Raw genomic sequence first — 240,723 nt, 5'->3', positions numbered from 1 at the left:
TCCCCTTTCCCCATTTTCCCTCCCTAGAGCCCCCTATCCTATACCCCCTCTTCCTTTATGCATTTATACCATTTTGATTACATGCATGTAATAAGGTCATTTCTAGGTTGAGGATCTAGAAATACAATAGATGCAAATAGTCAAGGAACAAGCAATACAGTAAACGCAAATAGTCAAAGAAAAAGCAAGGCATTAAACCTAGTTATGTGAACACTCCTGTGATCACTGTTTCTTAAGGCTTATCAGAATGACCAAAGTATCTGAGCCTACTTCCCTATCCTAGCCCAAGGTCATTTTCATGTCTGAAGCCTTCTTCCTTGTTCTAGCCTAAAATTTAGAATCCTGACTGAAATTATTTCTTTGTTCTGGCCTAATATTTAGATTCCTGCCTGAGATTACTTCTTTTTGTAGCCTACAATTTAGACTCCTAAAATTATTATTTAGACTCCTGAAATTATTTCTTTGTTCTAGTCTAATGTCAGATTCCTGCTTGAAGGCTACTTCCTTGTTCTTGGCCAATGTCATATCCCTGTCAAGCAGCCCCTTTCCTTGTCCTTGGCCCATGTCAGCTTCTTGCCAAGCAGCCCCAAAGGCTCTCCACCTCTCCCCCCCATTTTTAGTTTGTTAACAAGACTGAGACGGTCTTAGGTCATTCTGACAAGAATGCCTTCCTTACCCGTCATGGAATATGCATTATCAAAGACAATGCACTTCTCTGTCTTAGATTGGTAAGGCTCTGTGCAGAATCTTACCTGTTCTTGGCTTGCCAGCCTGTTAATTTAATAACTTTGTCTGGGGGTGCATTTTCAGGTGTAAGCCATGTACTTTGGCTGCCACCATGCTGATGATGTTAAAGATAAGCTTTAACACAATGGACAGGAATAAAAGTATTCCCAGGACAAGAAGGGTTAGGCTGATCAAGCTATATATGCCGTTTCTGAGGTTTGACTAAAATGGAAATACTGACCTCAGGCCATGGATAATTTTTTTTGGGATTATCTGCAGCATCATAGGTCAACAGAGCAGCATTCTTTAAATTCATAATGTCATTATGCAAAGTTAACACACCCAGAGAGGTATTAGGATTATGCCAAATATCCTACAGGTGTCTTTTTTCTAATTATAATGACAATCATTGTGAATTTCAAAAGTAACACTACTCCAATAATATTTGTCATGACACTTGGGATGGCTCCTAACTCTTGTACCCTGAACCTCCTTCAGATAATTTGAATGGGTTATAGAGCATCATTTGTTGTTTCAGATACCTATATAAATCCTTTTGTATACTCAGTATGTTAGTAACATTTTTTTGCTAGATGGTTAACAAAAATAGTTGTCTTAACTCTTTGTGTCAATGCTATTGCAGAAGCAGTGGTGCTAGCAATTAATGGAATTAAAGCTGTTATACCAGCAATAATCAAGCCTGCTACCCTCTTGCTTCTGCTTAAAGCCTAACTCACTTCTTCCAGCACTTTCAAGCTTTTTTTCAGAGAATCAAGGTTTTCTAATACTCAGGGCAGTGAGACAAAAGCTGGTTAATAGACCACCATAACAGACATGCCAGGTTTCAACACACTAACATAATTGGAAATTATATAATCAATGCAACTTACAATAAATGCTGTAGAAGAGACAAAACCAATTTTAGCTTGACAATTAAAAGAGCCTTAAAACATGCACTAACCCTTGTTTGAAATCCAGATCCTGTCCCAACATTATCTCTTGCTGTCCTAACATCATAGCAAGCTACAGTTAGCTTCCAAATATGTTCCTGGCAAAGTCCAGATCCAGTCTTCCAAAAGTAGACTGTTATTTCCCATATTGGATTGATTTCTAGACCAGTACATGATTGAGTCTTAATAGCTGGGCACCTTTAAGAAGAATACAAGAGACATAGATTCTTTTTTCAATTCTCTATCCCACAAGGTCTAAAAACTTGAGGCAAGGCAGCTTGTCCCATCTGAGATATAGTCAAACAAGGGTGGGTCAGGAACATATGTCCAATACAATTTTCCAGTCACCCTTGTCAGGGCACTCAGCAAGCTCACAGGTCAGCATAATTCTTTGTCTCAGTAACAGTATGTCTCACCAATCTTTTTAAAGTTTCATGGACCTCTTCCATAATACCTTGCCCTTGAGGATTATACAAAATCCCCTTAATAAACTGTTGACAAAAAGTCTCAACTGATCAACTACAATTGCCAGACCTATTATCTGTTTTTTTATTGGATATTTTATTTATTTACCTTTCAATGTTATCTCCTCTCGAATTCCCCATAAAACCCCTTGCCCCACCCCCTCCTCCTATTACTATGAGAGTGTGCTCTCACCATCCTCCTATTCCTGCTTCTCTGCTCTCGAATTCCCCAACACTGGAGAATCCAAACTTTCAGGCACCAAAGCTGTCCACTTCCACTGAAACCAGGCAAGGCCACCCTCAACTACCTATACAGATGGAGCCATGAGTCCCTCCCTTTGTGTTCTCGGGCTGGAGATTTTAGAGTGGCTACTCCAGCTTGTTTCTTAGGACCATTTGCTTGAAAAATTATTTTCCAGCCTTTTATTCTAAGGTAAAGTCTGTTTTTGTTACTGAGGTGGGTTTCCTGTATGCAGCAAAATGCTGGGTCCTATTTATGTATCCAGTCCATTAGCCTATGTCTTTTAATTGGGGAATTCAGTCCATTGATGTTAAGAGATATTAAGGAACAGTGATTGTTGTCTCCTGCTAATTTTGTTATTAGAGGTGAAGTTATCTTTGTGTGGCTATCTTCTTTTGGATTTGTTGGAAGAGGATTACTTTCTTGCTCTTTCTAGTGTATCATTTCCCTCCTTGTATTAAAGCTTTCCTGCTATTATCCTTTGTAATGCTGGGTTTGTGGAAAGACATTGTGTAAATTTGGTTTTGTCATGAAATATCTTGGTTTCTCCATCTATGGTAATTGAGAGTTTTGCTGTGTATAGTAGCCTGGGCTGGCATTTGTGTTCTCTTAGGGTCTGTATGACATCTGTCCAGCATCTTCTAGCTTTTATAGTATCTGGTGAGAAGTCTGGTGTAATACTGATAGGTCTGCTTTTATATGTTACTTGGCCTTTTTCCCTTACTGTATTTAATATTCTTTCTTTGTTTTGTGCATTTGGTGTTTTGATTATTATGTGACAGGAAGTATTTCTTTTCTGGTCTAGTCTATTTGGTGTTCTGTAGGCTTCTTGTATATTTATGGGCATCTCATTCTTTAGGTTAGGAAAGTTTCCTTCTATGATTTTGTTGTAGATATTTATTGGCCCTTTAAGTTGGGAATCTTCACTCTCATTTATACCTATTATCCTTAGGTTTGGTCTCCTCATTGTGTCCTGGATTTCCTGGATATTTTGTGTTAAGAACTTTTTGCATTTTGTGTTTTCTTTGACAGTTGTGTCAATATTTTCTATGGTATCTTCTGCACCTGAGATTCTCTCTTCTATCTCTTGTATTCTGTTGGTGATGCTTGTGTCTATGACTCCTGATTTCTTTCCTAGGTTTTCTATCTCCAGAGTCTCCCTTTGTGATTTCTTTATTGTTTCTACTTCCATTTTTATGTCCTGGATGATTTTGTTCAATTCCTTCACCTGTTTGATTGTGTTTTCTTGTAATTCTTTAAGGAATTTTTGTGTTTCCAATTTAAGGGCTTCTACCGGTTTACCTGTGTTCTCCTCAAATTCTTTGAGAATGTTATTTATGTCCTTCTTAAAGTTCTCTATCATCATCATTAGAAGTGATTTTAAATCTGAATCTTGCTTTCCTAGTGATATGGGGAATTCAGGGCTTTCTAGTGTGGGAGAACTAGGTTCTAATGATGCCAAGTACCCTGAGTTGCTGATGTTTATGTTCTTGCACTTGCTTTTCACCATCTGTATCTCCTTAGTGCTACCTGCCCTGTCTCTGACTGGAGCCTGTCCTTCCTATTATCTTGGTTGGGTGTTACTACTGGGTTTAGAGCTGGAGCCCAAGATCTGTTTATTGCTCAGATGCAGACAGGAAGAAACCAGTGCTCCAGGCCAGGGGTGAATTCCTGGGTCCTAGTGGGTCCCAGTTACTCCCTGTTTGGGGCAGGTGTTGCTGTCTCCTTACCTAAGATACTGCCCGGGTTAGAGCTCCTGGGAGGCCCGATTCCTCTGGGTTTTGTGAGATTGGGGGCAGAGCTGCCACCCAGGATCTGCCTATTTTCATTCTCCTACAGATAGATGACCAGTTTTTTTCTGGATCATTTATTGAGAAAGGCTCCAGGCATGGTCTAGATGTAAGTCTCTATTTCCTAAAACATGGCCCAGAGGCTAACCTCTACTTCCTAAGGGCATGGTCCAGAGGCTATCCTCTAATTTCTAAGATGTTCCTTGGCTCTGAAAGGGCCCAGATCAGGGAGGGGCTAGATTCCAAAAGGACTACAAGCTTCTGAAGTGAACAGGGAGGTCTATCATGCGTTTTGTTGTGTTTTGTAATTTCAGATCACACACAGATTTGTATTTAATTTTTAAAAATTACTGAATTAGAATCTCAGAGGGGAAAACCTGTGTATTGTCCCTGCTGGGGTCTCTCTTCATAGAGATATAGAATTAGGTCATTTGTCACTGAGAAGCCATAAAGATTATATAACTCATCCAACCTGGGAGTTGAGTCTGGATTCCCTGTCTTCAAAGCTTTTCAGAGGTACACTTCATACCTCTGAATAATAAGATTCCCCCCACCCCCACCCCCAACGAAGGAAAGCCAGATTTCTTATTTTCCAAGCAAAATCAAGGGAAGAAACAAGTCTCTGTACTTCAGAGGAAAGATTGCTGCTAGCCATTTGTCATGGTTAACTTGCTGTTTTTCATAAACAAGAGGCAGTAGAGTCAAAGGGACCAAACAGCTCTCCATGAAAAGAGCACAATACTTGTTCAAATGGGGAACAAAACAAGGGCAAAGAGAGAGAGGCAATATCAAAATAGCCTATGAGAAATGCAGAAGACAACTTTCCCATTATTCTAAATTTGGAAAGGTTTCAGATGTTGTCACAGCCAGCATCATGAGGCCCCTGGTATTAAACATGGCCAACAGTGAGGGTGATAGGCACTAAGTCAGAGTCCCAACTGGCTCTGGGAGAATCTGGATTAACCAGACCAGAACTTACCCAAGACAATCTTAGCCAAGTTCTGGGTAACTTTCATTGAATGGTAACCTCTCAATATGCAGAATCAAATTTCCCTAGTAACAGAGCATCCTCTTGGTTATCATAACACCTCATGACTATGAGGCTGATACAGACTTGGACTGCTATCCAAAAACAGAACTTTCATGCACATTCACTGAGACATTAACAATGTATAAGCCCCCCCCCCCCAGGCCAAAACTACTAGTATTTCATAATTTGACAACCTCTCTGTATCTCCACCCTCTTCCTTTCTCCTTTTCTTTTAATTAAACCTTAAAATAGTCTTTTGGGTGCTAGAGAGATGGGTCAGGTGCTGAGAACATGTATTGTTCTTACGAAGAACCTAAATTTGGTTTCCAGTACCCATGTCAGGCAGCTCACGCCTGCCTATAACATCAGCTCCAAGGGATCCAATGGTTTTTGGCTTCCATGGGCACTTGTATTCATATGCGCAGACTCCACCTCACAGGCACAGGTGCATAAACCTTATCAATCAATCAATTATCATCACCATCAGTGTATAAGTGCCTTGCCTGAATGCAGATCTGTGTACCACTTTCATATATGATGCCTGTGAAACCAGAAGAGTGTATCAAATCCCTTAGAACTGGAGATGCAGAATGTCATGGGCTACTATGTGGGTGCTGGCAACCTAATCTGGGTACTGTGGAAAAATAGCTAGTGCTTTTAACAGCTAAGCCATCTCTCCAATCTCCATAATTAAATTAAAAAATATATAAAACAATTATCCTGGAAGTTGATTAGGTGGCTAATACTGTGCCCATTCTACAGACAACCTGAAGGATCATCGTTTGTCTTTAACAATCATGACATTGCTATTGAGCATAAGTCCCAAACTCATGACATCCTATTCCATATGAATTCTAAGATACCAACCATGGTACTTCAGACAACTCGATTAATAGAATAAATAGAATTGAATCATATGTTCATTTTTTACTGTGGCCGATGGACAGCAAAGATCTGAGGAGAGCATCGGGTATCTTTCTGTCAGGCAGCCTATGAGGAGAAAGTCTACTTGTTGTACCATACTTCAAAGTGAATTATATAAACAGTAAAGCCACCTTTGGTTATTCAGCAGTGAAGATTTGTTCACAGGTCCAAGGATACTTGGGATTAGGAAACAACAGTGTTTGCTCTGTATGTCCCGAGGGCACAATCAACTGTAGAAGCTATAGTGGTTTGATAACCACTATCAGGTAAACTAGTGGGGCTTGTGCAAAGTAAGGAGTGAAAAGGGAAGGAGGCAGCAAATTTGCTGCCTTTAAAGAACAGAAAGAAAAAAATACGTTTATCTCCTTGAACAATAATCACCAGGCCAATCCAAGTCATAAGATTCATGAAAATTGTCCTATCCTAGAGAATAAACAGTCTAAAGGTGAGCTCAAGTAATCAAATCACAGTGCCGTGAGAAAAATTCTTAGTGCATCACCTCAGAAGACTGAGCAAGAAGTACCAAACTGGGGGCTAGGTATTCAAAATGTAAGAACCCAAACTTGGAAATGTATTAGTTGTTTGTTGCTATATAACAAAATTGCTTCAAAATTTAGTAGATGAAGAAAATCATTATGCAAGTCCACACTAAAGGAGATTGGAGAGAATTATGAATCTTAATGTTGGACACTAAGCATCTCTTGTATGTGTCTTTGTTTTTTCTTCATTCATTCTTTTCTGAGTCTTTCATGAAGTGGGGTGATACAAACCTTGTGAGGCCTCATCTGGACCCAAGCTTTTCCTCACATCACGTTGCTAAGTATACTTGTTTTCTAGGACTTGCTTAAAATATTACAACAGATGGAACAGCTTAAAACAACAGAAATTCCCTCAGAGTTTATTCCCTCATAGCTCTGGAGGCCAGAAATCAGAAATCTAGGTGTGGGGAGGGATATGCTTCCTCTTACAACTCCAGGGAGGAATCCTTCCTTGCCTCTTCCCAACTTGCGGTTGCCACTTTTGGCATTCCTTGACTAGTAGCTACATCACTATTAATTTCCTTTGTTTTCTTTTTCTCTACGTATGTGGCTCTGTCTGTTTTTATATGGACACTAGCCATTGGATTGCAGGCCCTCCTTAATCTAGTATGATCTCATCTTAATTTAATATCCGCAGAGTCTTCCAAATAAAGTCATATTCTACGGTTCTCGGTGGACATGGATTCCAGGATACTATCCAATGCACTATGCTAGCTGAATTGTCTAGAGCCATCTTCTTCCTTGATAGTTGGGCATCCATTGGCAAAGTGCTAAGATTACAATGATTGTGTTTAGCAAAGATGAGACAATTTTCCTGAGCCTACATAACTCCATTTTTTGGTATCAGCTTCTAACAAAATAGTTCCAGCATGCATAAAATGCTTAAGGTATGGCACCTTCCAAGTCAGCATTATCTGTAGTAGCCAGTTTAAAAACATTCTATATTTAAAGTAACAGGGAGTAAAGATGATACACATATGCATAATGGGCTAAAAGGCTATATATACTGTATATATAAACTATATAGCTAGGCAGTGGTGGCGCATGCCTTTAATCCCAGCACTTGGGAGGCAGAGGCAGGCGGATTTCTGAGTTCAAGGCCAGCCTGGTCTACAGAGTGAGTTCCAGGACAGCCAGGACTACACAGAAAAACCCTGTCTCAGAAAAACCAAAAACCAAAAACCAAAAGACAACAACAAAAACTATATAAAGTTTGTATATTGCAAATTTTACATGTTTAACAAGTGGAAAATAAATATTTTATTCCTAAGTATTAATGTAATTAGGCTTTAAGAAGTAGAAAAAAAAAAATAACTTGCCAAAGTATTCAAGAAAAACATTCAGAGTTGCTTCATCAGAACATCAGTGCTACTTGTGGCCCGTTGGCTAGTAGTTAATCTGTAAAGCTGTTCTAGTTGTGTATTTCTGTATCACAGCTTCACAGCTCAGCAGCTTCATGTGATAATAATCAGTTATCTTGCTCACCAATTTACATCTTGGTCAGGAGTCTATATGGGCTGATGCATCTCTGCTCCATATGACCATAGCTGGTATGACTCAACTGGAACCAAATGATCTGTTTTATGAGAGACTAGAAGCCCAGATGTGGTAACTCACACCTATAATCCCTATAATCCCACAGGAGGCAGAGGCAGTAGAATCATGAGGTTTTGGTCAGTCTTGGATATATAACAAGATCCTCCCTAAAAAGAAATGGAATTGTGTCAGATGGGGGAGCTTGGTTGTCAACAAGCCTTTACTTCCTGTCCAGTTTGGAGTCATTAGCTTTCCTCTTACATCATGGCTACCTTGTTGTTAGAAAAGAGGTCCCAAGAGAAAGAATGTGCAAACTTCTCAAGGCCAGGGGCTCACCTGGGACTGGTCAAAAGACTGTATGAATGTCAAAGTATTGTGGTCATGTTAAATCTATCAGTATGGTTAACTTTTCCCATTATTCCCATTTTACTTGATATGTGTGCGAGTTTTGCATTCATGAATGTCTATATACCATTTGTGTCCCTAGTATTCATGAGGGGCAGAAGGGGGCACTGGATATCCTGGAGTTATACACACAAACACAGACACACACATGTCTTACAGAACCATGCATGTGTATAAATGGAGGTGATCCTAGGAAGGTATGCATGTGAGCAATCATGAGAGCAGAGGACGAGACTGCTTGGGTGAGCCATGCTCAGGGAAAGTGATATGGATCCCATCTCAAAAATAAGGAAGAAATTCTCCAAGACGACAGGGGAGGGAGAGGGTAACAAGGGCAAAGATTCAGGGGCTGAAAGTTGGCATACCTTCTGTACAGAAAGAGGCTGGACCTCAACCATATATGAGATTGGCAGAAGTCTACACAAGGAAGGCACAAGAGGCTGAATCTTGATTGTCTATGCTGGATGAGAATTCATGACTCTGGAAGGCACTTGGCAAAGAAATAAGATGACAGATTTAGGGTTTGGATAGATGTCATTTAGCCAGATTTTTGGTTTAACTCTGAAGTTTGTCATGGATTGACTAGAGAAGGGCCAGATTGGAAACCGAGTTTAGTTGGGAAGGAGACTCTGGAGCAATGCTGATGGTTGAAAGAGGGCCTAAATTTTAGTAAAGGTAAAGGGCAAATGTAAGAGACTTACAGAGCATGTGCAAAAATGGTGCCTAATTAATGAGTTAGGAAGTGGGAGTTAGCATCGTGTCGATGCTTCCAAGTTCCTCCTTTGAGTAACCAGTAACACAGTTAATCACAGTAGGGGACTTAAGGTTTTATAGTGACAAGTAATGAGTTCTGAGCCTTGAATAGTTGGTCAGTGATATCCAGAGTGTTGGACAGAACCACAGGTCAAATGAACACTATGTGTTCAGTCCTGGTTCTAAGGTCCTTCTTCAACAAATTCAAAACTGAAATCCTTATATGTGTGCCAACCTTCTATAGTAGAAATAATTCTCTATTCAGCTCCACAGGGGCACAGAATCTCAAACATGGAAAGGCCTACCTACATGTGAATAGTGGTGAGAAAATCTTGCTTGTCTTTCTCTTTCCTTACATCGGAGTAGATGCTGCCAAGCCTACTACGATCAAGTGGTTGTTCCTACTCATGACCAGCACAGCAATCTTCAGATGTGCACGCTCAATGAGGTGTGATGTTTATGTTGGCTGTGTGGTGGTGGGAGTAATGATGTATGTGATAACTTTTGATAAATTTCATCCTTGATGCAAGAAGTTTATAAATTCTAAGCATGTGGAACAAAGTATTGGTCTGAGATTGATTTCGGATACAGTGCATCTCAAGGGGAACAGGACATTGGGGGCATTTGTTAATTACTCTAGAGACACCCCGAGTCTTCACACAGCCCTCCATGGCTGTGACCTTGTATAGACTGACTAGAATCCCTGTGACTCATCAAAGCTGATATAGTAACTATATAAATCATGAGGCCTTTGTGGGAGTCCAGCCATTTAATGCAAGAAGGCAAGATAGGATTTTAGCTGACACTAGTTCTTTCTCTTATCACCTGTGACTTTATAGGTATAAATCCCAAAGGGGGGGGGGGAAATGGATCATAATTGAAGGTCAAAGGACAAGACTGAAGTCTCTAAAGTTTTATCTATAGAATGGCCACAGCCACCCTTGGAAACTTTAGTAATAAAAGCACTGGGTATGAGTTTGCTAAAATAGATTTTTTTTTTCCAAAAGAAAAGTGAGATGAAGTACATAGACCCAGGATTTGGGGGCATACTTTTGGCTTGTAATTAATTTAATTTTATTTAATTTTATTTTAAGATTTATTTATTTATTATAAATACACTGTAGCTGTCTTCAGAGATACCAGAAGAGGGCATTGGATCCCATTACAGATGGTTGTGAGCCACCATGTAGTTGCTGGGAATTGAACTCAGGACCTCTGGAAGAGCATTTGATGCTCTTAACCGCTGAGCCATCTCTCCAGCCCTGTAATTAATTTTATAATTACTTAATTCACTAGAGCTAATAAGAACAGAAGGGTAAAAGACAAAAATTAAAACTCAACTGCCTAGTGGGGCTTACTTAACATGCAAACATGGCCCATGTGTATGGGAAATTAGCCCACAAAATCTTATTCTATTGACTCATTATTACTTTGGACAAACTACCAACATTTGTTTTCATTTTCTATTTACAAATACAACTTTTAGAATGATTTGTAATGTTTTTTATTTCTACAGCCCTTGTACTTTCAAAGCATTCTCATGTCTTTCTAATTGACTATTGACAAAAAAAGACAAAGTGATTGCTAATCATATCTGAAAATAGCAAATATTTAGTATAGATTTACTATATACCAGGTGCTGGGTCAAACCTCTATACCAGCATTTCCTTTAGCCCTCTTAACAAACCCATGGGGTAAGTATTACCACCATGAGGCCAGAAGAAAGACCCAACGGGCAAAGCTCCTGCCATCGTCTGACTTCAAAGCACGCTCTTCTGCTCTAAGCATCGCAGGCTACAGCGAGACACAGCCAGATGCACGCTCTTGCCCAGCACAGCCACGGCTCCGTTTGATCTCATCTAATTATTTACAGTCATGTAAACAACTCTTGTGACACTGTAGAAATATTAAGCCTTTAGATTCCATATTTCCATATTATGTTCCCAGATTAGTTCAAGATAGACATAAAGCACATAGTACATTTTCCCCTCAATGGGAATCTGTACAAGATCAGTAATTGTTAAACAAAGACTCAAAATACCTAAAATACTTAGGAATAGGCCGAGTCTGTTCTTTTGTACATGGAGCACAATCTAATAATTGTAGTTAGGAAATGTAAAAAAAAAAAAAAAAAAAAGCAGCATGAAGACTTACCAATCTTTAAACAACTCAATTACAGAAAGGACAAAATCTGTTTGTAAAAATGTATTTTTATTTCATAAGCATTGGGGGTGGGTTGAAAAAACACTGTATCGTCTCCTGTTGCTCCATGCAAATAGATCTTAAATGAGATTCTTCAAATTTTACGTTTTTTCCACTCTGGTTCATTCTTTGACTCTTCATCATCAGATTCCACTTGGGCAAACATGGTTTTTGGCTGAGTTCTAAAACAAAGTTAAAAAGAAGAGGAAATGGTGAGTTGGTATTTCTTGTATTAGGCGTTGTCTCTTGGATCAAGAGGGAGCACGTCTGGGAACTGACTGCATTTCAATTACTAAATGTAAATCATTAAACTTCTGGCAAAAAAAAAAAAAAAAAAGCATAGTGAAAATTTAATTATGTTCAGGAAAAGAGCCAAATATTTTTTTGAAGGGTTTCCCTCTATGGTAGATACTGTGTGTTGTCCTTCCCTCAAATAAAATGAAAATGAATCAATCCAGTGGCCCCTCGTGTATCATAACCTCTCTCTGCTGCTAACCGAGGCAAAGTGTGACCATTTGGAAGAATACACCATACAGTCATCTCACAAGACCCTACATGGTATTTACTCACACCTACCCGGGCTGTCTTAGACTTAAGTAGTGCATGTGACTGTGGTGCAAATGGAAGAATTTGCGCTCACAGTTCTCTTATCTGGCAAGTTTCAAATAATAACAAACATGCAGTGACTCCTACCAGTAAAAAACTTTAAAGAAAAACAAACGGGCACCAATTGATTCCTCACCCAGGTCAATGCATGGAAATGCCAAGCATTTAGGACATATCATTGAGCACAGTGGTAACACTGCCATACAGTGTCACTGCTACACCATACCAGTCATCAAGCCATCCTTGTGGGAGGATCTCCAGTGCTCTGCAAGCATACCTACTTCCATGGCATTTCCATTTCTCCATTCCAAAAAACCAGTTCCAAGAAAATGTCAAATGGTCATAATGTAACTACTACTCAAGCTACTTCCATCTCCCTAGAGCCAAAGCCTTTCTCATACCAATCCAACTGGTTAAACTCCTTATTACTTCAAGATACTGTTATGGCATCTACACACAGGTCACAGATCTAACATTTCAAAAGACAGCTGTGGACTTTCATAGACCCCAGTTACTAGAAAGCAAAACCATGGCTTTCAAATGTGCCACAGCCAAGAAATTTGGTGTTTGCTATATGTTACCTACTAGCAAAGATGCTGGTCCCTGAACAAACCTACAGAGGAACAAATGTGTAAGCTTAAAAGAGCCTTCAAAGTTAATATTTTACTTCTGTGGGCGGGGGGTGAGATTCTAAGGCTCTCTGGCTATATTTCACAAGCCACCACATCACCACTGTGAGGAGACGTAAGTACTGAGATGCAGCAGTGATGCTCCTGGATACAGCTGCTTCACCCAAGGGTTACTCTGACATAGTCCACTACTTCCAAAAGGACTTGAAGATGGCTGCTGGCTAATCTGGCAGGGCACAGAAAAACAGGCAGGGAGTCATGCTGTACAGAAGCAGGAGACAATGTTCTTATGGACAAAGATTTAGGTATTGGTTACACAAGTGTATGTTTCTGCCAAAACTTGAGACGGTTGTATTTTATACTTTACTGTATATAAACTGTGTCTCAATAAAGTTGATGAGTGAACATAACCAAAACAGAGCAAAACATGAGAAGGCTCAGAACTAAGGGGTGATAGGATATATAACAACATGAAACTTGGCACTGGAAGCTGGGAAGACAGCTCCATGGGTATAACTCTTTACTGCAAAAACATAAGATCTGAGTTCAAATCCTCAGTACCATGTACAAGCTGGACACAAGTATGCATATGCTATAACTCAAGTGCCTGGCAGTAGGGGAGTGGGGTACGGGTACAGGAGGATGACTGGGATCGCTAGCCATTAGCCAAGATCCCGGTTCAGTGCCAGACTCTGTGTCAAGGTAACAAGGCAGAGAGTGATAGAACAGGACACTTGACATCTTCTAGCCTCCAAACACCTGCACAAATGAACATGCACATGTGCACGCGCGCGCGCACACACACACACACAACTTAAAAGTAGGAAGGGGATTTCTTGAGAAGGGTTCAGAGGAAACTGGAGGAGAAGAGAGGTAACAGGGATGAAGATAACATTATGAACACATAAGGCGTTATCAAATAATAAACTAAAATATTTAAAATATATTTTGGTAGATTCATCAAATGTATCAAAATGCTAGAAACTGTTCTAAGTGCTTACTCTAAAGCCCTCCATCTCCCTCCTTGGACGGTGGACACAGTGGACATATCCAAACACTCCATCCTACTCGCAGAGTGGGAAGCAAAGAGGACAGCAGGACCCTGCCATGAGGTGAAGGCAGAAGACTGTGTCTCCTTAACAAGAGGTGTGATTTGCTCCAACGAGGAAGAGGTATTTCTCATCTGGAGAAGCTATATGAAACTACTGAAGATGACAAAGCACACCGAGCTTTGCTCTCAGGCCATCTCTAAGGAGAGGCCTTTATTCTGGAGAGTGAAGCATAGCGAATGATGGAAAATGGAAGGTTCGGCTCACAAACGACCCATATTGCCCCCCAAACCAAAACTCTAAAAGAATACTTTAGAACCTTTAATAAGAGTTCTTAGGCTTTTGCTATATAAAGAAAAGGTTCTTAAAAGAATATTTTTTTTCTAGCTAGCTTATGGAACATCTATCACCTGACGAATGTCCTTTACAGGAACGAACACAGCAAGACAGAAGGAACGCAGCAAGACAGAAGGAACGCAGCGAGACAAGCTTTCAACCACGCAGCTTTCTCTAGAGCAACTCTTGCCTTTGAGTTCATTTCTTCAAGTTACTATTTTTAAAAAGTTTGTAATTCTACACATGAGAATGATCTTAATAATTCAATTCAGGTCTATCTTGGGGCATTTTAAACAGATTTTTTAGTTACCACTTGACCAAGACAATGAAGAACAGAGACGATTGGGCAATCACATAGTTAAGAATAGACCGAGCAGATCTCTTCTCTAGGGAATGGCCGGCCTAATTTGCCCTTGGCACATGAAAGCACTATAAAAATAAACCAACAATGACAAGGAAGAGCGATGTGAACATGCAGACGGACAAAGTATTAATGCATTGAAAACAACTTAAAGCTGGTCTAGAAACCCTACTTTCAGAGCCAGGAGGAACCGAACAGCAACAATACATCTTTTAAGTCTACTAAGTGTGGATTCTTCTCTGAGCTGCTTAAACAAGTGGAATTAGTACAGTGCTCTTAGCACAGTCTCCATCCTGTATGTCTATGAGAAACAGTGTGGCCAGCCAGAGCACATGGACAATGAAAACACAGCAGCAGTTCAGAGCTACATACATACATTACACAAAGTGCAAGAGAGACATTCTTCAGGGAAGCATTTATATTGCCCACCATTTCTTATCTTACATTTGTCTGTTTGTTTGTTTACATCCATGCGTGTTTTCCTGTATGTGTATCTGCACTATATGCATGCCTGGTGTCTGCAGATGCCAGGAGAGGACACTGGATGCCCTGGAACTACGGTTATAAGTAGTCTTGAGCCACCATATGACTTGTAGGAATTGATCCCAGGACCTCTGCAAGAGCAACCAATACTCTTAACCTCTGCACCATCTTTGCAGCCCCTTATTCTCTAATTATTAATAGCCAGTTCCTTGAACTTACAGCCTCACAACACAATGGCTTAAAAGAAATAAAGAGAACACTAAATCTAGCAGGTTTACGGGAATACCATAGTTTCATAGCTTAGTGAGTACTTGACTCAAACCAACGTCACCCACATCTGCTCTTCTACTGGCTAACATTGGCCATTTTGATGTGTTAATCTAAAAGCTAACCATACAGAAGGCTGATATGAAACTTGCATCTTCTGGTTCAATTAACTCTTTCGAGTATGAGTTTTTCATCTGATTAAATTTGGTAACAGCTCATTGGATTATCAAGGACAATTAAGTTCCAATATAATAAGTGCTGTCAACCACTAAATAAAGTAATCAAAGGAACGCTTTTTGTTTTATTCTTGCTCAGTCACATTTCCAGTATGCCCTGTATTTGTTACAAGGAAATACGATTTTGTGAAGCTAATATAGAAGCTTATGCAACTGTCCATCAAATCTACAAGTTATGATTTGGTGATGCTTTGTGCTAACTTAAAAAAATAGTCTAAAACTTTTGTATCATTTATTTTTGAAATGATAATATAATTACATCATATACCTGTTCCCTTTCCCCCTTAAAGCCCTTTCAATATACTCTTCCTCGATCTCTTTGAAATTTATGGTCTCTTTTTTCATTAGTTCTTGTTACATGCATATATGTCCATATATATGTTTCTATATTTCTGTCACTTGCTCAGGCTGTATGAGGTTGCTTGTACATGTTTTCAGGGCTGACCACATGGGATTGGGTAGACAGAGGTGTTCTCTTCTCTGGGGAAGACTATTTCTCAGCATTCCTGAGGTGGCTCAAGTTCTTTTTGGGAATTAGTATACAAAGTAAAGGCTTTCACTGACGTCTCTGCACTACGTGTAACTACACTTCATTCTTAGTGGTCTCCTGCCCTGTGATCTGGCTTCCTTTCCCCCAGAAGAGCCTTCCTTCTTGCTTTCATGGTGCACTGACTTGGTACTTTAGAAGAAATTCTTCAGATTATTTGTACAATGTGAGTCATGGCAAGTGTGTACTCCAGCACAATGACAAAAACCCAAAGGAAAGTGAGTGCCTTCAGGGTTTCCATCCAGAGCAGCCAGTGAGAACAAATCCATCCCCACCCACCACAATCTTCTAAAGGGCATTCAGGGTGCACTGTCTGTGTCAGAGACTCAAAGTGTCAGGGGACTTCTATTTTCTTCTGACTAAGCTCTAACCTATGTCTCTGCAACTCCTTCTAACACTCAAAGCAGAGTGAAGTCATCACAATGTTTTCGGCTGCAATGGAAAGTCCACGGGTCACAGTCTCTCTAATTACGGGTGTGCTTCTGATGTGATTCATGTAAGAAGCAGAAAGCAAGCTCCTGGGTGATCGGAAGAATATGAGGAGAAATCACTTGTAACATTTAATCATGAGGATGTGAGTATAAACCGCAAGGTTTCTTGGCTAGGGGCCCATTGTTTATTATGAACGAAAACCTCAAAGCCAAAGCCAATAATAGCCATGACTCGACAATCTGACACACTTGTTAACCCTGTTAGCATGAATCCAGCCTGGTTGAACTCTGACCCAATCATCACAATTGCAGAATTATTATGATTAAATAAAAGGCTTGACCAAAAGATTCAGCTTGAAATGGCTGTTTCTGTCCTAACCACTTCTTAGAAAACACTGAGGATGTGTAAGAAGCTTGCAGATAAAGCAGTAGATGCTGCAGATAAAGACTTTTCTTCAGGAAATGAAGACATAACATTTTAGGAAATAAATACTCCTTGAACTCAGAGTGCAGCGCACTATGTTTGAGAGTTCAGTGACTAGAAGAAGAAGAAGTATGAAATGTGGTACAGAATACAAGAATGAAGGAAACCCACAAGAGTCCCGTAAGATCACCATCAGCTCCTTGTTATCAAGTGGTACATAGGAAAAACACTGAGACTGGAAAACAACCAGAGGCGGGGCAGGTCCCCCAGAAGCTCTTTCTGATGTCTCAGGTACACATTTCTAAGGATGCTCACATGGTTATGAATAGAGCCCTACCCTCCTACTGTGTGGATAAGGCAAGACAGCTCAGTAAGGCAAGCCCAGCCCTTAGCAGAACTGGAAGTACACTCAGGACTCCTGACTCTTAGTCTAGGGTTCCCTCTGCTAAACCATGCTGGCTCACACAGACATCTTCTCAGCATCCCAACAGCTACTATTAGCTGCCCATGAAGAGAAACAATCACAGAGTGTAGAAGGCAGACCATTTATACTCAGTCCTAAGTCTGCCATCTGCTACCTGTGGGGCACTGGTCAAGTCACACATTTCTGTTTCCTCATCTGCAAGGTGGGGACAGTAATACTGTTTACCTTATGGGTTATGAGGATTATTATGATAAAACATACTAAGATTTTTTTAACAAGTCCATCACAGTGTTAGTACAAAAGAAGTGTCATCACTGTTTATATAACTTACATTAGATAACAGGGTTCCTCACCTCACAGGATTGACACCTTTTCAAAAGTCCTAGGTATGCTATACTGAGTAAAAGAATACACATGTTAAATAAAACATTGTAACATGTTATGTTTTCAAATCCTGGGGAGATTCTTTTTCTATGGAAATGATTTGCTATGAGACTCTTCTAAAATGAAGCTGTCTGGTCTTTAAGCATGAAGTTTCTTAAAGAGAAATAATTTATGATTCTGAGTAATTACTTTTGTATTATTTCCAAGCATTAGTGTGCAAAATCATCACTTCAGGCACTTCTTAAAATGTAGTTTCTCAGGCAGAATCTCACAGAGACTATTAGTCTGGAATGGACCTGGAAATTCACATTTCAGTCCTCTCCCCAATGGCCTACATGACAGCAGTTCACAAAACTAGCCTATGACATACTGTTCTCCACACAGGAACATGGTGAATAGTGACAATCAGCTAATATTTACAAATATTTAGCGTATGCTGTGTGTGTGTGGGGATACTTATCTCTCTTTCCTTGCCCACAATGACTGCTTTTAATATGGCTTATGAACTCACTATGACTTTAAATGGACTCTTTATAAGTGGGAGTGATATTAATACGTACACAGCACATACATCCACCAACCTTGCATTTCAAAAGATATGTACATCGTAGCTAAAGGAACTGAACCAGCAATAATGGCAGTTCATCTGGCAAAAGAGCAGCCATGGTTGACAGAGCTGTCATCCTGGCAGGCTGCTGGCCAGGCTCCGAGCTCCCACACACATCTATCCTGTCTGATGTGTAAGCTAATAGCATTCTGGATCTACATCCTGCCCCTTCCCCAGCCAGCTTTCCCTCCCTCCCTCCCTCCCTGCCTCCCTCCCTCCCTCCCTCCCTCCAGCAGCATCTTTGAACAAGAAACTGTAACTGAATCTGCCCGTGTGCGGCTGAACAAGAGTCCTCTGTAATCCTGCTATGTTTGAAAACTTGCATGGCTATTACATTGCTAGTGTCAGGACTGAGTTGAGATCCTCAAGTGACTCCTGTAAAGTGTTCAGGCATCACTAGCACATGGGAGATTATAGGTGAGCATATGCTGTGGTGTAGCACCAACACTTATTTATGGAATGTCTTTTTGATGAGCTGCTTTCCCTGTTCAAGAGAGATATAGTAAATACACCTTCACTTCATCACTGACAGAAGTCAATTGCAGTGGAGAAAAACAACCAGACACACGTTCTCAGTTACAGTGACCTTTACGGAAAGATCCCTTTAAATATTAGCTTCCCTCCACACACTTTGCCACTTGGCAGTAAGCAGTATCCTGCAGCAGGTGAACACAGGATCCCAGCTAACACGCTACATGCCACAGGCAGGCAATGCCTTCAACTTAGTTAGCAGGCAACAAATGTAAGGCAGCAGGAATGGGTGGAAGGAACGAGTGGGAAGAAAATGCAGCAGAAAGGGTATACACCAGAAAGAGCACAGCGCTGGGGCCAAGGCACTGAGCTTAGGGCTAGCCTCGGGTCCTGGGGCTGCAAGCTCCTTGCAGCACTCTTCCCACGTGAGGGGCAGCATGGCAGAGACTCCTTCACACCCAGCACATTTGTTCAACTAAAAATAACCCACTCACCATGACAAAAGCAATCTTTAGGAAGGTCAGTGAACACCATCAGCTTCAATTAACTCCACTTAAATAAACTTGAAAGCCAGGATGGGGACTGTCCGAGAAATATATTAATTGTGAAGCACGCTTGGGAAAGTCATAACGTCTAGACAGACTGGGACAGGAGAGAACGGGACAGACTGAGAGGGGACAGCGGATAAAGACATTACTCTCTGCTCTGCACTCCTCTAAACAGCCATGCTTTGACAGTTTTATAAGACAATTACAAAACAAATAAGTTTTTAAAAGTTTGTTTGTTAGGAAGCTGGACTAACAAGTGGGCAACACAATAGGGCGGTGTCAGAGGTTCTCACATGTAGATCAAAGGAGGAAAATCATGTCACCACTTCAATAGACATAAAAGAATTAAAAAAAAAATTTTTAAGGGGCCAGTGAGATAGGTAGAAGCAGTCACCATATAAGCCTGCTGACCAGAGTCCAAATGCTAGACTCCAGCATGGAAGAAGAAAATCTACTCCTAAAAGCTGTCCTCTGACTTCCACACATGAGCCAAGACGTGAGTGCTCACAGTCACACATGATGACCATCATGATGATGATGATGATGATGAAATAATTTTTAAAATAATTTTAAAGTGGCTAAAGGAATGAACAGGATTCAGTACACAGACCTGCTTGACTTTGGTCTCTGCAGGCTGCTTTCTCTGTATGGGATACTTATTCCCAAGGTAACTGCAGGTTCCACTTCCTCCACCTCAGTAAGGAAATTACTCTGACAACCATATCTAAAATAGCACCTGGGGTCTGGAGAGATGGCTCAGCACTTGCTGCTCTTCCAGAGGACATGGGGTTGATTCCTAGCACCCACAAGGTAGCTGCCTACCATATGTAACTATAGTTCCAGAGGATCTGAAGCCTTCTTCTAATCTCTGTGGGCAGTGCACACACATGGTGCCATAGACAGACAGACAGACAGACACACACACACACACAAAGACAAAACATTCATATGCATATAATAAAGAAAAGAAGATCTCACAAAAGTAGTATTTGGCCCCACCCTGATTACTCCAAGACCCAACATTTCCAGGGTCCTGCAGTGTCTGCCATGAGGATGACTAGGTCTCCACATTCTAGAACACTGTCTCACACAAAGGAGGTTCTCACTGACTGTCATTAAGTGAGTGCATAAAGGAGAGCAGTAGGCTCTTCCTTAAACCCTTAGAGGCATATTCTCAAAAGTCTATTTTAGATTTTAGGGCAAAGAACATGAGATTAAACACTATGAAGCTGCTGGTTGGGTTTCTTCATATATAAGAAGGGAAAATTCACAGTTTACTGGACTCTCTCCTGCTAACGTTCAAAGGGAGAAAAGCATGCTTACTCCCAATGACATAATTTACTATTATTCTGGAAGTAATCAAGGCAATTTGATGAGAAAAAGAAATAAAGGTATAAAAATTAAAAAAGGAAGAGTTCAACACCATTTATATAATTTTTTACCCTAGAGACTCAGAAATTTATATAAAAATTATTTAAAATAATAAAAATACAATAAGCAGCTGGATACTTTATCTTTTTTTCTTTTGACAGAAAATAAAACAATATGGCTTTTATAAGGGATATCAGAAGTAGAATAAATAGAAATGATATCAAGAGTAATAAAGTCCTACAGTTTATAAATAAGATTTGTTAACAAAATAAGAGGCATTGTTCATTCACATTTCATCTGTCGAATGATTACACAGTTAGACTGAAAACTAAATAGAGAGGGGTTTCCAGAAGGTCACATGATGGAGATGCAGTTTAAATAAAGCTCATTAACTCTAAAAGGTATACTTGAAAAGAAATCCTCCTCAGAAAGATAGTCAGGTTGACCAGTTGGCCAGTGGTGGCCACTACAGAGAATAGTCAACTATATTACAGTCATGGAAGGTAGTAGCATCTGCCTAAGTCTAAAACTAGTTCTAGTAAAAATTTCAAAAGTCAATAATTGAAAATTAAACATAGTACGTCCCATGATGTAAATGTGGGTGGTTTGGCTGCATTAAAATCTGTTACATACTCACTCATGTAAAGCTGCTTGAGGGACTTTCTAAAAGGCTGGATTCACTGTACATATCTATATCTCCCTCCCTGAGAACCAGCCTGAGTCGGGAGCAGGAGGACTGCTGCGAATTCAAAGCCAGCCTCCTTACACAGTGAGATCCCAGCTGGGACTTCATAGCAAGACTACGAAAAGCAAAAAGAAAACAAAACACAACACCCACCCTCAGTTTTTCCTAAGCAATAGGCAGGTCATGCCCCTTCGCTTGCTTTTAACTCCCCTGCACATAGGCTTACTCTTGGCTTTAACTCCAATAACAAGCTACTGCAGTTTTTGAAATTCACTGTTTTAGAGTCTTACAATATAAGTAAACGTCTAGGTTCAAGATTCTGAATTCCTGATTCCATTGTTGTTGTCTGAATAAGAGCAGGGCCTCTTATAGCTCAGGCTAGCCTTGAACTTACTCCATATCTTCAGATATAGCTCAGGCTGGCCTCCACCTCGTCTCTTAGCTGCTGGGATTATAGGCAGTGCTATCACAGCTACAATTCTTGGTATCAGACCTACAGATCTTGGCCCATTCTTTGTGCTCAAATAGAAAAGCAGTTAGAACCTCCAAATACTATTGTTATGTTCTTCTCAACTCATTGGGAATAATAATTTCTCTATTTTTTTATTTACTTTTTTGGCTTAAATTTATAGCTTTGTAGACAGTAAACACTCTACCACTGAGCTACACTGCTAGTCCCATTTTTCTATTTTATTTTTAAAATGTATTATTACTATCATGTGGGAGAGGTATGCATGCATGCATACACGCAGATGCCATGGTGTGCATGTTGAGTTCAGAAGAAAACTCTGTAGACTCGGTTCTCTTTGTATGTTTCCACGGGTTCAGGCAATGAACTAAGGTCACCAGGCCTGTAGACAAGTGCCTTCATGACTAAGCCATCTCAGGAGACCCCACTTTTCTGTTTTCACAGCTTTTTCCTTACTTGGAATATGCTGGCGAAACCCAATATGGGTTATCTTCTGCTGCTTTGGCATGACGCAAAATGGCTTCCCTGGGATTGCTGTCGTCAGTTTTGTCCAAAGCAATGTTCTTCACAATGTAGGAGGACAGGGTGCCCCCGTGGGTTCCAACTCGGCCACCACGACCTGTTTCAGAAGAAAAAAGCCCTGATTAGAGAGAGCATGAAGAAACCTGAGTATATATGCTTGTCCTGAGCTCAGATCTCAACAGTGTTTTATCATCCTTGCACCTTTCATTGTCAAAACTAAGAATCACCTGCCTTTAACATTTAAAAATAGGGAGCAACATTAAAAAATGTTCTAGTTGCTTAGTTTACAAAATGACACTGATTTTTTAAAAAGAAAAAAAAAAACATTTTCTTAAGGACTGTACTAAAAATTGCCCTAGCATGAACTTGCTGATATTCAATACAAAAAGTAACTTCTATTCATTAGCTGCTATTTTAGCTGTAAACAAATGTATCTTAGGGCTTTACATACTCCCTGTAGATATATTATAGGCACTTTGCTCTATGTCCTGAGGAAAACAAGTCACACGAACACATGGACTCTCTACTTTTTTGCTATGACTGCCTTGGCAGACAGCAAGCTTAGGGGCGAAGATCTGCATCCTGCTGGGTGTCTCATAACAAAAATGGGCTGACATTTTAGAAAATTCTCTTAAGAACTGATTTTTAGAAAGATAAACACATAACTAACCAAATAACACTAGACGATAAATTTCATTAATTAAGAAGAAATTGTTTTAGAAGACCAATTACTACATGCTTTCTGTGCCAATAACTATTACAGCTTTTGGGGGAGGAGCCAGCCCTGCAGCTCCTCCTACTTCTACGGTCTGGTCTTCCTCCTACCTGCCAGTGAAGTGGGCAGCTCCACCTTATCACACCAAGCTAAGCCATGGTCACTCTCTGCCTCGTGTGAAACCTAATCCAGTTTGGACAGCAGGCTAGGAGACCAATAGTCAGCCAATATTGAGAGCAGCAGTTTTAGCACTGGCTTCCAAGGAGTCCCAGAGTTCAAGTGAGGTCACCCAAGGCTCAAGCTAGGGAGGAAAAGGCCCTAGGTGTCCTCTCTATTTCAGCACTGCATCTCTGTAAGCTCTACACATTGTGATTCTGGAGCTGGCCAAGAAAGCATATGAAAGCCACTAGTGTCTCTGAAGATCAAGAACAACTCAGGCCCTAAAGCTCTGTCTACCTCCATATCAATGACACTACCCTGACCCCTCCTCTCCCTGCCAGACAATGGGCTGTTTCAGTCACCTGGGCCTGCTACAGGGGGTTCTGGTTTGTGTGACTTCAGGGGGTCCAGTCTGTCCTTCTCCAGCTGCTTCCTTGTACTTCGTTGGCGGGGCTCACGGAACATGGGCAAGGCATGAGCTGTAAAAAGTCACATTGAAAAATTTCATTATAATAATAACCCTTCATCCAAAAACATAGCTAATGCATGACTAACTGAAACATGAAATGGAAATCATAATGATAGCCTTCATTTAATAATAAAAGACAGGCTTACTGTAACCAATTAGCTAATTTTGTTTGATACCAGACTCATTGTTCACCTCTGCTGGCAGGGAATGGCACTCAGGAAGCGCTGTCAAACACTATCATGGAAACACTGGGGAGTCTCATCTCCCTAACAGTGGGTTAAAGCTCAATTTCTGTGGTTTGAAAAGAAACACTTCATAGAATCACTTTCTTATTTTTTCTTATGGAACCCAGATATGAGTAATGCCAACAACGTGTCTGTCAGTCCTCAAGTTTCTTTAGAAGACTCATAAACACTGGAATCACCTCACACACTTCTGAAATGTGACCCCCTCTCAGCAGAGGGGTGCAAACACAGAGTGACCACAAGGGCGGGCCACTTAGCCCTCCTTCTGCATGGTTGGTACACAAAACAAGAGGGTAACACAGGCATGTGTATTCGACCACTGTCAGGTGTTCACATAAAAAGAATACGGACTTAAGGGGAAAGGGAACATTTTGGAGGACAGGGTTATTGTGGAGTTTAAATGGCTATCTTCTTATTGATCTAGAACTTCTTCTATTAATACATTAAACACATATTTAAATATGTTTTCAAAGAGAAAACATTTTCAGGGGACTGGAGAAGACAAAGGTTATAATCTAAATGAAACACCTGTAACACCTCAAAAACCCTTCCAGTTTCCCCATCAGATCCACTGCCCCTACTTCCAGTTAAGGCCTGCCTTGAGTCAGGGAAGCTAAGCACACTAGTCCTCATCACTCTAGTGAGGCAACACGGCACACAGGATTTTTAGGTGGGAAAATTTGCTTTTTACTTCCTGTGACTGGGGGATTTAAGAAGGCCGCATGTAATCACATGAGCTGGACTGGCTATGACCCCAGCTTAACACTTCTACTCTTGCAAAGAGTGTGTTGGGATCTCTTGATTGATGACTAGCCCCATGGTCTCACAAGAGACCCGTCACCAGGAAGGTCAGCCGTAGAGCACACCCTAGGCCACTCTATTATTCATCTCTGTGGCATCCAAGACTTCCTTCCTGGGCTCTTACAAGTCTGAAGCTATGGTTTTCGGAACACAGACCTGTCAGATTAATAGGGTTGTCTGACCCACCTGAGAGAAAACATTTTGCCCTGAACAGAATTCATTTTATACAGAAATTCCTCCAAGTGTGTTAGTACATGGTCATGGATCCCTTGTCTAATCTCACTGATGAATTCACTGTTCAGCATCACACTGCCAGCCTTCTGAATCTTGTTTATTCACAGAATAATGTCAGCCTTTAAAACACTATAATAGAATAATGCATTCAGCTCAGGCCAGTGCTTTCCATTTGGATGAGGAGTTACATGAGGCAAGCCTCATCTTTGCAAGAAATCAAGAAGCTAAAGTGATGCTGTCACGTGACTTGTATCTGTGTCCACATGATAGAAGATGATGTAATAGATGCCACAACTCTAGCCCTTTCTGATTTCAAACCAAGTAATGAACAAGACCACAGAGAAGCGTAACGGAAGCTGGGGAAAGCTAACAACAACTTACGGGTGATGATGTAGTCCTGGGTCAGGGTCTCAGCCTGTTTCGCCTTCCTCTGGGTTTTAACCACACATAATTTTGCTCCCCTATGATGAGTTAAAACAAATTATTTTCTTTAGTGTATTTTAGGAATAGGTAGAGGTGAAACACTAAACTTCTGGTTCCATCAGAGACTGTCTCAAAGCAATCACACACATAACACATCTTCTATCATGTGGACACACAATACACACACACTCTACCTCTACCTCTGTATGTAGTGATGCAAGTAACACTGAAATACTGGAAGACCTTGGCCAATTCATTTTTAAAATTAATTTTAATCCATGGTTTCACTGTAGCATTTTCATTAATTGTGAGACTTTTTAAAAATAATCTGTGGGTGACAATGAACTTCCAGAAATTCACATCTATCAGTCAGTGTCTCCCACCAAGTGAAAGACTGAGAGAGGTACCAAGGCATTCAGGACACTAATTTAAAGAGAAATCCACAAAAGTAATTTAAGAACATAAGATGTTAAAGAAATGTTGTACGTTAAGCAAGGCCATAGGATTCCATTTTTAGCCTATGTTCCAAATAAAAGCAACCAAGGTCCTTCAGCCAGCAGGACCCAGCATGGTGTATGTCTGTATCTCAAATACAGTTTTAAGTGTCTAAGCTGGAGTATGCCTAGCGGCAGGGCTCAGGGAATACAACCTGATTAACTGATGGTCCATTTAAGAGTGTACCTCACCTTAGTGATTCTGAGCTGTCTCTCTGAAGGAAATATACATAAGCAAATCTTATAGATCCCAAGTAAAGACAGCACCTTCCAAATGGGTGTCATAACATAAGGCTGGCAGTTTTCTGAGTGGTCTCCATCCACACTAATTAACATTTTTACTTTATTAACAAACAAAATCCTACTTCTTCTTAAATATCATTTTATAACTTTTATAGGGCAAAGGTTTCAACACTAGTTCATAAACCTCTGAACACAGGATTGTCCACTTCTAATTAGAGCAGAATTATGGTGAGTGAAAGTTCATTCATAAAGATAAGCATTACTTTCCTTAGACAGCATGTAAGACCTCAAAACAGGATGATAGGGAAGGGCACAAGTTCAGCATGTGACTTTGTACACTAACAGAAACCGGAAGGACCATTCTCCTGGGGGTGGTAACATTTGTCTGTCTTATGGAAGAGAAAGTGTGAATACCCGAGGAGCTGGGTGAGCCTCTCCCAGTCCCCAGACCTTGGGATTAAACTGGTGTGCTTTTGTTGACCTGGGGTGGGCTTAGGGCCCAGGGAAAGTACATGTGCTATCCTATCCCTTTCAGCGGACACAGCATAACCTCGTCAAATACACAAACTAGTAACTGCAGAAAGCTCCCCCAAAAAAGGTAAAAGAAAAACTGCTGCTGTTTCTTATGAGTGGCTAGTCCTGTCTGTTAGTCTCTCACGTGTATCTCTGCTAATGCCACTGTACACCAAGGGGAGCACACGGAGCAAGCAGGACTCCCCCAACCCTGCACTCAACATTTCTGCCAACGGACTGCAAATCCCCAGGCAACTTTCCCTTTGAATTCGATGCAGATCAAGGGTGAGATCTAAATCCCATTTAAAGCACAATGCTAGGAGTCTGAGGCTTTACTTTGGACCAGCTGCCTTTTCTAAAAGGGCGGATCCCCATCAAAGGGTATGAATAAAAGCCAGGGTGAACCCAAGCCCGCCCCAGTTGTCGTCCATCTCAAACAGGCTTTTCCCATGAAATACCTCTGACTCTTGTTGGGGTCGTAGTACACTTTTGCCAATCCATTTCCAGTTCCAACCATGATCTGGTTCAGCTTTGGATGCCATAGGCAGCGGACCACACTCTAAAAAGGACAGCCATAGAAGTCAAGTCAGGTGACCAAATTAAAAAAAGGAAGGAAGGAAAGAATCCTGCTGGTGCTTTGATGGTCAGTTTACTAAGGAGTCAAGTACTGGCCTGAGAGAAACCCATAACTTTTCAGATATCTTCTCAGTCATAGCATTGCGTTCTGTAAGTGAAGTCCATACCACCTCTTATCACCCATAAAGCCGTGGGGCCACAATTAGACAGTCCAGTTCCAGTGTGAGGCTGGCACTACGGAATGCTGTCTCCCTGTGAAGCTCACCACCACAGCGAACTTAGATCTGGTTTTCATGCATTTACACACACAGTATGTCCCGCTGGACTCAGATTGAGGCCAGGTGGTTATTGTTTTTAGTTCACAGAGACCCAAGTCTCATTAAGATTTTTTTCAAAGAGCACATATTGGTAGACAATTAATAATCTCTCCCTGCCTATGAGACAAAACAGCAAAGCCATGACAGAAATAAAGCAGATATCAATTGCAAAGCCTTGATATTAACCTGATGGGAAGCTATTTAAAGAAGTGCCTCACTGGAAGCTATGGCCCTCTGAATCATGTCTGGTGAGGAATAACTGGTACTCTGGGGTCCCAGAGAACCTGAGTTCTGAGTTCTCACAAGCTGTTTTCAATTTTCTTGGAGTAGGAGGGAAGATTGGAGGGACAGCATAAAGAGAATGGGGGGTGGGTGGGGGAGGGGAACAGGAAGGTGACACTGAGAAGCACAAATACCACACACCAAGTTCTACAAATCTCATTTGGAGCGAGATGAGAGGAAGCATGAATTCATCGAAGACTAACAGCCCATTTCCTGTGCACATGCATAAGGACGACAGGGAAAGAGGTACAGCCAGACACTGACACTTGAGGTCTTCGGTAAAATCAAAGCCCAGCAGCCCTGTGTCCTGAGGCTGAGCTCTCCTCCTTGTCTCTCACATCCCGCTCAATCTTTCATTAAGAAGGAATACCTGGAGAGCCTTTGGGGGAAATCCTACTCTCACCTGACTGGCGATAGTTAAATGGCTGCAAACCCTTTTCTGATATTCCAGAACTATGCAGGAAGCTAAGACGAGCCTGCAAGTGCTAATTCACATCCAAGGTGGTTCTTAAGCCATGGGTGCGCCACTGAAGTGGACTGAGCCATTCCAGAGTCAGTGTTGATTTCCCCCACAGAGGTGGAAGTGGGGGTAGGGCAAGCTGAAAGGGCAGGCTTTCTCATTTCTTTAGCTTGCCTCAGATCTGTGGTGCTGCTTTCCAATGTTGGCTAGCAAGTGTTAAAAGCAAACCAAACAACAGTAACAGGAGAAACACTGGAACCATTTGAACCACTGGAATCCTTTATACTTGATAGCACGGTGTTTCTTTCCAATGTTCTCTCTTTTACACACATTTGGTTAGTTATGAGGAGGGGAGAATGTGTGTACCACAGTGCATACACAGAGATCAGAGGAGTTCATTCTCCCCTTCCACAATGTGGATGGCTTCCGGGGACTGAACTCAGGTTGTCAGACTTGGTGGCAAGCCCCCTTACCTGCTAGCCCTTATACTAGACCCTCTCTCTCTTCCCCTGCTCAGCCCCTCTCAGTCACTGCTGCTTTATGCAGGCATACATGGAAGCTACTTTAGGATGCACATGCATGAGAGTCAGATTCTCTGCCTAACAGCTCCAGGTTGGCGAGTCAGAAGTAAGTGTGCTGACAGACAATGTTCTGCAGGTGCTCTGCCATTGAGACTATGGTGGCAACTGTGCCTAGACCACTGGGCGCTTCCTGGTTAGGTATAGGAAGCATGAAAAGAGCTGCAGAGACAACTTCCTAAATTGTGTCTATGTCACCCTACCTAGAGTAAGTTCACCTGAGCCTCTGCTTACATGAGGTTCCCTTTAAACCCACCTTATTTAAAGCTTATTTAACGCTAGGACCCTTTAACTCTGTTTGCCCCGCTTCCCTTTTGCCATAGCACATATCTTCAATACAGAATAGGATTTTTAAATTACTTTTGCTATGCCTTTCTCAATTAGAATTCATGTCCCATGGCCAGAGATTTGGATTAGTTTTGTTTGGCAGTACATTCTAGGTCCTTAGAATAGTGTCTGGTCTCTTCAAGTAAGCTAAAGGCTCCAGGTCACCTATACCTACATGGGTTACTTTGTTAACCAGAGTTGGAGACAATTTTCAACTTAAAAAACTATTCTTTTCCATGAGGAAGAATTTGATTTCTGTGTATCATTATTATAACCAACCATCACACAAATCCAGCAGGGTTGGTTCCTTCCTTCTGTAGTCCTAGAGAGAATATGAGAGAAAAGGGGCCAAGGGGTTTTCAAGTGCCTTCAGAAAGCCCAGCCACCCATGAATGGTCCCAGGACAATGTTAGTGACATGGCTTTAGAATTCTTTCTCTTCCTTGGTTCTCTACAGGTCTGGCTAAGCAGTTACTGGTTCTCAAATATGTTTTCAAGTGAGCAGGGTGCAGAATTGGAAAAGATCCACAATGTGGGCCTGATAAATTCCAAGACACCCAGCCAAACAGGCAGTTTCCAGGGGCAGCAGGTTACTGTTACTCTCCCCCTTTCCACCGAGGGTGTAAATGTTAGAGAGGCAACTGCTCAGGCCAACAGACCAATGTCTGGTTGCTTTCCAGGGAGTCTGAAGGCATTTCACCTCTATTCCTGCTCAGATCCTTTATCTCCAGAGCTCCAAGACACACCCCACATAACTGCCCGGCAGAAGCTGGCAGAGACAGCACATTTACCCTCTTCTCATGCAGAAGCAGGGACATGGAAGTAAGAGCCCTTGAACTAAACAGTTAGTCCAGAGACCACTCCACTGTGACAGTGAGTCACCAAAGCAGCCAATGAGGAGCCTGTGAGCAGACTAGCTTAGGCACAGGACACTTGAGGCTCAATTTCCTTAAGACTGGTTATTAATCAAGTGCTACAGGGATTCCAAAACACAGAGTGAAGAAACAGAGTTCAAAGTCAAAGGTGGGTGGGCCTTTTTTGTTTATTAATATTTATTGTGTGTGTTTAGCTGACCTTTGTAAACTTTGCAGCTAATGTGCCTCCATACTTTGTCCTGTCAAGGAAATGCATCTTATAGCAGAGAGCTGGCCATTTGCCAAACCAAACAATCCCTGAGTCCGGCGGCAGCAAGCAGAGTTGCCACACGGCTAACTTGTCAAACATACATACTGGGCTTTGCGCGCGCAACAATAATGGACACGTGCCTGCTGGGAGCCCAGAACCATCAGAAGACAGATGAGCTATAAATACAAAGAAAGAGAGTGCAATCACTCACTTAGGCAAACAGCCCAAACTCCTTCATCCTCTCTAAGAGACGCCCCTTCGGTTAGCATGCCTGGACCTTCGACATGAACTGAACAGTGCTGCAAAGCAAGGGAAGGAACATTCCCAAACCAAGGGATGAGAGACAAGCCCAGAAACACCAGACCCATGACACCAAAGAGAATGGCTTTACCTCTTATCAGCCACGCAGAAGGCCACTGCATATTAAGAGCGAGGCTCTGTATTTGATCTGTAGACTGTGTATAGTGACTTGCTTAATTAAACCGAGAGAGCACTTTATTCTTCACTAATCCATTTCATCTTACTGACACACTTGAGTCAACTAATGGCTACGGTCAGTTGTCAAAGCTCAAGTCCGTTCTGCTCAAGGCTGAGTTTTATTTGTTTTAAACCAAAGCTCACTCAGTATGCAGAGTAAACACAACTGCCCCAGAAGGACTTAGCTCTAGCGGCCACCACCAAGAGACAGCAAGTAACGGTGGAGAACATAAGCAAGATGGCCAGGGTTAGTTACGATACACAAATGGGCTCAACACAGAGATCTCCTATCCCTGCAGAGACCAGAAGAAAGAGGGAGATGAGGAGAGCAGTGCGTACCACCAACAGTGTCAAGATTCCAAAGCCGGAATTCTGGATTACCCCTTAGCAAAAGTGAGATGGCCACAAAAATTCCAAATAATTATTTCTATGGCTTTCTGGTTTACTTAAGTGAAACCATGGAAATGAGGAGGGGAGGGAAAGAAAATCAGTGACTGAACATGAATTTTAGGACATGTAGGAAAGGAACTCTAAGGTACCTGGAATTTTATATTATTATTCATTTATTTTTATTATTTACTTGTTTATGTATGGGGGGTACATGTGCTATGGCAGAAATTTAAAAAAGGTCAGAGGACAGGTTTTGGAATTCAGTCTTCTCCTTCCACCGTGTACAGCCGGGGTACTGCACTCAGGCCGCTGGGTTTGATGTGGCAAGCGTCTCCCCACTGAGCCAGCTCACTGGCAGTGGAGGTTTGTATAGTGTGATGTAATTGAGTCTTTACAAAAGTAATGACCTCATTCCATCTCATAGATGGAGAATACCAAACAAAGTAAACTGAGACTGGGGGAGGCAATGCTTACATAACTTACAAACAGAGGGGCGGGAATGGGCCAGGTATCGCCAACTCTATCGTTCATTTCCATATACTATATACTAACTGGGAGGTTTTAAATCATTTCCAAACCTTTCTAACTCAGAACTAGAATCTTATCAAGTTAATTTTTCAAAAGAAAAAGGAGCCTGAGACTGTGGCTCAGTGGAAGAATGCTTGCATAGAATTCAAGTACCTCCCATTTGATCCCCAGCAATGCAAGGAGATAGGGAACAGATGGTATCACTAAATCCAAAAAGAAAGAGAGAGAGAGAGAGAGAGAGAGAGAGAGAGAGAGAGAGAGAGAGAGAGAGAGAGAGAGAGAGAGACCAGAGCACCACCCTAGATGTGCGATGCATCTATCTAAACAACACCATTGAAGACAAGCCCAGCATCCTTATAATTTTATACTTTAAACATGATTATGTCCAAACACCATTGCCTGGTCCTTCCTAGCTGTTGACCCTCACTGAGCACCACACACCAGTTGTGATTTTCACATTTGGTTTCTGTTTCGTGGAAGAAGGACAAAGAAGCAAACCTGATTCCTTGGAAGAACAAGCAAGTTCAGTGATTTCTGGTAAACCAGCCTGATGCCTATTCAGAAAACAGATGCACAGTTGTGCAGCCCTGTGTATAAGAAGCCTTAGTGAGCTGCCATCTTGTGTCCCCGAGTGTGTGTGCCTAATCTCAGCTGGTGTGCCCAAGACCCTCTAAGCATGAACCCTAGTCCCCCCTCGCAGCCCCATTTCCACTCAGACAAGATGAAAGAAACTATCATGAACCAGGAAAAACTCGCCAAACTGCAGTCATAAGTGTGCGCTGGTGGGAAAGGAACTGCTCGTAGAAAGAAAAAGGTGGTTCACAGAACAGCCACAGCAGATGACAAAAACCTGCAGTTCTCCTTAAGGAAGTTAGGGGTAAACAATATCCCTGGTTTAGAAGAGGTGAACATGTTTATAAACCAAGGAACAAGGATGCATCTTAGCAACCCTACAGTTCAGCAAACACCTTCACCAGTGCAGGGCGCACTGAGACAAAGCAGCCGACAGAAGTGCTTCCCAGCATCCTAAGCCAGCTTGCTGCAGACAGTTTAAGGAGACTGGCTGAAGCTCTGCCCGAACTATCTGTGGATGGAGAAGCACCACTTGCTGCTGGAGAGGAGGATGAGGATGGAGTTCCAGATCTGGTGGAGAATTTTGATGAGGCTTCTAAGAACGAGGCAGACTGAACTAAGGCAACTTCTGAAGAAGGTGACACTTGCAGAAGTTATATCAGGACTACTTTTTAATTTTTTTTTTTTGCTTATAGATCTGATAAAAATCTAAATCTCTAATATTTTTAAGCCCACGCCCCCCCCCCCCCCCCCCCGAAACTGCAGCTCTTTTCAGTTTTTGCTTACTCATAATTCATTCTTTGCAGCAAATAAGGCTGAAAAAGCCTGGGAACAAAGTTTGGAAAAGGTTAATCAAATTCTTTGCCTAGTTAAAAAAAAAGCCTTAGCATTGTGGGTGGCCAGCCCCAGGACTACCCATCACACTTAACCATGTTGCTGACCCATAGGTCATGGTGTCAGCCCCAAATGAAAGATGACAGATGAAGACAGGAAGGTACCAGAGAAAAGGCATTCCAGATTCCCACACGCCCAGGACTTACTTCACAAAGAGAGGAAATGGTTTTCCATATTAGAATATTGGGCAAAGGAGGCCAAGGATTAAAGTGGGAACTGCTACAGCTCTTCCAGGCTACTTGTCTCCTCCCTGTTCCCTGCACTCTTCCACTGTGCCAAGAACCAGCTTCGGCTTGGAGATGGGTTCTGAGAGAAGGGGTGTCTGGGAGCAGCAAAAACAAACGGGTCCAAGCTGGCAGCCTATGTTCTGCTCTGATGGCTCCCTACGTAGCTCTCAGCTCCATAGTCTGCTCAAGACAGCCTTTCAGACTGTTCATTCATTCTCTCTCTCTCTCTCTCTCTCTCTCTCTCTCTCTCTCTCTCTCTCTCTCTCTCTCTCTGTGTGTGTGTGTGTGTGTGTGTGTGTTCTCCCCTCTGCTCTGGACAGCTTTTTCTTGCTATTCTATAAACTCTCTGGCTGAGACAGCTCTGTCTGTTAGTAAAAATTCTAAAGCTCCCTGGATAGTTCATGGGTTTCCCAACCAAAGTCAGATTTTTTTTTTTTTTTTTTTTTAATTTTTTGACCAAGTCAGAAATCCTGTTAGAAAAATTCTAAAAGTAATTCTTAGGTTTTCCTATCAAAATCAGAAAGCCAGGAAAAAATTCTAAAACTGCTGTGTTCGCTTTTCACACTGCCTTCTCTGGATACCTGCTAGAAAATGTTCTAAAACAGTTGTGTCCGCTCTCTAAGTAATTCAAAAAATCAAAAATTTGTTTAGAAACAAATCTAAAAGAGCTATGAAAAATTCTAAAAGAGCTGTGTTCACTCTCCATGGATTTTCCAACCCAAATCAGAAATCCTGTTAAAAAAATTCTTGAAGAGCTGTGTTCACTCTCTGAGCTGTGTTCACTCTCCGAAGATCTCCAGAGAGTTCAGTTCTTGCTTTTGGTCTTTTGAGACAGGGACTCGCTGTGCAGCCCTGACCAGGCTGGTCTCACACTTCCTGTGATCTTCCTGTTTCTGCCTCTCAGGTTCTGCAATGAGAAGTAAGGGCCAGCACAGCCAGATTCTCTCCACGTATCTACCCTTTTATTCATGTACACCCTGACTTCAAGGCAGTCCCACCATAGGCTAGAATTGTCATTTTTCTTGGAAATCTTTTCCTTTCTCTGTTCCAAATAATTTTTTCTTTGATAAACCAGACAGAAGCCTGATGGTGACAAGGAAAGGTGCTGGAGCTCTCTCATGTAGCAAGAGAACGAGCAAGGCAAAATGGTTCTGCATCTGCCGTAATACCTCATAGTGTAGAGGTTCTCTACCTGCCTAGTGCTGTGACCCTTTAATACAGTTCCTCATATTGTGGTGAACCCCAACCATAAACTTATTTTCGTTGCTATTTCATAGCTATAATATTGCTACTGTTATGACCTGTAATGTAATTATCTGTGTTTTGATGATCTTGGGTGATCTCTGTGAAAGGGTTGTTCAACACTCACCCAAAGGGTCATGACCCATAGGTTGAAAACTGCAACAGAGACACTACACTTTCAAATTTTCCATATAATCATACATTAGTTCCCATCACAGCCATGGAAAACATATTTATTAAGATCAACTTACTTTAGATTGTGCTATAAAGTTGAGGTAACCACTAAAGCAGCAAAAATCTGGAACCTGGTAGTTGTCCTTGATACTAAATGAACCACATCTGTATTTGATAATAAACTTGCTCAAAAAATTTCATCACAGGAAAAAGTTCTCAGAGAAAATAGAATGTCTCTTGGGTAAAACAAATTAAATAAAATTTCCCTCATCTAATTCAAAACAACAAATGCTAGTTTGCTCCAACTGCAATTCTAGAGAAGAAAGTGTGATGACAGAGAAGAAGAAGTAATTATTGGAGGAAGTCTGGTAATTGCTTTTATTGATGAGAGCCAGGGAGCAAGAAAAAAGAGGATACTGAAGCTGCGACCCACGGGGGCACAGGTGGGTGGTCTTCCTGCACAGCTCAGAGACCAGAGGCCCTAACAGGGGGGATTCACCTCACATGTCTCCATGTGGTGGGCATGGCATGGGTTATTGTCATTCCAGGACCTGGAGGCCTCTCAGACCTGAATGGCATGGCATTTGAGGTACTGGAACCTCAGGCTAGTCACTTCCGGCAAAGAACGGTCATATCTTTGGATATTACATGTTACCATTCATGAGGACCAGGTTGTAAAGGGGATAGTCAATATCCTCTGTTTCCCTGGAGGCTATGATGCTGATGCCCATATTCTTCTAGTCGAAGTGAACCAAATCTAATCTTTTATTTTTTAAAAAAAAAAAACTTTCCTTGTGAATTATGCTTTTAAAATGTGTTTTTACTTTATTATAAAAAGTTGGAAATAAATAAAAACATCACACACCAAAATTAGCCAGACCCAAAGACTGTACAACTTAATGAGCTTCTGTGCAGTAAGGACTGGTGCTGCAGTAAGAGTTGGTGCTGTGATTTGCAGCTTTTCTATTATCTGGGAGTTTGTTTCTTCACAAAATCAAACATTTCCAGTGGCAAAATTTTTACAACCTGATCAAAATTTTTCCAATCTAATCTTCACAGACCCAAGCCCTTTATCTTTCATTCGTTTGTCAACATTTAGAGATAAACACAATAACAACAACAACAATACTCATCAGCCCTTTGTTTATGTGAATAAAACACAAATGTGTAAAACATACTAAGTCTCTAGCTACTAAAGAAAAAAATATATGTGTGATCAAAGACTGGGAAATCTTGATTCTACAGGAAACACTATTGCAAAACAGAATGGTGAGGCTTTAATAACTGCATCTGAATTAAGAATCCACTTGTTAAAGGCAACTAAAATTGTCCTTTTAAAGGAGACTGAGGAAATAATGAGGTGATAATCAGCAATTTCTCTCCTAGTCTAAGAAAATAAATTGATTAGATATTTTAATTTTTAAAAAACTCTAATTTAATGGGTCTTTTGCCTGCATTATGTCTGTACACCATGCATATGCAGTTCCTATTAAGGCCAGAAGAGGGCATTGGATCCCCTGGAACTACAATTGCAGACAGTTGTGAGCAGCTGTGGAGGCTGGGAACCAGGCCTGGTCCTTCAGACCAGCAGCTAGTGCTCTTTCCAGTTCCTTGATTAGACATTATAAAATGTCAAATGCTAATAATATTTACTTCAAGCTCAGCATGGTAGTGCACGCATACAATCCTAACACCCAGGAGAATCATGAATTTGAGCCCAGCATGGGCTACATGTGATTTTTCCTCCCCTTTACTTCAAACCACAGTAGATTTTACAATAGCTCACACTCATTAATAGTATAACAACCAAAGCAAATTATGCTAAACAGAATTTAGATTACCAATATTTTTGGCATCTGTAGAAAATTTGGGTTTCTTCCACTGAATTCAAACACAGCTATTTGAGTAAGTGTAAAAAATGATAATCAATGTCAAATTTTAAACAAGCACAAAAAAACAAATGTACACTCCTTTAATCAAATCTACAAGTGAATATACTTATGTTGTGACATTCCAAATTATTTTTGAAACTATTAAAAAATAAAAACAAAAGAAAGTGAGAGGGATTAGAACATTTAATGTAAAACTCAGTAAGAACATTCTAGAATCAAGTACAATAAAAAGTAAAGCAAGATTGTTAGCAAATACCCACCACATACCATGTGCTGTGCTAAGCAATAAATGGCATGCACTTACCACGCACACAGCACCTGCAGCCCCCCAGGGCCCTTCCCAGCCCAATTTGGTCACTGGGAACTTAGAATGTCTGAGAAAACATTACTAAAGATAACAGGAGCACTGAAAAAAGCCGATCCACAAGGAAAAGGTTTTTCTTTTCTTTTCTTCTTCTTCTTTTTTTTGAATGTTTGGTTCACTTACACAAGAAAAGACAGAGCAGCAACTTTATAACCATCAGGGAAGCAGAGGATATTGACCACCTGTTCCCCAGGTCCACGAGGACTAGAGTAAAGGATGTGGGCTCTGAACATGAGAACGTGAGGCTAAAGAGAGGGGAAAGGAACTCTTGGGGGAGGTTGTAAAAATCTTCTGTAAAGTGCAGCTCTAATTTTTATGCAGGGCAGCTAAATCATAATTCTCAGGCAAAGACATGAACTCTGGAATAATATGGAAAATCTGCACAAACCATGCTTGATTCCAGACAGCAGCTATGCAAAGTTCAGTAGCTCTGGAGTAGTGTTGCTTCGTCAAGAGAACATCCCACCAGGGTAAGAGAGGTAAGCCACAGGGCGATCAATGACATCATCTCCTATAAGCTGATGCCCTGCTCTGAGCACATCTGCTGAGGTCTGCACTGTGTCACGCTGTGCTTTCCATTACCCTGCGACTGTTTTTGAATGTAAAAAGGCTCCTGTTGGTTTTGAGTAAGACAGAGGAAACATACTGCTTAGCCTCTCCCTCTGAATGTGGTCACAAACCAGACAGGAGGACTCGGGAAGTAAAGTCAGTAGGTAGATTTGGAACAAATTCAGAGTTCAAAGAAATTACTACAGCAAAAGTAACCCTTCACCAAAAAGTTAATAAATAAATAATAAATAAATAATGCCTGTGATCAGCAAATATCAATTTTTTAAATGAGGACAGAAGCAGTCCAACTGAGATTTCCTTTCACCCCAGGCTCTAACTCAGTTTAACACAACATAACTGAGTCTATTTTTATTTTTAAAATTTCAGTATTTTATACATTGTGTATTTTTTATATTAAATCAGGCTTTTTCTTTTTATATGGAGACAGAATTTTCATGTGGCCTGGGCTGACCTCAAACTTGCTATGCAGACAAGAAAGACCTTGAAGCCCTCACCCGCCTGCTTTCTATCCCAAGCGCTAGGATTGCAGATGAACATCCACAGGCAGGCTACTGTGCTGGGGACTGAGACCCAGGCTGTGGGCAAGCGTTTTACCAACTGAGGCAAGCTGTGAATTAAAAAAAAAAAAAAAAAAGCTGCATGGAGGTGACCTATCTTGATTATGTATATTTCAGGGCTGAACTTAGCACACAAGAGGCTACGGATGTGATTCCTATCAAAGCAAAACACAAGAAAAGAAAACAAAACATGCTACTAACCATTTAGAAAATCCTTTGCACTGCCCTCGGCAGTCTTGGTTCAGCCTTAGCTACATCTTACTCCGTTACACCAAAGTTAACTTAAAATGGGATACAGACCTAAACAGAAAACAGAAAACTAACTATACACCTTATAAAAGAAAATTAGGGAGATCTGGAGTTAGTCAAGTTCTTGGAAGTGTCCCCAAAAGTAGAATCTATAGAAAAAATTTGATACATTTGACTTGATTTCATCAAAATTTTAAACTTTTGTTTTCTCAGAGACACTGTTAAGACTTGGCAGTTGAAGGTCCTTAACTTCCGATGATGCCAGTCTGAAGACCTGAGCTTGATGTCTGAAACCTATGAAAAGGTGGAGCAGAGAACTGTCTCTACAAAGTTGTCTGCACACACAAAGAGAGCGAGAGAGCAAGAGAGAGGGAGAGGAAGAGAGAGAGGTTGAGGGGGAGAGAGGAAAATGTCTAAAAATCACATATCCCACAAAAAGGCTGGTATCTACAATATAAAAAGACAATTCTAATCTCAAGGAAATGAAACTTTATATTAATGCAAAAACCTGCATGGGAAATGCTTATAGAAATTTTATCTACAATTTCCAAAAAACTGAAATGATAAGTATCATTTAATTATGCTCCAATATGGAACAAACTATTGATACTCATAACAATCTGGACTGAAGGCATTCTGTTGAAGAAAAGCCAGTTTCAAAAGGTCACATGCTTTATGAAATTCTTAAAAAGATAACACAATACTGAAAGAGAAAAACCAGTGAATGCCAAATGTTAAGAGTGGGGACAAGAAAGGAACACAGGCAGGGATACACGGAGCATGAGGAGAATGAAGTCCATGTCAGGAGTGGGGACAAGAGAGGAACACAGGCAGGGATACACGGAGCATGAGGAGAATGAAGTCCATGTCAGGAGTAGGGACAAGAGAGGAACACAGGCAGGGATACACGGAGCCTGAGGAGAATGAAGCTCTAGGGAGCCGATGGAACTGTCCCACCTCCTGATTGTGTTGGTGGTGATTACATAAATCTATACATGTTGCAAGAATTCCCTCCCTGGGGAGATGGAAAGTTCTTCCCCTCCTTATACGACACCAATGACAAGCCAAAGTATGACTCCACCGATTGTAAGCTGGTACAACCACTATGGAAATCAGTCTCAGAAAATTGAACATAGTATTACCTGAGGACCCAGCTATACCACTCCTGGGCATATACCCAAAAGATGTTTCAACATACAACAGGGACACATGCTCCACTATGTTCATAGCAGCCTTATTTATAATAGCCAGAAGTTGGAAAGAACCCAGATATCCTTCAACAGAGGAATGGATACAGAAAATGTGGCACATTTACACAATGGAGTACTACTCAGCTATTAAAAACAATGAGCTCATGAAATTCTTAGGCAAATGGATGGAGCTTGAGAATATCATCCTGAGTGAGATAACCCAATCACAAAAGAACACACATGGCATGCACTCACTGATTAGTGGATATTAGCCCAAAAGCTCACAATACCTAAGACACAATGCATAGACCACATGAAACTCAAGAGGAGGAAGGAAGACCAAAGTGTGGGTGTTTTTTTTTTTTAAAGAAGGAGTAGCAAAATACTCAACCAGAGCTCTCAGGGTTTAAACCTCCAGCCTGAGAACAGAAAGGGAGGGACTCATGGCTCCACTTGTATAGGTAACTGAGGGTGGACTTGTTAGGCAATAGTGGGTGGAAGTGGAGGGCCATGGTCCCCGAGATCCCTAGTGTTGGGGAATGCAAGAGCAGGGAGGTGGGATTGGGAGAATGGTGAGAGCTCACCCTCATAAAATTGGAAGAGGGGTTATGGGATAAGGGGTTTTGGAGGAGAAAGGAAGAGGAGATAACAGTAAAAGGTAAATATGTAAAATATCCAATAAAAAAAACAGATAATGGGTCTGGCAAAAAAAATTAGTTTACTTATTTCAAACGATTTTCAAAAGTTTCCAGGAGATGCTTATTGGCTAAGATCTTATTTTAAGCTCTTCACAAAAGAATTTATGTCTCTGTTTAATATTCTCAAGAGAGATGCAAATCCTAATTTCCCTCGACAATTAATTGACAAAAGAAGAGTAATTTTACAAAAAGTAGAAGCTCTCATTAATTGATATATTATATAGATTGATTAATTGTTGGCTGTTTTACAATAGTCCTTTGATAAAAGAGATTATTAATAAAGAATTATATTTCTTTAAATAGTGTTTTCATAACTCTCTGAGGGTGGAAGGAGCATGCCTTGTTTACTCTTAACTTTCTAAAACTGAAAGCTGATGGCAAATATGCCGCTGATTGCCTCTGGCATCGCTGAGACCAATAAAAACTATGCCACAACTATGTGGAAGGACCCTCTTACCCTTAAATGGAATGGCCAGGACCCAGTTCCTATATGGGGCAGAGGATTGATATGCCTGTTTGATACCACAGAAGGCACAGTTAAATGGCCGCCAAAAAGATTAATGAATTAAATAAATACCCCCACAAAACTAGGCCCAATTATAAATAAGATGAATAACAATTGACATCCAGGGAAGAAAATTTTTTCCCTGAGAACTCCCTTCTTTTTTCCTTTCCAGGTAAAAATTAATCACCTGTGATATCTGCTGTTAGGAGTTCTAATCCTGATGCTGGCTTCCAGACTTATACTACTCAGACCTCCAATGGGCCTTTGACAAGGACATCAAACAGCTATAGATTGACATCACTAATCTGAAGAAATCCCCCGTTTCGCTGTCTGATGGGATCCCCAAAAATTGCAAAGGACTTTATTGGACTTGATTTTTTTCTTTTACAATAGAAAAGACTGTGTACAGCTCTAGACTGTGTACAGCCCTTAAAGAAGAATGCTTTTACATAGACAAAACAGGGATGATTAAAGAGAGCATGAAAAAGGCCAGAGAAGATCTTGAGAAAAGACAGAGAGAGAAAAAGAAAAATGAAAGTCTGTACAAGAGTTGGTCTTCAACCTCTCCATGATTGTTAACCCTACTTCCTTCCATCTTGGGACCATTAATTGGGTTATTTTTGCTTATTTCCTTTGGTCCCTGGGCTGACTAACTTTGTGAAACAACAGATACATAATCTGATAGCAAAATCTATTCATATACATTATCATAAGTTAGCTATGGAGGATCACGAGAGTCTAGATGAGGTTGTTACTCTATCCAGGGTGTTCCCAAGTCCCATCTCCACCCAACCTAAAAGAGGGGACTTCCACCCCTAGACCAAGCAGAGAGGGGCCACACAGAACCCCCTCTGTCTGGCGATCTGCGAGGCTAAGCACTGCAAGGGAATATAAATAAAAGTTAAAAAAATGTTTCTGGGTTCCCCTTTAATTACTGGGTTCCCCTTTAATAGTCAGGCCTCTATCCCTGCCTTGGCAAGATTAAAATCGCCACAGCCCTTCTATACTTGGAGAAGGGAGGAGATGTCAGGGGCAGCCCTGCTTATACACTGAAGGCCTAAAATCAGCCATAAGCCTAAAATCAGCAATAGGCCTGACATTCATGCCTGCTAACACAAAGTCTTGGGTCTCTATGGAAAAACACTGAAACAGATGGCTATAAACTATTGTAAACAGGCAGCTTTTGTGGAAATTTACCATCCTGAGTAGTAATAGACCTTGTAAATAGGCAGCCTTGGCGGATAGTACCAAATTAGGTAAGGACAAGTGAATCATAGGCAGAGTCATAGTGAACCTTCACCCAGCTGATACCCTGTTCTGAAAGATATCTGTACTCCCCCTGAATACTTATGCTCCTGTGTCATCCCCTTCCCCACATCCTGCATTTTCGTGTTTATAACCCCTGTGTTAAAAAGTAAAAATTATGATTTGATAATAAAAAAAAAAGAAAAAGAAAAAAGAAATAGCACACAGTGTCCCCCTGGCTCTGCCGACTTAGCCCCTGACAATCGATTTTCTTGTTCTCAGAAATACTTTGAATTATAAAATGTTATTGTGGTTTTTGTTAATATGCTGGGTCAAATAATTTTTATTGATTTCATTTTAAACTTCAAAGTTTGTAATGAGTTAAAATGTCCTTCAACATAATTATAGGTCATATTTATTTTCATATTGTAAAATGCTAGTTAATCTGTTGAACATTTTAAAAAACTGGATTCCTTTTTGAGAATTTTATATATGAGCACTGTATTTACATAATTTTCCCGTTTCTCTCCTTCCTCCCACTCTCCCCAACCCCCCATACTTTTAAAATACATCTTATTATTTAATTATTGTTCATATATGTATACATGTTTAAGTATATATGTATATACAAATACTGATAAGTGTTTTGAAAAAAAAAAAAGTATGACTCCACCAAACTCTAATTTGGCAAACCAATGTGTTATAGGACTTAGTTCAAGAGTATTGCGAATGGTTATTTAAAGAAATGTGGGTGAGTCTAGAGCAGTCATACCACTGAAGTGTCACCCCAGCATGGGTGATGACTCCTTCATAAATACATAAATGGGAGCCCCACCCCCAGTTAATACTTCACAGTTTATAAAGGAATACATCTTTATATTCTCAGGATTCTCTTGCAAGTAGTCATAGATGGTATGGTGAAGATGCTTTTATACAATATGTCTTAAAATTACTCAACTATATACCTTCCTTAGAAAAAAGGTATATTTGTTCTATAATAATTTTTAGGAACAATACAACAGAATCAGCACTGGTACCTATCATCTTCCTTTTACAACACTTCAAGACTTGCTAAGGCAGATACCAACAGACTACAAGGAAATCAACAGATCCTTTTCTTTCAACACTACGTGCCTGTAGACAAACATTGTTTAGATTCTGAGTATTGCTGTTATAGAACACTCACAGAATGATACCTTCAGGTCCCATGAGAACAGAGAGGTCATTTCATCAAGTTTTAGTGATACTTGTCCTTTTGGATATTAGGAAGCTATCTAAGCACGCAATTCAAGCTAAGTTCTAGCTTCATACATATACAAGCATGTTCCTTCAAGAAACTCCAAGAAATGGAAGATGGCTACATCTTCCATTTTTTGAAGGAAGATAAAAACCAGAACACTGACTTTCACTGTATATCTGATAGTATCTTTCTGCTTTGGCAACTAACACCTACTCCTAGATAAAGTAGTACTGACTAACCACTGTGGCCATCAACAGTGAGACACTGTCCTAAGAGCCATGCTAGACGTTATTGGTTGATCCAGAAAAAGTAACACTAGAGAAGAAAGCATGCCAGTACTACATCAACAGATTTATGCTAAAAATCAGATTTATGCTAAACATCTTCTATTTATTCCCAGGTTCTTTATTATGTATTCACATATCTTGAAAGATCAGGAAATAGCCTCATAAATCCTGCCTTTCTGTAAGGTAAACTGCCCTATCACTAGGTTTTGAGCAAATATTACAGATTTTATTATATATAAATATGTTGATCAGGTTCTTTCTGGGGTCTGCATTGTTAATTCTTCAAAAATGAATTAAAGTGAATGTCATTAAGCTGATATCACTTTATTCAAAATAATACATACTTCAAAGCAACTGCTATTCTCTAGGCAACCAGCAGCCTGACTGCTCTAAAATAAAAATCAGATAATGGAAAGCTAGTTAATTCAAAACCCACGTTTTCCATCTCTTTGTCATTCCATCTCTTTTACATTAAGGTTTCACTATATTCGAGAAGGCAGATAAATGCCAAATGCAGTTATTAGGGGTTCATTTCTGTTGGCATTTGCACTGTGGTAGCTCTGTGTATTACTCCTCATATGATCCTGACCTGGCAAAATGCTATTCCAATCCTGAACTTGTAGAAGGGTGGAGCAATTCTGTCTGCACTGGGAGTCTGCATCAGTAAGACAGGATTAGATATTCCCAGTAGCAAAGGAAGAGCAGACGGAGCCCTCTGCTCCTCCTGAGAGGAGCTCTCACATGTATGGCTTCAATAATTTGTTTGAAGTAAATTCCCAGGTCACATATATCTATTCAAATGGAAGAACAAAGACACATTCCAAAGCCAACTCCGTGTACTTTTGGAATATCCATTAACTTGAATCACCTTCCCACTCTCCCCCACAGGCAAAATAACAGACGATAACTACAGTCTGAGTGGTCATCACTTATAAACTAAGGCAAATAACCAGCTTCAGGAAGGGTCTTTTATTTTATGGCCTTTTCATATTCATCTATTCTTTCTCTTCAACCTCTTCAAACTTAAAATATCAGTATTCTCCCCTAACAAGAATACACCTGAAACAAAACTGTTACATGCATGTTATATGTAATAAGATATTAAACATATTATATGTAACACTTTTATAGGATATTGCCATTTTATATGCTTAAGTAATACACACAGCAATTTTCTTGAACATCAATGTTATTAATTTTAATTTCACATCTAGGATAACCTATGAGTAGTGGGAGTACTTTCATCATGATCCTTTGTCTTTTCAGTTTCTAAGATTTTACATATACTATTTTCAATAAGAAAAAATTAATATATAAAAAGTTAATCTTATTCTAGATGGAATGTGTCTGAAGAATTAGATCTTGTAGGGTAAGGGAAGATGCAAGCTCAAGTTCAGTTCAGAAATTCACACAATTAAATAAGGAAAGAGTCAACCAGTATTCTTATTGAAAATATTTGTTTTTAAGACAGGGCTAACTCTGCATCCAGGCTTTCCTGGAACTATACAGCCCAGGCTGACCTCAATTCACAGTAATCCTCCTGCCTTAGCCTACCCAGAGCTATAAGCCACTATGCCCATCAATCTTTTTGTTTTATTAAATAAAATGATTTAACTTCTCAGTAGATGTAGAGGACAATTTCCAATATCAGATTAATAGGCCCTAAGAAAGAACTTTTTCCTTTCTTTGGTTAAGCAGATGAACTCTGACACAACAATGTTGGCAAAAGTTATGTATAATTCAATCAATATTCATGAAAATGAGGCGCGATGGTAAAGCTGACAGTAACAAGGTGAGTTGATAAATAAAACTCTTCTTGTGGAAAAGCCTCAAGGTCTTTCTGAAGCCATGTGCTTACTTCACTTTTTCCCCTCTTGCTGAGATGAATCCAGGAAGGCAGGTTCAGAGCATCTCCTTCCTCAAACCATAGACTTAGTTCCATGTAGAAACCATCACAAAACTTCAAATCCACCAAAAGCAATCGATATCAGATACCTGGGCCTATGTAACTGGATGGATAAATACCCTGGGTGTATGTAACTGGATGTATAGATACCCTGGGCCTATGTAACTGGATGTATAGATACCCTGGGCCTATGTAACTGGACATATAGATACCCTGGGCCTATGTAACTGGACATATAGATACCCTGGGCATATGTAACTGGACATATAGATACTCTGGGCGTATGTAACTGGACATATAGATACCCTGGGCGTATATAACTGGACATATAGGGTCTACATTTCAGTACATTTGGGACATTGTGGAGATGGCAGAAGAAAAGGAAATGGACACCTAGGGTAGGCCTTGTTCTTTGTTAGCCACTCTAGTGGTCAGAAAACATTCCTTCAAATATTTTAAAAACCTGTACTCTATTTAAAAATATAAAAGAAATGGACAAAATCTCTAGATTCTTCCAAATCACCAAAATTAATTACCTAAACAGACTGGTAACAAACAAGGAGTTTGAAACAGTCAGTAGTTGGTTTTTCTTTTCTTTTTTTTTTTTTTTTTTAAGCCTTCTAAGTAAAAAAAAAAAAAAAAGTCTAGGCCTAATTCTACTAGAATTCTACTAGACTTTCAATGAAGCCAATCCTTCTTAAAGTATTCAGAAAGAAAGAAAAGGAAGGAAGGGGGTGGGGGGGAGAGAAAGGAAGCAGAGGAAAGGAGAAAGTGAGAGGAGAGGGAGAGAAAACTTTCTGAATAACTTAGAAAAGAAATAGAAGGAGCTCCTTCTACAACGCCAATATTACTCTACTATAAGAACAGGTAAAGTTATAACAACTTCTACTTCTCCAGGCCAATATCCCTAGTGAACACAGATTCAAAAATCTTCAATAAAATATTTGTAAACTAAATACAGACATACACCAGAAAGATTATACACTATGACCAGGAGACTTTATTTCAGAGATGCAGTAGCAGTTCAACATATGTAAGTCAATAAATGTAATAAATTATATAAATGAAATTAAAGACAGAAACCATATGATCAACTCAGTGGATACAGAAAGGCCTTTGACAAAATCCAATATTCCTTCATGATAAAAGTTCTGGAGAAAGTAGAACTGGAGGGAAACAGATTCAACATAATAAAGATTATATGAGAAACCCACAGCCAACCTCATCTTAAGGACAGACTTGAAGAAAGCCATGGAAATCAGGAGTGCCCACTATTCCTTTTCAGTGCTTGAAGCACTGGCTAGAGCAACAACAAAGCAAGAGAAGGAAATTAGAGAAATACACGCATGAGGGAAGTCAGACTACACTTATTTGAAGATGATATATTATGCATCACAGATAACAAAAACCTCTACCAGAAAACTTGTAAAAACACTCAGTAATCTCAGGAGAGTAGGAGATACAGAATTGACTTACAAAAGTCAATACACCAACACCAAGCATACAGAGGAGATCGGGGTACATTCCCATTCTCAATAGCACCCAAGGTAGGGATACCTAAGATTAAACCTAACTAAAGGGATGGAAACACTAACTCTCTAGAACAGAAGACAGGAAAAGACATCTCATGGCCATGGACTGGTGGAATTAATGCTGTGAAAATGCCCACTCTACCTGAAACTATACACAGATTCAATGCAATCCCAACCAAAATCCCATCTCATTATTCATGGGGAAAAAAAAATCCCCAAATTCATATGAAACCACAAAAGACCCCTTAGCTAGTCAAAGCAATCCTGAGGTGAAAAACAAACAAACAAAACTGGAGTAACTACAGTTCCAGACCTCAAGACACGCTCCAGAGCCACAGTAATAAAGACAAATGCCACTGGCAGAAATGACACACATACTAACAGAAGAAAACAGAAGACTCAGACACGAGAATGCATAACTGCAGCCTTCTAACATGTGAAGAAAGACAGAATCTTAAATGAATGGAGCTGGGACACGGGATGTCCATATACAGAAGAATAAAACTGGACCTTTATCTTCACCTTACATGAAACCAAATGGATCAAAGCCTTAAATGGGAAACCAGAAACACTGGAACTGATAGAAAAGAAGAAGAAGAAGAAAGAAACAGAGTTTAAAAAACAAATGACCTATATAAGAAAACTGGCTATAAAACTAAAAAGGAGGTGTCTTAAAGAATAAAACCTACTTAAAAAAAAAAAACTTCATTGTCCATAGCAATTAGAAAAATACAAATCAGAACTAGATCTCATCTTACCCCAGTCAGCATGGACCATCAACAACTGACAAAAGATTTTGGGAGAGGATGCGGGGGAAAGGAAACCCTCATTCTGGTTGGTGATATTAGAAACTGGTACAGACTCTATGAAAATAAGGATAGAGAATCCTCAAATAACTAACACTAAAATATGATCCAGCTATACCACTCGTAGTCATATGCCCAATGGACTTGTGGTGGTTTACATATGCTTGGCCCAAGAGAAGTGGCACTATTAGGTGTGGCATTGTTGGGGCAGGTGTAGCCTTTCTGGAGGAAGTATATCACTGTGAGGGTGGGCTTTGAGATCTCTATGCTTAAGCTCTGTGGAAAGTCCTGTCAAGACTGCCTGCAGAATAATCTCCTACTGCCTTATGATCAAAATGTAGACCTCTTGGCTCCTCCAGCACCACGTCTACCTCCATGCTGCCATGCTTCCCATCATGATGATAATGGACAAAACCTCTGAAATGTAAGCCAGCCATAATTAAATGTCATCCTTTAAGAGTTGCCTTAGTCAGATCCAAGACGGCAGCTCTGCCCCCAATCACACAGAACCCAGAAGAAGCAGAGATCCCAGGAACTCTAACCCAGGCAGTATCTTAAGTAAGCAGACAGCAAGGCCCGCCCCAAACAGGGAGTAACTGGGACCCACAAGGACCCAGGAAGTCACTCCCGGCCCAGAGCACTGGTTCCTTCCAGTCTGGGCCAGAGCACTGAGCAGATCTTGGGTGGCATCTCTGCCCCCAATCCCTAAGAACCCAGAGGAAGCGGGGATCCCAGGTGCTCTAACTCAGGCAAGTATCTTAGGTAAGCAGACAGCAACACCCATCCCAAACAGGGAGTAACTGGGACCCACAAGGACCCAGGAAGTCACTCCCAGCCCAGAGCACTGGTTCCTTCCAGTTTGGGCCCAGGCAGATCCAAGACGGCAGCTCTGACCCCAATCTCTAAGAACCCAGAGAAAACAGGGCTCCCAGAGCTCTAACCTGGGCAGCATCCTGTCTGTCCTTGAGCACTGAGCAGATTTTGGGCCCCAGCGCTTACCCCAGTATTTACACCCACCCCACAAAGTTCTGATACAACCAAGATAATAGGAAAAACAGGCTCCAGTCAGGGACAGGACAGGTAGCACTAAGGAGATACAGATGGCAAAAGGCAAGCTCAAGAACATAAGCATCAGTAACCCAGGGTACTTGGCATCATTAGAACCTAGTTCTCCCACACTAGAAAGTCCTGAATTCCCCATATCATCAGGAAAGCACGATTCAGATTTAAAATCACTTCTAATGATGATGATAGAGGACTTTAAGAAGGACATAAATAACACTCTCCAAGAATTTGAGGAGAACACAGGGAAACAGGTAGAAGCCCTTAAAGAGGAAACACAAAAATCCCTTAAAGAATTACAAGAGAACACAACCAAACAGGTGAAGGAATTGAACAAAACCATCCAGGACATAAAAATGGAAGTAGAAACAATCAAGAAATTACAAAGGGAGACTACTCTGGAGATAGAAAACCTAGGAAAGAAATCAGGAGTCACAGACACAAGCATCACCAACAGAATACAAGAGATAGAAGAGAATCTCAGGTGCAGAAGATACCATAGAAAATATTGACACAACTGTCAAAGAAAATGCAAAATGCAAAAAGTTCTTGACACAAAATATCCAGGAAATCCAGGACACAATGAGGAGACCAAACCTAAGGATAATAGGTATAGATGAGAGTGAAGATTCCCAACTTAAACGGCCAATAAATATCTTCAATAAAATTATGAAAGAAAACTTCCCTAATCTAAAGAAAGAGAGGCCCATAAACATACAAGAAGCCTATGGAAAGCCAAATAGACTAGACCAGAAAAGAAATACCTCCTGTCACATAATAATCAAAACACCAAGTGCACAAAACAAAGAAAGAATATTAAATGCAGTAAGGGAGAAAGGCCAAGTAACTTATAAAGGCAGACCTATCAGTATTACACCAGACTTCTCACCAGATACTATAAAAGCTAGAAGATGCTGGACAGATGTCATACAGACCCTAAGAGAACACAAATGCCAGCCCAGGCTACTATACCCAGCAAAACTCTCAATTACCATAGATGGAGAAACCAAGATATTCCATGACAAAACCAAATTTACACAATATCTTTCCACAAACCCAGCATTACAAAGGATAATAGCAGGAAAGCTCCAATACAAGGAGGGAAATTATACCCTAGAAAGAGCAAGAAAATAACCCTCTTCCAACAAATCCAAAAGAAGATAGCCACACAAAGATAACTTCACCTCTAATAACAAAAATAACAGGAAGCAACAATCACTGTTCTGTAATATCTCTTAACATCAATGGACTCACTTTCCCAATTAAAAGACATAGGCTAATGGACTGGATACATAAACGGGACCCAGCATTTTGCTGCATACAGGAAACCCACCTCAGTACAAAGACAGACTCTACCTTAGAATAAAAGGCTGGAAAACAATTTTTCAAGCAAATGGTCCTAAGAAACAAGCTGGAGTAGCCATTCTAAAATCTCCAGCCTGAGAACACAAAGTGGGGGACTCATGGCTCCACCTGTATCGATAGTTGAGGGTGGCCTTGCCAGGCATCAGTGGAAGTGGACAGCCTTGGTACCTGAAAGATTGGATTCCCTAGTGTTGGGGAATCTCAAGAGCAGAAAGGCGGGAATGAGAGGATGGTGGGAGCCCACCCTCATAGTAATTGGAGTGGGGGATGGGGTAAGGGGTTAGGCATCAGTGGAAGTGGAGGGCCTAGGTGCCTGAAAGTTTGGATTCCCTGATGTTGGGAAATTTGAGAGCAGGAAAGCAAAAATGGGAGGATGGTGGGAACACACCCTCATAGAAACTCCCAGAATTATATGGATTAGACATGACAAAGGCAGGCAGCCAGAAGACTAGATTCCAGAATTCAAACAAACATTTATTTTGATACTAAAATTTGTTTTGAGAGTTTTTATATTGCAGAATACATAGCCTTGGTGTATCTACTCATCAGGCAAGCTGAGCAGACCTGCTCGAACCTCTGATGTCCTGGAATTCCAGCTGGATGCAGTGAAGACACAGTGTCAGAGGCTTATCAATTTACTCTTCTCCTAACCCTTCTTCTAATATCTTAACGCCCATAATCAGCTTGAAGAAGTTAATGAAGAGTCAGCACCCCTATTCCCTGGGCTTGGGGACTGAGGTGGTAAATATTGGGCTGTCTTTCTAGGGAAAAGTAGTGGTTTTGGTAGAACAGGGAGGATTAGCTAGGATTTATTGCATAGCCATAACCTACTGGTAGAAATATGTATAATTGTTATTAAGATGAAGTTATAATTTCTTAAATGGTACAAAATTTACTTTGATTTCAAATTTAAGGTTTTCATTGGTACAACCTTCTTATTAATATAAAACTGAGATTAATATTGTTACTATCATAGGCATTGTGCCTGTATAACACATTTAGGAATACAAGGCTTAGACCCAGTCCTTTTTTAACATTTTTAACTTATTTGAGATGGTTAGCCTGGGAGTTAAGGGCCTATAGTGAATTCATGGCTTTGAGTTTATTGTTAGGGAGTTTTCTGTATTTTCTTTAGAAACAGCTGAGAGGAGTTAACAGACAACAGTCCAGATTGCATTACATAAATAGCTGGTTTTCAAAACATCTGAAATCCACAGAATTCTGTATTAATGTTCATTTTTATTAGAGAGCTGTCTGTTCCTGACAGCTTCCTGTCTTGGATTCTAAGAAGAAATTGAGCATCTTTGGAGTTATTCCAATTGTGGTGAGACAGCCACTAGGCAAGAATTGCCTCTTTCCATCTACAGACAAATCACTGTCCAGAAAAGGACACACTTGCAGAATAGTCGACTGATTATATCTGCCAAGACAGAGTAATCAGCCCTTAATAATTCTGCATCACTAGGTCTGTCAGATGATCCTGGGCCAGAAGGCTGAAGATTTGATGCTCCAACATTCTGTAGTATAGGGACTGTCCAGGTATTCAGCAGTCTCTATAAATTGGCTAAGTTTTAGAAGCTATGCTTTGTGCTTCCCATAATTTCAGTTAACTCAGTCATTTTGGATTTCTGATGGGGTTAAAACTTATAGTCTCATAGCCAATACTTGCTATTTACTTTGAGAGAAAAGATTTGAGAGCTGACATTCATTCTAAAGCCAAGAAAAAAAATGCCAGGTTCAGAATTAAGTCTTTTATTTAGGAGAGATTCTGCTTAGTCAACAAAATGATGGATTGGGTATTAGGTGTATCTTGTACCTTACTGACATAAATTGGTATAGTTATGCTTTAACTGTATTTTGAGAGAAAAGTTTTATTTTAACAGGAAGGGTGATATGTAGGAGGAGCTAAGGTGGGAGGAGTAAGGAGAGGAGGAGGAGAAAGAGAGGAGGAGCTAGGTGATGAGAGAGAAAGAGAGAGGGGGCCAAACATGTAGGCAGATGTTCACATGTCTCCGCCAGTCAAAGATAGTTGATATATCTAGGTTGGGTATTGGGTTACACTTCTGATTGAGCATTACCAAATTTATAAAGCCATTGGTTAACATTTAAAAAATTGTATAAAAGCAAAAAGGAGAAGGAGGTATGGAATAGGGGTTTTCTAGGGAGGAGAAATGGGGAAAGGGGATGGCATCTGAAATGTAAATAAAATATCCAATAAAAAAATAGTTTGCTGAAAAAAATAGAAGAGTTGCCTTAGTCATGGTGTGTCTTCACAGCAATGGGAATGCTAATTAAGACAGGGGTCAACATCCAAATCCACAGGTACTTGCTCAGCCATGCCCACTGCTGCTGTATTCACAACAGCTAGGAAGTGCAAACATCCTAAATGACCACCAATTGAAATGGCTGAAAGAAAATGTGGTACATATACACACAAACAGAAATAATACCCAGCTGATAAAAAAGTGAAACCATGAAATTTGCAGGAAGATCAATGAAACTAGAACAGATGCTCTTGAGTGAGCTAACTCAGTCCCAGAAGGAGCAATGTCAGATGTTCTTGCTCATCTCTGACTCCCAATTCCAACTCTTCAGATCTGAGTGTATAGCCTGAAGCAATTGCAGAAACCAGGAAAGTAGAAAGGGAAGGGGAGGAAATAGAGGTGGGACCAGCAAGGTAAAAGTACTTTGGAGTGGGAAATGAAAAAATGGAAAAAAAAACAGGGGAGTTTTAAATCAGGGAATAGGAGAGAGATAAATAAAGAAGGGTAAAAATACTAATATTGTCAGAAATATCATAAAAATCATATTATCTCTCTACCTGAAATTATATATATCTCATGTATACATATACTCATGTACTTTAAATGAAGCCTAGCAGTAAGCATCAGAAGGTCCCTTTTGAGTTGTTGATTAGGGTTTTCTGAGAGATTCCCTAAAACCTTACTCTTGTTTTACCATTGTATTGCCTTGTATGCTTCCCAGAAGTGGAACTGAGAAGCAAAGTCCTACTACTGCAGACGTAGTGCATTTGGGACACAGGACTGAGACAAATGCAGAGACTTACAGCCAACCACTGGACTGAGGTCAGGGACCAATATGGAAGAGTTAGGGGAAGGATTGAAGGAGCTGAAGAGAACCCCGCAGGAAGAACAACAGTATCAACTAACTACTAACTTGAGTTTCCAGGGACTCAATTACCAACCAACACCCTCTCAGGGGCAAAGGGGGGATAAGGCTGGGTGAAGAACTCTTAGAGGGGGGACAGGGAAAGAGAGCAACATTTGGAATATAAATAAATAAAAGAATGTAAAAAGAGAGAGAAATGCTAATAGCAGGAAAAATAGCCTTCCCCAGGGAAAAGCTCTTTAAAACATTGGACAATGCCAGTGGTCACCCCTGAAATCATATATAAATAAGTAACAGTATACTGACTGGGCAGGTTGTGTCTATATATTTAGAATATATATAAAGTACCCGGAAAATGCCTTCAATCACCCAAGAGGCTGTGTGCATCACTCAAGGTGCTGTGGGCTGTGTCCTTTAAGTCAGATTCAGCTGTAAAATGTGTTGGTTTTGCTTTCCACTGCTTTCCCTTTCAGCTCTGGGAAGGTCAGCTATCCCTCTTAAACAGTTTCCAAGGCTGACTGAGATGAAGAGAAGCAATGTCGCTAACCATTCTTAGATAAAACTGTAAAAGTGGTAGAGCAGCAGAGTAAACCTGTCCTAATACCAATGTGTTCACTTTTATATTTTCTATTTTAAAAATCAATTCTACTAGTCATTTTACAATATATTATGGCTTAATGAAAGATTATGAAGTTAATTTTTATTTATTTTTTGAAGAAAGTCCCTAAATAATTTTCAGTTTGAATCTGTCATATCAAAATTTTATTTTATCCATTCTTTTTTGTGCATAAAAATATAATGGGAAGTTTTTTATATAACATCTAAAAGTATTAAAGTCCTATGTACAAAAAATAAAAGTGAGTTTGTACACTCAATATTCTAGTCATACAAGGTTTAGTGATTCATGCCTGTAGACTTAGCACTCAGGAAGCTGAGGCAGGAGGATTCAGAATTCAAGGCCTTCCCCTGGACTATTCAGCAAGTACGAAGCCAGACTAGGTTAACACAGTGAGTATTTCTATCAAAAACGAGCAACAAGAGGTCCTAGCTGTAAGTTGTATTCTGGAGTACATCTCAGAGGTGGGCAAGGCATACTAGTTAAGTCATAAAGAATCAGAAAACAAGTAAGAAGTGTGTGTGTTTATCTGTCTATGTATGGGGCGGGGGAAGCACACAAGTGAACCACAAAAGGAAGCATCCAAAAAAAAACTGCCCCTGCATTGTAAATATGTGCACACACTGCTGAATGGAATGAAACAATAAAGCTGAGTGTGTGCATCTCCTACTGAAGAATCTAAGTCTCTGTGGGGAGGCCACACTAAATACAGAAAGGAAAATATCCAACTGTGGCATGAAGAGAATAGAGGTAAAATAAGATTTTTTAAAAATTTTCAAATGAGACACACACATTTTACTTTATCATTATTGTTGTAGTGGGTGTATACACATGATAGGCTATGGAGTGCACCTGGAGGTCAAGACACGACTTGTGGATTTCACTCTCTCCTTGCAACTTTACATGGGCTCCAGGAATTGAACTCAGGTCCCAGCTTGTGTAACAAGTGCTTGGATCCACTGAGCCGTCTAGCTGGCCTGCACCTGCTGTATTTTACAAGGCTAATTTTGGACAAAGATTATAGATCATATTTTAGTCAGTAAGATTTCAATTGCACAGGTCAACATCTCTTTGTTGTAAATACTTGGGCTCACATTGTCCGCCGAGCTTCCTGTCCTAGACTAGACTGCGTAAGAGTTTATGCTGTTTGAGGAGAGGGCCCTAGAAGACGAGCAGTTATGCTTCACTAAGGTGAATGCACACCTAGGGTAGACATTAAATGCCACTGCCTGTGCACTCACGACTAGTACCAACAGTTAGCACGAAGACAGCAGATGCTGCTGTTTATGCAAAGCAAAGGAATAGTGAGTGACTTTGGGGGTTTTTAATGACAAAACCACCATACAATAAAAGTGTGGTCCCCACTTCCTCTTGGGTCTTCTAGTCAAGTGCCCACTCTACTATCTATTCCAAGGGATGTGTTTATTTTCTTACATTCCAAGGAAGCAAAACTTGAAGCACTAGGTCACAGGGCAGTTTAAAGCCCCTTTAGCCTAACATTCTACTATATAAACAGACAACTAAGCAGTTTGGTGTTAACGACAACCGCCTCACCACCACTCAATCAATGATTTTAAAAGGCCTTTCCAAGCTGTGTGGATTTGTCCTGGTCTCTATGTCTCTCAATCTGTCTATTCAAATGGTTCTGAAAAACTGTTTCTTAGCTCATCCAAAATTACTCATCATAATGTATACTTTACTTAGGGAAACTTTTCCTTGTTAATGTCTCTTGGCTTGCTCACTCCTCTTGTATGCTATTACTTAGAGGTAATCTTTTCAATCTTCTATCACGCCCATCAGTCTTTCCTACCAAATCCATCAGGAACCAACATTTCACTACGAGTTATAAATGATTCTCCCAAAACTGTATATACTTTTTCTTATGCACTAATTTATCTGGGATAAGAACCTATATATTCAAAACATGATAAAAAAAACCCTAAATTTTCAGATCAACAATAGCGCCCAGTGTTTTTCCTAAAACTACAGATATAGATAGATACATAAATGCGTTTTGGCAGCAGGGTTTCATGTAGCCCAGACTGACCTCAAACTCCATGAGAATGTCCTTGAACTTCCGGTCTTCCTGCCTTCACCGCAAAGTTAAGTGCTGGATCACAGACATTTGCTACCACGTCTGGTTTATACCATTCAGCTCTAGGTGCTGAACCCGAGGACCCATGCATCTATGCAGGCAGACTACTAAATGAGCTACATCCCTAGCTCCAAGATAAGTTATTTATCTCAGAGAACATTCACTAAAGTTCAAAATAAGAAACCTCATTTCAGGGGTTGGAGAGATGGCTTGGTGGTTAACAGTACTGGCTACTCTTCCAGATGACCCAGGTTAAATTCCCAACGCCAATATGGCAGCTCACGACTGTCTATAATTCCAGTTCCAGGGAACCTAAACCCTCATACCAATGTACATAAAAGAGAATTAAATAAATTATTAAGAAAACCATTTCATATATAAATGTTCACAGTCTTATAAATCTACCCTTTCATTTTAACAAGGGTAAATAACTCTAAAACTCAGGTCCAAATGTGTCATTCTTTGTTGTTGTTTTTTTAAATGGCCACGAAATAAAATCATTTATTATGATATTTGAGTTCAATTCAATATTCCTAATTCTAGATACCTTTGTCCTGTTTTACCCTTCAAAGATACAACTTTGTTTTACACTATGCATGATTGTACTTTTCAAAAGTTATCTATACAGCAGACCTCAAGGATCCTGCAGTGAGGAAAACAATGTTTCTACACCCATGTGATTCATAACCAGGTCAAAGACACAAAGAACAAATAAGTATATAACATGAGGTGATGAAAGTCCCACAGAGAGAAAGGCAGCAGAGAGAACACTGTAGGACAGTATGTTCTTCCAACCAGCAAGTAAAGCCCAACATGGCTAACATGCAACCCTACCTGCATTTTCCTAATTTACTTATATTTCAACTTACATATAATTGAAAAATACCACACCAAGAATATTTAAAAATGTACAGTCATTTAAGTTGGCTACATCAGAAATACTCAACTACAATAATTTTACATTTTTAAGATTTTTTGAGAATTTCATACATGAGTGCTTAAGTTTTACTTTTTGAGATTAAAGTTGATGGAATCAATTATTTATCTTTGATTCTTGTGGTTTTTGTTGGCTTTCAGATGTACCCCTAAACTGTATCATAAGTACTAGCAAGTTTTAAATTATGTCATGATATTAGACTCCATGAAATCTGAATGCACATCTAGGACCTGCCTCTTTGCTTGTAACATTCTGTCGCCTTACTCGTAACACTCAAAGTCTAGCATGGCTGCAAATTGGGACCTACACACTACGACTCTATAGTAATACCAGACATTAGAGACGGGAACTTTGTGCTGGTGACTTCAGCACAGTTGTTTGACTGTCTGAGTCACTTAAGTGTGTGTCTCAACTGCTTACAAAGAGCTGAAACAACTGGAGAAGGCGACAGAAGAGCACTGTGTGAGCCAGGCATTACTAAGGATTTGAGCCAAAGAAAAGCAACACAGACATTAACTGCCTTGTTTTACACAAGAAAATTATGATGGTTTGCTTGACCATCTAAATAATAAAATACACCTTCAAAGAATGTAAAGTTCCTCTTGGAACCATCATCACTACTCCATTCCATGATGGCTCCAGTCTCAGGATGTACATGTGTGAATGAATGACCAAATGAATGAATGCTAATATTTTAGAGTTCATATAAGTATGCACAGAAAACTAGAGGTTCTGGGTCTTTTTTTAAAAAAAGTGTCAGAGTTACACATAAATGTTTTAAACATCCAAATACTCAAAGCTATTAAAGTTCACTGGATGGCAAGCCTTTTCTTATCGCTATGACCTTCACATGCAGGAGCCTTTCAGAGCTTTAAAGATGAACTTCCTTCTGTCAGGGTGTAGGCTTTCACAATTGTTCAGAAACTCACAAGATGTGAGCCGGTCCTCCTAAGTACTGCATGACCACCAATCCTGTCCTTCCTTGACTAAAGTCTGAGCCAGTGGAAAGCTTTGGGTTGGGGGAAGAGATGGGGTAGATCAGCCAGTCTACAAGGCCCTAAAACATCTTACAGAGGGGAAAAAAGAAACGGCCACTAGACTGTAAAGCCAGAGTTTATGTTCTACTGAAAACAAAACAAAACATCAGATGAAAACTTAATTTCATTCTCAAGACCAGGAAGAAAAAAGAAGATACATACCGCATCTGTGATGTGGATTTCATACACCCTTTGGAACGTCCTGCGCTCAAAGAAGACAAGTTTGCCACTGCCACATCCCCTTTGAACAGAGGTACCGGTAACTATGAGTTTATCGTCAGGGCTGAAACAGCAGTCGGTCCTACACACAGAAGAACTGATAAGTAAAAACTCGAGGCTCTAAAACAGTAGGGCAGCAATGATGAGTGAATTAAAAACACACAAGCATCCCCACCAAAGAGCTAATGCCTAATACTACTAGCATCGGCATCTTAACTAACTGGCTGGGTCATCACAATAATCTTATGAGGTTGGTGTTCTCCACATACTAATGAGGAAGCTAACACAGAGAAGTAAGCCTTGTCCAGTGGCACCCAGGGTAATACTTCTGGGGTTCAAATGTAGGCAGTCTGACTGCAGAATCTTTGCTCTTAGCTTCCACATTATGATATGTTTTAATGTAAAATGAATGTGAAAAACGTTCAATCCAGAGGACAGACAGACAGACAGACAGATCTGATAAAGTCCTGGCCACTCTTAAGAACTACCTGCCCTGCCCCCATCACCACTATCACCTTCCAAAAGTCAGTGACATCAAGTCAAGCCTTGTGACAGAAGAAAACTGCACTGTGAGGAACAAGCTTTGATGCCATGGCTTCATTTTAGGAGCCTTGTCCACTTAATTGTGAATAATCTACATTTTATTCAAAGAAGTTATGTGGTAGGCGCTGTTTTAGCAGGTGTGATGGCTCAAAAGCTCTTGTGTCTATTCTAAGCTGAGGTTTGTTGGTGGGTTTGTTATCAGCCAACAATACCACAGGCGGCGGCTGGCTAGAGTGGGCGTGCTGCTACCACAGTGTCTTTATTTGATGTTTCTATTACCTTCATACCCTCTCTGTTGGTCATTATTTAACACAGATGTAAAGTTTCGCCTCCTCCAAAATAGAAACCGTTTCCTAGGCACCAATTATAGGACTTAGAGGTTAAATCCCACCTCAGCTGCCTCAGAATAATCTCTGAAAGCTTCAGTTGCCAAACTTAGTAGACTGGAGATAAAGTGTTTGGTTATTCCAGACAAGACAATGTGAATGACACAAGGACCTCTGTGTACACATAACAAATATACACAAAAATTATGAACAAATAGACATCATTTGCCCCCAAAACAAATATGGGAAGTTAAAAAAACAAAAAAACTTCTCAAGTCCCTTCCCTAAAAAATTTAAAATGATTAATGCAACATAACATTAAAGCAATTTCTTTTCTATTCTTTTATGCTAACTAAATAAAAAATATGCTATTTGTGGGGCTGGAGAAATAATTCAATGTTTAAAAGCACTGCTGCTCTTCCAAAGGACCCAATTTCAATTCTCAGTACCAATAGGATAGCCCACAACCATCTATAATTCCAGTTACAGGGGATCTAATGCCCTCCTCTGGCCTCCTCAGGTACCAGGCACACATGTGGGACATAGGCATAAAAACAGGCAAAACATTCACACACACATTAGAAACTTAGAAAAGACAATAATACAACTTACATTGGGAACAAGGTAGGAAGGTCTGAGGCTGAAAATAACGGTTTATTAAATTGCCGGACATCCCATAATTTTAATGTATCATCACCTAATTGAAGATAAAAGAGAAAGAAGACAAGTGAATTTTGTACAAAAGATCTTGTGTCAACTTAAGGTTTGCCTAATAGCAATAACTATACAGAAGGGAGGATGGGAAGAAGAAAAACAGAGAGAGGGGAAGGAGGGAGAACCCCATGCACCTAAGTACATTTCCCCTTTTAATTGTTTAGAGAGTTTGAAAATGCACCAACAGTTGCAAAAATAGTATAAAATTATCTGATAGTAAGTTATCCTCCCAGCAATTACTTTCTGGATTGATTAGCGTCTGTGGGCGACTCTGGAGAATGCACACAAAGCCCTACATTGGAGCAGATGGTAGCTCCCCATGCTATGCTGAGTATAACCTGCTTTCTTGGGAGGCCTTAATTTCAGAACCAGCAGGACTGAAAATAGTTCAGCTCACAACAGATTATTTTTCCCATTAGTATGTGGGTAGAATGCTCCATCAACACAAATGATCTAGGCGGAGTTACTCCTTGCCCCTCAGAGTAATCCTACTTGTGGCTATTACTCTTCATTTTGCTGGGAATGTGTAACTTTCCATGCTTTTTAAAGAATAATGATTACTCTTTTAAGAATATTGTTTTTAAATTTCTATAGAGCTACTCAGACACCCCTGACTAGAGCAAGAGCCAAGCTCAAGAAATGTCTTTGCTACCTTTGTCCCCATTGCCCATAGCCTAAGACTGGCCTCAGCCCTTTGGGTCCAATAGGGAATCAGGATCAGCTCTAATTGAGAGTGGGGAGTTAATAAACCCCTTCTGTCCCCAGGGACTCTTCCTCTGAAACCTGACTTTGGGCAGGGACTAATCCATAACTGGTTGAACTCACAACTTTGTACTCTTAAGAACTTCATAAAATTCACCTTTGGAATGGTACCGTATTGTCACAAATGAGTTCACATAAAGATCCTCCACCATGCCCCATACTGTATCATTCACAGGCTGCCCCAGTTATTCATCCCCCTCTATTAACACACTGTCTTACCTATGTGAAATGCATATAGCAAACACCAGGAACAAGCAACATCCAACCACACAAGTGTGTGTGTGTGTGTGTGTTATATATATTATACATATATATAACACACACACACACACACACATATATATAAGCTGACAATTCAATAATATAGAATAAAACATAGCAGTTAGATACTAAAACTCTGCCGGCAATACTAAACTGTACTAGTGTTTAAACTCAGAAGAGGGGCACACCAATGGTCAACAAACAGAGGGTTTGAAATACCAGGCATGGAAGGATAGAATAAGAGAGAACAAATAAAAGAACGTAGCTGCGCAGGTGGATATATATTTGTGTAACAACCAGCATCTGAAGGAAATGGGAATTAAAAGTTTGAGGCCAGCCTATTAAGTTCCCATCTGAGCTAATTGTAAAGACCCTGACTCTAAAAAACCACGGTTTATAGATGTGTCTCAGTGGTAGAGTGCTTGCCAAGAATGTATACACAGAGAATAAAAAAATGTAAATGATCATTTATTTATTCATAAATTTTGATTGGTAATTTTTTACATTTGTTTCTTTATACATATATGCACTTATTTATCTGTTGCATGTATGTACACGAACATGCTTACGCTTGCATGTGGAAGTCAAAGGACAACTTTGTGGAGTTATCCTCTTCTTCCATCACATGAGCTCTAAGAACTGAATGACAGCGAGCACTCTAATTGCTGAGCCATCTTGCAAGTCCAATTAGTAACTTTTGATGCAGACAATGTTGCCCGGTTTAAAACAAAATTTAATAATAATAATAACCATCATCGTCAGACTGACAAAGGAATATTAACAAAAACACAGTCCCGCTAAGCCTTGGGACATCAGTGTGACATTTGTTAGGAGTTAAAAATATCTTCTTATATAAAAGAACAGATAGAAAGAGCTGTTTACCTACCTCCACGAGAGGCAAGGACATTACCATCATAGGAAAAAGCCACACAAGACGTGTCTGTGCCGGGGTCATGAGCCTGCTTATAGTGGAATTTGGGGTGGACCTGTGAGTAAACACACACAAGCAACGTGTTATCATCTTTTTTATATTTAGATGCGACTAATTTTATGCAAAGAACACTTTATTTTATCTTTTAGGAAATTATATACATCTTAGGTGAAACCAAAATTTCACCTGATTATAGTTTTGTTCCCTTAAAAAAACTAAAAGTTTACTTGCTTTAACAAAGTCCTAGCAGGAGACTTTTTTTTTTTTAAATCAAGGCCCAAGTAACATAAAATAACAACTATTTTTGTATTATGCTTTTGAAGCTATTGGGATCATTCCCCACATTATCTAAGAAATATTTAAATAGAATTCCAAATAACCATATTACTTATTTAATAGAAAATGCTCATTTTATTCTTAGTATACTCCAGACACGGTGCACATAGTTGTGGCCCTGGGATGAGCTATTGTTTCTATTTATTGTGGACGGTGGTGATGGTGGCAATGGTGAGGACAGTAAGTCTCACATAATGCTTAGCATATCCTAGGCACTGTATCTACAATGTCACTGACAGAGTCTTAACTGTATCAACTTTCGAACGTGTCAGTTATGGTAGCATCAGGGATGAGTGAGTTTTCATCCAATAGCTTCTAGAGCTCAGTGTCTGTCCCCACCCCCAAACCCCCTCCCAGGAGTTGGGAGGCTGAGTGAGATCCTGTTTGAAAAACAAAATGAAATAAACAAAACCAACAATTCAAACGGCAAAAAGCCCTCAAAATGCTGAAAATAAATAGGAGTCATGGAATTGAATATTTTAAGTAGAGAAATCTAAATAAATTAGAGAAATGAAAATGGGAAAAAATTATTAGTGAATACTGGTTCTAGAGCCAGGATGGTTTGCAGGCTTACTAGCCTCAAGTGTACACCTGGCCAGGCTGCTCATTCTACTTACCAGTATACTGGTCTTTAAGAGCCATACCTATGCCTTTCCATCATTTATCCCAACTCACTAGGATACCAAGTCACACTGAACCTACTAGCTAGCTCCCTGCCTTGTGTCAGAGTCACGGGCTAAAGAAAACTAAAGTGGATACTACTTCCCCAAAAGACAATGAAATGCAATTATGCTGTATAGATGAATATTCTGAGAGGAAGAGGAAGCAGGCACTAGGTTATCTCACAAACGGGCTCACTGACATGTGACTGACCTGCTGTCCCTCTTCCTAAGGTTCCATACGTCCTTAGTCAGTAGCAAATCTCTTCTCACTAGAATCTATTTTCAAGTGTAACTGTGAGCAAACAATTATTTCCAATCACATGTTTGAATTGTCCTAGGGTGCTCAGCAGTGCCTGAATTGGTAAAGATGTCACGAGAAGTGAACTGCATGGAATGATTGTCGTCATACGTGCAAAGCAATGGGAAGAAACCCTGTCTACAAGACACTACTACCAGATGGTTACTGTTGAGTTTTACTGACATTCTGAAAAGACAAGAGTGACAGAGGAAAGGACTGCTTCAGCAACTTTCAAAGAGAGCAGCAGCAGAACAAGCATTGAGCAGTGTACACATTTACAGAGCTCTAGAGCTAATCTGTCGCTCTCTGGTCAGGGCTCTATCTTGGAAACTCTGGGACCCTAACATATGACTGGATATTTGGCTAAGTGTCTCATAAAAGAGGGTTCTACAGATACCCTGCCAAACTCCAGGAGCCCTCTGCTTAAAGACTCATGTCTAGGAAGATCAAGAACATTTTGTGTCCTAGAAGATGCTACAAATGCCATCCCTACAAGAAGACAGCAAATATTTCTAATCAGGATCTGCCCCTGCCTCCTATCCTGGCTGCTAAATCAATAGATAGGATTAAATCTCAGTATTTCTCAGCTGGGGAAGTGTTGAGTCCAATAATGGAGAAACTAAAAGAGCTGTTGGCTAGCAGCTACTGGCAGGGGTCATGACATATCTTGATTCTGGATTTGGAAGACGCTTAGTCAAGGGAGCTGGGATGCAGGACTAGATAAACACTAGAGAAACAGCTCTTTGTGTTAGGCTCGGGTTGGGACTCCACATTGAGTCCAAAGACTCTTTCACTCCTTCCTTCTTTCCTAAGGGCCTGGGTCACCATCTGTACTTGAAGACTATCAGCCTCATCTGGCTCCTTTCCCAGTTTGTCTTCATTGGCATTTTGGCAATGGATTTCTTAACTGTCTAACCCTGCCCTGGCATCTGCTTCCCAAAGAATCATAATATACACAGGCATTAGGGAGCAATACAAGCAAGCAGAGGTTAGTAAAAGCATGTACTCACTGCCTCACTGCTTTTGGAACTCAGTCAATGCTAGAGAAGACATTCATTACATTCTAGCTGATCAGAGACATGCCCTCAGCTCTCCCCTTAACACAATGGTTCTCATGATGTAAATATTACAACCCCTTTGGGGATGAATGATCCTTTCACAGGGGTAACATATTAGATATCCCACATATCAGATACTTACATCATGATTCATAACAGTAGCAAAACTAAAGTTATGAAGTAGCCATGAAAATAGTTTTATAGTTGGGGGTCACAACAACAAGTAGTACTGTATTAGGATGATTGAGAACAACTGCCTTAACATCAAGAAGCATGTAGGTAAGGGATCAAGATGAGTGAGCCACCCTAATCCATGTAGCTCTGATTTAACATCTAGCTAACCACAATACTCAGCCTGGAAGAAACCAGCTGTGTTGGCCCAGGCACGTATTGTATGGTGCCACATAATTTTCTCAGAATTCAACATTCTGCCAAACAATATTCATCATAAACTAGTCCTGTTTCCCTTCAGTTCAATTTAACTCTACTTCACTATGCCTTGTACTTTAAATAACCATGGCACCCTTCTTTTGTCTGTTTTGTGCCTACCTATGGCAGTAAGAATTCACTCTAGCAATGTTTGTTAACTCTGGCCACGGTTAGCTTCAGACAACCATTGTCTCTAGACGTAGTTTGTTTCCAGTGATTATAGCCATTTCTTCTATACATTCTTTGATATCAGGTTAATATAATGCATTATGGATGATTAAAAAAGTGTGAGAAGAGACTGCTTGGAAACAGCTCATCCAAAGACATGGAAGGATTCACCATACATTCTTTTCTTTATGGTACTAGATAAACTTTTCCCCATATTTCTTTTCTTTCAAGTGAGTCAGGGGTCAATTATTTCTTTCCCAGGCAATACATGTGAACTTTGGTAACCCCAGTGAGACTCTTAGAATACAGTATGTTAACCCGCTTCGTGGTACTTACTTTCATAGAGCAAAAGAAAGAAAGTCTGAGCACATGAACTTTGGAGCATGGGAACAAGTTTCTGAGTTCTTCAAATAAAGATAACTATGTTCAATACCATGATGCATTCCCTGTGTATTCCCTTCTCTTTTAGTTACCTATTGCTGTGACCAAATGTCTAACAAGAAGCACCTTAGGCAATGGAGGATTTGACTTGGCTCAAATTTGAGACCACAGCCCATCATGGCAAGGAAGCTCATGGCGGCAGGAGCAGCTCACAGGTGAGGCACTTCACAGGTGTGGCACCAGGAGCATGCGAACATCTGGGGGGATGACCATAAAAGATAGAGCAATGCCAACTACTTTTATTCTTTTTAAGCCTTTTATTCAGTCTTATGCTCACATTTGTGACAGGATGCTTGCTTAAGTACTGCCCTTGAGCCACTGATGAGGAGCTCACACAGAGAAGAAGGACATATTTATGAGCAGGACTGCACTTCCCAGTAGGGTATTCTCTTAGTTCAGGTTCACTGCTGTAACCACCCCAGCCCCACAGCAACCGGTACAATTTAGCATTTATTTTTCATCTGTGTTTGGCAAAGGGACAGTCTGGCTTTCATTCACAAACAGGCTATGTCGCAATTATATGCCTGTTCGGTCATCTCAGACCACGTGACTGCAGTGTATGACTACCTAGGGCTCTATCTGGTGGCCAGCTGGAAGCTGCAGCTGTGGGAGAAGGCTCAGCCACTGAGATATGTGAGTCACAGGCAGAATATGACGCCAGTGCTCTGGAATCTTTTGGCTCCCTGTGTGCTTGCAACTTGAAATTCAAGGTGTTTACTTTGGTCTATAAAATAAGCCCCTTAAGGCTAGGGTAAAAGTTACCTTCACATTAATCTCCTCTCTTATAAACCCTAGCTGAGATCAGTTGGTATACCAGTTAGCTGCTCTAGATTTATGCTGCAGATATGTGGGTGGGAGAAAAAAAAAAAACCACAAAGGGTTTACACTTTTAAATTTTCAAGAAGGCATGAAGTGAAACAGCTTGTCTTTTCTTGGACTTTGAGACTCTGGCTCATAATCTTGAGATATCATACAGAATCATTTAAGTTGAGGATGCTGTCTGATTAGATTATTTAAATATCTGACATGTATGTTTAACTGGTCTGATTCTAAGCAAATACAATTTTGATTAGAAAAAAATAGTGTAACTAATACAGAATTACAGACTCTTCTACAGGTCTCCAAATGAGGATATCACTTAAATCACTAAGAGGAATGATTTAAGAACATCCTTCCAGAGACAGTCCAAGAACAGGGTTTCCCAGAGAATGCTGTGTGTAATATCATCATATTGGAGGGCCACGGCCAAGTAAGCCTGGGAAACTAGAGTTTATTTGCATACCATGGCCTTGTCTTGAAGATTCACAATACACATCAGTATATTAAAAACCAGAGTCTTTTAAGTAACCATCCTGGAATAAATCATCCTCTTTAGCATTCCCCTAAGTTTGACTATGGAATTATTTTTTTCAGATAACATACACCAGCATGGAATGAACTAACACTCTCTGGTCCTTAAGTGGGAAACGTGCATCTCGAGCAAGGCTTAGTGGACTTTTCTGGAAAGGACCAAACAGTAACTGTCTTAGACTTTGAGAACTTTACAGATCCCGTCACAAGGACTGACTTCCGCTGAGTAGCACAGACAGACACAGCACATGAACAAACGGACACAGACGTAGGTCAAGAAAACAAAACTCCACAAAACAGCATACACAAAAGGAGATGGCAAACTAGAGTTGGCCCCAACCAAGCTGACGTGTGAATCAGAAAAAATAAATAATCTTTAAAGAAAAGCCCTGTGCTTACTACTTAGGCTGAATGAAGGTGTCTCTTGTCATTTAGAAATAATCTTAATTTGTTATACTGGTGGTGGCTATGGTAACAGCAGCAGCTACATTTATCTAACGTGTGGCTACTTTGGACAGCAACACTGCATTTGCTACTTTAATCCTGCCTGAACTACACATAATTAGCTCATTTCACCAGCAAGACAACTTCCCCATACACACATGATAAGAAACTGTCGGAACAAAAAGTCAAACACTTGCCTCTGGCTCCAGGAGATAGACCATTCACTCAAATAGCTACTTTTTGAAAAGCGGCCATGTTTCTTTCTTTGAGTATGCATGGGACAGTACAATCATAATAGCCCTCAGCGAAACTAGTCACTTTCCAGCCCCAGGACAAGGAGTGTAGCAAGAGACTGGTGACACGAAACACTGTTCCTCCTTCAAACGATGTAATACATCATTTTACAGTATTACACATTCATCAGTCTAAGGCAGAAACTAGCTGTCTCTTGTCCAAACAGGGGCAATAAAACAAACAACACACACATAGGCCTTTCCCAGTTAATGGGAGCTAAGACATAACGACAGTAGCAGTAGCTAACATTTACTGGGGGGTTTATTGTGAGCCACATATTGGTGCCTATTAAACCTGTTCACCCTTACCATTTCCTCATCAGTGCTGTAGGTGCTGTCATTACCAGCTGCCAAGGAGAGAATGGGATACATAATAAGGTAGGACTAGCTGTCCTGGGTCAGGTGGTGTAATGCTCCTCCTGACAGTTGCAGCTAACATGGATCTGGACTGTTTGCACAGCACCTTACTGGTCCCTTACTAGGCTCTTTCTCTGGGAACACCCAGGAGAATTGGTAGGTGAAAGTAGAGAGATGCAGGAAGAATAAAGTGTGGCCCAGGGAGCACTGCACCCCTTTCTAGAAACCAATAAAAGTACCACTCACGGGTCTATGTAAATTTGGTCCATAAGCAAGTAGTGACCAGTATTTATTCAAGATCATATGGAAAGCCTCTAAAGTAACTTAAAATTTGGCAAATAACAGAAAACAGGCTGACAGTGAGGAAATCCCACTGTGTAGAGTATTTATTACCGTTTCTCCTCTAGCTCTTCAGTTTGGGGTGGGAACTTAGACTGTCTATTTCTCACAAATACAAATGTGAACATAACGGTGGCTCCCGATTCAGCTCTTTAATTGAAGGGGAACTTGAAAACCACCATGCCAACGCCGGAAGCACAGTGCCATGGAATGACCTGCCTAGACAGGAGGGAAAGCCCGTCGGTGCCCCCTTTGAAGTCCAGCTGCCTGAGATTCACTGGCAGCCGACCTTCAAAGAGAGCCGATGCTTCCTTCCCTCAGCCTGGCCGCCAAGCTTCCCGGGCAGCTGGGCGACTTAGCCACTCTCTGCCCAGCTGTCTGTGAACTCTGGCAGTCAGTTCAAGTGAGGAATAGTGAGGTGGTGGAGAAGTGGGGGCGGGAGAAGGAAGAGAGAAGGCGGGTGGCCGGCCCAGTGGCGCCAGGGAAAGGAGGATGCTGGGGTTTCCTGGGAGTCAACCTTATCAAAGTCAGTCAAAAGACCATGCTTCCAAAGAGAGCACAATCCAGCTATGCTACCAAGCAACCTGCCAGGGACCAGAGAGATTTCAAATCTGCATGCTTACCAACACTAAGTAAAGCTTAAGTGTGACCTTCTAAACTCTGGTCTGGTTCCTGCAGAAAAAAAGTCTACTCCCAATATGGGGATACGGGGAATTAAGCCAGGAGTCAATCATCAGAAATGTACAGTCCTCTCCTGATTCTGATTTTGCAGCGGTATGAACTCAATGCTTCTTGGGGATGTTAGGGGGCTGTTTGTTTTGTGACAACCCTCTGTTCCCCTGGCAGCCAATAGCTGGAACAACTTTTTTGAGCCTGTACAGCAGATGCCTGGGGAAGATTGGCTCCTTTAATATAAACAACACCAGTGTACAATGATGTTTATCCTCAGGGACTGCATTCTAGACACGAAGAGTGTTATCAGCCACAGGTGCAAAACGGATGCTAGATGAAAATAAACTCGAAAGACGTCTAACCAAGAACAAAACATCTGAACTTAGTAAAGCAGAAGGCCATCAAGATGGCTGAAACCAGAGATGAATGGGAATGGAAACCTACAGGTTATGAGCACAGGACTAAAGAAAAAAGATCTTCACTTCAGAGTTCTCTGCAAGCTAGAGATTGGGGGGGAGGGGAAGCTGGCGGGAAAGTCGATTATAAATTCTATGAAAGACTTTCTCTAACTTCTTACAACTTGAATAGAAAAGAAATGCATGGATGAGCTGCACCTGCACACTATGAAAAAATGAAGAAAAGCTAGCTACAACATCCTCCCTGCTGAAAACTATAGCCAAGCAACCAGCTTTCAGTCTGTCAATATTAAGGACATACGATCCAAAACTTATTATTTAAATTTTAAAGTATAATACTAAGCCCATAAGTACAGTACCAAATAACATTGCCGAAAGTCACCCACTGTACAAACACTTGTGTAGTCCTTGCTATGGGTAAAGTATGCCAGATACAATCGGTAGCAAAATGGGCAAAATGACTCCTTACTAACAAGGAGTACTCTAACTCTAAATATTTTTTAAAAATACTTAGAATAAACTATACATTAAATAATAGCTTTGGAATAAACTGTAGATTAAATAATAGCAGTATGCACAAGGTATAGTAAGATCAATACTTAATGGACACTTTACCACTACAGTATAATGGTGACGACTTAGGAAGGCAGGAAAGAAAGCCAGGTCAAGCCTGATAAGGATGCTTAGTCATGGCCATTGAAATGTTAAATGCTATGAGTACAGAAAATACTGCTACACTTGAAGATCAAAAATATAAAAGATTCTGATGTATGACACAGCACAGTTCTTTGGGAGTGTGGGTGGGCTCCACTGTACTGTGCAGACAGAAAAAGCTGTAGGGTTCTCCTCATCAGGGACCTTATTTGTCTTTTCACAGTTTGGATTTTCACTCTGTGGGTGATGTTGGCAGACCATGTGATCATATCAATACTTTTAAAAGAGCATTTTGCTGTGATTAAGAAAAGCAAACTGAGAGAAGGGAGACTTATCGAAAAGAAGTAAGTCAGAGATGCCCACTGTGGGCCAGGGGAGGGCTTGAGTCTGAACCCTGGAGAAGCAAGGACAGGGCACTATTGATGCTATCAAAGTAAAAAAAAAAAAAAAAGCTACAGTCAGTGGCTTGGGTACAGTCAATTCTGGTTAGCTTGTGAAGGGGACCCAACAAAAACAGCCTGCCATAAACAATGGAAAGAGAGAGGAAGTGAGGTGGACAAGAGAAAGTCCAGCAAAGCTTGGGGAGAAATGGAGGTTGGTCATGACAGAGTGTGTGCTGAATAAGGAAAAAGAGAGGAGCTGCCAAGATGAGAAGGATGAAAAACAATATGTATTTAGAAGTCTGAAACAGCAGTAACCTGAAAAACAAAAGTTTCCCAAGTTTGGATTACAGTCAGAGCACAGGAGGGAAACACACACACATACACACATACACACATACATACATACATACATACACACACACACACACACACACACACACACACACACACGGGAGCACACTATAGAGTTTCAGAATAAAACAGAAAATAAGTACTGCTTTAAAAGTATAATGTAAAGTTGAATCATTTTTTCTTTGTCTCTGGAAATTGTTCCGGAGTTAAAGGGGTTAAATGAGAATTTTTGCCCCAAAAGTCAAAGACATGATCAGATGCAATTTCAATTTAGTAGCTCTATTAAATAGTTACCCCCTTGTTTTTTTAAATGTACAGTTTGCTACAGAAAATGCCCCCGTAAGAACTAATAATTAGAATAGCAATATTTTGTTTATTCTAAGCATTATGTTAATATACTTGCTAAAAAGCAGTTCTAATTTCACTGATTTAAAAAAAAAAATGATTTGAGAATCTGGAGGGGTGGCTCAGCAGTTGAGAGCACTGGGTGTTCTTGCAGAGAACCCTGGTTCACTTCCCAGCACTCACATGGAGGCTAACTCCCATTCCAGGAGCCCTGACTCCCTCTTCTGGCTTCTGTGGGCACCAGGCAAGCATGCAGCATATACATAATATGTAAGCAAAATACCCATATACATAAAGTAAAATACAAAAAAAATAAATTTGAAAAGGAAATTGATTTGAAACAAACTTACATGGCTGCCTTCTAGGTCCCTGACATCATAAGAAAGGAGACAGAATCCTAATGTCTGGTTTTAAAGAAAAGTAAAGTCCATATTATTTTTCCAAGTCTTTTAATAATTTTTTTCACTGTTTAAAAAGTTCTTACAGAAAACCACAGCCAATGACAATACCTAGTTGTGAAGGCCAGCCCAATTAGACACATCTACAAAACACTTCAACCTTACAAAGACCTATAGGCAACTGTGGCAATCTGGGAGCAGTGGAGGTGGTCTTCCCTCTGGAAGAATGCAATAATTGTTGTTCAGTGTCAAACAGTCAGTCCTGAAAACAGTCATACAAGTAAGAAATGGGCGGAGCGGGGGATATTTAGAAATACATACAGACGTGAATATTCATATATGCTTGCAATAACAATGAAAGAGGAGGGCCATGACTTTGAAAGAGACTGGGGAAAGGTATATGGGAGATCATTGGAGGGAGGAGAGGCAAGGGAGAAATGTAATTATATTATAATCTCAAAAATACAAAGGAGAGAGAGAGAAGAAAAAGGAGGAACTTCTTAAATATGAAATAATCATTATGATTATCCTTATGTTCAATACAACCCTGCTCCCCCCCAACACACACACAAATTTGGAAAATAAAATAAAATTGTAGTCTTATATACATTTTACTTTGAAGAAGAGAAAAGATGGAAGAAATGTATAGGAATCTATAACTTGTGGAAATTCATGATATTGGTGGTTTCTAGGTTCTTCTAAAAATTAATGGAAAGACTTCCCTTATTTCCAAACAGCAAAAGAGGCTGCAATACAAACAAAACTGTCTTCATTCAATATCTTCAAAGAAATCTTACTAGAGCCAGGAATGAAGGCCACGCCTTAAGCCCAGCACTCAAGAGGCAGAGGCAGGTGGATCTCTGAGTTCCAGGATAGCCTGGTCTACCTAGAGAGACCCTGCCTCAAAAAGAAAAAAAGAGATAAACACCTTATTTTTGTTAGTATAAAATTATGAAATAAAAATGCAGAAATGTATCAAAACGATTTTAATTATAGGAAGCAAGGTTATTTCTTCTATGAATTAACAAAAAATGTTTTGAGAATAGCTACAAATCAATCTTTATTAGGATTCACAGTCAAGATCTAAACAAAAATCTCTTTGGCATATACTGCCAGCTCATCTCTCTTTCTGCTGTCTCTACATATTTTGCTAAGGACTGACCTGGACTACAGAATGAACAAAAAAGGAGAAACAGACATGTTTACAGTTATATTTTCTCAGGAATCGATAAAAAAACAATAGATATGAAACCGGTAAGAGATATAGCAGATATGCTAAAATCATTGGACAGGTTCACCTAACAAACATGTAGGACATCACATCTCAGAAGAGAATAAACACCTGATCCAAATATAAATGGATCACTTACTAAGTTAGACAAACTACCTTCTGAATCACTGTCCCTCAAAATATTTTATAAAGTATATTATCAAATATATTATCAACAAGAAGGGAATTAAAATTAAACAATTAATAGAATAATATAAAAAAAATATTTGGAAATTATACTACATAATTAGAAATACTACATAGCTCAAGAAGGAATAACAACAGAACATTGTGATATATTTTGTGTTTGTTAAGACATAAACAAAAATGATCAAATTTGGGGGATTTTTATGGACCAAATGTTTCTTCCCCTAAGTTCAAGTTACAGTGGTTCTGGGGTTGATAAGAATAAAAAGAATATATTAGGGGGGTTCCTATGAGGAGACCAGTTTTTACAAGAGAAAGAAAGATCAGCATTGCTGTCCTCTCCTGAGTCCAGTCAGACTGGCAAAAACCTGCCAATCAAGAAGAGGGACACGACCAGGAGCCAAATACGCTGGCACCTGAAGATCCAACATTTCCAGAGAAGACAAAAGCAACAACTAAGACCTCAGTAAATAACTGGGCATTGAAATAAGCAAAAGCACAAGTAAAGAACATTTTTTAAAACTACGCAATTAATGACAGAAATCCATATGAAGCTATCATGATTTGTAGCAGATTGATGAAGACAAACACATCAGTGCTGGCACTCAAGTGCAGTTATATTGTTTTACAAACACCCAAGAAGAATCAACAAGCTGCTTCCTGTCTATTTGCATATATGCTACCCAGGAAAAATTCACCATATACTTTATTCTCAAAAAAAAAAAAAAAAAAAAAAAAAAAAAAAAAAAAAAAAAGATATAAGGGACTCCTAAATTGTTTTCTGAGAACTAGCTGAAGGCAGCCTAATGAGTAAACTGTGCACAGATCACTGAAGCTTCCTGCTGCTTGTAGAAAACAAGAACCTTCTGGCAAATAGATCAGGCACCAATTGCCCCAAAGGTAAGACTACCTAGGCCCCTTTGTAGGGATAATCTCTTATACACTGGAAAAGCATCACCTGCCGATAAAAATCTGGTGGACAATAAGCTGCAGCAAGACTAGAAGGGTGGGCCATCCAGAGAGAGAGAGAAGAAACACTGAGAAAGAGTAAGATGAGAAGATTCGCCATCCAGACTCAGAGGAGCCTGGTTTTATAAAGCTGAGGAGAGGCAGTGTGGCAGATACTGAATAGTATAAACAGGATAACTAAGTTACAAGCTAGCCAGGGAACAAGCCTAGCTTAAGGCCTAGCCACTTATTAATAAGTAATAAACCCCCATGTGATTATTTGGGAACTGGGGAGCGAGAGGAAAAGCCCAATGTTACACCCCTTCTTTGAGATGTCCTTGAAATGGTCTCTGGAAAAACATGAGCACACTAAAACGGAAACGTTTAATTTTCTATTAAAATAAAATGGAACATAAACCAGGGATTACAAGTGGCTGTGGAAATGGATAATGGACAGTCAAATTCTCCGAAATAAATAGAACTTTTGAGCATTTGTGAATTTCTGTATTACCCATTAAATAAAACATTAATTCATCCATTCTCCAACTATTACCTAAAGGCTTCTGAAGCCAAGCTAAAGAGGGTGCCTATTTGGCAGAATACACAAGGGAGTTGCATGACAACCAGGGGTTTACACAAGTGCCTAGTAAGCAAAGGAAGAAGTGGCCTAATTCTGCCTGAGGGGCAAGGACTATTTACAAAGGTGATATCCTGTAAGCAGGGTCTGAAGAATATTTAGTGTCTCAGTCACTGTTCTACTGCCTGCCGAGAAGAGACTCTAGGACCAAAGCAGGTCTTATAAATCATTCGACTGGGGGCTTGCTTACAATTTCAGAGGTTTAGTCCATTAGCAGCATGAAGGCAGGCACTGAAGCTGGATCTTAAAGCTACATCTCATGATCCCTAGGCAAAGAGAGAGAAGGCACTGGGCTTTTGAATCCTCAAAGCCCATCCCCCAGTGAAACACTTCCTCAAACAGGGCTACAGCTTGTAATCCTTTCAAATAGTTCTACTCCCTGCTGAACAAGCATTCGAAAACATGAGCCTGTAGGAGCCATTCTTACTCAAATAACCATCATGACTGTACGCAATGACAGTACATGAAGACTGTACACAAGTCAGTATGCATAGAAAAAGGATAAAATGTACTCTAGGCAAAGGTAATAGCAGCTCTCTTTCTTTTTTTCTTTCTTTAATTTTTGAGATTATAACATAACCACATTTCTTCCTTTCCTTTCCTCCCTTCAAGTCCTCTCAAGTACCCTTCCCACTAGTGTTCAAATTCATGGCCTTCTTTTTTATTATTATTTGACTCTTTATCTACTTCTGTCCTGTACACTGTAGTCCAGGCAGCTTTCCCTATGTGACTGTCTTCTAGTGTAAATGTACAATGCATCTTAAAGTGTTTTCTCTTTTAATTTGATTTTTATAAAGTTAGACCAAAAACTATACTTTTAAAGAACTTACCAATGAAAATTGACAATGCTAAGCCTCATGGTCTTTCTAAGGGTCATCTCAAACATCATGCAGAGTCAACTCAATGCTCCTGATAAAAAGTAAATTAATGTCTTTTTAAAATTGAAAAAAAAAATCCATTTATTTGGGAAAGTGCAGGGCACAGGCAAGAGCACACTTTTTGAGGTCAAGGAACAGAATGCAGGAAATGGTTTTTCCCTCTGCCATGTGGGTTCCAAGGACCCAACTCAGGCTGTCAGGCTCCACAGCAAGTGTCTTTACCGACTAAGCCATTTTGCTGGCCCTAATGCCCCACAACAAAAGTTTAATAGAATCAATTAAATTTAAAAGCAATAAATGTCTAAAAACTGAGTCTGGCTCCCAAGCGTCATCTCACTAAAAAAAAGATGATGATGATGATGACAATGATGACGACTACGACGACGACAGTAACAAAGTATTGTTTCAAATTCTTGTTTTTATAAATGAAACAAGATCTCATTACTTTTTCCTTTAATAAAAAAAGCATATTTATTCTAGTCATGACTCAAAATCCCATGAATAACAAACTACAAGAAGTAGGAGGTATTCCGTTGTGTTGTTTTCATTGATTGGCTATCTGGTACACAGGCCTAGGACTGTGAACATGTGCTGTCCACTGACTCCACATGACCAAAATGGGTATGTTGGAGTTTTATTTTATAGACACTTCTCACAGTTCAGCTGCTAAGAGACTGCCACCACAGAACAGCTAGCTCTAGCGCCCCCCCCCCCCGGAAATTTTTATTTTAAAATGCAAAATTTTTATTTTGTAGTTTAAGTCAACATGGGATTAATTCCAGTAGGTTTTAAGTGATGGCATCATTCTTTATGGTGGAGTGGCTGCTTCCTAAAGGGGGAGGGAAACAGAAGAAACTTAGGCATAGAAACGGGAGGAAACTGGTCATGCTGAAAGCAATGGTATGATGATTTTTCAGGAAAGCACGGAAGGGCTTGAGGCTGGAGCTACAGCGCTGACAAAACAGGCGTGTTGTCCATTCCTTCAGTGCTCACTGCACATCCTGAAGTAATCTGCCCTCTAATTTGTAAGTAAAATGCTTTGCATGCTTATTTAAATTATTTTAACATTAGATTTAACATATTCAAGACAGTGGAGCCCCACTCCAAGCCTCAGACTATAGATAAAGAATTCAGTCTATTCCCCCACACACACACACACACATACACATACACATTCATACCCCAGAGGATGGGCTAGAGTGTGCAGACTGGTGAACACGATATCCTTCTGAAATGTTCAGTTGGGTCATGTCCCAACACTATTCATAATAAGATAACAAATTACAGAATATTTTTAAACATGCCCCACATAAATGGACAAAGAATTAAAAGAAGTACAGTAGGGGAGGTGACTAGGTAGGAAAAAAAGAAAAAAGAAAAAAAAGCACATTACACATAAAACTGATGACCTAAGTTCAAAATACAGATCATGTAACCAACTCGCACAAGTTGTCCTCTGACCTCGTAATGCATGATGCATACCCACACTCACACATGCACACTGATAACAGCAACAAATTTTGAAAGAAAATTAGAAATTAGCTGGGTGTTTTCCTTAGTGGTAACTGTACTTGCCTCTCATGTGTGAGGCCCTGAGTTCAATTCCCCAAAACTATTTCCTTATGACATAAATAAATAAATAAATATCACTAAGCTAAATTGTGATTTCTAAAATAGAAGTTACTAAATAATGTAACTAATAGAACCTGGCAATATTAATGTAGCTATCCTTTAAATTTTTATTCATTCCTTTAAAATTTCATACACGTATACAGTGTATCTTGACCATATCCAAGGGAAACCCTCATGGTTCCACCTCAATCCCCCCAACATCCACCATCACGTCTCTCCCAATTTCCTGTCTTCATTTATTTTAACCCACTGAATACAAACGGTGCTGCCCATATGCACATGGATGTGGAGTCATCCCTGAGGCCTGGGGAAACTCCAGTGGCCGCACGTCTAAAGAAAACAGACTCCATCTCTCCTTGCAGCCCTCAACTACTCAATCGCTCTTCAGATAGTTCGCCAGTCCTCGGGAGCCCCTCCAATGAACACACAGAAGCTGTGGTTCTCTTACAAGACCCTACAAGAGCAAGCCAGTTAATCTTCAAAACAAACAGACAAACAAACCAGAAAGTTGCTCTTGAAATAAATACTTGTTGTAAGATACCCATAATCAATATGCAAGAAGTACTTAGTTATTAGAAGTACTAGCAGAGAATGCTTCTACATACTTAGAACTAGACTGAATAGGCTAGAATGGTATGAGAGAGAAATTCTAAATATAAGAAAGTACACAATGAATAAAGGCTGAAGTCACATTTTCAAAGGTCAGTAGCAGTGATAATAGTAGAAGTGCTGAGAGCAAAACTCATTCCAGAAATAAACAGCAGTGTGCTTGTCGTGAATGCAATCCCGGGAAGCAGATGCATAAACAGTTATGCTGGCTTGGTAAAGTAGTCCGTGTTAAGTATGTACCTACATCTTTGGACTCTACAGTCCTCTGATCCAGGAAAAGTCATCCTAAAGAGAATCTTAAGGATATTACCTATATCTCAATTTTCTTCCAGTGAACATCAACTTTTGTGCTTTATAACTATCTTATATTTCTAGCTGGGATCACTGAAGAAAAGGTTCAATTGCTTTTCAGGCAATGCAAGTGGTACATTTGCTTGTTTGTCATTTCCTACACTTTTTTTTTTTTTAAATTTGAAGGGACAATTTACAGCTTACTGAAGTCAAGAATAAGCACTGCTTTAAGATCAAAAGGTAAGCTGACACAGAGGGCAAGAATCTGCTCAGAGTTGAAACCAAAGTGTGAGCTACTCTCAAGACATTTTAGCCTAAAGGGACAGTCCTTAGATCTAAATGTCACCATGGCCTTTTAAAATTATTACTGTGATTATTTTTAACTCCATCATTCTCTCAAAGGAAAAAAAAAAAAACCATACAATATGGTCTATGTACCAGGGCTTAGTGGACACATCAGAAAGAGTAAGACATCTACAGAATTATCTAGAAGATAGAAAGAGTAAGAATCTACAGAATTATCAAGAAAGTACAGTGACAGTACAGGAATATTCACTGTATGTTCCAAAGGGCACTGGCAATAAAAACAAGTTTGATTGTAAAGGTCTTTCATTTCCTTGGTTACATTCATTCTTGGGAGAGGGAGAGGGAGGGAGAGGAAGGGGGAGGGAGAGGGGCAGTGTGTAACTGGTATATGGATTTGCACCTGTCCTAAACATTTGATCCTTGTACCCACAGATAAGTGTAGTTCTCACCCCTATTGATGGACTTCTCTTTGCCACAAATCCAAAACATCACAAAACCCCACAACTGATCAAAATTGTGGCACCAGTCCCAGTGGATACATATATAATACAGCATCTGCATGTAAAGTTCAGGGATTGTTGAGGAAGAGGGAACAGAAAGAGAGTAAGAGCCAGAGGATCAGGGACTTTGCTGTGAGACTGTGTCTCCTAGGAATGTCAGAAGCCACACACACTAAGTTTTATCAACATGGCGGCCTAAACATGACTCGAACGAGGATACAAAAGACACACTAAGGTGGATGGGGGAAGCCAGGAGGTCGGAACCCTCACAAAGAACTTTAGAGTTTCTCTGTGTCGACTTGGCTTTCCTGGAACTCACTCTGTAGACCAGGCTGGCCTCAAACTCAGAGATCTGTCTGCCTCAGCCTCCCAAGAGCTGGGACTAAAGGTGTGCGCCACCACCGCCCGGATCTTCTTTTCCTCCATGTTAGTTGATGTTTTGTCTACATGTATGTCTGTGTGAGGGTGTTGGATCCTCTAAAAGTCAAGATACAGACAGTTGTGAGCTTCAAAGTGGGAGACGGGAATTAAACCTGGGTCCTCTGGAAGAGCAGCCTCTTAACCACTGAGCCATTTCTCCACCACCACCACCACGCATGTATTTTTAAAAGCCCAATGAACACAACAAGGCTATTTATTGGTGTCTCCAGGATGAGGAGATTAAAATTCAGAAGAAACAATAAACAAAAACCAACAACCAATTGCTAATGCTGTTCCTTATGTAGCAGTCAGTGTGCTGAGGTCTGAGATCCTAACCCTGACTGCCCACTGGAGACAGATTCCTAATGTGATGGAAACCCAGAGAAATAGCCCTTTATTTCAAAATCCTGATCATGTATTAAGACTCGGGTCTAAACACTGTATTACAAACAATGCTCTCCTAGTGGATATAAACTGTTATCCATCTCTGAAGACTCATCTAACCCCCCTCAAAGTTTCACTGTGGTAAGTTAGCAGTCTGTTAGAGGGAAGCCACGTTCTCACAGGGACTGCCAGTAAAGAGTTTAAAAATTACTCTTGAATGTGTTCCTGCCTTGTTTAAGGACCAGGGACTCTGCTCTGCATGGCTTAAGTCTCACTCCTTCATGTTCATGGTTCTTATGTTCACTCTGGTTAAGTCTGTTGTCCAATTCCTCCAATGGCTCTACCCTTTACTTGACTATGATGCCAGCATCCTGTTGTAGGATATAAACTCCAAGGCATCCATTCAACAGTTCTCTGATTGTGAACATGGTGAAAAAAATCGTTGTGTTTCAAGTACAAAGTATACCCCTGCCTCCTGATTAGCATGGTATGGGTATAATAAGGTCACTTTTTCTCAAACTCAACTACTTCAAATTCCCTGTGTCAATATACAAAGAAGGATAAGGTATGGTTCAGAGTAGAGCATTTCACTGCAAATGTACATGAATATCCTTGGCATACAGAAGTACACATGAGCATTTTACATTATCATGTTGTCTATTCCGACAACTACTGTTGTTAGTCTCAGTTTACAGATGTGAAAAACTAAGTATTCAAAAGGAGTGAGGCCTGGTGTGGTAGCAAGCACCTTAATCCCAGCAGATGTGGCAGGAAACCACTTTAGCTACACAGTGAGTTTATATAGCCAGGGCTACAGAAGACCCTGCTTCAAAAAAACAACAAAAACAAAGCTGTTAAACACTTGTTTACTGTCATACAACCAGCAAAATTTTTACACATAGAAACCTAGATGTATTCTACTTCAAAGGCATTGGCTTCAGCCAATCTATCATAATTTTCTTTGAGTCCTTAGGACATTTGCTAATGACTCCTTTATGTTTCTGAAGCCTAAACGCACATGCTTAAAGGCACATGCACACTATACTCATTCACACACACAAACACACTCTTAATCCAAAAGTGCAGTTCACGTACCTAGCCTACCCCAAACCACAACTTAACAGTACACTGCAGTGCACAGCACAGGGTGCTTCTCCTAGTGATCGATTGCTGATGGAGGACTGAGCTCTCTAATGCCCATATCAAGGGAGAGTGTCATGCTGCCAACTCATGAAGAGACCACTCTTCTGCCCCTAAGCCTGTGAGCACAGCTTCTACTGAATGTCTATCGTACTGACATGGTGGGAGCGTCAGAGAGTTCCAGACTGAACCATCTAAGTCAGGGGCTGTCTGCCTGGTATAAGAAGTGCACTTTTTAAGACCGTAGCTTTAAGAATACAATGGATCATGTTTGGCTTATATTTTGTGAAATAAAATTATTTATAACTTATTAATATACACAAAAATATGGTTATCGTAGCTAAACAGATAGCGCAGTGGTGTTAAGTGCTTTGGCTGCTTTTACCACAGTGGAGTTTGATTCTTAGCACCCACATGGCTGCTCACAGCCAATGGATCTGACACGCTCTTCTGGCCTCCGAGGGCACTGCAATGCACAGGATGCACAGACATACATACAAATAAAATGCTCATGTGTATGCAGTATTTTTTTTTAATTTTTAACAACATAAACATAACAAATTTTGCTGTGGCTTCTTCTTCTTCTTTTTTATTTTTGCTATAACTGCAAACTAGAAGTTCAGTGAGCTAAGACATCCGTCCCTTGTTGAACACAATTTATGTGTGGGAAAACATTTATGCCCCATCCAAGTATATTTAGTATCTCCATATGTTTTAACTCACAAGTTGGAAAGCTTTGTTCTGCTACTAAATGGTTTTATAGGCAAACCTTCCTAGGTTTAAAAATAAAAATACCAAAATGTCATCTGGCTACTAGATCTAGTCAATGACAATTCAATTTAAGTTATGGCCACTTAAACGTAGCAAAATATTTTAATTTTATGCCATTTTTATAATCTTGATTCACTATCTCAGTGATAAAATATAATACATAAATATAGTACAGGATGAATTAGTGCCTTCAATGTATACGGACATGTCACTTACTTTTCTGAAGGGAAATATATATAGAATTTAGAAGTACTTTTAATTTAAGTGGTATTTGAGGGAAGGCCTCTGAGGCTCCTGGCCTGAGTGCTTGAGAGCAGACTGACCTCTTCTTCTTCAGCTCTCCTTCATTTCACAGCCACACCCTGACTGTGCTCCCTCTGCTGTCTCTCCTGCTTCTCTTTCCTCTCACTCAGCTTTGCTCATTCTCTGGGGGCCAACCAATAAGAAGGAGGATTTTCCTATGTAACCCAGACCTTCTTTCAGGCAAATCAACCCTGATAGTATAGTTTACTTTTTTTTTTTTTTTTTTTTTTGTATATTTTACTTTTAAACAACCTCTGGTAGAGAATCTTCAAGTCTTTCCCAGACATCAACAGTCGATCAGAAGGCTGGCATGCACTCCTGAGAGACCCCTGAGATTGCTCTGAACACACAGGACCAGACTTCCGGGGAGAATCTGAGATCTACTCAAATTCTGTTAGACATGAGAATTCTAAATTCATGGAGCTGTATAACAACCAAGTATATTGAAAGCATTCCGAGTAATTCCTGTGACAGAGTGGATGACGGTGGTAACTGCTATATAATTATCATTCCTATTTCTAGTATTGCTATTGCTGGTGCTGTGGTTGTTACTGATGCTGAGGTGAGCTGTGCTGGGAAGGACAGAGTTCCCCAGTCAAGCTCTGTATGCTACATTCAGACAAAGCTAACTCCTTTAAAAAGTTATTTATTTTTAATTTTTATGTACATGAATGTTTTGCCTGCATGTATCTATGTGCACTGTTAGAAGAGGGTGCTGAATCCTCTAGAACTAAAATTGTGAACAGTCATAATACGTCACCTTATGGATGCTGGGAACCAAACTCAATTCTCTCCAAGCATAGCAAGTGCTCTTAACTTCTGAGATATCTCTACAGCCCACCCACAATTAATCTTGGAGGGGGACAACTCATCTTGCTGAATTCCAATAACATACAAATAAGATTATGAATATGTATTGAATAAACAAATGGATATTTATTGACCTTCAACTTTAGTACCAGGCATTGGCCTATGCTCTGTAACGAATATTATCTTATTTGATCCTTATTACTAGGTACACATAAAGGTCAATGATTTCATATAATAAACTGAGGGAGATATATATATATATATATATTAAAGCCACTTTTGGAAGGCATAAAGATGAGCTATGTTGGGTTAGTCCAGAGTGTTCATAATAATAGCTACATGTCAATTTCTTTCTACAAAAACACTATAGATTCCAAACAATTTAAGCCAGTAAACTTTATGAATGCAAGACACTTGTCAATCAATTATTGATGTTAAGTCTTAAATTGTATAATTTGATCTTTACCACAAAGCTTTATATTATTTAAGAGTAGTACCTCTGGTTGACTGTTACCATGTTCAAGGATAACAAGGAAAATGGCAATCACTGTACTAAAAGATGTTGTCAGACTTCAAAGGTTCAGTTATACAAGACTCTTGGGACAATCGGCAACCCCTTTAATAACCAGTGAAAGAAAGGGTGAGTCGAACTATGATATATTTAGATGGAAAAGGCATTAAATACAAATTAATTTTACGATGAGAAACTTGTTTGTAAGATTCCCCTTAACTAATCTAAATAAACAAACCAGAAAGTCTTCATTCAGTGCTAATTTCTCTTTTTATTTGGATGAAGGGATGTTAAGATGGGGTCTCATGTAACCCAGGCTGGCTCTGAACTCCCTATGTAGCTGAGGTTAGCTTTGATCTGATCCTGTTTCCGTCTCTGGAGTGCTACAAGTGTAAGTGCACAGCAGCATGTCTCACTGCTATGCTCTTCATACTTCATGATATCTTCTAACATTCCCCTTTTTATAAGCATCTGTTAATTGTAAAAACTAACGGGAATTACTGATGTCTTCATATACATATTAATATGCTAATTACCCCTTAGTAGAAAACTCTGATTCAGGCCTTGGCTGCCAACTATGTCCAGTTGGTATTTGTAATTGCTTTGTTTTTAGTACATTTTAAGAACACTTATGTTCTATTTTCTATTTGTGATAGTATTACTAGGTTTTCTTTAGAAATAAGGGAGGTAGAGAGTAAGTCCTTGATAATGATGGGATGCTTTATGGCTTGATAAAACAGAGAGAGAGCCAATGGCTGCACAACACTATTAATGTTCTAAATACCAGAGTTGTGCATTGTAAGTGGCTAATTTTATGGTAAGTAAATGTCACCTTAATTTTTAAGTACTTACAATTTTTAATAAATTCATTTTAAGACTAAAGTAAACAAAAGGTGGTGTATAAATAATCCAGTAGGAATGATAGCTGCAGCACATAAACAAGTGACCTTTGGGACATTGACTTCCTTTGAGAAACTGAGGTGCAATGGTACAGGTGAGACTTCTTTTCTTTTTTTTTAATTTATTTTTGTATTGGATATTTTATTTACATTTCAGATGCCATCCCCTTTCCCCATTTCCCCTCCCTAGAAAACCCCTATCCCATGCCCCCTTCTTCTTTTTGCTTTTATACAATTTTTTTAATGTTAACCAAAGGCTTTATAAGTTTGGTAATGCGCAATATCAATCAGAAGTGTAACCTAATACCCAACCTAGATATATCAACTATCTTTGACTGGTGGAGACATGTGAACATTTTATTTAGGAGAGATGACAGAGGTTCTGCTTAGTCAACAAAATGATGGACTGGGTATTAGGTCTATCTTGCACCTTACTGACATAATTGGTATAGTTATGCTCTAACTGTATTTTGAGAGAAAAGTTTTATTTTAACAGGAAGGGTGATATGTAGGAGGAGCTAAGGAGTATGGAGAAGAAGAGGAGAAGAGGAGGAGACAGATGAGCTTTCTAAGATGAACTGTGTAAAGCTGATGGAAAGGATTCTGTGAGATAAAGGAGGAGCATTTCAGGACACTATTACCTAGCACATCTTACGAAGTGGGTGACTCCTGATGGAACAGCACAACTCTCTCTGGGCTTAGGCAAAAATTCCTAGGTAGATAACTACATTTTGTCTTCACCTACCTCACAGTCTAAATCCCTGCACTCCCCTTTCTCTCTTGCAGTGGACAAATGTCTTTATATTCATGATGGTCTATTCCCTTCCATGTGTATGTCCAATTATTCTATATAGCTTCTTCTTTTCTAAGGATATTCAGCTGCATTGTGAAAACATTAATATAAGCCATTCCTATCTTATAAGGCTGCTAGAAAAATTATATACTTGGGGCATGCTACAGATGTGCTTTTCAAACTATGATTCTAACTCTATGGGTCATTAAAAAAAATCAATGTAATAGGTCATAATCAAGCCCTTTAAGAAAAAGAAAAGTGTGGAAGACAAATACTGTAATATACCACATATTACAGAATTTTAAAAGGTTATGGTAAATTTCTTTTTTGTTTTTGTTTATTTATTTGTGTATGCGTTCACATACACATGTTCATACCACACAATGCATGTTGGGAGGTCAGAGGACAACAGTGGGTTTTGAACTCATGTCATCAGGCTGGTAGCAAGCTTCTTTACCCACTGAGCCTCAATGATAGGTATATTTTTTATAATGTATTATTAAATAAATTTTTATTTTCATTTTAATATTTTATTATATATTTATATATCATATTTATATGTAATATATAATAAACATATATTTATTTATATGCATTGATGTTTTGCCTGCACGTATGTCTGTGTATGGGTGTCAGATCTTGGAGATATAGGCAGTTGTAAGCTATGATGTGGTGCTGGAATTTGAACCTAGGTCCTCTGGAAGAGCAGTCAGTATGCTTAACTGCTGAGCCATCTCTCCAGCCCAGTAATTTTTTTTAAAAGAATGCTTATATTTGTTTTCTTGGAGACTGAACTGAACCCAGGGCCCTGAGGTTGCTAGCACTCTAGTCCTGAGCTCCACACTCCACAGCTTCAGTTTTTCTCAATGTGATATATCTGTGCTTATGCAAAGACACGTCTGTATTTGGTCGTAATATAAATGTAAAATGTACAGCTTTATAGAGCACTGCGCTCTCTCTAGTCAATCTATGCTGGATCTTTAACTACTAGCTCTATGCACAGCAATGCTCTTCCCCATGCAACACTGGTAGTCACAGTAAAGCGACAGCTATCTATAAAGAGACCTGAGCTGGGAGTGGTGCCAAATACCTTCAGTCCAGCACTTGGGAGTTTTAGAAAGGTGGATGCCTGTGAGTTCAAGGGCAGCCTGGTCCACAGAAAAAGTTCCAGGACAGTCAAGGTTAGAGAGAAAAACCCTGTCCCAAAACAAACAACAACAAAAGACAACTGGTAAACAGTTAAGGCATTTTGAAGCACTGAGATTTAACAGTCTTGTTAAACCTTTAATTTGACTCTAACAGACAGAGTTTCTGAGAAGTTGCAAGAAATGTGCTCACTTACTAAGTCTTGAGTAATCAGCAGAAAGAAAATACAACAAGGTGAAACCGAGAGACTCCCAGATCACTGAGCACTGAGAGCTAGCTTACCAGCGGCTGCATCACTCCTGTGGCAACAAATCAAAGAGTCGCTTAAAACCAACGTGCACAGACCAGAGAACCCCTTCACAGGTTTGCCTCAGGCTCTGCTTCTGTATATAAAAGCCCTACTAGTGCCTCTATTAAATGAACATTTAACATTTACTGTTTTGTTTATAATGCTTAAAACAGTAATGTTTGGCCTTGTCAGCTTACAAAATAAATCAGAGATGTCCTGCAGCTGAGGAACACGCCTCAGGAAATATCTGTACTAGACAGAGGCGTCCCTTATATAGGCCTTCTAGACACTAAAGCCATCAGCAGAGTCCAGTTGTGTTAGGTAGAGAACATCAACAGCCTTACCTGGACATCTACAAAGGACTTTACTTGTGCCTTAAGAAATACCAAGATATTTTTATTTATTCATTCAGTTGGTTAGTTTTAGTATGTATTATTCCATATTGAAATAATAATCAAAATAAAAATTGTTCAAAATTAGCTAAGAAACACAAAATCAAAGCAAGTGTTCTCCATTTGGTGCAATCCAAAATCTCAGCTCCTCGAGTCTATTTACAATTAAAACATTAAGTAATATGACAGAGAACAATAAAGTATGATTTACATAATCATTTTCCAAATTAAGACCTCTATTTTATTTTGTAAGGCATAATTTACAGCTGAGAGTCATGGTGTACACTAACTCACTGTAGCCCTTGGAAGAAAAATGTTACAGGACAGACTGGATTATACAGCTTCTTCTAGGCTAGCCTGAGATATGAAACCTATCTCAAGCAACAACAACAAAAGCATTTTAATGTGATTGATCTTTAATATTCATGTGTCAACTTTAACCTCAAAAATTCAATCCAAGTATCAGAATACCACCATTTTCATTCATTAAACTGCTGAGGCAGCTGAAATCGCTCCCAGTCTCCCTGCTCCAACTTCTCTTTATAACAACTCTCCACTCAGAGCGACTAGAATCATTCATTTAGACATGTGAGCCTGACAGTGTTATTCTTCTCTTCAAATCCACCACTATAACCCTTAGAAGAATATCTCACCTCAGCCTTCTGCCCACTCCCCTATTCACCCCTCCTTTAGAATGAAGCTAGTTTAGCAGTTTGACTCTAAGAGAAAAACAAGTTTGTGAATGTGGGAAGAATACTGGATAGGCCTTGGCAGCCCTCTTTTCCCTTCTTAGATACAAGTTGCCCCATGGGAGTAATTTTCTGTCCCTGCCCTGTCTCCCTTCAGCAGCCCTGGCTAAGACCCCTTTGGATCCTGTACAGGAATTTCTGCCTTTTCCTCTACTCTGTCTCTAGTAATGGTAGGTTCTGATTTTCATCCATCATGCTTGAATAGTGAGTCTTACTTCCAATCTATTTAAACCATAAGCAAGGAAGAAGATGACTAATTACACAGACAACTATACGCCCTAAAACCCCAGAGCACAGAAACACAAGGCACATCCACCTTGTATGACTATACAAAATGATATAGAATTCCTATCTCTTCATGAGGTGCTTAGAGCTGTTCATGTTCCTCAGAAACTCTTCCATTTTTGATGAATATTTGTTCAAATAAATATGGGCTAGTTTTACAATCAGAAAAAAAATTAGCCAAAATCAACTTTCTGTGATAGCCATTGAACAGAGCAAAGCTGGCGATGGGTTTCCAGAGGAGATCATGAGCCATGCTTTGGATAGATAGTCTACGGAAACTGAGGACAGGGCTAGGAAATGACTGTCTCTAATTATGATCACACATTATGTAGATGAGAATTCAAAGCCAGCCTGGGCTAAAGAGTGAGATATTTAATTTAGATACAAGCATGGTGACATGTTCCTACAATTCTAACACTCAGGAATATGAAGCAGGGGAGTAATGTGAGTTCAAAGCCACCCTTTGCCCATAGCTCAAGGTTAGCTTTGGCTACACAGCAAGATCCTGTCTCAAGAAACCAGGGGCAAGCAGGGGAGAAGAGATTTCATCCTGTCTAAATAACTCACTTTGTCTGAATTCAAGTCAATAAATCATGACAAACCAATCTCATCATTCTTTTGAATCAGTTATTTTCAGCACATTTCCACAGAATTATTTATTTTGGGGCCATAAAGTGATTTCCTCGGGTCACAGTTTCTGGCTCTACAACTTACGGTCTGGGTAATCCTGGGCAAGTCATTATATTTTTAGCTTCTGTATTTGAATATTCTTATCTAAAACATAAGCTAACAATAGCACTTACTTCAGAGTATTATCCTACAAGGATTAAATGAATACACATATACGTGCATGAGCATGTGAGTGAATTAAACACTTGGAACATACGTTGCACAAAGTTAATGTTTAATAAATATTATCTCTTATGAATGCCATATGTTTTGAAAGACAACAGGTTGAAAATACCGTTAGTGCAAATAAGCATCACCATACACACTAAAGGCTGAATCAACCTATAGCACACTCATGTGATAATAATGAAGTTTGATTAAGCAATTTAAGAAGACCAATAAAGCAACTGAGAATCAAATCAACTGCACACAAAACCCATGGTGCTCTGATATTTTCTATTCCCTTGTTTATCTTCTCAATAAATTGTCTTCTAAGACATAAAAAAGCATCAGTTAAGGCACGAATCTCCTGAGCTTATGAAGCTTAGTGGAAGACAAAATGTCTAAGCCATTAAACAATAAATAAGCAGGGCCCCATGAGATACTCAGTGGGGAAAGCTTCATTCCACCAACCCTGAAGACCTAGTTTGAACACTAGACCCTACATGGTGAGAGAAGAAAGCCAACTTCTGCAAGTTGTCTGTGCTGGATAGTTTTATGTCAACACAAAATAAAGTCATCTGAGAACATTGAACCTCAGTTGAGACCATGTCTCCTTAAGACTGGGCAATTGGCATGCCCCTAAGTCATATCCCTAACTAGTGACTGATTGGAGAGGACCCAGCTCATTGTGATGCCATCCTGGGCTGGTGGGGTTCCATAAAAAAGCAAAACTGAGTTAGCTAGAGACAGGCTGACTCAATGACAGGCTACAATTTGACAGTCTGGGCAAGTTTCTGTTTCCCAGAGGTGAAACCTCAGATCCAGGAACCCGTGTTCAGGCAGCCATGGGCAGCCAATCAGAACACACCTTGTCATCTGGCCTGAAGTAAGAATATACAGCTAGAATGAGTGAGCAACCCCCTGGGAAGTCTCCAGAGCCTAAGCAATTGAAGAATCCATCAGACTCTAGAGACAGAGCTAACCAATCAAGGTAAAAAAGCACATAAGCCTCCCTGGAATCCCCTAAGTGACAATAAAAGCTGGGCCTGCGGATCCACCAAGGGTTCCCATTCCCAAATGGGGAGACCCCTACATGTAGGAAATTCAGCCGAATAAATGCTGTTTGTTTATGCATACTATTTGAGTCTGGGGTATCATTCTTCAGCAATTCTTGGACCCTAAGAGAGCAAGCCAGTAAGCAGCACTCCTCCATGGCTCCTACATCAGTTTCTGCCTCCAGGTTTCTGCCTTGCTTAAGTTCCTATCCTGACTTCCTTCAACGATGAACACTAATGTGGGAAGAATAAGCCAAATAAACCTTTTCCTACCAAAGTTGTTTGGGTCACGGTGTTTCATCACAATAGAAACCCTAAATAAGATATTCCCATAAACACATGCACACAAATAAAACTGTAGAACAAATAAATGGGTAAATGAAACAGTTACACAGTAATGGTTGTTATGAGGAAACTAAACAAGGCAAACCAGATGGGGGCAGGGGAGACTACAGGCACAACTCTCGCAGGCAGTTTGACTCTAGATCTATTCTTTTTGTTGTTGTTATTGTTGTTGTTATTGGATATTTTTTATTTACATTTCAAATGGTATCCCCTTTCCAGGTCTCCCCTCCAGAGCCCCCTATACTATTCCCCTTCCCCCTGCCTCTCCATCACCCACCCACCCACCCACTCCAGCCTTCCTGCCCTGGCATTCCCCTACACTGGGGCATGGAACCCCCTCAGGACCAAGAGCCACTCCTGCCACTTATGTCCAACAAGGCCATCCTCTGCCACATATGCAGCTGGAGCCATGGGTCCCTCCATGTGTATTTTTTGGTTGATGGTCCAGTCCCCGGGAGTTCTGAGGGGTCTGGCCAGCTGACACTGTTGCTCCCCTCATTGGGCTGCAAACCCCCTCAGCTCCTTTAGTCCTTTCTCTAATTCCTCCATCAGGGACTCCAAGCTCAGTCCAATGGTTGGCTGCAAGCACCTGCCTCTGTATTTGTCTAGATCCATTCTTAATCTATATTTTAGGTACAGGATATTAGAATTACTTGAAATGGTATTCTAGAAGCCAGGATAAACCAATATCACAGGCAATAACTGGTACAAAGGCCTAGTAGCAGCAGGGATAACAACTGCAAAGACCCCATGGAACAGGAAGTCTCAACAAAGTGGCAACTAGCCTGGAGCTTGCTTAGCCCGAGGAAGGTAAGCAGAAGAGGAAGGCAGACACCAACCATATCACTGCAGCGCCTCATTGTTTGAATCATTCCTTCCCTATCTGATACCTTGAGCCAATGTCATCTCACCAACTGGGTACATCTGCAGTTTAAGTAAGTTCCCCATCACCAAGGGCTAAGGTATACCAAAGCACTTCTCACTCACTAAAAGGATGACATCTTAAACTGGATGCTTTGGTTGGCTGGTTGGCTGGTTGGTTGGTTAGTTGGTTGGTTGGGTTTTTTTAACATGAACCCAGTAGTTTACTAGAGTGTTTTGGGATTCAGACACCTCTGTATGTACTTTTCTGGTCCACAATAAAGCACCTGACTCTCAAGACCATTTTGGAAGGTACAAGTCTGACTTAGGGTTGTTCAGTGGATGAGTTTCCCATCAGAAATGGGGGTCCTTTCAGAAACAAGATATGAGAACTGAACAGTCAGCATAGAAAAAGGTGTCTAGTCAGCAACTGTCAGCATTACTCACAAAGAAAAAGAGAATAATACAGCCAGGTGGGCATGTTGGTGCATGCCTTTAGTCCTAGTACTCAAGAGGCAGAGGCAGGCAGACTTCTCTGAGTTCAAGGCCAGCCTGGTCTACAGAGTGAGAACATGTCTTGAAAAAACAAAAACAAACAAGAAAAAAAAAAAAACAAACTACTTACAGATAAGTCATGGAAGATAATCCAAGTATAAACAAAAGCAGACGCCGAAGGGCCATAGATTCCACCTGACGAAATGTGACCTCATTAGGCAAGTGATTAGCACTGAGCAGTGATCGTCACTCTTGACATGACTAGGTCTGGGGCCAGGCATAGCAAAGAAAAGGGGAAGGTCTAACTGTCAACCAACCCCAGCCAAAAGTAGAACGCAGGCAACAAGAAAAACTGTGGAGGCAGTCAGAGGCATTGACGGCAACTTTGTAAGCAGTCACTAAATGTAGGAGGCAGAGAATATGCTAAAGCACCAAGACGGAATAAAGAAAAATACTAAAGTCAAAGAAAGCAGAAAGCCTGAGTCCTAAAAGAGCTGAGAAGCTGTGCTTGGGACACTGAGCCTATGTTCTAGACTATCATCCTGCGGAAGTCATTCCGCAAGGAGCTGAACTCACATCTGTCACCACAAATGCTTAGGACACAACAAGAAAGACCAATTCCATCAGCAGTCACTAAAGTGATGATGACCGGAGGCAAAATGTTCATCTCCTTGGAGACTGAAAAGATGACCTCCTTTTATATTAATAATGGAGACCAGTGAGAAACAAGACAGGGAAGGTAGCTAAGAACAGTAAGAATACAAAGTAGAATCATACAAGCAGAGACAAAAAAGTACACACACACATACAAACACAAACACATACACATGCAGGAGATGGCCCAATGGTTAAGAGCACTTGCTTCTCTTTATGAGGCTCTAAAGTCAGTGCCCAGCATGCTCATCATGTGCCTCGTGACTGCCTGTAGCTTCAGATTCAATGTCCTCTTCCAGCCTAGGCACACATGTAGACACTCAACATACATATAAAATATAAATAAATAAATCATTTAAAAAATAATTTTAATAGATAGAATGATACCTTAGAAGATCTCTACAGACTACTTCCTAGAATCTGTGAGTATGTTAGCTCACTGGGATGACAATGGAGAATGAAAGTTTCAGACTAAACTAATGTTCTTAATCAGCTGATCTTAAATTAAAGAGATTATACTGAATAATACATGTCACTACAATGCCATCATAAGAACTTTTAAAAGTGGCTGAAGGAAGTAGAAAAGTCTGTCATAGTGTGAGAAGAAATCTACCCATTCTTGCTGGCCTTTAAGACAAAGAGGGAATAAGGCAAGGAATATGTAGATACTGAAAGCGAATGGATTCTCCGTTGAAGCCTTTAGCCTTTATCCCTGCCAACACTATATTTTAGCACAATGTGAAGTCTAAACTACAGAACTGTAGGAAAATATCTTTTTGTTCTTTTAAAAAAATAAATTGGTGGTAATTTGTTGAAGCAACCATAAAACAATACAATAATTTGAAAATATGGAAACAATTCTTAGCTTAAAGACCATTAAAAAACAGTCATGAGTGGGAAGATGCCTCAGTGGATAAAATTCTGGCTACACAAGCATAAAGACCAGCAATCAGATCTTCAGCACCTACACACAAAAGCTGAGCAGGCATGGCAGCCTATCTATAATCTCAGCACTTGGAAAGTGTAGGGAGGACATCCCCAGGGCAAGCTGGCTAGCTAAACTAGCCAGGTCAGCAAGTTCTGGGGTCAGCAAGAAACCCCTGCATCAGGAAATAAGATGGAGAGTGATCAAGGATGACACCCAACAGCCACCTCCAGCCTCCATGCACATGTGCCCACACACTTACACACATATGTAAACACTCACACACCATGTTGAAGAAGAGGAAAAAAAGTAATAGACACTGTCAGGAGCATCTTCTGTGCAAGTCTGGTCTACAAAGCAAGTTCAAGGCCAGCTTGGGAGATATTTTGAAATTCTGTCTCCAAAAGAAAGAAAAGAAAAAAGGAAGGTATACAGAAGTGGTGTACACTCCCATGAGTTGCTGTGATAAAAACACCCTAACCAAAAATAACTTAAGGACATTTATTTCAGTTCATGGCTCCAGGGGGTCAGAGTCCATCATAATGAAGAAGAATGGAAATAAAACAGCAGGCAAAACTGAGAGCTAACATCCTTAATCCCAAGCAGGAATCAGCGGGAGCAAGTAGGAAGAGGGGTGGGTCTATAAACTCTCAAAGCCTGAACCAGATAACATTATTTCCTCCAGCCAGGCTCACCTTCCAAAGGTTCCACCAACAGCTCCACTAACCAGGAACAAAGTATTCAATCACCAGAGTCTTTGGGGAATATTTCTAATTCAAATTACCACAATGCTCATGAACCAGACTGTCTAGGACTGGCTTTAGTGATGCTACTTACTAACTGTGAGATTGGGTAGGCAACCATTCTCTTTGTGTCTAAGTTTCCTTGCAATACTAGCATTCATATCTTAGGGTAGCTATAAGGACTAAGTGAAATGTCACATATAAAGTGATGAAAATATCTCCATAAAGCTGAAATGATAATCAACAACACCTGAAGAGAAGGAACGGCAGGACCATGTAAGTAAAGATTTACCTGGAATATGGGATCTCTCTAAAACCTTATAAAAATATTTGTAACTTTTATTCAGTATTTGACAAATTAGAATTGAAGTATGATAGGTTATGATGTTTGTAACTGATCATGTATTCAAAGCACCTAGACAGGGTGTGTACACACAGCAGCATCTTAGTAACTACTGGCTTTCCTCCTAGTTCCCATTTAGATGTTAATCTAAAGAGTTTCTGAAGGATGCTAGAGTTTGATCTCAGGATATTTAGGTTAGGAACACAGTAAGGGCTAGTAACAAATTAATCCATACTTTGCCTGTATGTCTTGGAGGACATTTACAGATATGATAAAGAGCCATGCAATCTGCTTTAGCTGTGTCTCTTCCTAACTTTCCAGACCCACAGTACGAGGCTTAACAAGGAGACAAACATCTACATTTCAGTTTCTAACCTTAATCTTTTGTATTTTTGAGAGGTAGACCATTTTCCCCAAAAAGTAAGATACCAGAACCATTTTCCAAATAATTTGGTATTCAATAATTATTGAAAAATATTACTCTCCCCCATAAGTTACTATAAAATTCTTCCCTTTACTTGCTTGTACTTGCCTCTCTAAGGGGGTAAAGGTTGTGATTACTGTTAACAGATCAGTTTGTGTGGAAAGGTGGGAAAAGCACCTGGCAGACAGCCTGGGACATGAGATTGGGCTATAAGTGGGCCTTAGCCTCCAGGGGTCCTGTGTAACTGATGAATCTTTGTGCCACTACCACTATCAAAATGACAAAGTTGCATTCATAGACGATACAGTAATTAAATATCAAAAGGTCCTCCATACATTATGTCTGAGGTTGACACAAAGTGGTTTGCCACTGAAATTTTAAAAACAAACCCAAAGCAATTACTTTTGGTTGATACAATCTCAAAGATAAGTTTTTAATGAATTCCTCGCACATTCTCACATTTGTAGATAGTAGTAGTAATGATTAATAACTACGAAAAAATATTTTCCAAGTCAAAGTTAAATGACTCTTGAAAAATGTGCAGCAGGTGACAGATTTATCACAAAGTAAAACTGGGAATAAGCATACAATATAATATGGGAAAATACCACAAATTTCCAAAATCTTTAATATTAATGTTAAGACTGCATTTGAAAGAAAATCTTTAATACTAACATGTTAACCAACCATTTGAAAGAACTTTGGGTTGCAGCATTGGGCTATTAGAAGGGTGAAGAAGGTGGATGGAGGTGCACAGACTTTCAATCCCAGCCCTTGGGCAGCATGGACCTCCTGAGTTCAAGGCCAGCCTGGTATATGAACTGCGTTCCAGGACAGCTAGGACTACTCAGGGAAACCTTGTCTTAAACACAGAAATAAAAAACACTCATTCATCTCACTCATGTGTTTTCTTTTCCTCATAGTCAATTATTACACACACACACACACACACACACACACACACACAAAGAAACCCTTACAAACAAAAGGATGTTCTTGTTTTCTGGAGCTATGGTGGCTTCAGAGGAATATCCAAACACAATAAAAATGGCACAGAGAAAATCCTGTTTTAGTTCACCTGATGCTTGCCATACAAGCACGAGAGCCTGACCACCTCGAGGCCCTGCACCCATACAGAAAGTGAGGAGCAGTGGTATGAGCCTATAATAACAGTGCTGGAGGGAGAGCCAAGGGGAGGCAAGGGGAGGACTCCCTGCTCAGCAAACCTATCCTAAGGGAGAACCCCAGTCCCAAAGACAGACCCTGTTTCAAAAATAAAAGTTGGTAGCCCTAGAGGAACAACACCCAAGGCTGACTTCTGGCCTCCGCACATACGTAAACACTCCTCTCCCTGATAACACACACTGCAGGAAAAGTTACAGTACATTACAGGAAGAAGGTAGCAGGTTGAATTTGGTACCAGAAGTGAGAAAAAGGATCCCATAAGGTGAGTTACAAAACTGAAGATCAGGTTACACAAAACAGCTAGACTCACAGAGACATATACTACCCATTTTCTCTCATACAAAACTTAGATTTACTTATCTTCCCCCCCAAAAAAAAAACAGGTTCTATCTGAAAAGAGGGCAGTGACCATGAGCATAGTGAATATGTATGAAAATTCCATAATGAAGCCCAACATCTTTACCATGAATGTTGGTAACTTTTAAAAGGTGCTTTCTGAAAATTTAACAGAAAACACTATTTAAAATGTTAAAACTTGAAAACTATTTTATATGAGGCAGCAGATGGTACTTATAAGTCCAGAAGTGACTTGAAAGCACCCAGACCCAAGTGCCACATCATACACAAAATACTATTGACTTTATTTTACTCTTCTCTGTAGTAAACACCCTCTCAATTAGTTTGCTGGAGCCTCTAAAAGTGATTATTTAACACTGTTTTGAGATCTCAAAAAAGGCTCTCAGTATGATTTTGCATGCTCGGTGGCTTTGTTCTGCTCAGTCTGGTAAATGTCAGTATTCTTACACTGTCATCTCAATCTTAAATCTTATCCAACATGAACACCTCTCTAGAGGCCACAAGATTGTCCTGTGGTCTCTGCCTTCACCAATTCTGAGGTTTAAGCAGGATAACACCTGCTCAGAGAGCACCCCACAGATTATTCTCATTTAAATTTCTTTTGTCTTATTCTCAGTGGTGCACCAGGCTCTTAAGAGTTTTATCAATTAAAATGTTCCTCAAGTGAACATTTCATAAGTAGCAAACACAGTAAGAAAACAAGTTCTTTGAGAATTAAAATTAAATTTTATGTATGCCTTATTATATAATTATTTTAAATTTTAACATATATTAGTTATAAATAATAACACATTTAATTATGAGATCTTCATGCATGCAAAGTATGTGTTTCTTATCACATTACTCCCGCTGCCTATTTGTCTCCCACTCCTGCTGAACTGCGGGGCTGATAGCACACTGGCTACACAGTTCTCCAGTAAGGGCAGATCCTCAGAACACAGGTTCATCACTAATGGAGTTACATCACTTGTAACGAAGGGCTTTGTTCCATATGTGTTGAAGTTGATTAAATGAGAGCCCAGGATTAACTGTGACAACAAGGAAGCTTTACTTACTCATCACAAAACAGGTACCCTCACACTGCCTTTGGCCCCACGTAAAAAAAATTGCTGCTAGTAGGTTTTCTTCCTTAAGTGTGGTGTTTCCGTTAATGTTTTCATTTATACTTTTGAAATAATAGTTCAGAATTATTTTAAAATCTGTTTTAAATCAAGTAGTATTACCTGATAGTAAGATTTTCTTCTAATTTAATTTGTTTTTAGTTCACAATAATATACTAATATAAAAATGAGTAAAACATAACAATTAAGACTTAGCATAGTAAACTATATGTTCCCATGTCACACGCCCCAGCAGAAGAGAATTGAAGACTGGAATAAGCAGTCCTTGGACCACGAGCCCTTAGCAGGGGGCTGAGGAAACTGGTACTCACACCTTGTTTTCAACAAAACTGAAAATAACACACTGCCATTACTTCAAGATATGCAAGACTGAGCTTCAAAGTCTACACTCAACTAAAAAAAAAAAAAAAGTAACAAATACAGGTCCTAAGAGCAAGGCATATGTGTATACAGAACTCTGAAACCACTACTACTAAAGCTGCAGAAGAAAATCACGTGTTTTAGAATTTCTATGTTTAAGTTAGCAGTACCCAGAGACGATGAAAGCCAGTTACTAAAAGATTTACTGCTTGGTTAAAATTCAGTTTACAATTCAAAGGCATTTTAAAATCTCTGTGCTGTTATGAAGCTTTATGGAGTTTACAATGGAGATGAAAACAGAAATAAAAAGATCTGACAAACAGAAAATGCCGAAGATAGTTCCAGCATTATCAGCATGAAGTTCCCTCCCACCATTACTTTCTACCTTATTTCAACAGAACTGTCTCAATTCCCCCCAAAGACAAATATGTCCCCTAGGGTCCTGTTCAAAATGTAAATGTTTTAAAATATAAATGTTTGTGGAACAAAGATGAACAGTTTATTTTTGTTTTATATATATTTTATGTACATGGATGTTTTGCCTGCATGTTCCTGTGCCATGTGTCTGATGCCCTCCAAGGCCAGAAGAGGGCACTAGATTCCCTGAAACTAGAGTTACAGGCAGCAGTGAGCCACGTGGATACTGAGAATTGAACATGGGTCTCCTGAAGAACAGCCAGTGCTTGCTCTACACTGCTGAACCCTCTCTCCAGCTTCCTATAATGTACAGTTTTTAAAAACCTCAAATGTAAACTCCACATGGGCAGGGATGATCTGAGTAAAAATGGTCTTCATAGACTATAGGAAGCAGCATTACTGGAGGTGTGGCGTTGTTTGGAGGAAGTGTGTCACTAGGGGTGGGCTTTGAGGCTTTCAGATACTCAAGCCAGGTCCAGTGTCATTTGCTCTTCTTGCTGCCTAGGATCCAGATGTAAAACTCTCAGCTTCTCCAGTCCCATATCCACCTATACCTCACCATGATGATAATGAACTAAACTTCTCGATTGTAAACCAACCCCAATTACATGTTTTCCTTTATAAGAGTTACCATAATCATGGAGTCTCTTCATAGTAATACAAATAACATAGGCAGAAATTTTTAATTAATATTCAAAAAACCTAGAATATTGTCTGGCTTATTATACATATTCAATAGATATTAATTAACAATTTAACAAGAACCTTTTATTTGAATAACAAATACAAACTGTATTATAACATTGGAAAGAACTGGTAAGATGCACAGTGGGTAAAGAACACTTGCCTACAAGTCTAAATACTTGAATTTGATTGCTGGGACCCATAGTGGGAGCACACATGTACACACATACACACGTGCACAAACCCTACAACACACCAAACAAGCAAATAAGTAAATAAAATCTAAAAAGATTTCAAAACATTTGTATACAACTGTAACACTGGCAGCCTCAACTCTTACCTATCAAATCTTTTCTTTTTCCACCTACACCTAACACAAAGGCCTCTTTAAAGCTTTTTGGTAACCCCCAGAATGAGACCCACACAGTGAGTCACGGGCTTTCACCTTTATTATTTCTGGGGACTATATGATACTTCCAGGTCCAAAACTTATTCAAATAATGAACTATAACTATAGGAAGAAAACTTGAGCGTATAGGAAAGAATATTAAAACAAAATGAATTACAATTATTATAGAAATTATCACAAAAGAACTGATATAATTCTAGATTTCTCATAATTTTCTTATATCCTTTGAAATATGTTTTCTAGTTCTCTGTTCAGTACTATTTCATATTATTTGTAAACTTTTCTTTTCAAAGTCAAACTGAGATTTCATATAATAAGCTGTAGAATGCTTTTTAAATTTTTTATCAGAAGAATAAATTTACTTTAAAATTATATTCTAAAAAAATACAGAGCTGCAATATTGGCCGAGACACTGTTTATTTGAAAGCCCCAGTGCTGGATAAACTAATACTGCAGTGTAAGTCCCTCTAAGATCACAACTGAAGCCCACAGTGTCTCACCATGATGCTCGTCATTATGCTTCAGCTGTCCACCCTTTGCAGAAAGATTTAAAAGGCATTAAACTTTTAATCTGGACAGGGTGATACATGCCTTTAATTCTAGTACTCCAGAGACAGAAGCAGACCAATTGCTGTGAGTTCAAGGCCAGCCAAGTCTACAGAGTGAATTCCAGCACAGTAGGACACCCAGAGTTACAAAGAAAAATCCTATCTCAAACAACAAAACAAAAAGCACTTTGACTTACTGTCAAGTTTCGATCCCAGATCTGTATGCTTCCGTTCTGGCAGGCAGCGGCCACAAGGCTCCCATCTCTACTGTACGTGCACGTAGTGGGAATGACCTTTTTACCCTGCATTGTCCGTGGTTTAAAAACACTTTTTTGCTTCTTTGGATTTTCAACTTCCCAGAGCCTCACAGTCCTAAAAAGAAAGGAAACAATATCATTTATTAACAATAGCCTGATGAATCAGGCCCATAAATACTAGTTTGTCTTTTAAGGACTTTTTATACACATAAGAAAGTCTTATTTATTAATATTCATAGAAAAAAGTATAGAATTACTTACAGTCAATGCCCTACAAAGCAATGGACTCCAAGCTCTTGTGCATATCTTGATAAAGAGGCTACTAGGCGTAAGCCTCCTATTTAATGCACATTAATTTATAAATTATTTACAAGTATCAGTGAACTCCTCTATAGTAGATACTAGAAAATGCACTAAATAAGCAAATAAAGCAAAAACAAAAATAAAAAGCAAGCAAACAAAAAACCTTCCGTTCCACTCCAGGGTCCAGGCAAAACCTCATGCCTCTGGGAGATGAGGAGAGACAGAGCCCAGGCCTGGGGCAGGGGCATGGCAGACTACCCATACAGAGAAAGGAATGCTGCCATGGGGGAGATTAAAAACCATGAGATACAGAAAACCAAAGATGAGCTCGAAACTTCGTGGTAGAAACTATGCACCAAGACACAAAGGGCATGCTCAAGTCCAGGGAGAAGAAAACCTAATAGTTTACAGCCAATAAAAATATAGTTAAAAAGCAACCTAAAATCAAGGCCTTTTCAAATAGATAACCCTGAGAGAATTGATTGCTATGTAACATGTGATACAAGATATGTTAAAGAAAATCCTTAAAAGTTAAATTAAAAAACAAATAGAAGTCCAAACCTACACAAAGAAAAACTGAAGGCATATATAAAGGACATTTTAAAAACTATTTAAATCTCTTTTAAACAATCATATGGCTATAAAGCAAAATTAAAATAATATATTATGAGGCTTATAAAACATACAACAGCAATAGTACAGAGGTTGCCAAAGAAGAATGGAAGAGAGATTCTGAAAAGTTAAAGATGCCGTTCATAAATCCCACCACAATCACTAACAGGCAACATAATCACTAACATACAAAACATATATGACAATGGAGATAAAATATATATATAAATGTTACTTCTACTAGAACTGAGTAAAGACAGTGAGAATAATGAGATCAACATAAACTAGTGGGTGCAGATGGTATGGACATGTGCATCACAAACGAAAGACGCCCTCTCCATAGAGCTCGGCAACGCTAAGATGTCAGACTTTTAAGAACAAATTTACAAAAGCAAACTAGACTACCGGTGAACAGGGCTACAGCTTGCTGCATGGCTTAGCAGTGAGTGGCTCCTGATTTTATTTAAACCCTATTCGCAGGTCAGAACCCCAGAGATGGAATTGGGGGACAGCTGTATCTTATTGTCCTTCTTCCCAAAGGAGCCACTGAGTCATAAACAAATAAGAAAGAAAATAAATTTGACAATTTAGATAAAGAGATTTTCCAGAAATTGATAACAATCAAATCTCACTCAAAAATTTTAAAAAATTTACTATTATTCATATGTATATATGTATATATCAATTCAGTATATTATTAAATACTGATATATTTATATAATATATATGTCAAAAGCAGATTGTGTAATTTAAAACTTCCCAACTAGCTAGGTGTGGTGGCTCATGCCTATAATCCCAGCACTCAGAAGCTGAGGTAGGAGGCCTGCCATGAGTTCAAAACCAACCTGCACTAAAAAGTGAGACCTAGGTCAGTGTGAGCAAAAGTCAGACTCTATCCTGTCAAAAGAAAAAAAAAAACAATGAGAAAACTCAAGACAATTTTGCTGTTGAAATCTCTCTAACAATCAAGGATGAAATACAAGTTACAATCTTGAATCTAAAGGTCCAGAATCTGTAATACTATAAAATCTAAAAATGTCTTGAAGTATATTTCTTCCAACAATTGCTTAAAATGATCAAAACTCAGTTATTAGACTTCTCAACTCTTATTTTATGAACGTACCAGCTACAAGCAGTGGCATATACCTGCAATCCCAGCATTCCTACGGCAGAGACAGCATGACTGCATGTTAGAAGCCAGCCTGAGCAAGATGTGAAAAATAAAAAGTAAAAAAAGAGGGGGGAAGGGAGAGAGAGAGAGAGAGAGAGAGAGAGAGAGAGAGAGAGAGAGGAGAAGGGAGGGAGGGAGGGAGGGAGGGAGGGAGGGAAGGGGAGGAGAAGGAAGGGAGGGAGGGAGGGAGGGAGGGAGGGGAGAAGGGAGGGAGGGAGGGAGGGAGGGAGGGAGGGAGGGAGGGAGGGAAGGGGAGGAGAAGGGAGGGAGGGAGGGAGGGAGGGAGGGGAGAAGGGAGGGAGGGAGGGAGGGAGGGAGGGAGGGGGAGGAGAAGGAAGGGAGGGAGGGAGGGAGGGAGGGAGGGAGGGGAGAAGGGAGGGAGGGAGGGAGGGAGGGAGGGAGGGAGGGAGGGAGGGAGGGAGGGGAGAAGGGAGGGAGGGAGGGAGGGAGGGAGGGAGGGAGGGAGGGAGGGAGGGAGGGGAGAAGGGAGGGAGGGAGGGGGAGGAGAAGGGAGGGAGGGAGGGAGGGAGGGGGAAAGAAGTCATGCTGCCTAATGTATGCTCAAACAGGGTCTGGAAAGATTCTAAGAAAACCAGAAGGGTACAATGGGACTTCAGTGTTCAAACTAGTCTGCTGGGAAGTAAGAAGCCACATGTTACAAGGCACGCCAGCAGTTAGTCAGTCAGATGTCCTCCAGACTAGGACAGAAACTCCTGGCTATGCTCTTCAATGTCTGCTGATCAGTTTAACCTGTATTCCCCAGACTCACATGCAGTTACCTAACTTTGACCAATGAAGTGTAAATGAGAGGATTTCAAGGAAGCCTCTGAGGTTACAGTTCCTTCTTCATGTTCTTTACACTTTAGTCTGGCTGTTATCTGAATATGAAATTCATGAGTACTATGCATTATGGATTTTTTACAGTTCCAAAATGCCTTCGTGATGTGAAGGACTGTTCCACACACCTTTTCTCTTCGTTAGTGAAGGAACTATTCAAACGTTTGCCTGCTTTCAATATTAAGTAGTCCATTTTCTTTTTACTAGATGCTGACAGCTCTTTACACTAAATACAAATTTTGTTTCTTTTGATGGTTGGTTGGTTTGAAGGGGTGGCAGGAAATGAGGGTGGGGACACAAACCCAGAGCCTTGCACATGCTATACAAACATGCTGAGTTAATCTCCAGCTCTGGGTCTAATTTCTTGATGAGAAGTGTATTTGTAAAGTAACAAGTATTATCCAAGTATATTATCATGACCGTTCATTTTTAAAAAGTGTTTCAATAACAGATTAAGAAAATGGTGGTGGGCAGGAGAAACAGCTCAGCAGTTAATCACACTGGCATAGGGTTTAGGTCCTCTGCAAGAGGGCCAGGGTTCAGGTCTCAGTACCTACATAACATCTAACAACCTCTGTACCTCCAGTTCCAAGGGATCTGATAACTTCTGACTCCGTGGGCTGTATAACTATGAAATGGTGTACAAAAATTCATACAGGCAAGACACAGATACACGTAAAATAAATGTGAACTAATCTTTCAAAATTCTTTGAGAGAGGATCTCAAACATCTGAGAAGACCTGGAACTTCTGGACCTCCTGCCTCCTATGTGTGTATTATAAATGTGTGCTACCCTTCCTGTCTGGGCCCGGGCACAGAGCAGATCCCAGGTGGCAGCTCTACCCTCACTCTCACAAAATACAGAGGAAGTGAGCCTTCCAGGAGCTCTAACCCAGGCAGTATCTTACTTAAAGAGACAGAAACATCCACCACAAACAGGGAATAACTGGGACCCACTAGAACCCAGGAATATACTCCTGGGCAGAGCACTACTTCCTTCCTGTCTGCGCCCGAGCACTGTGTAGATCTTGGGCCCCAGCTCTAACCCCAGTAGCAACACCCAACCCACACACTTCTGATACAACCAAGATAATAGGAAAGACAGGCTCCAGTCAAAGACAGGGCAGGTAGCGCTAAGGAGATCCAGATGGCAAAAGGCAAGCGCAATCACTTCTACTGATGATGATAGAGGACTTTAAGAAGGACATAAATAACACACTCAAAGAATTTGAGGAGAACACAGGGAAACAGGTAGAAGACCTTAAAGAGGAAACACTAAAATCCCTTAAAAGATTACAAGAGAACACAACCAAACAGGTGAAGGAATTGAACAAAACCATCCAGGACATAAAAATGGAAGTAGAAACAACAAAGAAATCACAAAGGAAGACTATCCTGGAGATAGAAAACCTAGGAAAGAAATCAGGAGTCACAGACACAAGCATCACCAACAGAATACAAGAGATAGAAAAGAGAATCTCAGGTACAGAAGATACCATAGAAAATATTGACACAACTGTCAAAGAAAATGCAAAATGCAAAAAGTTCTTAACACAAAACATCCAGGAAATCCAGGACACAATGAGAAGACCAAACCTAAGGATAATAGGTATAGATGAGAGTGAAGATTCCCAACTTAAAGGGCCAATAAATATTTTCAACAAAACTATAGAGGAAAACTTCCCTAATCTAAAGAATGAGATGCCCATAAACATAGAAAATGCCTATAGAACACCAAATAAACTAGACCAGAAAAGAAATACCTCCTGTCACATAATAATCAAAACACCAAATGCACAAAACAAAGAATATTAATACAATAAGGGAAAAAGGCCAACTAACATATAAAAGCACACCTATCAGTATTACACCAGACTTCTCACCAGATACTATAAAAGCTAGAAGATGCTGGACAGATGTCATACAGACCCTAAGAGAACACAAATGCCAGCCCAGGCTACTATACACAGCAAAACTCTCAATTACCATAGATGGAGAAACCAAGATATTCCACAACAAAACCAAATTTACACAATATCTTTCCACAAATCCAGTACTACAAAGGATAACAGCAGGAAAGCTCCAATACAAGGAAGGAAATTATACCCTAGAAAGAGCAAGAAAGTAACCCTCTTCCAACAAATCCAAAAGAAGATAGCCACACAAAGATAATTCCACCTCTACTAACAAAAATAACGGAAGCAACAATCACTGTTCCCTAATATCTCTTAACATCAATGGACTCAATTCCCCATTAAAAAGACATAGGCTAAAGGACTGGATACATAAACAGGACCCAGCATTTTGCTGCATACAGGAAACCTACCTCAATGACAAAGATAGACTCTACCTTAGAGTAAAAGGCTGGAAAATAATTTTTCAAGCAAATGGTCCTAAGAAACAAGCTGGCGTAGCCATTCTGAAATCTCCAACCCAAGAATACAAAGGGAGGGACTCACGGCTCCACCTGTATAGTTGAGGGTGGCCTTGCCTGGCATCAGTGGAAGTGGACAGCCTTGGTACCTGAAAGTTTGGATCCTCCAGTGTTGGGGAATTTGAGAGCAGGGAGGCAGTAATAGGAGGATGTTGGGAGCACACTCTCATAGTAATAGGAGGAGAGGGGATGGGGAAAGGGGCTAGGGGTAGAATGGGAGGAGATGACATTGAAAGGTAAATAAATAAAATATCTAATTAAAAAAAACAGATAATAGGTCAGGCAATTGTAGTTGATCAGTTGAGACTTTTTGACAACAATGTATTACGGGGATTTTGTATTATCCTCAAGGACAAGGTATTGTGGAAGAGGCCCATGGAAGTTTAAAAAGATTGGTGAGACATACTGTTACTGAGACAAAGAATGATGCCAACTTGTGAGCTTGCTGAGTTCCCTGACAAGGGTGACTGGAAAGCTGTATTGGACATATGTTCCTGACCCACCTTTGCCTGACTATATCTCAGATGGGACAAGCTGACTTGCCTCAAATTTTTAGACCTTGTGGGATAGAGAATTGAAAAGAGAAACTATGTCTCCTGTATTCTTCTTAAAGGTGCCCAGCTATTAGGACTCAATCATGTACTGGTCTAGAAATCAATCCAATATGGGAAATAACAGTCTGCTTTTGGAAGACTGGATCTGGACTTTGTCAGGAACATATTTGGAAGCTAGCTGTAGCTTGCTATGATGTTAGGACAGCAAGCAATAATTTTGGGGCAGGATCTGGATTTCAAACAAGGGTTAGTGCATGTTTTAAGGCTCTTTTAATTGTCAAGCTAAAATTGGTTTTGCCTCTTCTGCAGCATTTATTGTAAGTTGCATTGGCTGTATAATTTCCAATTATGTTAGTGTGTTGAAACCTGACATGTATGTTACGGGGTCTATCGACCAGCTTTTGTCTCGCTGCCCTGAGTATTAGAAAACCTTGATTCTCTGAAAAAAGCTTGAAAGTGCTGAAAGAAGTGAGTTAGGCTTTAAGCAGAAGCAAGAGGGTAGCAGGCTTGATTATTGCTGGTATAACAGCTTTAATTCCATTAATTGCTAGCACCACTGCTTCTGCAATAGCATTGACACAAAGAGTTAAGACAACTATTTTTGTTAACCATCTAGCAAAAAAATGTTACTAACATACTGAGTATACAAAAGGATTTATATAGGTATCTGAAACAACAAATGATGCTCTATAACCCATTCAAATTATCTGAAGGAGGTTCAGGGTACAAGAGTTAGGAGCCATCCCAAGTGTCATGACAAATATTATTGGAGTAGTGTTACTTTTGAAATTCACAATGATTGTCATTATAATTAGAAAAAAGACACCTGTAGGATATTTGGCATAATCCTAATACCTCTCTGGGTGTGTTAACTTTGCATAATGAGATTATGAATTTAAAGAATGCTGCTCTGTTTACCTTTGATGCTACAGATAATCCTGATAAAATTATCCATGGCCTGAGGTCAGTATTTCTATTTTAGACAAACCTCAGGAATGGCATATATAGCTTGATTAGCCTAGTCCTTCTTGTCCTGGGAATACTTTTATTCCTGCCCATTGTGTTAAAACTTATCTTTAACAACATGAACATGCTGGCAGCCAAAGTACATGGCTTAAACCTGAAAATGTACCCCCAGACAAAGTTATTAAATTAACAGGCTGGCAAGGCAAGGACGGGTAAGATTCTGCACAGAGCCTTACCAACCTAAGACAGAGAAGTGCATTGCCTTTAATAATGCATATACCATGACAGGTAAGGAAGGCATTCTTATCAGAATGACCTAAGACAGGCTCAGTCTTGTTAACGAAATAACAATGGGGGAGAGGTGGAGAGCCTTTGGGGCTGCTTGGCAAGAAGCTGACATGAGCCAAGGACAAGGAAAGGGGCTGCTTGACAGGAATATGACATTGGCCAAGGATAAGGAAGTAGCCTTCAAGCAGGAATCTGACATTAGGCTAGAATAAAGAAATTTTCAGGTAGGAGTCTAAATCGTAGGCTACAACAAAGAAGTAATCTCAGGCAGGAATCTAAATATTAGGCCAGAACAAAGAAGTAATTTCAGGCAGGATTCTAAATTTTAGGCTAGAACAAGGAAGTAGGCTTCAGACATGAAAATGACCTTGGGCTAGGATAGGGAAGTAGGCTCAGATACTTTGGTCATCCTGATAAGCCTTTAGAAACAGTGATCACGAGAGTGTCCATATATGTGGATTTAATGCCTTGCTTTTTCTTTGACTATTTATGTTTATTGTCTTGCTTGTTCCTCAACTATTTGCATAATAGGTTGAGGGTCTATTGTATTGCTAGACCCTCAACCTAGAACTGACCTTATTACATGTGTGCAATCAAAATGGTATAAAAGCATAAAGGAAAAGGAGGTACAGGATAGGGGGTTCTAGGGAGGAGAAATGGGGAAAAGGGATGACATCTGTACTGTAATAAAATATCTAATTTTAAAAAAGGAAAAAAAAAAGAAATGTATGCTACCATGTCTAGTCTGCATGGCACTGGGGATTGATTCCAGAGCTTTGTACATGCTAGACCAACAATCTACCAACTACACTAAATCCCCGCCTTAAATTTTTATAGAGTTTAATTTAGTAGTATTTGGGAGCCACATACCTAAAAACTTCTTACCTAACTAAAAATAATAGAAATCCCCTTTATTTCTTCTCTAGGTTTTATAGTTTTAAATTTTATGACTAGAATTATCATCTATTTGAACTGATTTTAATATACAGTCCAAGGTAAGGATCAGGCTAATGTTTTCGTACATGGATGTCCACTGTGACAGCATTATTTGTATTATAAAGCCTTCTCCTTACTGAATGTATCCTGTATTGTCTACTTGTTCCTTGTCTCTGTTAAGTGTTTCCCAAAATTAACAATCACAAAGAATTGAGAAACACTACATGTGTTTTTATTTTTCTGGCCCCAGCTCTGCAGCGGTGAGGATAAATTACAATAGTCAACTTCTTCTTTTTATAACCGAGTATCCCCAATGACAGATGGTACTTTAGACTTACGGTGCGAAAGACCCCACACAAGCACAAAGAATCATCATGTGGCTTGTTTAAACCTCATCTTGTCTAAAACTGGGATAATGATAGCAACACTGAGGGGCTGTGAAGACAAAATGAGATTAGGGTGGTAAACATATCCAGGGCAATACTTGGAACATAATAGGCACTCAATAAATACTTGATCCTTTCTGCATTTCCCCTTAGATCATAAATAAAAAACAAAGCTAATAAATCTAACAAGTATTTCCATTTATTTTAGTTTATTAATAGGTTGGGCTAGTTATCAAAATAATGAGAAAGCAGAAACTAATTCACCTAGAATATAGATGTGTGAAATACAAGTTCATACAACATCTAATAGTCACGAATTACACTATAGTTTTATAGCCCTGATTCTCTGAATTTATGCCTGAAAAATAGATGCTAAAGTGCTGGGCCATCAGGTATCTGTCAGAACATTTTATGCTGAAGAACACATATTTTGAAACTTGGAGTGAGATCTGGTCTTGTAAAATTAAAACTGTGTTTCATAAGAAAGATTTAAAAATAGAAGAGGGACCTGCCTGGGCCTTTCTGGACATAAAATGAAAACATCCAGAAGACAAGAAAAAGACACAGGTGGGGTCATTACATTGCCCCAGGCACAAATGCTTTCTGTCTTAGAATTCTGGATTGTGTCCAGATACAAGTTCTAAACTTTCTGGCATCTGCTACATAAATGCATCACGGCACTTGGCACAAGTTGGGGAAGCATTAATTTTGCATGGAAATCACTTAGATCTTGGTTTAATTTGTCTCGAAAGACTACACAAGCAACTTAACTGATATAAGAGTCTAAAACGTATGTACTCTCTTGGTAGAAAAAAAATAAGGCCTTCTTTTTAAAAAGTAATAAGGTATTCAAGTTCTGCAGAAATGAGGACAGTGTTCTAACTTTTATGTAAACAGACAATAATCTTCATGAATACACACTTGACAGGAAATACACACACACACTTAGAAACTACAGTGAGAAGACAATAGTCCCTTTTTTCTTTCCCAGTTTCTGCAGTTACTCCAGGATATGTACTCAAGTCTGAAGATTTGGAGCTAGATGCCACTGATGAGAGAAAACAAAGGACATTTGTCTTTCTGGGTCTGGGGTCTAGGTTTCACTCAATATCTTTTCTAGTTTCACCCATCTGTCTGCAAAGTTCACAATTTCATTTTTCTTTGCAGCTGAATATTATTCCATAGTGTATATGTACATTTTCCTCAACTGTTCATCTTCACTGGTCGAAGGAGGATTTGGTTGTTTCCACTTCCTAGCTACTGTGAATAGAGCTGCAATAAACATGGCTAAGTGAGCATGTGTGGTGCAGGATGCCAAGCCTTTCCTTTCAGCACATGCCAAGGAGTGCAATGGGCAATTCATATAGTAGATTTATTTTAAATTTCTGAGAACTGTCCAACATTGACTTCTAAAGTGTCTGAATCAGACTGCGACCCTACCAACAATAAAATAGTTTAAGTGACATTTTCCAAGTTGGGCTAATAATGCTTCCTCCATGAGCCAATGCCCATCTCTCAAAAACTCCCATCCTATGTATGAGAGTTAACCCTTTGAGTTGTTGTCAACAGTTGTCCCAGAGACTTCCAAAATATAGGCTATTGTTATTTCCCTTGGTTGCCCAAGAGGTGGAAGATCAGTCCTCACTGACAAAGACAACATGAAGTCAGAATCAGAGCCCAGAGTCCCCTGTGCTAAAACCAATTTGAAAGTACCATTAAAGTCTCCAAAGGAAGGAAGGAAGGAAGGAAGCAAGCAAGCAAGCAAGCAATACTCCTACCCAGCTATAATATCTTTGATCCACAACAAAGACCAACATGAACAATAACCCTAAGGATATTGTAGCAGCACACATAGCTTAGTGGTAACCAATAGCTCTCTGATTGAACTTAAGACCTGCTTAACAAGAGATAAATCCTGACTGGTACTAAGAACCTGGATAACTACCCAAGGCTGATGAAGTCATGGGATCTTAGATGAGAATCTATAGCCACCACTTTACTAGACCAGCATAATCCTTAATTATCTTCTAAATATTTATTTTTACACTCATGAATAAAAATAGTTCTCATCCCTCTTCAAAGAAACTCCTCTTTCCAACAGATGGAGAAAACTATTATCAATCATTACATTACATTACAATCATTACAGAAAACCATAATCAATCAAAATGCAGAGTTCTGGAGCCCTGTCACAATGCACATGTATCTACAATACGAATTCTAGACCTGAAACTCAAGGATTATTGTAGAAGAGAGGCAGAGAGACTGTAAAAGCCGAAGGATCAGGATGCTTGCTATGACATTGTTTTTCCTAGGAATGTCAGAGACCACACAAAAGCTCACCAACATGACTGCCTAAGCATGACAATAGTAGACACGCAAAAGTGGACAGGGAAGCCCATGAGGCCTGAACCCTACACAAAGAACTGTAGGAAATTAAGGGAGGCTGAGAGCAGGAGAAACAGTCTTCCCCAGGGAAGACCTTAGCAACTGGTTGTCCAATACCAAACAGTCAGATTTGAGAATATCCATACAATTTTATCATGTAATTATGTACATTTATGTATGTAACAACATTCATGAAAAAAGATGTCATGAATTTGAAAGAGAGCAAGAAGAGCTATATGGAAGGGTTTGGAGGGAGAAAATATAATGGCACTATACTCTTACAATTTTTGCTACTGTTATGAATTATAATGTAAATATCTAAGGTGCAGGATATTTGATATGTGACCCCTGCAAAAGGGTCATTTAACCCCAAAGGAGTCTCAATCTACAGGTTGAGAACTGCTATTCTAGCGAAAGGAATGCAATTAAGAGTCAATTTAATGTCAACAAACAGCGAATAGTTGGAACTGCAAGAAGTACATATTGGAATCCTTGAAGAAGAAACAGCTACAAGGAAAATAAACTAGTCAAAGGACAAACACAAAGTTTCTTTCGGCTATGCAGATAGGCTTGAGACAGCACTGTAAGGAAAACCAAAGGACAGCGGTTTGTTTTATTTTAAACTATTTTACTTAGTTTTCACATTTTGAGAAAGGGTCCCTCGGGTTGACTTTGAACTCACTATGTAACTGAAGCAAACTTTAAAATCCTGTTATTTATGCCTCTGTCTCCAGGATGCTGGGATTACAGATGTATGTTACAGCACCTGCAGAAAGTTTTTAGGTAGAATGTATGATCAGCAGCATCAGACCCCAGAGACAATGAAGAAAATAAAGTCTGAAAGGTCTTCATAGGATCAAACTGATAGACAGGTCATCATTGATGACTTCAGCAAGAGCAAATCTGGACAGTGACAAGGGCCTGAAGAGTAAGCCACAGAAAGCAGACCGTTACTACTTCCCAGGCCTAATTTAATAGCACTCTGAATTGGGAGTGGGAAGCAACAGGGAGAGACAACAGGTTAAAAACGTTCCCAAATAGAACAGAAGGTAGCTATTGTGGCTGTCCTGTTACTCCTTTACTCAGAGGCTACGACAGAAGGATCACCTAAGCTATAAAGCAACACGCCTCGAGCAAACAACACACATATACATCTGGCTAAAACAAAGGGCAGAGAGAGAAGCTACAGAGAGGATGGATGCAACATTCAGTTTGAGTCCTAAGCAATAACAACGATTGGGAGGTTGAGGGGTTTGGCAGAAGAAAACTTGTCAGGAGCCACACCTTGGAAGAAATACAGTGTAAATGTGTCTCTGAGTGAGAGTGCATCTGTGGTTCTGTACACAGATATGTATGACTGTGCGGTGCTTGTAGTACAGGATGCTAATATATCTGAATGTGAAGGTTTCTAAGCAGGCTTCATTGGGAAAGGCCCTGTAAGCAGAGGAGGAAGCTTGGTCGGTTGTCTAAAACCTAGGAAAGAGTGATGGCAAGACTGCTTGATGGGTAAAGGTGTTTGCTCCCAAGAGTGATGAGCTGAGTTTGATCCCAGGAATCCACTTGGTGGGAGGAAAGAACTGAGTCTCATGAGTTGTCCTCTGACCTGCACATGCATACTGTGGCATGCATGACGCCCAGGCTAAGTGAATAAAGAAGAAGATCTAAGAAGACAATAGAGATGTCAACAGCATAAGCTACAATGAATGCACCTTCATGGCCACTGGCCTCGGTATTGAGCCACTGTAAATAAGACAGTATTCCAGAAAAAATGTGAGAATATGATGCTGGTAGTCACATAAAGTGGAGAACTCAAGAGGAGAGAAAAACACTGCAAAGTAGTTAAAATATTAAAGACCCCGTAGTTCAAATAGTTTCTATTTCTGACTAACCAGAAATGAAAGCGAGTAGGCCTCAAGGCCAAAAACAACTCTGCAATTTTCCAATTGCATCCCTAAGTACCCAACTGGACAAAGTGACTCCACGTGGGTCATAGGGCAAGCCACTCAGTTCTGCTCCACTAATGACTTCCTCTTGTAACACCTTTGAAGCTAAGAAATCAAACGAGGGTTTAAACTAAAACGTGAGGGTTTGTGTGCTGTGTCTGTGATTGCTGATGGCTTTTAGTCATAGAAAGGAAGTAACCTGACAAGAGCAAAAGGCACCGTGGGCAGAGGACAGAGATGATGGTGGCCATCCCAGGCTAAAGGGAGTATGACAAATCCTACAGCAATGTGTCTTCACCCACTCTTTACTGCCAGGGCTCACCAGCAATGCTGGACCGACGCCCCAGAACCATCAGGTGCCAACAGGCTGCCCAATGAGCTGTGAAATTTGAACATGATTATTGCTATTACTCTCATTTTTAAAGGCTTCTAAAACATAATACGTATACAAGTTTTTCACTTAACCAACCAGATTTAAAAGTAGCAGACTCCACATCTGCAAAACAGATTCTAAAGATAAAAATGCATTGCCAAAAAGTGATTCAGTGCAAATTTGAAAATGAGATAAATATTCGTCTCTCAAAAGGGAATAGTTTCTCCCAACTGAAGAACTAAACAATACTTAATCAAGTTGTAGAGTTAAGTAGTGAAGTCAATGTTACTTTAAAAGTTTACACGAAAAATAGTGAGTCTTTTCAATATTTCTAACAAATTAATCCACAACAAAACTTTTGAACTTGCAGGATTTTTTTCCTCAGGAGTCATGAAAAGTTAAAATGTGTTTGGTAGTAAATTCAAAATACCATGCTAATGGTCTCAATAGGAACTGAACTCCAAGTTAAGTTTGGGCTCACAGTCATGACAGCTGACATGTAAGTGCTCGGGGGTGAAGCAGGTACATCACCATTCAGTGCTCTGTGCTGGTTTGAATGAAAATAGACCCATAGGCTCATAGGGAGTGCCATTATGAGGAGGTGTGGCCTTGTTGAAGAAAGTATGTCACTCAGGATGGGCTTTGATGTTTCAAGTGCTCAAGCCAGGCCCAGGGTCTTGTTGTCTCCTCGTTGTCTGCCAGTCTGAATGCAGAAAGAACTCTCAGCTCTCCAGCATCATGTCTGCCCGTGTGCTGCCATGCTTCCTGCCAATACGACAATGGACTAAACCTCTGAACTGTAAGCCAGCTCCAACTAATTATTTTTCTTTGTAAGAGTTGCTGTTGTCATGGTGTTTCCGCACAGCAATAGGACACTGACTAAGACACCCTCACAACACTCTGTAGAAGGTTCTGTTCGTACCTCTATTTTGCAAAAAGAAATTAAGGTACAAAACAGTTAATAACTACTCTTATACCCTCTGAGTAGAATGACTGAACTAACAGACTGATGCCATGGTAGCATCCAGGATATTGGAGCTTCTCCATCACTGAACCCAGTTCACCTGATCCCAGCCCTTCTGTATGACTGTGTGTTTGTCTTCCTTCATTGTCTCTCCACCACAATCAGGTCAAACCCCTGAAGCCATGCAAGAACATGGTACTCTGACCACTTGGGGCCTTTATGATATGCTGAAGAGTCCACTGTGTGCAACATGACCATTGATTATAGTAAACGCTAAACAAATGTCAAGCCCATATTATATCACCATTACATCTCAGCTTTATGAGGAGAGAACTGTTTTCAGGTTTATATCAGAAAGAGACATAATCTGCCCATGGTCACAGTCAGCTTTAATGAAACTAAGATTTGCTTATCTGTGATTGGTCTTATTTGTTGATTGACTGGAGCAGGGTCTCAAGCAGCCTTAACTGCATTACACAAGCTATAACGACGAAGATCATGCTTCCACCTCCTGAGCACTGGGATCAAAGGTGTGTGGCAACATGCAGAGTTTATGTGGCACCAGGGACTGAATCCTAGGTTCTGTGCATGTTAAGCAAGCATGTTGCCAACTGAGTTATGTTCTTAGCCTCAGAAGTAAGATTTTAACTCAGAACAACATGATCTGTAATATATAAAGTATGTGCAGGAATGTCTAGCTGTATAATCATTGTGTAAAATTGGGCCAGATACTAAATAGGACATTCTTGAGGTACTTGCTAGATTCCATGACAAATAGCACTTACAGTTGCTAGTTTCTAGGGACTAGAACTCATTTCACGGCTCTTTATGAATCACAAAATTTTATTTTAATCATTTGGTTTTCACCTATCCCTACAGCAAATTAGTCTAAATAAAGTGTACTTACATTCTCTAACAGAAATGAGGGCCAGGATGTAAGCCTTCAAATGACTGACCCATCCTGTAACTGACCAGCTAGATCACCAAGTGTAAAGTCTAACATCCAGGTCAGGCAACTACTACTTTAATCATTTTGGGTAGTTTTATCTGCTTTGTTCACGGCACTCCCCAGGAGTTAGTTACATGATTGTGAGAGTCTCTGGGTCAGACTTTGCTTTACATTTTATTGAAAGGAAAAAAAAAACAAAACAAAACAAAAAAACCCAGATATTTCCTCTAGGGTTGGAATTATTACCTGAGCAGGTTACAATTGTTTTGGTCACAAGCAAATTTAGAAGCTAACTATCCAGCCCTAACTCCTCCGACTGAGCACAGTTCTCTCTGAAGAACTCGCACTATCATTACCTTGCCCTATGCTCCTCAGTGCTTTACTTTTATAGTGTTTTGTTGTATATATTACTCTGAGCCTTCTCAAACCGTGTGTGTGTGTGTGTGTGTGTGTGTGTGTGTGTGTGTGTGAGAGAGAGAGAGAGAGAGAGAGAGAGAGAGAGAGAGACCAGGCACTTGGAGAGAGAGAGAGAGAGAGAGAGAGAGACCGACCAGGCACTTGTGGATGTGAGAGGACACTTTCCAAAGGCTGATTCTCTCTAGCATGGGATCTCTGGATGAGCTCAGGTCACCAGGCTTTTGTATGTGAGGCCTTTTACTCACTGAACCATCTCACCAGCCCTCAAATTATTGGAAAGGGCAAATTACTCAAAAACAAATAAGTAAACAAGTAAGTCAATAGAAAAATAAATAGTGTTGGCTTTGAGGTCAGTATAACTGGGAGTGGGGGTTATTTTCCTAACTGAAAGATATTTACCCCACAGGAGAAAAATGAAACATTTTCAAAAGTAGGATCTAGATTGGTTTAGTTCCCTCAAAAAAATTGCTGAATCGAGAGTTAAGAACATAAATCAAAACCCTCATGGAGTATTTTTTAAGGATTTATTTTACTTTTCATTAAGTGTGGGAGCAAGGACTGTGAACACACAACTACAGGTACTCTGGAGGCCAGAAGCCGTGGGTGCCTCTGGAGCTGGAGCCACAGGCAGCTGGAAACTATCCAACATGCATGCTGGGACATGAACTCAGGTCCTCTGCACGAGTGGGATGGCTCTTAGTGGCTGAGCTGTCTCTCCTGCCCCAATCATGAAATCTTAATATGCAAGTAATCAAATAATGGGGGAATAGTGTAGCTGGCTGTTACTTTGAGAGAAACGTTTGTATTACAAAAATTCAGTAATGTCTAGAAATCATGGAACAAGGTGTCAAAAGAAAGTTACCCACAATGTGTTCCACTGTATCAATTCATGGGAGAAAGAGAAAAACTGTCTTTTCTTTTTGGACCTACCACATGGTAGGTAATATCCAGAATTTACTTTCTCTCTCTCTCTCTCTCTCTCTCTCTCTCTCTCTCTCTCTCTCTCTCTCTCTCTCCATATATATATATATATATATATAAAATAGAACTCTATTTTCTGACCCAGATGAATGGAAACATGCCACAGCTGCCGTGTGTTAAACAGATGGGAAACCAAAGGGGCTGAGCTGTTGGCCAAAGACAAAGGAAAAACTTTGCAAACGCAGTCCGCTGAAGCTTTCCATGGCTGCTTGGCAATCCAGCCTCCAAATAAACGATCTTAATTTGGTTCACATGTGAAGAGTAGAAAATTGAAAACAGGGAAGTGAAAAAATTAAGAGAATTTACTAAATAGATAGAATAACAAAAGAGTTCATTGTTACATGTTGATATCAAGAATGACTGCGTTTCTATGGATACTGTAGCTCCATACCCATGAGATGTTGGGGGTTGCCTTATGCATGCAGCAGGTAAGAGATGTTTTTCCAAGACAAGCATGACCTCCAAAGAATCTATAAGGTAGCATAAAATCCTGGTGTTTTTAAGTATATTTTATGAAAATCCTAGAGAATTAAGAAAACACAGAAAAAACTATAAGGGCAAAGCAAAGTGGTTTTCTTAAAAAAACATTCTATGAAATGAGAATTTCTCACTTGCCATAAAAGCTATTCTTCCTTTTCTCTCTCTCTCTCTCTCTCTCTCTCTCACACACACACACACACACACAGACACCTATTCATTATGACAAGTCTACTGAAAACCATAAGAAAATGAGATCTTGTATTATTCACAATAATAAAATAGATAAGAGTTAGGTATATAGAGAGTCAATTCCTTTCAGACTATATTCAAATGTCACCTTTAAGTGTTTGATTTTCCATAATTATTCATTGCTAGAATTGTATTTTATGTTCTTTTTTTAACAGCCCAGAACTAAATACAAAAGCAAAGCAAAAACAAACAAACAACAACAAAAGCACCACCAACAAACGTTTCACTATGTAGCCCTGGCTGGCCTGGAACTCACTATTGCAGAACAGGTAAGCTTTGAACCCACAGAGAGCCACCTGTTTCCAATGCTTTTCTTCTATTTTACTTCTTCCTGTCTTTCAGTCCGTCAGAAAATATTTATACACTAGTAGTATGCCAAACACTGGCTAAGTGCTGAAAGTAAAACACTGAGCAAAACAGCCACAAACCCACATCCTTCTGAAGCTGTCAGGCAGAATACATGCAGTGATCCATTTGCTCGCTCCTTCATGAAAGCACCTCTCCTAATAGTGTGCCTTCAAAGATTCAGAACACACAGAATTGAATAGCAGCTTCTGGGCTGAAGTCATGCAGGAAAGCTAAATTCTCAAACACCTATTTAAATAAGAACACATTATGTGGAGAGCCTTTGATCAGGCTCAGGTCTATGCCCACTCAGGAAGCACTCACTAGCTTCTCTGGCGAAATATGTCACTTTGTGTTTCTGAGGGCTTCCAACCTGTGTCCCACCAAGAACACAGGGGATATATCATATTCCACATAAGTACACCTTTCTCTCCAATATTACATTCTGAATTCCTTGTGGACAAAGTAATTTTATAAATCTTTGTGCCCCTAACACCAAAATTATGTTGTACAAATAAACCCAAATAATTTTATTAAATTAACTGCATTTAAAAATTAAAATGTTATGTCTTAATCCAGACTTGTTTTCCTTTTTGATGAAACTAAAAAGCATTGCAATAAAGAAGAAATTGGTTTTTTATTAAAATTTCATAAGGCTGGGGGCTGGAAAGATGGCTCAGTGGTTAAGAGCACTGATTGCTCTTCCAGAGGTCCTGAGTTCAATTCCCAGCAACGACATGGTGGCTCACAATCATCTATAATGGGATCTGATGCCTTTCTTCTGGTGTGTACCCATATAAATAAATATAAAAAAAAAGAAATCTTTAGAAAAAATTTTTCATAAGTCAGGTGCAAGTTTGGCCGCTGTCACCTACTGAAATGCTGCCCCTACATGTTGACCACTCTGCTAGTCTACACATCCATGCACATCTCCTAACCATGGGTTACATAGTTAGAGCTAGAAAAGAACATGAAAGTGCCTTGAGGCAGAGCCCCAAAAAGACAGCATGAAAATCCCAGGACCCAGACACACGCACACTTCCTCTCAGTGGTTTCATCCTTCCACTCTGCTCTGCCTGCACCCATGCACAATCCCTAAAGCTGCTGCTGTCTCCATCATCTGGACGCCTTCCTTCTCCACCACTTCCACGTTTTCCATGAACTCTTGCATTTTGTCTGCCAAAGCCAAAAGGTACGCACAATCCTCCATCAAGTGGCCTCTTCCTCTTCTGCCCTTCAGTTTTTTGTTTGTTTGTTTGTTTGTTGTTTGTTTTGTTTTTTGTCTCTTCTCAAGTACATTTGTGTTGTCTTAAAAGCTGGTGCTCCAGTGTTCTGAGTGACTGTACGGCTCCTTGTATTTCAAGCGCTACCCATACTGCAACCCTTAGTGCTCAATGTACTGTCTGTGGACCAAGCTGGTGCCTGACACCAGTGCATATCTGTAGCTGTAGGTCTAACACTGACACACTGTTTAAAACGGTGAACAGAAAAGCACACCAGAAGGAAAGAATTAGTCGAGGATGTGGTAGTCACTATGGCAAGCCATGGGGTATGCTACTGGGATCTCCCTTCAGGAAGCAATCTGCTATTTAGCTATACAAAACAGTTAGCTGACAACCTCATCTTGTAGGCTGTGGAGCCATGTAGCCTTTGAGTGACGGTCATACTCTTCCCCAGCCCACTGCTGAGTACACTACATACAGTATGGTCTGGCCCTCTCTATCTAGCATGAGGATCCTCTAGTGAACAACCTCTTCTCCCAGACACCCAGTTAGGTTATCAAAGTGTGTTAGATTAGTGTCATGGTCTTAAGTTTGCCCTGTCCAATCCTGTCTCCCTTTCACTCCACACAGGTCTCAGATCTTGATTGGAAGATTTGACCAATACTAATTCCTTTGCCCATGTCTATTCACAAGCAACCTCATCCCACTACCATTGTTGTTGGTGGTTGGTTGATTGGGTTCCCCCCCCACACACACACACACACACACAAGTCAGGGTTTCTCTGTGCATTTCTGGCTGTCCTGGAACTCCCTCTATAGCCCAGGCTGGCCTCGAACTCACAGAGATAAAGGTGTGCACCACCCCTACCCAGCTCCAACTACCTCTTATCAGCTTCATTTCATCTTAGCACCTTCAACCTGGAAGGCCACATTTAAACAGCCACAAACGCATGCTTTCCTGGGAAAAGGTGGCCTGCTACACTGGAGAGTCCTTAGAAATTAAGGAAGGAAGGGAGAATGAACTAAGCAGTGAATTTGCAAAAAAGGCATTGAGAACCCTGAAGAGGGCACCTTCAGTAGTGCAGCCTGAATCAAAGCTTAGTTGGAATGGCTAGTGTGGTGAATGCCAGATGAGAAAAAGGATAGAGACTAAAGACAACATTGAAAGTTTTACAGAGAGCGAACAACAACAAAACTGCAATAACTGAGTAAGTATCAAGTATGAAGTACAAGGGTCTTCCGTTTCTTTCCAGGTAACCTTGACTGGCCTGAAACTCCGTGGATAGAGCAAACTGGCCTCAAACTCAGAGACCTACGTGCCTCTGCCTCTGAATGCTAAAATTAAAGGCGTGCACCACAACACAAGGCCATTTCTTTTTGTGGGGAGTGCCATCCCTGGGACTGGTGGTCCTGGGTTCTCTAAGGAAGCAGGCTGAGCAAGCCAAGGGAAGCAAGTTGGTAAGCAGCATTCACTCCCAATGGCCACTGCGCCCAGGTTCCTGCCCTGCTTTAGTTCCTGCCCCCACTGCTATTGATGAACTGTTATGCGGAACTATGAGCAAAATAAACCCTTTCCTCTCCAAGTTGCTTTGGTCATGGTATTTCATCAGAGCAACAGTGATCCTAAATAAGACTCAGGCTTACACAGCATATTTTTCCTACAGTCTTCAACTATCTCATTTTAGGCCTGAGGGAAAGATTGCCTACTAGAGTTGGAATCTGGTCATGCATATTAACGTTGCTCTCTTGACCTTCATATATAATTTTAGACATACTTCACTGACAGGCCATAATTCCTCAATCCAGCATTTATTTATGGGGAGTTTCTGAGGCTGTTATCACTGGCTTATCCTTTTAGCTTTCACAGGAACTAGAAACTCTCATTTGATCTGAGTAGATCCTTGTTTCTGTTATCTAAGACAATCATTAAAGTCCACACACCAGATTCCTCTTATTGATATGTAATTCTGAATATCTTTTACATAGAAATACACATAAAATAATAAAAATGTTATAAAAAGAACTTCATTTGTTTAAGCACATTTAAACTGTCAGTTATAAGAGAGGAGCATCACCAACTTTCAAAGTCACCATCCACAGTATAAAGTATATGTTTTTCATTCAACATGATCTTTCATGCTAAATCAAATGTAACTAATGTAACTAGTACACCCAGCCAAATTCTTATATATGTGTATATGTACATATGTGTGTATGTACATGTGCATATATGTGCAAACGCCAGAGAACAGCCTTGGCCTTTCTTTATTTGTTTGTTTTTGTTTTTCAGAGAAGGTCTCTCACTGGCCAGAGGATCATTTAGATGATAGGCTGGCTGACTGGACAGTCTCCCCAGAGCTTTCCAAAGCATGTACAACCATACCTGACTTTTTCCTGTGGGTTGTAGGGACTGAACTAGGATCTCAGTGATCACAAGGAAAACACTTTACTGACAGCTACATTCCAGCCCTTCCCTAGTTTTAAGAGCAACTTTCTTCAGATGTGAATCCACTGAAAACCTAATTATTCCACTTGAAGTGCTTTGATGGACTCACCCTAAATGGTTATATGATCTTGATTCTCTAGGAATTATCAAATCTATTCCTAACCTCCTGGCAAGAGCTTCTTTGACTTTAATATTCTAGCAACTTTCTGAAGGATCATTTCTGATCTAGAGACTTACTAGTGAGGAAAAAAACTGGTCTATTCATAGCCAATGACAGAAAACTATCTATCTCCCCCCATTCTTCAGTGTTATGTAATAATATATATTTGGAACAGGATATAAAATATATAATGAAGGATTTTAGAGAAAGAAGAATAGAATAAAGTTCATAGAATATGTAGCTCAATTTACATATTTTGGGTTTGAAATGATTTTAATATGAATTCTGAAAAGTTGCTTTGTCTCAGATTATGTCCAAAACAAACATTCAAGTCTATAACCATTTATTGACTACTACATACTTACAGGGAATTCTATGGAATATTAAAACTTTTTTAAAAGGTGTGTGATACAAAGTGCCAGTCCTAAAAAAAACCCTGCAGTCATGCCTGATGAATTTGAGAATTAACCTTGTTGTCAGAGCACACAGATGTGACCCAAATCAGCTGGGAGGATCTTACAAGCATCGCTAGTGCTGTACAAAGCAGGCAAGGAAGTAATCCTGCTTGGAGACAGTCTCACAAGGGTGAAGGTATTTGACAAACATCTTAAAAGATGAGGAGTTCAGGAGGAAGAAAATTAGGTAAAGGATACCCTAAGTAGAAAAAAATAAGGCCTTACAAAGGGTATGTATGTGTTTCCCCAACCAAAAGATATATTTTCCTTGATGTCAGAGAAGTTTTTGACCCTTATGCATATTAAAAACTGTCTTGAGTTTCATGACACTTTTATTTATTACCATATTAATTGTAGAAAGTAATGACCAGCTATGACATTTTATATCTACATATAACTTACTTTAATTCTATTTGCCCATAACTGCTCCTCTTACCCTTTCTGCTCACTTCCTTTTCCCAAAAGTTCCTTCTCCCCTGTCTTCCCTGCTGACCCTGGGTACAACCTGGGACACTCTAACACTGCACGCCCATGTCTTCCCTGCTGACTTTGGGTACAACCTGGGATACTGTGACACTGCATGATTCTTCATTTTCCTACCTCGGGAGTTAATCTCACTCAATATTCTCTGTGCACTCTTGTCTCTTAAATACTGTCTTTTTGTCAGAGTTAACCTTTGGCCCTTTTTTCACAAGAGAAAAGCTTTCTGCCTGGTTGATTTCGACCCCTTCACATATATCCATGAATTTTGAACATGTCTTCCATAACATGTTTCCTTAACCTTTAGAGCCCCGAATGCTAGCAAGCACTAGACACTAACAAGTTTTACATATACTTAAAATCCAACACTTGGAAATTTGTCTTCCTCGCTAATGTCACTTCCTGCTGTGATCCACACTGGCTTTGCAGCACCATGAAGATACTCATAGTGATAACTCAAATATAGGAAGGAGTTAAACGATACTCCATGTACTATAAGCAAAGAAAGCGCTTTAAAACATCCCACACAGAACGTGTTAGAGGTGTGCCTTGGATAACTCACATTACTGTAAATTTTAATGACTTCAAACAACATTGTTCATATTGCATTATACTCTGCTTGGACACTGAATGCTATGAACAAGGCTTGAGAAATTTAATAGGCTAGTTCACTGTAAAATTGTAAATGGCTCCCTTAAGATAAACAAAGGATAACCCAAAGTCAGATCTGAGAAAGTATTTCTACAGTTCAGGAAAAGGATCAGCCCACAGCATCACTCCCCAAACACCTGCCACCCAGGTTTGGCTCCCTAGAGGAGTCACTGAATCATTCTCTAACACTGTACCCCAAGCATGTAGCTGAATGGGGAGATGGAGACAGATAAAGAGAGCATCCTCCGACGATACACGTAGCTCGGCAACCCACTAGAATTAAAATTAGCCGGAAACGGAAAACATGTTTGTATCTGCAAACTGTCATTAGTAAAGCATTTTTCAGTGACCACAAAAACTGCTGGGCTTGAATAGGTAAACAGAAACCAGACCAAATTACAGAGAAGCTTAAAAGCTGCAGACCTTCACATCCAAGTGATATTACTGGGTGCACTTGATCCTTGGACTATGTGGCCTACTTTTGCTGGATGACCCTCTAATTTCTGAAAAGTGCTACAGGATCCTCCTGACAACGACCTCTCCTAACTCCAGCATGAGAACTCTTAGCATTTCCGATGTGGATTTTAGAGACAAAGATAGAACACTGAGATCTGCCAAGGCTGAAAAGGATATCACTTTCAAAGGTTAAAAAAAAAATCCCCCTCCCTGTTTATTCTGATGACTACCCAATTACACAAGTCAGGCATGATAACAGGGCAGCGAAACCAGTCTTCTACAGGCACAGACAAACCTGCCTGTTCATACAGTGAAAACATGTGAGGTTCTGAAATAAAATGCAGCCTTTGGAGGTTTCTCATGGAGTGAATAACCTAGAATGAATAAAGAATTCAGCATAAAACAAAAAATTCCAAACTTGACTATAGTGTTATCATCTTGTGTCAAAACCTATTTTGTCATTTTTTAAAGTAGCATAGCTTTTCGTTTTCTCATTTTACATAAAAGCGTCAAGTTATGCAATCAATTTATTCTTAAATTCTGTAGGCAGAAGAAAATTTTGTAAAGTGAAACCCATTCTTCCTCTGAGAGCTATTATAAAATCCAGCATGTGTGTCTATATATAAGCATGCTCCCGAGACCATGGATTTAGGTTATATTTTTGTGTGCCACAATAAAAGTTGCAGTGTGATGACCACACTAACTACTCATTCTCCACCTGCCCAATCCATCCAGGCTCTGAGCATCTGTTCTTAGTGGTCAGCAGTGTTAATGTTTAGCCCTCTTGGTTATCTCCAATTCAGAAATAATATTTTGATTTTTAAATCTACAGAAGAAACATAAGGCATTAATGCTGGAATGGAATCTTTTCAGCCTGTGGGTTCACCTACTACCTCAGCTGTTGATGGTCTGTCTGTCCAGCTATTGCCACTACAAAGGCAGCAAACTCAGCCATTTGAAATAGGCACATAACAATTCCTATAATTAATGTTTGGGACCCTACACGGCATCATCACTGTCAAAAAGGAGCCTGGACTCCTCAGAGTGATGTTTCTTGAGTACATCCTTCTCCTAGAGTTGTTTCACAGCATCCTCTTCACTACTTGTGAGAACTTTATACAATGGTGGTCTTACGATACTTCTAACAGTTCTTTATTGTTATATCTCTGTGCGTGTATGTGTGTTTGTGTGCACTTGTACACACACTTAAGTGTAGAATCACACAAGTGGAGGTAAGAAGACAACTTGTAGGAGATGTTTGGAGATGTTTCTCTCCTCCCACCATGTGGATCCCAGGGGACTAGACTTAGGTTGCCAAGCCTGGTGGCAATCACCAAAAGTAAGTGTGATGGTTTTCACCTGAGCTTATGCCAGGGGAACTATAAGCAGACTTCTATGTGAGGAATTCTCTACTCCAGACTAAAGAGATGGCTCAGTGATTAAAACAGTTGCTGTTTCTCCAGGACTGGCATTCAGTTCCCAGCACCCATGTCAGAAAGCAGAACTGCTGTAACTCTGGCTCCAGGGGTCCAAGGCCCACTTCTTCCTTCATGTGTATATACCACTGCATACACATGGTATATACACAGAGAGAGAGAGAAACAGACATACAAATTAAATCTGAGAAAAGAAAAAAAAAAAAAAAACCTCCATTCTATTGCCAATGTCAAGAATGATTACTTTATCTTTCACTCTCAATCCTTACATTGAACTAGGCAAAAACTAGACTAAAATTCAAAATATATCCAAAAGTGGGTTAGCAATTGCCAGAGGTTGAGGTAAAGAGGAAACAGGAAGTGGCCTGGAAGATGGCATTAACAAGATGATGAAACTGATCTACAACTTAGATGGCGACGGACACTCGACTATGTGAGAAGAACTATGTAAGCAAGTGAGAAGCTACTGAGCATTATTCTAAAGGGTAAGGCTTACAGTGTATGAATTACGTCTAGATGAGTATATTGTCAAAAGCCAGTGACAGCAATGTTTTTATCAATTATGATCATTTCCAATAAAAATAATTACTTTTCCAAAGCAATATGATAAGCATCTTCAAATCTCATAAGAATTGCCCTATGAATTACTTTCTTAAAAATTATCCTTCATGGGGTCACCTAATTCACCTAAATACCTATATAATTGTAACAACTTTCAAAAACATTAAAAAAAATGACACTGAATAACTGAAGACTTTGATATCTTGATGGATCCACTTATTAAAAAAGAAAAATGTCTAAATTCCAGTGAGCTCCATAGTATAAAGACACCTGTTTTCCTGGGAATTAGCAACTGTAAATACAGCCAGGGTAAGTAATTTCACACATCAAGCTGATGTGTCATAAAATAAATCGACTCAAGGTTCTCCTTTCATCAAGACGATAAATGACTAGGGTTCATCTTGTTAAGATCAAAAGAGGATGACTTTTACAGCAAAATATGCCTACCAGCTAAGCTACTTCACCAGTCCAGTTAGTAATGACACAAAAGCAGATTTGGAGCAGAGCAGCAGAAAGAAGAAACAGTACATACCATCAAAGACATGATTCGTCAAGGTTATAGGTTGCTTGTAACTGTAAATTAGACTTTAGAGTATTATATATCCAGAGAAATCGCCTGACTGCTGCTCACAAAGAACATTACAAACTCTGCTCTCGCTTCAGACTGCTACAGACACTTCAAGTTCTCCAAAACAGCGCTCTATTAACAGCCCCTTCTACCTCTGCCACTGAAAAATCAAATAAGGGCATGGTCTACAGGGTCTCTTCTTCTCTTGCTGCTAGGTATTATAATCTCAAAAAATAAGCAATTTTTAGAAAAGTTCATTTCATGGTGATATTATTTCTAAAAGGCTAAAAAGTTTTGTCTTTAAATCTCAATTACCAAAGTTACTATAAAATGTGGGCTGCACTTAAATAATGACTAGGAAAAAAGCAATTAGAAAAATATCATCCAACATCAATAGAAAAGAATCCTATCCTAACACATGACTCAGAAATACTGCAATGTGGGTAGGGATGTAGCTCAGATTTGCAGTACTTGCCTAGCGTGCAGGAGGTCCTCAGTCTGAACCCCAACACCAGTAAATCAGGGGTGTTGTGTAAGCCTGTGATCTCAGCACTGGAGGGATGGAGGCAGAAGGATGAGAATTCAAGTCATCCTTGGCTACAGTGAGTGTGGTCAAAGGGGGAGGAAAAAAGAAAGAGAGGACAAAGAGGTGAGGAGAGAAAGAGAGAACACTGCAATGCAAGAAGAGGTAAATAACCCTAACACGCCATCTACACAACAGTCTCACGTTCACAAAACTTTCCCAGGCCCTATACAGCTGTAGTAGCAGTGAGAGGAGCCTCACAGTTTTTTATCCTCAATCAAAGCAGCCCTTAAAACCATTAGATTCGCCTACCTGGAAAGAGGAAACCACACATCAAAGCCATTAGTTGATAAATAGTTTTCACACTCTAATCTTCAGATTTTTCTATAAAGTTATTAAAAAGAACAAAGGAAGTCACCCACCAAACTATCTAAAATCTCACCATGCAGTTGGCTGGTGAGACACATCAACCCTAAGACCATGAGCTCATCTCAGGTGCCATGTGCAAAGGGAGCCGCAGGAACTCACTCGTCCTTTCCTGCATTTTTACTTTTTGATTACTTTTTTCATATACACTATAAAGAACTAACAAAGAGAAAGCCATCACACTCAAATAAACCTTGCTCCAAATCTATTTATTTCAGTGAACTTCTATACTGTTTGAATGGCTACTCAGAAGGATGCTGTGGCATGTCACACTAGGTTTTATACTCTTATTATCAAATATATTTTTATGCACTTGCCCATTACCAAAAAACAAAACAAAATAAAATCCACGACAGAGTTAGACCAGAAAAACAATTATCTTTATGCCCTCCATCACACTCTGCCTGTACTCAGTCCTTCCTCATCCCCTAATAATTAAGCCTTTCTCATTTTCTTTTCTCCGTGTAACACTGGGCCTATATGTATATTTGATTACACATATACATATATTATTGGCTATATCCCACATATGAAGAATCTTCTTTAATACTGTACATTGTAAGTCCATCTATTTTCCTGCAAATGTTGTGATTACACTTTTTTTCCTTTGGAGGTGAATAGTATTCATACACACACACACACACACACACACACACACAAGCTAAACAGTATTCATACCCACACACATGCACACTACAAATTTTCAGTACCCACTCATCTAGTGGTGGACAGCTACATTTATTCAATTCTTTGCTATAGTGAATAAAGTAGCAATAAACATGGTGAGTAAAAGTATCTCTACAGTAGCTGTGGAGTTAGCTGGATGTATGCCCTGAAGGAAAATAGGTGGGTCATATAAGGGTTCTGTCTTAATTTTTTTTTATCTCCAGACCGATTCCATAATGGCTGCATTAACTTTTAGCTCTACCAACAGTGAATAATGGTTCCTTTCTCTCCACATCCTCTCCAACATTTGTGGTCAGATTTGTTGATAATAGCCATTCCAACCAGGGCGAGGTGATATCTCAAAGTAGTTTTCATTTGCATTTCCCTAATGGCTAGGGATATTTGACACTTTTAAAAACAGTTATGAGCCATCTGTTGTTTTTATTGTTGAATTTTTTTAAAAACCTCTTATTCAGTTTATTTGCCTATTTGTCGGTTGCCAATTTTTGTTTCCTTGGTATTTAATTGTTGAAATTTTTTATAAATTCTGGATATTATCCTCTCATCTGAAGCTAAAGCATACATGAAAAAAAGTCAGCTATTCAACAACTAGTATCAGAAAAACTGGATTTCTAATCACAAAAGAATAAAATTAGATCCTTATCTTCCACCCTGTACAAAAAAAATTAAAATGGATCAAGGACCTTAACATGAAGCCTAAAGCTCTCAACTCTAGAAGCAAACCTAGAGGACGCCCTTCAATATAAGCATAATGCAGTGAGCAATACCTTTCAGACTAGAGCACCAAGAGCAAAGGAACTCACCCAGCACACCCTACCCTAGAAATCCATGAAAACAAGTTCTCTGTGCAAAGTGGACAATCATCAGGGCAACGGCCCACAGACCAAGAGAGAAATATGGGGATTTTTCCCCCTGCTTTCATGGTTTCCTTCAATTCCATAAAGTCACACTAACACACTAAACAATTTGTATACACGTAAGTAACAAATGCACTTATACGACTTCATATGCTATCTTTTTGTTAAATCAACAGATAGACCCTTCTCGTTTATTACTGAAAAGTAGTATGTCATAATGTGAACCATAATAAAAATGACTCTACCCATAGAGAGCTAATCTTTGCTAACACAGTGAGATCTATTTTATAAAAATAACTCTTACTATGATTTGGCCCCTTGCCGAGACCCTTCTACAGGAGATGCTGTCCCTGCTGGGGGAAACAAGCTCTAGCAGCCTGCCAACAAAACAGCTGCCAAACGAATCCTTCCTGATCCCACCCCACTATCCGTCCTTTTCTCCAGGAAAGTGACTGGCCCTGTTTACTGCTGTGTTTTAAGTTATGTGGCATATAAAAATATGTTATATAACTAAACAGTTGCTTTAGCATAATGTTGAGCATTTTTTTAGTCAGCCAGGAAGATTTATTGTCTTTCTTGAAAGAGGGTCTCACTATGTGGCACAAGCTGGCCTCAAGGCAGCCATAAATCCACAATTCTCCTGCCTCAGATTCCAGAGTACTGGAATGGCCTGTGTGTGCCACCATACCTGGCAGAAAGATAGATATTTATGAAGGACTTTTAAAATATGAATTTACATGTTGACTACAATAATCTCATCCCTGTTTCCTACAGTTAGTTCTACTCTTCAACACTTGGGAGAAGCTACAGAGGAAAACAGGGCATTGATCAAAGAGACAACTAGGAGAAAAGAATTAGAAGACATTTACGGAAATGGAAGTATAGCCCACACTGTATCATTACTATGAGATACAGAGAAGCTAGAACAGTTAACCATGACTATCCATCAGAGGTCTACTTTGAAGGGACATATGGCAGACAGGCTATACTCCATTGACATGTCATTTAATGATGACACATCTATTCCTGCCATAAGCCTGCCAGTCATCCATGACTGCCTTAGCCAAAGTCAACATCTGAGGAGGGAGACTAATGCTTCTACTTTTGCTTTTTGTCTTAGGCTACATACATAAGTCTTGTTCCTGTAACAATAATTGGCTGGTGGATTACATGTGGAAGGCCCAGTGAAGATATAATTGTCTCAAAGCTTTGAAAAAAAATTGATTGTGTAGAGCCTGCACTCTCCCTTCCCCTCCTGCTTGGTGTGTATGAGGAGGTATATGATACATGTGCGCCTCTGCATGTGGAGGCCAAAGGTCAACCTCAGGTGTTATTCTCAGGAGTCTGTCAAACTGCCCTGAACTCAGCAATTAGGCTCATCTGACTGCCAGCGAGCCCTAGAATCATCCTGTCTGCACATGCAGGCTCTCAGACTACAAGTGCAAGCTCAGCTTTTTACAAGTGCTAGGGACTGACCCCAGGTCCTTGTGCCTTACAACAAACCTCTTACCAACTGAACTAGCTCCCTGGCCTTTGTTTCCTTGAGGGATCTTGTTTGGCTTTGGTTTTAGAAATGAACATCAGTGAATTGTAACTTGAGTACACAGCCAAAAAAATTTTAAATAAATTCTTGTAGAAATAATTATATACAATTTGTTCAGTGAGCAAGAAACATAAACTTTAACGATTAGAAACAAGAGCTGAAGAGATGGCTCAGTGGTTATGAGCACTGGCTGCTCTTCCAGAGAACCCAGGTTTGATTCCCAGCACCTACATGGTGACTCATAACCTGCTGTACCTCCAGTATGAGAGGGCCCAGTGCCCTCTTCCAGCCTCTTCAGGCACTGCACACACACGGTGCACATACACATGAAACACTTACAAAATAATAAAAATAAATTCTAAAATGTATTGAAGCAGCAATTTAAAAAAGAGGCTCTCGATCTGAAACGGTCAAGAACCAGCAGACTATCCCATTGATTTTCAACTGCAAGTTCCATAAAGGGATGCCTGTATCTTGGAAATGGTCCATGTTCACAGGTGCTCAAGAATACTGGAACTCAGAAAAGTATACCCCAAACTGATGCTTTGACAAGCTGAGGGGAATTTAGAACCTACTTCAGAATTAAGGTGCCTCTGGCCTTCCCTTGATTTTCCCCACCTAAAATAGAGACAGATCTTCTATAGAGTTGCCAAAAGAATATAATTGTCTTCGATCTTCTTACTGAAATTTTAGTGGCCAGAAAACCATGCCTGGACAGACATCTGTCACACCATTATGATCTATTTCCATGTCACGGAGAGTCTTCACATTCCATTGTCTGTTCAGCATCCCAAGAAACTTCATCCCAAGCCACTGTACAGCCTGTTGTCCACTTAAACTGCTCCAGCGAGTATTTGGAGGGTAGAAGGGAACTTTCCCCTTTCCTCTACAGTCAGGTGTTCTAGCTCCCAACAGAAATACTCATCTTTGAGGAAAACATATTGCAAAATGGATACTGAGATGGCTTTAGACAGAGAGCAAAAGCAGTGACTCACTTAACGGTAGTGCAGAATCAGTGAGTCCAGAACAAGCTCTCTGACCAGTAAAGGTAATGTCGTAGCTGTCTCTGTCTCTTGAATTATACCAAGTCATGAGCCACACTAAGCACGAACAATCAGTCAGTATTAGCCTATCATGACTTTAATTCCCATTACTATTTAGCACTAGTTTTAAATTGGCTAATCAAAATATCAGAATCTTGTTCTATCATCAAAGATTTTTTTAAAGGTATTAAAATATTTTCTAAAGATTACAAATGTAAGCAATAAATACGATGAAATGGACTTCACTAGTCAAAGCAGAAATAAAACCTAAAGCAGATGACATTTTTAAATGTAAATAAAAAAATTAAGGTCACTGAAAGTTACCAAGAGATGATTTATAATTTTTCAAGGCTTCCCAAGGAATTTGTATTTATATTAATTAACATTTAGTAAATACCATTCAAATTAATATTTCCATTCACCTTTACAGAAGTTAACTCTGAATCTGTATTTGGGGTTAAGTAAGAGATGGAGGTGAAGAAAGAGAAACAGAAACCAGATAGAGAAAGGTGAGGAAGGAAGGGAAGAGGAAGGCACTGGGAAGACAGAGGTAATACAAACCTACACCATAGAAAAGCTCAATCTATCCTCTTAATGGGAAAAATCTGAAAAATCAATATATATAATTATGAAAACATCAACAGAAGATGAGTTTTTAATATTCTTGCTAATATTCTTACCAGATACAGCAAAGCTTGACACACCACCTCAGGAGTAAGATTTGTATGGAACAACCTGGTTTTCTCTACAGAAGACTTAAAGTTTATCTCTATAAATGTGTGCAAGTGATAAGGCAGAAAAAAGAACCTCTGACCATGAAGAAGGTATTCATAAGCACTGCTATTACCCTATACCCTCAGGAACACCAGCTTAGAGAGAACAACCCAATGTGAGCCGCCCCTCCTGCTGCTGTAAAGCAATGCGCAGTGATCACTGGCAACTGTGACACCCCATAGAGTAAGGGCCAGGGAGCACTCCCCACACTGCAGTCAGCTCAAAGCCTAGCACCAAGTGCACAAATAAAATAGCTGAAGGACGGGTTAACTGAAGATGCCAGGGAGAAGGTATCCAGAAAACATACTGTGTACCTGCATTGTCTTTATCATCATTCCCTACACAATGCAGCATAACTATTTACACAGCATTTGCATTGTTTTAAGAAATGTGATTCCAAAACCATGTGATTCCAAACATACAAGAAGATGTATTTGGGTAACCTTAAATATAGCACCACTTTTATTACTATTATAATAATGCAGAGAAGAGAAATAAACCTTCAATGAGGAAAATGTTTAAGAGTCAAAGTGAAATATGATGCATTCAAACTCATTCAAGATGAGGAGGTGAGATGACTTAGCAGGTAACATATCTGCCCTCTAGGCTTGACATTCTAAGTTGATTCCTGACACCCACGTAAAGGTAAAGAGAGTCGACTCCAGAACATGATCGCCTGTTCACTGCGTATGTACTGTGACAAACACATATGCAAACATACACACACTCAAAAAATAAATAAAACTTAGAACCAACTACATATACAACTCAGAAACTTAAAAGTACCTAGCAAACTATGTCAGAAAAATATAGACAGATACCACAGTCAGTAATCCAGACAAATAATACATCTTTTGGAAATTGCATTCACAGGGGCTGTCTCTGCATCCAGAACCAGAAATTCCTATGCATGTTAGTACTACTGGAACTGTGACAATCAGGACAGTAGTGACATTTAATGTACACTACAGTGGTCATTTGTTCTTAGCGAATGTAGATTATTTAATAAAGGAATATTAGTGTCATGATATGTTCATATTCTGTATATTTCATAATATAGTGAGATACTTAATAAAACATTCAGAATTGCCATGAACCAGAAGAGAATAATTTATTGCAAGAAGCCAAGCACTTAAGACTGCAGTCACCTGTCACCGCTGCCAACACTGAAATTGTGCTCTTCTCACTGAGCCTGACCCACCTTCCATGCTTTCCTATCATGTGTCCCAAAATGAAGTTAAAAACTTCAATTCTGTCTGGAAAAGAAGAGGGGAAAAGAAGCACGAGAAATTCTTGGTGTCTTCTGTGAGAGGATGAAATGAGTTCATGGGAAGGGTGTACGACAGTGCACCTGGCGTGCGACAAGTTCAGTGACACTGGCTAGCACAAAAACTGCCTCGTGAAAAGTCTGTCTCCACACACTCACTGAGAAGATAAATAGCCCATATTTGGTAAACTCTGGTTTGATTTACTTGGGGTTTGTGACTCGCCAGTACTCTGTGGGGCCCATCACATTAACTGCGATAGCTGCTTGGGTGGCCATCAGCATCAGAGATGTTGTTAAAGTGTCTTTAAAACGAGCTGCATCAGTTTCATGTGCAGTTGTGCAGCACAGCACACAGTTGCTCATGCTGACAGACCACACATTCCACTCCCCATCACACACGCCGTGACTATCTCTGCCAGAAACACAATCGAGCATCAATTCAGACTTCCCCCAACCCCAAGTTACTTGCATTCTATTTAAAACCAGAATCGCAATGATTTTCCTTCTAATCATGATTCTAACTCAAACAGGAAATAAAAATGTCAAATGTTGAATTGGCAATTGGTTCCTACCATCAACAATGGCTCACCCCAGTCATTTGATACATTTCACAAGGACCCTGTGTTTAATATTCTACATTCTAGACAACTGAACATTTGAAGACCCTCTTATACTGCTATGGCAGGGTCTCACTGTATCAGTAATTGAGTGACAATTGGATTTCACATACAAAGAAATTCACTTTGACTAAAGTTCCATTATCGTCACCTTAATAAGGGCTTTATTTATTCTGTTTTATAAGATTAACTGCCCCATCCCTTCCTATCTTCCATAAACTGCAACTATCATTTCCCACAGTCCCAAGACAACTTGTCTAGTTATAAAGAACATTAGTAGTTTAGAAGAGATACCGGATTAAAATTATAAAATAAAGATAATTTAAAATAATATTCTACTGAAAATGACATTAAAACAGTAATTCAAACAGCATTAGCATATGAACCTAATAGTATAGAAGGAGTGCTGGAGAGATGGCTCAGTGGTTAAGAGCACTGACTGCTCTTCCAGAGGTCCCGAGTTCAATTCTCAACAACCACATGGTGGCTCACAACCATCTATAATGGGATCCAATGCCCTCTTCTGGTGTGCCTGAACAGCTACAGTGTACTTATATACCTAAAATAAATAAATAATTCTTTTTTTTAAGAGTATAGAAGGGTCATGTGTAAATGAAGGTAGAATGTGTGTGTATACACTGTACATATATAAGATATAATATGGTTTTGCTTCTTACATGGGTATGTATATTTAAATTTTTAGTGACAATAAAATACAAAGAAAACCAGAGAAGTATATTACTAACATAAAGCTTCAAAATCTTGAGAAATTTGTCAACACTTGAGGACTTTGACTTTTATATAATTAGGACACTGTTGCAAATGGGGATAAGAAAATTTGCTTGGTGCTTATAGCTATGTAATACTAACAGTTACTAACCAAGTGCTTGAGGATTCTATGGGAGAAAAAAAAGATATAAGTGTATTGCTCCACTCTGTGACATAGACTGGCCTTCCCTACAAAGGCCTGTGAATGTCAGTGTTCTCACTGTCTGCAGTTTCAGAAGCTATGAGTTTGCACATGACAACTGGAGCCAGGGTCACATAAAAGGAGGTAAAACAGACAGACTTTTAAAATCACAATCTTCTGACATATATTTAAACTATGTATTTAACCTCTGCTTCCTTTTTCTCTGTAAGTCCTTTTAAAAAATGAAAATGTACTGAAGCGATGGCTCACAAGGTAAGACCACTTGCACTCTTGAAGAGAGCAGACTCGGGTTCAGTTCCCAGCACCCACATGTCTATAACTCCAGTTCCACAGTATCTATGATGCCACCTTCTGGACTCTGAGGACTCACATCTGAAACATTTATTCACACTCAGGGAAAACACTCATTCACATAAAATAAACAGTTTTAATTAGGAATTTTTCATGTAAATGGTATCTTTAAAAATAGTTTCTTGGGCTTATTTTTCTCTAATTATGAGCATTCTAAAGTGGGTTTCCCAACTTGGTATGAAATTTCATGGGTACCTGAAATTCTTTTCCTTCAGCTACTTTCCTTGGAAGCATCTCACCCATCACTCAACTCCTAATTCAACTACTGTGCCCATTGTGAAGACTCTTAGTCATCCAAATCATATCCCCACAGGCCCCTCTTGAAGCTGAGGTCCCAGATATACGCATCTGTATAACTCTTGTTTCTTGAACAAGAAAACAGTGCTTTGTTTGATGAGTCAACAATGCCAGCCCATGGCCACTATGAAATTCAGCTGAAAGCTAGACACTTACTCAAAGGCCAGTATGAGGCAGTCAGGTTCACATATTCCCATACCACTGATACAACAGGATATATCACTTAGTAAAGTAGGAAGAGTCTATGTATGCTTTGTAAAAGAAACTGGTGGCAACTGGTACTTGGAAGGCTGAGGCAGGAGGACATCTATGAGTTTTAGGACAGGGTAGGCTACATAATTGATGCCAAGTCAGCCTGGTTTACAGAAAAAAATCCTGTCTTAAAAAGGAAAAAAACAAAACAGCCACCAAAGATAACAAAAACACAGACCTAACATACAAATGATTTCTCTCTGACCACCAAATTTATTATAGAAGAAGATGCTGGAGCATTTTTCATGTAAATCTGATCAATTTTTCCTCTTCTTAAAACCTGCTATACTTGCGTTGTTGGAATGCAAACATGTAACATGTCTGCCAAGACCTTCACACTCCTCTCCATTTTGTTCCCTCTTATTTAATAAGGTCAGATTTCTATGTTTCTAAAATATGCCTGTCTAGGTTTTGTTGCTATTTTATTGTGGAGTTTCTTGTTGTGGTTTGAAACAGGATCTCACTGGAGCCAAAGCTGGTCTGGAACTCACTATGTAGCCCAGACTCACTTCAAACTTCCAGCAAAGATCCTGCTTTAGCATCTCAAGTGCTAGGATTACACATCCTAGCGCCATCACACTCATCTTAAAATGTGTCTTTTATAATGCTGCTTACTACATCCAAAGAGGTATCCTCTTAGCTGGGGTGGTGGTGGTACACTCAGCACTCGGGAGGCAGAGGCAGGCAGAGCTCTGTGAACTCAAGGCCAGCCTGATCTAAAGAACAAGTTCCAGGACAGTCAAGGCTATACAGAGAAACCTTGTGTCATTTTTTTTATAAATAAATAAATAAATAAATAAATAAATAAATAAATGCATCCTCCTCTCTCTGAATATAATCACTCTTTTTTGTTTTCAATCTCAGGTTAAGCATCAATTCCTCATAAACTTGCACTCCAGACCACATTAGGCCCCTCATAAATCTTAGTAACACCCAACATGCTTAGATCTACTCGCTTTTTTATGAGTATTTGTGACTATCTACAGCATTATAAATCCTCAGGACTGTTTCATTTATCTAGTTTCTACCTAAACCCATGCAATAGGCTGTCACTAAACATGCTGGTTGTCAGGCAAGACAGTTTTACAACCGAAACAGAAGGAATTAAGGAAGCTAAAAACTGTATTTGCAAAAGCTGTATTACTCTGAAAAACAGCAAATCATGTAGATTATAAAAAAGATTTGTAACATGGTGCCTATTGAGACATGTAAGTAAAGATGCCTGGGTAATGTTACGTAGTAATCACTACAGTTACATAGTATAAACAAAAAAGCTGATCCACTCCTCTGGCTATTTTATGTAAAAATAGACTTTTGTACATCAATTTCTGTTGGACAGAATATAATCTATTAATATTGATTCTTCCACAAAGATACAATGTTTGCCTGTTACTGCAGAACTCAAGGAAGTCATGAGGTGTAAACCAATCTGCATAATGCAGTCTGTGCTTCATGCTAAGATGACATAGAGAACTTTTGTTTCATTCTAACTAACAGGTCCCAGCCCACTACAGGAAAGCCTGGAATCAATTATTTCTGAGACCTTCATATTTTCTCCTACTTTGTTTTGTTACTATTATAACAGGAAAGATTTCTCCAGGCTGCTGCTGGTTTTACTTGGAGTACTTTTTTAAAGGCAGTAACAAAAGCTAACACTCCCATCAAGATAAATTTCAGAAGCATTATCACAAAGAGGGACAGTTTACAAGACAGAAATAGCTTACCAAGTTGTATAAACTTACAAAGTTTAGAAAAAAGTAGTGAAAAGGTCAACTCATTCTTCACACTTCCTTAAAAAGCGTGCCTGTCACCCTGCCACTCTAACTCACAGCAAAAAAAAAAAAAGCCAAAAGACGAGATACTTGTCCAAGTTAGAGATAGATTCAGCATTATAAGGCATAATAGAAAATGGATTAAGAAATACAATGCAAATAAATTTGGTAATTTTGACTACAAAATAATTCTCATTATATCCAAGTCTTCGAGAGGAAAAAATCAGTCAAAGCAAAAAGAACATTTTATCTTTATTTATGAGTTTAAAAAATTACAAAATATATAATATGCAAACACCTTTAATTCCCATAGCAAATTCATTTTATGAATTCTCACAGGAGCACTATTTTGCTTCCAACACTACTACCCAGTAAGCAGTCAACACAGCACACACCCTGACAGTCCCGTGAGCACACATATTCATTTAGAAATACAGGGACTGCACCAGTTGATTTGATACTACCTTGCCTGAGAAATCCACAGAAGAAATTCAAACTATCCTCTGTGAAATCCTGTTCATGGAATTCTAGCAAACAAGTATATCCTTCAACTCCTTGTAGACTTCCACATTCTTTAAACATAAATATATAAATTAATGAATTAAAAAACAACCATATAAAATAGCTATTCTGAAATCTTAAAATTATATTGACATTTTCATATGAATCTCAAAAAAGAAAGAAAAATGCTAACTAGCATTTCCCCAGTTTATAATCCCTATATATGAATTATTATTCAGTACTGATGTTTCTTGGCCCAATAAAATTGTTAATTAAAAACTGTAAAACTACAGTGAACTATAAAAACTTTGGAATGTATCAAGCATTCCTCCAACATTTTTGAAGGTGTAAACATATTGTGCTTGCAGCATACAGCAATGCAAAATGTGTGAGCATGTTCTGAATACGTTGTATAAAATACATAACGTCAGTGTGGCATTCAAATCTCTTACACCTGGACATATACGATAAAGTCTTATACCATAGTATAATAAATTGTGAAAGTACTAGAAAAGACACAAATTAAACAAAAGCTATTCAAGCATAATGGGGTCAACCTCGTACAGTTACTTTTAAAAAAACTTTTATCTGCTCAGAAATTCAATTCCTCCACAATATTTATTAAAATTTTTTGAGTAAAAAAAGTATCAGCCTGCATCTGTTTCATTAGTAACCCTGAAAAATGTTATAGATTTGAGTTATTACATATTAGATTCATAAGCAGCCTCAGTTATGTCACTAGTACCAACAATATATTTCAGCTTTATATTTGAACATGAACTTCCTCTCTGCCTAGCACTTTAAAATACTTTAGATTAGCATATATTTACTTTAAATCACTAAAAATCCAAAATATAATTAATAAGTCTACAGACAGTTCTTCTTGGGTTTCATGTGTGGTGCTAGAAACACACCCAGGGCTCTGAACATGTAAAAAAGTATTCTACCAAAGAGCTACCTTCTTTTTTTCAAAGGACTGCAAAATAACTGACTGAATAAATCCTTATTTTATGTTCTTACCAATTCCTAACAAAACATGTACTCTAGAGTCTCAACTTCTCAATAAAACTGCTACTTTTTCAGAAACCTAAGTTTTATAGCAATGCATTTATTAATAGAAACTTTAGTTTTCCTTACAAAATAAGTAAAGTTTATAATGGAGCTAGGAAGATGCCATACAACCAAGAGGACCTAAGTTTGATCCCCAAAACTCACACTGAGAGGCTGGGGAGCTAGGCACAGGAGTGAAGTGGACACAGGAGGACAGCAGAGATGGCTGACAAGACAGTCTGATTCTATCAGTTCAAAATTCAGTTAGAAACGCTAACTCAAAATACAATAAAAGAAAGGGGGTCCTTCCCACTAAAGGATAAAAAGAATAGAAACACATTGCTTCTTGCCAGCAAAAATAATGCATGTCTTACTGTGGGCATTAAAAATGAGATGCAAAAGCCATTGAGGAGATGCTGGGCACCAGTCTCTGGTCTCCACACACATGTACACACACATACATGCTATTCAACATTTTCTCTCACTCTGCATTACAAGTAAAAATAAATCCACATCTTGTCTTTATAACAAATCAAATCATGTACAAATAAATAACTTGGGGCAGAGAGGTGGCTCAGAGTGCTTGCTACTCTAGCATAAGACACAAGTTTGATTCCCAGCATCTACAACAGAAGGCTCACAACTGCCTACAACTACAGTTCCGGAAGGACTGACACCCTCTTCTGGCCTCTGAGAGCACCTGCACATACATGATGCACAGAAAATTCATGCACATACACATAAAAACACATACACATAAAAAACATAATAAGTACATTCTTTTTAAAAAAAAACTTTTATATAAACACTAATTTGGACAATCACTTTATATATCTGTGGTTGAATTTTAAGTGAAGCATTAAAACTGTGGTGATCACATATTTACCTATATGGTGATATTTGTAAGGTAGTTGCAGGCATGAACTCTAATTGTAAGTTCTAAATACCACCTGTTTAGGAATTTGTATTTTCTAATTGGATTTAAGGGCTGCTCCACAGTGGAGAATTATACCTGGTACTATAAACTCAGGGAGGTCAGAGGTCCTAGGAACAGCCTACACTGCATTGAACTGCCTTCAAAATATCTATGCTTATACACATAGATTAAGGCTACTGAAGTTTGGTCAAAGAACTTCTTTGTGCAGCAAGCAGCAGTGAGTGCTCACTCATAAGTGAGGATGAGTGACTTTTGAGTGCTCTGAACTAGATAAGACATTTCTATCATCCCACTGGCAAGGCATCAGAGATCATCATGGAAAAGAAGGTAGATGAATGGCAGAGCCCCAGGACAGAAAGGAATGATGTGAAATGCTGTATTCCACATAGGAAAGGTATTTTGCACCAACGAAAATCACACATCTATGCTTACACACACAAACCTGCACAAGATCCAGACTGTCAATATTCCAGCGTGGGATGGGGAGTGATTACTGAGGGTCCATCAGCGGCTGAAGAGCTATCGGAAGTTAACAGCTGCTGAGGGTACAAAGCTATTTTTCATCAGCGTGCAGACACTGGTAAGCTGCATCACCCAGTAAGCAACCCTTCGCACATGCTCATACAAGTACTTGTATTTAAATTCAGTGGAAAGAAGGGTTCCAGAGGCATGAGAGGGCGATAAGTCAGGGGTATGATTAAAATATATCACATACATGTATAGCATTGTCAAAGGACAGCCTAACATTACATTAGAGACAGAATTTGTTCTGCTAACTCTGTGACATGTTATTAATGTCTCAAGTATACTGACTTTGTATCTACTGTGCAGTTCTCAACATAAAACTGAGTAAAAGCAAACTATTTTGAGAAAAATATTTTGAACTTATTAACACATTAATTGTACATGTCCATGCCACTCAGTACAATATTGCAACATATGCATTTATGTAAACAGCACATATCCAACACTGGCTCTTACATGGACCAAATGAAAAACAAATTAAAGTGACCTATGTCTTTCTTGTCTTTTAAACCTTCAATTTGTCAAGCTAATACCAGTGTGTGCACATTTAAATTGTGGAATTAAATTCAAATAGGCTCTCATTATTGCCAGAACTCATGCAGTCGAGGAGCTTTATAATGTTCCAGAGTAGCCAGGGACAGTAGTGAGTTGCTGACACCTGTAGTCCCAGCAACTCAGGACTAAGTCAGGAGAAGTCAATTGAGTCCAGGAGTCTAGGAGCATCCTGGGCAATACAGATACATCTTACCCTCCCTCAAAAACAAAACAAAAAAAAAAACAAACAAAAACAAAAAACAAAACAAAAAAGGCAGTTGTAGAATATGTTCTATTCTTAGTCTAACATCAAATTTGAATGAGAAATTTTCAGGATTTTTAGCATGACATGAACTGTGCATTTTCCGTCTTAGTGACAGCCTCACACACAGAACTGCTGCAAGTCTAACTGTATGACTCGCTCAGTAACCTAAACAACGCAAGCACACCCCAAATCTGAAAGTCAGCAAGAAAGCCTCCTAGTAGCCAAAGAGGATGGCAAAGCCCATGTGCTAAAAATCGTGTTTTATATAGTCTTTTGTTTGCTGTAATTCTAAGAATAAATAAATAAATAAATAAATAAGGGAGGGGAAGAGAGAAGAGGAGACGAGAGGGGAGGGGAGAAGAGAGAAACGGAGGAAAGAAAGGGAGAGAGGAGGGGGGGGGAGAAGGGATTAGATAATTCCAGCTCTAGCCTTCTTGATGAAGTAGAAAACTAAAGGAGAAACAGGTGTTTCTATAGCTCTAAAATGAAAAGCAACAACAGAAATAAAGCAGGGGAGCAGACATGAACCCCAAAACACTATAAATAGGTCTATATTGCCAAAGCATTTTCAGGAATAGCATACCACAAGATAATAATTTATAAGTTATGAAAATGTTAAACTATATTCAAAACACTCATGAATAATGCAGAAAACTAATGTTTTTAAAGTTTCCCTCCAAAATACTTGGAGTAAAAAAAAAAAACTTTGAGTTATAGGAAATTTACTTTTTTGGAACCCATTTATGTGAACCACCATGCTTTAGAGAATTGTACAATTATACTTACATATGTTAATGATTGTAAAAAGCTAACTGAAATCTGCCTAGCAGCTTTCCAGAAAAAAAAAAAAAAAAGTCTGTGAGATTCAACATGTTCCACACATGTTCTAAGAGGAGCTGCTCACCGGGCTGTGTAAGACCTCTTCACATTCACATTAACCGGTAGACCTACACATGAACACACAGGCTCTGTATATTTATCCCAGGTTCAGATCTGGAAATCAGCATCATCCTATTTTACAGAAATCTAAAATTTAATAGCGAATTACTTATCCACAGACACTTGTAGAGTGCCCAACTTCCTTTGGTTCTTACTATGAGTATATAGTCTTTCCACAAAGCCATGCCAAAACTTGATGAATTTTTTACTGTATAGTTCATCTTTAGAGCCTATAAAAATTTAATATTTATAATTTGCTGAATTCAATCATAGGAATCATTTTTTATTGCTGGTCTTCATTTCCCAGGGAACTCTACCCGACAGCACAGTACAGGAGACTGCTGGGAGAAAGACAAGAGCTGCATTGCTATGTCTAGAAAATGGTGGGGTTTAGCTCAGTGGTAGAGTACTTGCCTAGCAAGCGCAAGGCCCTGGGTTCGGTCTTCAGCTCGAAAAGGGAAGGGAAGGGTGTAGAAGGGGAAGGGAGAAGGGGAAGGGAGAAGGAAAGGAAAGGGAAAAAAAGGCAAGGCTTGAGAGTATGAAGGGATTGTTTAGAGTTTTCTTTAATTCTGTTTTTCAGCTCTTTCATGCATTTATTCTTTAGCGCTGGGACTCTCCAAATGAAGACTAGAGATCTTTTCTCCACAGACATTTTACACACCCTAGCAGTCTAAGAAACTCTAGTATAAAAATCCAATGTAGAAAATCCCCCATCACTCAAATCTCATAATATACACAATATTGATTTGCAGGGTTTAAAACACACACTATATATAATATATATATACATATATGTGTGTATATATAAATGTATATATATATGAACTTGATTAAGTTAAAAAAGGTTGAGTAGTTAGCCAAGTCTCTCATGAGTCCCCTTTCCTACATCTTAAAACCAGCTTTTATAAAGGGAAACAATGGTATGAGGGCGGCATCTACACACACAGGTATTAAGAAAGACCGCACACCAGGGTTTTTTTAAAAGCTTCAAAGAATTTTTTAAGCTAAATGGGACAATAAACAAAGGGCACATAGCACATACACTTCAACAGTGAGTCACATCTGTACACACAAGCCCACTCATGGTCTACTTTTGCTGTGCTATGTAAATCTTGTATATCTCATTATATTTTACTTCTACTCATATCAGTTTTATATAGGAATAAACATTTTTCTTTATAACCACAACCCTACATAGTTCAATAAAATTATCTGTGTAGTTTATAGCTCATGCATAGTAACTCATTCATAAAGTTCAATGGTTTAGAAAAACAAGCATGCATTATTTCTCACGTGACTACTAGTCCTCTTAACTGAGTTAACAAGTATCAGCCCTGCCAATCTCCCACAGGGCTGAAGTTGGCTGACTTTCTAAACTGGTTTACAATAACCTAAGCTGAGACTGAACTCACTCCACTGGACCACTCACCCTGCAAAGGGCTTGATCAGATGCAACACCATAGCCTAAGGAAGTAGAAGCCTACACTAACTCTTGAGAGGTTTGTGCTGGGAACTGATACACCATCATTTCTGTGATGCTAACTTAGATGACTGGTGTATGGAATAGCCCCTTCCCTCCTATTGGGAGTAGCTACACAGTCAAATTGCAAGGAAGGCGTAAGGAAAGATAAAGAACTGGAGCCATTTTTAGAGTCCTCTGACCTATTATTAAAATGTCCTTTCTCTATTGATTCTTTGAGGGTAGGTCCTTTTTTCTTTTTGGAAGGAAAAGAAAGGAAAGGAAATCAAGAGTCAGGTCACACGATTTATGTAATGCCTTCCATGACATTTTCTTCAAAGCAACCCCATACCTTTTCTTTCTGTTCAAAACGTTCTCCCTTTTTTTGGGGGGGGCGGGTTTAAATTAACTAAGTTTTCACGTCACTACTCATTCCACAGTACATGAAATTAAACTTAGGGTTGGTGAGCGAGCTGAGTCAGTAAATGAGCTTGCCAGCCAGCATGACGACCTGAGTGTCAATCCCAAAGCCCATATGGTAGAAAGAGAAAACTGGCTCCTGACTTCCACCCATGTACAAGCATTAGATGGATGATAGGTAGATATGTATAGGTAGATAGGCAGGGTGGGTCTATACATGCATGCATGCATGCCTGGATGTTTAAAATAATAAAATAAATATAACCTAAATATATGATTCACTTATAAATAAAACCATCCTGGTTCTTCATATATTTTATATGTATTGGATAGTAATATTTTTACAGATCTAAGATACGATTTCCTCTCATTCTTTAGTAAATCCATTTTCTCTCATTAATTTCCATAAAAGCAACTTACAGAATTTGTTTTCAAAGTGCCATATGAAAGTTCCCCAGGTTCTCCCTAAACCATAGTATTGGCAGCCTTCTAAACTCTGCTGCCTGCCATCCACCTGAGGCCGTGGCTGGGGGGTGTTTAACATTGCATGTGTGGCCTGACTTTCTGCAGACCACTACAGCCTGGGATGAAAGTGAACTCTGGTCTTTTCTGTGGTTCTTAGCTTCTCCCAGTGCCTGCAGAAGGCTAGCCCTAGGCTTACCAACTGCTAGTCTGGACCCACTATTTTTTCCTCACTGAATTACTGCATGTGTGTACCACGCAGCACTCTTCCATATTCTCTCTCTCCTGGTGACTGATGGAGTCAGACATTTACTTTCCAGCTTAAATACCCTGGAATTCATAGACAAACATTTCACAGTGAGTTACTACAGAAAAGTCGACGGGATTAGAAAGGAATAACAAACACTGGGGAGACGACAAACTTCATGAAAAAAATAGGCATTAAAATGCAAACACTCAAAAGCTTTCTTCAAGACAAAGCCCTCTACTCTTGCTCAGAAAGCAATTTCCCACAGCTGAAATGTTTGCCAGCGTTTCACTATAGAGGGGAACTCACAAACTCTTAACTCCAGCATTTTCCTTCACGCCTACTAACTCTACCAGTAAGGCTGCACGGGGCAGGATGCAGAAAGAACAGGGACTGTTCAAGGTGAGGGAATGACACAGCCACACGGAGGCAGACCAACCAAAGCACTTCAGCTTATATCGAAGTAAGGTGACTGTGGCGTGTGGGATGTTCTCCATTGCTACCATTCTGTGATTGTCACTTGCATGCAGAAGTGGTAATAACCGTCAGCTACTGCTGTTAACTGCTGCTACCCAGCAAATCGAGGGCAAGCATTTGAGAGCTAGAGCTACGTGTGCTTTAGTCAACATGTTTCACACAAACCTCTTTGATAACTTTTGAGTGATTCTTGTATTCATGTATTGATTGGCTAATTTACCTGTGTGGGAATATGTGCGGGTCTCTCTCATACCATGTAAACTCCAGACATGGAGCTCTTACCCCTGAACAATCTCACTAGCCCTTTGTGGGTTTTGTTCTTAAAAAAATATCAAAATATACAGATTCACACACAAAAAGAAGGAAAATACCAGTTATTTCCTTTATCGTTACAAAAACCATCACAAAGCACTTTCAACTCTAAGAACAGGCAAGAACTGTTTTAAAAAGTTATATTTTTAAAACATGTAGAAACATTATATGAAATGGCAGCCAAATCTAACCATTTTAGCTGTGAGAATGCTTTTTACTAGATGACATCTATCAACGGCAAGATAAGGAGGGGCTCTGAACTGAACGTTAATGTTCACAGTGGGGCTGGAGAGATGGCTAGGGACTAAGAGCCATGCTGCTCTGTCAGGAGCAGAGTGCTAAGAGCACAGCACCCAAATCAGGCGGCTGGCCATCTCCTCTAACTCCAGTTCCAGGGGTCTGATGCCCTCTTCTGGCCTCTGCAAGCACATGTACTCCTACAGACAGACAGACAGACAGACAGACAGACAGACAGACAGACAGACACACACACACACACAATTAAAAATGAGATAAATCGTCAGTGTGTCATACTACGTTGCTTAAGCTGTAGAAACTTACTTTGTAATAGCTGCAGAGGCTACACACCCACAGTGAAGAAGGGGTTGGGAAGTTTGTTTTTTCCAAGGCCCTTCCTCCTTGGCTTCCTGATGCTACAGGCTTCCTTACTGTGGCATCCTGTGGCCTTTCCCTCGGGCATGCATCCCTCACACCTTTTTTTATAAGGACACAATCATACTATATTAGGCTCATATTCACAGCCTCATATTCACTTCTTTTATGGCATTAACTCCCAAAATGGTTGCATTCTGAAATCCTAAGAGTATTGAGGCACAAAATCCATAATACATATCCTTCTACTTTATACAGATTCTGCGTGGGTGTCATACTCTTACCCGGGGTCATACTCTTACCTCGAGTCATACTTTTACCCTGGGTCAGTCATACTCTTACCCTGGGTCATACTCTTACCCAGGGTCATACTCTTACCCAGGGTCATACTCTTACCCTGTGTCATACTCTTAATCCAGGTCATACTCTTACCCTGGGTCAAAGCTACTACAAATTACAAAATGATAAAATCCCATATTTTATCATCCCACAAGTAAAAATGAATTCCTTCTGATAAGCATTTTCATCTTCAACAACATCCGGTTTTCATTACCATCTACTTTCACAAAAACATTTATTAAATGCTGCTTTCTTGTGCACTCCACTCTAGTAAAGTTGACAAAACAGGAAAGACTGCTATCTTCCCTTCTTCCTTTTGTCATTTCATGCCTGGATCAGATTAACCTTGGTCTCTGTTTCATACTGAATCCTCTGGAGTGGAAATGAGAAAACATGAGTATCTGTGACACACATTCAGAGGTCCTCAATTTAATCTGGTAGAAGTTGAGCCAGAACAAAACCATAAGCGCCACCTTAGCCTCCATGGAGCCGGTTCTCACAAATGTCAATGGCTCCTCTCTCCTATTATATCAAAGTTAATTCACAGTTTTGTCCTCCCATGAATAACTGGCTGAATTCTACATGAATACAGCTGTCAGAATTCTACCCTCTACTCCAACACTGCTGTGAAGCCACAGGCTAGCAACACTCCTGGGTGTGTTTAGCACTTAGTGCACAGCACAGTGACAAGAAAGGCAACTCAGGTCAATGGCTGCCTACACCATGTTCTTTTTATAGAAACTATCTCTGAATGAATTGTCCAAAATGAGCCAAGGAACAGAATAGAACAAAAATGAGGATCAAGCAAAACAGGCTATCACTGGTGGAACCTGTTCACATATCTTTGCTTAAACCCTAAATGCCTTATTAAAATCTCCAAAACAGAGGGCTGGAGAGATGACTCAGAGCTAAGAGCCCTTACTACTCCTCCAGAGGATATGAGTTAAGTTCCTAGCCACATCAGGTGGCTGGTCTAAGGGGATCTAACGCCTCTGGCCTTCAAGAGCATCTACACACACATGCACATAACTACACTCAACCAACACACACACACGTGCACACACACACTTAAAAAAAATAAAAACCAAATAAAAAGAAAAGGCCAGTCATAATAGTGATTTCAAACCAAGAAGATTCCACCTGCACAGCCAGAATGTCTCCATGCCTCAAAAACCAAATGAACTACAGAGAGGGTTAATGACCCTCTTTAACTGTAAGTGACCTTTCATGACCACCTTCCCATTCAGGTAATATAGCAGGAGTATCACATCACAATGATGTCCTAGAAAACTTCAAGGCAAAGGGAATTTGTCCTTCCAAGGAGAAAAACATTCCAGTGTTCTTTATGAAATGAGGTCTTGTATGCATTCTTGTGTAAAGGGACTTGTATCTTGTATCTGAATCTGTAAATTGATTACCATCACTTTCTGTGTGTAATCACTCACAATGGGTTCAAATCCTGGCTCAGGCATTTAGAATTAGATACTGTTGGTAAAGTCATAATCAGCTTGATCATTTGAGTGTATAATCACATCACTGTCTACCTGATTTTAGAAAGCGTAATCTCATAAATTGCACTGCACAGACTAACTCAATGTACATTCTCAATGAATGTTCACCTCACTTGAAAATATTAGTGTTAAATCTAGCTCTGTTGGACTCCTTGGTTTTTCACTGTATCAATATCCTGATCCTTTACACTTGTCTTAAAATACTTATTTGACTGGTTCTTGCCTTCCTTCTCAAATTTATTTCCTACCATTCTCATCTTTCCTACCAACCTACAAAACGCCAACTAAGTCATCTTCTTTCCCTCAAGCATGCTCTATTGTTTTCTCACCTCAGGGTTTCTAAACACAGGATCACTTTGGCCAAGAAAGGGTTCTTCCCTTGTAGCACCCTCCTCTGTACGACTAAAGTCTCAACTAAAAGGAGACTTTCTTGGGGTCAGGCTGTAGGTCAATGGTAGAATGTTTGTCTAGCCCTAGGCTTAACCTTAAGAAAAAGGAGGAAGAAGAGGAGGAAGAGGAAGAAGAGGAAAAGAGGAGGAAGAGGGTGACTCAATGACAAAAAACGACGACGATGACAACAACAACAGTGATAACCACTTTATGTGTGGTAAATCCTTCTATGTTCTCTCTGTTTTACATGTGTGGGTGCACATGGACACACACATGCCAAGGTATCTCCATGGAAGTCCTAGAACACTTACAGGAGTCTATTCTCTCACTTCACTATGCAGGGCCCATGAATCAAGCTTGGCTTGTTAGGTACCTGTATGCACGAAGCCACCTCACCGGCCCTCTCTACCCTTCATTTCCTTTAGTTTGACTTTATCCAACAATAATCACCACATAGAACTACAGTGCTTATCTCTGAGCATCCCTGTACTTTCATCTTGCAGTCCTCACTTCCAAAGGAACACAAGGCCCAGAATGGTGGCGCCTCAGAGCAGAGTATAATGTTCCACGCCTTGGCTCAGAACTAAGTACTAGTCTACATCAAAGGCCAAGAAAAAGGTCAATCAATTTGCAATTCATGTGAATTTATTACTGACAGACCTCTCTAGGAAGTGGTAACGGATATGGATAATGGAGTCTGTGCCTCTAAGTAAGTGACCCCAACAGAACTCTGGCTGAAGAGCAGACGGCTTGTACAGTGACACAGTCTCATTTCAGATGGAATCAGTCTTCACTGCAGAGATCCTAGACACGCTTGCAAAGACATTCAGGTCCTCCACTACATCAATCTAATCCAGTGAGTCCCCTGATAAACTCGATTGTAATTTACAAAATCTCTCATTTCCGTAGCATTCATATTTGTTTAACTAAACTACACTGCAGACAGAAGTCTAAGCAAAGCCAAGAATAGGAACACATAAACACCAACATTCCTACTACTCTATTTCTTACTTTACTAGGGTTGCCATGATACAACTGTGAAGAGATACTAAAATCTACTGAAGCATTCAAAAAAGTACCAACAATACTCACGCATCATTTGAGCAAGTCATAAATTCGCCTTTTATTTTGGGATGCCATGAGCCAGTATGAAGCATTGCTGTATGGCCCTTAAAGAAGAAAAAGGAGAGGGTGTTAAAAGGTAAAGCACACTGGCATCACACGTTTAAGAGTATAAAACCTTCAGGCACCCTCAAAATAGACTATCTTACTTATAAAGTAGTACTAGGTTGTACCAACTTCGTCTCACACACATGCTGGATTTCACTTGTTTCCCAGTCTCAGACCAGTCTGGAAACCAGCAGTGCTTATCTGTCACAGGTTCCTAATGAGGGTAGAGTAATTGGTATGTTCTCTTTAGGAAAAACATAAGAGACGAAACCTAAGGCAGGCAGGTCCTTTTTCAAAGTCATGATCTTTTCTTTCATAGAAAATAATATAAAACTTAGAAAGCATTTACAAACAAGCAAAGCAAGAGATCCAGGAAGAAAATTCTTACATCTTAAAACTGTTAACAATACTGATTCTAAAACCTAGTTGTAAGAAGAAATATGAAAAGAGGAAAAATATTTCAAATTAGCAGGAAAATTATCTCTACCTAAAATAGAGAACATAAAAATACTAGAATCAAAGAAACATGATAACAGTATAAAATTAATATACAACCAAATCAAGCATAATATTTATCAAATACAGACACACATACAAACATATCCTACACCACACAATCCCAGCAAGTGAAGTTAGGGGGAATCTCTTACACAGCGAGTCAGGATCAGGGGAGGCGAGAAAGAAGCTAACAGTTCTCATAGAATAATGACAGTATCCCTAACAAAGTCCAAAATAAAGCTATACCTTTTTTTAAATGCAGAATATACAGATTAAAACAACTTACAAGAAAAAGTATCAGTGCCTCTCTGAAAAGAATAACTCTGCAATCAGAGCCTGAAAGTCATTTCCAGTTCAAACTGTCCATAATACCTCAAGCAGTATTTAGTGTCATCCTAGCAATTCTATGGAACAGAGACCACCAAGGTAGAGTCTCTTGGAGGGCAGTGAGGAGACATGACCTGAAGCCACACCCAGGCAGACGAGATAAAAAGATGGGGATCTGCTTCTCTGTATCTGAACTTCCAACCATGTTTCTGCTTCTCCACTTGCCACACCTATGTGCATTTCAAACATATATGTCCAATAAGGAAATCTTGATTTATAGTTTCTAACTCATTTTCAATCTGCTTCCCAGTGAAGCTATAAACTTGGGAGTCATCCTTAAATCCTCCCCTAGCCCCAATCCCCTAACCTTGGAGATATAACCAGATTCCATCTACCAGCCGTCTCCAGCCAAGTCTATCAGACACTCCGTCACCACTACACTCCTGTAGAAGCCAGCGTTATCTCATGCTTCCTCGTCGGTTATTTTTGTTCTCCATCTCTTTTCTTCCATTCTTAGCTCATGTTCAGTACAACAATGTAAGCCCATTTACAGTACAGTTCTGAAGTAGCTGAGGCAGACTCAGGAGGACCCCCAGAATGTACTGCGTACATAAGAAACTGTCAAAGAGTACAGTATCCAGCTCCAATGCCACACTCCCCGGTCTCTGCCTTTACTAGCTCCAGCATTTTTCAATAAGCCTAAGCAAATTACACTTTCTGCTTATTGGTTCCCTAACAACTTCACTGTGTTCCTTCCTGTTCAACATGCAGCAGCTGCTGCCTGCCAGCCTGCCTTTGGTGCCTGCTTTTCAGTGCCTGCCTTATGCTTCCTCTACTAGACAGAGCTCTTTCAACAGACAGCACTCTTTCCCATCTGCTTGAAGTCTTTTTTATTTTCATTTTCTCATGGCAGCTTTTTTATTCTTCCAGCCTCAGCTGGAATCCCCCAGCCCTCTAAGTAAACCTGTTTATTAAAAAGCCTATGGTCTATGGCTTAGGCAGGAAATAGAGGTGGGGCATCAGGGAAACAGAAAGGATTCTTTAATAGAGTCAGGCTAGGGATTCACTGGAGAGATGTGATGAGCTGGAGAGGCATGGTACCTAAGCACAGGTAACCAGCATCCATACAATACACAAGATACTTTCTCTACAATAATGTGAGATTCTTTATTCATTGATTTGGCTTTTGGGAAAAAACATAAAATTTCACATATTCACAAACAAACATAGATGGAACCATCTGAAATCTAACATAAATGGAACCAAATGAACCTTGCTGTGTTTTCCAGTAAGGAAGACATATGAAGGGCTAAAAGAAAGTAGAGAGAAGTATGTAATCTGCAGTGGGCTGGATGCTGGCCTCCAAAATATGTCCTTACCCCAGATCCCGGATGAAACAGTATTTTCAGAAATAAATAGGGATCTCAATAGGAACATATACAGCACAATTCCTAAGACTTAGGAAAAATCACAGAACATGGAACAAAAAGCATGTATGAGCCAGAGCATCAGGATTCTGCACAGCATCTTCTAGACACAACAGGGAAGCTGCACCCAAGAAATCTCAAAAAATATGGTTGCCTAAACATGATATGCATATGACAACACCAGCCTGTATACCAATCTGGGTTAGTGAGAATTTCACAAAGTGCCATTCCTAGGCAAGAGCTACAGGCAACCAATGGCTGATCAGAGAGAGAGAACAGAGTGATGAGCTCCAGGAGTCAGCCCTAAACACACCTACGTACAAGCAACCCAAAATAGACTCACGTAAGGTGAGTGCATGTGTGTGTACACATATGCATGCCTGTCTGTCTGTCTGTGTCTGTGTGTAAAACAATAATGAGGAAGAAGTCAGGAATTTGAGAGAGTGGAAAGGACACTGGAGAAATTGGAAGAAGGGAGAGCAAGATGAAAATTATATAAATATAGTGCTCATAAAAAATTTTGAAAATCTCTAGATAAGTTATCAATGTGGATCCTACAACCAATGGTGAATGTTCTTCTACAAGAACAGAGTAGAGGACACAAAGAGAAAGCTACATGAAGTTGACACTAGAGTTTTCTAATCACAAGTCAAGGACAGCTAGAATCACCTCAGGAGAAGCATCTTTTTGCAGCAGATGGTAGTTATCACAGAGATCCTCACCCAAACGGTGTGCTTTGGAAAACTCAGCCCTGCGTGGGACATCTTTACCGAACTCCTCCATTCAAGGCTCAGGGGTCTATGTACAAGAGAAGACAGACCGTGAGAGCCAGAGGTGGTGGACTCCAAAAAAATGCTGTGTTTCAGACAAAGCAGGACTGGTACACATATAAACTCACAAAGACTGTGAGTCTCGCCCTGTACAGGGTCAAACCAGACAAAATCCCAGCACCAAGAAGGCAAAGGGGACACAAAGAACTACCATAACCAAGAAGCTGCATGCAATTGATACCCACTGAGAAAGGGAAGATCAGTTTTCTCCAATAGAGGGAACTGGGTATATCAACCACACCCTAGGGCAGGCCCCATGCCCATTACTAGTAGGCCAACACAAAACAGACTCAGGAGGTTTTCTACGTGTTTGTTTTATTGGTTTGTTTTTACTTTTTTTTTCTTGTTTTGTTTGTTTGTTTTCTGAGAAAAACAGATCATACACGTTGGGAAGGTATGGAAGTGGGCAGGCATTAGAGAATCGGGGAGGAGAGGGTTCTAATCGCCAGCATACAGCACTGGGCCATTGTTCTCGGCACTGGCATCAACTGGCACACACAGCCCTTTGGTATTTGTTTTTGACATCTCCTTTGCATATTAGATTCACTTAAAAACGTGATTAATTCCATGTTCATAAGCACCCTTTCATGGCTTAAAAACTGGGCAATATGGAGAGGCATTGTATATTTTAATTTTTTTCCAATTCATCCTATTAAACCCTCCTAACTTTTCCATGAGTTTCATATCACTGCACTTCTTTTTATTTCTTCAAAGAAATAATTGAAATAACTGAAACCATAAATCATGAATTAAATGAATGAGAAACTTATCAGATATGTAATTTATATAAGAACTATTTGGTTTTTTATTGTTTTAGAATTCATATGTGCAATGATATATTTTGATCAAATCCATCCCCATTCCTTCAAATTCCCTACCAATATCCTTATTATATACAAATAACGTAAGGAAGGGTACTGAAGCCCCAGCTGCTCAGTTGATCAAAGGGCTATAATGTATTAGAGACATTTAGCTTCATTTCCATTCAGGTAGAACACACACACGCTATCCTATTCTGTATCTGATCATAACAAAGCCACTGACAAGATCACAGGAAGCAGCTATCCAAGTAACAGACAAGAGAAGAAAGCAGAATGGTATGGAATATAAATTCTAAAACTAATACTAAAGTGGTAGGTCTCTGGTGACTTTTAACTTCTGTACATCCAGTCTTAGACTCTGTGACCACCACAGCTGACTAGATTAGCCAGCATGGAAAAGCATGGCTCTCCTAACTTGGACAAGGGTGCTCTAGTAATTTAAACCAGAACTTAAATTTCCTTTCCTTTTCCTTTTTCCTTTTTCCTTTTTCCTTTTTCCTTTTCCCTCCCCTCCCCTCTCCTCTCTCTTTCTTTCTTTCATTTTTATCTTACTCAAACATTGTTATTCTGAAAATACACTAATTCTTCTGAAAATACACTAATTCAATATTCAGTAAGTCAGCAGAAAAGACAGATGAGGCACTGGCTAAGGATCATTACCACCCTTGGACATAGCACTGGTAGGTAAGTTGCCAAGTGACAGTAGGCAGAACCACCTAGGGAGTCTTCTCCAGGAAGGCCTTGCAGCACCTGAGGCACTGTGGGAACTAGTCTAACCATAACCCTGAGCTCTAAGAAACCTTGTCTCAAAAAATAAGATGGAGAAGCAACTGAAGAAGATATTCTCCATGTCAAACTTCTGGATTTCCTGCATGTCTACCTGAGAGTGCATGCCCGTGCATGCACGTGCACACAAATACACACACAATTACAATAAGAATGACAAAGGGTCACTTAATATCATTGGTCATTAAAATGTTTCTATTGGAAATACAAATGAAATCCACTAAACATCTATTACAGTGGCTAGAATCAGAAAATCAATATCCCCAACTGCTAGAGAGGCTCCAACATACAACAGGTCCATCCAGTCTACACACAAATGTCTCTTAACAGCTTTGTTCCTATAACTTTGTTGTCAAACAGTCAGTGATCTACTTATAGGATAAGAGGGAAAGAACTCAAGGCCAAAGTTTTTTTTGCCGTTTGTTGATATCATTGGTGAGATAATAAAAACAGCTGCAAAAGGCAGAGATCTATTAAAAAAAAAAAAAAAAAAAAAAAAAAAAAAGCTTTAGTTTCCTTTTCTGCTGTTAGGCTGGAGGCAGTACACATGCAGCTGAGTTTGTCAATCAGGTAGTAAGAGAAGACAAGGCGAGAGCTGTGAGTCTCTAAGTCAGTATCAACGGAGGGGAGTTAAAGCATCTGACCCAATGACAGCAGTCAGATAGCAAGTATAAACACTAGACAGGGCTCCTCAATAAACCTGAGACACCCCAAAATCCAGAGGTTGAATTGAAAAAGGATGAAAAGTATACTTAATGAAGCAGGAATAAAACCAAATTGGTACACTGCTAGTCAAGGAAAGATGTTTCAGAAGGCAAACCAACTATGCTAGTTAACCAACATACTAACCAAGTTACAGGACCGTAGAACTGAGACAGACCACAGATAAGGACAGAGGGGAACACATGAGTGATTTAAGCACAATGAAAGGACTAAGAAACAGTAAGTAAATGATAAGTTCATTCAAATATATAGGCTTCTCAAGGATCCAATTAATCTGGCTAAAATGGAAATTACTAATTATTTAAGTGAGGAAAAGAAAAATTTTAATGTTTTCCAGTTAGCAGGTATCTGGTCGAATTTGGTCCCATTAATAGCAACCTTTGGGCCAGGAGTAGCTTATGATTTATAATAAAAGGAAACACCTAACAACTCTGGATGTACCAGCCTTTGCGAAGGTAGGCACTAAACTGCCTTGGCTTTTCTGGCACATTACTCCACACTTCCACTCTTCTGCTGCTTGCATACATCCACTGGACTCAGGGATGTCCAGTCCATCAGCCACAAGCCCACGTGTACCCCAGGACAGATATGAATGAGGCCAACATAAAATCACTATGAGGTAGGTTTTTGCAATTTATTTTTGTAGTCTAGTTGTGCAGATTCTGTATGTGAACTTTGTAGACAACTAGGTATCACAATTTTCAAGAAGTGGACTAGCCTGATCCAAGCAGAGATCGGCCTGATGTTACAATCTGAGGCACAGCTGGCTTACTGCTCAGTGGGCTGCAAGTTCGCTGTCCCCACTCCTTGCTCCCAGACTCAGGGATTCTCCAGACAGCGCCTACTTAACCTTTCGAATCTTTAAATTGCCTTTTCTTGTTCAAAGAGCAACCAAATATCAGTCCATACAGGTATTCAAAGCAGACCAAAAAAACTGATAATTTACTAATAACTGCTGATTATAGTTGAAATAGATTCTTAGAATATTAAAAAATAAGCCAATAGAAAATGGCATTCATAAATTAAGACAAAGGAACACCTTAGCTGTTGAGCAATCAGAACAAGAACATAAATAAATACATTACATTGAAAAAGCTCCAAAGATCGTGAATGTTATTTCTTGTTTGTAAAGACAGAAGCGTGACAAAGGCAATGGGAATGTTAAGTGTTCCTGTGTTCAAACAGAGACCAAAATTAGTCATAACAAAATGAAGTTCAACTAAGGATTCTCAACTGGATCTAAACAGATGCAGTACCACAGATATCACTAGTGGAAAAATTTTAAAGTGACACCTATTAAAGAACCGTTAATGACTAAAATACCTTTTTATCAAATAACTTCGTTTTTTACCTTTCTGTCTTTAGCTAAACAATAGGTCTTGGGAGAGGCAAGAATATTCAACAGCCTTAACAGAAAATTGCATAGAAGAAAGAATTAAGCAACTTCTTGTCTCTCATGATATGCTCTATGATGCATAGAGAATACTACCTACCCACGACCAATACTGTTATCTTGCAATCTTGTATCACCTACACACACACACTGATCTATACTAGTCTAGCCATTCTGTGGCTGCTTCTAAGATAACAACCCTAAAGGAACTCCCTATTGAAGTACCACCTGTTGTCAGAGAATAACAGGAGCCTCAGGATCCACAAAATACAAGTGCCCCTGTCATTGGCATGGTGAGCTAACAGCTCACTCCCATGAAGACATGAAATGCACCAAGAAAAATACTGTGTACTTACCCTAAGGTTCTTAAAAAACACCACAAATGAAATCTGTGTGAGGATGTTTTGTTGTGTGTGTTTAGAGCTTTAATTTAAGAATTAGAATACTTTTTCTCTAGAGTCATAGTAAGTATTCTAGGCTTTTTAGCCCACCTTCTTTGATATAACTTCTCAACTCTACACCACAAAAGGAACTACAGGTAATTATAAACTTCCAATACGTGCTATAGTTACCAAAACAGGACGGAGGCTAGGTTTGGCACAGGGCTCATCCCTTATCAACCCAACCCTTTTAATCAGTCACGCTCAGTCATTTCCTTCCACGAATCAAATACTCTAAAGCCCGTGACTTTCAAACATTTAAGAGATATAAACACCTATTTGAATACATCACAGAGAACTTTATCCTTCTTCGGTGTCTACCACTCCAGTGACCTAAGGTACTCCAGCAGCACAAATGGCTCCTCTTCTGAAACCATGAACGTTTAATAGTCATTGATTTGATAAATAGTTTTCATGAGATACATGATAAATTCTAGATAGTCCACATACATTTCAATTTGTTAGCTTTTCTGTTTTCTATATCCTAAACATCAGTTACTGTCTCAGTGCAATCTTGAATATTCTCTTCTGTTGTGCCTACAATAAAGAACTAACTTTTACCCCAGTGCTCCTCAGTCAGAATATTAAATCCAAAAACCAGAATCCCAAATAAAACTCAAGAATATCTCGTGAGGGAAGCACATAGAAATAATGGGGAAGGAGAAGACAGAGAAGATGGGGGAATATGTACAAAGTAACAATGTAGCTATGAAAATTCCTTATGGAACCCAGTAAATGCACCACCAATATATACCAATTTATATTTATGTAAAAAACTACCATATGAATATACAGATTTATATTTTGTAGCCCTTACTTTTCCTCTCACACCAACAGCAGCAATTCTTGTTTTTATCTGTGTGTGTGCTTGCATGTGTGTGATATGTATGCATGTGTGCATATGTATGTATGTATGTATGTATGTATGTATTCATGTGTTGGCCAGAGTCAGGATCAAGTGCCACCCTCAATTGCTTTTCACATTATTTTTTAAGAGTGGTCTCACTAAACCTGAAACTAACCAATTTGGCTAGAATGTCTAGCCAGTTAGCTCCAGGAATCTGCCTGTCTCTGCCTCCCTCGACTGAGACTAGAAGCAGGTTGCTATCCCTGACTTTTATCTGGGTGTTTGAAATCTGAACTCAGATCCTCATGCTTTCCTAGTAAACACTTTATCCAATAAGCCTTTAATAATACCCATTTCCAGAGCCCCACAATCTATGTCTTTCTGATCCTACTGAAAGCCCATCCTAATATATTCTAACACATATAAAGAAAATGGCTCTGCCAGGAGATGGTGGCACTTGCCATTTCTAATCCGAGGCTGCTACTATGTGTAAGCATCTTTTCAGACAAACCCACTTCTATCCTTTCCATTATTAATATAAAAACTTCTTTCCTCACCTTCAGCGCTAATCTTTCCTTTCCAGCTTGATCACAATCCCTACCACTTTAAGGAACTTTCTTACTACTTAGTATGTTGGGGTTTTTTTGTTTTGTTTTGCAGAATTGAATTGGGTTTCAATTGCTGTGTAACATATGACACAAATTTAGTGGCTTATAGGACCCCTCATTTATTATGATGTATTTCACAACATCACTGGACTCTGTTGAGTGTTTTACAGATTGGAGTAAGGATTCCAAGAGGATCACATTCCTTTCTTGGAGCTATGAAGAAGAAACTGCATCCAAGCACATTCAAGTGTTGGCAGAATAGACATTCCCTGTGGTTATAGGACTCGGATTCTCACTTCTCCACTGTTCATCTATGGGAGCAGGAGTACTACTCTGAGCTAGTAGAATACACACTCCTTTTTTTTTGCACTGTGTACCTTCAGGAATAGTAAAGAAAAATCCTTCTCATATTCAGTCAGACAAAAGTCACGCTAACAAATTAAGAATATCTTATCCATACTTCCTGTTGAAAGAGCCGAGAATCATTATCTTGAAACTTCTAGACCTTGCCTGATTGGATTGAAAGCGTCATGGAAGAGAGTTCACTGTATGACTGAGTACGCTAATCGGCTGTTCTTTCAAGGGGCCACAGCCACACCTTTGCTGTTTTGACCCCTACCACACATTCTGAAGTGATTTGTTAGAATCATTTCCACCTAGACAGACTAAAAACTTAAAGTATCCAATCTAGTCTTTTAACAAGGCTTTCCTTTATTGATCTTTCTCTTAGGATTAGACACAAGCAACAAGAAGCAAACAGCACTACCTCCACTTTGCTTAAAAATATCTGCAGCCATGCACCAAAATTCAGCAGTCCTAGGCTTTGATACAGTGTGCAAACTGCCCTGTGTAACTTCAAAGATTGTAAAGAAAAGTTCCTTCACATAAATTCTACCCCATACATAGAATCTTTTTGTCAGGAGTCCCAATATACGCCTGCCTGCCTGCCTGCCTGCCTGTCTGTCTGTCTGTCTGTCTGTCAGTCAGTCTTTGAAAAGCAGTCTTGCTATATTGCCTAAGCTAGCTAAACTCACAATCCTGCCTTCTCAACTTTTTCAAATATCTGGAATTATAAAAATGCACCACCACATCAGGCTTCAGGAATCAATTTTAAGTGTTTACCTGTGTAGACTAAATCCAACAAACATAATCTTTCTTTTCTATAGTCCTGTACTGTATAACTTAATCAGGTAATCATTCTTTTATACTCAAGAGTTCATATCTACAGTCAAGAGAAGTGAAGACTCTTGGGAGACATTGAGAACTCTCACTACAACAAAAGCTACAGATGTGGCAATTACAAAACTATGTTCTATGTATAACAGATGAGTAGATATACTGATGTTGGAGGCCAAACTCCAAACTCCTCGGTGCTGGAGAAGTGAATTATAAATACTGAACTAAGAAAGGCTGTGAGATTTGATTAGAATCAGATCTATCCATATGAACTCATGGTTTTTAATATATTTTGTTCTGTGTGTCCTCCTGCTTGGTCTGTCTTCTACATATAAGAGAAAATGACAACCCACTGACAACAAATATATCTAGTACCCAGATCTTGATTTCTAATAGGAATTCCTTATTAAAAGTATACATGGGGGTTGAGAACAAATCATAGAAAGATGGCTCAACAGCATTTGCTGGGGTCTAGCCACATGGACACTCAAACTATATCTGTAATTCTACTTTCAGGGGATCTGATGCTCTCTTCTGGCCACTGTGGGCACCTGGTACACACATGGTGCACAGATGTACATACAAGCAATAAAACTTTTAAAATAAATTAAAATAAATCAATCAATAAAAGTAGTCATGGATACTGGGCCTGGTGATGCCACACCTTTAACACCATTACTTGGTGGGCAAAAAAAGATAGGTAGATCTCTGAGTTTGAGGCCAGCCTGGTCTACATAGTGAATATCAGAAAAAAACTACACAGTGAGTCTCTCTCTTTCTCTCTTTCTCTCTCTCTCTCTCTCTCTCTCTCTCTCTCTCTCTCTCTCTTTCTCTCTCTCTCTCTCCCCTTCTTTCTCCCTCTTCCCCCCACCCCAAAAAGATAAAGAAAGTAGCAATGGGTCCCTGGAGAAATAAAGAATAACAGAACAGGAAACATTCTAGAACACTCTGTTGCACCAGAGCATAAGAAAGTAACCCAGATTCCCCAAAATGATACAGATACATTAAAAGCTCAGACTCTAGCATTAAAGAGTATCTATTAGGTAAAAAGCCTTGGCTAACAAAATAAAATGAATCACAACATACATGAAATCATTAAATGTATTTTTGCAAGGCACTGGTGATGCACATCTTTGATTCTAACACTCTGGAGGCAGAGGTAGGCAAATCTTTGAGTTCAAGTCCAAGCTGGTCTACACAGTGACTTTCAGGACAGCCAGAGCTACATAGAAAAAGGCTGCTTTGAAAAGTCAATTAAAGCCAGGTGGTGGTGTGTATGCCTTTAATCCCAGCACCGGGGAGGCAAAGACAGGCTGACTTCTGAGTTCAAGGTCAGTCTGATCTATAGACCTAGTTCTCAGACAGCAAAGGCTATACAAAGAAACTCTGTTCCACCCACAAAAGAAAAAGAAAACAAAAAAGAAAAAATGCCAGACTAGTGGTCCACGCCTTCAATCCCAGCACTTGGGTAACAGAAGCAGGCGGATCTCTGGATATGAGGTCAGTCTGGTCTACAAAGTTCCAGGACAGCAAGGGCTATACAGAGAAACTTTGTCTCAAAAAAAGAAAGAAGAAGAAGAAGAGGAGGAGGAGGAAGAGGAAGAGGGGGAGGAGGAGGAGGGGGAGGGGGAAGAGGGGGAGGGGAAGGAGGAAGAGGGGGAGGAGGAAGAAGAAAAAGAAAAACAGAAAAAAAGAAAAAGACAAAAAATAAAAAAATTAAACATGGAGTTTTATCTATTAGTAAGACTATCAGCTCTGGCTTATGTTAAGGCCTTCTCCTTTGAACATAACTGTAGCCATTTTGTATTCAGACTCATTTTGCTCATAACATGAAATTAAGTTCAGGTTCTCAGACTCTACTTCCCAGAAGTAATTATCCATAGCTGACACTGAAAAATGTTACTGATAAGTCAAAAAGTTTTGGTGAAATCACTTGTCCTCTGTTATCTCAATGTACTGGAACTCCTGGTTCATTACCTGTACACCTTCCCCTTATTTCACCTAAGACCAATCAACCCAAAGGATAGCTGATAATACTTTGTCTAGTTAGCCAAAAACGTACTACTTCCCTGCTTGCTTTTAAACTTTTCCTATAAGTCTGCCCTGAGGACAGACTGGTCCTTTCTGTGGTCCTGAGCATACAGTATTAGGGTGTGCATTCAATAACCTGTTCTTGCTTAACTGAGATTGGTGCTCGTATGGTTTGTGCAATGATTCCCAAACCCCAACAGTTTACAATTACAGCTTAAGGTGGAACACTTGCCTAGCATATATGAGCTCCTGATTCTATCCCAGCATCACAAAAAGAAAAGAAAAATATGAAACTGCTTAAGGGGGAAAAAAGCTTAAGGAAATAAAAATATATCTAGAATTCACAGTTATTTTAATAAATATTAAAATTTTACATCTTAGGGAAAATAATTTACTACTAAAAAAAAATGACTAATGTATTTGCTCTCCAAGTAATAAGGGTAATTATTTGGAGTGGCTAGACATCAAGAATGATCATTTCAATAGCTCAGCTAGCAGATCCAAGAACAGTAGAAAATAAAATAAAAATAAATACAACTTTTATGACATTCCTTCCCTAAAGTTCTTATAACTCTTCTACTCCCCACAATGGAAGCCCACTCGTGGGAAGAAAATCTCCCTCTAAAAGTTTCAAACATTCAAACATTCAGAATCCCCTGAACCAACCCTCTTCAGTTTAGTTATATACTAAAGAAACAAATGGCACAGACTTGCTTTTCTGTTGAAAGCAATTGAAGTGAATAATGGAAAGAAGTAAGACCCTAGATGAATTTATACAAGAAAATTAATGATGAGATTATATGACTGCTTCGGTAAGTATTCACTCATTTAAAAACCCACTAAAACACCTTTGAATTTAACTCTATAAAAGTTTATTGGTAAGAAGTTCTGATTTACTGAATTATATTGGCTTAACAGTCACACATTTCTAGGCTCAAGGCCAAGAAGGCCCATGTGAACACCAAGTACAGTGTGTGCTAAGAGTTGAAAGTAACACAGGAAAATATTCTGACTATAAGAAATGTGCTCAAGTTCTGGTTTAGGATAAATGTATTTCATTATTCTATGACCACAGTTGTTAAACGACTGCTTTTGAGTGGTTTAAATATTAATTATAAAATGATTCCTGATTGTTCTTGTCCTGGTTATCTAAACCTAAAAACAGCAATGTAGCTTATAAAGTCAAATGCAGAACATGATTTGTTTCCAAGACTAGGGGTGTGTCTCTGTCTCTCTGTCTCTCTGTCTCTCTGTCTCTCTCTCTCTCTCTCTCTCTCTCTCTCTCTCTCTCTCTCTCTCTCTCTCTCTCTCTCTCTCTCTCTCTCTCTCTCTCTCTCATCCTCACTGGCCCCAAACTCATCTTCCCCCACCTGCTGGGATTACAAGCATGCACCGTCACAGAACCTGATTTTCAAAAGTATTGCATGGAGAAATCCAACAAGTAGCAGACAAAACTAGTATTCTCTGGCCAAAGTCAGCGGTGCCATCATCCCTACTAGGGACTTCTATCCCACAGGCATGACACGGTTGCTATCCTCCTGAAATCAGACACTGGTCACCCACATGAAGCTTCACAAGACTGAGCCCATTAGCACTCCCCCAGGAGGCACGCTAACTGCATGAAGCCCCTGCCATGCCTGAGCTCATGCGAGCAGCTCAGAGTTTCTTGATAGTATGGTCTCTGGTGAATTCCCCATTATCCTGTAACCTCTCATGTATGCTCCAAATTAAACTCACGGTCACCAAGCTAGCTATTTGGATGGACTTTCTTCTTTGGTCTGATCCTGGTGCCCTATCTGTGGAGGGAGTCACTTATTCACATCTCCTCGGAAAAGGTCCATATACCACCTCCATACATTTCACCTCCGCCCTGAGGTATGCATACGTAACTTCTACACTGTGAAACATGCAAAACACAGCTCCAAGGCTTCAGTGAGATCAACTCTCTGACATAAGAAGTGTTTTTCAGATTTGTAAGATAAAAACAGACATTAAAATTAAAATTTTAACAGCAACTGGATTTGAATAAAATTACAAATAATATTGGGGTTTTTCCATTTCTCCATAGTCGACAGGAATACTGTTAGACACATATTAAACTTTAGTCACAAAGGTTCAAGTACACTTACAGTCTTCTAAATATTGTTACAGTAGTAACGGGAGGGTTGTTTATGCACCCCTGTAAGTGCTGCTTGTTTGTCTGTTATGATATGGGCTCCTTCTGTAGCCCCAGTTGGCCTGGAACACACTGTGAAGAGCTGGCTGTCCTCAACCTTCCTGCAATACTCCAGACTTAAGACTCCCAAGTGCTGGATTACAGCCATATGGCACCATGCCTGGTTTTATAACCCTGGAAGTACTTTTGAAATACATACATACATATTTATAATATGTAAATAAACATAGAAATGATGTAAAGAATAGCTAAAATAAAATAAAAATCTGTGTATGATGGTTCATGCCTGTAACCAACCCCCATGAGGCTGAACCAGACTTTGAGGCCACATGTCTCAAAGGACAAACAAAAAGAGCCACTGAGATGGCTCAGCAGGTAAAGGTGTCACCAGCAATACCTGACAATGTGAGTTCGATCCCCATGGATAGAAAAGAATCAGTTTCTCTCTCACCACACACAGAAAGAAATAAAATCTTAAAAAATAAGTTTAATAAAATTTATCACTAAATTAGAATAGCCTGTTCATACTTAAGTATTCAATATTTTACCAAGATACATCCGCATATAAAACCACATTCTACTAATTTCTCTGGGAACCAGGAAGGGAGCTTAAAAAAATTTTTTTAAGCATCCTATAAAACCTGTTACTTTTGTAAAACCCACCATTCAAGCCAAAGATAATGAGATCAGTAATGTTTCTAGACAAATAGTCAGTTAATAGAGAAATTAAAATAAACAATTTTGAAGTCAGAATAAAGATAATATTGGTAGGATAAGGTGAGTTACAGTATACAATTACATATATAGTAATATTTTTAATATATATTGATAAATTAGTTAACATTTTGATGACTGATATTCTTGACTAAATGTTGTTGTTTAGGCTGTCATCATAAGCACAATTTCAAACCACAGGGCTAAGAAAATAGCCGAATCAATAATGTGCCTGCCATCCTCAGGTCCAGAGCCCTAGCTACTGTAATTCCTTACTGTTATTAATCACAGTGGGTGCTCACATGTGTGCATGTGTGTCGTGGTGAACATGTGCAGGCCATAGTACTACGTTTCCTAGTTGCTTCTCTCCTTCCACCGTGTGGGTCCCAGGGATTGAAATCAGGCTTTCAGGAACAACAGCAAGCACATTTACCAGGGGTCACAGTTTGAATGAAAACAGCCCAATAGGCTCATAGGGAGCAGCACAGCTAGGCAGTGTGGCCTTGTTGGAGTAGGTGTGGCACTGTTAGAGAAAGTGTATCACTGAGGGTAGGCTTTGAGGTCTCAGATCTCATGCCAGGCTCTATATGGTACTCATTTCCTGCTCTCTGCCGATCCAGATACAGAAATCTCCGCTATAGCCACCAAAACGATAATAGACTGAACCTCGGAACTGTAAACTTACCACAATTAAATGTTTTCCTTTAAAGAGTTGCCATGGTCATAGTATCTCTTCACAGCAATAGAAACCCTAATGATAACACTTACTGAGCCATCTTTTTTCAGGGTAATGATTTTAAAACACTAAATAAATTCATTTTTGAAAAGAATAGTCAAGTCACCACTACAGTTTATATATAAAATTAATATTTAAATTATATTCAAATGTTGTTTGGAAGATCACCACATACTCAAGGGTTCAATAATAATCTACCTATAAACAAAATATTGTGATCCTACACTATAGACAGGCATTTCTACAGGTTCAACATGGGGCAATCAGAAAATACACTATGTCAAATTATTATTGAATCTAATAATACACCTAGAGCAATTAAAATAAATTACAGCCAATTTTCCTCATCACGGGTTATGATCTAGGTATGCTGAATAAGCATATAAATGGACTCCTAAAAGCCTCTGGTCATACTTTCAACCAATCAATACATAACTTTATTCGATATGTGTCTATGTTTAAGGACACCTTATTTAATTTATATTGCTGATTCCCTAACATTGGATTCACAGTCAATGGCAATTTAGCTTGTACCTAAATACAGCTTGGCTAACACATACATTGTCTTTACAATACATACCACAGACTTGTGCTAGACAACACTAGACAGCACCATAGCCCTTTCAACATTATGTTAGGGAGTCATTTTAAATAGCAAAATCATCAACAAAAAGCAAGCAGGGAACATGGTATAAAATAGAGGATATTTAAGAACCCTGATTATAATCTAAGTTCTGAAACAGGAAATAAAAGATAGTATTGTCTTGTTCAGATTCAAACTTTGGCTGTTCTTTGTAAACACACATTCACATATAGCCATGAAGAAGCAGTAAGTATGGATCTGGGCTTATAAAAAGTTTAAGCAAATTGGTGAGTTCACAAATACAGAACTCAAAATTACAATATAAATGATATTATACTAAACAAATTCCATACAAGACCTCCATGTTGGAAGAAGCTCAACCTAGACAAGTAGATGAGAGGAAAGGTGTGAAGCAGAGTGACAGCGGACATGGAAATGCACATGAGGGGTAGGGCCTGGGGGAGAAAGGGGCCAAAGATACCGTGGGCTTGTACTCCAACTGTAACCATCTGAGGAAGGCCCAGTGACACTATCCTAAGCAGAACCACCCAAACGCCCCACACAATTGTGAGAAGCAGCAAGGTATTGCTCACTTAACATACTAATTCTTAGAAGAAATTATTACATGACAACTGAAACTACTTGTTAATAAATGTGCTGACCAGATAGGATAGGATGCTGTAACCCCACACTCAGAAAGCTGAGCCAGGCCCAGTGAGGAGAAGGAAGAAGAAGAAGAGGAGGAGGAAGAGGAAGAGGAGGAGGAGGAGGAGGAGGAGGAGGAGGAGGAGGAGGAGGAGGAGGAGGAAGAGGAGGAGGAGGAGGAGGAAGAGGAGGAGGAGGAGGAGGAGGAAGGGAGGGAGGGAGGGAGGGAGGGAGGGAGGGAGGGAGGGAGGGAGGGAGGGAGGGAAGGTGAAGCAAGAGGAGGGAGAAAGTGGATTATAAAAGGGAAGGGGGAGGGAGTGTATGAGGGATGGAGCAAAGCAGGAAGGAGAGGGAGAGGTGAGAGAATAGAGTGAGGAGGAAGACAACAGAGGGAGAGAAAAAGAGCACTGCACTCAAACCCATTAGACACCGTCCATGCTTACCTTGGTGTTGGCCATGTCTACGATATACTGGTCTCCCTTTATACACTCCATGACTTCAAAACCATCCCTGTCAATCACCTTGGCCTGTGAGCTTCCAGAAACAACAAGAATCATGTCTCCTGTGTTACTGTACTGTAACGACTTGATCTGATGACTATACAAAAGAAAAAACAAAATAGTCTAATGAAACAGAGTATTTTTGTTTTTTAATGCTTTTGCTATATTTAGCATAATCAGAAAAAATGTTAAAAACTATAAAATAATTCCAAAAAGCACAAAATCATCCTCCCGTGCCTCACAGTAATTTACCAAAACCTCCTAAAACTTATACTTTGAATCCAACCAACTCTTGAATACCCTGGCTCTTTTCCTATTAACTTATCAGCATAATTTTTTAAAGCTGGATCTTATTTGTTAACCATGACATTTAAAAAAAAAAAAAGAAAACAAATGAAATGAGGGTATCTTTTCTGCACAACTAGATACAGTGTACGTCTTCTATCTCAGCAGATACAGGATGGATTTTAAGCATTTCATTGAGGCCAGTTATGAGAGGCTCTGACAGGCTCGCTCACGAAATGCCTGGAGATAGCCTATCACCATCTCAGCTATGGTCACAAGGATATATGAAATCTCATGTCTAGAGTCTATGTGCATATGTAAATAAACTGGGATTCTCAATTGTTTTACCACAGGCTTCTCCGATATGAGACAGTCGACCTTTACTTATCTGCATACTGAAGATATAGGTATAATTTAAAGTGTGGGGGGGTGGGGGTTACAGCTAACTTAATTATACATGAGTTCTGTTGTTTCCTCTGCTTTGAAAGCCTGGTTCTTCAGCTCCCCAAGTGCAGAGTGTATAGTTTTGTGCCATCACATCCAATTTAAAGATTTACTTTTTTCATGTATGCATATGTGTTTGTGTAAATGTATCGTGTATGCATACATGTGTGTGTGCACATGTGTGCACCTGTGTGCGCCTGTGCAGGCCAGAAGATGGCATTGGAGTCCTTTGGAGCTGGAGTTACGGGCAGCTGTGAGCTGACCAATGCTGACCTTCTGGAAGAACAGTAAGGGCTCTAAGCTGCTGAACCACCTCCTCAGCCCCAACATTCAGCTTAACAATTCATGAATTTAACAAGAAATAATAAATTATAAGTTGTCATAGAATATGAAAAATTAGGATTGCAAATTCTTATTTAAAAAAATCTAACCTTAGAGATAAAGCTATCAAAATTAATAGGTTAAGTCTCTCACCATCGGTTAGAGAAACCACATGTGTCTCCCTCTGCACATTTATATCTTAGGGGATAAAGTCTTTAGCAGGCAATTAGATATAAATGAGGTGAACTTTACTCATTAAAGAGGAGATTTCTCCAGGTAAGATTAAGACATGGGGGTGGAAGGGCTAGGCATGTTCAAGACTTGGTTCAATCCCCAACATCATATAGGTTATGGTAGGATAGAAGCTGCATCCCTGTGAGCAGTGAAAGAATCCAAAGAAGAAATATTACTGTGCAGAGAACATGAAAGAATGCCTGCAAGTGCAGAGGCAAGCCCAAAGCCCTCACAAGCCTCAGACCCAATTGTGGGCCTGCTGAGACCTTGATTCCTCAGGCAAATGGAGCTGGAGTGTAGAGAAACCCAATTTTGTTACTCTACATGGTTCAGAAGGCTGCAGCCTAGTAACTTTTTCAGAGACAACTTATTTCAATAAAAACTGAGCTACCTGGACAGGCGACATGGCTCACCAGGTACAGGTGCTTGCTGCGAAGCCTGAGGAACTGAGTTAACCCTAGGACTCACACTGTTAAAAGAACACAACAGACTAGTAGCAATTTGTCTTCTGACCTCTACGCATGTCACAGAATGTTTAGGCATGCACACACACACAAACACACAAGTGAATGTAATTTTAAAAAAATTTAAAAAAAAATGAGCAGCCTTGATATCCTGTGTCAACCACAGGAAGGCTAGACACTGAGAAATCACACAAACAAGAGTCCACAAGGTCAGCTGACTCTGCCCACCATTGAGTACAAGCAGCTGTCACCTCATTTTTTGCTTACCGTTGTGATTCCTGTTTTCTTTGTACTGGGTGTTAGCAGTATATTTACTTTTTCTATTTTTTGTATTTAACATCTCTGTGTGTGTGTGTGTGTGTGCGCGCGCACACGTGGAGGAGGACCATATGGAGGTTGGAAAACACCTTTCAGAATCCAGCTCCATCCTGCCAGTACAGGTTCTAGGATTCACAGCCAGGTTGTCAAGGTTGGTCAGCATTTACCACAGAGCATTCCTGTTGGCCCTTCTTATACTTTTAAATTTGTATGCCTTTATTTGGTTTTCCCTCTCATTCATTCATGGTTTTTCTAACCAGCCCTGGCTGTTCTGGAACTCACTTTGTAGACCAGGCTGGCTTCAAGCTCATAGAGATCCACCTGACTCTGCTACCCAAGTGCTGGGATTAAAGGCATGAGCCACCACAGAGATAGAGAATTTTTTTTCTTTTCCTCGGTTTCTTTCTGTTTTTTCCTTTTCCCTTGTTTCTTCCTTTCCTCCCCCTGCCCACTGAGGGCCTACCACTAATGGAGAAACTAATATCAGAACCATAGCCATCTCTCTTCATGCAGTAATCCACAGCTGTGCCCTTTCAGAGGTCTGGATCTCAATGAATGTTATATGTCAGCCCCAAAGATAGAGGACACTGCTTGTATGTGCTTGAATATTCTTTACAGTTCTCTTCTTGCCAATCAGTCTCCGAACTTCTTTCATAGTCAGCAATCTTATTAAAGTGTTTCTGGTCAAATTACATCACATTTCTACACCCTAATAAGACTCTGACAGATCAAATTTTAGGCAATCAATCAGGAACTGAGAAAATTAGAGTCTATTTAGACCAATTGGGGTTTTTATATATAAACAAAACACATCAGATCTTGGATAATTAGACAGTTGAGACTGCTCAACAAAGGTCTTTTAGTAAGACTGTGGGAACTTGCTAGCCTGTAGGACAAATCTCTGGTACTAGCACTCCCATTGGGAAGTGTTAATTTTCTTCAATCAAGCCTAAGAGACCTGGTCCTATGTATCATCACTGTTTTCTGGTGGTTAATTTTTGTTTTCAAAGGGAAGTTTAAAATCTTAAAAATAGCAAAATTTCAGGAGAGTGAGTAGAAGCGGGCAATAGTCCCATCTCTCTGGAGCCACTCTACCAAGCAGTTTACACTCAGAGGGAGACCTACATTTTCAGCAACCCACATCGGTATCACTTTGCTTCTCAGCTAGAAAGGAAAGCGTTACCATTTTCTTGTGTTCTTTGTAGTCCACATTGCCAATGCTCAGATGAAAATGTTCTGTTCCGACCTCATCGTTCCTGTCCCACTTTGCTCTTAATTCTGCTAGCCACAGAGTTAAAAGGATGGGATTAGGAGTCATTAGACACAGTACTAAGGAGAATTAAAGGGCTTGTTCAAGGGGTAGTACATCTGCTCCTCAAATTCCTGCCTATACAACTAAGATTCCGATCAAAGAGAGGAGAGAGAAAGCCAATCTGACAGTAAACTAGAGTCATGAGGAAGTGACTGTTCTCAGGGAGTAACTCTGACACCAGAGGATGGCTTAGTAGCATTGCACAATCCCTTCTGTGAAGTTATTCACAGGGCAAAGTGGGAAAATATGAGAGTGAGGGGAGTAGGAAGGTGAAGACTGAGGATCCTTTTAAGTACCTTTTGCTTGGCTAGCAAAACAAGCTGGGACATGCAAGACAGATAAACACAGCTGTCTGGGGCTGTCACTTGGGGTTCATGAGCCAAGGTGTCCGGCTGTAGTGAGAAGTGTACCGGAATGTGAGTCAGAAGTTCAGAGATCCAAACCCTCACTCTGCTAACCAGCTGTATGATGATGAGCAAGCCCTTCTGCTTTGGCCTTCTTATTTTATAGAAAACTCAGACATAAGAACAGGTGGCAGGACTAGACAGAGATCTTCCTGGGACACACCATGCCCACGCTACCTGAGTAACTCTCCTGAGTCCTTCCTCCATTGAATAAGGAGAATAATACTTAACTTACAGGATTGGGATAAGGGTTGTAAAAACAATATTACACAGTGGGGCTAGAGAGATGGCTCAGTGCTTAAAAGCACTCCCTGATCTTCTAGCAGACCTGGATTCAATTCTCAGCACCTACACGGCTCCTTACAACCATCTGTAATGCCAATTCTAGGGGACTCTATGCCCTCTTCTGGCCTCTGCAAGCATTACGTAGATGTAGTAGTACACATGCAGACAAAACACCCAAATACAATAAAAACCAAACCAACAGTGTCAACTAACCTAGACACCTGGGAGCTCCCAGAAACTAAGCCATCAACCAAAGACCATACCCAGTCTGGTCTGAAGCCCCGAGCACATATGTACCAGAGCACTGCGTTGTCTGGCCTCAGTGGGAGAGGATGCACTTAATCCTGTAGAGACTTGTTGCCCCAGGGAAGCATCCTCTCAGAAGAGAAGACAAGGGGGGATGGGGTGAAAACTCTAGAAAGGGGGGACTGGGAGTGGCAACACTTAGAATGTAAATAAATGAAATAATAATTATGTAAATAAATGCTGAAACTAAAACTTAACTTATAGATTGAGATAAGGGTTAAAAAATAAAATTATACATCGAAACTGGAGAAATGGCTCAAAGATTAAGAGCACTTGTTTACTTTGAAGAAGGTTTGGTTCCCAGCAACTATATGTCAGGCCACAACCATCCATAACTGTAGTTTCAAGGTATCTGACACCCTCATTGGCCTCAAATACACACTTGATTCATATACATACATGCAAGCAAATACCTATATACTAAAATAACATTTATTCAAAAGTAAATAATAATAATAAGCATAAAGGTACCTACTAGAGAGACCTTGAAACAAGTAGTTTCTGTATTACTTCTTAATCTCCAAAGACTAAGATCATACTTGTTATGTTTATAGTTATAGTCTAATCATCCCTCGATTCCCAGGAAGGACTGTCTCAAGGGATACTGCAGTTAGCAAAATCTACAGGTGCTCAGGTTTCTTAATCTTCAGTTGATTTAATCTGTGAATATGGAACCTGTAGATATAGCAGGCTTATGGACCCAACATGTATTATGTAGTGCCAGAAACAGGCCAAGGAGGCAAGAGAGGTGTGGTACAATCACAGGTTTCTACAGGATGGTGTCAGAAAACACCCAATTTATTCCAAGCTAGATTATATCTTCAGCTGCTTCAAAGAATTTTAAAGAACAAATTAACAAGACAAAAAGGAAAGGGTTTTAATGGCAGGCCAAAGTCCAACTGCCATATTCAACTGAGGTTAACTAAAAGAGATCTTACTGCATCTTCAATAAATTTCTAATTGGCAAAAAAGGACTGATCATTATATACTGAGTGCTGGAATCAGGGGCTACAATAATGACTCAACAGTTAAGACAGTAAAAATGAATGAAACATACAGCCCCCTATATTTCACTTTTAAAAAATGCATTCGAGGCTAAAGAGATGGCTCAGCAGTTAAGAATGCATATTTCTCTCAGTATACATGTATAGTTCACAACTGCCTATATGCCTGGAGCTCTGCTCCAGGATATCTGACACCCTCTTCTGGCCTCTGTGGGCTCCTACACTCACACGAGCACAACTTGGCAACTCCAATATTCACTAGTTACTGCAGTGGAAAAGGGTGGGGAACATAAAGAATACTTTCCATAGCACGAGAGGTTCTACTGCTCTGTTGTCTAACTAAATATCAAGAACAGATTACTACATTACTTACCCTGTGGGTGTGCTCAAAGGAGGAAATGCAGGACAGAAGTAAAGACAGAATAGCCCAGTGATGCTAAGTTAGAATGAGAGGCACCCTATGATTCATACAAGTTTCATATAGATTCAGACAGATACAAAGTTACCAACAATAGTCTGCCTAGAGCCAGTGATATTCCAGGACAACAAACATATTGAAAATCTGTATCTTGGTATTATCCTCAGTTAATAAACTTCATTTCAGAAATTTTAATGTCACTTTTCCACAAATAAAATTTCTAAAATTAGGTATATTAAAAATTTTTAAGAATCAGTAAGACCTTGTCATTTAAGCACAGACAGACAGAAAATAAGCTTTTAATAACATATAAAGTTCTGTCAAAAATAGTATTGAAGGCTTCTAGTAGACAAATCTGGACAATTTAAAGACCAAAAAGAATGGCTGCAACTAACAAATAAGTACTGAGAGTACAGAAGTCAAAGAAAAAGAAAACTGGATGTACCAATACTGTAGTTATTTTTCTATTGCTGTGACAAAGCACCATGATCAAGGCAACTTATTAAAAAAAAAAAAAAAAAAAAAAAAAAACTGTTTAGCTGGGTGGTGGCGCACACCTTTAATCCCAGCACTTAGGAGGCAGAGGCAGGCTGGTTTCTGAGTTCGAGGCCAGCCTGGTCTACAGGGTGAGTTCCAGGACAGACAGGGATACACAGAGAAACCCTGTCTTAAAAAAACAAAAAACAAAAAAAACAAAAAACAAAAAAAAAAAACAAAAACAAAAAAAACAAAAACAAAAACGAAAACAAAACAAAAAAAAAAAACCCTGTTTAACTGGACTAGTGGTTTCAGAGGGTAAGAGTCCATGACAGCAGTGAGGGTTTCGGTTCTTTAGAAACACAGAAATGTTATGTGAACATGTTTCTGTTTTGATCCCAAGGGTGGGATATGGGGCTGCTTTAGATTGTCCACAACAGCTCTCTATGATTTGTCTTCTGCTTTGTCAGGTGAAGATAGTTTACTTTTGGGATTCTGGGGACCCTTGAGAGAATATAAAAATGCCAAAGCCCCAGGTGGCTGCTGCTTCCACTGTTCCTGCTGTTTGTCAAGTGGTCATGAGCAAAGAAAAAAGAAGAAATTAGATATCCTGACGATGAAGATTAGACTTGCCCCAAGAAACTCGATTCCCTTATTCAGAAAGCAGTCTAAAGGGACTTACGGCCCGCTTGCCTTCTAGCCTTTCTCCCCTACCTAGTGTTGGGGGTTGGAAAGGATGGGGAGTGGGGGTGGAAAAGGGTGGTAGATACAAGAATCCAATAAAGTAACCTAAAAGTACACCAACAACCACCAATAGATAAGCCTCAATGAGATCAATAATCCATGTAGCAAACATAAATGGGTATTAAGTTCACCAAGAAAAAGAACTGTTAGGTATTTACATAGTACCAAGGTATTTCTACACAAAGGTCCTGCTAAGTGAAGGAATTAAAAAACAAAATTGCCTTTTAGATGGAGGAGACACCTTGGTGGTCTGCTCCTGTGAAGACACTATCCTGAGACATCCTAGAAGAGCCACTGCACTCTGAGGAGCAGGATTTCAGGATCCCAGAGGCAGCCTGAGTCCCAGGAGTTCTTCCACCCAGGAGCTAAGGATCACAAGGTCACAGAGACATCTGGACTCTGAGGAGTGCTGACACAAGCAAGATAATTGGAAAGACAGGCTCCAGTCAGAGACAGTGACTGCAGGTAGCACTAGAGTTAACCAGATAGCGAAAGGCAAGCGCAAGAACATAAGCAATAGAAACCAAAGTTACTTGGCATCATCAGAACCCAGTTCTCCCATCATAGCAAGCCCTAGACACCCCATCACACCAGAAAAGCAGGATTCAGAATTAAAATCACTTCTCATGATGATGATAGAGGACTTTAAGAAGGACATAAATATCTCCCTTAAAGAAATATAGGAGAACACAGGTAAACAGGTAGAAGCCCTTAAAGAGGAAACACAAAAATCCTTTAAAGACTTGTAAGAAAACAAAACCAAACAGGTGAAGGAATTGAACAAAACCATCCAGGATTGAAAAATGGAAGTAGAAACAATAAAGAAATCTCAAAGAGAGACTACCGTGGAGATAGAAAACCTACAAAATAAATCAAGAGTCATAGACGCAAGCAACACCAACAGAAAACAAGAGAAAATCTCATGTGCAGAAGACAACTGTCAAAGAAAACACAAAATACAAAAGTCTCCTAACCCAAAACATCCAGGAAATCCAGCACACAAAGAGAAGGCCAAACCTAAGGATAATAGGTATAGATGAGAGTGAATATTCTCAACGTAAAGGGCCAGTAAATATCTTCAACACAATTATAGAGGAAAACTTCCCTAACCTAAAGAAAGAGATGTCCATGAACATACAAGAAGCCTACAGAACTCCAAATACACTAGACCAGAAAAGAAATTCCTCCCGTCACATAATAATCAAAACATCAAATGCACAAAACAAAGAAAAAATACTAAAAGCAGTAAGGGGAAAAGGTAAAGTAACATATAAAGGCAGACCTATAAGAATTACACCAGACTTCTCACCAGAGATTATAAAAGCCAGAAGATCCTGGACTGATATAATATAGACCCTAAGAGAACACAAATGCCAGCCCAGATGACTATACCCAGCAAACCTCTCAATCACTATAGATGGAGAAACCAAGATATTCCATGACAAAACCAAATTTATATAATATTTTCCCACAAATCCAGCACTTCAAAGGATAATTGATGGAAAACTCCAACACAAGGAGGGAAACTACAACCTAGAAAAAGCAAGAAAGTAATCTTCCAACAACCCCAAAAGAAGATAGCTACACAAACTTAATTCTACTTCTAATAACAAAAATAACAGCAGAAGCAACAATCATTTGTCCGTAATATCTCTTAACATCAATGGACTCAATTCTCCAATAAAAAGACATAGACTATCAAACTGGAAATATAAACAGAACCCAGAATTTTGCTGCATACAGGAAACACACCTCAGTGACACAGACACCACCTCAGTGTAAAAGGATGGAAAACAATTTTCCAAGCAAATGGTCTCAAGAAACAAGCTGGAGTAGCCATTCTAATTTAGAATAAAATCGACATTCAACCAAAAGTAATCAAAAAAGATAAGGAAGGACACTTCATACATATCAAAGGAAAAATCTACCAGGATGAACTCTCAATTCTGAACATCTATGATCCAAATGCAAGGGCACCCACATACATAAAAGAAACTTTACTAAACCTCAAAGCACACATTGCACCTCACACAATAATAGTAGGGGATTTCAACACCCCACTCTCAGCAATGGACAGATCATGGAAACAGAAACTAATCAGAGATAAAATGAGATTAACAGAAGTTATGAACCAAATGAATTTAACAGGTATCTATAAAACATTTCATCCTAAAACAAAAGAATATACCTTTTACTCAGCATCTCATGGTACCTTCTCCAAAACAGACCATATAATTGGTCACAAAACAGGCCTCAACGGATACAAAAAGATTGAAATAATCCCTTGTACCCTAACAGACCACCATGGACTAAGACTCGTCTTTGACATGGACAAAAACAACAGAAAGCCCACATATACATGGAAACTGAACGATGCTCTACTCAATGATAACTTGGTCAAGGAAGAAATAAAGAAAGAAATTAAAGATTTTTAGAGTTAAATGAAAATGAGGACACATCATATCAAAATTTGTGGGACTCCATGAAAGCAGTACTAAGAGGAAAAATCATAGCTCTAAGTGCCCACAAAAAGAAAATGGAAAGAGCATACACTAACAACTTGACAGCACACCTGAAAGCCTTAGAACAAAAAGGAGCTATTATACCCAAGAGGAGTAGACAGCAGGAAATAATCAAACTCAGGGCTGAAATCAACCAAGTAGAAACAGAAAGAACTATAGAAAATATCAACAAAACCAGGAGCTGGTTCTTTGAGAAAATCAAGAAGATAGATAAACCCTTAGTCAGACTAACCAAAGGGCACAGAGACAGTACTCAAATTAATAAAATGAGAACTGAAAAGGGAGACATAACAACAGAAACTGAGGAAATTAAAAAAAAAATCATCAGATCCTACTACAAAGGCCTATACTCAACAAAATTGAAAAATCTGGATGAAATGTATAATTTCCTAGACAGACACCAAGTATCAAAATTAAATCAGGAGCAGATAAACCATCTAAACAATCCCATAACCCCTAAAATAATAGAAGCAGTCATTAAAAGTCTCCCCACCAAAAAAAGTCCAGGACCAGATGGTTTTAGTGCAGAATTCTATCAGACCTTCCAGGAGGACCTAATACCCATTCTCTTCAAACTATTCCACAGAATAGAAACAGAAGGAACAATACCCAATTCGTTCTATGAAGCTACAATTACACTCATACCTAAACCTCACAAAGACCCAACAAAGAAAGAGAACTACAGACCAATCTCTCTTATGAATATTGATGCAAAAATACTTAATAAAATTCTCGAAAACTGAATCCAAGAACACATCAAAACAATCACCCATCATGATCAAGCAGACTTTATCCCAGGAATGCAGGGATGGTTCAATATTTAGAAATCCATCAACATAATCCACTATATAAACAAACTCAAAAAAAAAAAAAAAAAAAAAAAAAAAAACCACATGATCATCGCACTAGATGCTGAGAAAGCATTTGACAAAATTCAACATCCCTCCATGGTAAAAGTCTTGTAAAGATTAGGAATTCAAGGCCCATACCTAAACATAGTAAAACCAATATACAGCAAGCCAGTAGCCAACATCAAACTAAACGGGGAGAAACTTGAAGCAATCCCACTAAGATCAGGGACTAGACAAGGCTGCTGACTCTTACCCTACCTATTCAATATAGTACTGGAAGTCCTAACTAGAGCAATTAGACAACAAAAGGAAGTCAAAGGGATACAAATAAAAAAGGAAGAGGTCAAAATTTCACTATTTGCAGATGGTATGATAGTATACCTAAGTGTTACCCTAAAACTTCCACCAGAGAACTCCTAAACCTGATAAACAAATTCAGCAAAGTGGCTGGACATAAAATCAACTCAAACAAATCAGTAGCTTTCCTCTACCAGAAGGATAAACAGGCTGAGAAAGAAATTAGGAAAATGACACCCTTCACAATAGTCACAAATAATATAAAATACCTTGGTGTAAATCTAACCAAGCAAGTGAAAGATCTGTATGACAAGAACTTCAAGTCTCTGAAGAAAGAAATCGAGGAAGATCTCAGAAGGTGGAAACATCTCCCATGCTCATAGATTGGCAGGATTAATTTAGTAAAAATGGCCATCTTGACAAAAGAAATCTACAGATTCAATGCAATCCTTATCAAAATTCCAAATCAATTCTTCATAGAGATAGAAAGAGCAATTTGCAAATTTATTTGGAATAACAAAAACCCCAGGATAGCGAGAACTATTCTCAACAATAAAAGAACGTCTAGGGGAATCACCATCCCTGACCTCAAACTGTACTACAGAGCAGTAGTGATAAAAACTGCTTGGTATTGGTACAGAGACAGACAGGAAGATCAATGGAATAGAATTGAAGAAATGAACCCACACAAGTCCAAGTGGATAAAGGATCTTCACATAAAACCAGATACACTGAAACTAATAGAAGAGAAGGAGGGGAAGACACTCGAATATCTAGGCATAGGGGGAAAGTTCCTGAACAGAACACCAATGGCTTATGCGCTAAGATCAAGAATTGACAAATGGGACCTCATCAAATTGCAAAGCTTCTGTAAGACAAGAGACACTGTTAATAGGACAAATCGGCAACCAACAGATTGGGAAAAGATCATTACCAATCCTAGATCTGATAGAGGGCTAATATCCAATATATACAAAGAACTCAAGAAATTAGACTCCAGACAACCAAATAACCCTATTAAAAAATAGGGTACAGAGCTAAACAAAGAATTCTCAACTGAGGAAACTCGAATGGCTGAGAAGCATCTAAAGTAGTGTTCAGCATCCTTAGTCATCAATGAAATGCAAATCAAAACCCTGAGATTCCACCTCACACCAGTCAGAAAGGCTAAGATCAAAAACACAAGTGACAGTAGATGTTGGCAAGGATGTGGAGAAAGAGGAACACTCTTCTATTGTTGGTGGGATTGTAAGCTGGTACAATCACTCTGGAAATCAGTCTGGCGGTACCTCAGAAAATTGGACATAGTATTACCTGAGGACCCAGCTATACCACTCCAGGGCATATACCCAAAAGATGTTTCAACATATAACAAGGACACGTGTTCCATTATGTTCATAGCAGCCTTATTTATAATAGCAAGAAACTGGAAAGAACCCAGATGTCCTTCAACAGAGGAATGGACACAGAAAATGTGGTACATTTACACAATGGAATATTACTCAGCTATTAAAAACAATGAATTCAAGAAATTCTTAGGCAAATGGATGGAACTAGAAAATATCATCCTAAGTAAGGTAACCCAATCACAAAAGAACACACATGGTATACACACTCACTGATAATTGGATATTAGCCCAAAAGCTTGCAATATCCAAGGATACAACTCACAGACCACATGAAGCTCATGAACAAGGAAAACCAAAGTGTGGGTGCTTCAGTCCTTCTTAGAAGGAGTAACAAAATACTCATGGGAGCAAATATGGAGCAAAGCATGGGACAGAAACTGAAGGAGGGGCCATCCAGAGACTGTTCTACCTGGGTATCCATCCCTTGTGCAGTCACCAAAGATAGATGCTGATGTGGATGCCAGGAGGTGCATGCTGACAGGAGCCTGATATAGCTGTCTCCTTAGAGGTCTGCCAGAGCCTGAAATATACAGAAGTGGATGCTCACAGCTAACCATTGAACTGATCATGGGCTTCCCAATGGAGGAGTGAGAGAGAAGACTGAAGGAGCTGGAAGGGTTTGCAACCCCATGAGGAGAACAACAATACCAACCAACCAGAGCTCCCAGGGTTTAAACCACCAGCCTGGGAGCACATAGGGAGGGACCCATGGCTTCAGCTGAATATGAAGGGGAGTATGGCATTGTCGGGAATAGGTGGGAGAGGAAGTCCTTGGTCCAATGAAGGCTGGATGTCCCAGTGTGGGGGAATTCGTGGATAGGGAGGTGAGAGGGTGTGGGGCACATCCTCACAGAAGCAGAAGGAGGGAGGATAGGATAGGGGTTTCCTTGGGGGGGGATGGGGAAAGGGAATCACATCTGAAATGTAAATAAAATATCCAATAAAAAAAATCACTTCACAATGAAGTGATTCCTTCATTAATATCAGCAATATCAATTTAATGTAGGAATCTATCAGTATATGGCAATCAGTGTGATACAGTATGAAGCATAACCATGTCTTTTCTCTGAGAATACTGGGGAGGTGACAAAGGAGTAAAACACAAGGAGAAGCATGCTAGATGCCCATACATAGTCAGAAATAGAAAAGGCCGCTATTGGAAGCACTACGTCAAGCCTTTTTACTGCAGTGCTAACTGACCGTACAGGAAAGCATCACGGACCACTGCTTGGATAAGGATTTACTGTGTACTATAAACAAAAACACATTATAAGCCTAATGTGGTGGCATGTGTCTTCAACTTCAGCACTCAGGAGGCAAAGGCAGGGGCATTTCTGTGAGTTCAAGACCAACCTGATCTACACGGTGAGTTCCAAGACAGCCAGGACTACATGGAAAGACCCTGTCTCAGAAAACAACCAAAACACCACCACATTATCCAACCTTAAAACTGGAATGCTTTAAAGTAAAGCAAGGAAGGAACAAGTTCTAAATAGATATATTTTAAAAAAACAAATGATAGAAAATGCCTTTAAACAGAGGTCAAGTGGCAGGAGAGAGCTCAGTCGGTAAAAGTGTCTGTTGCCAAGCCTGAAGGTCTGTGCTAGATCCCCAGGACCCCTATGATGAAAGAAGAGAAGTAACTCCTGCAAGTTGTCCTCGTTCTTCACATGTGTACACTGGCACATGCACCTACACACATAACACATGCACATACACATGGAAATAATATGTGTATATATATTATGTTTATATACATATATAATGTTTATATAATGCCTGATATATGTATTTTATATATGTGCCAGATATGCATGTGACATACGTGTCAATGAAGCTAAGGAAAAGAAATGTATGGTTTATTTTCATTTAATAATAATTTATATAAGTTAAATATTATTCATTATAGACTGAGTTCAAATGACAACAGTATCACCTCCAAATATAAAAACCAAAGCTAAACATGGAGCCGTTAAGTAAATACATACCATTCACAAGGTTGAAGAGATCGAAATGCCTTGAAAGAAGCATCCATCCCAGCAAAATCCCAAAATTTGACATCGTAGTCATATCCTCCAGTGACCAAACGGGCACCTGAGGGATCCAAACCCAGAGCAGAAACCTGTTCAAAACAAAGAAATGAAAGTTCATAGAGGAAAGAGTTACTATGGCAATCCCCATTTCTAGCCCCCAGTCCCACTGTCAGAAAGGCACAGCAAATGTGGACCAGCAGTTATTGCTACTTCTCAAAGGTGGTGATGAATAACATCTTCCAGATTGCTTCACTTTATTGTATTTATCTTAAAATAATGAAAATAAATTGTTATCTATGTGTGTGTGGTGTTGCTGTTTGTTGTGTATATGTCTGTGTGCATGTGCGTATATGTGTTAGAGACAAGCAGATTCTTGGAATTCACTGGCCAACCACACTAGCCAAATCAATGGGCTCCAGGTTTAGATAGGGAAGATAAAGAGAACCTGAGGAAGACATTTGATGTCTGTCACAGGCTTCTACATGCACACACACATGTGAACCAGTACACACATACATGAAAACTTTATATGACTCAGCTGGATATGGTGGCGCACGCTTTTAATCCCAGTATTTGGGAGGCAGAGGCAGGTAGATCTCTGAGTTCCTGGACAGTCAGAGCTAAATAGTGAGCTTCTGTCTCAAAATACAACAAGAAAGAATGAAAGAAAGGAAGAAGGGAGGGAGGGAGGAGGGGAGGGAGGGAGAGAGGGAGGGAGGGAAGAAAGGAAGAAGGGAGGGAGGGAGGAAGGAAGGGAGGGAGGGAGGAAGGAAGGGAGGGAGGGAGGAAAGGAGGAAGGAAGGAAGGAAGGAAGGAAGGAAGGAAGGAAGGAAGGAAGGAAGGAAGGAAGGAAGGGAGAAAAGGAAGGAAGGGAGAAAAGGAAGGAAGGGAGAGAAGGAAGGAAGGAAGGAAAACCTTATATAATTCAAATAATAAGACAATGCAATAAATATGAGATAAATCTTCCTGTATCAGGAAAGAATGGTAGAGTAAACCTCTAACTTCACTGTGCTACTAAAGGCAAAAGGATTACACATTCCAGGGCAAAATGACAAGACAACAGGGTTTGTCACTGAGATTTTTTTCAAAGTGGCTGTGGTGATTTTGTTCTAAAGGAGCTATTTCCTTGTTTGGGGCTTAGGAGTGGTTTTGGAGGGGTACTTAGGTTTTGTTTTATTTTGCTTTGTTTTAAGCAATGTCTCAGGAGGTAGACCTATTAGAACTCAACCTGAGATGTTCCTCCCACCACTGCCTCCATCGTGCCAGGGTTATAGGCATGTGCTCCTAGCCTGGCTTCAAAAGGATGCTTTCAGGGCTAGCATTCAGACAGCAAGAGCACTGCTGATACTTATAAACTTCACTAAATCACCAAAGCATTATTCCACGGAAACCAAAGGATTTGAGTAGTCTGTAAGACAGAAAACAGAATTCAGTGAGGACAAAATGATCTACCCTAGCTAGAGAATGTGTCCTTCCACAATCTAAATTTAATGCCCAATCCCTGGGCTTCCAAGAGTTAAAAAAAGACAGAAAGTTTAACTAATTTCCCGGTATATTTTAATCACAGATATGTCAGTATAATTCAACAGATACTTATTGTAAACATATTATTGAAGAAATAATTATTTTTTTAACTTAATTGTGATAAAATGCAGAAACAGGTATCAAACTATTCAGAATGATGGTCTAGAGTATTTTGACCAAGAAATAAAGTAACTGAAGCTTTCTGTTTTAGCTTTCTACCCCCAGGGCCATGCTTTATTTTCCTTATTTTTTGATTATATATATATATATATAATTATAACATTCCTCCCTTCCCTTTCCTCCCTCCAAACCTCTCATATCTCACTTCCTACTCTCCTTCAAACCCATGGCCTTTCTTCACTAATTGCTATTGCATGTATATATATATATATATATATATATATATATATATATATATATATATGCACAAACGACTCCTTTGGACCTATGTCCTTTTCACTAATTGTTACTGCATGCATATATGCTTACATATATGTAAACACCTTTCAACCCAGCCTGAGAACAGGCTCTAGCATCAACGTCAGCTCTCCCCCTCACATTTTAAAGGACACTCACCATTTTCTCAGTCTTGGGATTCAGATGTGAATCTAGAATTAGGCAATTTATTTGACCTGGCAGCATACTAACTGTATAAGTGCTTGAATACTTGACAGTTTTTCTTATGATTATAGCAAAGTATTCTAAATACTGTTTTAATTTAAATTGGTTACAAAATCATGCTCCAAGGAAAATTTAATAAAGAATTTTTCAAATCAAAATAAATCCTTGATTTTATATTTTCCTTCAAACTGTAAAAGAAACCACTACAAAATTTCTACTTTCAAATATTTCAGTCTTTTTGTTACATGGCCAAAATACCCACTTTAACTATCACTATGAGCAGTTCATTGAAGAAATATGCAAAAATAGATATGCTTATAGAGAAATGTATGACCTTGCTATGCCTATGGACAGTGGAAAAGAAGAAAATCTAAAAGCAATAGCCTAACATTCCACTCTTAAAAACTACCAAAAGAAAAGCAAGCGAATCCAATGGGAACATAACAGGGAAGCCTAAAGTTCAAAGTGGAAAGTGAAACACAAGTTTGCACACACAGAAAAATTCACAGAGCTTGAACAGTTCGTTCTGTGAATTTTTCAAAGAAAATAAGAAACCTTTATTAGACTAGATAAGCAAAAAAGAAAGAATTCCTATCATTGGGATTGAAAAAAAATTCACTATGTGGGGCTGGAGGGATGGGTCAGCAGTTAAGAACACTAGACTACAGTACAGTAGGGGTGGGCCGCTGTGTAGGGAAGGGGATTGAATCCAGGTCCACTGAGGCATCTCCCCAGCCCCATGGGATTTTTAAGCAATATTAATAAGAAGAAAATAACAGCACCAGTTCTCTAATATTTGTGAGAACACTCCCAATTCTAAAAATCTGTCAAGACCATTTAGACTCAAAATCTACTGGAAGCCAAAGTGTATTTTAACATAACATTTATGTACACTGATACTAAACTCCAGAAATGAGGCTATTTCATTTCATTTAAAATGACATTAAACTGATTACACTTAACAGTATATGTATAAAGCCAATCTTTACAGGTGAAAAGTGTCAGTGACATGAATGACACAATTTTACAATTCCTACCTATTAATTTCCACATTTCTGCATCTACCTCCATTGACTGTTCTTTCTCATTAATAGGATGTGTTTTCTTCTTATGGGCCACACATCTAAAAATATGGTGGCTTCAGTGTAATGGGGAGTATGACAACTTTACACTTTCACTGCACATGCACACTTCCATTCGACCACCATTTTTAATAATTTTGCAGTAGTGCACAGTGGTTTTATCTTACATAGCTACCACGGATTTCTATTATTAGGCTTTAAGTGATACTAGTAGATAAATACTGTAAAAATACAATGTAATTCGTGTAATCTTAGAGCAACACAGAAACCATTTAAAGCTTATTTCTTATCTCAACATTTATCTGCAGAGCGAACAAACTCATGCTTTTTACTGATTTAACAGTAAAGTTGAAGGCAATGAGAAGTTTTCCCAAGCCATGAAAAACAGAACTGCATTTGAGTGTCACTTTATAATGTTCCTGTATCCCAAGAAAAGAGGTTCTTAAAGCCAACAATAACACTGACAGTTAGTGGTCCCCACGAATATAAAAGGCGCCACTGTTTTGATTGACTGTGAAAGCCATCTTTCTAGTTCCATGATGTCTGTAGCTTTCATTACATCAATTGACCTTAGAATGGTCTCAGGTTTTATGTGCATGCATGTGTGCATGCGTGTGTGTGTTTATTATACCTTATTGGCTGACTGGTCCAGGCAAGCTCTGTTAATGAAAAGAGAACAAAAACATTTTGAACTTACTGTTTTAGTGCCGTGCTTCAGTGTTATTTCATGCGAGTCAGGAATCCTCTGAACGGGGTTCTGAAACAGGAAGGTTCCAGTATATCAATGATCAGTGAGTAAGATAATACCCTGAGGACCCACACAGATAATACAGGGAAGACACTTCTCTGTGTGTCGCTGGGCCCAAGGGCTATCCAAGACAAGCATTCTACCATTGAGCTACTTCCCAGTCCCTCAGTCTCTTGTCTTTGGAAATTTGAAAAGACTGTTATTACATTTGTTTAGTGTGTGTGCGTGTGTGTGTGCGTGTGTGCGTGTGTGTGTGTGCGTGCGTGTGTGTGTGTGTGTGTGTGTGTGTGTGTGCGTGCGTGCGTGTGTGTGTGCGTGTGTGTGCGTGTGTGTGTGTGTGTGCGTGTGTGTGCGTGTGTGTGTGTGTGTGTGTGTGTGTGTGTGTTCCCATATGTATGCCTTTGCCTACTGAGCTATCACATCAGCCCCTTTCGGAACCCTTTGGTCAATTTTTCAACAAGATTTTTCTAAGTTGTGCAGATGTGAGCTTTGGCATTTGCTGTGCAGCCCAAGCAGGATCTGACCTTGCAAACCTCCTGTCTCCTGCAGGAGTGGCTGTGGGTTACCATCATGAGCCACAGCCTACAGTGAAATTAAACATTGACAGTATCATTGGCTTGTTATCACAGGCCTTAAAAGAAAAGGAAGCAGGGGAAAGAGCTAGAGATACCTCAGGGGTTAAGAGCACCTAGCACCCACATGACAGCTCACAGTCACTGGACATCCAGTTCCAAGAGATCCAACACCCTCTTTTGGCTTCTGTGGGCTCTGACATGTATGTGGGACATACGTATTCACCAAGGCACACACACACATAAAAATAATAAATACATCTTTCTTTTAAAGAAAAAATAAATGGGATATCTTTCTTCTGCATATCTATATTCACAATTCCTCTATTTCTGTTTATAAGTGATTTGAGAATTTTTGTTGTTTTTCCTGGAACTCACTCTGTAGACCTGGCTGGCCTCAATCAGCCTGCCTCTGCCTCTGCCTCCTGAGTGCTGAGATGAAATAAGTACACCACCACCACCAGCTGATTTTTTTTTTTTTTTTAAGAGGAGGGTCTTAAACTACACTGGAACACCTAGACACAACAATCCTCCTGCTTCAGCCTCCTGGGTTCTTTAGTCTACAGGTACCTTGACATATCACTTAATAACCTGACTTAAAACAAACTGTGTAGACCCCATTGTCCTGGAACTCACTTTATAGACCAGACTGGCCTAGAACTCAAAGATCCACTTGTCTCTGCACCCCAAATGTTGAGAACAAAGGCATGGGCCACTGCTCCTGGCTCCAAGAAATTCTTTAGATTAAATGAAAATATTTCTTGTTGTTATTATATACTAAATGTTAAATAATGAACCAGTAGTTTCTGATAATATCTGAGAAATTAACGATTTGTTTTTTCTTTAAGTTATAAATTACAGAAATAAAAAAAAAAAATTAAAAGCTTCCATCAGGGTCAGTGAGATGGCTCAGTGGTAAAAATACTTTCTACCAAGCCTAACTACCTGAGTTCTATCCATGGGTCCCACAGGTAAAAGAGAACTGACTTCCACATGCTGTCCCCTGACCTCCACACATATAAGATGGCATAAGCATGCCCCCACACAAATAAAATGTAATTTTAAAAAATGCACGTTTACAATAAAGGCCGGTGAGACGGCTCCATAGGCAGAAGTGCTGCTGTCAAGCCTGATGGCCTGAGATGGGTCTCAGGACCACACGTAAAGGAAAGAAAACTGACTCCCAAATATGATCCAACCTCCCTCAGCACACCATGGTATATACACACACAGATGCTGGGGCAGGGTGGGGAGGGAAATTTTTAAAAGAAAAATTAATAAAGGTTACATCAAAAAAAGTCTTAAATAAAGTTAAAAACTCTCTGTAAATTGGGGCTGGAGAGATGGCTCAGTAGTTAAGAGCATTGGCTGCTCTTCCAGAGGAACCAAGTTCGATTCCTAGCACTCATATGGATGCTCACAACCATCTATAAATCTAGTTCTGGGAGATCAATGCCTTCTAACCTCCACAGGCAGCAAGCATGCACAGGCAGCAGGCATGCACAGGCATACATGCAGGCAAGACACTGATACCTGTGAGAATTAAACAGAAAAGCAACATGGTTTTAAGTGTAGTATTTTGATGTGTAAATAAATATACCTCAGAATTTTGTAAGAATAAGTTTCAACATCTCTATTATAAAACTCAGAGAGAACATATCAGAGGGCTGAAGAGATGGCTCCCTGGTTAAGGGCACTGACTGCTCTTCCAGAGGTCCTGAGTTCAATTCCCATCAACCACAGGGTGGCTCACAACCATCTGTAATGGGATCCTATGCCCTCTTCTGGTGTGTGAGAAAACAGCTACAATGTATTCACATACATAAAATAAATTAATAAATCTTTTTTAAAAAGCAGATATTAAAAACAAAAGTAAATGATAATTATTAATTCTAGTTGACAATTAAAAACACCATAACAATCATGTTTGATGACAAATTTGAAACAATTTTTTCTATAAAGTACTACTCTCAGACAAATAATAAAATAGAAAAATAATTTATATCAAAGTCTGGCTGTATCTTACTGCTCATGGTCATTTTCTTCTGCTCTCTCTAGATGCATGTACACATTTAATACATACACAGTACAGACAGAAACCTTCATGTAGAATGTTGAGTCAGTCCTTATTTTAATAAGCATTTATTCAGGGAGGTTATACTACGCAGGAGGTGGCATCCACTAACCTCCCCTCTCTCAAGAAGCATGTGATCCAAAAAGCAGAAACCGTGATTATAATTTAATAAAAAAAAAAAAAAAATGACAGCAGTGGGTGGGATTAAGTGAGAGACAGAAGAGAGGGATACATAAGTCAGATGTAAGAGTACAGAACAAACAGTGCATTATGAGTTGTCATGATTTAATCAAATCCTCATTATCTAAAAACAGGAGAATTACACTAACATCCTATGTCCATTACAGAGCCAGCCATTAGAAACTAGCCACGGTGGTTGTGCCTGGGATTCTAGTAATTGAGAGGCTTGGATAAAAGGACCTTGAATTCAAGGCTAGCCTGGGCTACATGATGTGTTAAAACCTAACCTGAAGGGCTGGAAAGATGGCTCCTGGAAGTTGCTCAACAATTCATAATTGTGTTAAATAGCACATCTAAGCCATCCCATGGCAAGCTCTCCTTTCTTCAGACACTAACATCATGGGACAGTGTAATGTTACCTAGCCCCTCCTGACTACTCTCTAACCAAACTGCAAAACATTAATGTCTTAAAGAGTATGTCTGTATTTCTTATTTCTGGATCCTCATGCCACAAAACAGCAAACACATGGCAAACACAGGAAAGTTGTGGGAATGAATAAATAATTTGTCATTTACAGTGAAACTTTGGGACTGCTAGTTATGACCATAAAGAGAAGCAGATGCTATTCCACCAGGTCAGTGATATCGGGAGCAAAGGATTACACTCCCCCAAAGTGAAAACCTTGTAAGAAAATGATTGTACCACAACTACAGATTAAACAGTGTGATAGCAGAGAAGTGCAGGCAGTCTGGTTCCAGCTATTTACCTCGGAGAGGCTGCTACGGTCTATTACTGCAATAGATTAAAGAAGGCAGTTAGGAACCAGAGGAGAGCTGGGAATTTTCAATTTATTTTAAAACAAAGATAATATTTAAGATTTGAGATTTTCTGAGAAGTATTAGACATAACCTATTTCAGAGGTGAAAACATTCTAACAAAAATTCAAAAACAATTAAAAGGTCCAACAAATGGATTTGAGGCTTTCACTCAATTGAATTATATAGGATATTCCTGTATCTAGCAGTAAGTTTAAGCAAGAAAACATGTATAAGTGCAAAGAACCAGGAGAGCATTTGAAATGCTTTAGTTAGAAAGGGAATTATCCTAACCCACATCTCATTTTCATAACTAATTACTTAAAAGAAGAAACTACTATAGTCTGCCTCTCATTTCATAACTAATTACTTTTTAATCATTCAGCAAGTAGAAACACCATTCCAAAAAAAAAAAAGCTGGTATGACAATTATTTCATTTAATTCAATGCAGAACATGCCTATATATAGACAATTTCTAACACTTCAGCAAAAAAACTTAAACCACAGAACTTCATATTTACATTAGGAATGAATTAAAAGTATTGTTTACATTTAAAACCAATGTTTTACTGGAAATCAAGTAGGGTATAACTCAAACAAAGCCCAGATAATCAGCATAACTTAATCAGCTAAAATAGTAGCAAGCCATCATTTTGGAGCATAACACTTGGTAACTGTACTTTTTCCAGAACTTCTTACTAATGACTTTGAAATATGAGTTAGTGTAAAATTCATAATTACAATAAAATATTTTCAAGATTTTCCTGCCAAGGAACATCACAGATTAAATTACTTCAATGTAGTAATTTATTATGAGAACTCCTAACAAAAGCTACAGTGTTAATGGAAAAAAAGAAGATATTACTTTTTGTCTTGGACTGGGTTTAAATACCTCCTAAAGGGCTATTTCCCAGGCTCTCGGGTCTGCCTCAAATAACAACAGTAAGCACATCTGGGCTTGCACGAGCAACTCTTTATAAGGAACATCCTACAGTGTTTTCAAAAGATTTGCAAATCACAGTCATTCAGGTGGAAAGTCAAGAGTCAAGAACGTTGTAGAGTACAGCTGTATACTATAAGCCATAATTAAAAGACTACTTGGAAATAAAAGATCAGAATTAAAGTAAATCCTAACATAACTCTGAGGAGTTGATAAAACTGACCTAACATTCAATCATTTGTTAGTCATACAGTCACTTATCAAATACTAATCATATATTACGCATCAAATATAAAAGTTAAAGTAAAAATTCAGAAAGAAAGCTTCTGCTTGAGACCTACAGCCAAACATTAGCCAGAAGGAGCCAAATTGGAGATCTCCATCATGTCTCTACCCTTGGGTCCCTCCCTTTGGAGCTCAGGTAACTTGGCTGAAAAGAGGGAAGCAGAATTGTAGGAGGAGTCAAAGAACAGGGCCCACGGAAATCAACTAAGCAGGGCTGATGGGGGCTTGGAGAGACTGCAACAGCAATGACAGAGCCTGTATGGGTCTGCACTAGGTACTAGGCATATGTTATGCCTGTAAGCTTGGTAATTTTGTGGGACTCATAACAATGGGAGTAGGGATGGCCTTGACTCTATCACCTTTTCTCAGGACCCTTTTCCTCCTACTGGGTTGCCTCATTCAGCCTTGATATGAAGGTTTGTGCCTAGTCTTGCTGCATCTTGTTATGCTGTGTTCCATTGATATCCCTGAGAGGCCTTGCTCTTTTCTAAAGCAAAACAGAGGAAGAGTGATCTGGGGGAAAGGGAGGTGAGAAGGGGAGGAGTGACTGAGAGGAATGGAGGGGGGGAAACACAAGTCCAGATGTACTGGAAAAATAAGTAAGTAAGTAAAAATTAAATTAAAACAAAAAGAAGCTTCTGCTCACTAGGGTCTACCAGCAAATGACAAACAGACTGGTAAGCAGACAAATAGAAGTGGTGCAGATGCTGGCAATCCTCAAAATGCAGTGCTCAGCTTCACTCTGCCCGATGGAGCAGTGGAAGCTTAGCAAACAGGTATCTGAGATGTCTTTAGAAATATGGAAAGGTTCTCGAGAATGTAGTTTGAGTTAGTTTTAATTTCCAACTTAATACACTCTACAATCACCTGGGAAGAGTCTCCTAGAGGAACTGCCTAGATTAGGTTGGCCTGCAGGTATACCTGTGGGACTATCTTGATAACATTAGTTGAAGTGGAAGACCAACTTAAAGTGGATAGCACTGTTTCGTGGCTGAGCCTGGGACCATGTCACCCAGGAGAAGGTGGTCTGAGCATAAATGGATGTGCACACATTCATCCCTCTCTGCTGACTGCAGAAGCATGTGCCAGCTTCCAGGCCACTGTGATGTCCCCACAATGACAGTCTACAACCCAGACCTGTAAGCTGAAATGAACCCTTTCTCCCCTAAGCTGTTTGTCAGGATATTTTGTCACAGAATAAAAAACAAAACTAAGCAAGAGAACACTTGTATTTGTTTGTTCCTTTTCTCTCTGCTTTGCACACTTAGCTCTAAGTTGCACTGAGTTAACCCCCTTCCTAAGCTCCCACATCACTCTCACTCGGAACCTCTTTCCATGCTCACTTGTGCTGTCCTTAACTCAGCCTCGATGTTCTCTGCCACAGACAAGACCTACCACAAAATACTACTGTAACGTCAAGTACTTAACATTACTAGGTACAAGCCTCTGAGCGTTTTCAGTTACAATACCTGTTTCTAAGACAAGACCGGGGGGTGGGGGTGGAGGGGAGGACTTGATCAACCGATGAAGCAGATACGATAGAAATAAAGTTTCAATCTCTCTGGATGCACTGTGGTCTAAATACACCAAAACCTTACATATTAAATTCTGAACTCTGTTCCATGACTCCTTTCTACTCCAGATTCACTAATTCAATGATTAAAAATGAGTCTCCTTTCTAATTCCCTAGTTTTCACATGAAAACACATAAGACACAAGAAAAATTGAAAATAATATAAATATTATAAATTAATGTAATATTAAAGGACTAGGGACTAGATAGCTCAATGACTAAGAGCTTTCCTTGCTCCTGGAGAAGACCTGGATTCAGTTCTTAGCACCCACGTGGTGGCTTACAGCCATCTATTACTCCAGCTTTATGGAACCTGATGTTCTCTTCTGACCTCTGCAGGTACCAGTCAAAAATATACACTATAGACTTCTGCTGCTGAGACTATAATCTGGCACTATTCAGTGAGCTCTTAGAAAGCACAAGGCCTTCACAACCACTGGCTGGTAAGGAACCACTCTCTGTACTGGCAACCCCTCTTGTTTTGTGATATAAGCAAATCCTATATGCAGACACTGGAATTCCACCTCCGCTGGCAGTAATGAAGCATACTACAGCTATATGACTAGGAGGTACATTATCAGTCCAGTGCAGAGTCAGGACTCACACCATCTTCCCATGAGAACACAGCAGCCAACATCAGCAGCATCAGCAGAGGCCAGGTAGGAACGTGCAACTCTCATATCACCAATGAAGTAAGACTTGCCCTCCTACCTGTCCAGGGGGTCAGCAAAGGACACACTGACCCTCACGTGGCTGCAAGAGAGCAGGTACACACCCTCCATCCTCACTCCACCATAGTAGGTTCTGATGAAACTAGACATATGCAAGGTGCAGATATCAAAACATTTTAAAATCTCCATTATACAGTCTACCAAAAACCAGAAGATCTCAGAAAGGAATTAAAAGAAAAAAGACAGCCAACAGATGGAAATACTGAGGTAACAGAGACAACAGAATTAACAGATTTTTAAGGCATTAAAAAAAAAAAAAAAAAAAAAAGCAAACAGAAAAAAAAAAAAAAAAACACCCAACAACAACTCAGAAAAGGAACGATATGATTAGAGGCACAGTTTTATTTGAAAAATACAGTACAGAACAGAAATGTCAAGCTCAAGGTATAAGCACAACAACAAAAGAAAAATGATCAGAAGAAAGGGCCCATAAGCCAGCAGTAAAAACAACTGAAATGGCAACCTAACAACAGAGTCAGAAAGAGAGTTGCAAATCTTGGAAACTATAACAAAGAGTAACCTTTGTGTAACCTTGAGTCTCTGGAAGAGAGGAGGGAGAAGTTCTCTAAAGAAATAATGACTGCAGAAGCCCAATCTACAGAGCGGGTCCAGGCCAGTCATGGCCATACACAAAGACCCTATCTCAAAAATAAATAAATAAAATAAGATAAAAATAATGACTGAAAACTTCCCAAGCAGAAAAACAAATTAAAGACTGAAGAAACTGCATAAACCCTAGACAAAATAAAATCAAAGAAATCTGTGTCTACACATATCATAACTAAAAATAAAGTTTTAAAAATAAAAACTTAAAGTCCTAGGGAGCAACCAAAGAAAGACCGTATCAGTGGGGCAAGGACTACTGGAAAGATGGCGAACCGCTCACACTGGAGCATGGGGACATGAGGATATTGGACAATATTTTGGCATGCTAAGAGGATAAAAATGTAGAATCCTATCACCAGCAAAATCAAAGCAAACTGCAGCAATTAAATAGGGGCAGGGGGCAGCTATAAGCCCACATACTTTGAGGTCGCTAACAAGACACAGTGATGTAAAGCCCCCATGTGAGTGCTGGGAATGCAACCTGAGCCCTGTAGAAGAGCAGTACATGCTTTTAACTGCTGAGCTGTCTCTCTCTTGGCCTCTGGAAATTATCTTTTGAAAACCATACAGCAGACTGGAGGGTTGACTCAGAGGTTTAGAATACATATTGTCTTGTGGAAGACTGGGATCAATTTTCAGCACCCACATGGTAGCTCACAACCACCTGTAACTCAGTTCCAGGGAGTCCAACTCCCTCTTCTGACTTTCAAGGGCATGAGACATGCACACAGTATACTTACTTACAGTTAGGAAAAAGACTCATACATATAAAAGAAGATAAATCTAAAAACAAAAAAAACATTGCAGCATCATGAAAAGAAAGATTACATCTTGTATATCTGTACATCAAAAAACAATGGAAGGGGCTGGAGCAATGCCTCAACAGTTAGGAGCACTAGCTACTCTTCCAGAGGACCTGGGTTCGACTCCCAGCACCCACATGGCTGCTCACAACCACCTATCATTACAGTTCAGAGGATGTGATGCCCTCTTCTGACCTCTGTGAGCAACATACACATGATGTGCACATACATACATTCAGGTAAATACTTGTACACTTAAAATAAAAATAAATAATTATTTTTTTAAATGGCAAGTAATAAACCAACAGAATGCATACCTGTTGCAGGATATTTGATCACAGGATGAACTCCAAGATGTACTATTTACTGGGGGGAAAAAACCTGTTTCTCGTTGTGGTGTGGCTCAGCCATTAAAACACATCTTTAATCCCTCTGGCTAGAATACAGACACACTCTTAGCACACACCTTTAATCCAAAACAATAAAGGTAAAGTTAATTTGAAGAAGGGTGTGGATCAGCTGAACCTCTATTTACCACTGGTAAATATTAAATGACTCAGCCCTTTGGAAAGCAAATTTACACTTCCCAAGGTGTTATAAACATTATTACTATTTGATCATGAAATTTCACTTTTAGACACACCTCTTTCAAAAAGAAAATACAAACCTAAATAAAACTTGTACATAAATGCTCAGAACATTACTCAAAATAGCAAAAAAAAAAAAAAATTTAAACAAGAAAATGTTGGGGCCAGAGAGATAGCTCAGTGGTTACTGCTCTTCAAGAGGTCCTGAGTTCCCAACAACCACATGGTGTGGCTCACAACCATCTGTAGTGAGATCAAATACCCTCTTCTGGTGTGTCTTAAAGACAGCTACCATGTACTCATTTACATAAAATAAATAAGGTTTAAAAAAATGAAAGAAAGAAAGAAAGTCTATCGAGTGATAAATGGAGAAACTAGGTTTATCGGATAACAGAGGCAATTAAAAACGAGTGAAGTACTGAGTCCTGTTACAACCCAGACAAGCATGTAAACACTAGGCTAAGCAAAAGAAGGCAAACCTAAGACCTCATAGTGTAGGATTCAGTGCTAGAGATTGAGATTCACACAGGGAAATCTGTGAAGACAAAAAACAGACTAATGTCCTAGAAACTAGCGGTAGAGTTGTGAGAGGATAAGGAAGAAAAGGTAAATATCAGAGTCACCTTAGAGGTGACTTAGAGGATAAAAATGCTTTAAAACCAGGTAATGACGGGCTAGAGAGATGGCACAGTGGTTAAGAGCACGTGCAGCTCTTCCAGAGCTCTTCATCAGGTTCCTCACAACTGCCAGTACCTGGAGCTTCAGGGGATCACACCCCTGCAGTCACATGTGCACACACACACACACACACACACACACACACAATTTTAAAATAATAATCTTTTTAAAGATGAAAGTAACATGGTGATTATACAACCTACTGTACATACTAAACACTGATAAATGTATTTGAAAATGGCAAATCTTAGGATATAGGGACTAGATCTCATCAACCTGCTATTAAACAAAAGGGAGGGGGGTAAATAGCACAATGAAGGAGGGAAAAAACTAGATTGCAAAAACTAAAGTCTTTCTTGATCAAGGAGATAGGTTTCCCACAGTGTTTCTTACAAGGGTCACTGCTCACAGACTGCCACACTAGCACTTGTTGTGCTAAGCACTGGCCAGCATCCAGACATAAGGAAAAACATGTTAGAATAGTCACGGTCAGAGACTGTCTCCAGCTTGTATGGCATGAGGCCTAAGACAAGGGGAAGGTGGGCGACGGGAAACCCTTTAGAGGCTGAGATGGGACTAGAGGTAAGACATAACGGTCCATAGAGAACACAAATGTGAAACCCAGCATATATATTCTAGTACCAAGTGTCCATGAGAAGTTACTTAACACCTGAGTATGTTTCTTGTCTCTCAAAAGGAGAGGACCATGCTTTTATATCATGGGGACTCTGAAAAGACTGGGTGACTTAATTCATTTCAGTATTTGGAACTTTGCTTCATCAAGGAAGCATCATTGTGGTCCCATAGGCACTTGGATGAGCATATGCTCATTTCTTTAGGATACATGAAACAAAAGGGAGCTGGACATGTGGCCCATGCCTGTGATACCAGCACTTGGAAGGCAGAAGCAGCAGAAATGACTGCAGATTAGGAAGTCTGGGAGATGGCTTAGCAGGTAAGGCACCTGCCACCAAGCAAGAGACATATATGGTTGAAGGAAAGATCTCACTCCCTGGCAAGTTGTCCTTTGACATACACATGTGCACCGTGGCACGTGCATGCCTACACACATAGACACAACGTATAAATAAATGTAAAACACAACAAAATAAATAAATGTAAAAAAATATTTTAAAGACTGCAAGGTACACAGACTTCCGCTACATAGCAAATCTGAGGTGGGCCTGAAAACTAAAACAGGGAGTTCTGTCAGGAGGCAGAGGCTGGCAGATCTCTGATTCTACACAGTGTGTTCAATTCCAGCCGGCAATTATACATAGTACAATTCCCTACACAGTAAGGCCCTGTCACACACACACACACACACACACACACACACACAAAAGGATGGAAATAATATAGACACAACACTTTAGCTTGCCAGTTGACTGGTGGCTGACTGCTTGAAGCTCTGCATTTTATGTCAGTGAAAATCAAGACTGTACCACTTCCTAGACAGTAGTGGCACACGCCTCTGATCCTAGCACTCAGGAGACAGGGGCTGGCAAATCTCTGAGTTCCAGACCAGTCTGGTCTGCAGTGCAAGTTCTAAGACAGCCTGAACTATTCAAAAAAAAACTATCTCAAAAAACCAAGTAAATAAAATAATGTGCCACTAATTTCTTTATTTAATGAAAAAGAAAAAAAAAAGCTGATTCTTGTCTACAGTGTGCCACACTGTGAGATACAAAAGAACATCTACTCCCAGACTGGCATGGAACCCGCGAGATCACACCAACAGCTGCCTGGAGGCCATGGAGTCACGCTGCTGGTCTTGTTCTTGTGTCAAACTCACAATCAGCTGCACTCCTAGCAACAAACGAAGTGAACAAATGTTCTTCCAGACAAGGATCAAGGTCTGGAGACACATTTTAGAAAGTTCTATTGGTACAGCTTTTAGACGGGTTTGCTAGTCTCTAAATTTGGAACTTTAGAAATATAAAACTTGAATTGGAAAGATTCCTCAGTCAGTAAAATGACTGCCGTGCAAGTATGAGGATCTGAGTTCAAGTTCCCAGCACCTACCTTTTAACTACTTAAAAGGCGGGGTAAAGTGCTGTGTGCCTACAATTCTAAAATGGGGGAGATGGAGATAGGACTTCTTGACCTCGGATTTCCTGACCACCTGGAATACCGGAATCTGTCAAAGTCTTCTAGTTTACACACCCAGACATTAGGGGAAAAAAAACCAAAGAGTGTTCTTTTTGACTTTCCAACACTGTGCTTACACCTACTGAACTGAAAGGGTGATGAGTCAGTTTCCATGGGTGTCTTCTTCAACATCAGAGACATGTAAAGGATCATCCTGTGACTTCAGTTCCTTAGGAATGGTCACTAGTTGAAAAGATCAATTCATAACACAACTAAAACAACTGAGACTGAGAAACAGGGATAACTTTTATTACACTAAATCCAGTTCTTTAAAAAAAAAAAAAAAAAAAAAAACACACACAGAAAAACATCTGCTGCCAATACCACCTTCACTGGACATTAGGGCTTACCAGTAATACCAACACTTGGGAGGCTGAGGCAGGAGGATCACATTCAATGCTAGCCTCAGCTACATACTGAGATCTTGGTTCCCCACACCCAAAAGAAAACTTTTAAGGTAAAGTGAAACATAAGTAAAGTAGCCAAGAGATAAGGAATATACAGGGAGAGAAAGAGAACTTGAATAGGCAAAAACAAGAATAAAATGTGAAGAGAAAGGATTTTAAAACATTATAAAAGATAATGGTGGTGGGACTTATCCTTAGGTGAGATGAGGAAAGGTTCAGAGAAAGCATTAGGCATACCACAGGAAGAAGAGACAAGAAGGTCTTCTGCATCAGAAGACAAGGTGCACGGTAGGAAGAAATGGGAAGATACAAAACAGATGCTCAAGGTAGTCTTTCGTGATTATGAGAGAGGTGGTCAAGATAGAAAACACAAGGTTTGATTAAAATATTAAAATGAAACCTAAACTTTTAGATAGAAGAATATTTCCTCTAAAGACAAAATTTTAAGTTATCATTTAAAATAAGCGGTAAGCTTTCTAACTAAGTCATATTTAAGAGCTGGAGAGGCACCGTGGTAAGGAAAGGTATACTGAGGCAGATCCAAGACACCACAGGATGGAGGGAGAACCAACTCCTGAAAACCACCCTCCAACCCCAAGTACACACAATAAATTACTCAATGCAAACTAACATTATTATGACATGGCAACCTGAATTTCATATAATTTACTTTGGCAGGATTATTATCTTAAAAGCTACCTTTTGTTTGGTCAGTTTTAGTTTTCATTTCTTGTTTGGTTTTGTTCTTCTGTTTTTCTATTTGTATTTCCCTGAGATGGTCTTTTATAGCCAAGGCTACATTCACACTATAACCAAAACTGGCCTTGAACTCTTACTCCTCCTGCCTGCATCGCTCAAGTGCTGGGATTACAGGCATGCACCACCACACCTGTATACAAAAACTGTTTTGAAGAAAAAGACATCAAACCCCTCAAGTAGCTCCCTCTGCACCTCTGAGTCCTATACATCCAAACACACTCAACTAGATGCTCTGATGAATCAGATCCTTCTTTGACATGGTTTTGATGAAGCAGAGAGCATCTAAAACACCATCTCCAAATATTTAGTGAGACTACATCAGCAAGATTTGCAATTCACGTACACATTATCTTGACAGATGTTTGCCACAGTTGTAGGTTGGATATTTGTACGTTAAACAATTCACATTTGAAACATGCCTTGAACTATCTACATACACTCGTGCATCCTCCCCAGAATATCTTGATCACTAAGAATAAAGAAACTGGTGAAATCGATACTGGTGAAGTGGCTGAGTGAGTGATAGCTAAGCTAGGCAAGTGTACGGACCTGAACTTACAGCCCACGTTAAAAACACCTGTGACCTAGCACTGTGAGACACAGGAGAGAGGACTGTTGGGACTGTTGCCTGTAAGCCTAGCTCTAGATTCAGACAGACAGACAGACAAACAGATTCTCAAGGAAATAAGGTGGAGCATAACAGAGCAGAGCACACACACAGGTGCATACACCAAACACCACACATGCACACACACACTTAAAACAAATAGAAGAGGGGAAAGAAAAAAGAAAGGAAAAAAGGGCCCTGACTATCATGGTACATTCAATAGAAGGTTACTAGATGATTGTTGAACAAAATAAGACTGCTCAGAGGCAGAAAGGACTTGAATGGGTAAGAAATGGCTTATAATGGCGTTTCCAAGATAACTGGCAGAACCATCCTACCAGTGTAGGATGATAAGGGCTCCTGAGTGTCTCTAAGAAAACTGAGAAGAGACCAGATTTGGCATGATTTAGTGAAATATCTAGAAAGAAAGGTGACCAGTAGCAAGAATGGCCATTCTTTCATTCAACAGTGTTTCTTGAGAGCATACTTAATGGCCACTGGAGATACAGTATCCCGAGACAATGTGAATGCCCTCACAGAATGCTCATTCTGTGTAGAAAAAAGACATCAGGCCAGCAGTCAAGAATGTCAGAAGCCATAGCAGTGTAAGGCACTTGACAAGAGCATCGGGCAGAGGGGCTGCTGACATGAAGTACAGTGAAGGCAGAGATCCAAGTGAGACAGGGGCACCAAAAGCTTCGGGCATCGTGCCACGCACAGGACAGACAAAAGCAAAGGCTCCGCCTGGAACATTCTGGTTACTTAAAGAAAAGCAGAAAGGACAGTGTAGCTAGACAGACATGAACAAGACAGAAGATAAAGGGGACAAAGTCTAAAATCTCTGTAGAAATCAAGTCAAGCAAGAGCTCAGAGGCCAAGGCAAGGAACCTGGGTTACTTACAAACAGTAGGCATGAACTAGAGGATTTAGAGATCGATGTGACAAGATTAGATTTACATTGCTTAGCTGTGATTAGAGGAATAGATATTATTTGACCTTACAAATAAAATGATAATATAAAGTGCCTATATGCTAGCAAACCATATCCTAAATAAGAATCTGTTAGCTGTGACAGTTTATAAAAGTTATTACTTATCAAAGGTCTCAGGCTAGGCATGATGGTGAGAACCAGTAATCCTAGCACATGGGAGGGAAAGTGGAGATTCACAAACTCAAGGCCAGACCTGGCTTTAAAAAAAAAAAAAATCACTTTCTCTTCCTCTATAAATAGGAGACAATTGGAAATGAAAATGTCTCTCCTTCCCCCTAGTGCCCATTTCAGAGAATGAGGCCTTCACACCAAGCACAGTGGAATCACACTGAGCACTCTAGAAGAAAGCTTCTAGCATCCTCTGCTGACAGAACTTTGCAGGTGTAACGTTTTTAAATGTTAGCTATCCTTTGAAATTAAAAGTCAGTAAAGCTTCCTCATTGTTTTAAAAATAAAACAACTCTTCAAAGTCAGCTTCAAATTAAACTAACCAAAAGCAACAATGAAAACACAGGCCTGGCAGATGTCAGGAGGAACGGGTATCGCCGCCAAGCCTCAGAACCTAAACTACTCCTCAAAGTTGTCGTCTGGCTCCATGTTTTTGCTTGCACACATGCACACACTCACCATATTTATAAGTAAATTAGCTTTGTCTAAAACAGCAGAGGATGGCAATGACCCAGGGCAGTTCTGTCACATGGTGACCCTTACTCTGCTTCCATGAACTGATTCCCTGTCACAACACCTCATAAAAACTTGACGAGAACCCCGCCACTTCCTTTCTTTCCCTACCCATGAGGAGGAGACTGACTGATACAGGTGGCTGGCAGTGACCAAGTCAAAAGGGATGAAAGGCTTCAGACCAGAAGACAGAGAAACACAGTGGTGGCCCAAACTTGGACTGTCTACCGCAGAACGTGCCAGCCAGGGAGTCAGACAAAGTTCATGAAAAGCAGGTGTTCACCACTCAAAAGTCACTGTTACATTTAGCCTTTAGTTACAGTCATAAAATCCAAACTAGCCATTTTCCGTAGTAATGTGAAACAGGATAGCAACGGAAACCTGAGGACAATGAAACCCTCAATAATTCCAAAGTCTGTTTAATTACTTGTTGTAACCTCCTTCACCTTATAAAAAATAGGATTATGTACAAACAGGAATTTTCAAAAAATGATTTTTCAACTCTTTTCTCTGACATTTCCCATCCAAACTGATGTTGTTTATTCAATTCCCAAAAAAAAATAAAAATAAATCCTCAAAGCCTATTTGAATGAACAATTACCAACCTCTATATAAGCAAAGCCGAACAAAAAAATGAGTAAAAAGCAAGTTTGTCATTAAAAGCAATTAATATATTAACATTTCCAATCCATTAGCTTGAGCAGTAACAGCAAACAAATGCTAGCTAACTACTGAAGGAAATGCACATTTAAGAGGGTTGCAGATGTCACTCACTTGGCAGAATGCTTGCCCAGCATGTCCAATGAGGATGTCAGATCCAAAGGAAACTCCAAAAGGCTATCCAAATATCCAGAAACGGGCTCAACCTGGACTATTAGTGGATTTCCGACAGTCAGATAAAAGCCAGCATTCCTTAGAAACTTGTGAAACTGGTTCCAATCTACCACAGTAAGTCATTTCCCTTACAGGGACATATGGTTACCTGTGCTGCCTCTTAGCTCACCAAAGTCATGCTGGCCTCCAGATGCCTCTGGCTGTTCTCGCCCTCATAGCTACAATAAAACCCATACCACAGAACAGTCAGGTCTTCAGTTTATACAGAGGCCCTGAGTTCAATTTCCCGCATTGAAAAGTAAGAGAAAGACAGCCACAAAGCTGTGACCATCAAATTAAACAAGTGGGTGAGGGGGTAGCTTTCCCATGTCCCAGGGCAGTGTGGGCTACATAGCACGACACTGACACAAGAAAAAAAGGCAATGCACTGACACTTTGCTAGTACAGTCTATAGTGTCCTAGTGCAGTCTCTAGTGTCCTAGTGCAGTCTCTAGTATCCTGGTGCAGTCTCTAGTGTCCTGATGCAGTCTCTAGCATCCTGGTACAGTCTCTACTGTCCTGGTGCAGTCTCTAGTGTCCTGGTGCAGTCTCTAGTGTCCTAGTGCAGTCTCTAGTGTCCTAGTGCAGTCTCTAGCGTCCTGGTGCAGTCTCTAGCGTCCTGGTGCAGTCTCTAGCGTCCTGGTGCAGTCTCTAGCGTCCTGGTGCAGTCTCTAGTGTCCTGGTGCAGTCTCTACTGTCCTGGTGCAGTCTCTACTGTCCTGGTGCAGTGTATAGTGTCCTAGTGCAGTCTCTAGTGTCCTAGTCTATAGTGTCCTGGTGCAGTCTATAGTGTTGTAGTGCAGTCCATAGCGTCCTAGTCTATAGTGTACTGGTGCAGTCTATAGTCTCCTACTGTAGTCCATAGTGTCCTAGTCTCTAGTGTCCTGGTCCAGTCTCTAGTGTCCTAGTGCAGTCTGTAGTGTCCCTGTGCAGTCTCTGGTGTTCCGGTGCAGTCTATAGTGTCCTGGTGCAGTCTGTAATGTCCTGTTGCAGTCTCTAGTGTTCTAGTGCAGTCTCTAGTGTCCTGGTACAGTCTCTAGTGTTCTAGTGCAGTCTCTAGTGTCCTGGTGCAGTCTATAGGGTCCTGGTCCAGTCTATAGTGTCCTGGTACAGTCTATAGGATCCTGGTGCAGTCTATAGGGTCCTAACCAGCACTGCTCTAGCACTTCCCTGTCCAGCTCTAGCCACCAAAAACTCACTTTACAAAGGGGTGTGGTTAGGACACAAGGAACATGATTGCACCTCATTCTCCCTTAGGGTAGCACTCGCAAACACTAACTACATTTTAAAGGCAGAGATCCTGGTTCTTACAGAAACATGCTGACTTACATTTCTATGCTCTTTCTTCGTTTCCTATATCTGAAAGGATCAGATCGGCTCAGGACACCCAAAGATCAAGTTCTCAGTACAAAGACAGAAAACCTGGGGAAGAAGGGCAAGCCCTGCCAGAGCCATGCTTGTGGAGGACCACTCTGCCCCATGCTGGGGGTCGGAATGTCCCGGACTGCTCTGCTGCTCCGGTCCGAGGGTCAGGGTCTAGCAAGTGAGAGAGTGGGGGGAAAGAAGAGGAAAAGATGTGAAGAATAGAGACAAGCCAGAGGGTCTGTAGTCAAGTCTCATTTACTGTGTCCCATAGACTATATTCACCTCCTATTGACTCTATTACAAGGAAATCCTGGGTATTTATAAGCACAAGCAGGAGAACACAGGTGAAGACATTTTACCACGTGCACCATGCAGCTGCGGTCACTAAACAGCAAAACAAGCTATGTGGGATAAACAAGATGTTTGTCAGAGTGTGCTCAGTTGTTGTAGGCTGTTGAAAAACAAGTCTCTTATCAGGATATATGGCTCAAGATGGCTGCAAAGATGATAGCTGCTTTCTAACCGCTTTCTGCTAAAGATCAGCTCCCAACACATGCTTGCCATGATCAAGTTGGCTAGAGTCCATTCAATCTCTACTTCCATTCTGATGCATGATTACAAAAGCAAAAGACAGAATGTCATAAAATTATCATTTTTAATATAAAAACATTCAATTCCACTTGACCCCATTCACAATGGGCTGGTCCCTCCCACATTAAGAAAATGGCCTCCATACCTGACACCCAGATCTCACCTGAGGCTCTCTCCTCTCTGATGACTCTAGCTTGTGTCAAGTTGACAGAACACTAACCAACCCAAAGGGAAATGTGACACAAAATGTTAATCAACATGGAAGATGGGAAAGGGGCACTGAGGATTTGACTGAGATCCATTGGAAACCAGCAAATTCCTTTGTCAGAGAGATCTACTAGGCAAAAGAGAGTAAAGTCTGGCTGGCCTGTCTGTCATTCAGGGCTCTGTTTTAACCTATTCTGATGGAAGATTTAGACATGCCCATAAGAGAACTGGGGACTCAGCTGCATGTTAGTTGTAGAAACAATGGGGTTACCATAAAACCTCCTTTAAAAAAATGTTAATCAAATTCAACTGAGGGAAAGTCATGTTATATACTGCTATAACTTGTTTTATTAAAGAGTCACTTTCCCTAAAGAAAGCATTTTAAATGCACATTCTCTATTGAGACCTCTTACTGAACTTCTATAAAACAACACAACAAAACAATCTCTGCCTTCATTTCCCAAAGAAGTATTTCAATGATTTTCCAAATGAAATAGACACATATCTAGGTAAGCTTAACTAAAATCTTTGCTGAGGCTAATTGTATTCCCATAATTCAATGAACTGCAAAGATTGCACTTCATTTCTCAAGAAAATAAGCAAAAAGCAAACCAGAGAGACACAAGAGAATTCACATAAAATTCATGCATGCTGGTATTGTAACCAAATCTAAGAGTCTAAAAATTGCTCTAGAAACCACAAACTTTGTTTTTTGTAATTTTTATTTAAGACAGAGAGTCTCAATATTTTGCTCAAGTATGTGTGTGTGCACATGTGTGCATGTGTGTGTGCATGTGCGTCTGTGTGTGTGTCTGTGTGTGTGTGTGTATGTCTCCAGATCAAATCCATGCTAGGCAACCACTCTAACTGAGCTGCAGGCACAAAGCAGCTGCCTTTTCATTCACTTCTATACTGAATGACTCCATTGTTCTTGTATATACATTTTAACAAACTGCCTTTTGTTCCTTCGGAGAAAGTAGCTTATATTCAAAAAGCATGAGTAACATCAACTAAGCTTATAACATATGAAGGTACACACAGAGTATACATTATGAAAAACTGTTAACAACAGCTACAATTTTTCAATCCAAAGCAAAGATTTGCAACAATAATAGCCAATAATCAAACACTAAGTATAGACTTATGCTTGGGGAACAGATAAAGTCTTTACCCACTATCATTCATTCTTTGGGTAAAAAGCAATAAATTGTAGCTGGAATCTTGACTTCCAAAACTAAATAGTATACTTCTCAAATAGAAGAGGCCAGGTTCAAAATAAGTAGCCTTTTTATCTCTTCTGTCTTCCTGCTGATGGATCTACAAAACTCATGACCATTGCTTGAACATCCATCTTAAAGCTCAAATAATGATGGCAAGACTTAAAAGAAGAAGAAAGTAATTATCTGCCATATACTGAGCCTGCAAACTGATTTAATGTCTGATTCATGGGAAAGGAAAATAAGATTTCTGTCTTTTTTAAGCCACCATCACTTTGCATTTTGTGCCATCGGCAGCCAAGTCAGCAATGTACTAACTAATAAAATAGGTCAGCTACTGGCTACAGACTACCTCAAGGGACAGTACTAACTAATAAAATAGGTCAGCTACTGGCCACAGACTAGTTCAAGGGACAGTACTAATAAAATAGGTCAGCTACTGGCCACAGACTAGTTCAAGGGACAGTACTAACTAATAAAATAGGTCAGCTACTGGCCACAGACTACCTCAAGGGACAGTACTAACTAATAAAATAGGTCAGCTACTGGCCACAGACTAGTTCAAGGGACAGTACTAACTAATAAAATAGGTCAGCTACTGGCCACAGACTAGTTCAAGGGACAGTACTAACTAATAAAATAGGTCAGCTACTGGCCACAGACTAGTTCAAGGGACAGTACTAACTAATAAAATAGGTCAGCTACTGGCCACAGACTAGTTCAAGGGACAGTACTAGTAAAATAGGTTAGCTACTGGCCACAGACTAGTTTCAAGGGACAGGATGTCAAATAGTAACGTTAACTACTAAGGTCAAATCTACCAGCCAACACGTCTCTGTCAGAAACAGCGGATGACACCAGGTCTTAAGATTTACATTGGGAATTTGGTTGTTATGGTCCAATAGTAGATGTTTGTGTTCCACTTGATTTCTACACTCGACGTCCGAGAGGATTTGCATCTGTTCACTTTGAGATGTTTGTGACGCTGAAGGTGCTTTACATAACTTGGACAAAAAATGGATTTGTGGGCGTCAGATTGAAATACAGTTCGCACAGGGGGAGAGGAAGACACTAATCAAATGAAAGCCAAGGAAGGGAAGAATGTTTACAGCTCTTCATGACATGACGAGTATGACTGATATAGATGTTCTCGGAGCTATGAAAGGAGGAGATCTTTGATTATAACTATAGAAGATCTTACAGTCCTAGAAACAGTAAACCGACTGAAAGACCACTGCGTAGCCAAAGCCATTCCGACAATGATAGATTCAAACACCAGAATCAATCTTTTTCAAGATCTAAATCCAATTCAAGATCACAGTCCAAGTCCCAGCCCAAGAAAGAAATGAAGGCTAAATCACATTCTAGGTCTGCATCTCACACCAAAAGAGGCACTAGAGGCACCTCTAAAAGAGATTCCAAAACACATTGTAAGTCTGACTCAAGACATGAAAAGGAATCAAGGAAAAAAGAACCACCTAGATCCAAATCTCAGTCAAGATCACAGTCTATGTCTAGGTCAAAATCTACATCAAGGTCTTGGACTAGTCCCAAGTCCAGAGGCCACTGATAGTATAAATCATGATACTTGCAGGCATGTATCGTTTATTCACTCACAGTTTGGTATACTTAAATTATCAGGAATACAATGTTGCAAAGATGTGTTTAAAAACAAACAAACAACTTGTTAGTTTTCCCTGTACTAGGCAATGGTTATAATTAAAATGATATCCTGTTGAGAAGCCACTCTCAAGAGTCCAGTTTGAGCCAGGCAGTGGTGGTGCACCCCTTTAATCCCAGCACTTGGAAGGCAGAGGCAGGTGGATTTCTGAGTTCGAGGCCGGCCTGGTCTACGGAGTGCGGTCCAAGACAGCCAGGACCACACAGAGAAACCCTATCTTGGGAAAAAAAAAAAGAGTCCAGTTTGTTTAATGTTATAGGCAGCTACCACCAATTTGTGGTGTCTCTGTATATTTTTGTAAAGATTCTCATTTTTCATGCTTGACATATTTGTTGAAAAGATGGTGGTTGACCATAATTTGCAACATTTTTATCTTATTAAAAATAAACTTTCATATTCATATTTGGTAGAACCTTTAACCTAGAAATGTAGCTTGCTAATAAGATAGAATGATTCAGAAGTGAGGTGGTAGCCACATTACAACACTGACTGCTCAGACACATTTAGGTTCAGGGTGGACCTTTATGCCTTGTCAAGATGTCTAAGCCCATGATGATTATTTATGATGCAATGTGGAATAGTTCTTTTGTTAACTCCACTGTCTGGGGATTGATGCCAACTGGGTTAAATAGCGTTTTCAAGGAGATTGGCCTTTTCACTGAAACATGGAGCCTTCACTGCTTTCCCCCCATCTAAATCTCTGCTGGTTTCTAAGATTTGGAACATTAAAGCATAAGGGGAAAAAAAAAAAAAACCCTTAAGTTTTGAGTGTGTCAATGATCACAGAAATCATTTTAAGGGGAAAAGACTGTTCTTTTAGTTTCTCTAAAATTTAACTACTGTTGATCATTGTTATTTAGGGGTTTTGTTTTGTTGTTTGTTTTTGTTTACTTGTTTGTTAGAAACAAGTAAACTGCTTGAAAACACATTTTGTTTATATGCATAGTGTAAAACAAACTGAATTTTGATGCTCACAGCACTTGACATGTGTGTTTGTATCAAAATCTGCCTGTTCTTCTTAGGGAGGCTTGCTCTTCACACCTCAGTTTATTAATGTGAGACGAGTTGAGAAGATGACACTCTTAGGTGATTTGTGGTGCTGTGAATTTTGGGGAAAAGTTGAGTTTTAAGCAAAAGCCACATCACTTAGTTTTTTTTGGTAATGTAGGACATGGCTAAAAAATAACAAAATGATACCCTTAAATATTTATAATTTCTAGTACTTTTCTTCAAGATTGTTTTGGAGGCAATAAAGTGACTTGAAATGTCCAGTCATTTCAGAATATAAAGCTAGCATCTCTAAGATCTTAGACTCCTTGCTTACAGATGTGAGTGAAGATACTGTGGGAGACGATCCTCCTAGAGGACTACCTTATTTTTCCTTTCAATTTTGTTTTTAGAAATCTAGTCCTTGTTTGTAGACAACAAAAGACAGTTTTAAGAACTGTTTGTGGGATGTGTTTGGAGGGTTAATTCTAAAACCTTTGCATATTTAATAGCATTTCTAACTTTGGTTTCTTTACTGTTTGCAGTTAATGTTCTTGTTCTGCTATGCAATCATCTATATGCGTGCTTCTTTAATTTTTTTAGATTTTCCTAGATGTATTGTTTAAACAACAAAGTCTATTTAAAAATGTAGTGGTAGTTTGCAGTTCTAGCAAAGAGGAAAGTTGTGGGGCTAAACTTTGTGTTTTCTTTCTTATAGATGCTTCTAAAAAGGTATTTTTATATGTTTGTTTTAACAAATATTGTGTACAACCTTTAAAACATCAACGTTTGGATCAAAACAAGACCCAGCTTATTTTCTGCATGCTGTAAAATTAAGCAAAGATGCTATAATAAAAAACAAAAATGAAGGAAAAGAAAATAGAGAAATATTCACTGACTGTTCAGTAGTCTTTTATGTACTGAAAAGTCTCATATTTTCCTTCAAATTCAAACACATCAAATATTAGATTTACAAATGTTGACTGTTGCTATTGTTATATAACAGAATATCTGAATTTTTTTAAGTCTCTTAACTACATGGTATTCAATCAAAATGATGCAATCTAACCAGGTTAGTTAGTGCCTTCAGTTTTAGGTAACTAATACTGATTAATAATCTCACTTCAATGTAGGATTAATCATTTTAGCTTTGTTTAATTAGCAAAAATGTCTAGAAGAGCAAACAGTAACATGAAAGTTAACATTTCAATCCTAATCATAAAGAGACACTCTACCTGTACAGCATCTTTTTGGTATTTTGGGGTTTCTTTTTTTTTTTTTTTTTTTTGATTCGTGTGTGTGTGTGTTGTGTTTTAGAGACAGGGTCTTACTATATAGCCCTTTGTGACATGAAAGTCACTGGATTTAAAACTCCTGACCTTCCTGCCTCCATCTCCCAAAGGCTAGGACTTTAGGAAGCCAGAGGTCATCCAATCCCTCAGAACTGGAGTTACAGATGGTTGTAAGTGCTGGAAATCAAATCCAGGTCCTCTAGAACAGCAAGTGCTCCTAACAGTTAGGTCATCTCACTAGCCCCTAGAAAAACCTTTCTTATAACAGAAAAAAGGTGCCAATGATTGCAAAAGTTTGGTGCCCCTCATACCCTGCAGCCTCACCCAGCAAGGGCACAGCTTGGTTTCTAATAGTCTGTATTAATTTTATCTTCATGGTTCTACCTTTCATTCTTCTGGGTCTGTACTTTCTTATACTACTATATCAAGTCATTTGAAATTATGTAAGATATGACCTGAGACTTATTCTACATTCATTTTTCATGTCGTCCCACTGTGTCTTTTCATCTGTTCTATAATTTAAACTTAGCTGCTTTCCTATAAAATATAACAGTGCTCTGAAAATTTCTGAGCACCAAGAAGCTGAAGTTATGCTCAGAAATCCTCGGATGAGGTGCTGCTCCTACACTGCTCTGCACCTCTCCCTGGCAGGAGGGAGGGAGAGGGCCTTAGGCCAGACAAGGCAAAGAACTGGGAAGTAGGAGCAGGATGCAAATGCTACTGAAGTTTGTCTGCTTTATGTCCTGTGTGTCTCCCATAACAAGATAGTGCCTGCCTCATAGCAGGAGTCTGATTAAACAGTCAAGGGACAGGCAGCAAACCAAAAGCTCCAAGAAATAAAGGAAGAGTTTCAAGGCACAGGCCAAAGTGCTCCACATTGCAGACAGGGTAGAATAAAACCAGAGAAAAGACCTTTGGATTTAGACTGGTTTTTTCTCTTTTAATTCTGTTTTGTTTTGCTGTTGGTTTATGCTGACATAGCCTTGGCTAGTCTGGAATGCCCTATGGCCAGGCTGCTTCAAACTCAAAGCAATCCTCCTGCTGACGTTTCCAGAGTCCTGAATTCAGTGTATACCAGCACACCATGCTAGATTTGTGTGCTCAGAGCATCACTGATCCCAAGGAGTTTTCATGGCAAGGCGGAAGCGAGCAGCACAAACTTAGAGATGAAGCACTTGCTGCTTCAGAAACATTTGGTCTTAGAGAAAGGTATTTAGAGAGTAGCTTGGAGACAAAGCAGACTACAAAACTGACTTCAGTGTGCTCACAAGTTAGGACCAAGAGGAAATAGACAGGAAAGGGCTGAAAACAAGAGGACCAGAAGATACAAAAGACCAATAGTGTAATGTAAACACAAGAGAGAACAAGTAAGAACTCAAAGGGGCTTACCATGTTCAAGCAACGGGACGCCCAATACATCCTAACCATGAAACCTAGACACATCCTGGAAATACAGTTCCCTGCTCAGGGGACAGAGGGATGCCTTTAATCCCAGCACTCGGGAGGCTGAGTTCAAAAAGAATCTGAACTTTGTGAGTTCAAAAAGAATCTGGTCTACAGAGTTCCCAAACAGCCAGAGCTACATAAAGAAACCCTGCCTCAAAAAAAAAAAAAAAAAAAAAAAAAAAAAAAAAAAAAAAAACCACAAAAAGAACAACAATAACAAAAATGATGATGATGATAACAATAATAATAATTATTATTATCATTATTATTTCTTGTACTTTTACTGATTATTATCCTAAAACAGTTTTCTGAACCAACAAGTACAAAACTCTAGACTCTAAGTACAAACAGACAAGATAAAGTTACTTCTAAGGCCAGAAATATCTGAATTCAATATAGAAATACAAGTAAAGACTGCTACCCAAAGCCAGGCATGATGGAGCACATTTAATCTCAGCACTCGGAGGCAGAGACAGACTGATCTGAATTCAAGGCCAGCCTGGTCCACAGAGAGAGTTCTCAGGACACCCAGGGCTACACAGAGGATACCTTGTCTGAAAAACAAACAAACAAACAAAAGACTGCTATCCAAATCATCTGTAATGTATATGTGAAATTATCCATCTATATCCTAAAATAATACTCATGTTTGCTCTTTGGCTATAGCTCCATTTCCATTGTTACTTAACCTAAGAAGCTGTCAAGACTCTAGATATCTGAATTAATGAGAAAAGAGAAAAGTTATATGCTCACTTAGAACCTTAAACACAGCATGAAGTTTCCACTCATAACTCTATCACCTGAAAACTGGAAGCCTTCATTTGAAGGTAACATAAATTCTGGGACTCTAAGAAAACCACTACAAGGGTTACATTTCCATTTTGAAATCTTCAAGCTAACTGTTCATTCACCACCACCTCCCTAACCTTTCAGACATTCTGTGCTATGAATTCAAAAAGAGAGAGAAGGAAATAAAACAGATATAGGAAATCCCCCAACCCCATTCTGTCTCCTCTGTAGGTCTGATGTAAGTCTCCAGTGATACTAATACGTTTTGCATTGCCATTTAAGTGTGCACTTTAAAAATCCAGCTGTCACATGTCACTAACAGCCGTGCTTTGACCGCCATGTAATTTTATACATTTGTAAAACAGCTATGAACAGCTTAAGCTTACAAATGGATTTCTGAAGCCCGTGACTTAATGACACTTGGACTTTGCAGCACAGCAGTAATTTAGGCTCATTCACACATCAGTTCCAAGGCGAAGGCCTCCTCCTCCTCACGACGTTTCTTTGCTAGACAAGCTGATGTTCCCCATAATCTAGTATTATGCCCTGGGCCTTTGTTACTTCCAATCACTTTTGCTAGACTATAACTTACCCCAGACCATGACCCCCTAAAAATATAACCGGATACAAGGCTCAATCAAATTCTGCTCCCAGACAGCATCTCTTCACATTTCCTGGATTTGTCCTAATTGGCCTCACCTACTCTAATAAAAACCCAGCCCTATGTTTTGATCACATGGCATCTCAGCAGTGTATTTGTACTTGCATACTACAGCATATATATGTGTGTAATATCCTGCATACTACAGCATGTATATGTGTGTAATATCCTGCATACTACAGCATGTATATGTGTGTAATATCCTGCATACTACAGCATGTGTGTGTAATATCCCGTATACTACAGAATATACGTATGTATAATATACCATGTATTATAGCATGTGTGTATTATTCTGCATACTACAGCATGTATGCATATATAATATCCTGCATACTATAGCATGTGCACATGTGTAATATTCCTTTTCCTTTTCAGCCTTGCAGACTCTTGATGGTCATCTCAGTCAGTCATAATAAACACAACAGTGGGTAAATTAACCAACAGAACTGTATTCGGCCCAGTTCTGGGTGCTCAAAGGCTATAGTCAACAGGATGGCAAGTTTGGATTCTGGTTGACCTACTATATCCTCAAATAGCTGCTTTTTGGGGGGTCTCTGGAGGACGGTAAAGAAAGGTAAGCATACACTGTCTAGTGTCTTACACTTGTTTGTCCTCTTATTTTGTCCAGGGCAGAGTATGTATGTAGTATGCAACCTAGAATGTATGTATGTAGTATGCAACCTAGAATGGCCCTGAACTTGGGACTCTTCTGCCTCCATTTCCTGAGGATGAGGATCATTGGCCTGCACCATCCCACAGCTTTGACGGCTCTTCATAGAAGAACATAATTTCTAGGGGCTCTTTTGATACATTTTAACCTGAACTACTTCCTCAAAACCTCACCTCCAAATACAGCAACCCTGAGGGTTCGGGTTTCAGCATAAGCATTCTGACCAGATACAAACAAGCATTCCATTACAAACCCCTGTCTCACATGTCACAGGGGCTCACCTGACTGAGCACCCCTTCACCTTAGTTCCTCAGAAGTTCATCTTTCCATAGCACTTTATGGCCTAGATATTGCTGTGGGTTTTGACTGCCTATATATGCTTGAAAAGAAAATGCTCGATAAGATTGATAAGATTGATTAATGTGTTCAACAGCTTGAGTCTGTTTGCTTGTATTACTCAAGCCTATACTTCTGACTAATGTCCTCACATAGCTGACTTTCTCATTCTGACAGTGCATTCATCCGTTTCCCCTTGTAATTCTGCCAGTGTTCACACATCTGCAAACACCTCAGATGCACAAAGATTAGGAACTGCCAAGTTTTCCTGAAGAGCAAACTTCCTTTTACCATCAAGTGAGGTCACTCTTATCAATAATTATAATGCCTAAAGATGACTTGATGTGAATTTTGTGACATTAATCATCTAACTTGCTTACTGTGTTTCTGTATTTCTTTACCTTTAACCTTTCACTGTAATTATATTTTAGATACTCCACCAACAATATAATAGAACCATAGACTCTTTCCCAGTTCTGTACCTCTGAGAATTGCTCAGGTTACACATGACAGGTTAAGTCTGCTCACATCTGCTGACACATGTGAATTGAGGCCTGCCTACCTTTTATCCTGTACTGTCCATTTAGCGAAATCTACTACATTTTCCCCTTTTCTACCTTTTACTAAAGTCACTGCTTCTGAATGGCTTATCAGGAAAGCGACGCTGTATTTTCAGGAGAGAACCGGAAACAGTAATAAAGTCAGCTAAAGGCTGAGGACCTAGCTCAGTGACAGAAGGCCAGTTGGCATACAAAGACTGTGGGGTCAAGCTCTATCACCACAAGCTCTATCACCACAAAATGAAACAGATTTAAAAACTAACCAAAAACAAATCTGCTCTTAAAAAACCTATTTTACACATCTACTTATTTGTGCGCTGTGTGTGTATGTGCTTGCAGAGGTCAGAGGGCAACTTTCAGAGTCAGTTCTCTCCTTTCTGCCATGTGACCCCAGAGATGAAACTCAGGTCATTAGGCTTGGAGGCAAGCACCTTTCCTGGCTAAGGCATGTCAACAGCCCAAGTCTGATTTTTATAATCAATAGGTGGTGGCTTTCCTACCCATGCCTGGTAGTTTAGCAGGAAACTGTTCTCTATACTACTTACAACTCCTCCAAATTCATACAAAACCTCTGAGTACTTACATCCTCTTCTCCTTCATCCTCTAACTCGTCATCATCATCATCTTCTCCTTCTTCACACAGAGGTGGAGGTAAAGGGCCGAGGATATCTTCGTCCACAGTGTTAACAGGTTCTCCTACCATTTTAGGGGGTAAAGGAGGGCCGATTAGCTCATCATCAGATGAATCAGAACTGTCGTCACTGTCACTGCTGCTTGTGTCCCTGAAAACACAGAAACAGACACTCTTTCTTTTTCTGCTTCAGACCCTCCGCCTCCCCAGGCATCTCTGCAGACAGCACCAAGCTCTCTGAAAACCCTACCTCTCCTATAATGAAGGAAATTTTCAAGTACGTTTACATTTGCAGTTCAAACATTCTGTGACTAAATGCACTGTTTAAATATTACTTTGTCTTGGCTGGCATGCCAGTTCACATACCTTTAATCCCCGCACTCAGAATGAAAAAAAAAAAAAGGTTTTTTGTTTTTTGGGGTTTTTTTTGGTTTTTTTTTTAAACGTAAGATTATCTGGCCACCGAAAACTTTAAACTGTTGCTGGGCGGTGGTGGCACACACCTTTAATCCCAGCACTTGGGTGGCAGAGACAGGCGGATTTCTGAGTTCGAGGCCAGCCTGGTCTACAGAGTTAGTTCCAGGACAGCCAGGACTACACAGAGAAACCCTGTCTTGGAAAAAAAAAAGAAAAGAAAAGAAAGAAAAAGAAAACATTAAACTGTTGATCCTTAGCAGTTATGCTAAGTTAACTATGTTAACTAGTTCAAAAGCAAGCATTAAACTGAGAACTAAGCTGATCCATATTGATTTCATGGTTCATTATTTAAGCCTAATACTCCCATAAAATCTGAATGGAATGTGTTAGCTCCTCATTCCACTTCTGGCTTTTTACTTGTAATGTCAAACATTTTTTTTAATTTAACATATTTTCAGTATTCTGAAAACTCAAGTCCATGAAATTATGATTAAATGTCTCTGATAGAAAACAAAGTATCCCTTGATTCAGTGTGGTGCCAAAGCAGGAACTGAAGCCTGAAACCAGTACACAGGGTAAGACAGCTCAGTCACGCCTCCCTTCCCTTCCCCAGCTCAGTCTAGAGCCAAACATTAACCCATGTCCACAACCAAGTTTTATTCTGGAAATAAATTCATAAGCAAAATTCACTACTTTTACTGTGACTGTTTGTTTTTGAGACAGGGTTTCTCTGTATAGCCTTGGCTGTCCAGGAACTTATTCTATAGACCAGGTTGACCCCAAACTCAAAGATCCACCTGTCTCTGCCTCCCAAGGGCTGGGACTAAAGGTGTGTGCCGCCATGCCCAGCCTGTGAAGTTCTTAAAAAGCAAATAAGCAAACAGTCTCTACTTTACAGATGCACATGATATTCCACAAGCTCAGCGATACCCGTCTTTCATGTCTGTAATTTATGAGTGGCAATTTATATCCACAAAATGGTGGTGGTGGTGGTGGTGGTGGTGGTGGTGTCACTTTAACTTTCGGTTTTGATTGGGAAGGATCTCACACAGCCTGTGAGCTCCCTACCTTCCCACCTCCACTTCATACAAGCGACATTTACACATGCCACCAGGGCAGGTTCACATAACGTTTTTCTTTGGTTTTGTTTTAGAGACAAGGTCTTACTCCTGAGCACACAAGGCTCCACCTGACCCACCTTCCAAGTACTGGCACTGAATATGTGCACTACATCTGGACCATAGGCCTTTTCTTTAAAGCCAAGACACATGGAAATGTGTTCTAAGTTAAATTTCAGTAACATTCCAGATTTTTTAGAAACTATTTACAAGATATGTGATACTGATTCTCAATATACCATAAAGGCAAAACAATAATAATAACTAGTAGTTATTTTAAAATATATTAATAGCTAAGTGGGGTGACATATACCTTTAATCCCAGCACTCAGGAGGCAGAAGCAATCAGATCTGTGTGAATTCAATGCTAACTCGGTATACATAATGAGTTCCAGGACAACCAGGACTGCCTAGGACTCTATCTCAAAAACAACCATAAATATATAGATAGGATATATTAATGACCAGGCATAAATATATAGATAGGATATATTAGTGACCAGGCATAGTGGTATACATTTGCAATCCTAAGATTCCAAGAGATGAAGACAAAAGGTTTATTGTCTTCAATAAGAGCTCCAGGACACTAATTGTTACAAAGTAAGCCTGTGCCTCAAAAATAAATAGGTAAATAAATGATAGTGAATAAATAACAATAAGCTAATATTTGTGAGTGTGTCTATATATATGTGTATTTCTCAATGAGACAGTCGGGAGTGCAGAAGAATGATCAGAAATGAACTCACATTATAAGTAGCAATTTACCATTATGTGCACAGCTAGGCATAATGGCACATGCCTATAATAACAGTACTCAGAAAGAAGAAGCAGAATGAACAGAAGTTCCTGGCCAACCTGTCTCAAAAACATATGGCATTCACAAAATATATAGTATGCACAAGCCCTTATTGATCTCTAGAGTAGCCTCCCCTAAAACTGTGCACTAAAAACTATCACGGAGTCTGGCACTTATTGTCAATCCCAGCTTCTTCTGCGACAAAAAACAGAAACCTCACCTCAAAACCACAAAGGGCCTCCCCCAAAGTGAAGCAAATAGGGGAGGAGGGAATAGGGGGGTTGTGGAGGAAAACTGGGAAGGGGGATGACATTTGAAATTAAATAAATAAAATAACCAATAAAAAAATTTTTTTAAAAGAAAAAAAAGAAAATGATCACAATCATGAACACTGGCACATCCCTAGCATAGAGTGTTGGATTCCTGCCTGCCTATACAATGTAACCATCCCTAGCATAGAGTGTTGGACTCCTGCCAGCCTATACAATGTAACCATCCCTAGCATAGAGTGTTGGATTCCTGCCTGCCTATACAATGTAACCATCCCTAGCATAGAGTGTTGGATTCCTGCCTGCCTATACAATGTAACCATCCCTAGCATAGAGTGTTGGATTCCTGCCTGCCTATACAATGTAACCATCAAGATGAGCCAAAAATAACTTTAAAATGGCTTCTAGTTTTACATCACTTTCTCCTAAAACACTGTATCACAAGTTCTCAGGTTCCAAAGCTGACTCTCAGCATTTTCACAGCCCAGGAGTATCCAACCGTCTAAAGTGAAGAAACAGTGGATCTTTTTTAACTGAATTATATTATGAACATATAGAAACTGAGAGTTTGGAAGCCTTGTGGAAAATCCAGGCACCTGGATGATGATTTTGAGTGATCTCTGACTGCACTTGAGCCTGACGGTGTTGGTTCAATATCTTCAATTTGTTTTCTTAATTCTTTCTCTCTGTTCATTTCTTCTTCTTTTTCTCTTGCTTCTGAAAATTAAAAATAAACACAATTTCCAACAGTCAGATTTATCAATATTAGGCTAAAAATTAAGGCACAAAAGACAATGTGACTAGAGGGGCTTGCCCAACATACACAGAGTTGGGTCCCATTCCCAGCACAGCAAGAACCAGGAGAGATGGCACACAGCTGGAATGGAATCCCATGGGAAGTGGAGACAGGGCTGGAGGTGGCTCAACAGTAAAGGATGCTGTAGTGGCATACATGCCTTTAACCCCAAAGCTAGGGAGAAAGAGGCAGGTGGATCTCTGTAGGGTGGAGGCAAGCCTGGTCCACAGAGGGAGAACTCTAGCCAGGGCCACATAGTGAGACCTCTTACGAAGGACTCATGTTTGGTTCCCAATAGTCAAGCAGGCAACACACAACAGCCTTTAAGACCAGCTCCAGGGGCATCTGATACACCTAGCCTATAAGCAATCTGCACTTCACATGCAGCTACCATACTCAGACACACAATTAAAAACAGTATTAATAACAGCAAAAACTAGTAGCCTATGGCACAGGCACCATGAGAAAAGCTGAGCACAATAACATGACACAGAAATCTGACCTCTAGGCAGATACAGGAGAAACTTAAGAGAGTCCAGGAGTATTTTGTTGCTGTTTGGTTTTTTGGCTTTGTTTTTTGAGACAGGGTTTCTCTGTATAGCTGTGGCTGTCCTGGAACTAGTTCTGTAGACCAGGCTGGCCTCAAACTCTTGTCTCTATCTCCCAGGTGCTGGGATTTGAAGGCATGCCTCACCACTGCCACTAGTTTTAGTTTTTTTGGAAACAAGATCTGACTATGTAGTCTTGGCCAGCCTGAAGCTTGCTGTGTAGACGAGGCTGGCCTCAGATTACCAGCATATCCCTGCTCTCCCTCTTGTGTGGTAGCATCACTGTCATGCACCATCCTTCCTGGCTTTGAAAACAGAGTTTTTCAGAGGTAGTTTTTCGCCCAAAATTATAGCACTATTGCTAACATCTAAAATGGAGCAGCAAATTGCCCATCAACAGATGAATGGATGAGCAAAATGTGGTATACATCCATACAATGGAGTATTATAATTTAGTCTTTAAAAAAGGCGGGGGGGGGGGGGGTATTCTGCAATGCATGAATACCAGGAAGTCTATTCTAACTGGAATAAACCAGTCACAAAAAAGATAAATACTGAATACACTAATGCAATAGCATAGAATATATAAAATAACCTACAACAGTCCAAAATCAAACAGAAAGTAGGATTGTCAAGAGCTGGAGGAAAATAAATTATTATTTAATGATATAAAGTTTCAGTTTCATAGGATAAAGAGAGTTAGTTACACAGATGGGCTGTGGCTATGGCTACATAGTATTAAACATTTACAAATGAGGACTAGGGGCTAAAGAGATGGCTCAGCAGTTAAGAGCTCTTGCAGAGGTCCTGGGTTCAATTTCCAGCAACCACATGGTAACTCACAACCATCTATACTGGGATCTGATGCCCTCTATTCTGGCATGCAGGTAGAGGTACATGCAGATAGAGCACTCAAATACATAAAATAAATAAGTCTTTAAAAGAAATGGGGCCCAGTGAGATAGCTCAGCAAGTAAAGATGTTTATTACCAAGCCTAACCACCTCAGTTTGATCCCCAAGACCCAACTCCCTCAAGCTGTCCTCTGACCTTCTGCAGTGGCCTGAACAACTGCCCAACTACACAATCAATCAATCAATGCAAATCAATAGACTTTAATGGAGCTGGTGCCGAACACCTTTAATCCCAGCACAGGGGAGGCAGAGGCAGACAGATCTCTGTAAGATCAAGGCCACCATGGTCTACAGAGTGAGGCCCAGGACACCCACGGCTACACAGAGGAACCCTGTCATGACAAAAAATGTTTTAATAGTTAAGGACCTGCTCTGAGTTTAGATCCTCAGAACCCATGTTTTTAAATCTGAGTTCCTCTGTAATCTCAGTGCTGCAGAAGTGGAGACAAGCTGACCTCTCGAGCTTACTCACCAGCCAGCCTACCTGCATCAGCAGCTCCAACTCAGACCCCCACAAAGCACCAGACGTGACAGTGCACACCTTTTACCCCAGCGCTTGGGAGGCAGGGATAGGGAATCTCTGTAAGCTCAAGCTTCCCCTGGTATACACAGTGTGAACCAGTACAGTCAAAACTAGAGACCCTGTGTCAAAATGATGAAATGAGGCTGATGCTGATGATAATAATAATGTGGAAATTAATGGAGGAGGAATCCAACTTTATCTTCTGACTTTCATGAGCACACACACACACACACACACACACACACAAATTTTTTTAAATGGTTGAGCTGGTCAGGTATGTATACCTGTAATCCCAGGACTCAGGAGGCAGAAGCAAGGCTACAAGTTCAAGGTCAGCCTGAGCTACACAGCAAGATTTAGTACCAAATTAAGGAAAACTGTTGAAGCTAATAAATTTTATGTTGTATTTTATCTCAACTTTATACATTGGAAAAGAAAGTATCAACCTAAATAACCAACAGTGAGAAAAGAATTAAACAAAATTACTACATATAGCACTTCAATATAGTATAAAATCTAGGTAATAAAAATAGTGATGAGCACTTATAGTCAAGAGGGGAAAGTGATCTGGACTGTTAGAACAAATCTTTTTGCTCAGCAAATTCGTACTGCTGAAACAAGGTGACAGCGGTATTCCATTCGACTGAAAGAGAATAGTGACAGAGATTACAGATCCAATGAGCAAACATTATGTGTAACACAAATGCACTGTGTGAAACACAGACCAAGGGATGGAAAACACACTCCGAGGAAAAGGGTTGGGTAGCTCCCTTCTCAGTGTCTTGGGCTGGAAGCAGCACTCATCCGTCTGAATTCCCTACCCCTGACCTTTTACCAGACTACCAAAATCATGACACACTTTCAACTCCACTGAGTCTCTAGGGGGTGGCTGGTTTGCTTTTAGACATCAAAACTTATCCAAAAGAAATTTTTCCTCTACTAATCTCACTTGGAAGCCGGGAAAGGGACATGAAACGCAAGGGAATTACATGAATACTTTGGCTTTCCTTTACTACTACCATCCCCATAATTTAAAAGAATCTAATTTTTTTTTAAATGAGATGTTGCCTATGCTTAGAATCCCAGTGCTTGAGAAACAGAATCAGGAGGGTTGACAGAAGCTCAAGGCCAGCCTGTGCTACAAAGGGAGATGCCCATCTTTAAAAAAAAAAAAAAAAAAAAATGAGGGCTGGAGAGATCACTCTGCAATTAAGAGCACTGACTGCTTTTCCAGAGGTCCTAAGTTCAATTCCCAGCATCCACATAGTGGCTCACAACCATCTGTAATGGAATCCGGTGCCCCCTTCTGGTGTGTCTGAAAAGAGCAACCGTGTATTCATATATGTAAAATAAATAAATAAATCTTAAAAAAATAAAGTTTTTAAAATCAAAATTTTAATTAAATAGTATACACCTGAAGTTAAACAGTGGCAAAGAGCTTCATAACAAGAATATTTTCTTCTTTGGAGTTTTTGTTGCTGGGCCATAGAAGACAAGGAATAAGGATCAAGTATATAAAAGAAACTAATCTTCCATATTAAAGACAGAGAATAAGGAGGAGGAGGCAAGGTAAATGCTGATTTTTCTGTGCTCCTCGCTGAACTAATGAGGCCGAGAGCCAATATTCTGATGCTGAAGATGGCTGGACAAAATAAAGAACGGAAGCCGCATGGTCGGTTTGCTGAGTGGGGCAGCTTCATTCCTAAGTCACCTGTTCTTTGTCAACCTTCCTTCCACCTGCTGAGCACTGGGGTCAGCATTCTCTAAACTCAGATTCTCCCCCAGGTCTTAGGACACGCTCTGTCCCCAGTCAGGACAGTATAGTAAGGCAGAAAGTGTTAGCTGCCTACCTAACTGCTATTGCCCCTTATCCTTGCTAAGACACGCATTCTTCCTTCTGCATGTCTGAGGCAACATCGAGCTTCTGGTCATGCCGGGCCCCTCCCTGCACAGGGAAGGTGGAGCTGGATTCCAAATTAAAATATGTTGCTCTTTCAATGACCCCTTTTAGAAGTGACAGGCTATATAACAGGACCTATACGAGGTATACGTTTTTTAACTCTCAAATAGAGGTATTCAAAACAGTTGCCCTACCATGACTATCAGTCTACTTATCTGTATTTGACAATTAAAACTTCTGACAATCTATAATCATGAAGAATGTCATCTCAGGACAAACCAACGCGCTGAAGCTCCCAAAGCAGACAAAGGAGGAAAGCTTCACGTCCCTTACGCCACGACTCAAAGATAAAACCCCCATGTTAGAATTCATGTCCTAAAAGACACTAAACTTTTCTTACATGAGTCTTTTTTTTTAATATGAGTACACATCAGCTGTCTTCAGACACACTCTAGAAAAGTGTATCAGACCCCATTACAGATGGTTATGAGCCACCATATGGTTGTTGGGAATTGAACTCAGAACCTCTGGCAGAGCAGAGCAGCGGTTAAGTACTCTTAACCACTGAGCCACCTCTCCAGCCTTACATGAGTCATTCTTAATTTGGTCTTCTATAATGTCTCTACAAGGAACCAAAAGCATGTTGCCATCAGCCTTAACACAAATAAAAGTTATCAGGTAGATGAAGGTTACCAATTACAATATGCTTTTAAATTTGTTCTATAAAGCAATCTTTGTAACACTCTCTGAAGAAAATACTATTTACTTTACAGCTGGAACTCCAAGGCACAAACAAATTAACTTGCCCACTTCATAGAAACATTAGTTGCCTCAGCAACAAATTGAGGTGTAGGCCCCTACTGGATCCTTCCTTGATGTGACTGGACTTTCTAGAGGTCTGGATTCACAACAAGCACCCCCTGCCTTATATAACAGCCAGCACACTTCTCCTGAAAGGCCTATCAAGGGTGACCTTCGCTCCTGGCTTGTTCAGAATTTCACAACAGTGAATTAGTACTCCAAATTACTCATCTCATTCTAGTAAAACAACAAACGGATTCCTTTTTCAGCTTTTGCCAGGTCTAGTGCTGCATGCCTTTAATCCCAGTGCTCAGAAGGCAGGATCTCCGAGTCCAAGTCCAGCCTGGTCTACAAAGTGAGTTCTAGAACAGCCAGCATTTTACATACTGAGAACCCCTTTTCCAGAAACAAACAGTTAACTTTTTTTTTTTTTTTAACTACCAAAACTTCAACATTTCAGTTGAGGGATATCTTGTGCCAATCTATTGCTTCATTAGATTAAGGGAAAAAATGAGGGTTCAAGGAAAAAATTGTAGAGAAAAAAAAAATTAGTGTTTTCATATGAGCTGATGAGAAACCAAAGGTAAACAGATTTCCGGGATGTAGGTGCCCTGGCATTTTTATACAGTACAGAAACAAGTACAACAAAAACTCTAAATATGCCTTGCCTTTACAAAAGCAAACCTATTTCCTGCTCATTTTTTCTTCCAAGGGTCTCAATACCAATTTTGGATAACCATTTCTCTAAAATCACACCATATTTTATGCATGTTATCCCAGTGCTCAGCAGGCCAGAGTAGGATTACTATACACCTGAGGTCAGCTTCAGTTATACACTGAACACTGAGTTCAGACTAGGCTAGAGACCTTGCCTCAAAATAAAAACAAGAACAAAAGCCGAGAAAACAAAATTACTAAATATATAAATCTGAGTATTTTCTGTGATTTACCCATAGGAATTTAAAAGGAAAAGATCTCACTTGTTTGTTTATACCAACTCACTGACCTACCATGTCATGAAAATTTACACTTAATGTTGATCCATTTAATAACAAAATACTAAGAAAACAAAATTAGATGTAGGCACTTAAACTATATTAATCACATTAAATACTGATTATGTAGCTACTATGGATCAAGCAACTCTAATCATAATCAAGTACTCTAATCATATAAGCAAATGAAAAGGTTTAGCTTTAAAACAGAAAATATTAAACTTAATGTTTCCTAAAGTACTTTGAAACAAAGGTATGAAATAATTCCAAGAAAAGTTAATCTACAATCTAGGTAAGTAGAAGATAAAAGATTTAGCTAGAGAGATGGCTCAGTGGTTAAGAACACTAACTGCTCTTCCAAAGGTCCTGAGTTCAATTCCCAGCAACCACATGGTGGCTCACAACCATCTGCAATGGAGTCTAATGCCCTCTTCTTGTGTGTCTGAAGAGAACAATGGTGAATATATTAAAATAAAATAAAATAAAATAAATAGAAAAGAAAAAGGAGCTTGAGGTTTTAAAAAAAACAGAAGCCTGAATTTTTCTTTAGTATTTTCTCTTCTCAGATATTAAATCACCCACTAAAATCATAGTCAAAGCCAAGCATGGTAACACACACCTATAATCACGGGATTAGAGAACTGAAGGCAGAAAAATCAAGAATTCTCAGTCACACAAGCTTGACTACTAAGTATGATTTGAGTAACAAAAGAAAGACTTCACTATCAGCAGTAAGAATCATGATGCAACTTGTACATTTATAAAGCAGTCAGGACCAGCAAGCTAACAGCTGCTGCCAAGCCTGTTGACCCAAGTTCAATACCCATGACCAATGTGATAGGAGAAAGGACTCCTGAAAAATAACCCTGCTCTCCCCCCTCTACACACACATACACACACACAAACACAAACACACAAATAATTTTTTAAAGTCCGTGAAATTGTGTATCAACTTTAATTTTATAATCTGAATATCATTTAATGCTCCAGGCTGGGAGAATACAAAAATAATCTCTTACAACTCTTAAAATAAACCATTTCCCACAGAATGCAGTTGTTTCTGTATATACATAAATTATCCCAAACAGCCTACTAAAGCTAAAGTGAACTTTCATTTTTCTTTTTCTTTCTGTTTTTTAAGATTTATTTATTTTATTTATATGAGTACACTACAGCTGTCTTCAGACACACCAGACCAGGGTATTGGATTCCATTTACAGATGGTTGTGAGCCACCATGTGGTTGCTGGAAATTAACTCAGGACCTCAAGAAGAGCAGTCAGTGCTCTTAACCCCTGAGTCATCTCTCCAGCCCTCATTTTTCTTTTTCAACTATATGTTAAACAGAGATTCACATGTTGAAATCAGTAGAAGCCGATGTTGAAGTTGAACAAAGACTATGGTACTAGGCCAACAAAGTTCCACACACTGAATTTATCCTCCAACTTTTTCAAATGTATAAACCTAATAATTCCTCAAACCCCTCTTTAGTGGTATGTACACATGCTTTAGAAAAAAACATATCCAACAGAAACTTAAAAGTATATGTAAACAGTACTTTACAGGAAGGTAAGATACTCAACGTTTTCACCTACCCAAGAATTTGCTGAGGTAGATGATATCATACCCACATGATAGGGATCAAAAAATACTGAAATCCAGCCAGGCGGTGGTGGCGCATACCTTTAATCCCAGCACTTGGGAGGCAGAGGCAGGGGGATTTCTGAGTTCGAGGCCAGCCTGGTCTACAGAGTGAGTGCCAGGACAGCCAGGGCTACACAGAGAAACCCTGTCTTGAAAAACCAAAAAAAAAAAAAAAAATACTGAAATCCTGTCCAGTTTTCTTCATGTACTAGAATATAGAGCTGCTCTTTAAACCTAGGTTCTCTAACCTATAATGCCAAACTCTAAATAGGTTAGGCCATTTAAAACCATATCTAAATAAGGATTATTATTTTTTAAATCAGTGTTTGGGTCAGTTATATAGACCTAACCCCTTATATAGTTATATAGACCTAACCCCTTGCACCACATAAAACTGTGCATTCCTGGTGACACATGAAATGGAGACACAGTAGGGTCAAGGCTGACAGATTCAAGGCCAGCCTGAACTACATGAAACTTGTGTCAAAAACAAGTAAGTATATAAATAGATGACTGGTAGGTAGGTAGGTAGGTAGGTAGGTAGATAGATTGATTGATGATAGGCAGGTAGATAGATAGATGATAGGTAGATAGATAGATAGATGATAGATAGATAGATAGATAGATAGATAGATAGATAGAGACAGACAGACAGACAGACAGACAGACAGACAGACAGACAGATAGATATAATTACTATAGTTCTAAATTCAATTTAATCTCAAATGTGTATTGAGAATCTATGTGACCAGAAAGGACATAACTTATGTAAATAAAAAAACCTGCTGTCCAAAGCATTTTGTATGAGACACTTAAACACAAGATGTCTCTGGTAATATAAAAATTCACTGAATCCTTTACATTTATTTCTAAAAACACCCAAAATAACATGTTTTGTTCTGTTTTACTTCATCATTACAGTTGACCTTTTCAGATGTGCTGGGGTACAATGTTACATGTATTTTGTCCCAATGCTCCTAAAATCCTGAGTGACAGGAACTCTTTTATTATTTACTAGGAACTGTTTTGGTCACACCAAGATTTACATCGCTGGAGTTAGGGAGGGTCCCTAGCTAGCCCCACTACTGTGGGGAAATGGGATAGATTCATTCTATAAAAACTTCTAGAAAGCATTAGCTTTGATGAATCTAGACCTGCTCAACATTCAGGGTGGGTTTAAACAGAAGGCACACACCTAACCCACTTCCCGTGGCTGTTCATCTGTACCATCTAGACTCTCACAAACCAGTCAGCCTAATTGCTTCCCAGGGAATCAAAGACAAGGTCACACTCTAGAATCTGTGATTAGCATCCGAAGTTGAGGAATCCTATCTCCAGGTAGATGACACCAAGACTGAACTAAATGACTGGACCTTCAGTTGATGCCAATAGATCACCTGTTTACTTTACGGTGAGAAACTCTCACACATTCTGGTATTACAAGTACCGAGTAGGAAAAACAGTTTCATTTATCCTTTTAGAAGATACTAAGTTGTTTTTTCTGCCTCCCACCTCCAGCCCTGTGGATATGAAGGTGAGACATACTTCTGGCATCATCCTTGCCCTCTACCTTGGTGCCGAGTACTTTCCTTTTGCCACTGAGTCCCTCTGACTGGCTGGCCCACGAGTTCCTGGGATTCTCCTGACTTCATCTCACATCTTGCTCTAGAAGCACTGCAATTGTATCCATGCTACCACATCTAGTTTTACGTGAGAATAGATAGATACATACATACTACCAGACATGCTACCATGTTTAGCTTTACATGAAACAGATACATAACATACTACCAGACATGGTAGTACAGCCCCATGATCTCAAATTTGGGAGGCTGAAGTAAGATGATTGAGAGTTTGAGGCCTGCAGAACAAGACTTCCAACTGTCTTTAAAAGCATGAGCAAGGATGTACTACACTGGTAGAAACTTACCTAACCATATGCCAAGAACTGGATTCAGTAAACGGTTAGGGTGGGAGTAACGGAAGAGGCTAAGAGATAGATGAGACAACATGGCTAAGATTTGCTTCAAAATAACCAGAGAGGAAAAGCAAATAAAAAATGTTTATTATTATACCAATAACATAAAAAAAACACTAACCATGAATATATAGTTTATAGAAATAGTATTATTTATAGTTTTGCAATTTCTCATAATGAAGTGCAAAAAAAAAAAAACAGTAGCAGCCAGACATTGTGTTACACGCCTTTAATCCCACCACTTGGGAGGTAGAAGCAGGTGGATCTCTGAGTTAGAAGCCAGTCTAACTTACATATCAAGTTTCAGACTACCTGGTCTTTTAAAAAAAAAAAAAAAAAAAAAAAAAGACAGGAGAGGGGGTTCTTAGTGGTATATGCCTTTTATCCCAGCCTTCAGGAAACAAAGGCTGAGGATTTCTGTAAGGCTGAAGCCAGCCCAGTCTATATGATGAATTTCAGTGAGATCCTGTCTCAAAAAAATTATATATATACACATATGAATACATGCACATAGATATTACATCACACACAAAAAAGGCTTACTTGCAATAATATTAGCTTCAAGTTCACCAACCATATAGTATATGCTATTGCTAAATAATGCACTATTTTAACTTTTGAGCGTTTTATTTAGTATTGTTAGATGTATGAGTGCTTTTGCTTGCATGTATATCTGGGCGTCATATACGTGCAGCGTCCATGGAGGCCGGAAGAGGGTGCCATATCCCTAGACACTGGAGGTCAAAGATTGTGAGCCATCAGGTGGATGCTGGGAATTCCACCCAGATGCTCTGGAAGAATATCTAGTGCTTTTAATCACTGAGCCACCTTCCAGCCCCATAATCCAGCATTTTAAAAACAAAACTAACTACTGGGCTCAGTAGTGCACTCCTAAATACCTGGTGCTCAGGAGGCTGAGACGGAAGGATAACTTGGTCCATGAGTTCAAGCCCGTCCAGGGTAATGTAGTAAGATCCTATATCTCTTCCTCTTTGTCATCAAAATTGAATTTGGGTATAATCAAAGTATTGGTGGCTCATTTCTATAATCCCAGCATTCAGGAGGCTGAAGGAGATACACTGACAGAAATCAAAGCCAACCTGCTCTACATAGAGTCAGCCAGGATCCCAGAGTGTGATCCTGTCTCAAAACTGCAAACAAGTACTATCACAGCACTGATTTAAATCCAGTTGTTCCCAGACTCCAGACATTCCTCTAGTGTAAGAGAGAGCTGAGTTAGATCCAAAGAAAGCCCATTGCCAGTGTTCTCTGAAGACCCTAAGGTGGTACTAGAACTGCCCACCATCTGGAAGAGCCAGTCTGGGACTAAGGCTTCAGTAACCATCTCCTGCACCTCATTAAAGCAGGGAGTCAACAGCAGCAGCCACATTCAGTGTATGTCACAGTGTTCTACACTGTCTGGGTCAACAAGCAAGGTGACAGCCACCTCTGGCCCAGCCTTCCAAATACTGGTTCCGCTGTAAGCAGGAAAGAAAAAATGAAATGAAAGTCAGACAGAGGCGGGAGGAGAGAAAATAAAGAAACTGCTATTCTGCTTCCTGTAAGTCATAATAGTGGATCCTTGTTTGTTCATAAAATACATTTTTGTTGTTTAAATTTCACGGGCATGGGTGTTTTGTCTCATCTATGTCTGTGCATCACATGCACCTACTGTCCACAGAGACTCAGACAGAGTCCCAGGTTGTCTGGGCACCCACGTGAATACTACAGACCAAACCCAGTGCTCTTAACCACTGCTCCATCTCTCCAGCCCACACAGACCACACTTTTACAAGATTATTGTAGGCAGACCTTCTTTACGCAAGTAAAATACAAATTTTGACATGTTTAAAAAGGGAAATAAATATTTTAAATTCTTGATCAGAAAGAACCAGCAATTACAATTGCAATTCTCTTAGCAATTCTGATTTAAATTAAATGGTTGTTTGTAAGTAAAAACAGCATTTTTGGGGTTTTTTTTTTCCCTGCTTTATCACTATAAATATAACTATATAATATTTATACAGCATTGAAGCCAACAAAGGGAAAATACCTGCGCTGCTTACCCAGTGTTTTCCGGCTCCTTTCCACCGCTGTCCTTCGAGTTTGCTCAAACATGGCCTCCAAGTCAAATGTGCGAGCTTTCTTCCCTAGGAGCAGAGCAAACATAACTGTGACCACCTTGCAATGAGATGACAGAAGCTTTAGGTGCTCCAGCTTTACTGACAGATCAATAACCACTCAGTGTGTCTTGGTAGCATGCTTCCAAGATAGTGACAAAATAGTAAGGCATAAATACACAACTTCACTATTACCCAAAAATGCTTGGACCAGAAGAGTTTCAAGTATCAAGAGGCAGTACTGCTGTTTTTATTTGGAATATTTATACACAGATATTACTAGCTTAGCATCTTTAATTCAAAATATAAAATACAAAACTTTTTTGTTGGTGGGTTTTCTAGAGGTTTTCTAGTCTATCTTCAGACCACAAGGTAGCCTTGGACTCATAATCCTGCTGCCTCAGCCTCCCAAGTCCTGGGATTATTACAGGTATCCAGCAAAACAGAGCCAAAATCCAAAACTTCTGAGCACTAATATAATGCTCAAAACATACAAATTTCAGATTCTTAAAAGTAGGATTGTGAACCTACCTAATACTAGCCAGCCAACTGTCTATCCTTCTCTAATTCCTTAGATGCCTGCATCTTGAAACAGCATTATCTGTCAGGAAAATGAGAACTATCCACACGTGGATTTGTAGAATCTGAGAAAATACCCCAACACATGACAAAGCAGCTCGTCAGATAGATTAGAATATGGACCTTAAACAGACTGACTGACTCAGCGATGCAGCGCAGTTAGCAGAGTCCATCTAGTATCACAGAGCCTAAGGTTTGAGCCACAGCACTCAGTACACATGCCCATACTCTCAGCACTCAGAACACAGACGCAAAACCACCGTAAGCTGAAGATCACCCATGTCTACGCAACAAGTTCAAGGTGAGCTTGGGATAAATAAGACCCTCACTCAAGAAGATGTATGTAAAAATTAATAAAATAAAACAGGAAGATTATCCTAGTTATTTAGCTCATTCTATTCAAAGAAGCCCTTAAGTCAAAGATGTAGAACACCAAGAGATTCAAAGCCTAAGAAGGAATAAAAGTACTGTAAGGTCATGAGAAGTAAGTAAGAATTAAAGGTATTTAAAGGAGCTAAGAAATAGCCAGAAAGCAAAGAGGTGCTCCATTCTACCAACAAGAACCAATGCCCTCCCTCTAAACATGACAGAACTACCAGATTAGAGCAAGTATTTTTACACCTGATTTCAGCACAGAGTTCTAGAATAGGGGAATCAACACAGATTGCATGAACTGATAACTTAGAGAACTACCAAAAATAAATCTAGAGGGTTGTTTTATTTTTTGAACCTATGAGTGGAACCCAGAGCCTATGCTTACTAGGCAAGAGCTTACATTGGACTAAACCCATAATTCTTTGTGTTGTTTTAAAATGCTAAATTTATAGTGATTTGTTACAGAAGCACTTAAAATATATACACAACTGGTAACTATTTTTAGTACACTATCCTAAATAGAGTATAAAGTTCTCAAAAAGCCAAACACCAAATATGAGAGGTGGAGCTGTAGAACTGGCCGGATCCCCAGAACTATGTTCAAAGTCCTAAAACTTCCCCTACTTAGGAGGGAAAAGGGTCCTAACGGAAGGAAGGGACAGAACACAGGTAATACAAAGCTGTGGGGACACTGAGAGTTAAACGCTTAAGTGGGAATAAGGGAAGAGTTGAAAGCTTAAGTGGGAGTAGGGGAGAGAACTGGGGAGAAAAGACAGTTTCCAGTAGGTTAACTAAAACTTAGGGTGTCTGAAAAGCCTCATGGAAACCTTTTTTTTTTTTTTTTAATTGATTCAACTTTATTTTGAGTATAAGTGTTTTGCTTACATGTGTGTATATGCACCATATGTGTGCCTGGTGTCCACAGATACCAGAAGATGTCGGATTCTAGAACTGGAGTTACAGTTGGTTGTAAACCTCCAGATGGACATTTAACTCAAGTCCTCTGTAAAAGGAACCAGTGTTCCTAATCACTGAGCCATTTCGCCAGTTGCAGTAAACTAATTTTTTATACATCATTTTTAAAGGAGCTTGGACATACTCTGCATAGGTGGACAATGCTTCCCCAAGAAGACATAGGTTATTACATAAAACCTTCAGTGCCAGGAGCCCCGAGACTCCCAAACAACACAAGCTGTTGCCATTGCTCTTAGTTGCCTATGAGAACCAGATGGTAAACCTACTGCTGAAGACAAGACTGACTGTGGCCACCGCAGAGAAATCAAGACGGAAGGGACCTGAAACTCCTCCCGGCTGGCTCACTTTGCATAGTGCCATAAATGCCAGGTAGGACAATGGGGGAGAAAAGTCATCAACAGACTGCCCAGCTGTGGACTCAGCAAGACATGCCGACTGGTGAAACAGAAGCAGGAAGGCTATGAGAGTAACCGACTCTTCTGATTAGACTTGAAGCCAGATCCACAGAAGGAAATTCATACTGAGTACTATGAGCTAGTCAAAAGCCTATGACTGAGGAGCTCACAGTGTCAGAATGTCAACCTGCATCTAGGTAGGTATGTTTCTACCCATCAATTAGCACTGCTTTCCCCTTCAGTCAGAGAAATGTTTCTCTGCAGTGGCCAACAGTTAACAGAGACTCATAACTGGCCAAAGCCCTTTGAATAAGGACTGCTGAATGCTCTGCCCTAAGTGATGCATCTGTAGCAACCCCTGTGACGTTTGCAGACTACACAGAAGAGGGTGCCGGAAGAAAATAAGGGCCAGGAGACAGGGAGGAGTGACATGACACTTCCTCTGGAAGTGACAAAGACATGCTCTCTCTGGACTCACAGTAGCTAGAACTACCTTCACAAGATCTGCACAGAAAGAGGCCAGTCAATAATTCCAATATGAAAAGTGAAGGGGCTCACTAAGGCCCCACCTGCAACTGAGGACCTATTCACAACCAATGGCTGCTGCAGAAGGGGAAACGTTTCTCTTCAGGGATATGGTCAGAGGTAGAGAGGCCACATAAGTGCAGGCAGCACTACCTGAGCGCAGAGTGAAAGCGGAGGAGGAAGACATGGAGGAGTCTGAAAGGAGTGAGAAGAAAAGTTTGGAGAGACCAATGATCAAGATACATTGTATGTCTGAATGAATGAAGCTATGGAGAAGAATAAGAAAATATTACAAAAGATCTTAAACAAAGTATCTTAAAAACACAATATGAGAGCCGTGGCAGTGTGGTGGCACACTTTGATCCCAGAGCACTTGAATTCGAGGCCAGCCTGGTCTACAAAACACTTCCAGGACAGCCAGGGCTATACAGAGAAACCCTGTCTCAAAAACAAAAACAAACAAACAAATAAAGGTATCCTTTAATTGATCTATATACATGAAAGCTAAAAAAAAGGAAAAAACTTTCACCTACCACCATAATCATAGACTATCCATCCCTTCTACTCTTGAATAAGGTATCTAAGAGTTTTTGTTTGTTTTCTAATTTAGGGTTTTTTTTTCCTAAACAACAACAAAAAGACAGTATCTAACCAGGTGCACAGTACACTGTAAAATCCAAGAACTGCAGCAAAAGGGTCAAAGCAAATGGTCATCCTCAGCTACACACAGAGTTTAAAGCAAACCTGGGCTAGGCCAGGCCCTGTTTTAAGAAATAAATAAAAATAAATAAAAAAAAAAAATAAGTAAATGTAGTCTAACTACATAGCCCAATCTTGAACCTGACTCAGTCACTCAATTAGATTCATGTAACAAGTTATTAAAGTTTTTAACAACTCTCTCAACAAAACAAAAAATAAAAATTATATAGGGAAAATATTTAAGTGATACAAGTTCTCTGGGTACTAAGATAAATCAAGTTTTGAGCTGAGAAGGTAGCTCAGTAATGGAACTGGTACTTAGCATGCAGGAAGCCCTGTTGAGTCCAACTACTACCAAAAACAAAATCATGTTTTGGAAGAATATAACACATGAAAATCTGCAAAATACTGTCTTAAAGAACGTTTACTCATAAGCATGATATTAAATTTTAATATGCAACAGGAAATCTGAAAAAAAGATTGAATTTGAAGCTTTGACTTCTTTTTATTTGTAATTTTCCGAAGTCAAAAAGAGGGGCTTCAGAGATAATGATTCACAGGTTAAGAACACATGTTGCTCTTGCAGAGAACGTGGGTTTAGTTCCCAGGACCCACACAGTGGCTCACAACCGTCTGTAACCCTAGTTCCATGGGATCCAGTGACCTTTCCTGGCCTCCATGGGTACTGCAGGCAAATGGTGCACAAACATATAGTAAAACACCCACTCACAAATATAACTATATATACATTCATCTTTTAAAAAATAAATCCACCGGGCAGTGGTAGCTCAGGCCTTTAATCCCAGCACTTGGGAGACAGAAGCAAGCGGATCTCTATGAGTTCGATGCCAGCCTGGTCTATAGAGTGAGATCGAAGACAGCCAAGACTGTTACACAAAGAAAACCTGCCTCGAAAAAAACAAAAACAAAAAAAAATGAGGAGAAAATGAATAAGAAGAAGAGGAGAAGGATAGAAGGAAGAGAGGAGGAGAAAGAAAAAGAAGAAATCAAAAAAAATAAATAAATACTGTAACTACCCTTTTACGGATTCGTTACCTAGAAGGTAGTAAGATGATGAATAAATGAAAGAATGAGTGAATAAGAACTAGATACATTAGAGGAACATTTGTTCCCAAACGAAATTACAGGGCAGTTTCCATTTAACTTTTGCTAGCACTAATATTATTAACAGATGGTTATGTCTTTTGAGACTGGTTTTTTTATTTCTAATCACCTAAGAGCGTGCCATACATTAAGACTGAAGTGAGGAAGAAACTCAAAACCCACCATATTATTTAATGGTACTATTTAATGGCCACCAATAACTCAGACTGGGTCACGACAGTAATCCCTTTCAGTCTAGGTTTCCAACTGTCACCTGAACTGGTCTCAACAATTCAAAAGGGACCGAAGCAATCCGGATTTGGCACGGCAGAAGGCCTGGGTCAAAAAGTGGCAGCTCTCCCAACCTTTACCCGTAAACCCTCTGCAAAGTCAGGCTGGGCTCTGTCCAGGGCAGTCACTCACCGAATCCTGTGAACCCCATGGTGACCGCCAGCTGAGGGTCAGGTCCCGCCGTGTCTGCGCCTGTCACTATAGCAAGAAAGAAAAAACAGACGGCCCGTCAGCGCGGCGTTCCGACTCCGCAGCACGGCCCTCCACCCCGGCTGGCCGCGCCGAACCCACCTTCGCTAGACCCCGAGTGCTCCATGGCTGCCCGAACCCAAAGCCTCCGGAGATGCAACAGCGCGCGACTCCCGGCAAGCCTAACAGGAATTGTCGTCACCGAGACCGCGTCGCCAAGAGCGGCCGGGCTGCGTGGGAAGGCGGGCTTTCCGACTCTCGCCCCCTAGCGGTGCGGAGGGAACGCGCTGACCGCACCGCGCCCCAATTCAAGCCATGAAGAGGTATTATTTGGGGAGTTACCTAAGACCTTTTGGTTGTTTCAGATGCATCTCAAACAAAGTGACAGTCCTCGCATATTTCTAAGGAGAAGTCAACAGTATCTTGTTATTTACTCGCTACTTTTATCTATATTTATAATGTACTTGACGTATGTGATGAAACTTCCACAGTTGCCCAACTTCTCTGTATGCTTGAAGAAAACGGTATCTAAAACACCGAGAAAGATGCCAGAAAACCAAAGTGTTGTGAGGAATGTTTTAAGCGCTTGCTCTCAGTCACAGACTAGGCTAGCCTTGTTTACTAAGTAAGCGTTCCAAATGTTACATATACATAACTATTGTGTTTCCAGATTATTTTGGTTTCTTTACAACAGGGTTCGAATCTATACTATGAAGTAATGGCACATCATTTATTATATTTTTAAAGTCTAAAAGAAATACTTGATTTTTGTCAGAGTCTCTTACTATATAACCTATGGCTGGCCTGGAACTCAAAGACCCATCTGCCTCTGCCTCTGCCTCTGCCTCTGCCTCTGCCTCTGCCTCTGCCTCTGCCTCTGCCTCTGCCTCTGCCTCTGCCTCTGCCTCTGCCTCTGCCTCTGCCTCTGCCTCTGCCTCTGCCTCTGCCTCTGCCTCTGCCTCTGCCTCTGCCTCTGCCTCTGCCTCTGCCTCTGCCTCTGCCTCTGCCTCTGCCTCTGCCTCTGCCTCTGCCTCTGCCTCTGCCTCTGCCTCTGCCTCTGCCTCTGCCTCTGCCTCCCAAGTGCTGCTTTTAAAGATGTGTGCTACCAAGCCAAGTGAAAACATTTCATTTTCACATGTACTTATTTATTGTGGGAGTGGTATAAGTGTGCCATAGTGTGCACATGGAGATCAGAGAACAACCTGCAGATCTATTCTTCCACCATGTGGGTTCTAGGGGTGAACCTCAGGTCACAAGCTCAGTAGAAAACACCTTGTTCTTCTGAGCCTTCTTGTCCGCTCAAGAATGAAAATTCTTTGATAAAGTTACTCAGGAGCCCCAATATTAGACTGCTGTCTCTGTCTATAGTTCATGTATATGTATATCTTAAATGATGACGATTGTCTAATGCTTCCATTGTCCTTAGAATAAAAGACAAATTTATTAATAAAATGAAGCTTTAGGACTGTGGCTGCTTAGCCTACACAAGGCTAAGGGTCTGTATTGGATCTCCAGCACAAAAAGAATACAAATGTAATAAAATAGTAGCCTGACTTCCAAAACCTTTCTATTCCAATCTTGTCATTTTCAACATCACCAGCCATACAGTGCAGTAAGTGACCTCAGAACACACAGTCCTGAGATCTCTAACTCTTCACCAAGTCCTTGATCCTCCCAGCCCACCTCCAACTTTCAAATTAAATCTACAGACATCTGTAGAACTTTGTAGGCCTCCAACTAAATAAGGCCCACCCACCATGTGATACCCTAGTCTTTCTTCATAATATAATGAAAGACCAGGTGGTGGTGGTGCACGCCTTTAATCCTAGTGCTTGGGAGGCAGAGGCAGGCAGATTTCTGAGTTCGAGGCCAGCCTGGTCTACAGAGTGAGTTCCAGGACAGCCAGGGCTATACAGAGAAACCCTGTCTCGAAAAGCCGAAAAAACAAACAACAAAAAAAAAAAAACAATGAAAGACAGGCACCCTGAGTGTTTATTAAATGAATCAATAAAAAGAAATAGTTGAGAAGACAAGAGTTACTTTTCCTATGTGCAAGATGTATATAATTTGTAGCAATGAATTTTGCCTCAAGAGATTACTAATGACAAATTACCCTAAACTTCAACCAGTAAGGCTAATTTATTTTGCCTACACTTAAATACATTATTATTAGTGCTAATATTTATTTTCTGAGCACAGATAAGCAGAGATTAGGTACTGGAGTAGAACTTTATGAATGAGATATATTATGTATCCATAACCTTTAAGCTCATAAATAATGATTTCAGTCCTTCGATTGTCAAGGAGATGACATTTTGAGATACATAATATATTAAACTTTAAACTGCAAAGCACTAGAGGGAAATGAAAAATAATACCTATTTCATCACCCCATTAGAATTTATATTCATCACCATAAACATCATTTTTAAAAGATGCTCTGCTACCAATAAATAATGAATGATGCAGCTTCCATACTAAACTATTTCTGTTGTGTTTGTGTGAAACAACTTCACAAACATAACTGTAATGGGAGGGTTTTTTTTTTTTTTTAAGAAAATGAATTTACTCATTAATCAAAACAGGAAGCCCCTCAATCTAAGATACCAGTTGGGGGTTTCTTCACTATATTGGTTAATTTGACTGTTAGCAAAAGCAATGGTGTACTAAAACAGGGCACATTAGACTATTAGTTCTTCTGAACAATGATTCATTAATTGGGCAGGGCCAGACAGTAAGTCATCTAAGTCTCCGCCCTACTGGGCAAGAAGGAGCAAGGAACCATAGCAAAGAAAATGATTGATTGGTTGTAGTGCAGCAGAAGCTTTGGGTCATTCTAGTGGCAAGTCCTTAGAGGTTAGCTAGTGTATTAGTTAGAGTTCTCTAGAATCACCGAACTTATGGAATGTCTCTCTATATTAAGGGAGCTTTTGTAATGACTGACAGTCTGTAGTCTAACTAACGCAGCAATGGGCAGCTATGACAAGAATCTAGTAAGTTGCTCAGTCCCATGAGGCTAGTTGTTTCAGCGTTCTGTATAAGCTAGAATCCAAAAAAAAAAAAAAAAAAAAAAAAGTTTTCAACAGAGGGGCTGGACCAACAGAGGGGCTGGCAAGTAAGTGCAAGCAGGCAAAGAAGACTGAGTCTTCCTTCTTCCAATGTCTTTATGTAGGTCTCTAGCAGAAAGTGTGGCCGATTAAAGGTGTATACCACCACACCTAGAGTTGTCCCAGGCAGGCCTGCTTGCCGAAGTCTTCTGGAATTAAAGGCATGTATTACCTTGCCTTGGCTTAAGCTTCTCATGGCCACTATGCCTCAAGATCTCCATGTCAAGATCTGAGTCAGAACCCTGTGTCTTCCAGCCTCAAGATCTGGATCACAGGTGTGCCCTTCATTTCTGGATTGTAGTCCATTGCAGATCCAGTCAAGCTGACAAGCAGGAATAGCCATCACAGATGGTAATACCTGACTGGTTAAAATAAAATATTCCTTGGGCTTACAGGATGGCTCAGTGGATAAATATATTTGTCACTAAGGTTAACTACTTGAGTGCAATCCCCAGGCCCATGTGGTGAAAGGCAAGAACCAACTCCCACCTCTGACCTCGACAGTCATTATGCCTGGGTATATATGTAAACACACATGTACACAGTAGTGTATTTGTTTCCATTTTAAGGTCAGAAGATGCCATCATTGCTCCCTGGGACTGGAGTTAGCAATACTTGTGAGCATCTATGCTGACACTGGGAATGAAGCCTAGGTCCCAGCTAGTGGTCTCAATCACTGAGCCACTCAAGCCCCAGATTTTTCTCAAAAGAGTAAATAGTATTTGAGGTTAGTTCTCTGTGGTGGTTTGAATATGCTTGGCCCAGAGAGTGGCACTATTAGGAGGTGTGGCATTGTTGAAATAGGCTGTGGCCCTGTGAGAGGATGTTATCACTGTGGGAGTGGGCAATGAGACCCTCCTCCTAACCACATGGAAACCAGTTTTGTCCTGTTTGCCTTCTGAACAAGATGCACAATTCTTAGCTCCTCCAGCACCATGCCTGCCTGGATGCTGCCATGCTCCCACCTTGATGATAATGGACTGAACCTCTGAACCTGTAAGCCAGCCCCAATTAAGTGTTGTCCTTTAGAAGAGTTGCCTTGATCATGGTGACTGTTCACAGCCATAAAACCCTAAGAGATATTCTCAATTTTTATTTTGGAAACAGGGTCTCATGTAACCCAGACACTTCAAACTCTGTCTGAAACGGTCCTTAAAATCCTGACTTTCCTGTCTCTGCCTCCCAAGTCCTGGGAATGCAGGCCACAAAGCTAGGTTCAGTTCTCTGTTATTTTATGTATATGGGTCTGATGCCTGCATGTATGCATGGGCACCACATGTATGCTTCAGAGCCTCAAAAGTCTAGAAGACTGAACTGGGTCTCCTGAGACTGGAGTCACAGGTGCTTGGGAGTCTCCATGGGAGTGCTGGGAAGCAAACCAAGGTCCTCTGGAAGAACAATAAGTACTCTTAACCATCTCTGTATCCAGGTCATCTGTTTCTGATGGATGGAAAATATGACCATTTATAGCAAATCGGAATTTTGTGAAGTGTATACTGTCTGTGCAAATGTGTGTACCTGTTCGTATGTGGATGTCAGAAGTCAATGTCAGGTGGCATCTATTCCTCCACCTGATTTCTTGACACAGGGTCTCTTACAGAACCTGGAGCTCAAGACTAGCTGGCCAGCAAGCCCCAGCATGCCCCAGGATGCATCTGTTTAGTCGCCACTTTGCCAGCATGGGATTGTCCAGCTTCTTACATGGATACGGGGAAGCTCAGCTCAAGTCCTTGCGCTGGATGGCAAGCACTATCTGCCCAGACCCTGAAATGGGTTTTGATCTGCTCATGTAAGAACACAGGGTTCCAGAGCTACTGTGGTCTATAGCCTTCCAATCAGTCACTTCGCCGGTAGGTGAAGCTGAGCTAGAGGAAAAACGAAGGCAATGGCGAGCAAACTGTTGTTGGAGTCACTCTGTTTACTTCTGGCGCAAATCTGCTTCAAAGGAATCACTTCCATCAGAAGTGACTTCAATGGAGCAGTATTCATTAGGTTGTGACCCCTGAGTGTGGCTTTTTAGTACTTAGTCAGCAAAATGAAAAGTATACATAATGTGCTTCTGATCAGAATAAAAGAATGACTGCTATCTAAAAGGAAACAACCAGTAATTGAGTTGTTATGTGTCTCTTGAACTAACACTTTTATCTGATAAACACTGTAATCACATACATACACATAATTTTTCAAGCAGAACTGGCTGAGTTTGACCATTGGGAACATCATTACTATGTAGATCTATGAGACCAAAAATACTAAATCATTCAATTTGTGTGGGAGAAACCACTTCAAGCATCTATTTTATGTCAACTTATAACAACCACCAGGGGTCTGAGGAGACAGCTCAGCTAACAAGAGCATTTGTTGTTCTTGAAAAAGATCTGAGTTAGGTTCCTAGCATCCACACAGTGGCCTCAAAACGTCTGTAACTCAGTTCCAATGTATTCGATGACTTCTTTTGACTTCTGAGGGCACTAGGCACATGTATTGTGGTGCATAAACATACAGGCAGGCAAAACACCCATACTCACAAAGTAAATAAACCTAAAAATAAATAAAAATAACTACCAGGCTACAGATGTGATCAACAAAAGAAATTAACATGGGAGAGTATAACTGCTTGTTTTCAAAGGAATCATAAAAGTTTTATTTTTTCTTAGTATATTAGATCCTTTATTTTGTTTCATTTTCTCTAATACCACATTTCTGGAAGGGTGTATAGTGCCTTGAAGTATGCATTCAGTAATATGGTCACGTTATCATAGAATTAATATCCTATATAAATGTAAGTAATATAAATATTTGTCTTAAAGATGGACATATTACATTAAATGTAATACTGGGAATAGTTATTCTGATTTAGGAACTGGAGAGATTGCTCCATGGCTAAAACGCTCCCTGCTCTTTCAGAAGACCTGTCTAGTTTCCAAGCACCTACACTGGGCAGCTTACATCTCCTGTACCTCCAGGTCCAGGGTGTCAGATGTCCTGTTCTTGTCTCTATGGGCATACACTCATGCACACATGCATGCACACACATGGCATACGTTCACACAGACACACAGATAAAAATAAATTCTTGTTTTCAGATTAAACATAGGATCCAAAGTAACTCTGCTTCAGCAGCCTGATTCCCTGAAAACATATACAATTGACAAGGATTAGCAGAGAGCCCCAGGACAGCAGTTTTTTTTTTTTTTTTTTTTTTTTTTTTTTTTTGGTTTTTCGAGACAGGGTTTCTCTGTGTAGTCCTGGCTGTCCTGTCTGTAGACCAGGCTGGCCTCGAACTCAGAAATCCGCCTGCCTCTGCCTCCCAAGTGCTGGGATTAAAGGCATGCGCCACCACCGCCCGGCTAGGACAGCAGTATTAAAAAAATAATAAAATTTTGGGAAGTCCAGAGTTTGTTTTTATAATTGGCTGGGTGTGGCAGATGACAACTATAATCACAGCTACCCCAATCCGTGGGGAGAAGGGAAAGACAAATCGTAGCTGCTTTGGGACCTTGCCTACTAAAGTGTCCTTCTGTTGAAAACAAAGTCTCTCTTCCCATTGCTCTATAGGCTACTAAATTCTGTATATACCCCATTAGAAAATCTACAACCAACCCCATTATTATAGTACTTTTCATTTTCTGTTTCTGGAAAAAAATGTTGATCCCAACGATGAAAGGAGAAAGATCATCATGGCCAAATTAATTAAAACAAGCAAGTAGTTAAAGCAAGCTATTGCATTCATATCCACTGGCTGCCTCCCCCTAAGAATAGGTCAGCTTTGGGTAGGAGGAAGACAAGGCTTTTTATAGCTCAGGGGTAGGCTGGTTTTTTGTTTTGTTTTGGTTTGGTTTTTTGTTTTGTTTTCTAACAAAATCTCACCCCTTCGATTTTTACCAATGAAGACTTGGGAGCCAGATGCTGGGGTGAAAGCCTGCTAGCTCAGAGACCCAGAGAAAGCATCCAGTTGACCTTCTACCTCAGTGGATACTCCAGAAGCATTGTCTCTCTCACTCTCCCATGCCCACTCAAAAAAATCTCCTGCCAACTGAATGTCCCTCCCTTCTACTCCTTCTGCGTCTCTCTGTCTTCCTGACTCCCTCTTACTCTCTATGGTTTCCTAATGATCCTATGTTCACTTCCTATCAACTGGTCTCTTACTCTGCCTCTTGACCTATGGCTGACTGTATTTAATCCTGTTTACAATATTCAAGCAGAAAGCTCTTGAATTAAAGGTATATGCTGAGGCTGAGCCACACCACAACTAAAAACAGGTTTTCGTTGGATCAAATATCCTGCAACAGTGGGGAGCTTACAAATGTGGGGGTTGGTGGGCAAGACAGGTAGGGTTATAGGAGTGGAACAGAAGCATAAGAAGTTAGTCCCTCCTGAGACAATGATATGTTTGCAAGGTGGGCATGACAAGGCAGTTATAAAGAGGTAGGCATAGGTGGTCATAGAACCCGTTTGTTTGTTTGTTTGTTTGTTTGTTTGTTTGTTTTTTGAGACAGGGCTTCTCTGTATAACAATTCTGGCTGTCCTGGAACTTGCTTTATAGACTGGGCTGGCACTGAACTAACAGATTCAGCCTGCATCTGCCTGCCAAGTGCTGGGATTAAAGGCATGCACCA

General features: G+C 39.8%; 1 protein-coding gene and 2 pseudogenes across 2 annotated transcripts; 2 read left to right on the top strand and 1 right to left on the bottom strand.

Annotated features, from left to right (window-relative positions):
* Positions 1-11,550: 11,550 nt before the first annotated feature.
* Wdr70 (WD repeat domain 70) lies at positions 11,551-233,203 on the bottom strand. Of its 2 annotated transcripts, XM_034523560.2 has the most exons (18): positions 233,100-233,203; positions 232,941-233,006; positions 227,812-227,895; positions 216,245-216,365; positions 213,001-213,199; positions 184,247-184,306; positions 180,278-180,411; positions 166,138-166,291; positions 148,856-148,932; positions 99,372-99,546; positions 61,869-61,968; positions 59,858-59,942; positions 58,320-58,458; positions 27,165-27,265; positions 25,415-25,494; positions 23,647-23,763; positions 22,345-22,507; positions 11,551-11,742 (listed from the first exon to the last, which is right to left on the bottom strand). In XM_034523560.2, the coding sequence occupies exons 1-18, from the start codon at positions 233,122-233,124 to the stop codon at positions 11,655-11,657; spliced, it is 1,968 nt and encodes a 655-aa protein (XP_034379451.1). In that variant the 5' UTR covers positions 233,125-233,203; the 3' UTR covers positions 11,551-11,654. The 2 variants fall into 2 exon arrangements, with proteins under 2 accessions (XP_034379451.1, XP_034379452.1); XM_034523561.2 differs by lacking the exons at positions 11,551-11,742; positions 22,345-22,507; positions 23,647-23,763; ... (10 more) ...; positions 213,001-213,199; positions 216,245-216,365 and adding an exon at positions 227,009-227,223.
* On the top strand, positions 32,487-32,988 carry LOC117723961 (transcription factor BTF3 pseudogene; annotated as a pseudogene).
* On the top strand, positions 200,548-205,562 carry LOC117723677 (uncharacterized; annotated as a pseudogene).
* Positions 233,204-240,723: the final 7,520 nt, after the last annotated feature.

This window comes from Arvicanthis niloticus, chromosome 19, assembly GCF_011762505.2.
Source record: "Arvicanthis niloticus isolate mArvNil1 chromosome 19, mArvNil1.pat.X, whole genome shotgun sequence".
Taxonomy (NCBI): Eukaryota; Metazoa; Chordata; class Mammalia; order Rodentia; family Muridae; genus Arvicanthis; species Arvicanthis niloticus.
Note: the sequence above shows the minus strand (reverse complement) of the source record. Positions and strands in the feature narration are given on the sequence as shown.

Bases quoted from the DNA above. Each gene is read 5' to 3' on its own strand.
- Wdr70 (XM_034523560.2), bottom strand. From the start codon at position 233,124: ATGGAGCACTCGGGGTCTAGCGAAG. The intron at 216,366-227,811 runs GTAAGCAGCGCA...TTTAATTTTCAG, and splicing joins AAGGAGCCGGAAAACACTGG to AAGCAAGAGAAAAAGAAGAA. The intron at 22,508-23,646 runs GTGACTGAAACA...CTTCTGAAACAG, and splicing joins ACCCCCTGTAGCAGGCCCAG to GTCGTGGTGGCCGAGTTGGA.